General features: G+C 48.4%; 1 pseudogene; it reads left to right on the top strand.

The window, feature by feature from the left end:
* Window positions 1–60,309: 60,309 nt before the first annotated feature.
* LOC147113010 (uncharacterized) lies at window positions 60,310–243,157 on the top strand (annotated as a pseudogene).
* The last annotated feature ends 45,201 nt before the right edge of the window (window positions 243,158–288,358 follow it).

Genomic DNA, 288,358 nt, shown 5'->3' with positions numbered 1-288,358 from the left:
AGGCTAGTGTTAAAAAATCAAGCCTGAAGGCTTTGTGCCTTAATGCGAGGAGCATTCGTAATAAGGTGGATGAATTAGCTGCGTAAATAGATGTAAACGGATATGATATAATTGGGATTACGGAGATATGGCTCCAGGGTGACCAAGACTGGGAATTCAACATCCAGGGGTATTCAATATTCAGGAAGGACAGGAAAAAAGGAAAAGAAGGTGGGGTAGCATTGCTGGTTAAAGCAGAGATTAACACAATAGTAAGGAAGGATATTAGCTCTGATGATGTGGAATCTGTATGGGTCGAGCTGAAAAATACAACGGGGCAGAAAACTTTAGTGGGAGTTGTAAACAGACCCCAAACAGTAATGCTAAGGTTGGGGATGGCATTAAACAGGAAATTGGAGACGCGTGCAATAAGGGCACAGCAGTTATCAGGGGTGGCTTTAATCTACATATAGATTGGGCTAACCAAATTAGTAACAATACTGCAGAGGAGGAATTCCTAGAGTGTATACGGGATGGTTTCCTGGACCAATATGTCGAGGAACCAACTGGAGATCAGGCCATCTTAGACTGGGTATTATGTAATGAGAAAGGATTGATTAGCAATCTTGTTGTGCGAGACCCCTTGGGGAGGTGCGATCATAATATGATAGAATTCTTCATTAAGATGGAGAGTGAAGTAGTTGACTCAGAGACTAGGGTCCTGAATTTAAATAAAGGAAACTACGATGGTATGAGGCGTGAGCTGGCTAGGATGGATTGGGGAACGTTACTTAAAGGGTTGACGGTGGATAGGCAATGGCAAACATTTAAAGATCGCATGGATGAACTACAGAATTTCTTCATCCCTGTCTGGCATAAAAATAAAACAAAAAAGGTGGCGCAACCGTGGCTCACAAGGGAAATTAGGGATAGCATAAGATCCAAGGAGAGGCCATATAAATTGGCCAGAAAAAGCAGCAAACCTGAGGATTGGGAGCAGTTTAGGATTCAGCAAAGGAGGACAGAAGGATTAATTAAGAGGGGGAAAATAGAGTATGAGAGTAAGCTTGAGGTAACATAAAAACTGACTATAATAGCTTCTATAGATATGTGAAGAGAAAAAGATTGGTGAAGTCAAGCGTAGGTCCCTTGCAGTCAGAATCAGGGGAATTTATAATGGGGAACAAAGAAATGGCTGACCAATTAAATATATATTTTGGTTCTGTCTTCACAAAGGAGGACACAAATAACCTCCCAGAGATATTGCGGAACATAGCGTCTAATGAGAGGGTGGAACTGAATGAAATCAGTATTTGTAGGGAAATTATGTTAGGGAAATTGACGGGATTGAAGGCCAATAAATCCCCAGGGCCTGATAATCTACATGCTAGGGTACTTAAGGAAGTGGCCCTAGAAATAGTAGATGCATTGCCGGTCATCTTCCAAAATTCTATAGACTCTGGCACAGTTCCCATGGATTGGAGGGTAGCTAATGTAACCCCACTATTTAAAAAAGGTGGTAGAGAGAAAACGTGGAATTATAGACCGGTAAGCCTGACATCGGTAGTGGGTGAAATGCTAGTGTCCATTATAAAAGGTGTAATAGCAGAGCACTTGGAAAACAATGACAGGATCGGACAAAGTCAACATGGATTTACAAAAGGTAAATCGTGCTTGACTAATCTACTGGAATTTTTTGAGGATGTAACTGGTAGAATAGATAAGGGAGAACCAGTGGATGTGGTGTATTTGGACTTTCAGAAGGCTTTCGATTAGTGCGTAAAGTTAAAGCACATGGGATTGGGAGTAAGGTACTGACTTGGATAGAGAACTGGTTGGCAGACAGGAAGCAAAGAGTTGGAATAAACGGCTCTTTTTCCGAGTGGCAGGTAGTGACTAGTTGGGTACCGCAGGGATCGGTGCTAGGACCCCAGCTGTTCACAATATATAATGATCTAGACAAGGGAACTAGATGTAATATCTCCAAGTTTGCAGATGACACAAAGCTGGGTGGGCGTGTGTGCTGTGAGGAGGATGCCGAGAAACTCCAGTATGATTTGGACAGATTGGGTGTTTGGGCAGACGCATGGCAGATGCAGTATAATGTGGATAAAAGCGAGGTTATCCACTTTGGGGGCAAAAACAGGAAGGCAGATTATTATCTGAACAGCAATAGATTGGGAGAAGGGGAAGTGCAACGAGAGCTGGGTGTCCTTGTGCACCAGTCGCTTAAAGTAAGCATGCAGGCGCAGCAGGCGGTTAAGAAGGCAAATGCTATTCATAGCAAGAGGATTCGAGTACAGGAGCAAGGATGTCTTGCTGCAGTTGTATAGGGCCTTGGTGAGACCACACCTTGAGTATTGTATGCAGTTTTGGTCACCTTATCTGAGGAAGGATGTTCTTGCCATGGAGTGAGTGCAGCGAAGATTCACCAGACTGATTCCTGGGATGGCAGAAATGACGTATGAGGAGAGATTGGGTCGATTAAGCTTATATTCGCTAGAGTTTAGAAGAATGAGAGGGGATCTCATTGAAACTTATAAAATTCTAACTGGACTAGACTGACTAGATGCAGGAAGGATGTTCCCAATGGCGGGGGAGTCCAGAGCCAGGGATCACAGTCTAAGGATAAGGGGTAAGCCATTTAGGACTGAGATGAGGAGGAATTTCTTCACCCAGAGTGTGGTGAACCTGTGGAATTCTCTACCACACAAGGCAGTTGAGGCCAATTCATTAAATATATTCAAGAAGGAGTTAGATATATTTCTTAAGGCTAAAGGGATCAAGGGATATGGGGAGAAAGCAGGGCCAGGGTACTGAATTTGGATGATCAGCCATGATCTCATTAAATGGCGGAGCAGACTCGAGGGGCCGAATGGCCCACTCCTGCTCCTATCTTCTATGTTTCTATTTTCCAATCTACGGGCACCATTCCTGAATCGAGAGAACTTTGGAAGATTATAGTTAGGGCATCTGCAATGTGCTCACCTACTTCCTTTAAAACCCTGGGATGGAAACCATCTGGCCCTGGGGATTTCTCACTCTTTAGTGCCATTATTTTCTTCATTACTGTTATTTTACTTACGTTAATTTTATCGAGTCCCTGTCCCCGATTCAACATTAGTTTCTTTGGGATTTCCAGCATGCTATTCTCTTCTTCTACTGTAAATACTGTAGAATGGAAGATTGCTGTGGTTGTTGGAGGTCAATCATCTCAGCCCCAGGACATTGCTTCAGGAGTTCCGCAGGACAGTGTCCGAGGCCCAACCATCTTCAGCTGCTTCATCAACGTCCTTCCCTCCATCATAGGTTCAGAAGTGTAGATGTTCACTGATGACTGCACAGTGTTCAGTTCCATTCGCAACTCCTCAGATAATGAAGCAGTCTAAGCCCGCATGCAGCAAGACCTGGACAACATTCAGGCTAGGGCTGATAAGTGGCAAGTAACAGTCACGCCACACAAGTGCCAGGCAATGACTATCTCCAAAAAGCGAATGTCTAACCAACTCCCCATGACATTCAATGGAATTACCATCGCCAAATCCCCCACCATCAACATCCTGGGGGTCACCATTGACTAGAAACTTAACTGGCCCAGCCACATAAATACTGTGGCTACAAGAGCAGGTCAGAGGCTAGGTATTTTGTGGCGTGTGTCTCACCTCATGACTCCCCAAAGCCTTTCCACCATCTACAAGGCACAAGTCAGGAGTGTGTGATAGAATACTCTCCACAAGACTGAAAACTTGGCTTCTATCACCCCTGGAGGTGATTAGAGCGCTAAATCAGGCCCTACACACCTCTCTTAAGGCGCAAATGCCGAGGAGCAAGGCGCTACCTCAGAACGCTGGCGAAGCTGATGTGATGTCAGTCAGCAATGGAACACAGACACAATGGCGCCGGCCAGTTCTTAAAGGGGAAGGTCGATCTTGCTCGACGTCCACACCCTGCTCATTGCAGCCTTGAATCTTGACCTGGAGAAACCTGTACATCAATTCTGCTGGAAAGAACAATGGAGAGGCCCAGGGAAAGAGCTCAGAGTGCAGCCCCCATAGTCTCTTCTAAATCGATGCAAGGAAGGTCAAATCAAAATGAACCTGCAAAGTGCTGCTCAGTACCCAAAACTCCTTCACACAGTGTTGAATCTCTCCAAAAGTTTCTCTCTCTCTCTCAGAGTGCGTGGTGCAAAAATGTCGCCGACAAAAAAAGGCAGGAAGCGGTCGCCTTTAAATAGCGTTCCCCCAGTCCCTTCCCGACTGCAAAATGCTCCCTTCAAACTGTTGTTGCTTCCAGCAGGCAGTAAGACAGGGGGCACCACTCAATATCCCGTCTGGGGCGCTACCAGGGCGTTGCACTCTCGACTGACATCACGATTTGCGGACGCAGGAGATCGTGCCGGTAGTGTTCAGCACCGCCGCAAAATGTCTGGTCAATTTCGCGAGCGACGCAAACATCGCCGCACCCGGGCGCTAGTTGCTTTGCACCCCATTAGCGCCCTCTAATGGGAGGCACAAAGCAACCGAATTTTTCCCCCTATATAGAGTCATAACGGCACAGAAGGAGGCCATTCGGCCCATCGAGTCCGTTCCAGCTCTCTGTTGAGCAATTCAGTCAGTTCCTTTTCACAGAATCACAGAAACCCCACAGTGCAGATAGAGGCCATTTCGGCCCATCGAGCCTGCACCGACACATATCCCACCCGATACCCGTACCCCCACGTATTTAATCCCCCTAACACTAAGGGTCAATTTATCATAGCCAATCAACCTAACCCGCGGATTCCGCGCTCTATCCCTGTAGCCCTGCAAGTTTATTTCCCCAGTGCCTATCCAGTCTCCCCTTGAAAACATTGAGGCCTAGAAATTGGGTATAGCCCCGCTTGAGGAGTTAGAACTGGCGCTGCGCAAAGTTTATAGCCAGACGAAACTTATCACTGCCTGGCGAGATATTGGGTTGCATTGCCCCCAAAGGGGATTGAGGTGCGAACTCAGATGTTGCACGGGGCTCCTAAGGCACAAAAGTTCAGGCGCTACCCAACATCGGCGCGGACGGGCGCAGCGCAGGTGATCTCAATTACCAGAAACCACGAGACTTCCAGGCGCCGGCTGGCTCTTAAAGGGGTGGGTCAGTCAGCCTGAGCTGCCACACTCAATGCCCTGTAGGCCTCAGAATCGGCGCTCGCCCTTCTCTGGCGCAAGAAACTTGGTCACAATGGAGAAGGTGAGACAGAGAGCAGAGCGCTTCAGCACTGAGGCTCTGGACCAGTTGGTGTCTGCAGTTGAGCGCCGTCGAGATGTTCTGTATCCTGACAATGGCAAGAGGCCGAATCAAAAGGCTTACCGGCGATCTTGGAGGGAGGTTTCTCTGAGGGTCAACTCCAGCAGCATGGCGACCAGGACCCCTGTTCAGTGCAGGAAGAAATTCAACGACCTCACTCGGGTCGTTAGGGTGAGTGTTGGTTATGCAAACTTCTGATTCCCTCCATCTGCACCTGACTTCGAGCACCCTGTTGCCATGATGCCCCAATGGCCATCTGTCAGCAAGCACCCATGGCCCTTTCTGGGCACACACATGGACATTTCACTCAAGGCCACATGTAAGGGCCCTTGCACCATGGGGGCATGCGATGACCTCTCAAGGCCTCATGTAAGGGCTCTTGCACCATGGGGGCCATGAGATGATCTCTCAAGGCCTCATGTAAGGGCTCTTGCACCATGGGGGGCATGAGATGATCTCTCAAGGCCTCATGTAAGGGCTCTTGCACCATGGGGGGCATGCGATGATCTGTCAAGGCCTCATGTAAGGGCTCTTGCACAATGGGGGGCATGCGATGATCTCTCAAGGCCTCATGTAAGGGCTCTTGCACCATGGGGGGCATGCGATGATCTCTCAAGGCCTCATGTAAGGGCTCTTGCACCATGGGGGGCATGCGATGATCTCTCAAGGCCTCATGTAAGGGCTCTTGCACCATGGGGGGCATGAGATGATCTCTCAAGGCATCATGTTACAGAACTTCCCCTTCTTTCCCCTGCAGTCCAAGCTAGCGGCGAGGCGAAAGGACCAGACTCGAACCGGTGGCGGGCCTCCACAAGTCGTCACTCTGACGGATCTCGAGGAGAGAGTGCACCAGATTCTTGGAGGACGTCTGTCTGGTCCTGTTACCACTGCAGCTGCCAACCCCATTTCCGACAGTGAGGGTAAGGCTCTCTCCTTTTTCAGCTGTTTCCTTCCACTTGGTCCCCCCGCCAGCATGCTTCCTCAGTGTGCAGCCATGTCAGAGCCTTGCCGCAATCTGGCATGCCCTTCCGCCAACCTGTCCTTTTGCTAAAGCCACTCTTCCACCTCCCTGCTTTCAGATGATGCATCACCAACTCGGGCTCAACGCCCTGAACCTGCCAGTGCCAGTGCCTCCGGAGGCGAGGATCAGGAGGAAGCCAGACCATCCATTCCAATCTCAGGGGAGCATACACATCTACAGACTGGGGATAGTAGTTCCCTGGAGGGGAGGGGGGTGGGGCCCTGAGGATCAGCCAGTTGCCGGAACAAGCAGCATGCAGCAACGCAAGGGGGGTAGGCAAGTTCGGCCACCATCTCCCCGGAGGGCAAGGCAGGTAGTGATGACTGCTGCACAGAGTGCAGAGGAGGTGCGTCGCCTGGCTGAAATGAGCACCCAGGCCCGGCTCAGGCACACTGAGGTGATGGCTGCAGTGGGGAGGATGCCTCAGTCAATAGATACACAGGGCAACAATGGAGAGGACTCTCCACGGCTTCGGGGCAACAATGGACAGGACTCTCCAGGGCTTCGGGGCAACAATGGACAGGACTCTCGAGGGCTTCGGGGCAACAATGGAGAGGACTGTCCAGGGCTTCAGGCCAACAATGGAGAGGACTCTCGAGGGCTTTGGGGCAACAATGGCGAGGACTGTCCAGGGCTTCGGGCCAACAATGGAGAGGACTGTCCAGGGCTTCGAGGCCGCTATGGAAAGGACTGTTCAGGGCCTCGGACAATCCCTGGAAAGGTCTGTCCAGGGCTTGTCCGAGGCAGTGGAGCGGTCGGCACCGGCCTTGTCCGAAGCAATGGAAAGAACTGTCCAGGGCTTCTCCGAAGCACTGGCACCTGGCTCACAGGTCCTCACTGCTGCCACACAGTCACTTGCTGGCCTCGTCCACACCCAGATTGAGGCAACGTGAACTCTCACTGCAGCCACCCTATCTGCATCAGCTAGGATCACCCCGGGCCCTTCCAGTCCCATACAAGGCCAGGAATCAGTGGAGCATGCGATTGTGGCGGATGAGCCGAGCCGGTCCCCTCAGAGAGCCAGTGTGTCGTCCGACCATGGTGCAGGTGTCCTCTCTCGGCAGGTGACCATTGCACATGCCAGCGCTGGTACGTCTGCAGTGCAGCTGCCACCACCTGCAGGGCACACTGCTTGCAGCCATGCTCAGATCAAGCATCCTGCGTCCGCACCCTCCAAGCCCAGAGGTCGGCCAGGCCGTCCCTCAGGGGCTTCTGCGCTTCCACACAGTCAGCAGGCGTCCCCCAGCCTTCACCCCACCACTGGGGTTCAATTACGTAGGAGCAGCAGGGAGGGAAGGGGCCATCCGTGAAAGAGAAGTCATTCTCCATCAAGGGGCCAGCAGTAGAGGGAGGTGCTGAGACGTTTCCTTGGCCAAATTCAAGGACACCCTCACCTGTTGTAATTGTTGGAAATGGTTTGTTTAGTTTTGCGGCTTTGCCGAAGAGTTAACTGTTATTTTGTTAGTTATGGTTTCTGTTGACATGACGTTGTTTTGCTGTAATGAAAGACTTTTCTGACAATAAAGAGAAGTTTTAATGTGCTATGGTGCACGTGACTAATTACAGTGATGCTGGCCTTCAGAGGCTTTCAAACATCCAAAGTGCGCAGGAGTAAAGACACTCATCATTCCGCCAGAGGGGCCTCGAAATGAGTCCTCATGAGCCTCTGACGGATGGCCCTTCCACTTTCAGGAGCCCTTCCATCTTCCTCCTCCTCCTCCTCCTGCTCCTCCTCCTCCTCCTCCTCATCCGCATGCTCCTCCTCCTCCTCCTCCTCCGCCTGCTCTTCCTCCTCCTCCTCCTCCTCCTCCTCCTCCTCCTCGACCGCCTGCTCTGCTGGTCATTGAGGGACAGCTGGAATTGGCTGGGTGCGTCGAATCGCCAAGTTGTGGAGCATGCAGCAGACGATGACGATGTGACCCACTTGCTCCGGCGAGTACTGCAGGGCTCCCCCCGAATGGTCAAGCCATCGGAAACGCTTTTTGAGCACACCAATAGTGTGCTCTACAATGCTCCTGGTCGCCTGATGGCTGCTGTTGAACAGCTCTTCTGCTGGGGTGGCGGACACACAGAGTGGTGTCATCAGCCATGGGCAGAGAGGATAGCCCTTGTCCCCAATAAGCCAGCCTCGTGGTCGAGCCGGCCCCTCAAAAAGGTCACAAACTGAGGTCTACCGCAGGATAAAGGCATCATGGCTGCTCCCTGGGAATTGGGCGTTGACTGCCATGATGATCTGGCGGTGGTCACAGACCAGCTGCACGTTGAGGGAGTGGAACCCCTTGCGGCTGCGGAAGTCCTCAAGATTCTGGAATGGCGCCCTCAAAGCCACGTGTGTACAGTCAATCGCCCCCTGCACCATGGGGAAGTCCGCAATAGCAGCGAAGCCCTGCGCGCGCTCCGTCTGCTTCTCCAGGGTCAGAGGGAAGGTGATGAATTGACGCCCTCGCCTATAAAGGGCAGCTGTAACTTGCCGGATGCAACAGTGGACTGCAACCTGAGAGATATTCGCAATGTCCCCAATGGCTGACTGAAAGGATCCGTTGCCATAAAAATTGAGGGCAACAGTCAGTTTAACGGCCACCGACAGAGAGGTCCTGCACCGTAGACGCGGCTGCAGATCCTCAGCAAGCAGGTGGTACAGCTCAGTAACAACGTCCCTCCCGATTCGGAGCCTTCGCACACACTGCTCCTCCGACATGTCAAGGTATGACACCTGCTGCCTAAAGACCCTCGCAGCATACCCTCGGATTGGCCGACCTCCATTGCCCCTCCTCCTTCTGGCCAATCCCGGCCCTCTCTCCCGCCGTCTCTCTGCCCCTTCATAGTGTTCGGCCATGAGGCGATCGTCCTCCAAAGCATCTCCCATTCCGATGCCAGTTGGTCAAAAGGCTGTTAGGTCTAGTGCTCCAACTGCTCTGGACAGGTTTGAAGGTCCCAAGTACTCTAATGCTAAATTCCAAAAACTCTGCTCCACAGTAGCTCGCCAACTCTCTCCACCAACGATCGCAATGAACAGGCCAAGTGGCTGAAGCTTCTGTACTAGAGCTGTCCCCTTTAAATAGCGCCCTCCGACTCCGAGAAGGGCCTGCTAATGCTCCTTCGAACTGTCACTAATAGCGCTAGGCATAAAGGCTCCGGGCGCCACCAAATATCCGCTCAGGCGCCCCTAAAAGGCGTTGCACATTGAAATGACGTCATGATCTGCTTGCGCTCACGGGCACGCGCAAACACTTAGCGCAGGCGATAAATGTATAGTCAATATGGGAGTTGTCGCTATCTTCATTGCGCCCGCCCCAACATTGGGTAACGCCCCAATTCTCAGTCTCTTTAGGCGCTAACCGCTGGCGCAAACAACCGAATTTCTAGGCCTGAGTGTCTCTGCTTCCACCTCTTCCATCGGCAGCGAATTCCAGGTCATCACCACTTGCTGCATAAAAAAGTTTTTCTTCACGTCACCCCTGTATCTCTTGCGCAAACCTTAAATCTGTGTCCCCTAGTCCTTGTACCATCAGCTAGTGGGAACAGCCTTTCCCCGTCTAGCCTATCCAAACCCGTCATATTCTTGTACACCTCAATCAAATCATCCCTCAACTTCCTTTGCTCTAATGAAAACAAATCCACTTCTCCAACCTGTCCTTGTAGCTAAGATCCCCCATTCACGGAACCATTCTGGTAAATTTCCTCTGCACCCTCTCAAAGGCCTTCACACCCTTCCAAAAATGTGGTGACCAGAACTGGAAGCAATATTCCAGTTGTGGCCTAGCCAGCACTTTATAAAAGTTCAGCATAACTTCTCTACTTTTGTACTCAATGCCTCTATTTATGAAGCCCAAGATCCCTTGGGGGAGAAATTCGGTATCGCCCCGTTTGGGGCGCAATTATCGGCCGGGTGCAAAGTTTAGCGCCTGGCGCTAATTATCATCTCCGACTGCAAACTTGGCTTCTATCGCCCCTGGAGGTGATTGGAGCGCTAAATCAGGTGCTACACACCTCTCTTAAGGCGCTAATGCTGAGGAGCGAGGCATTAGCTCAGAGCGCTGGTGAAGCTCAGGTGATGTCAGTCAGCAATGGAACACAGACACACTGGTGCCGGCCAGTTCTTAAAGGGGAGGGTCGAACTTGCTCTCCATCCACACCCTGGTCATTGCAGCCTTGAATCTCCGCCTGGAGAGACCTGTGCATCAATTCTGCTGGAAATAACAATGGAGAGGCCCAGGGAAAGAGCTCAGAGTGCAGCCCCCTTAGTCTCTTCTAAATCGATGCAAGGAAGCTCAAATCAAAATGAACCTCCAAAGTGCTGCTCAGTACCCAAAACTCTTTCACACAGCACTGAATCTCTCTAGAAGTGTCTCTCTCTCTCTCTCAGAATGCGTGGTGCAAAAATGTCGCCGACAAAAAAAGGCTGGAAGTGGCCGCCTTTAAATAGCGCACCCCCAGTCCCTTCCCGACGACAAAACACTCCCCTCAACCTGTCGTTGCTAGCGCCAGGCGGAAAGGCAGGGGGCGCCACTCAATATCTGGTCCGGGGCGTTGCACGCTCGACTGATATCACGATCTGCGGGCACAGGAGATCGTGGCGGTAGTGTTTAGCGCCGCCGCAAAATGTCTGGTCAATTTTGCGAGCGGTGCAAACATCGCCGCGCCCAGGCGTTAGTTGCTTTGCGCCCCATTAGCACTCTCTTAGGGCACTAACGGGAGGCGCTAAGCAACCGAATTCTTCCATATGCTTTGTTAACCACTCTCTCAATCTGTCCTGCCACCTTCAGGAACCTATGCACATTAACTCCCAGGTCCCTCTATCCCTGCACAGTCTTTAAAATTGCGCCATTAAGTGTATATTGCCTCTCCCAGTTCCTTCTGACAAAATGCATCACCTCACATTTCTCTGTATTAAATTCTATCTGCCACTTTTCTGCCCATTCTTGACACTGCGGCAGCGGCGGCGGACCTCAGTGGAGCGAGGTAGTGGCGGAGCGACTACAAGAGGCGGCGGCAGCAGGTAGGCCTCACAGCGGCAGCGGACCTAAGTGGAGCGAGGCAGCGGCGGAGCGACTACAAGGTGCGGCGGCAGCAGGTAGGCCTCACAGCGGCAGCAGCGGTGGACCTAAGTGGAGCGAGGCAGCATCGGAGCGACTACAAGAGGCAGCGGCAGCAGGTAGGTTTACCAATCTCCGAGGGAGGGAGAAAGAGAAGTAAAAAGTAATCAAAGTCTGACGTCACCAGAAAGCAGGTAAGTGATTGGTTGGTGAGTACTTCTCTCTTTTTCCAAACTTAAACTCTGTGGTCTATAGTTTAGAGGGTGTCTGTGGTGTAGCGGGGACTGTTTGTAAACCAGGGCCCTTAAGTATATCATTTAACTGTAGTGTAATTGGTGGGATTGACTTGATTTAATTTAATTTGAATTAATTAAAGGGTAAGTCATGGCAGGAGAGCTCGGCCCCGTGGTATGCTCCTCCTGCGCTATGTGGGAACTCAGGGACACTTCCTGTGTCCCTGACGACCATGTGTGCAGGAAGTGTATCCAGCTGCAGCTACTGGCAGACCGCATTGCGGCGGTGGGGCTGCGATTGGCTACATACTGGGCCATTCGCGATGCTGAGGATATCGTGGATATCACGTTTAATCAGTTGGTCACAACGCAGGTAAAGGTTGCACAGGCAGAAAGGGAATGGGTGACCACCAGGCAGAGTAGTAGGCGCAGGCAGGTAGTGCAGGAGTCCACTGTGACCATCCCCCTCTCAAACAGATATACCACTTTGGATACTGTTGGGGGGATGGCTTATCAGGGGAAAGCAGCAGCAGCCGAAATCCTGGCACCAGGGGTGGTTCTGCTGCACAGGATGGGAGGAAAAAGAGGGGTAGAGCTATAGTCACATGGACAAAAGAGCTGAACTCAAGAGGTGAGGTGAGAGTGACTGCCCTTGACATCAAGGCAGCATTTGATCAAGTGTGGCATCAAGGAGCCCTAGCAAAACTGAAGTCAATGGGAATCAAGGGGAAAACTCTCCATTGGTTGGAATCATACCTAGCACAAAGGAAGTTGGCTGTGGTTGTTGGAGGTCATTCATCTCAATCACATGACATCACTGCAGGAGTTCCTCAGGGCAGTGTCCTAGGCCCAACCATCTTCAGCTGTTTCATCAATGACCTTCGCTCCATCATAAGGTCAGAAGTGGGGATGTTCGCTGATGATTGCACACTGTTCAGCACCATTTGAGACTCGTCAGATACTGACGCAGTCCGTGTCCATATGCAGCAAGACCTGGACAACATTCAGACTTGGGCTGACAAGTGGCAAGTAACATTCGCACCACACAAGTGCCAGGCAATGACCATCTCCAACAAGCGAGACTCTAACCATCTCCCCTTGACATTCAATGGCATTACCATCGCTGAATCCCCCACTATCAACATCCTGGGGGTTACCATTGATCAGAAACTGAACTGGACCAGCCATATAAATACTGTGGCTACAAGAGCAGGCCAGAGGCTGGGAATTCTGCGGCGAGTGTCTCACCTCCTGACTCCCCAAAGCCTTTCCACCGTCTACAAGGCACAAGTCAGGAGTGTGATGGAATACTCTCCACTTGCCTGGATGAGTGCAGCTCCAACAACACTCAAGAAGCTCGACACCATTCAGGATAAAGCAGCCCGCTTAATTGGCACTCCATCCACCTTCAACATTCACTCCCTCCACCACCGGCGCACTGTGGCTGCAGTGTGTACCATCTACAAGATGCACTGCAGCAACACGCCAAAGCTCCTTCAACAGCACCTTCCAAACCCGCGACCTCTACCACTTAGAAGGACAAGGGCAGCAGACGCATGGGAACATCACCACCTACAAGTTCCCCTCCAAGCCACACACCATCCTGACTTGGACCTGTATCGCCGTTCCTTCACTGTCACTGGGCCAAAATCCTAGAACTCCCTTCCTAACAGCATTGTGGGTGTACCTACACCATATGGACTGCAGCGGTTCAAGAAGGTGGCTCACCACCATCTTCTCATGGGCAATTAAGGATGGGCACTAAATGCAGGCCTAGCCAGCCAGCGACGCCCACGTCCCATCAATGAATAAAACATTAAAAAAATAGGGGATTCTATTGTAAGGGGAATAGATAGGAGTTTATGCGGCCGCAAACGAGACTCCAGGATGGTGTGTTGCCTCCCTGGTGCAAGGGTCAAAGATTTCTCAGAGCGGCTGCAGAACATTTTGGAAGGGGAGGGTGAACAGCCAGTTGTCGTGGTGCATATAGGTACCAACGATATAGGTAAAAAACGGGATGAGATCCTAAAAGCTGAATATAGGGAGTTAGGAGGTAAATTTAAAAATCGGACCTCAAAGGTAGTAATCTCAGGATTGCTACCAGTGCCACGTACTAGTCAGAGTAGAAATAGAAGGATATTTCAGATGAATATGTGGCTAGAGGAATGGTGCAAGGGGGAGGGATTCAAATTCCTGGGACATTGGAACCGGTTCTGGGGGAGGTGGGATGGTTTGCACCTGGGCAGGGCCGGGACCGATGTCCTAGGGGGAGTGTTTGCTAGTGCTCTGGGGGAAGGTTTAAACTAAAATGGCACAGGGTTGGGAACCTGAGCAGGGAGACAGAGGAAAGGAAAAAAGTATAAAAGCAAAAGACAGGAAGGAGAAAAACAAAAGTGGCAGTCAGAGAAATCAATGGTTTAAATCAAACATGGCCACAGTAAATAATAATTCTAAAAGGCCTAAGAGTGTTAAAAAAACAAGCCTGAAGGCTTTGGCCTAGAAATTCGGTTGTGGGTTCGCCAGGGCTTTAGCGCCGGAAATTTAGCGCCGGCGCTAAGTCCCCCTGCGCGCGCCAAAAATTCAGTAGCGCCGCGCCCAAACGGCTGCCGGCGCTACTAGAGGGTGTCAGCGCCTCGAAATGGGCGCTGAGTGCCGCATTGCGGCGCAATTCCGGCGCTGCGGCACCCGATGCGGTGCGGCAGGCTGGGGAAGTGCAGGCCTCCTCCTTCAGTTAAGGAGGAGCTGCCTGCACCCGCCCGCTGGCCGTTCAAATGTTCAGAAAAATGAGCCCGGCACCTCGGACAAGTGCCGGGCTTGCAGGCCAGACGCATCTGTTCCGCGGGGGGGGGTGGAGGAGTCCGGGGAGGGAGGTGCGGGCAGGCGGCCGGCGGGAAAGCGGCCGGCCGCCGCGCGACCTTAATGCGCCGGCGCTAACTCCTGCAAGACTCGGTTGCCAAAGTCTTAGTTGCGGCTGCCACAGGCGAGGCGGCCGCAACTCAATTTCGGCGCTGGGGCCCGTCACCACGGCAACCGGGACGCTGTGCACACCGATGACGTCATCGGTGCCGGCGCAGCGCAACCGGTGCAACGCCGACGGAAGGGCCCCACTGAATTTGCCAACTGGCCATAACTCCGGCGCTAGGCCCTCCAGCGCCCCAAATGGGGCGCTAAGCCTACTGAATTTCTAGGCCTTTGTGTCTTAATGCGAGGAGCATTCGTAATAAGGTGGATGAATTAGCTGCGCAAATAGAGGTAAACAAATATGATATGATTGGGATTACGGAAACATGGTTCCAGGGTGGCCAAGGCTGGGAACTCAACATCCAGGGGTATTCAATATTCAGGAAAGATAGGCAAAAAGGAAAAGGAGGTGGGGTAGCATTGCTGGTAAAAGAGGGGATTAACACAATTGTAAGGAAGGATATTAGCGCTGATGATGTGGAATCTGTATGGGTAGAACTGAGAAATACCAAGGGGCAGAAAACATTAGTGGGAGTGGTATATAGACCTCCAAACAGTAATGCGAAGGTTGGGGATGTCATTAAAAGGGAAATTAGAGAAGCGTGCAATAAGGGCACAGCAGTTATCATGAGTGACTTTAATTTACATATAGATTGGGCTAACCAAATTAGTAACAATACTGTGGAGGAGGAATTCCTGGAGTGTATACGGGATGGTTTCCTGGACCAATGTGTCGAGGAACCAACTAGAGATAAGGCCATCTTAGACTGGGTATTATGTAATGAGAAAGGATTAATTAGCAATCTTGTTGTACGAGGCCCCTTGGGTCGGAGCGATCATAATATGATAGAATTTTTCATTAAGATGGAGAGTGAAGTAGTTGACTCAGAGACTAGGGTGCTGAATTTAAATAAAGGAAACTACGATGGTATGAGGCGCGAGTTGGGTAGAATTGATTGGGGAATGTTACTCAAAGGGTTGACGGTGGATAGGCAATGGCAAAGATTCAAAGACGGCATGGATGAACTACAGAATTTGTTCATCCCAGTTTGGCATAAAAAATTTTTTAAAAGGTGACTCAACCGTGGCTAACAAGGAAAATTAGGGATAGCATAAGATCCAAGGAGAGGACATATAAATTGGCCATAAAAAGCAGTAAACCTGAGGATTGGGAGCAGTTTAGGACTAAGGGATTAATTAAGAAGGGGAAAATAGTGTATGAGAGTAAGCTTTCAGGGAATATAAAAACTGACTGTAAAAGCTTCTATAGATATGTGAAGAGAAAAAGATTGGTGAAGTCAAGCGTAGGTCCCTTGTAGTCAGAATCAGGGGAATTTATAATGGGGAACAAAGAAATGGCAGACCAACTAAATACATATTTTGGTTCTGTCTTCACAAAGGAGGACACAAATAACCTCCCAGAGATGTCGGGGAGCATAGGGTCTGATGAAAGGGAGGAACTGAAAGAAATCAGTATTTGTAGGGAAATGGTGTTAGGGAAATTGATGGGATTGAAGGCCGATAAATCCCCAGGGCCTGATAATCTACATCCTAGGGTACTTAAGGAAGTGGCCCTAGAAATAGTAGATGCATTGCTGGTCATCTTCCAACATTCGATAGGCTCTGGAACAGTACCCATGGATTGGAGGGTAACTAATGTTACCCCACTATTCAAAAAAGGTGGTGGAGAGAAAACGGGGAATTATAGACTGGTAAGCCTGACATCAGTAGTGGGGTAAATGCTAGTGTCCATTATAAAAGATGTAATAGCAGAGCACTTGGAAAACAGTGACAGTATCGGACAAAGTCAACATGGATTTACAAAAGGTAAATCGTGCTTGACTAATCTACTGGAATTTTTTGAGGATGTAACTGGTAAAATAGATAAGGGAGACCCAGTGGATGTGGTGTATTGGGACTTTCAAAAGGCTTTCGAAAAGGTCCTGCATAAGAGATTAGCGTGTAAAGTTAAGGCACATGGGATTGGGGGCAAGGTATTGACTTGGATAGAGAACTGGTTGGCAGACAGAAAGCAAAGAGTTGGAATAAACGGCTCTTTTTCCAAGTGGCAGGCAGTGACTAGTGGGGTACCGCAGGGATCGGTCCTTGGGCCCCAGCTATTCACAATATATATCAATGATCTAGACAAGGGAACTAGATGTAATATCTCCAAATTTGCAGACGACACAAAGCTGGGTGGGCGTGTGTGCTGTGAGGAGGATGCCGAGAAACTCCAGTATGATTTGGACAGGTTGGGTGATTGGGCAGAAGCATGGCAGATGCAATATAACATGGATAAATGCGAGGTTACCATTTTGGTGGCAAAAACAGGAAGGCAGATTATTATCTGAATGGCAATAGATTGGGAGAAGGGGAAGTGCAACGAGACCTGGGTGTCCTTGTGCACCAGTCGCTGAAGGTAAGCATGCAGGTGCAGCAGGCGGTTAAGAAGGCAAATGGTATGTTGGCCTTCATAGCGAGAGGGTTTGAGTACAGGAACAAGGATGTCTTGCTGCAGTTGTACAGGGCCTTGGTGAGACCATATCTTGAGTATTGTGTGCAGTTTTGGTCGCCTTCTCTGAGGAAGGATGTTCTTGCCATGGAGGGAGTGCAGCGAAGATTCACCAGGCTGATACCTGGGATGGCAGGAATGACGTATGAGGAGAGATTGGGTCGATTGGACTTGCACTCGCTGGAGTTTAGAAGAATGAGAGGGGATCTCATTGAAACTTATAAAATTCTAACAGCACTAGACAGACTAGATGCAGGAAGGATGTTCCCGATCGTCGGGGAGTCCAGAACATGGGGTCACAGTCTAAGGATAAGGGGTAAGCCATTTAGGACAGAGATGAGGAGGAATTTCTTCACCCAGAGAGTGGTGAACCTGTGGAATTCTCTACCACAGAAGGCAGTAGAGGCCAATTCATTAAATATATTCAAGAAGGAGTTGGATATGTTTCTTTAGGCTAAAGGGATCAAGGGATATGGAGAGAAGGCAGGAACGGGGTACTGAATTTGGATGATCAGCCATGATCTCATTGAATGGCGGAGCAGGCTCGAGGGGCCGAATGTCTCTGAGGCATACAGCAGGGTGGGTATCACTGCTGCTCTGTAGACCATGAGCTTCGTGCTGGGTTTGAGGTCCTGGTCTTCAAACACTCTCTTCCTCAGGCGACCGAAGGTTGCACTGGCACACTGAAGGCAGTGTTGGACTTCGTCTTCGACGTCTGCCCTTGTTGACATTAGGCTCTCGAGTTATGGAAAGTGGTCCACATTGTCCAAGGCCTTGTCATGGATTTTGTTAATCAGGGGGCAGTACTGTGTGGCGGGGGCAGGTTGGTAGAGGACCTTTGTCTTACGGATGTTTAGTGTAAGGTCCATGCTCTCGTATGCTTCAGTGAAGGTGTTGACTGCATACTGTAATTCGACAACAGAGGATGGGACGACCTTGGATCTGGACTGGAGGCGACGGAGGTTGAACAGTTTCTCATTTGTTCTGTGAATTAGCTCCACTCCAGCGGGGAGCTTACTGAGGGTGAGATGGAGATGTAGCATTGCAGCAAGAAAGATCGAGAAAAGCGTTGGTGCGATGACACAGCCTTGCTTGACCCCGGTTCGTATGTGAATTGGGTCTGTGGTGGAGCCGTTGGTCAGGATCACGGCTTGCATGTCATCGTGAAGCAGGCGGAGGATGGTGACAAACTTTTGAGGGCGGCCGAATTTGAGGCGGACACTCCATAATCCCTCACGGTTGACAGTGTCGAAGGCCTTTGTGAGAAGGCCATGTACAGTGGTTGGTGCTGTTCCCTGCATTTCTCTTGTAATTGACGTGCGGTGAAGATCATGTCGATTGTGCCCCTTAGTGGGCGGAATCCGCATTGCGACTCTGAGAGGAGCTCTTCAGACACTGTGAGAACGCGATTGAGGAGGATTCTTGCGATGACTTTCCCTGTGGCAGACAGCAGGGAAACTCCTCTGTAATTACCGCAATCGGACTTGTCACCTTTCTTGAAGATGGTCACAATTACGGCGTCTCTGAGATCCCCTGGCATGCTCTCCTCCTTCCACATAAGAGAAATGAGTTCATGAATTCACGCCAGTAGTGCTTCTCTGCCATGCGGGGATTCCACTAATTTGCTGATAAAAAGCCTTTTTATTGTCTTTTATGTCTTTTTATAATTTCCTCTCATAACCTTCCATCACCTTTCTAATCTTTTTTTTTACCTTTCATATATTCTTTATATTAGTCCTGGTTTTCATTGTCATTTTCTGTCCTATGTGCAAAATGCTTCTACTTTTGTTGATAATTTGATTTTATCTCCCTATTCATCCGCGGAGCCCCAGTCATTGATATACACCTTTTATTCTAACTTGGGGGATATTCCTGATTTGTAACCCTTCCATCTCCTGTTCAAATATGTTTCATTGCTAATTCATGGTTCTATTTGCCAACTTTTCTCCTATTTCACCTGGTGAGATTCTTTTTTACCTTGTTATCGTATCTTTTCCGGTAAAGTGCCCTTGCTCTTGACTTTTCTTTCCCCTTCTATGCTTACACTGAACCCAAAGTCATCACTGTTTCCCACAACTTTAACATTACTATTAATATACGCCTCTCTAACTTGTCTCCAAATTTCACCCTCCATTTTCTTTCCACTCCAGTTTGTAATGTGCCCCAACCATGTCTCCGATCCTTTGCTTTTCCTCAGATCAATGCAAAGGGATTCTGTCTGTACCACTTCTCCCGGTGACCATGAAGCTATTGGAATGTCATAACACCCCAACTGGTTCACTCATGTCCTTTAGGGAAGCAAGTCTGCTGGTGGTACCCGATCTGGTCTATATGTGAGTCCAGTCCCACACCAATGTGGTTGACTTCCCTTCAAAATGGCCCAGCAAAGCCACACAGTTCATGGAAACTAGGGATGGGCTATAAATACCAGCCTTGCCAGAGTCGTCCACATCCCGAGAACTAATAATAATAAAAAAGGGTCCTGCCCTCCTTGGCAGTGGCTTGGCATCCCACCCCTCCATGTGGGGCGACTGCCACAGATTCTGGTCGCACAGGGAAGGTGGGCACCAATGAATCACCTCAATTGGGCAATCCGCCCAATAGTCCCACGCAAATGAGGAGCCCTCCCATTGATCCACTCCCCCAAACTCTAGGAGCGGTGAGAGATGGAGGGCTCCACCAGGCAGAATCCCAGCCCAAGCACCTGGATTGCCAAACAAGGAAGTGTGTCTATCTCTACAGGAGTTTCCAAATAAAACAGCTCCAGCTGCAAAGGCTTGCTTTACATTCTGTGTTGTTACATTGGAGGAGCATCTAATGTACCAGCATCATTAAAAAAAACTGCATATTTTTAAAACATTTCCAGGCCGCTCTTTACTACAGCCATCACATCTGTTCCAGTAACATTTGTTGCAACATATTGGAGGATTGGGATTCCCATCTCTTCATAATTCTACGGTAACAAGTGAAAAGATATTACCACATGGCACAACTGTACAGTTACTGAAAAACCTCTGTGTTGAGAGGACTGTCCTCGGTGCCCAGGTGTGGCAGCAGTATCCATGGCCTGGATGGTCTGAGCTTTAAAGAGAGTTAGGAGATTTTGATGGGATCGCCACTTATTGATTATCCTTGCCTTCTCTTTCATTTTTAAACTTTGTAGGTCCTTCACCTTAAGTTCTCTATTAAAAAAATAGAGAATGTTATTAAAAAGCCTTCCACACTGAATGAGAGCGAATGACCATGTGTCCAGGTGTGGTGTTTCACTGTGAGTTTTTTTTACCGCATTATCTGAATGGAGGAATGTCAATGTTTTGGGGTATCAGCCACTGAGGAACAGCACTGAGGTTTGAACTGCCCGAGACGAGTGAGCTCAGTTGTGGGCTGAATGGTGAAGTGGGCCGCAAACTATCATAGAAACATAGAAGATAGGAGCAGGAGGCCATTCGGTCCCTCGAGCCTGCTCCGCCATTCAATGAGATCATGGCTGATCATCCAAATTCAGTACCTGTTCCTGCCTTCTCTCCATATCCCTTGATCCCTTTAGCCTTAAGAAATATATCGAACTCCTTCTTGAATATATTTAATAAATTGGCCTCTACTGCCTTCTGTGGTAGAGAATTCCACAGGTTCACCACTCTCTGGGTGAAGAAATTCCTCCTCATCTCTGTCCTAAATGGCTTACCCCTTATCCTTAGACTGTGACCCCTGGTTCTGGACTCCCCGACCATCAGGAACATCCTTCCTGCATCTAGTCTGTCTAGTCCTGTTAGAATTTTATAAGTTTCAATGAGATCCCCTCTCATTCTTCTAAACTCCAGCGACCCAATCGACCCAATCTCTCCTCATACGTCATTCCTGCCATCCCAGGTATCAGCCTGGTGAATCTTCACTGCACTCCCTCCATGGCAAGAACATCCTTCCTCAGATAAGGCGACCAAAACTGCACACAATACACAAGATGTGGTCTCACCAAGGCCCTGTACAACTGCAGCAAGACATCCTTGTTCCTGTACTCAAACCCTCTCACTACGAACATAAGAACATAAGAACATAAGAAATAGGAGCAGGATATTTATCGATAAGATTAAAGATCGAATTGGGAACTGGAGTTAAATTTGAATAAAATTTCTTAACGTGGAAGAATTTTTCCTCATTGATAAAACACGACTCAAATGTTTTCTTGAGACACAAAATCAAATGTGATTTGATTTATATGGTTATATAAAAAGAAAAAGGGTGGCTAAAGTAAATGTTGGTCCCTTAGAGGATGAGACCAGGAAATTAATGGTGGGAAATATGGAGATGGCAAAAACATTGAATGAATATTTTGTATCAGTCTTTACAGTAGAAGACACTAAGAATATCCCAACACTGGACAAACAGGGGGCTATAGGGGGGGAGGAGCTAAACACGATCAAAATCACTAAGGAAGTGGTACTCAGTAAAATAATGGGACTCAAGGCAGATAAATCACCTGGACCTGATGGCTTACATCCTAGGGTCTTGAGGGAAGTGACGGTAGGGACTGTGGATGCATTGGTAATAATTTTCCAAAGCTCCCTGGACTCAGCAAAGGTCCAGGCAGACTGGAAAACTGCTAATGTAACGCCCTTATTTAAAAAGGGCAGTAGACAGCAGGCTGGAAACTAGAGACCGGTTAGCCTAACATCTGTGGTAGGTAAAATATTGGAGTCCATTATTAAGGAGACAGTAACAGGACATTTGGATAATCATAATTTAATAGGACAAAATCAGCATGGTTTTATGAAGGGGAAGTCATGTTTGACAAATTTGCTGGAGTTCTTTGAGGAAGTAACATATAGGGTGGATAAAGGGGAACCAGTGGACGTAGTGTATTTAGACTTCCAAAAGGCATTTGACAAGGTGCCACACAAAAGATTATTGCTTAAGATAAAAAATCATGGGATTGGGGGTAATATCAGGCATGGATAGAGGATTGGCTATCTAACAGAAGGCAGAGAGTTGGGATAAATGGTTCATTCTCGGACTGGCAATCAGTAACTAGTGGTGTTCCACAGGGGTCAGTGCTGGGTCCCCAACTCTTTACAATCTATATTAACGATTTGGAGGAGGGGACCGAGTGTAACATATCAAAGTTTGCAGATGATACTAAGATGGGAGGGAAAGTAGAGAGTGAGGAGGACATAAAAAACCTGCAAGGGGACATCGACAGGCTAAGTAAGTGGGCAGAGATTTGGCAGATGGAATACAATACTGGAAAGTGTGAGGTTATGCACTTTGGCAGGAAAAATCGTAGAGCAAGTTATTATCTTAATGGCAAGAAACTGGAAAGTACTGAAGTACAAAAGGATCTGGGGGTCCTGGTGCACGAAACTCAAAAGGTTAGTATGAAGGTGCAGCAAGTGATTAAGAAGGCCAATGGAATGTTGGCTTTCATTGCTAGGGGGATAGAATATAAAAATAGGGAGGTATTGCTTCAGTTGTACAAGGTATTGGTGAGACCGCACCTGGAATACTGCATACAGTTTTGGTGTCCATATTTAAGAAAAGACATACTTGCTCTCGAGTCAGTACAAAGAAGGTTCACTCGGTTAATCCCGGGGATGAGGGGATGGACATATGAGGAGAGGTTGAGTAGATTGGAGTTCAGAAGAATGAGAGGCGATCTTATTGAAACATATAAGATTGTGAAGGGGTTGGATCGGGTGGATGCGGGGAGGATGTTCCCGATGATGGGTGAAACTAGAACGAGGGGGCATAGTCTTAGAATAAGGGGCTGCTCTTTCAAAACTGAGATGAGGAGGAACTACTTCACTCAGAGGGTGGTAGGTCCATGGAATATGCTGCCCCAAAAAGCTGTAGAAGCTACATCATTACATAAATTTAAAACAGAAATAGACAGTTTCCTAGAAGTAAAGGGAATAAAGGGTTATGGGGAGCGGGCAGGAATTTGGACATGAGTCTCGGTTCGGATCGGTCATGGCCCTGTGTGTAGCGGAGCGGGCCCAGGGGCCGTGTAGCCTGATCCTGCTCCTATTTCGTGTGTCTAATTCTGTTAGATTCAGGAGATGGTTCTGTGATAGTAGATTGGCGGTTAGGATCAGATCAGCCATGATCTTATTGAATGGCGGAGCAGGCTCGAGGGGCCGATTGGCCTACTCCTGCTCCTATTTCTTATGTTCTTATGTTCTTATCATTGTTGTGTATGTACCTTTAAGGGAATAACTGGTCTCAGACTGCATTACCGGCAGTGACCACCCCTGTATAAAAGGCCCTAGCAGGCTTCTGTAGTTTCAGTTTCCAGGTTGTCTCCATTCAGTAAAGACTTGTTATAATCAACTCCTGCAGTCCATGTCTCAATTATACACGGACATAATACTGGCGACGAGTAAGAAACGAACTTACCTGCAACTCGGCAGCACCTCAGACGACGTTATTGAAGGTCGAATCCAGAAGAAAGAAAAAAAAAAATCCAAAGAAACTCAAGAAACGGGCGTCGACCGTGGGCAACCGCCCTCCAAATCATCGAATTGAAAAGTTGCAGGAGAGACTGTCGAGAGCCAGGCTTGGTTCTCCAGTCTGTGGTTTCCCAGCTAATCGGGCTGGTGGCAGGTAGTGCACTGATCCTTGCTGGGTTGCGGCGGGCTAGAGCTCGATCAGGTGGCTCTGCAACGGGGCCAGGCAGCGAGTCGGGAAGCAAAGAGAGAGAGAGAGGGTGGAGCACACAGGGCGCGGCCGGTGCTTCGAAGCTGGGCAGCGTTCGGACCTAAGAAGAGGGAGGGAAGTGTCCCAGAGGGTCCGCTCCACGACGGGAATGGTTCTTCAATTAACGGAGCAAATATTGAAGCACGATAGAAAAATAAAAATACCACGGAGAGCGGCGTTGGCAGCAGCGATCAGGGAGGCGCGAAGACCATAGGGCGTCGCCATTACAGGATAGTAAAATAAATATAATCGCCAGCAACAGCGTTGGCAGCAGCGGCAACGGCGGGAAAGCGCGGGAGGCGCCATCTTAACTCGGCGGGGAAGAAGGAAAAGCGCGGGAGGCGCCATTTTGATCCATCGGGAACGAAGGCAAAGCGCGGGAGGCGCCGTCTTAGATTTTCAAGATGCCAAAGACTGGTGATATCACTGCCTTCGGTAATGCAATAGAAGACTGGACCACGTATGTGGAAAGAGTCGAGGTATATTGCGAGGCAAACAAAATAGCCGATGAGAAAAAGGCATCGGTATTGTTAAATTTAATGGGCGCAAGAACGTACGGCCTATTGCGGGACCTGATTACTCCAGCCAAACCGAAGGCGAAGAGTTTTAATGAAATTGTTGCTATCCTACAGGAACACTTAAATCCTACACCGCTGCTGATAGCAGAAAGATTTAAATTCCACAGGAGAAATCAGCATAAAAATGAGAGCAATGCTGATTACCTTACGGAACTACGCAAGCTATCAAAGCACTGCCAGTTCGGAGCAGGACTGGCAGATACCTTACGGGACAAATTTGTCTGTGGACTCCTGAGTGAAGGAACCCAGAAGAGGTTACTCTCAGAGAAAGAGCTGATGCTAGATAAGGCTTTCAGCGTGGCAGTATCGTACGAAGCAGCAGCAAGGGGAGCTGCGGAAATACAACAAAAGCCACAGGAATATGGCACCCACGAAATGACACGGGGATTTGCAAAATGTTATCGCTGCAGCAGAACAAACCATGACCAGAAGGACTGCTGGTCCAAGGACAAAATATGCAGGCAATGCAGAAAGATGGGACACATTGCACGAGTTTGCAGGTCTGGGAAGAAGACCAACGACAACAAAAAGGCTACTAAGGAACCGTACAGGAAAGTACAAAAGATGACGGACAGTAGTTCCAAAGACCAGATGAGCGATAGTGAATCCGGGAACAAGAGACTAAGCTGTCTCAAACTTCACAACGCAATCACAAAAGAGGATCACCGAACCATTTGGGTCACCCTCACGATAGCAGGGTCCCAAGTCAAAATGGAATTGGATACAGGATCAGCTCTAACCGTCATGAATCGACGAGACTACGAGTGGCTATTCTCACACATACCCTTGAGAGAGACATCCATTGTCTTGAGGACGTATACGGGGCAAAAAGTATACCCCAGAGGAAAAATAAGGGTGCCTGTCGAATACAACGGCAAGAAAATACGGAAATTGTATCTCTACATTCTGCAAGATGGTGGACCACCGTTATTGGGACGTGAATGGATCAGAAAGATAAGTTTAGACTGGCACTCCATTCAGGCACTGACGGTGGCTGGTAAAAAGCATGACGACGTCACTCCTGGACAATTGTCAACAATCTTAGCTGATGCCAAAGAGGTATTTCAACAAGACCTGGGCACTCTTAAAGGCGTAACCGCCTCGATAAAAATAGAGGAGAATGCAATTCCCAAGTTTGTCAAAGCAAGACCGGTACCATATGCAATTCGCCCAGCCGTCGAGGCAGAGCTGGAGAATCTGGAGAATGCAGGCGTGTTATCTAAGGTAGACTGGAGCGAGTGGGCGACACCCATCGTTCCTGTCATGAAGAAAACGTTAAACAATAAGTCTGAGGAGCCAAGGAAGGTTCGCATCTGTGGGGACTTCAAGGTGACGGTGAACCCAGTCCTTCACACAGTACAATATCCTCTTCCAAAGATAGAAGATATCTTCACCTCACTATCTGGAGGGAAGCGTTTTACAAAAATTGGCCTAGCACAAGCATATTTGTAGATGGAGGTTGAAGAATCCTCTAGGAAGTATCTCACGATAAACACTCACAAAGGTCTTTACCAGTATAATCGACTGGTATTCGGAGTAGCATCAGCTCCGGCGATATGGCAAAGAGTGATGGAACAAGTCCTGCAAGGGATTCCGGGGACTCAGTGTTACTTGGACGACATCCTAGTGACAGGTGAAGATGACAGTGAACACCTTGCCAACCTAGAGCAGGTGCTCACTAGACTACGTGAACATGGGCTACGAGCCAATCGCCCCAAGTGCGAGTTTTTTAAGAAACAGATATCGTATTGTGGCCACGTGATTGATGAAGAGGGGTTGCATAAGTCCCCTGACAAAATTGAAGCGGTAGTTAAGGCTCCAGTGCCTGAAAATGTGTCGCAACTGAGGTCATTCCTCGGATTGGTGAATTACTACCATAAGTTTTTGCCGAATTTGTCCACAAGTCTGCATCCACTGAACGCCCTACTACGAACGGGAGTAGCATGGAAATGGAGCGATGAATGTAAGCGGGCCTTTCAGAAGAGTAAGGACCTAATCACTTCAAGAGAAGTATTGGCTCACTGCAACACATCACTACCAATAAGACTGGCGTGTGATGCGTCTCCCTACGGCATTGGGGCGGTACTGTCACATAAATTCCTTGATGGTTTAGAGAGGCCGATAGCTTTTGCGTCACGCTAATTAACTTCAGCCGAGCGTAACTACGCCCAGATTGACAGAGAGGCCCTCAGCCTGGTGTGGGGGGTGAAGAAGTTCAATCACTACCTGCACGGTCAGAAATTTACTCTACTAACTGATCATCAACCTCTCGTCTCCATTTTCAACCCTCAGAAGGGCGTACCGATAATGACAGCACAACGGCTACAGAGGTGGTCCCTTTTCCTTGGGGCACACCAATATGACATCGAGTACAAAGGAACTTAACAGCATGGGAATGCTGATGGATTGTCGCGCCTACCGTTGCCGACGGTGGAAGAAGAACTGGCAGTGGATCCAGTGGAGTTATTCCACTCGACTATAGTCGAATGTCTCCCTGTGACGAATGCAAACATAGAAAAGGAAACACGAAATGACCCGACACTCTCCTGGGTCTATGATTTAACGGTGCAAGGATGGCCAGCACATGGCGAACCACTGCTGCCAGCATTCTCGCCGAGAAGAGAACAGCTGTCAGTGTGCAGAGGAACCTTGATGTGTGGATCCAGAGTAGTAATTCCACCCAAATTGAAGGATAGAGTGCTCAATGAGCTTCATGAGGGTCATCTGGGAGGGGTAAAAATGAAGAACTTAGCCAGAGCATTTGTGTGGTGGCCGGGAATCGATAGAGAAATCGAAGAGATGACCAAGAGCTGTACAGGATGCCAGAAGGTCCAAAACGCCCCACCACAAGCCCCTCTACATCCATGGGAGTGGCCCTCATCTCCATGGCAAAGGGTGCACATTGATTTTGCTGGTCCCTTTATGGACTCGATGTTTTTAATTGCAGTGGATGCACATTCAAAGTGGCCAGAGGTAATAAAAATGTCCTCAACCACCACAGAAAAAACTATCACAGTCTTACGAACCATATTCGCCAGGAATGGGCTGCCTGAATAGATTTGCGCTGACAATGGACCACAGTTTGTGTCTGAAGAGTTCCGGAGGTTCTTAAAGAACCTTGGATGACAAGGGATATACAAAAATGCATTAGAAATAAAAGGGGGGCTTTTGGCAGTTACAAAAGACTAAAGACGGAAGAAGCCCTAGAGGAGTATAAAAAGTGCAGGGGCATACTTAAAAAAGAAATTAGGAGGGCGAGGAGGGGCCATGAAATAACACTGGCAAGCAAAATAAAGGAAAATCCTAAGATGTTTTATAAGTATATTAAAGGCAAGAGGATAACCAGGGAAAGGGTAGGGCCCATTCGGGACCAAAGTGGCAATCTGTGTGTAGAGCCAGATGATGTAGGCGGGGTTTCAAATGAATTTTTTGCATCTGTGTTCACTATGGAGAGAGACGATGCAGACATAGAAATCGGGCAAGGGGACTGTGACATACTTGAACATATTAGCATCAAGAGGGAGGAGGCGCTAGCGGTTTTAGCAGGCCAAAAAGTGGATAAATCCCCAGGCCCGGACGAGATGTATCCCAGGCTGCTGTGGGAGGCAAAGGAGGAGATTGCAGGGGCTCTGACACAAATTTTCAGAACCTCTCTGGCCACAGGGGATGTACCAGAGGACTGGAGAACAGCTAATGTAGTACCATTATACAAGAAGGGTAGCAGGGATAAACCAGGGAATTACAGGCCAGTGAGCCTAACATCTGTGGTAGGGAAATTATTGGAAAAAATTCTGAGGGACAAAATTAGTCTCCACTTGGAGAGGCAAGGATTAATCGGGGATAGTCAGCATGGCTTTGTCAAGGGTAAATCATGTCTGACAAATCTGATTGAATTTTTTGAGGGGGTGACTAGGGGGGTGGATGAGGGAAATGCTGTGGATGTGGTTTACATGGACTTCAGTAAAGCTTTTGACAAAGTCCCGCATAGGAGACTGGTCAAGAAGGTAAGAGCCCATGGGATCCAGGGTGCCTTGGCGCGTTGGATCCTAAACTGGCTGAGTGGCAGGAGGCAGAGGGTGATGATCGAAGGATGCTTTTGTGACTGGAAGCCTGTGTCCAGTGGGGTACCTCAGGGATCGGTGCTGGGTCCCTTGTTGTTTGTGATCTACATAAATGATTTGGATGAGAATGTAAAAGGTATGATCAGTAAGTTCGCAGATGACACGAAAATTGGTGGGGTGGTAAATAGCGAGGAGGAAAGCCTCAGGCTACAGGACGATATAAACGGGTTGGTCAGATGGGCGGAAAAGTGGCAAATGGAATTTAACCCTGAAAAGTGCGAGGTGATGCATTTTGGACGGACAAATAAGGCAAGGGAATACACAATGAGTGGTAGGACCCTAGGAAGTACAGAGGGTCAGAGGGACCTTGGTGTACATGTACATAGATCTCTGAAGGCAGCGGAACAGGTAGATAAGGTGGTTAAAAAGGCATATGGGATACTTGCCTTCATTAGCCGAGGCATAGAATATAAGAGCAGGGAGGTTATGATGGAGCTGTACAAAGCGCTGGTGAGGCCACAGCTGGAGTACTGTGTGCAGTTCTGGTCGCCTCACTATAGGAAGGATGTGATTGCTTTGGAGAGGGTGCAGAGAAGATTCACCAGGATGTTACCTGGGATGGAGCGCCTCAGCTATGAAGAAAGGGGGGGACCTGATTGAGGTGTGCAAAATGATGAGGGGCATAGATAGGGTAGATAAAGAGGAACTTTTCCCCTTAGTAGGGGGGTCAATAACAAGGGGGCATAGATTCAGGGTAAGGGGCAGGAGATTTAGAGGGGATTTGAGGAGGAACTTTTTCACCCAGAGAGTGGTTGGAATCTGGAACTCACTGCCTGAAAGGGTGGTAGAGGCAGGAACCCTCACAACATTCAAGAAGCATTTGGATGAGCACTTGAAATGCCATTGCATACAAGGCTATGGACCAAATGCTGGAAAATGGGATTAGACTGGACAGGGATGGATGGGCGGCGCAGACACGATGGGCCGAAGGGCCTCTTTCTGTGCTGTAAAACTCTATGACTCTATGACTATGAATGGTGTTAAGCATTACACATCCGCCCCATATCATCCAGCCACTAATGGATTGGCCGAGAGGTTTGTTCAAACATTCAAGAAGGCTATCAAGGCAATGTGTAATGAAGATATACCCCTACAACACAAGGTGGATAACTTACCAACCAAACTCCAGCCATGATGTTCTTCAATCGAAGACTACGATGCCGCTTGGATTTGGTTAAGCCAAACGTCAGAAGAGATGTGGAGAACAGGCAGTTTCAGAATATGAATGAAAGGCCGACCAGGAGTTTTAAGATAGGTCAAGCAGTTTTGGCCCGGGACTACCGCACAGAGAAATGGCAGCCAGGAACGATCTGTACACGGCAAGGACCTCTAATGTATACCGTGGACGTTGGAGAGAGCATTGTAAGACACCATGCTGACCAGGTTCTAGAGTCACTGGAAAACGTCAACTCCACACCACGATCTGATACACCTGGCGATGAAACCGAAGTACCAATTGCATCGACCGCAGAATCGGTGATATTGGAAGCAGACGAACCAAACAACGACATTGATCCCGACTCAACCTTGCCAGAAGAACCTGATATCCCAAAGAGGCGTTATCCAGACAGAATCAGGAAGCCTCCTCAAAGACTGAACTTATAATTGCTTAACTTCAACCAATGTATCTAGCAACCGTAATTGTAATTGTAATTAGTTATTATTTAGTTGTTAAATGAATGTTATGTACTGTTTATCTAAAAGGGGAGGAATTGTTGTGTATGTACCTTTAAGGGAATAACTGGTCTCAGACTGCAGTACCGGCAGTGACCACCCCTGTATAAAAGGCCCGAGCAGGCTTCTGTAGTTTCAGTTTCCAGGTTGTCTCCATTCAGTAAAGACTTGTTAAAATCAACTCCTGCAGTCCGTGTCTCAATTATACACAGACATAATACTCCACACTCCTTCCCCCTCCTCCACCCCTCCTCCACCCTCCTTCATCCTCCTCACCACTCCACCACCCCTCCTCCACCCTCCTTCATCCTCCCCCCCTCCTCCACCCTCCTCCACCCCCCTCCTCCACCCCCTCCCCCCTCCTCCCCCCTCCACCACCCCTCCTCCACCCTCCTCCATAACCCCTCCTCCACCCTCCTCGCCCCTCCACTACCCCTCCTTCACCCTCCTCCACCACCCCTCTTCCACCCTCCTCCACCCTTCCACCCCTCCTCCACCCTCCTCCACCCCCCTCCTCCACCCCCTCCCCCCTCCACCCTCCTCCACCCCCCTCCTCCACCCTCCTCCATAACCCCTCCTCCACCCTCCTCCTCCCTCCACTACCCCTCCTTCACCCTCCTCCACCACCCCTCTTCCACCCTCCTCCACCCTTCCACCCCTCCTTCACCCTCCACCACCCTCCATTCTCACATCATATTAAAAGCTAGCTTTAGAATTGTTGTCAAAATCAGGAACCATTTGCAGTAAGATTTATGATCTAAAATGGCGAGACTGATTGTAGACCCAGTTAAACACATGTGGCTGCGTTTATTTTGATGTGTGAGTACATGAAAGTTGTACTTTTAAACTGAAATGAGCAAAACCTGGTTAGCATACTGCAGTTTGCAGAATTTTTTTCCAGTGTTTTTACATCAGTTTCAGAAGGTATAAATTATTTTAAATAGCTAAGCTATGTTAAGTCATCAAATAACTACTGGTGGATTTAAACACTGTCTTAAATTCACAAAGATAAGTACAGATGTCAGGGAACACCATCATCTCCAAGTTCCTTTCCAAGTCACAGGCTAACCTGACTAAGACACAGATCACCACTTCATCGCCACTGGGTCAAAATCCCGGGATTCGCTGATTCCCTACCGAACACTGCAGCAACTCGCCAAGGCTTCTTCGGCAGCACCTCCCAAACCCGCGACCTCTTCCACCTAGAAGGACAAGGGCAGCAGGCGCATGGGAACACCACCACCTCCAAGTCACACACCATCCTGACTTGGAAATATATCGCCATTCCTTCATCGTCACTGGGTCAAAATCCAGGAACTCCCTCCCTAACAGCAGTATGGGAGTACCTTCACCACACGGACTGCAGCGGTTCAAGAAGGCAGCTCACCACCACCTTCTCGAGGGCAATTAGGGATGGGCAATAAATGCTGGCCTTACCAGCGACGCCCAGATCCATAAACGAAAAAAAAAATCACTGTGGGAGCAGTACTGCCATAAAGACTGCAGCAGTTCAAGGAGCAGGCCAATGACCACCTTTTCAGGGTCTCACGAGCACTACACGTATTCCTAAGAACAAATATATAAGAAAAGGAGGGAGGCCTTTTGGTCCATCTAACTCATCCTTCCAGAGAAACCTACAATAGTCCTCCACCATCCAACTGCTTCTTGAATGACTCCATAGATTGTGGGTTCGAGCTCCACTCCAGCACATCGGGGTAGAGTTTCCGGGCGCGAATTGCGCTGAAAATCGCGCAAGTTTCCCAAAGTGAGGTTATGGTTCAAGCTTCCGCTCAAACCTATTTACATAATCACAAACGTAAAATCTTCCATGAACCAGCTCAATCGGGCAGTGTTTTGGAGCATAATGTTTAAAAATATTTCTTGATATATTTAAGAGCGGTAACCTGGTGCAGTTTGATTAATACAGCTGACAATGGGTTAATCACAAAAAATAAGCACTTTTAATCAGTCCACCACCTGTGAGTTACCTGATTTTAAATAACTGAAAATGACTTTAAAAACTATACAGAACCATTGACTAGTTTCATTGGTGTACAGTAGTCAGTTGCTTAGTAAATGACATTTTTTTAATATTTAAAAGAATTGAAAGGTGCCTATTAGTGTCCTCGTGCTTAAAAAAAGGCTTAATTTTAAGAGCCTCTTCGAAGGGCCACAAACAGGCACAATTAGCGGAAACTCGCCTTGCTGACTCATTCGATCTGAGGGCGTGGCCAGTTTTGTGGGCGGGGCCAGCTTCTAACGCGATGTTTCTTAAACCAGCGCAAAAGATCACGGAAACGGCACGTAACTTGTGCTTGAAATTCCTCGATCTTTTGCGCTGGTTTGGCCGATCTGGGGCGAAACTCTACCCCATAATCCAAGCTGACACTTCAGTGCAGTACTGAGCGAGTTTGCATTGACGGAGATTTTGTATGTTGGAGAAGTCATTAAACCAAGGCCCCCATTTGTTTGTAAAATGAAATCCCATGAAATTATTCGAAGAAGAGCAGGGGATTTCTACCGGTGTAATGGCCAACATTCACCCTTCAAGCAACACCACCGAAAACTGATTAACTGGTTAATTAATCTTGTTGTTTGTCGGACCTCGCTGTGCATAAAGTGACAACACTTCAAAATTAATTCTTTTGCTTTGGGACATTCTCAGGACATGAAAGGCACTATATCAATTTTTGTTTTATTTATTCATTTATGGGATGTGGGTGTCGCTGGCAAGGCCAGCATTTATTGCCCATCCCTAATTGCGCTCGAGAAGGTGGTGGTGAGCCGCCTTCTTGAACCGCTGCAGTCCGTGTGGTGAAGGTACTCCCACAGTGCTGTTAGGGAGGGAGTTCCAGGATTTTGACCCAGCAATGATGAAGGAACGGCGATAAACTTTCAAGTCAGGATGGTGTGTGACTTGGAGGGGAACTTGGAGGTGGTAGTGTTCCCATGCGCCTGCTGCCTTTGTCCTTCTAGGTGATAGAGGTCGCGGATTTGGGAGGTGCTGCCGAAGATAAATGCAAGTTCTTTCGCTCTGTAGCAGGGACAGTGGCCACTCTTTAAAGTGCTTGGATGGGTGATGGTGACTCTTTGTTGGCTTTGCTTACGCCTCCATTGCTGACCTTGTTGAGGTCCAGACCTGTCTCGGAAGTTTTGACTCTGTCAGTGCAGTATAGCCAAGGCTCCTTCCACAGACAGACTAATCAATGCAGAATTTCTACTGTCATTCTCCCCACCCCTTGTTATACTTCCTCAAATAGTTTTTCCTGCTGTAATTAGTTTGGAGCCAGTGCTTGATGTACCAATCCCATTATCTGATCTGAATCCAAATAGTGTCAGGATACCAAGGATAGGATTCTCCTCTTCACTGGAGTATGACGGTGAGGTGGGCCGTGGAGGGACCCTGTACCCTGAGACCGCTGAATCCCCGACCCATTTTTTTGCAAGGCATTCTCCAGGGAGGGATCACCACCATGAGAGAACCTACAAATCATCAGCAGCCTGAAGATGCAGTAGTGCTGCAGCACCAGAAGATGTGCCAAGGGACCTGAAGAGACAGAAGAACCAAAGGTGAAGAAACCTACCCGTCTTGTAGGCCTCAGCAGATTGAGGCCTACCAAGGTAAGTGCTGGGGCTGAACAGGAAGTAGAGGAGGCCTCTCCTAGGCCCCCCTCCCTCCATTTAGAGAAATCGGGACCTTTTTCACAGCTACCCCGAGCCTACTAACACCTTTCACCATGCAGTCCCGGGGAGCGGCAGTAACAGGGATGGTCGCAGGAAAATCCACTGGGAACTCGAGGCCCAGGACCTGGCTCTCATTTACATGCAGCTGGTGGGAGAAGAGCATCCAGTGAGGGTCCTGGCGGAAGCAAGGGGTCGGAGCGGGAGCGCAGCAAAAGGCTTTACCACCAATGTTGCCCCTTTTCTGCTGCTATCCTGGCCCATTAGGGAGGAGAAAGCAGAGGAAACCCCAATCTCAAGCCTCTAATCCCCATTATGTGCATATTGTGCACTGAATAGTGTTGAAACATGAAATGCACAGGGACTCTAACACCACGATTGGCAGCTCCTTAACCAACTGTTTTTTGCAATTTGGTAGATTAATAAGCAAGGTGTAAAATGCATGAGGATTACTGAGCTATAAATCAGTGAAGATTAGTGTCACATTCAGATGCAGAACACCATTGACTGGTTTTGGGGTTTCTGAAACAATCCAACAGCTTCATGGTCACTTTTACTGATACCAGCTTTTCATTGCCAGATTTTTTTAAATTGAATTCAAATTCTCGAACTGCCACTGTGGGATTTTAACTCACTTTCACTGGATTATTAAACCAGGCCTCTGGATTACTAGTCCAGTAACATAACCACTGCGCTACCGTTCTCTTGGCAGGACTGGCTTTGGTACATCGGGTATTGGTTACTACTATTGAAGATCTAGTTGCCACGTGTCACCGAACTATCTCACTTTGCTCGGTGAGACAGCCACGTGTTAAGCCACAACTACTACTGCAAGCGCCTGAGCAGTACATTTGGCATAGAGGCGAAACACAGCAAATTGCTTTTAACCTTTTTTTTTTCTAAACAGCCACCAGTTAACTGATGTTTTTATACAGTATCTTTTTAAAAGTATATTTATTGCACTGAGATTGGGATGTTTCCAAATCCTGAGCGGGTTTGCTGCAGGAACAACATCCTCATGCCACAGAATTTGCTCCGTTTTTAGTGCAGAAAGGGGCCTTGAGCTGACGCAGAATTTTAGGGACCTTGACTGTTTGCTTGGGAGCGCCCCTCTCCGAGAGCCCAGAATCTGACACACACAAGCCTGCCTAATGAAGGGTGACACCAGCGGTGTTGGAGGGAGTAGCACATCTTTGTCTTGCTGTCGCCGCTCCACGGCAAAGTCCTTTGTCCTTTCCCTTCGACTTCTCAAGGATGTTAGGGCTCAAGACATTTCACATCCAGTCAAGTCAAGAGAGACAGGTCAGCATGTCCTCCAGGGTAGCAGTGGATACAGTGGCTTGAATCTATAAGTTTCTTTATGCTTAACCTTACAACTAGCACACTCATGCTCTGCCAGGGCTCTGTCCGTCCGGCCAGAGGCAGAAACCCCTGGAGTCAACCACAACTTTGGAAGGTAATTGGGAGTTGGAGTCCAATTGTGCCATTCAAGAGGTGGTAAAGAGTGAGTCTGCCCTTTTGAAATACCACTCGATCAGGCTGCCTGGATGTTTGAAACCATCGACTCAAGGGTCCCACAGAATTAAATGGGGCAGCTCCCAATACCTTTACTTTATGGTGGAGCCCTTTGCTCTGGATTTCTTGAAAGTCACATTATTCAACTTTTGTGGGATTTGTTTTTGCACTTCTCCCCTTTGGGCAGCTTACAAGGATGTCTGCCCAGATTTGCACAAGGGGTCCATTCATAAATTAACCTTATCGGTGGGTTGGTGGGACAGTACAACTTTCTAGTCAAGTGTTTGGAGGAATGGGTCTCTGCTGACACGAGTCTGATGGTAACATACCTGAGGGCTGGTCTGCAGTCAGTTTGGTCACAGAGACCTGCAAGGCAGAGAGCTTGGCTTTCATGTTGCGGATCCCATCAGTAAAACGGTTTTCCTGTCCTTTTAGGAATTGTTGCATTTGTCGGATGGCAGTTAGGACCTTCTGTCTGTTCAGGCAACCCTACACAATGAAAATAGGAGTGAATTGGAGGTTAGTTCTGACATTAACCGATTTCTCTGCAGCCTTTGAAACGGTTGACCACATCACCCTCCTCCAATGTCTTTCCTCCTTGGTTCCACTGTTACCTATCGAATCGTAGCCAGAGCATCTCCAGAAATAGCTTCTCTTCCCTTCCCTAAAATATTACCTCTAGAGTCCTCCAAGGATCTATCCTTAGCCCCCTCCTCTTCCTCACTTATATGGTGGCCCAGGTGACATCATTCAAAGACATAGGGGTCGATTTTCATTGACCCGTGGAGTCAGGATTGGAGGCGTGCGGGGGGTTAAAGTCACGAATTCGGGGGTCCCGACACCATCCCGCGCCCAACCCGCCTCCAATTAAGTTTCAAAGGAGGCGGATACCCGCCCCACACTGGGACCCGCCTACCCGAGGCGGGAAGGGATTAGTGCCAATTAACTGCCTGTTAACAGGTAGTTAACAGGCAGTTTTTAGCCTAATCCCTATTTTAAAGCTTGAACTGTGGGATTCCCGATGGCTCCAAACCATGCCAAGTTAGAGGAGTCGGGCCGTCGGGTTGAAGGACTTGGAGGGGTCGAGATAGAAACATAGAAACATAGAAGATAGGGACAGGAGTAGGCCATTCGGCCCCTCGAGCCTGCTCCGCCATTCAATGAGATCATGGCTGATCATCCAAATTCAGTACCCTGTCCCTGCCTTCTCCCCATATCCCTTGATCCCTTTAGCCTTAAGAAATATATCCAACTCCTTCTTGAATATATTTAATGAACTGGCCTCCACCGCCCTCTGTGGCAGAGAATTCCACAGGTTTACCACTCTCTGGGTGAAGAAATTCCTCCTCATCTCTGTCCTAAATGGCTTCCCCCTTATCCTTAGACTATGACCCCTGGTTCTGGACTCCCCGGCCATCGGGAACATCCTTCCTGCATCTAGTCTGTCCAGGCCTGACAGAATTTTATAGGTTTCGATGAGATCCCCTCTCAATCTTCTAAACTCCAGTGAGTATAAGCCCAATCGACACAATCTCTCCTCATACGTCATTCCTGCCATCCCAGGTATCAGCCTGGTGAATCATTGCTGCACTCATTCCATGGCAAGAACATCCTTCCTCAGATAAGGCGACCAAAACTGCACACAATACTCAAGGTGCGGTCTCACCAAGGCCCTGTACAACTTCAGCAAGACATCCTTGTTCCTGTACTCGAACCCTCTTGCTACAAAGGCCAACATACCATTTGCCTTCTTAACCGCTTGCTGCACCTGCATGCTTACCTTCAGCGACTGGTGCACAAGAACACCCAGGTCTCTTTGCACTTCCCCTTCTCCCAATCTATTGCCATTCAAATAATAATCTGCCTTCCTGTTTGTGCCACCAAAGTGGATAACCTCACATTTATCTACATTATAGTGCATTTGCCATGTTTCTGCCCAATCACCCAACCTGTCCAAATCGTACTGGAGTTTCACGACATCCTCCTCACAGCATACCTTCCCACCCAGCTTTGTGTCGTCTGCAAATTTGGAGATACTACATCCAATTCCCTCGTCCAGATCATTAATATATATTGTGAACAGCTGGGGTCCTAGATGTCGGTGTTCAGGTGAGTGATGGGTGCATGAGTGCAAAGGTAAGTGTGTTTGGTGTGTCTACAGTGTGTAAAGAAGTTTAAATTACCTGTACTTACCTTTACAGCCTTCCTTCCTCTAGGTTTCGGGAGTCCATCATCTAACTGGCACAGAAAGCAGAATGGCTGCGATCTGTCAAAAGTGACAGCCTGCAGCTTTGTGTGCCGGTGAGATTTCTAACTGAGTCTGTGTAGAAGGACTCAGGTTAGAAGTAAGACTCTCAGTGTTTGACAGCTTCAAACAGCTGTGAAACGCTGATATTTCATCTGTCAAAAGCTCTTGACAGATGAAATTTCAGTTTGTGATGTCACCTGTTGCCGGGTGGCCCTTAATTGGCCCGCTGAGCCCACTGGGTGGGCTCAACAAGGTCAATCAAGTTAAAATCGCGTGGATTGGCTGCATCTCGATGGAGGCAGGACTACAACCCCGAAAGTTGTAGTCCCGCCTCCTTCTCGACTTCTGAATGAAAATCACCCCCATAGGATCAACTTCCACATGTAAGCTGATGACACCCAATTCTTCTTCTCCACCACCTCTCTTGACTAATGTTCCCTTTAATTTTTGGGGGTGCGCGGGCCCTTTAAGGGGCTGCGCAGCCCATTCATAATACTACACATGCGTGGTTTTTCCCATTTAAAAGCCGGTGAGCCAGCTGCGCGGGAGCTCCAGAGCGTTGCAGGGCTGCGCAGTTTAACGGGAACATTGCTCTTGACCCCTCCACTGCCTCTCTGTTGTCAGACTGCTTGTCCAATACCCAGTCTTAGATAAGCCTTAATTTCCTCCAGTTAAACATTGGGAACAAAGCCATCATCTTAGGCCCCCAACCAGAACTTCTGTACCCTTGTCACAAATTCCAACCCCCTCCCAGGCCACTGACTCAGGTTGAACTGGACTATTCGCAACATCAGATTCCCGAGCTCAGCTTCTGACCCCATATCCTCTCCATTGCAAAGACCGCCGCTGACCTCCATCTCCACCTCCATCATATACCTGCCTCCTGCCCTAACTCAGCCCACCTGTCACTGAAACCCTATTCCATATCTTTGCCACCTCCAGCCTTAATTGCTCCAATACACTGCTGGCCGGCCTCCCTCAAATCCTCCACTCTTTGTAAACTTCAGCTGCCCATGTCCTATCCTGTATCAAGTCCCGCTCAGCCATCACTCTTGTCCTTGTCTACCTACATTGGCTCCCAGTCCTCCAATTTAAAAGCAAAATATGCGGGAAATCTGAAATAAAAACAGAAGATGCTGGAGACACTTAGCAAGTCAGGCAGCATCTGTGGAGAGAGAAACCGAGTTAACATTTCAGGTCGATGACCCTTCGTCAGAACTGCCTGACCTGCATCTGCATATTTTGTTCCAGCCTTTTCTGTTTTTACCTCCAATTTAATATTCTCATCCTTGTGTTTAAATCCAGTTATGACTTTCTTCTCCCTCTCTATGTATCCTCCTCCAGCCCTACAACCTCTTCCCTACCCGAACTCTCCGTTACTCTGACTCTGGCATTTTATTCATCCCCTTCCCCTTTGCCCCACCATTGGAAGCTATGCCTTTACCTGCCTGGGCTCCATGCGCTGAAAACCCACCTCTTTGACCAAGCTTTTGGTCACCCTCCCATCCTAATATCTCTTTCTCTGGCGGGACCCATTTTTGTCTGATTAGACCTTTGTGCAGCACCTTGGGATGTTTATCTACATTAAAAGCACTATGTAAATGCAAGCACACACATTAAGAAGAGTACTATTTAATTTAACAATTTCATCGAAAAAAATAAAATAGTCACCAGAATTTTGCCTGTTGTTTTGGTAAAGATACTTATTTTATTATCCTCATGAAGAGGGTCCTTCCCTGGCAGAGCTGCCATTGACGGGGAGTATCCTGTGCTCCTCTGTAGGAAACATCAGAAGCCACAACTTCAGGCTAACTTGGGAGCCGCCAGATCCCAAAGATGCATCTATAAACTGTACCAGGCCCATATGGCAGTGGGCAGCTCTCAGGCTGGTTTAACGTTGCATCTCTTCCCCCAGGGTTTTCTTTGTCAGTGAGGTTACCACCCAGCCTAACAAGGAGCGATCTTCAACCTGAGGTCTCCAGGCGTATAATAAAAGTGAGAGAAATTTCTGCTGAAAAGTAGAAAGGCCATTTGACCCATCGCGCCCATTCCTTCCACAGCCCACTTACAATCTGCCCAATCATGGACTGCACCACAGCAGGTTAACCTTCTGCGGAATTAATTCGGCACAATTACTCCCAGATTCATAAAAGTGATCAGGTGAAACTCCAGAATGTTTATCTATCCTCAAATATCAACTCCTCAATCCTGACCTGCTGCCTTCTCAATCAACAATACTCCCCGGTTCCCCAACCCCAGCTCCAACAGCAGAAGATCTACACGTATCTCATGGAGAATTTGCTCATCTCAGTTCATCACCAGACGTTTTTCCAATTCTTTTTTGGAGGACTGATTAACACAGCAGCCTCTGTGTTTTCTGGGAGTCTTTCTGTGGGGCAGAAAGAAAACCACCTGAGGGGGAAAAAATGACCATTGCCTCTGTCTCACATGTATTTGCACAGGCTGTTTTTAATGCCATTCCATATCAACAGCAAGAATAGATGGCAGGAAGGATGCGGTTGACAGGACAGTGGGTTGTCTGTACAGGGCAGGATGTGGCATCAGATGCTGACAAAATCCAGCAGCAAGTTTGCCAGCAGTTTACACTGGCACATGGCTGCTATGGGACTAGGGGCTGGCGCTGATTAGTGCCAACTTAGAATATGTAATTCAGGCAATTTATACTGGTAAACCCAGGGTAGATTTCAGTAAGACGGACTCAACTCCATTTACCATTATTAACATACTGTAAATTGCTGAGAATACAGTTAAACTCCAGTCTCAGTACCGTAGCCACTACAACAACAACTTGTATTTATATAGCGCCTTTAAAGTAGTAAAACATCCCAAGGCGCTTCACAGAAGCGTTATAAAACAACATCTGACTAAAGCACCAGAGTTTCCCAGATTGTTTATCTTTATGGTCTTTTTAGCTTTCAGGATTCCTGAATTAATGTCAATTCATAGAATCATAGAATAGTACAGCACAGAAGGAGGCCATTCTGCCCATCGAGTCTGCGCCAAGCAGATTTGCTGACAAGTCAGTGCTGTGGGCTGAGAGGTTGAAACGCTCTGAAACTCATTTTATAAGACACCTGGCAGCTATTAGAGAGAAGAGTTTTGACCCGTTTGCCTGGGCTGGATTGAAATCCATTCTGACCTAACGCACACCCTATACGGTTCCTTTTAAGTGGTGAAGGAATATGGTGGAGGACTTGCAAATGAAAAATTGGCAATTGAAAATAAAAAATTAAGCAAATTGTTAATGTTTACATTCAGGAACAGTAAAGCAGTGATTAATTGGGTTCCTTTAGTTTGACGTCAGCTGAAGTGATGATGTTGAGAGCTCGCTGATAGGGGTGTAAGGTCAGGGGTTGATCAAGTGCATTTGAAAGGAGACAGGCGACAAAACAGCATCCCTATAAGAATGGACAGTAATGGAATGATACAAAAATACAAAATGATTGCGTGCGACCAGCAGGTGGAAACGGTGGGACCTTGAGGAATGGGGAACATGAGGAGCAACAGAGGGAGCAGGAGAAGGGGACAAAAGAGAACAGAAAGGTTACCACACAAGGGGTGGACATTCTGAGACTGGTCCGAAGGTGGAAAAATGGGTGTCCTCAACGCATATGGTCTTCAGTCATATGGACTAGGAAGCACCCAGGTTCAGTACCTGGTCTGTGCTGAGTTAACGGATTTCAGCCAGGTTGGTCTCAGTACCACCAGACTGAGGAGAGGAAATACAGCCAGGTTTCCCCCACTTCAATGCTTTCCACTTGTCCCGGCTAGGAAGTGCGCATGTGTGTATGTTGCTCGAAGACAGGATCGAGCTTGCGTGTGTTGTTCCGCACAGTAAAATAGCCTGATGCTACATACTGCCCAGGCTTGTACTCGGGCGACTTAAAGGACAATAGTCGATAAGGTATTCCCTCATGAGCTAACATCTTCAGTAGAGGAGGGGAGAAATTGGGGGTGGAATATGGAAAGCAGAGAGAAGAAAAGTAAAAAGAAGCATAAAATTACAAAGCGATATTAACCGATTAAGTGAATGGGCAAAACTGTGGTAAATGGATTTCAATATAGGCAAGTGTAAGGTCCTTTGGACCTAAAAAGTATAGATTAGAGTACTTTCTAAATGGTGAAAGGCTAGAAGCAGTGGCGGTTAAAGAGACCTGGGGGTCCATGTATGTAGATCATCAACAGGTCATGGACAGGTACAAAAAATAATCAAAAAGGCTAATGGAATGCTGGTCTTTATATCTAGAGGGCTGGAAAACAAGGGGTTAGAAGTCATGCCACAGCTATACAAAGCCCTGGAGCACTATGTGCAGTTCTGGGTACCACACTTTAGGAAGGATATATTGGCCTTGGAGGGAGTGCAGTGTAGATTTACCAGAATGATATCTGGACTCCAAGGGCTTATGTTACGAGGAGAGATTACACAAATTAGGGTTGTATTTGTTGTGTCCGTGTGTTAATGGAGACACGGAATGCAGGAGTTGGTTTAACAGGTGTTTACTGAACAAAGTCTGGAGGTGAACTAAAAGATACAAGACACTATACAGGCTTATATAGCCCGAGTGGCCACTACCGGCATTACAGTACACAGGGGCTCTTAAAGGCACATACACCACAATTCCTCCCCTTTTAGACAACCAGTACATAATATTTTAAGTAATTGTTATTAACATGTGTACAAGAACAATAATCTACACATTTGCTGCAGTTAATCAATTATAAGTCAGTCTCTCTGGAGGCTTCCTGACTCGGTCCGGATAACGCCTCGGTGGTGTAGTAGTTTTCGGTGGTGTAGTAGGTTCTTTTGGCAAGGTCGATTCGGCTTGAATGCCAGTGTCGGGTTCATCTGGTTCCAGTATTACCGGATCAGAGGTAGATACTATGGGTATCTCTGCTTCATCATTAGGCGTATAGAGTGGTGGTGTAGGTTGTCCCTTTTCGGATGACTCTATGATCTGGTCAGCATGGCGCCTTATTATGCTTTCTCCAATGTCCACGGTATACATCAGCGGTCCTAGTCGTGTGCAAATAGTTCCAGGCTGCCATTTCTCGGTACGGTAGTCCCGGGCCAAAACTTGTTGACCTATCTGGAAGGTTCTAGTTGGCCTTTCATTCATGCCTTGAAATTGCCGGTTCTCTACGTCTCTTCTGATGTTTGGCTTGATCAAATCCAGCCGGCATCTTAGTCTTCTATTGAAAAACATCATGGCGGGAGTTTGGTTTGTAACCACATGTGTTGCATTCCTGTATGCAAACAAGAAGTTATCTACCTTATGCTGTAGATTTATGTCTTCATTACCCATGGCCTTTATGGCCTTCTTGAAGGTCTGGACATACCTTTCAGCCAATCCATTGGTGGTGGGATGGTATGGGGCGGACGTGTAGTGCTTAACCCCATTGTTTTTTAAGAACTTCCTGAATTCTTCGGACACAAACTTTGGTCCATTATCAGAACAGATCTGTTCAGGCAGCCCATTCCTGGCAAATATGGTCCTTAATACTGTGATGGTTTTTTCCGTGGTGGTGGAGGACATCTTTATTACCTCCGGCCACTTGGAGTGTGCATCAACCGCGATTAAGAACATCGAGTCCATAAATGGACCAGCAAAGTCGATGTGTACCCTTTCCCATGGAGATGAGGGCCACTCCCATGGATGTAGAGGGGCTTGTGGTGGGGCGTTTTGGGCCTTCTGTCATTCTAGACAGCCCTTGGTCATTTCTTCGATGTCTCCATCGATACCTGGCCACCACACAAATGCTCTGGCTAGGTTCTTCATTTTCACTCCACCCAGATGCCCCTCGTGAAGCTCCTTTAGCACTTTATCCTGGAGTTTGGGTGGAATCACCACTCTGGATCCACACATCAAGGTTTCTCGGCACACTGACAGCTGTTCTCTTCTTTGCGAGAATGCTGGCAACAGTGGTTCGCCATGTGCTGGCCATCCCTTCACCGTTAAATCGTAGACTCGTGAGAGAGTCGGGTCATTTCTCGTTTCCTTTTCAATGGTAGAATTTGTTACTGGTAGACATTCCACTATGGTTGAGTGGAACATTTCCACTGGGTCCACTGTAGGTGCCTCTTCTATCGTTGGCAACGGTAGACGCGATAAACCGTCAGCATTTCCATGCTGTTTTGATCCTTTGTATTCTATGTCATATTGGTGTGCTCCTAGGAAAAGGGACCACCTCTGTAGCCTTTGCGCTGTCATAATGGGAACGCCCTTTTTAGGGTTGAATATGGAGACGAGGGGTTGATGGTCAGTCAACAAGGTAAATTTTTGTCCGTGTAGGTAATGGTTGAATTTCTTCACTCCCCACACCAGGCTGAGTGCTTCCCTGTCGATCTGGGCATAGTTACGCTCAGCTGAGTTCAATGAGCGTGATGCAAAAGCTATCGGCCGCTCCGAGCCATCAGGGAATCTATGCGATAAGGGGATGCATCGCACGCCAGTCTGATTGGCAGTGATGGGTGGTAATGAGCCAAAACTTCCTTGGACGTGATCAAGCCTTTATATTTATGGAAGGCACGTTTACAGTCTTCGCTCCATTTCCAAATTACTCCTGTTTGTAGCAGTTCGTTAAGAGGGTGCAGAACAGTTGACAAGTTCGGTAAAAATTTATGATAGTAATTTATCAATCCCAGGAACGACCTTAATTGTGAGACATTTTCAGGTGCTGGGGCTTTTATGACCGCTTCAATTTTTTCAGGTGACTTATGCAACCCTTCTTCGTTAATTATGTGGCCACAATATGATATTTGTTTCTGGAAAAATTTGCACTTGGGGCGATTTGCTCGTAGGCCTCGTTCTCTCAGCCTAGTGAGCACCTGCTCCAAATTGGCAAGGTGCTCGTTGTCGTTTTCTCCTGTTACAAGGATGTCGTCTAGGTAGCATTGAGTCCCCGGAATCCCTTGCAGGACTTGCTCCATAGCTCTTTGCCAGATAGCTGGAGCTGATGCTACTCCGAAAACCAGTCGATTGTACTGGTACAGGCCTTTGTGTGTGTTTATCGTGAGATACTTTTTAGAGGCCTCCTCAACCTCCATCTGTAGATATGCCTGTGCCAAGTCAATTTTGGTGAAACATTTCCCTCCGGATAGTGAGGCGAAAATATCTTCTATCCTCGGAAGAGGATACTGTACCGTGTGAAGGACCGGGTTTACAGTCACTTGAAGTCCCCACAGATGCGAATTTTTCTCTGTTCTTCAGGTTTATCATTATTCAACGTTTTCTTCATGACCGGGACGATGGGTGTTGCCCACTCGCTCCAATCTATCTTGGGTAACACGCCTGCCTTTTCCAAATTCTCCAGCTCTGCCTCGACTGCTGGACGAATTGCGTATGGCACCGGCCTTGCCTTAAAAAACTTGGGAATTGCCGCATCTTCCACTTTTATTGAGGCGGTGACGCCTTTCAAGGTCCGTAGTTCCTGTTGAAACACTTCCTTGGCGTTGGCCAAGATGTCTTTTAATCGTTCAGGTTTGAAGTCGTCATCATTTTTTTTTTTCACTGGTCACCGTCAGTGCCTGAATGGAGTGCCAGTCTAAACGTATCTTCCTGATCCATTCACGTCCCAACAGCGGTGGACCACCATCTTGCAGAACGTATAAATACAACTCCTGTATTTCCTTGCCGTTGTATACAACAGGCACCCTTATTTTCCCTCTGGGGTATACTTTCTGCCCCGTATATGTTTTCAAGATAATGGATGTGTCTTTCAAAGGTATATGCGGAAATAGCCGCTCGTAATCCTGTTGACTTATGACGGTCAGAGCTGATCCTGTATCTAGCTCCATTTTAACTGGGGACCCCGCTATCATGAGGGTAACCCAAATGGTCTGGTAATCTTCTTTGGCAATTACATTATGTAATTTGAGAGAGCTTAGTCTCTTGTTTCCGGAGTCGCTATCGCTCTTCTGGTCTTCGGAGCTACTGTCCGTCATCATTTGTACCTTTCTGTACTTTTCCTTATTGATTTTTTTTCTGTCAGTGGATTTTTTGTTTCCAGATCGGCATACACGTGTAATGTGTCCCATCTTTCCGCATTGCCTGCATGCTTTGTCCTTGAACCAGCAGTCCCTCTGGTAATGGGTGGATCTGCCGCAGCGATAACATCTGTCGAAACCCTGTGTCATTTCATGGGTGCCGAAGTCCTGTGGCTTTTGCTGTATCTCTGCAGCTCCTCTTGCTGCTGCTTCGTATGATACAGCCACACTGAAAGCCTTGTCCAGTGTCAAATCTTTCTCAGAAAGTAGCCTTTTTTGTGTTCCTTCACTTAGGAGACCGCAGACGAATTTGTCTCGTAGAGAATCTGCCAGTCCTGCCCTGAATTGGCAGTGTAGGGTATCAACAATCACCTTAAAATTCTTGTCCATCGGTTTGGCTGGAGTGATTAAGTTTCATAACAGCCTGTATGTCCTTGCGCCCATTAGATTTAGAAGTACCGATGCCTTTTTATCATCCTTTATTTCATTCGCTGTGCAATATGCCTCCACTCTTTCCACATATGTGGTCCAATCCTCTACATCACTATCGAAAGCAGTAAATATATTGCCAGTCTTAGGCATCCTGAAAAAAAATGACGCCTCCCGTGCTTTCCTTTCTTCCCTGCCAAAAAAAAAAGGCGCCTCCCGCGCTTTCCCACCGCTGCCGCTGCTGACAACGCTGTTCTCTGCGGTTTTTATTTATACAGATATTTTTAATAGTTGGAGACTTGTTCCCACCGGACTCTCTGGGACTTTTCCCTCCCTCTGCTTGGTCCGAACCCCGACCTGCTTTGCAGCGCTGGCCATCTCCTGAGTGCTTCCACCCTCCGTCTCTGTTTGCCTCCGCCTTCGCTGCTCGGCCCCGCTGCAGAGCCAGCCGATCGAGCCCCAGCCCGCCGCCCAGGGAGGATTATTGCAGTACCTGCCACTAGCCCGGCTAGCTGGTGAAACCACAGTTTTCTTTCTTTTTTTTTTTCTTCGACCTTCGTCTGAGGAATCGATCTCCTTGAGGTGCTGCCGAATTGCAGGTAAGTCCGTTTCCAATTCGTCGCCACTGTTGTGTCCGTGTGTTAATGGAGACACGGAATGCAGGAGTTGGTTTAACAGGTGTTTACTGAACAAAGTCTGGAGGTGAACTAAAAGATACAAGACACTATACAGGCTTATATAGCCCGAGTGGCCACTACCGGCATTACAGTACACAGGGGCTCTTAAAGGCACATACACCACAGTATTTCCTAGAAATTAGAAGATTAAACAACAATTTGATCATAGTTTTCAAGATATTAAGAGGAACTGATAGGGTAGATAGAGATAAACTATTTCCACTGGCTGGGGAATCTAGGACTAGGGGATAGAGCCTAAAAATTAGAACAAGATCTTTCAGGAGTGACGTTAGGAAACACTTCTACACACAAAGAATGGTAGCAGTTTGGAACTCTCCTCCACAAATGACAGTTGATGCTGGGTCAATTATTAATTTAAAATCTGAGATTGATAGATTTCTGATAACCAGGGTATTAAGGGATGTGGGGCAAAGGCGGATATGAAGAGCTAGGTCACAGATCAGCCATGATCTTATTGAATGGAGGAACAGGTTCGAGGGGCTGAATGACCTACTCCTGTTCCTATGTTCCTAGAAGAGAAAGAGAGAACAGGAAGAAACCTGCTGATAGAAAAGTGTTCAGGCGATCTGAGTCAGGAAGAACCTGTCAAAGGAACAGAAAAAAAAGAATTACAGCCGGCCTGTGGAAGATGAGGAAAGAATATTTCCAGCAAAAGTGCAAACTGAGGTGTCCTCAGCCACTGTCTTAAACATCCACTCCCTCTACCTCCAGCACACTGTGGCTGCAGTGTGCAACCATCTACAGGATGCACTGCAGAAAGTCGCCAAGGCTTCTTCGACAGCACCTCCCAAACCTGCGACCTCCACCAACTAGAAGGACATGGGCAGCAGGCGCATGGGAACACCACCACCTCCAGGAAAGACCGGCATTTATTGCCCATCCCTAGTTGCCTTTGAAAGGGTGGTGGTGAGCCTTCTTCTTGAACCGTTGCAGTCCGTGTGGTGAAAGTTCTCCCACAGTGCTGTTAGGTAGAGAGTTCCAGGAATTTGACCGAGTAATGATGAAGGAACAATGACATATGTCCAAGTCAGGATGGTGTGTGACTTGGAAGGGAACTTGAAGGTGTTGGTGTTCCCATGCGCCTGCTGCCCTTGTCCTTCTAGGTGGTAGAGGTCGTGTGTTTGGGAGGTGCTGTTGAAGAAGCCTTGGCGAGTTGCTGTAGTGCATCCTGTAGATGGTACACACTGCAACCATGGTACGCCATTAGTGGAAGGAGTGAATGTTTAAGGTGGTGGATGAGGTGCCAACCAAGCGGGCTGCTTTGTCCTCAACAGTGTCGAGCTTCTTGAGTGTTGTTGGAGCTGCACTCATCCAGGTAAGTGGAGAGTATTCCATCACACTCCTGATTTGTGCCTTGTAGATGGTGGAAAGGTTTTGGGGAGACAGGTGGTGAGTCACTCGCCGCAGAATATCCAACCTCTGACCTGCTCTTGTAGCCACAGTATTTATGTGTCTGGTCCAGTTAAATTTCTGGTCAATGGTGACCCCCAGGATGTTGATGGTGGGGGATTCGATGATGGTAAAGCTGTTGAAAGTCAAGGGGCGGTGGTTAGACTCTCGCTTATTGGAGACAGTCATTGCCTGGCACTTGAGTGGCACGAATATTACTTGCCACTTATCAGCCCAAGCCTGAATGTTGTCCCGGTCTTGCTGCATGCGGGCACAGACTGTTTCAGTAACTGAGTAGTTGGAGCTGAACACTGTGCAATCATCAGCAAACATCCCCACTTCTGACCTTATGATGGAGGGAAGGTCATTGATGAAGTAACTGAAGATGTTTGGGCTTAGGACACTGCTCTGAGGAACACCTGCAGTGATGTCCTGGGGCTGAGATGATTGGCCTCCAACAACCACAGCCATCTTCCTTTGTACTAGGTACGACTCCAGCCAGTGGACCCTTCCCCCCCCCCCACCCGCTGCCCCCCCCTCCCAGTTTCCATTGACTTCAATTTTACTCGGGCTTCTTGATGCCACACTCAGACAAATGCTGCCTTGATGTCAAGGGCAGTCAACTCACTTCTGGAATTCAACTCTTATGTCCATGTTTGGACCAAGGCTGTAATGAGGTCTGAAGCCGAGTGGTCCTGGCAGAACACAAACTAAGCATCGGTGAGCAGTTATTGGTGAGTAAGTGCCGTTTGATAGCACTGTCGATGACACCTTCTATCACTTTGCTGATGATTGAGCATAGACTGATGGGGCAGTAATTGGCTGGATTGGATTTGTCCTGCATTTTGTGGACAGGACATACCTGGGCAATTTTCCACTTTGTTGAATAGATGTCAGTGCTGTAGCTGTACTGGAACAGCTTGGCTAGAGGCATGGTTTGTTCTGGAGCACAAGTCTTCAGCATGACAGCTGGGATGCTGTTGGGGCCCATAGCATTCGTTGTATCTAATGTGCTCAGCAGTTTCTTGATATCACATGGAGTGAATTGAATTGGCTGAAGACTGGCGTCTGTGATGGTGGGGACTTCAGGGGGAGGCTGATATGGATCATCCACTCGGCACTTCTGGCTGAAGATGGTTGCAAATGCTTCTGCCTTGTCTTTTGAACTCACATGCTGGGCTCCACCATCATTGAGGATGGAGATGTTCATGGAGCCTCCTCCTCCCGTTAGTTGTTTAATGGTCCACCACCATTCATGACTGAATGTGTTAGGACTGCAGAGCTTTGATCTAATCCATTGGTTGTGGGGTCACTTAGCCCTGTCTATAGTATGCTGCTTCTACTTTTTAGCATGCATGTATCCTGTGTTGCAGCTTCACCAGGTTGGCACCTCATTTTTAGGTACACCTGGTGCTGCTCCTGGCATGCTCTTCTACATTCCTCATTGAACCAGGGTTGGTCCCCTGGCTTGATGGTAATGGTAGGGTGAGGGATATGCCAGGGCATGAGGTCACAGATTGTGGTGGAATACAATTCTGCTGCTGCTGATGGCCCACAGCACCTTCATGGATGCCCAGTTTGAGCAGCTAGATCTGTTCTGAATCTATCCCATTTAGCACGGTGATTGTGCCACACAACTTGATGGAGGGTGTCCTCAGTGTGAAGACGGGACTTCGTCTCCACAAGGACTGTGTGCAGTGGTCACTCCATGGACAGATACATCTGCAACAGGTAGACTGCTGAGGATTACTCAAGTAGGTTTTTCCTCATGTTGGTTCTCTCACCACCTGTCGCAGGCCCAGTCTGGCAGCTATGTCCTTCAGGAATCGGCCAACTCAGTCAGTAGTGGTGTTACCGAGCCACTCTTGGTGATGGACATTGAAGTCCTCCACCCAGAGTACATTCTGTGCCCTTCCTACCCTCAGTGCTTCTTCCAAGTGGTGTTCAACATGGAAGAGTACTGATTCATCAGCTGAGGGAGGGCGGTAGGTGGTAATCAGCAGGAGGTTTCCTTGTTCATGTTTGACCTCATGCCATGAGACTTCATGGGGTCCGGAGTCAATGTTGAGAACTCCCAGGGCCACTCCCCACTGTGTCAGCACCTCTATTGAGTCTGTCCTACTGGTGGGACAGGACATACCCAGGGATGGAGATGGAAGAGTCTGGAAGGTATGATTCTGTGAGTATGACTATGTCAGGCTGTTTCTTGACTAGTCTGTGGGACAGCTCTCCCAATTTTGACACAAGTCCCCAGATGATAGTGAGGAGGACTTTGCCGAGTCGACTAGGCTGGGTGCGCCTTTGTCGTGTCCGGTGCCTAGGTCGATGCCGGGTGGTCCGTCCGGCTTTATTATTAATATACTTCTTTGTCGGGGTTTGGTATAACTGAATGGCTTGCTAGGTCATTTCAGAGGGCAGTTAAGAGTCAACCACATTGCTCTGGGTCTGGAGTCACTTATAGGCCAGACCAGGTAAGGGCGGCAGATTTCCTTCCCTAAAGGGCATTAGTGAACCAGATGGGTTTTTATGACAATCCGGTAGTTTCATGGTCACCATTACTGACACGAGCTTTTTATTCCAGATTTATTGAACTAACTGAATTTAAATTCCCCAGTTGCCGTGGTGGGATTTGAACTCACGTCTCCGGATCATTAGTCTAGGCCTCGGGTTTACTAGTCCAGCAACATAAAAACGAAAGACTTGCATTTCTATAGCGCCTTTCACGACCCCAGGATGTCCCAAAGTGCTTTACAGCCAATGTGGGAAACGTGGCAGCCAATTGCGCACAGCAAGCTCCCACAAACAGCAGTGTGAGAATGAGCAGATAACCGCTATGCTACCGTACCCCTATTGTAGCTGTGTACTATATATACACACACACACATTAAAAACTAACTCACATTGGCATCTTCAGCATTTGAGGTTTAGTTGCAACAGCCAGCTCTTCTCTGAAGCTCACAAGCATTCCTATAAATCGGATTATTGCAGAGCTAACAGGACCAGCAGTGTTTATATCCGAGGCCTTTGAACCGCTCTATATTGGCCATTATACAGTAACAGCTGGAAGAAACACCGCATGTCCTTCAAAGTCATTAAACGAACAGATTTTAATGTCTGCAGTGCATTCTGCATGAAATGTACTTTTTAGATTTGTTCAAATGCACTTTAGCGCATACATCACATCAATGAGATTTTCTCGGAGAACAACTTTCAGCGACATCAGAGACCTGGGAGCCCCTCCATCCCTGTCCCCCTGCAGATTATTGATTCTACAATTTACTCACGTTTCTTACCGATAAACTATTTTTCCTTTTCTCTCACAGCAATCTGCAGCACAGCAGTAAAAACAGAGGTTGCTACTTGCCTGCGAAGCCTGTGACGGGTAAAGGCAGGAGAGTACCAGGTACAGAAAAAGGCTGTACTGAATCCCAGGAACCATATCGCCTCTGCTCCTTTACTCTTAGGGAATGCCTTCAAGATCTGCACGTGTGTGGGTTTTTTCTCCCCCCTACACCGGGAAAACTCCTAGTTTTCGCTGGCAGGTGCATTCACATTGGGCTCATTGTGGAGTCAGTCGGTTTCACTCCCTGGACAGGATGACGACAAGTGGGAGTTCAGCAAAGTCTTTCAAGGGAGCTTCTTTTCCAGACTCGACTGAATTCACATACTCAGGTTTGTTCCCTTGCTGCGGGACGGGAGTTGATCTCCACTGGACTGTGTGCTCAGGGTGAAGGATTGCTTTGGTCTCAGGTTCCTGTCAGAATGATATTGTCCCGCCCCTTTAAGGAGCTGGAGGGCTGGTGGAATTGAGACGAAAAGAATTGCTTCAACTTTGCAGCTATTATTATCTTAAGGTAGCAAATCGCGCTTTAAACAATTACCTTCCTTGATGATACACGTTAGTGACAAGGGCTACATCATAACAACAACATAATAAGTATGTTGTCAAATAAGGACTGATTTACAATTGGTTTATATGCGCACACATACATGTAAATGTGAAAACAGAATATTGTAAGGGTTCTATGTACACTGTGGATTTATACATCGAACGATTTATGTTGCTTTCAGATTTCAAAATTGAGCCCCACAGACTGAGAATGTTAACAATAAAAGTTTACATCAACTGCATTCGTGCTTTTAAAACACTATCAAAATGGTTAGTGATAAGGTATATTTTTAGCGTCAACAGGGATTAGAAAAATATTTTGATGTGAATCCTGTCAAATGGCATCATTTCTCTGCTTAGCTTTTAAATTCCAATTACTATGCACTTATAATAAATAATAAAATGATGTAGCAAAATATATGTAATGATACAGCACCTTATCACATGCAAAGCGTTTGACGACCAATGCAACACTTTTCAAGTGCAGTTTCACACACATCAAATGAGATGAAACGAACCTGTAAGCTGCTTTTGGTGTCTTTGGTCGAGGGGAAAAGGTTAGGACAGTGGGAGAATTCCCGGCTCTTTTCAAGTAAGGATTAGGGGATGGGTGGGGTGTTGGGCGGGTGGTTTCGTCTGTTTCCGACTACTGCCCTGTTACAAAGCCTTAAATGTAGTGTGTGTGTGTTTTTAAGTACCTGTTGGGCATATGGATACATAATGAAATCACATTTCCCCTTCGTTTGAAACTGTTCTGCCAGGACTCCTGAATCAACATTGCAAGATGCGTGTGATTCAATTGTCCCTCGTGTCCATGAACATATCACCTGTATTGTATTGATTAAAGCAGTGATATTAGATTACTGTCTATCAGCTTTCTACTGTGAGTATCTGCTCTCTGTATCCAGCAAAGAAAAAACCTTTCTGGGCTGTGTGATATGAAACGAATTCATCAGAAGGAGAGGAATGCGGCTGCTGTTAGTTTAACAGCCCAGAAAGGCTGGATATGGAGAGAGCAGATACTCACAATAGAAAGCTGATAGGCAGTAATCTAATATCACTGCTTTAATTAATACAATACAGGTGATATTTTCATTTTCCAGGAATGCACACTTGAATTGACACCCATCTATGATATATATCACTGTTACAGTGAGGGGTGTGGGGTATATCACTGTTACAGTGAGGGGTGTGGGGTATATCACTGTTACAGTGAGGGGTGTGGTGTATATCGGAGTTGCAGTGCGGGGTGTGGGTTATATCACTGTTACAGTGAGGGCTGTGGGTTATATCACTGTTACGGTGCGGGGTGTGGGTTATATCACTGTTACAGTGAGGGCTGTGGGGTATATCTCTGTTACTGTGCAGTGTGTGGGATATATCAGAATTACAATGAGGAGTGTGGGGTATATCACTGTTGTAGTGAGGGGTGTGGGGTATATTACTGTTACGGTGCGAGGTGTGGTTATATGTTCGAGGCCAGGACCCAGGAGCGAGAACGAGCCCAGCAGCGAGGTCAAGGCCCAGGAGTGGCGCAGCATTGACCAGCAGCGGGGTCGGGGGTCGGGGCCCAGGGAAGGTGCAGCATGGGCCAAAGGCAAGGTCGGGAGGACCACAATGCATCCTACGAAACCCAGGCAGAGAGGACCTGCGGGAAGGAGGGAGGAGGACAGTAGGAGTATGTTTGTGTGTGTGTGCTAGGCCATTGTAGCAGAACCTGGTCTCCAATCGTCTTGGATCCCCTTGCCATTGGACCAAGACCTTGCTCTGTCAAGCCCGTGTGGTAGCTGGTGTGCAACGGCCACCCCATGTTAAAAGAATTCACGCACAGGCATCTTCCACCCTTTAAAATGAAGTTCGGGACCTGGAACGTCATGGACAACCCCAACAATGACAGACCGGAACACCGTACTGCTCTCGTTGCCCAGGAACTCAGACGTTTCAACCACCATCTGTCCCACCTGTGACAGACTGTAGGTCCCGCATTGGACTCATCAGTCACCTGAGAACTCATTTTTAATGTGGAAGCAAATCATCCTCGGTTCCGAGGGACTGCCTAAGAAGAAGAAGATATTAAAAAGCGTACATTTATATGTGATTTCTGTTTGTAAAACCTTACTTCCTATTGTGACATTTTTGTCATACTTTTATGTCAACTTGTCCCCATTATAATTACGATGCCCACATTTGCCTATGTAAACATGTCACACTGTAATGACACCCTCCTGACAATGGTGGTGCTGTAGAGTCTCAATTTTCCAGCTCCCTGCTCCTCAGCCAAACTCCTATGTCCCAGGCAATTGTACTTCACTCCTTCCCAAACTACCACTGCTTTTGCTGTTTAAAAATCAAAATATTAGATACAATTAAGAACAGAATGCATGACTTTAAAACGAGGATGATGTCTGCACACTGTGGTCCAGTTATCACCTGCTCTCTAACCTCACTTCACTTGAAGACTACGCTTAATCTTGACTCCCCATGTGCAATGCCACCGGTGGTCGACTAGTATAATAGCTGAAAAAATGCCAAGGGTTTTTTCATATCCTCCATTTATATCGCACCTTCTCACGCCTCTCAGAAATACCTCAACACTTCACAAACAATGGATTACTTTGGCAGGAAGATCCCAAAAACAACAGTGAGATGAATGACCAGTTAATCAGGTTGTGGCGGTGTTGGTTGAGGGAGGAATACTGGCCAGGTCACCGGAATAGCTCCCTTCTTCTCTTACAATACGGGAGCTTTTAACATTCACGCAAAAGGCAGGATGGACATCTCTTTTAATGCCTATCCGGAGGGCAGGGAGATCACTTCAGGAGTGGATCACCATTCATAACAGCGGCGAAGCTGGATGGAGGAAATCCAGCCCCACAATCTTTTTTTTGCTAAAAGGTACCCCTAAAATGCTTTGTAAAACTGATTACCCTAGTGCTGTACATATGTAGATTGAGACGATGGTGGTGGGGCTACCTCATTGTCCACATAAAGCAGGACCCAGCTAAGGTCCAGATTGATAGAAGTTAGGCTACCCATTAATGGCTCATCGTGAGTCCCAGTGGATGGAGTGACTGTCCAGACACTGAGAGAAGGTGGGTGATCCAGGGCTAATTGGACACAAAGGGGAGGGTTAGTTTGAAGGCTGGGTTGCAGACGAGCCAAATGTGATAGCTAGCAGTGCCCTCCGCTGGTTGTTATCTGGAAGGACTCCACAATAAATAATCGACTTCAGAAACACAGCTGGTGAGCGTCCTCTGCCGGACAAGAGGAAGAAGTGGCGACAAGGTTCTGGCTTAAAGGGGCAGGCATGTACAGAAGCCTGACATCGGTAGTGGGGAAAATGCTAGAGTCCATTATAAAAGATGTAATAGCAGAGCACTTGGAAAGCAGTGACAGGATTGGACAAAGTCAACATGGATTTACAAAAGGTAAATCGTGCTTGACTAATCTACGGGAATTTTTTGAGGATGTAACTGGTAAAATAGATAAGGGAGAACCAGTTGATGTGGTGTATTTGGACTTTCAGAAGGCTTTCGATAAGGTCCCGCATAAGAGATTAGCGTGTAAAATTAAGGCACATGGGATTGGGGGCAAGGTATTGACTTGGATAGACAACTGGTTGGCAGATAGAAAGCAAAGAGTTGGAATAAACGTGTTGTTTTCCGAGTGGCAGGCAGTGACTAGTGGGGTACCGCAAGGATCGGTCCTAGGACCCCAGCTGTTCACAATATATATTAATGACCTGGACGAGGGAATTGGATGTAATATCTCCAAATTTGCAGACGACACAAAGCTGGGCGGGAGGGTATGCTGTGAGGAGGATGTCGTGAAACTCCAGTACGATTTGGACAGGTTGGGTGATTGGGCAGAAACATGGCATATGCATTATAATGTGGATAAATGTGAGGTTATCCACTCTGGTGGCAAAAACAGGAAGGCAGATTATTATTTGAATGGCAATAGATTGGAAGTGCAAAGAGACCTGGGTGTTCTTGTGCACCAGTCGCTGAAAGTAAGCATGCAGGTGCAGCAGGCGGTTAAGAAGGCAAATGGTATGTTGGCCTTCGTAGCAAGAGGGTTCGAGTACAGGAACAAGGATGTCTTGCTGCAGTTGTACAGGGCCTTGGTGAGACCGCACCTTGAGTATTGTGTGCAGTTTTGGTCGCCTTATCTGAGGAAGGATGTTCTTGCCGTGGAAGGAGTGCAGCGAAGATTCACCAGGCTGATACCTGGGCTGGCAGGAATGACGTACGAGGAGAGATTGGGTCGATTGGGCTTGTACTCACTGGAGTTTAGAAGATTGAGAGGGGATCTCATTGAAACCTATAAAATTCTGTCAGGCCTGGACAGACTAGATGCAGGAAGGATGTTCCCGATGGCCAGGGAGTCCAGAACTAGGGGTCATAGTCTAAGGATAAGGGGTAAGCCATTCAGGACTGAGATGAGGAGGAATTTCTTCACCCAGAGAGTGGTGAACCTGTGGAATTCTCTACCACAGAAGGCAGTGGAGGCCAATTCATTAAATATATTCAAGAAGGAGTTGGATATATTTCTTAAGGCTAACGGGATCAAGGGATATGGGGAGAAGGCAGGGACAGGGTACTGAATTTGGATGATCAGCCATGATCTCATTGAATGGCAGAGCAGGCTCGAGGGGCCGAATGGCCTACTCCTGCTCCTATCTTCTATGTCTATGTTTCTATGACAGATTCAAAACTGTTCTGTGGTGAGATCCTACACTGTTTCTTTTGTGAATAGCCAAGCTAATGGGAATCAGCAACATATTTCAAAAATCAACAGAGGTGTTTAGAGAGGGTCGATTGGTTCCCCAGTGATTGTAGCTCCAGATTGTACTGATGTGTTTGTCGAACAGAAGTTCTTCAGGTTGGAGGTTTCTCCAGCCCTAGAAATGGACGGCCTAATGGATGATACACAGAAGAATGGAGAGAGAATGGAGGAACTGAAGAAAAGGTTAGTGCTGGAATCAGGATTGCAGAGATCGAGAGCTTAGTTGCTCATCAACCGGAAACATTGGCCCCCGATCTTTACTGGGGTGAGATTTCAAAGCAGGAGAGAGGATTTCTGGTCGGGAGTGGGTTTTTTCAACATCATCTCCACCCGGAAGCCAGCCTGATTGACAGTGGCGGGGGGGAGGGGGGAGGCTGCTGAAAAGGCCGCAGCCCAGGAACAGGGATAGAGATCGCAAGGGTGGGGGGAGGGGGATACAGTGTGGCTTCGAGGGTCGGGGTGTTGGCGAGAGATTGGGGCAGAGATGAGGGCATCGGGAAGGTCGGTGATCACCGGGGGATCAGTGATCGTGGTGCGGGGGGGCGGGGGGAGGTCCGATCATGGGGGGATCTGATTGTGGGGGGGGTCCGATTGCATGGGGGCTCCGATCCCGGGGAATGAAGCAGGTTAGCTTGGGGGCCGGGGGGAAGCACACTTGCTGCTCCTGGCCCACAAGCTGGAAAGGCACTTCCAGCCTGTTCCTGTTCCATGCACCAGTCCTCCCTTTAGCACCCGGGGAAACCCGGCCAGCCAGCGTTAAAGCTGGACAAGAGATAAAATCTGAGGCACACATCCTCATTCAAATATTTAAATCAGCAACCTGCCTCCTGGGAGCGGGTTGGTTGCCTGTCCCCCATCCCACCACCGTTAACACTGGAAGTGGGCTGGCCCGAGGCGGGTTTGACAATTTTTTAATTTTCACATCCCACCCGAAACCCACCCGTTTTGCGGGGTTAGAATTACCCCCAAAGATGCTGCCTGACCTGCTGAGTGTTTCCAGCATTTTCTGTTTTTATTTCTGATTTCCAGCATCCGCAGTATTTGGCTTTTGACTCACTTGCTTACTTGATGTAGCACGGGAATACACAGCTAATAGACTACCAACACCTGACAATTTATGTGCAAGATCCTTGATCAGAACCAAGTAAAATTGGTTCCACATCCCCAATGGCCCAGTGAGGCTATGCCGACTGGGACAGGCCCAGGCCTGATCTCCGACTGTGCGGAGTTAGCTGGCGTCCAACTGGACAGCGGTAACAGGGCTACAGTACCTCTGGGATTGGAAATGGGAAATCAGCCAGGGTTCCCCACTGCTGATTGCTATCCGGCAAACTCTGCTGGAAGCGGATCTGTGTTGATGTTATGAAAGCAGATGATTGGCTGATGCCCCTTGTGGTCAAATAGCCTGCCAACACTAACTGTCAAAGCTCACACATGATTAATGGGTCAGGTACCAGGGAGGGACCAGCATTCAAAGAACTAAAGCCAATGCCTTTAAGAGGAGTGGGAAGAAAAAGAAAATTGTTCTAATTTTTATCCAGTAAAAATGAATGCACCAGAGGACTGACGGTTCCACCCGGCTAATGCAACTTATATCTTTAAGAAACAAATTGTCTACTATTTAGCAGTTTTGATTTAATGAAATCTTTACCTTTTTTTAATAAATTGCTGGTGTCCTGTATTTATTCTTAATTCTTCACACGGTCTTGTGTGGATGAAACTGGTATTGTCCCCCTCTCCCTCAAATCTGCCGTCATCACCCCTCTCCTCAAAAAAACAACCCTTGACCCCTCCGTCCTTGTAAACTACCGCCCCATCTTCAACCTCCCTTTCCTCTCCGAAATCCTGGAACATGTTGTCGCCTCGCAAATCCATGCCCATCTTTCCCGCAACTCCATGTTTGAATCCCTCCAATCAGGTTTCTGCCCTTGTCACAGTACCAAAACGGCTCTCATCAAAGTCACAAATGACATTCTTTGTGACTGTGACAAAGGTGTAAGCTATCCCTCCTCGTCCTTCTTGTCCTGTCTGCAGTCTTTGACATGGTTGACCACTCCATCCTTCTTCAACGCCTCTCCACCGTCGTCCAGCTGGGTGGGACTGCACTCGCCTGGTTCCTTTCAGGAAAGTGGTAGATGGAGTTTAATACAGAGAAGTGTGAGGTGATGCATTTTGGCAGAAGGAACAGGGAGAGGCAATATACACTTAATGGCACAGTTTTAAAGAGTGTGCAGGGGCAGAGGGACCTGGGAGTTAATGTGCATAGGTCCCTGAAGGTAGCAGGACATATTGAGAGAGTGGTTAGCAAAGCATATGGGATCTTGGGCTTCATAAATAGAGGTATTGAGTACAAAAGTAGAGAAGTTATGCTGAATCTTTATAAAGCGCTGGTTAGGCCACAACTGGAGTATTGCATCCAGTTCTGGTCACCACACTTTAGGAAGGATGTGAAGGCCCTTGAGAGGGTGTAGAGGAGATTTACCAGAAGGGTTCCGGGGATTGGGGGATCTTAGCTACAAGGACAGGTTGGAGAAGCTGGATTTGTGTTCATTAGAGCAAAGGAGGTTGAGGGGTGATTTGATAGAGGTGTACAAGATTATGATGCGTTTGGATAGGCTAGATGGGGAAAGGCTTTTCCCACTAGTTGATGGTTCAAGGACTAGGGGACACAGATTTAAGGTTTTGGGCAAGAGATATAGGGGGGATGTGAGGAAAAACTTTTTTACACAGCGAGTGGTGAGGACCTGCAACTCGCTGCCGACAGAAGTGGTGGAAGCGGAGACACTTCTGTTGCCTAGGCCCTAAGCTCTGGAATTCCCTCCCTAAACCTCTCCGTCTCGCTACCTCTCTTTCCTCCTTTAAGTCGCTCCTTAAAATCCATCTCTTTGACCAAGCTTTTGGTCACATGCACTAATTTCTCCTTATGTGGCTCGGTGTCAAATTTCTTTGTCTTTTAATACTCCTGTGAAGCGCCTTGGGATGTTTTACTATGTTAAAGGTGCTATATAAATACAAGTTGTTGTTGTTTACAATAACCCCACCGTAGTAATAGAGATAACCAATCTGGTCACATTAGTGACGTTGCAAACATAGTGGGAAGATTTCCTGAAATTGCTATTGCGAGCAAAACCTTGAAAATTTTGTAAAGCAATGTGTGCTCAGAGGAAATTGACTCCTTGTATATGGAGTTGATTTTCACGGCCTCCTGCCCAGCAGGAACAGGATGATAATGGCAGTGTACCACCTGCTGCCCTCTTCCCAGTCCCAGCCTGGCCACTGCTGTTCTCGCCGGGGCCTTTCACCTGTTTCAGGCGGGAACCTACTTTTAGGACAGTCCCCGCTGCTTACAGTGGGCGCGTCAGTGTTAACGCGATTTCCCCTCTATACACGGTGGATGGTTAATGGTTCCATTAAAAGCCCGTTAATCTCCCCCATCGCTGATTAACTCTCCTGTATTAATCAGGAACACGGGAGGCACTGCTGGAACCCAGCGCTCTATAATTCCAACCCACTCACGCTATTCCCTGGTGCAATGCACACTAATCATTCTGTAAAATTTTTGCACGATTCTCACACTGACAGGACATGGCAAAGAACCACGAACTCCTCACTGGCGCTTCCAGACTGATGCTGTCCGCAGAGATCAGTCAACTTCGCCCAGCTTCTCTTCACCTGAATTCCTCGTCTGGCTCCACACAGAGAAGCATAACAGGTAATTGCACCTTAACAAGGTGCGAACTACTCACTGAACACCTGTTTCTGCCCGAAATAACTGACGCTGTTAGCGCCAACTTGGTCATTTACAATAATGGTAATGACAAATTGGCTAGTGCTATTTACCCAATTTAAACGTGTGCATTTAAGTGATAGGGATTGTATACTAATCAGGATCCTGTGACGTACATAGGATCCCAATGTGATTTTGAGGTACCATTGGGCGGAGATGGGACCACGCACACTACACCCATTGGAACCAGGCATGCAGCAGCCTCACCAGCGGTCCTTAAAGGAACTGCTGCATATTGCTCAGAAAAAAGTAAGTACAAGTTTTTTGTAGGGATTTCTGTGGGGCCGGAAGGAGCACGAAAGTCACATTAATGAGGATATATGATAGACAAAGGAAAGGAAGTTGTAGGTGAAATTTGCAGAGGGGCATGTGTTATGATAAGAGTTATAATTTTAGGAGATTTTAACTCTCAAAAGTTAGGCTGGGATAGGAAAAATGTTTGTGGAAAGGAAATTGAGTTTTTTTGCAGTGTGTTCAGGATTGTTTTCTCAGTCGGTATATTGCTATTCCAACAAGGAAGGCAGCATTGCTTGACCCTGGTTCTGTATAATTAAGCAGAGCGAGTAGACAACCCAGAAGTAAGGCAATGATCACAATATAATTAGGTTCAGTGTAAGAGTTGGAAAAGGAAAATGAAAAGCTGAGGGCCAGGGGTACTTGACTGGAAAAAGCAAATTGTAACAAGTTAATAAGAGACATTGCCCAAACAAAATGGAAGGAAAAGCTGGCAAATAGAATCTCAGATCAGTAATGGGAAAGGTGCAAATCAGGCACATTCCAGTAAGGACAATGGCAGTGCACCGAAGGTTGGGGTCCTAAAGGTGAATAAGGGGAAGTAGATCAAATTTGAAACTGAAAAAAGAACCGACGCAGATAATAAAAATGAAAGCCAGGACAAATATAGAGCATAGATAGGAAAACTACAACAAGGAAGACTAGAAAAGCTAGGAGGATGTATGTACGAAAATGAGCAAAAAGAACAAAAGAGGCAACAACTAGCCATCTTTGTATAGGTATATTATTCTTAATAGGAAAAGCCAGGTAGATGCAGAACCACCAAGAGACAAGGAAGCAAACTTGTATTTGAGAGTCAGGGAACAGAGTGATACTAAATGAGTATGTTGGTTTCAAAGAGGAGGTGGATATTGAGATGTAGAACCATCAGAGGTAGATGGGTGGAGGGGAACTTTACTATGTAAATAGTATTAAAGAAGCTGCTCAACCTTAAGGTAGGCAACTCATCAGGACTGCGTGGTTTACAGCTATGAATCATTAGGGAAGCTAGGGAGGAATAGCAGAGGCTTTGACTATAATTTTCCAAAATTCAGTAGAAGAGAAAATTGTGCCAAAATATGCCATCCTATTCAAAACAGGAGATGAGGACAAGGCAGAAAATTATAGTCTAGTTAGTCTTATTTCAGTTATTAGTAAACCACTCGAGTCTATAATATCTAAAAACAAAGGAATAAAAGGGCCAAATAGAGTGTATGAGAATAGATTAGCAGCTAACATAAAAGAGAAACCAAAAGTCTTTTATAAACATATAAATAGTAAAAAGGTAGTCAAAGGAAGGGTGGGACTGATTAGGAACCAAAAGGGAGATCTTCTTGGGGAGGCAGAGGGCTTGGCTGAGGTTCTAAATGAGTACTTTGCAATTGTCTTCACTAGAGAAGAGGATGCTGCCAATGTAGCAGTAGAGGAGGAGGTCGTAGCAATATTGGATAGGATAAAAATAGATAAAAATAGGAGGTACTTAAAAAGTTGGCAGACCTCAAAGTAGAACAATCACTTGGTCCAGATCTTAGCATCATAGAATCATAGAATGCTTACAGCACAGAATGTGGCCATTCGGTCCGTCGAGCCCGTGCTGGCTCTCTGCAAGAGCACTTCAGCTTGTCCCACTCCCTTGCCCTTTCCCCATCGCCTTGCAAATTTCTTTCCTTCAGATACTTATCCAATTCCCTTTTGAAAGCCATGACTGAATCTGCCTCCACCACCCTTTCAGGCAGTGCATTCCAGACACTCGCTGCGTATAAAAGTTTTTCCACATGTCGCCTTTGGATCTTCTACCAGTCACCTTAAATCTGTGTCCTCTGGTTCATGACCCTCCGCCAATGGGAACAGTTTCTCTCTATCTACTCTGTCTAGACCCCTCATCTTGGATGGTAGCGAAAAATGTGCATCGGCCGCCCGTTTCACCTGTCTGAGATCCGATAACTCAGCACAGACTGCAGATTAAACCAGGGGCTGAAACCTGTCCTGGGCAGGAGCTCGATTTTCTTCTCTGTTGACTCCAATGGAACCGGGCGGAGTGTAAAACTGGCGGCCGATCCGCTGTCGCACGATTTGTGCTGCCGTCCAAGACAAATTTCACCCATTGGGTCCTTCCTGGTCTGTATGGTTCAGTTCCACAACACAGGAGAACTTACCAACTGAGACAACCGTGGATTTTCAGACACATTTTTAAACAAAGAGTAATTTTGACTTTGGCGGATAGTATAAAACGGGTGATATCCGATCAGCCGCTCGTTATACATCTCTCCCGATTTTCATTTCTATTGGAGAGATGTATAACGGGCGGCTGATCTGACATCACAGCAAAGTCAAAATTACCCCGAGGTGTGGGCCTGCTAATGGAAGCTGCCTTTTACAGTGAGAACAAGGAAAGAGTTTTGGGAGTGAGGCTGAATTGTAACATACAGAACAAGCCACTCCTGACACGTCACCAATGTTATTGCTGTATTACTGGGGAATTTATCAGCCTCACAGTCTGAGCGCTGGTGTGGCGTACCGATCACAGAAAGGACACAATCCGCTTTTCGGTCCGTAGACTATAAATCAGGCGTCATGCCTTTAAGAAGGATCACACCTTTAAGAAACTCGATCTGCAACATAGTTAAGCCCAGAGCGGGGGAGGAGCAGTCGAAGCTGTGGACTGATGAAAGGCAGTCGGACTTGGTGTAGGCTCTGACGCCATTTTGTGTTCAACATGCAGTCTCAACAATTAAACCTTTTCTGTTGAACCTCTCCGAGTTCAGTATTTTTTGCTAGGAGTACGTAGACTCCTACATTGGTGACCCCGACGCTCAGGACGACTCCTAAGCGTAACCATGGCTGACACAAACGCAGTTTCTGTGAAGCTGCCGGAGTTCTGGGAGAACCTAGCCACCGCCTGGTTCCTTCAAGACGAATCGCAATTCCGACTCCGCGGCATCACCACCGACGCAATGATGTACGACTACCTCCTCGCCTCCCTGGGCAGCTCCACAATCACGAAAGTCTGGACAACACTACAAAACCCTTCGGAGGAAGGCAAGTATGCACATCTCAAGGCCGCGCTCCTTAAAAAATTCACAGCCTCCCAATTTTTGTGCAACTGCCACCTCCTCGACCTCCCGGGCCTCGGTGACTCCACGCCGTCAGACTTGCTCTCACACATGCTTGCTCTGACCGACGAGAAACTGCCCGGCTCCCTCTTCCGCCCGCTCTTTATCCGCCAACTACCTCCCAGCATCCGCCCGGCGATTGTGGCGTCCAGCCTCACGGACCTTGAGGCCCTGGCCGACGAAGCCGATAAGCTCCTGTCCGCCAGCTGCAACCACGCCGTCACCCCCGACCTGGCCTCCGCAGCGTCGGCGCGCGCTCCACCCTCTATCGCGCGGCCACACAGCTCGGCCACGAGGCCCCCCAGGCCCCCACGTCCCCCAAGCCCTCCGACCCAGGGCTACTGCTACTTCCATATCCGGTTCGGCGCACGGGCACGCCGCTGCAGCCATCCCTGCACGTTTCCAACTGCCCCCACACCGGCCTACACGATGGCCATGGGGCAAGCAGGCGCGCTGCTGTACGTTACGGACAGCGCCTCCGGACGTCGTTTCCTATGCGACACGGGCGCGCAGCGCAGCATCATCCCCGCGTCCGCCCTCGAGATCCAGCGAGGTGGCCGCGGCCCTGCGCTGGCTGCCGCCAACGGCACCGACATCCGGACGTATGGCACCCGCACTGTCACCATCGACCTCGCAGGCCGCCGCTACCACTGGGAGTTTATCACCGCCAAGGTGCTCTCCCCGCTCCTTGGTGCAGATTTCCTGTGCACCCACGGCCTGTTGGTCGACATGCCTCAGCGCCGCCTCGTGGACATGAACACCATGTCACCTATCCCGGGCGCCATGGCCCCCCCCCAACCCGCCGAAATGGCGTGGCAGTGCCGCGCCCACTCAACAGACGACTACTCAGCACTCCTGGCTGAGTTCCCAGCCCTCACCAACCTGACCTTCTCCGCGAAAGTTGCTAAGCACGGGGTAGAACACTTCATCCCCACCACAGGCCCACCGGTGTATGCCCACGCCCGCAGGCTGGACCCGGCCAAGCTGGAGATCGCGCGGGCCGAGTTCGCCACAATGGAACAGCTCGGCATCATCCGCCACTCCAACAGCCCCTGGGCCTTCCCACTCCATATCGTCACCAAACCCGACAGGGGATGGCGCCCCTGCGGGGACTACCGGCGCCTAAACGACGCCACCACGCCGGATCGGTACCCCATACCGCACATTCAAGACTTCTCGGCTAGACTGGCCGGCCGCTCAGTCTTCTCCAAAGTTGACCTGGTGCGCGGTTACCATCAGGTGCCAGTCCACCCCACGGACGTTCCCAGGACGGCCATAATCACCCCTTTTGGGCTATTTGAGTTCCTCCGAATGCCCTTCGGCCTCAAAAACACGGCCCAGGCCTTCCAGCGGCTCATGGACTCGGTCCTCCGGGACCTGAAGTTCCTCTTTGTCTACCTGGATGACATCCTGGTAGCTAGTTCCTCCAAGCAGGAACACATCGAGCACCTCCGCACCCTGTTCCAGTGGCTCAGTGAGCACGGGCTCATCATCAGCCCAGCCAAGTGCCAATTCGGCCTCAGCAGGATCGAATTCCTCGGCCACCACATCACGCAGGACGGAGCCATTCCCCTGCCCGCCAAGGTGCAAGCCGTCCAGCAGTTCCCCCGGCCTACCACCATCAAAGGCCTCCAGGAGTTCTTGGGGGTGATCAACTTTTACAACCGCTTCATTCCCGGAGCGGCCTCCCTCATGTGGCCCTATACGAAGCCCTCCGGGGTAAGAAAGACAGAATGGCGATCGAGTGGTCGGCGGACATGTTGACCGCTTTCGACTCCACCAAAAAGGCGCTCGCCGACGCCACCATGCTCGCTCACCCACAGCCCAACGCCAGGATGGCCCTCACCACGGACGCATCCGACCACGCGGTCGGCGCCGTGTACGAACAGTGGGTTGACGGGGCCTGGCAACCGCTGGCCTTTTTCAGCCGCCAACTGCGCCCCCCGGAGGCCAAATACAGCGCCTTTGACCGCGAGCTCCTCGCACTGAACCTGGCAGTCCGCCATTTTAGATTTCTTCTGGAGGGCCGCCCCTTCACCGCGTTTGTCGACCACAAACCCCTGACATTCGCGATGGCGAAATCTGCGGACCCGTGGTCAGCCAGGCAGCAACGCCAGCTCGCCGCGGTGTCCGAATTCACCACGGACATCCGGCACGTCTCCGGTCGAGACAACGTGGTGGCCGACTGCCTATCCCGCCCCACCGTCCACGGCGCCCACCTGGCAGTGGACTATGCTCAACTGGCAGCGGAGCAACGCACCGACCCCGATCTGCTCTCCGCGCCCACAACCCTCCCAGGGCTGCGACTGACCGACGTCGCCTGCGGCCCATCCACCGTCACAGTCAAATGCGACACCTCCTTGGCGCAACCCCGCCCCGTAGTCCCGGCGTCCTGGCGAAAACGGGTGTTCGACATCGTCCACGGCCTCTCACACCCCGGCACCCGCGCATCCATTAGACTGGTGGCCAACCGATTTGTCTGGCACGGCCTGCGCAAAGATGTGCGCGTCTGGTCCAGATCCTGCATAGCTTGCCAGCGTGCCAAAATCCACCAGCACGTCAAAGCCCCACTCGAGGAGTTCACCGTGCCAGAAAGAAGGTTTGACCACGTCCACATCGACCTCGTCGGCCCCCTGCTGCCATCACAAGGTCAAACGCACCTGCTGACAATCGTGGACCGTACCACCCGCTGGCCTGAGGCCATTCCACTTACGTCCACCACCACCGCCGATATCGCGAGGGCGTTCATCGGTACCTGGGTCACTCGGTTCGGCGTCCCCTCCGACATGACGTCGGATAGAGGCCCGCAGTTCACCTCTGGTCTGTGGGCCGCCATCGCCCGAAACTTCGGGGTGGCCGTTCACCACACTACGGCTTACCACCCCCAAGCCAACGGACTGTGTGAGCGATTCCACAGGTCCATGAAGGCGTCCCTCCGCGCCAGCCTCGAGGACGAGGCTTGGATCGACCGCCTCCCGTGGGTGCTACTTGGCCTACACTCAAGGAAGACCTGCAAGCCTCGGCGGCGGAACTCGTGTACGGCCAGCCGCTGCGCGTACCCGGAGAGTTCCTGCCCACTGCCACGACCCCCTGGTCGGCTGACCAGCAACGCCGCGCGTTCGCCAACCGAGCACAACAGTTCTCTCCGGTACCCACCGGCCGGCACGGCGAACCAGCAACCCGTGTACAACCTAGCCTGCACATGGCCAAATTTGTTTTCGTGCACCATGACGCCCACCGAGGACCTCTACGGCCCCCATACGACGGACCCTACAAGGTACTCCAGACGGGGAACAAGCTCTTCCTCCTCGAAGTGGGCGGCAGAACTGACAAGGTGTCGGTCGACCGGCTCAAGCTGGCGCACCTAGAGCCCGACGAACCCGTTCAAGTGGGCCAACCCCCACCGCGGGGCAGACTGCCTAAGAGCCCGACGCGTCCGACCGCCCCGCTCCCGACACCAACCGCCAAGAGCCGTTCCGGCCGTGCCACCAAGCCGCCACGCCGGTTCGTACACTCCCTACTAGCGGATTCTGGGGGGAGCTGTGTAGCGTACCGATCACAGAAAGGACACAATCCGCTTTTCGGTCCGTAGACTATAAATCAGGCGTCATGCCTTTAAGAAGGATCACACCTTTAAGAAACTCGATCTGCAACATAGTTAAGCCCAGAGCGGGGGAGGAGCAGTCGAAGCTGTGGACTGATGAAAGGCAGTCGGACTTGGTGTAGGCTCTGACGCCATTTTGTGTTCAACATGCAGTCTCAACAATTAAACCTTTTCTGTTGAACCTCTCCGAGTTCAGTATTTTTTGCCAGGAGTACGTAGACACCTACACTGGAATCATTTATAAAATGGCTGCCCCAGGTGTTCAGACTTCCCTGGAGCTGACACTCAGGGAGTTAATGATGTCTAAATCCATCACAATGTTGGAACGAAGAAACAATTCCAGAATCAATTAGCTGCTTTTTGTCTTCAGCATTTAATATTTCTGCCTAAAGTAATCAAAAATATCTTCAGAATACAGCATAAAAAGATCTGAACTCGCTGCTCAAACAGCAGATCCACCTGAAGGTGCAGAGTCATTCAGCGCGTTCAACAGTGATCAGAGTGGACACCAAGAGGCTGAGACTCTGCTTAACTGTGTCTGTCCTACTCGGGCTTGTAATTGTGGCAACAGGAGCAGATCAAGAGATGGCTGATTTCTGCCATGAAGTTTACTGCCTTGAGCCCTTAGGGACCATTTCATTCAAAGTCAGTATAGTCAGGAGCCCACTGTTTGCTGCCATGTTTGTGCCAGCTCATTTTACTTTTGTCACTGAGAGACAGAAAGACATTTTGTCAGTGCTTGATTTTGTGTCTTGTGGAAACATTTAAGTCATGTTTTACCGAGGGGGAGAAACCTGCTTTAAGAAATTATGTTAAAATCTACCTTCTGTTCCAAAAAGGATCTTTCATCTAATTGATAAAAACATTCCTGCTTGTCCATTCAATGAGAGGCTTGATACAGTCCCATCATTAAATTATCTCATCAATAATTCCCATAATTAGTGATGTGTATCAGGAAATTGAAGTTTTATTGCCTCCAAAATAATGTCTCTTTGCTTCCTGACATAATACACCAATCCGAATCTTTGCTCCTTACACCAAAACATATTCCCATTTAATTTCTAGATTTTCATTTGTTTGCCTGATATAAAACTTGGGAACCAATCATTTAACCCCTTTTGATCTAATTAATTAAACCAAAACCTCCATACAAAGTACACATAATTGCCTTTGTGATCAATTGTTTCTTATAGTCTTTGTTGTTCTGATACAACATCTCCTGTCTGCCTATTTATTCCTTTAAACAGTCCCTTTAATTGCTTGTACATGGTTTATCATGTTCCCACATTCTCCTTATGTCAATTCACCTGATTTCCTTCCCAAATTGCACTTAGTAAAATCGTGTACCATTTCTCTTAGCACTGGATGATGAAATTCTACAATCATACGCTTACATCAATCGGAAAGCAAAGGTACCAAGAAAAATTTAACAGAGTAGGAAAATTTGTGTGACATCAATACTTTCAAACACACTTCCTCCAATTGCCATCAAACTCAGGGGTATTTTAAGATCTCAGTTTTAACTGTTCGATTTGTTCTTGCGGGTGTTATGGGATATGGAAATTCTGTTCTATCCCGAACATTGTGCACATTTCTTTCATGACCCAGCCCACAAAGCATTGTCCATTATCACCAGCGATCGCCTCCAACTCCCGACTTCAAAAGAACTTGTTCCACAAGAATTTTCGCAGTAGTGAGCCTGGTGGTATCGCTTCGAGCTGAAACTTATAAACCTAATACAACTTGTCTTTACATTCAGCAATTCAAGGTGGCAAGTAGAAGTAAGGGGTTAATTACTTGTTCACTGTGAAAAGCCCTTGGGGGTGGGGAGGAGTCAGCCAGCACAGTGGCAGTTTCAGACGTGCTGTTTAAGTCAATAATAAAACTGCTTTGAAAAAGATCAAATTGTAACTTTGTAATTCTCCAAAGCTGCCTTTTTATCCTCTTTAAAAAATCTTTTCGTGAATTTCAACAGCGGTATATTATAAATTGGGGTCAAAATAAATCCACACCAGTGTCTTTGTATTGGCCCCGATTTTGCGGTCCACGATGACGGCGAACTGGCAGTGTTTGCCATCATTTTGCCTTTGAAACTAACTGAACTTCATGATTTAGCCTAATGCAGAAATCCAGAAGTTGCGGTCTGTCATTCACTGCTCCTCCACAGGCTGCGCTGTCCCCCTCCCCCCCCCCCCGCGGCCCACCACACAGAGCTGGCAATCAGTGTACTGCCCCTCCGACAGTGCAGCACTCCCTCAGTACTGCCCCGCCGACAGTGCAGCACTGCCTCCAGTATTACCCCTCCGACAGTGCAGCGCTCTCTCCAGTACTGCCCATCCGACAGTGCAGCGCTCTCTCCAGTACTGCCCCTCCAACAGCGCAGCGCTACCTCAGTACTGCCCCTCCGACAGCGCAGCACTACCTCAATACTGCCCCGCCGACAGTGCAGCACTGCCTCCAGTATTACCCCTCCGACAGTGCAGCGCTCTCTCCAGTACTGCCCATCCGACAGTGCAGTGCTCCCTCAATACTGGCCCTACAACAGTGCAGTGCTCTCTCAGTACTGGCCCTGCAACAGGACGGCGCTCCCTCAGTAATGCCCCTCTGACAGTGCAGCGCTCCCTCAGTACTGCCCCTGCAACAGTGCAGTGCTCCCTCAGTACTTGTTATTGACAGTGCAGCGCTCCCTCAGTACTGCCCCTCCGACAGTGCAGCACAGTACTGGCCCCTCCGTCAGTGCGGCGCTCCCTCAGTAATGCCCCTCTGACAGTGCAGCGCTCCCTCAGTACTGCCCCTGCAACAGTGCAGCGCTCCCTCAGTACTTGTTATTGACAGTACAGCTCTCCCTCAGTACTGCCCCTCCGACAGTGCAGCACAGTACTGGCCCCTCCGTCAGTGCGGCGCTCCCTCAGTACTGCCCCTCTGACAGTGCAGCACACCCTTCAGTACTGCCCCTGCAACAGTGCTGCACTCCCTCAGTACTCGTTATCGATAGTGCAGTGCTGCCTCAGTACTACCCCTCCGCCAGTGCGGCACTCCCTCAGTACTGTCCCTCTGACAGTGCAGCGCTCCCTTAGTACTGCCCCTCTGACAGTGCAGCAGTCCCTCAGTACTGCCCCTGGAACAGTGCAGCGCTCCCTCAGTACTGCCCCTCCGACAGTGCAGCACTCGCTCAGTGCCGTGCTTCCAGCGTACTGCCCCTCTACCAGTGCGGTGCTCCCTCAGTACTGCCCCTCTGACAGTGCAGTGCTCCCTCAGTACTGGCCCTCCGACAGTGCAGCACATCCTCAGTACTGTTCCTCCGACAGTGTAGCGCTCCCTCAGTACTGCCTCTCTGATAGTGCAGCGCTCCCGCCGACAGTGCAGCACTCCCACAGCACTGCCCTTCTGACAGTGCAGCGCTCCCTCCAGCACTGCTCCTCTGACAGTGCAGCGCTGCCTCAGTACTGCCCCTCTGACAGTGCAGCGCTGCCTCAGTACTGCCCCTCTGACAGTGCTGCGCTCCCTCCAGTACTGCCCCTCCGAAAGTACAGCACTCCCACAGCACTGCCCTTCTGACAGTGCAGCGCTCCCTCCAGTACTGCCCCTCCGACAGTTCACCATTCCCACAGTACTGCCCCTCCGACAGTGCAGCACTCCCTCAATACTGCCCCTCCGACAGTGCAGCGCTCCCTCAGTACTGGCCCTGCAACAGTGCAGCGCTGTCTCAGTAGTGGCCCTGCAACAGTGCGGTGCTCCCTCAGTAATGCCCCTCCGACACTGCAGCGCTCCCTCAGTAATGCCCGTCCGACAGTGCGGCGCTCCCTCAGTACTGCCCCTCCGACAGTGTAGCGCTCCCTCAGTAATGCCCCTCCGACAGTGCGGTGCTCCCTCAGTACTGCCTCTCCGACAGTGCGGCGCTCCCTCAGTACTGCCCCTCCGACAGTGCGGCGCTCCCTCAGTACTGCCCCTCCGACAGTGCAGCACAGTACTGGCCCCTCCACCAGTGCGGCGCTCCCTCATTACTGCCCCACTGACAGTGCAGCGCTCCCTCAGTACTGCCCCTCCGACAGTACGGCGCTCCCTCAGTACTGGCCCCTCCACCAGTGCGGCGTTCCCTCAGTACTGCCCCTCCGACAGTGCGGCGATCCCTCAGTATTGCCCCTCCAACAGTGCAGCGATCCCTCAGTACTGCCCCTCCGACAGTACTGCCCCTCCAACAGTGCAGCGATCCCTCAGTACTGCCCCTCCGACAGTGCAGCAATGAACGGATACGTCTTAAACGTGAACTAATGTGGTAGGTTGGGGTTAGAGTAACACTTTTGGGGGGAATGGAATTTACTTGCACCTTAAGCACATTTTGCAAAGATAATAAGACGTATTATATCTGGGAGGGCTTGTATCAATGAGCTGTGTTATATTTTTACCCTGTCTCAGTCATGTGTTCTATAACTCCATCACATTTTCTGTATTTCAACTAAAGAGAAACAGCAAGAGAGAGAGAAAGAGAGGGGGAGAGAGAATGAGAGATTGTATTGAAGGGCAGTACAGTTGCCACGATTACCCTCCCATGGGCGTATGATCATTTTTAGAAAGTGCAATCTAGGTCACGGAACACTTTCCAGCAATGCTACAGGAGACCTGCTGGTATTTTCAGATGGTCTTTCTTGGCACATCACTAAGTGATATTGCATTCTTCTGCATAGTTTCTTATCTATCGTAACTTCCTTATTGTCTCAGCACATTTTTCATTGCTTTGTTATTTAAGTGCTGTATATTTTGCATTTCAGGTTTTACAGAAGTAGGCAACAAGATGGAGATTAATGAGGAAGAGTTTTCCGAAAGAATTACAGAAACAAGCCATTCGGCCCGTCAGCTCCATGGCGGTGTTTATGCTCCACACGAGCCTGCTCCCACCCCTCTTCATCTCACCCCGTCAACATATCCTTCTATTCCTTTCTCCCTCAGGTGCTTATCTAGCTTCCCCTTAAATGTATCTATGCTATTCGCCTCAACCACTCCCTGTGGTAGTGAGTTCCACATTCTTACCACTCTCTGGGTAAAGAAGTGTTAGCGGATTTCCCTGTGGTTACCATCGCAACAAAGATTGCCCTTCAGTACTCACAAACTTTCTCTCTCCCTCTTTCTATCTTTATCCCTCAATCTCCCTCAAGTAAATTCCCTCCCCCAAAAAAGTGTTATTGTCACCCCAACCCATGCCCGTTCATTGCTGCACTGGCAGAGGGGCGGCACTGAGGGAGCGCGGCACTGGCGGAGGGGCAGTACTGAGGGAGCGCTGCACTGGTGGAGGGGCGGCACTGAGGGAGCGCTGCACTGGCGGAGGGGCGGCACTGAGGGAGCGCTGCACTGTCGGAGGGGCAGTACTGAGGGAGCGCTGCACTGTCGGAGGGGCAGTACTGAGGGAGCGCCGCACTGTCGGAGGGGCAGTACCGAGGGAGCGCCGCACTGTCGGAGGGGCAGTACTGAGGGAGCGCTGCACTGTCGGAGGGGCAGTACTGAGGGAGCGCTGCACTGTCGGAGGGGCAGTACCGAGGGAGCGCCGCACTGTCGGAGGGGCAGTACCGAGGGAGCGCCGCACTGTCGGAGGGGCAGTACTGAGGGAGCGCTGCACTGTCGGAGGGGCAGTACTGAGGGAGCGCTGCACTGTCGGAGGGGCAGTACTGAGGGAGCGCCGCACTGTTGGAGGGGCGGCACTGAGGGAGCACTGCACTGTCGGAGGGGCGCCACTGAGGGAGCGCTGCACTGTCGGAGGGGCAGTACTGAGGGAGCGCTGCACTGTCGGAGGGGCAGTACTGAGGGAGCGCTGCACTGTCGGAGGGGCAGTACTGAGGGAGCGCCGCACAGTCGGAGATGCAGTACTGAGGGAGCGCTGCACTGTCGGAGATGCAGTACTGAGGGAGCACTGCACTGTCGGAGATGCAGTACTGAGGGAGCGCTGCACTGTCGGAGATGCAGTACTGAGGGAGCACTGCACTGTCGGAGATGCAGTACTGAGGGAGCACTGCACTGTCGGAGATGCAGTACTGAGGGAGCGCTGCACTGTCGGAGATGCAGTACTGAGGGAGCGCTGCACTGTCGGAGATGCAGTACTGAGGGAGCGCTGCACTGTCGGAGATGCAGTACTGAGGGAGCGCTGCACTGTCGGAGATGCAGTACTGAGGGAGCGCTGCACTGTCGGAGATGCAGTACTGAGGGAGCGCCGCACTGTCAGAGGGGCAGTACTGAGGGAGCGCTGCACTGTCGGAGATGCAGTACTGAGGGAGCGCTGCACTGTCGGAGATGCAGTACTGAGGGAGCGCTGCACTGTCGGAGATGCAGTACTGAGGGAGCGCTGCACTGTCGGAGATGCAGTACTGAGGGAGCGCTGCACTGTCGGAGATCTATAATCATGTGTAAGGATTAAATGTAGAAGTTTATAATCATTAACTGCATACAATGATAACCTGAATTATGTATAACATGTAACCCTTTTTCTTATGCTTAAAAATCTGTGAGTAGGCTTTCACCAGACAACCTGGGGTGAGCAAGAGATTGCCACGGTCGAATAGACTGCAGTTAGCCTGGGAACCAAGGTCAGCTGCAGTTGCCATTGCATTAGAATGTTATAACCTCTGTGTTGAGTCTGTGTGTCCCAGTTATGTTTATTATAAATCACTGGACACAGACAACAAGAATAACTTTAACAGGTCTTTACTATTCGGAGGTCAGGGCTAAACTGCCCAGCAAATCACTACACAACGTTTATATACCGGTGTGGTCACCACCGGTATTACAGTATACAGCAGCCAAGAGAAAGTAGTACATCTCTTAAGGTAGTTCTCTTAAGGTGGAACAGGTTACATACACCACAATCCTCCCTTTTTAGCTTAACAGTGTATATCCCCATTTAACATAACATAATAACATATATATATATGTATATACAACTTCATGCAAAACAGTTCAAAGATTCAGTCTCTGAGGAGGCCTCCTGATCCGAGTTGGATAACGCCTTTCAGGGGTCTCTGATTCTCGTTGCTGGGGTGACTCATCTAGTTGATCCCTTATGGATTGGACATCATCATCAGGTACATTCACTTCTGAGGTAGATGCTTCAGGTTCACTAACTTCTTCCACGGTTGTCTCTGCCGTAACCCTGGGTTCGACCCTTGTTCTCGATTCTACCAGTTGGTCAGCATGACGTCGTATTACATTTTCACCAATATCTACCGTGTACATCAGGGGTCCTTGTCTGGCCCGAATTGTTCCAGATTGCCATTTCTCATTTTTATAGTCCCGGGCTAACACTGGTTGTCCTATTTCGAAACTCCGAGTGGTCTTGTTATTTATATGCTGGAACTGTTTGTTTTCGACTTCCCTCCGCACATTTGGTTTTAACAAGTCCAACCTGGACCGCAACCTCCTGTTATAGAACATCATGGCAGGACTTTGGTTTGTCACTGCATGAGTGGCGTTTCGATATACCAGTAGGAAATTGTCCACCTTGTGTTGTAGTGGAATCTGATCTTCGCTCATGGCCTTTATTGCTTTTTTGAACGTTTGTACAAATCTCTCGGCCAACCCGTTTGTAGCCGGATGATATGGGGCAGAGGTATAATGTTTCACCCCATTCTTCTTCATGAATTTTTGGAATTCTTCTGACACGATCTGCAGTCCGTTGTCTGAACATATTTGTTCTGGCAATCCATTTCTTGCAAATATCGTTCTTAGCACCGCGATCGTCTTTTCCGAGGTAGTGGTAGTCATCTTAATCACTTCTGGCCATTTAGAATGTGCGTCCACCGCAATTAAAAACATGGAGTCCATGAATGGACCAGCAAAGTCAATATGTACACGTTGCCATGGGGTTGAAGGCCATTCCCATGGATGCAGCGGTGCAATCGGAGGTGCATTTTGAACTTTTTGGCATCCTGAGCAGCTTTTCGTCAGATCCTCTATCTGTTGGTCGATACCCGGCCACCACACATAAGCCCATCAAGGCTTTTCATCTTGACTCCCCCCAGATGACCTTCATGCAGTTCCTTTAGAACTCTCTCTCTTAACTTAGGAGGAATAATCACCCTTGTTCCATACATCAATGTTCCTTGACAGACGGACAGCTGTTCTCGTCTTGCTGAGAATGCCGGTAACAGTGGATCACCATGTGCTGGCCATCCCTTCACTGTCAATTCGTAGACCCGGGACAGTGTCGGGTCGTTCCTGGTTTCTCTTTCAATACTTGCATTGGTGACTGGTAAACATTCGATGATGGTCGAGTGAAATAACTCAACAGGGTCAACCGTCGGTGCCTCCTCCGCTGTAGGTAGTGGCAGGCGCGACAGCCCATCAGCATTACCATGCTGCTTTGTACCTTTGAATTCAATCTGATATTGATGTGCCCCTAGGAAAAGGGACCATCTCTGGAGCCTGTAGGATTCGCAAAATTGGATTTCATATTAATAAGGATCAATGGGCAGAAGAGGCCATGATTTTAAAGACTGTTTTAAAAGAAGCCCAGAAAAAGGGGCATACAAAATGGCCACTGTATCATGTGACCAGCTTATTGGGACACTTTAAAATGGTTCCTGCACAACCTCAGACAACTATGTGGATTGAACCCATAGCAAGTTCTGGAAGCTGTTTCTGAGAGAACAAAGCCAGACCCACAGGCATGCATATGGATTAGATGCAGATCCACTCAAGATCTGGCTGGAGACAGAGGCCATCTAAATGTTGACCCAGATGAAAGAGACAATAACTTATTCATGAGGACAACACCAAGGGCTCGGTAACAGGATTAGCACGAAATTAAAAAACAATGAAAGCCATTTCAAACCAGAGATGGGCCTGTTACCAGCCGCTTAAAATGATTTAAAATATAATAACTGCTCCGCTGTGCTCAAAGCCCACCAAAAGTTAAAACAAAGACTCACCTGATTTTGGGGGGGGAAGTGAAGCCTCGGGAAGAAAGGTATAACTGAAGAGACTTTTCAGCAGTTGAAACAAGCAGAAGCACCGGGTTGGAAGCGACACTCGAGGCAAGCTGAACAAGCAGCTTGGAGGACACGGCAGTGGGACACGACGCGACAGGGGCAACGACCCCAGGGACAGCTTGGACGAGTTGAGACACAGGACCAGGACGCAGCACCCCGGAACGCAGCTTGAGGAGGAAGACACAGCGTGGGAGAAGACGTTGGAGGAAGCTTGAATCAACAAGCTCGGACAGTCACAAAGAGAGCGGAGAAAAAGGACAGTTTAAAATCGGACAGTCGTTGCAGCCCCAGCAGCCTCGTTTTCAAAACCTTGCACTTCCTAGTGGGATTGGTGAGCATGTTTCTGGCCCTTCACAATCAGATAGTTAGGTTTAATAACGGGGTGGATTTAAGGGTACAATTAACATGAGTTGTTGTCCCTCGATGTTCCATGTGTTTCTTTATTTCATGGTGATCTTTGTAGAGTATAAGATGCCTATATTTGCCTTAGTTAGTATAATGTCATTATGATTTGTTTGTATTTGTTTTTCCCTCCCATGTACCGTACTCTTGTCTTTGTTGCATTTGATTTGATATTTTTCCATTTGCAATAAAATTTCATTTTTATTCATCAAACTTGGTCTACAAGAGTCTTCTCTGCATTGCAGTTCCTGCACCTAAGTCCAGATTATAGAATCTAAGGGGTGAGTGGGTCGAACCACTCAAAGTTTTACTGTGCAAGAGAGAGAGGCTTCTAGAGAGAGAAACCTCAGGGAAACCTCTCGAGGAAAACCCCTTACAAGCCTCTGTGCTGTCATCACCGAAACACCCTTCTTAGGGTTAAAAATGGATACCAACGGCTGGTGGTCTGTCAGTAGCGTAAACTTTTGGCCCTGCAGGTAATGATTAAACTTCTTTACTCCCCACACAAGGCTGAGAGCCTCCCTATCTATCTGAGCATAGTTGCGCTCAGCGGAGGTCAATGATCTGGATGCGAACGCGACTGGTCTCTCCAAGCCATTTGGCAACTTGTGTGAGAGTACTGCCCCAATACCATATGGAGAAGCATCACAAGCCAAACGAATAGGCAGCGTTGGGTTGAAGTGAGCCAACACTTCCTCTGAGGTGATCAATGCCTTGCTTTTGCGAAAGGCCCTCTTACAGTCCTCGCTCCACTTCCATGGCACTCCCCTCTGCAAAAGAGCGTTCAGCGGGTGTAGCACCGCGGATAAATTTGGCAGGAACTTATGGTAATAGTTAATCAACCCTAGGAACGACCTCAACTGGGATACATTTTCCGGAGCGGGAGCCTTCACAACAGCTTCGATCTTGTCAGGTGACTTGTGAAGCCCCTCCTGGTCAATGACGTGACCACAGTACGAGATTTGCTTCTGAAAGAACTCACATTTCTGGCGATTAACTCGAAGTCCATATTCTTTCAATCTGGTGAGCACCAGTTCCAAATTTGCAAGATGTTCCTCATCATCATCTCCTGTAATCAGAATATCGTCCAGGTAACATTGTGTGCCTTGAATTCCCTGTAATACCTGCTCCATGGCCCTCTGCCAAATTGCTGGAGCCGATGCCACTCCAAAAACCAGTCTATTATACCGATACAAGCCTCTATGCGTGTTGATCGTGAGATACTGGCGTGACTCTTCCTCAACTTCCATCTGTAAGTACGCCTGCACCAGGTCTATCTTGGTGAAGTGTTTCCCGCCAGACAACGAAGCGAAGATATCCTCAATCCGCGGAAGCGGATATTGCACCGTGTGAAGCACCGGATTAACAGTGATCTTGAAATCTCCACAGATGCGAACCTTCCCCGGTTCCCCCGGCTTGTTGCTCGATGAACGCTTCATGACGGGAACAATGGGTGTGGCCCACTCACTCCAGTCCACCTTAGACAGTACTCCTGAACGTTCTAGCCCTTCCAGCTCAGCTTCCACAGCAGGTCGTATCGCATAAGGCTTTGAAAAATTTCGGGTTTGCATGTTCTTCAACCTTGATGGTTGCCGTAATTCCTCTCAGTTTTCCCAGTCCCTGTTGGAACACCTCTTTAGCATCGTCCAATATTCTGGACAATCGTTTAGGTTTGACATCTTTTTTACCGGAATCTACCGTTAGTGCTTTTAAGGAATGCCAGTCCATATTTATTCTCCTGATCCACTCCCGTCCCAGTAGTGGTGGACCTCCCTCAGGTAGCACATATAAGTCCATTCCTCGGCTTTCTTTGCCCTTGTGGACCACCTTTACCTTTATCTTTCCGATGGGGTATACTCTTTGCCCCGTGTATGTTTTCAATACAATCTCCGTATCCCGTAGGGGAATATGTGGGAATAACCTTTTGTAATCTTGCTTATTCATGACCGTCAATGCCGATCCAGTGTCCAATTCCATCTTCGCTTGGACTCCTGCTATCTGAAGTGTGACCCAGATAGTTTGGAGGTCTGCTTCATTACCCACATTGTGTACTCTTAGACAACCCAATTCCTTACTGCTGGAGTCTGAATCTGACTTCTGTTCATCCGAACTGTTCTCTGTCACCTTGTGTACCTTTCTGCACTTTTCCTGCGGTGACTTTTTGTTGCTGGTCTTCTTTCCTGACCGGCATACTTTAGCTATGTGACCAAGCCTGCCACATTTTCTGTATTCCTGATTTTTGAACCAGCACTGGTTCTGATCGTGCGTTGTCTTTCCACAACAATAACACTTTACTGCACCCAAGGCCATTTGATTGGTGCTGAGTTCCGATGACCTTAGCTGCATTTCCACAGTGCCTCTCGCTGCGGCTTCGTGCGATGCTGCAATAGTGACAGCTTTATCAAGCGTAAGATCATTCTCTTCTAGCAGTCGCTTTTGTGTTCCTTCTTTTAACAATCCACACACAAATTTATCTCTCAGCGCATCTGCTAGTCCTGTTCCAAACTGACAGTACTTTGATAGCTTACGCAGTTCAATTAAGAATTCAGCGTTGCTTTCTTCTTTCAGCTGCGTTCTTCTGTAAAATTTAAATCGTTCCGCTATCAGCAGCGGCATGGGGTTTAAATGATTTTTCAGGACAGTAACAATATTCGCGAAAGTCTGATCCGCCGGTTTATCTGGTGATACAAGGTGCTTCAATAGCTCGTACGTCCTCGCACCCATTGAGTTTAATAAGGTTAGTGCTTTCTTATCATCTGGTACCTCATTTGCTTTACAATAAACTTCCATGCGTTCTACATACGTGGCCCAATCTTCGACATCGCTATCAAAAGCATTGATGTTACCATGTTTAGGCATCCTTGCAAGTTTCTTTAAATTTTCTTTTTCCCAAAATGGCGGCTTCCCGCGCTTGTCTTCTTCCCCCGCCTACTAAAATGGCGGCTTCCCGCGCTTGGCGGTTTTTCCCGCGCTCGTCTTCTTCCCCTGCCGACTACAATGGCGGCTTCCCGCGTTTGCCTTCTTCCCCCGCTGGCTGCAATGGCGATTGCCGTGCTGCTGCCGTTCTCGCCTCCCCAGCGGTTCTCAATTCCCTGACGCTGCTTTTTGCTCCCCCGCGGTTCCCGTGGGCATTCACGCTTCCCCTGCTGTTGCGCCTCTCAGCCCCACTTGCAGGCCGGTCCTTTACACCGGCTGCGGTTGAGTTCTCCGCGGTTCTCGTGGCCTTAACGCTGCCCCAGTCGCTGCGCCTCTCGGCCTCGATTGCGGCCCGGCCATTTTCACAGGCCGCGGTCGAGTTCTCCGCCCTTTTTCCTCCGTTTTCCCTCCCCTACTCCACAGCCAACGCGGCCGACTTTCTGCTCGTGTCGCTGATCGGCTTACCCACCACCGTGGTAGAAGGGATGATCACTGCCTGTCGCTGATGGAGGGCTTCGTGGTCAGAATTTTTCTTTTTAACCCGGGTACTCGATGCCTCCCGTGCGATGTGGTGCTCAGCAGGATGATGAGGGCGGATGCCTCTTCTCGACGCCCGTTCTGAGGACGAAGCTGACTTGGATGTAAAACTGTCGCAGGGTAAGATCGGACTCGTCGCCACTGTTGAGTCTGTGTGTCCCAGTTATGTTTATTATAAATCACTGGACACAGACAACAAGAATAACTTTAACAGGTCTTTACTATTCGGAGGTCAGGGCTGAACTGCCCAGCAAATCACTACACAACGTTTATATACCGGTGTGGTCACCACCGGTATTACAGTATACAGCAGCCAAGAGAAAGTAGTACATCTCTTAAGGTAGTTCTCTTAAGGTGGAACAGGTTACATACACCACACTCTGCAGTGAATTAAAAACAAAGGCCATCAGCAGGGGCCGTGTCTCAACCTGTGGAGACATGTTCCGATTGTGTTGCCACAGCTACCCCAGATATGAGTCTTGATGGTCAAAAACAGATGATGTCAGGGGGTCATAGGACTAGAACTTGTGTAAGCCCAGCTGCTGCAGACGGGCATCTTTATGATTGGATTTGGGTTTGGGTGTCAGCCAGTGATCGGTTCAGGAGGACTCCATAGGTTTTGAATGAGAGTACGGGTATAAGAGGGGGCGGGGGTGTCTTGACAGCCACAAACTCTAGAAGATTTCAGGAGTAGAAGATTTCAGGAAGGATCAAGGAGACACCTGGGAGGCGATGAGAGACAAGAGACACAGGGTGCAGCTCACTCACGGCTGCTGCTTCTACCCAGTGTATAACGGGGTAATACAAGCCTGAATTATACTCTGTAAACTGCTGCTCGAATACTGTAATGTATTCAATCTTGCTTGTGCCGAATAAAGTTTTATCACTGTCACCAATACGGGTCAAGCTCGAATCATTTGGAACCAGGGTCTCTCTGGGATCTTATAAATTCATAATTTTCCTTCTATCTCTTTTTATCTCTCTTTCTCTCTCTCCCTCTTTCCAAAGCGCATGTGCCTCTCACCAGCGCCAGTGCTGGCAATGATCATTGCATTGACGTTTACAAGTGATCAACGGAATCGGAATCTTGGCATTTCTTAACCGACACTTGAAATGTCATGAGGGTTCTACCTGCTCCCTGAGCCTCAACTGTCAAACATTCGGGAGGGGCAGTACTGAGGGAGCGCTGCACTGTCGGAGGGGCAGTACTGAGGGATTGCTGCACTGTCGGAGGGGCAGTACTGGAGGGTGTGCTGCACTGTCGGAGGGTCAGTACTGAGGGAGCGCTGCACTGTCGGAGGGGCAGTACTGAGGGATTGCTGCACTGTCGGAGGGGCAGTACTGGAGGGTGTGCTGCACTGTCAGAGGGTCAGTACTGAGGGAGCGCTGCACTGTTGGAGGGGCAGTACTGAGGGAGCGTTGCACTGTCGGAGGGGCAGTACACGTAACGCCGCACTGTCGATGGGGCAGTACTGAGGGAGCGCTGCACTGTTGGAGGGGCAGTACTGAGGGAGCGCTGCACAGTCGGCGGGGCAGTACTGAGGGAGGGGGAGGGGGGGAGGGGGAGGGGGGGAGTGGGGGGGGAGGGGGAGGGGGAGGTGGGGGAGGTGGGAGGGGGGAAGAGGGGGGAGGGGGGAAGAGGGGGGAGGGGGGGAAGAGGGGGGGAGGGGGGGAAGAGGGGGGGAGGGGGGGAAGACGGGGGGAGGGGGGAAGAGGGGGGAGGGGAGGGGGGAGGGGGCAGGGGGGAGGGGGAGGGGAGGGGGGGAGGTAGGGGAGGGGGGAGAGCGGTGGGGGTGGAGGGGGGGAGGGGAGGGGGGGAGGATAGCGGGACCGCTGGGGAGAGCAGGGGGAGAGTGGGGTGGGGGGGAGAGCGGGGGGAGAGTGGAGTGCGGAGGAGAGTGGGGGGGTGAGCAGGAGGGAGAGCGGGGGAGAGAGCGGGGGGCAGAGCGGGGGAGGGAGAGCGGGGGAGAGAGTGGGGGGTGACCAGGGGGAGAGCGGGGGGAGAGCGCGGGGGGAGTGAGAACGAGAGCAAAAAAAAATCTAGGAGTGACATCACAGGATAGCAGGTAGGTGATTGGTTGGTGAGTCTCACAGTGTTGTTTCGTTCTCAAAGCTAGTGCTGTGGTTTAAATTAAGAGCTGGGGAACTATAACTATTACGTTAATAAATAATAACTTAACTAGATAAACTAATTAATTAATATAACTATAAATAATCATTTGATTAAAAACTTTAACTAATTAAATAAGCAAATAAATAAAATAAATTCTAGAGATGGCAGGGACTAAGTGTCAGGACTGTAGTATGTGGGAGTTTGTGGACAGCGAGACTGTCCCGGATTCCCACATCAGCAGGAAATGTCTCTGCCTTCAGTCACTCCGGCTCAGAGTCATTGAGCTGGAGTGTGCGTTAGAGACACTCCGAAACATGACGGCCCTTGAGCTGCAGATGGACTCACTTTGGAGCATCCACGATTCTGAGAGGGGTGTGGATAGCACATTTAGTGAGTTGGTCACACCGCAGGTTAAGGCCAGCGTAGACAGTACATGGGTGACCAAAAGGCAGAGCAAGGGCAGGAAGGTAGTGCAGAAATCCCCTGGGGTTGTCTCCCTTAGCAACAGGTTCACCGTCTTAGGTACTGTTGTCGGGGGGGGTGACGCATCGGGGGAAGGCACCAGCAGCCAGGCTCATGGCACCATGACTGGCTCTGTTGCAAAGAAGGGAGGGAAAAAGAGTGGCAGGGCTATAGTAATAGGGGATTCGATTGTAAGGGGAATAGATAGGGGTTTCTGTGGTCGCGACCGAGACTCCAGGATGGTATGTTGCCTCCCTGGTGCAAGGGTCAAGGATGTCTCGGCGCGGGTGCAGAACATTCTGGAGGGGGAGGGGGAACAGCCAGTTGTCGTGATACATGTTGGTACCAACGACGTAGCTAAAAAAAGGGAAGAGGTCCTACAAGTAGAATTTAGGGAGTTAGGAGCCAAGCTAAAAAGTAGGACCTCGAAGGTAGTAATCTCTGGATTACTACCAGTGCCACGTGCTAGTAAGAGTACAGAGAACAGGATAGTTAGGCTAAATACGTGGCTTGAGCAGTGGTGTAAGAGGGAGGGTTTTAAATTTTTGAGGCATTGGAACCAGTTTTGTGGTAGGTGTGACCTATACAAAAGGGACGGTCTACACCTGTGCAGAGATGGAACTGATGTTCTCGGGGTAATTTTTGATAAAGCAGTTCGGGAGCATTTAAACTAGTATGGCAGGGGGCTAGAAACCTATGTAGTGAAATAGAGGAAAGTGAAAGGCAGACAGAAATAAATGGTAAAAGGGTGAGGAACAAAAAACAAAGGGCCAAACTAATTCATAAAAAATGTGAGCATAAAAAAAGCCTGAGGGTTTTATACCTTAATGCGAGAAGCATCAGGAACAAGGTAGATGAATTAGCTGTGGAAATAGAGGTTAATAATTATGATCTAATTGGGATTACGGAAACATGGTTGCAGGGTGAGCAGGGCTGGGAGCTTAACATACAGGGGTATTCAGTATTTAGGAAGGATCGACAAAAAAGAAAGGGAGGAGGGGTAGCATTGCTAGTAAAAGAGGGGATAAATGCAATTGAAAGGAAGGATATTAACTCAGTTAATACAGAATCTATATGGGTGGAGCTAAGAAATAGCGAGGGGCGAAAAACATTAATAGGAGTGGTATATAGGCCTCCAAATAGTAAAATAGAGGTTAGGGAGGGCATCACGAGGGAAATTAGAGAAGCGTGCAATAAGAGCACAGCTGTCATCATAGGTGACTTTAACTTACATATAGATTGGACTAGCCTAATCAGTAAAAATAATGAGGAGGAGGAATTCCTTGAGTGTTTAAGGGATGGTTATCTGGATCAATATGTCGAGGAACCAACTCGGGAACAGGCTATATTGGACTGGGTACTGTGCAATGAGAAGGGACTAATCAGTAATCTTGTTGTACGGGGACCCTTGGGTCAGAGCGATCATAACATGATCGATTTCTCACTCGAAATGGAGAGCGAAGAAATTGACTCAGAGACTAAGGTCCTGAATTTAAACAAGGGGAATTATGATGCCATGAGACGGGAACTGAGTAGGTCTGATTGGACAACGTTCCTGAGAGGACTGGAGGTAGATAAACAATGGCAAACATTTAAAGATAGAATGACAAAATTGCAAAAATTGTTTATACCAATCTGGCATAAAAGGAAATCTAAAAAGGTGACTCAACCGTGGATAACAGGGGAAATTAGAGACAGCATAAAATCCAAAGATAGGGCGTATAAAATAGCCAAAAAAAGCGCCAGAGCGGAAGATTGGGAACAGTTTAAGATAGAGCAAAGGAGGGCAAAGGGCATGATCAAGAGGGGCAAAATAGCTTACGAAAACAAGCTGGCGGAAAATATAAAAACTAACTCCAAAAGCTTTTATAAATATATCAAAAGGAAAAGACTGGTGAAAACCAAAGTTGGTCCATTGCAGTCAGATACGGGGGAATATATAATGGGAAATAAGGAAATGGCAGATCAACTAAATGCATACTTTGGGTCAGTCTTTACGAAGGAAGACACAAAAAACCTCCCTGGGATATCGGGAAAAATAGGGACATTGGCAAAGGAGGAACTGACGCAAATCAATATCTCTAAGGATATGGTGTTAAGGAAGCTAAAGGGATTGAAGGTGGACAAATCCCCAGGGCCTGATAACATGCATCCTAGGGTACTGAAGGAGGTGGCCCTAGAGATAGCGGATGCACTAAGGATGATTTTTCAGAATTCATTAGACTCGGGAACAGTGCCGATGGATTGGAGGGTAGCTAACGTTACCCCACTATTCAAAAAGGGGGGTAGGGAAAAAGCAGGTAATTACAGACCTGTAAGCCTTACATCAGTTGTGGGCAAAATGCTGGAGTCCATCATTAAGGATGAAATAGCGGAGCACTTAGCAAATGGGGACAGGATAGGACAGAGTCAACATGGATTTACAAAGGGTAAATCGTGCTTGACTAATCTATTGGAATTTTTTGAGGGAGTAACTGGTAGAATAGATGGGGGAGAGCCAGTAGATGTGGTGTACCTGGACTTCCAAAAGGCCTTCGATAAGGTCCCACATAAAAGATTAGCATGGAAAATTGAGGCTCATGGGATAAAGGGGAAAGTTTTGGCGTGGATAGGGAACTGGCTGTCAGATAGAAAACAGAGAGTTGGAATAAACGGCTCATTTTCTGAATGGCAGGCAGTAACAAGTGGGGTACCACAGGGATCTGTCCTGGGCCCCCAGCTGTTCACAATTTACATTAATGACCTGGATCAGGGAGTCGGATGCAGCATTTCCAAATTTGCAGACGACACTAAACTAGGAGGTGGGGTGGGCTCAGAGGAAGAGACCAGGAAGCTCCAGAGCGATTTGGACAGACTGGGCGATTGGGCGGATAAATGGCAGATGCACTATAATGTGGACAAGTGCGAAGTTATCCACCTTGGGTGCAGGAACGGGAGGGCAAATTATTATTTAAATGGCAATAGATTGGGAGAGGGGGAAGTACAGAGAGACCTGGGTGTTCTTGTACACCAGTCACTGAAGGCGAGCATGCAGGTGCAACAGGCGGTCAAGAAGGCAAACGGTATGCTGGCCTTCATAGCAAAAGGGTTAGAATACAGGAACAGGGATACCTTGCTGCAGCTGTACAGGGCACTGGTGAGACCACACCTCGAGTACTGTGTACAGTTTTGGTCGCCTCATCTGAGGAAGGATGTTCTTGCCATGGAGGGGGTGCAGCGGCGATTCACCAGGCTGATACCAGGAATGGCGGGAATGACCTATGAGGAGAGACTATGTAGTTTAGGGATGTACACACTGGAGTTTAGAAGATTGAGAGGGGACCTCATAGAAGTGTATAAAATTCTGACAGGTCTAGACAGACTGGATGCAGAAGGAATGTTTCCCTTGGCGGGTGAGAACAGAACTAGAGGACATAATTTAAGGATAAGGGCTAAACCATTTAGGACAGAGATGAGGGGGAATTTCTTCACTCAGAGAGTGGTGAACCTGTGGAACTCATTGCCACAGAGGGCAGTGTACGCCAGCTCATTAAATATATTTAAGAGGGAATTAGATATATTTCTACGGGCAAAAGGGGTTAAGGGTTACGGAGAGAAGGCGGGGACGGGATACTGAATTAAAGGATCAGCCATGATCTCATTAAATGGCGGAGCAGGCACGAAGGGCCGAATGGCCTACTCCTGCTCCTATCTTCTATGTATCTATGTATAAGGGAGGGGGAGGAATTTCTGGACAGTTTTATCCTGAATACAGTCACACCTCAGAGGAAAGCATAGGTTCAGAAAGGGGAGGGTGTGACTGTTTGGGAGACGGGTAGTGCGGATTTAGGAGAGGTTGAGAAGGAGGTCCGGCAGACACTGGTCCTGTCCAACAGGTACGATGTACTCGCTACCTGTGAGGACAAGGAGAAAGACTGCGGGGAGGACAGCCACAATGCAGACCAAGGCACCGTGGCTCAGAAGGCTGTCCAAGGGGGGGAAGAGCAGAATAGAAATGTGGTAGTGATAGGGGATTCTATAATAAGGGGGATAGATAGCCTCCTCTGCAGCCAAGAACGAGAATCCCGATTGGTGTGCTGCCTACCCAGTGCCAGGGTAAGGGATATCTCACAGCAGCTGAAGAGGAACTTGGAAAGGGAGGAAGTAAATCCAGTTGTCATGGTCCATGTCTGAACAAACGACATAGGTAGGAACAGGGAGGAGGTCCTGCTGAGGGAGTATCAGGAGTTAGGAGCAAAATTAAAAAGCAGGACCTCGAGGGTAATAATCTCTGGATTACTGCCCGAGCCACATGCAAATTGGCATAGAAGCAGACAGATCAGGAGAATTAACACATGGCTAAAGGGCTGGTGTGGGAAAGAGGGGTTCCTTTTCATGGGACAGGAAGGAGCTGTACCGATGGGACGGGCTCCACCTGAACCGGGGTGGGACCCGTGTCCTAGCAGAAATGAGAACTAGGGAGGTGACAAAGGCTTTAAACTAGTAAGAAGGGGGGAGGGATCGACAAGAAATGAAACCAGCCTAAATATAAACAAGGAAAGGAGAGCATAGGAAAGAGTAAAGAAAGGGAGGACATTGATGGCTAGGGAATAAATAGAGTTAAAAAACAGGAGTTTAAAAAGATGGTTAAAAATAAAGTGAGAGGAACTACTATTAAAAATGAGTTAAACTGTCTGTACAACAATGCACACAGTGTCCATAATAAAACAGGGGAGCTGGAGGCAATCATGCGTTGCGAGGAACCAGACACAGTAGGGATTACTGAGGCATGCTAAATTCAGCGCGAGTTTAGCGGCGGCGGTAACCGGTACCACCCCACTCCGCTGCACAGGCGATGACGATGTCATCACCGTGCGCAGCGCCCAGTTTTCACCCCGCCTGCAAAATTGGCCGCACGTCCCCTGAATCTGTGCTGGGCGATGACAGCAACCGACTTAAGGGGCAGGAACGGACAACAGGAGGCGCGTGGGGCGGTTAGTAAAGGGGAGGTGGCGAGGGGGGAAAAATAAAATCGTCCGACTTGCTTGTTGTGGCTCGTTGCGTCTTTGAGCGCGTGGTCCGTGCCGCGATCTGGCAGCCCAGCACTTCACTTGTGTGCTGGGCTGCTGGCACGGCACCCCGCTCCCCGGTGGTCCAGGTAGGGCCCCACAGGGTTGTGGGCTTGGGCCCTCCCCTTTAATGAGGGGAACAGCCCTTCCAATACACAGCACGACGTGGCCCAGTGCAAAGCGCTGCAGAACGCACTGCCCCAATATTCGGGGTTAGTGCTCTAAGAAGGAAGTGGAGCGTTTGAATTAGCGCTCCACCTCCCTCTTGGGGCGCTAAAACTGAAGTTAGCGATCGCCGGCGCTATTTTTGCGCCGGGCACTAAATTTAGCACCCAGGCTATGTTGGTTGCTAACGAACTTTTCCCCCATGGACTTTCAAAAGGCATTTGATGAAATATCACATAATAGACTTATTCAGAAAATAGAAGGATATGGTATCAAAGGGACAGTGGTAACTTGATACATTATTGGCTAAGGGATAGGAGGCAGAGAGTAGTGGTGAACCAATGTTTTTCTGACTGGAGGGAAGTGTGCAGTGGGGGTCTCAAGGGGTCAGTATTAGGACTATTGCTTTTTTGTTATATATAAATGACCTGAACTTGAGTATAGGGAGCACAATTTCGAAGTTTGCGGACTATACAAAACTTGGCAACGTAGTAAATAGTGAGCAGGGTAGTAGCAGATTTCAGGAGGACATAGACAGACTGGTGAAATGGGCAGATACATGGCAGCTGCAATTTACTGCAGATAAGTGTGAGGTGATGAACTTTGGAAGGAACAACATGGAGAGGCAGTATAATCTAAATGGTACTATTTTAAGGGGGTGCAAGAACAGAGGGACCTGGGGGTACATATTCACAAATCCTTGAAGGTGGCAGGGCAAGTTGATAAGACAGTTAAGAAAGTGTATGAGATACATGGCTTTGTAAATAGGGCTATTGAATACAAAAACAAGGAAGTCATGCTAAACCTTTACAAATCATTGGTTAGGCCTCAGCTGGAATATTGTGTCCAATTCTGGGCACCGCACTTTAGGAAGGATGTCAAGGCCTTGGAGAGGGTAGAGACGAGGTTTATCAGGATGATACCAGGGATGAGGGACTTCAGTTATGTGGAGAGATTGAAGAAGCTGGGGTTGTTCTCCTTAGAGCTGAGAAGGTTGAGGTGAGAGCGAATAGAGGTATTCCAAATTGAGGTGTTCTGATAGATCAAGTAGGGAGAAATTGTTTCCTCTGGCAAGTGGGTAGGCAACCAGAGGTCATAGCTTTCATATAATTGGTAAAAGAACCAGAGGGGAAATGAGAACTTTCTTCACACAGAGAAGGTCTGTTAAGGTCTGAACGCGTTACCTGAAAGGGAATCAGATTCCATAAGAATTTTCAAAAGGCAATTAGACATGTACTTGAAGGCGACTAATTTGCAGAGTTATGGCGGAAAAGTTGGGGTGTGGGACTAAATTGGACAGCTCTTCAAAGAGCCGGCACGGACATGATGAGCCGAATGGCTTCCTTCTGTCCTATCAGATTCTATAATTCCATGACTGTGCCATTGAGGCAGATTTACTGTAAAATATGTGGCTTTGCTCTGCAAATGTCAGTGTCAGCATCGAGCACTCCCAGGGCAGGCACAGCACTCGTTAGATATAGTGCCGAGCTCCTGCTTAATAACAAAGTAACTCGAGGCTTTTCTGCTTGTGCCAGGATGGGAATTTCCCACATCCTGCGCCCTGAACAAGTTGATACAAGTTGTTCAGACGGGATTATGTTGCCAGCTGTCAGGATAGTTTGATTGCTGTTTTGAATGACTCAGTATAAACTCTGAGAACAGTTCCCGAATCACTCCAAAAGACTCTTTAAACCACAAGTCAGTTCATCTTTTTGACACTGCATCAGCACACACTGGGTTCTTGCTCCTAATAACATGTGTGTCCGTGTGCCTTTACTGGAACCGTTTATTACTGAAATATAGACTGGCATTTATATCGTGCCTTTCACCACCTCAGGACGTCCCAAAGTGCTTTACAACTAATGAAGTGTAGTCACTGTTGTAATGTAGGAAACTTGGCAGTCAATATGCGCACAGCAAGCTCCCACAAACAAGAATGTGAGATGACCAGATCAACGGATTTTTAGTGATTTTTTTAGTGATGTGGGTTGAAGGATAAATATTGGCCACAGGACACCGGGGAGAACTCTCCTGCTCTTCTTCCAAAACTGGGCGTGGGATCTTTTACGTCCACCTCAGAGGGTAGAAGGGACCTCGGTTTAATGTCTCATCTGAAAGAGGGCGCCTCTGGCAGTGCAGCACTCTCTCAGTACTGCCCCTCCGACAGTGCAGCGCTCCCTCGGTACTGCCCCTCCAACAGTGCGGCGCTCCCTCAGTACTGCCCCTCCAACAGTGTGGCGCTCCCTCAGTACTGCCCCTCCAACAGTGCGGCGCTCCCTCAGTATTGCCCCTCCGACAGTGCGGCGCTCCCTCAGTACTGCCCCGCCGACAGTGCGGTGCTCCCTCAGTACTGCCCCGCCGACATTGCGGTGCTCCCTCAGTACTGCCCCTCTGACAGTGCAGCGCTCCCTCAGTACTGACCCTCCCACAGTGCAGCGCTCCCTCAGTACCGCCCCTCCCACAGTGCAGCGCACCATCAGTAACGCCCCTCCAACAGTACTGACCCTCCCTCAGTACTGCCCCTCCGACTGTGCAGCGCACCATCAGTACCGCCCCTCCAACAGTGCAGCGCTCCCTCAGTACTGCCCCTCCAACAGTACAGCACTCCCTCAGTACCGCCCCTCCCACAGGGCAGCGCACCATCAGTACTGACCCTCCCACAGTGCAGCGCACCATCAGTACTACCCCTCCAACAGTGCGGCGCTCCCTCAGTACCGCCCCTCCGACAGTGCAATGCACCATCAGTATTACCCCTCCAACAGTGCGGCGCTCCCTCAGTACTGACCCTCCCACAGTGCAGTGCTCCCTCAGTACGGCCGCTCCGACTGTGCAGATCTCCCTCAATGCTGGCACTGGGGCAATGTCGGGAGTTTCAGAGAAGGCACGGGGGCAATTGGACAAGGGGAGAGCTTTTTCAGAGGGAGGGTCACAGTGCCTATCTATTCTAATCCCATTTTCCAGCACTTAGTCTGTAGCCTTGTATGCTATGGCATTTCAAGTGCTCATCTAAATGCTTCTTGAATGTTGTGAGGGTTCCTGCCTCTACCATCCTTTCAGGCAGTGAGTTCCAGATTCCAACCACTCTCTGGGTGAAAAAGGTTTTCCTCAAATCCCCTCTAAACCTCCTGCCCCTTACCTTGAAACTATGCCCCCTGGTTATTAACCCCTCTACTAAGGGGAATAGTCCTTTTCTATCTACCCTATCTATGCCCCTCATAATTTTGTACACCTCAATCAGATTCCCCCCTCAGCCTTCTCTGCTCTAAGGAAAACAACCCCAGCCTGTCCAGTCTCTCTTCATAGCTGAAACGCTCCAGCCCAGGTAACATCCTGGTGAATCTCCTCTGCACCCTCTCCAATGCAATCACATCCTTCCTATAGTGTGGCGACCAGAACTGCACACAGTATTCCAGCTGTGGCCTAACTAGCGTTTTGTACAGCTCCATCATAACCTCCCTGCTCTTATATTCTATGCCTCGGCTAATGAAGGCAAGTATCCCATATGCCTTCTTAACTACCTTATCTACCTGTCCTGCTGCCTTCAGGGATCTATGTAAATGTACACCAAGTTCCCTCTGATCCTCTGTCCTTCCTAGGGTCCTACCATTCATTGTGTATTCCCTTGCCTTGTTAGTCCTCCCAAAATGCATCACCTCACACTTTTCAGGGTTAAATTCCATTTGCCACTGTTCTGCCTATCTGACCAACCCCTCTATATTGTCCTGTAGCCTGAGGCTTCCCTCCTCACTATTTACCACTCTACCAATTTTCGTGTCATCTGCAAACTTACTGATCATACCTCCTACATTCATATCTAAATCATTAATGTACACTGCAAACAGCAAGGGACCCAACACCGATCCCTGCGGTACACCACTGGACACAGGCTTCCAGTCATAAAAACAACCTTCGACCATCACCTTCTGCCTCCTGCCACTAAGCCAATTTTGGATCTAATGTGCCAAATTGCCGTGGATCCCATGGGCTCTTACCTTCTTGACCAGCCTCCCATGCGGGACTTTGTCTAAAGCCTTACTGAAGTCCATGTAGGCTACATCAACTGCATTACCCTCATCCACACACCTAGTCACCCCCTCGAAAAATCCAATCAAATTGGTTAGACATGATCTCCCCCTGACAAAGCCATGCTGACTATCCTTGATTAATTCTTGTCTCTCCAAGTGGAGACTAATTCTGTCCCTCAGAATTTTTTCTAGGCCTGGTAGCACTGCCATTAAGAAGTATCACCATGGCAAACTTCGACCCTAGTGCTGAGTTCAGTGCTGGGTCCTAAGCTCACCAGGTAAACCCAGTGTGAATACAGACTCACAGAGGCGCTGTCAGCACCTGTTAAAGGGACACACACATCGTTCATGTAAGTTTGCATTTAAGCTATTGGACTGTTTTTAAAAATTTTTTGCTGAAGTAGTGGCTTGTTGCAATAGATGATAAAAGTTTTTTAAGTGTGTAGGGAGTGCTGCTGAATGTTTGCAAGGCCTCGGATAGTAAAGGAAGGCCTCTGAGAAGACAAAAAATGCTGCAAATACTCAGTAGGTCAGGCAACATCTGTGGAGAGAGAAACAGAGTTCACGGTCGGGAACCTGCTGTCAAAACATGCCCACCTGCATTTCCTGATGTCAGGTTTGCCAGCGCTGAGCCGTCCCAACAGGCAGCGGTGGGGGACCCAATTCAAATCATTAACAATGCTTTTTTCCCCAGCTTTTTGAATTTGACAGGTTGCCCACCAGTTTCCTGCAGTGCCTAGACCTTGTCTTTGAAGCTGAGGCAGGAGGTCACTAGCCATTGAATCAGATGTGGAGTTGACAGCTTCAGATGTCAAGTCAAAGCTCCCCGCTGATTGATAAATGTTCCCTTAACCACTAGCTTCTCTAAACTGCATTTCCACTACAGATTCACAAGCCTCCATCCAGTCTGACTTCATTACCTCTCCCACCATTGACAGACCGCTTCTGTCATCTCTGTTTCACCTGCCATCTATTCCATCAGCATGGGTGTACTTTATATTGTCTCACCTTGGTCCTCAGAATCTGACCACGATCAGCCCCAACACCAGCATCACCAGGCACACCAGCAGCACCAACAATCACACCAACCTTCTCCGCAATCACCTGATGCTGCACAGAACAGAGGGCATCAGCACCCGACCAGATTTCTGCCTGGGACGCCAGGGATGGCCTCAACAATGCCATATTTACTTCACTTGACGCTGCACACCCTGGCTGCCACATGATGTGCCAAGTTGGCACCATCCCACACCAACAACATAATGCATCCCTACAATGCCCAAGCCATAGAAAAGCAGAGTGTTTTTTGAATGTTGAGAGATTGGGAAATATTGGTATTCAGAGGGACCTGGGTGTCCTTGTACATGAATCATTGAAAGTTAACATGCAGGTACGGCAAGTAATTAGGAAAGCAAATGGTATGTTGGCCTTTATTACAAGAGGATTTGAGTATAAGAGTGAAGACGTCTTACTGCAATTATATAGGGCCCTGGTGAGACCCAACCTGGAGTATTGTGTACAGTTTTGATCTCATTACCTAAGGAAGGATATACTTGCCATAGAGGGAGTGCAACGAAGGTTCACCAGACTGGTTCTGGGATGGGGGGATTGTCCTATGAGGAGAGATTGAGTAGACTAGGCCTATATTCTCTAGGGTTTAGAAGACTGAGAGGCGATCTCATTGAAACATACAAAATACTTACAGGGCTTGACAGGTTAGTTGCAGGGAGGATGTTTCCGCTGGCTGGGGAGTTTAGAACCAGGAGTCACAGTCTCAGAGTATATGTCGGCCATTTAGGACTGAGATGAGGAGAAATTTCTTCACTCAGAGGGTGGTGAATCTTTGGAATTCTCTACCCCAGAGGGCTGTGGAGGTTCAGTCATTGAGTATATTCAAGACAGAGATCGATAGATTTTTGAATATTAAGGGAATCAAGGGATATGGGGATAGTGCAGGAAAGTGGAGATGAGGTAGAAGATCAGCCATGATCTTATTGAATGGCGGAGCAAGCTGAAAGGGCCGAATTGCTTACTCCTGCTCCTGTTTCTGATGTTCTTATGTTCTTATTTCTTTCACACTCATCACCATTGTGGGGGGGGTACCGTTATGTCTCACCATTCACTGCAACACACTAAGCCACTTCCAAAGATGCACACAAATCTGTCCAAGAATGCAAAGTGTTGAAAATAAAGATTTCAATGTTTGACGGCACATTAACAGAAACTTAACATGAACATTGGCTAAAACACACAAGTGGCTACCCTTGTGTGTTGTTAGTTAGTATGATTGGACTAGGATGAGGGTGAGTGTGAGGGGTAACTAGTGAGATGGGGATGTGATAATATAGATAGAGAGGGATGGGTGGAGGTGCAAGGTAAGTTGGTGTGAGTAATGATGTGCAGCAGTAGGGTAGGGAAGGCAGAGTGATGGGGATGTAATGAGTGGCGCAACAGGATGAGGTTGAGTGTGCCTTTGCAGTAACGTTTTGTGATCTACTGACATCATTGAAAGGTTTGCGCCACTGCAGCCTGGTCCTCCTGATGACGCTCCTGCTTGTGTCCTCCTATGCAATGTGCAACTAGGCTGTGTTGATCTCCTGGGGAGGTCTCTTCTGACTTTGGAAGGGAAGAGAACCTCCCGGTGTGCTGTGACTCCCTCCATAAGCATATGGAGAGAGTCATGGGAGAGCCTGGGTGCAGCCGTGCACCTCTGTGCAGTGATTGTCAGTGTTTGCAGCACCTCAATGCTGTAGAACACTGAAAGCACAAATGTCAAAGTAAATATTGTTATAAAACACATTTTGTTGTGCACTTGAGTCGTAACAAATTCAGTCATCTGGTTATAATCATTTTATTCTTTAACTTCAGTATTAAAAGCAATTTACAACCTGAGTATTGTCACAGATAGAGTGTACGAACTTAGGCATGGGTCCTGTCTCGAGCTGCTTGAACAAATGAAAAGTTTATATTTATACATTGTTTTCTTATCAAACTGGAACTGGCATTGCATAATATGTTAGTCTCTGGCTATAGCATAGTCCAGAGATTCAAGGCTACATTTTCTTCAACATGATGCACACAAAAATACCATGGCCTTGCTGTGGTAAGCCTAACCCTTCTAGTTTCTAGTCATTCTTACCATAAATAAACATATCCAAGGCTGGTTGGTTGCGAACACCAGCAGTTGCTAAGTGAAATCTGTATCTCTCTCTCTCACTCTATATCTCTCTCTCTCTAATGATGCCATCCACCGTTTTTTCCTATATTCAATGAACTAAACATGAACACCTTTCAGAAGCTGAATTAACCGAGTTCCATACGCCAACACTTTGAATCTTACTCATGCTGTACCTGCCTTGGGAGTGTTTGATGGGGTAGTGTAGAGGGAGCTTTACTCTGTATCTAACTCGTGTTACATAGAAACATAGAAGATAGGAGCAGGAGTAGGCCATTTGGCCCCTCGAGCCTGTTCCGCCATTTAATGAGATCATGGCTGATCATCCAAATTCAGTACCCTGTCCCTGCTTTCTCCCCAAATCCCTTGATCCCTTTAGCCTTAAGAAATATATCTAACTCCTTCTTGAATATATTTAAAGAATTGGCTTCAACTGCCTTGTGTGGTAGAGAATTCCACAGGTTCACCACTCCCTGGGTGAAGAAATTCCTCCTCATCTCAGTCTTAAATGGCTTACCCCTTATCCTTAGACTGTGACCCCTGGTTCTGGACTCCCCCGCCATCGGGAACATCCTTCCTGCATCTAGTCTGTCTAGTCCTGTTAGAATTTTATAAGTTTCAATGAGATCCCCTCTCATTCTTCTAAACTCTAGCGAATACAAGCCCAATCGACCCAATCTCTCTTCATATGCCATTCCTGCCATTCCAGGTATCAGTCTGGTGAATCTTCGCTGCACTCCCTCCATGGCAAGAACATCCTTCCTCAGATAAGGCGACCAAAACTGCACACAATACTCAAGGTGTGGTCTCACCAAGGCCCTGTACAACTGCAGCAAGATATCCTTGCTCCTGTACTCGAATCCTTTTGCTGTGAAGGCTAACATACCATTTGCCTTCTTAACCGCCTGCTGCACCTGCATGCTTACCTTCAGCGACTGGTGCACAAAGACACCCAGGTCTCGCTGCACTTCCCCTTTTCCCAATCTATTGCCGTTCAGATAATAATCTGCCTTCCTGTTTTTGCCACCAAAGTGGCTAACCTCGCATTTATCCACATTATACTGCATCTGCCATGCATCTGCCCAATCACCCAACCTGTCCAAATCGTACTGGAGTTTTTCGGCATCCTCCTCGCAGTACACACGCCCACCCAACTTTGTGTCGTCTGCAAACTTGGAGATATTACATCTAGTTCCCTTGTCTAGATCATTAATATATATTGTGAATAACTGGGGTCCTAGCACCGATCCCTGCAGTACCCCACTAGTCACTGCCTGCCACTCGGAAAAAGACCTGTTTATTCCAACTCTTTGCTTCCTGTCTGCCAACCAGTTCTCTATCCAAGTCAGTACCTTACCCCCCAGTCCCATGTGCTTTAACTTTGCACGCTAATCTCTTATGCGGGACCTTATCGAAAGCCTTCTGAAAGTCCAAATACACCACATCCAGTGGTTCTCCTTTAGCTATTCAACAGTTACATCCTCAAAAAATTCCAGTAGATTAGTCAAGCATGATTTACCTTTTGTAAATCCATGTTGACTTTGTCCGATCCTGTCACTGTTTTCCAAGTGCTCTGCTATTACATCTTTTATAATGGACTCTAGCATTTTCCCCACTACCGATGTCAGGCTTACCGGTCGATAATTCCCCGTTTTCTCTCTACCACCTTTTTTGAATAGTGCGGTTACTTTAGCTACCCTACAATCCATGGGAACTGTTTCATAGTCGATAGAATTTTGGAAGATGACCAGCAATGCATCTACTATTTCTAGGGCCACTTCCTTAAGTACCCTAGGATGTAGATTATCAGGCCCTGGGGATTTATCGGCCTTCAAACCTGTCAATTTCCCTAACATAATTTCCCTACAAATACTGATTTCTTTCAGTTCCTCCCTTTCTTTAGACCCTATGTTCCCCGACATCTCTGGGAGGTTATTTGTGTTCTCCTTTGTGAAGACAGAACCAAAGTATGTATTTAATTGGTCAGCCATTTCTTTGTTCCCCATTATAAATTCCCCTGATTCTGACTGCAAGGGACCTACGCTTGACTTCACCAATCTTTTTCTCTTCACATATCTATAGAAGCTTTTACAGTCAGTTTTTATGTTCCCTGCAAGCTTACTCTCATACTCTATTTCCCCCCTCTTAATTAATCCCTTTGTCCTCCTTTGCTGAATCCTAAACTGCTCCCAATCCTCAGGTTTGCTGCTTTTTCTGGCCAATTTATATGTCCTCTCCTTGGATCTTATGCTATCCCTAATTTCCCTTGTTAGCCACGGTTGAGTCACATTTTTTGTTTTATTTTTATGCCAAACAGGGATGAACAAATTCCGTAGTTCATCCGTGCGATCTTTAAATGTTTGCCATTGCCTATCCACCGTCAACCCTTTAAGGAACATTCCCCAATCCATCCTAGCCAACCCACGCCTCATACCATCGTAGTTTCCTTTATTTAAATTCAGGACCCTAGTCTCTGAGTCAAATACTTCACTCTCCATCTTCATGAAGAATTCTTCATATTATGATTGCTCTGCCCCAAGGGGCCTCGCACAACAAGATTGCTAATTAATCCTTTCTCATTACTAATACCCAGTCTAAGATGGCCTTATCTCTAGTTGGTTCCTCGACATATTGGTCCAGGAAACCATCCCATATACACTCTAGGAATTCCTCCTCCACAGTATTGTTACTAATTTGGTTAGCCCAATCTATATGTAGATTAAAGTCACCCATGATAACTGCTGTGTTCTTATTGCATGCATCTCTAATTTCCCATTGAATGCCATCCTCAACCTCAGCATTACTGTTTGGGGGTCTATATACAACTCCCACTAACGTTTTCTGCCCCTTGGCATTTCTCAGCTCTACCCATACGGATTCCACATCACCAGAGCTAATATCCTTCCTTACGATTATGTTAATCTCCTCTTTAACCAGCAATGCTACCCCACCTCCTTTTCCTTTTTGCCTGTCTTTCCAGAATATTGAATACCCCTGGATGTTGAATTCCCAGCCTTGGTCACCCTGGAGCCATGTCTCTGTAATCCCAATTATATCATATCCGTTTAATTCATACAGCTTATTACGAATGCTCCTCGCATTAAGACACAAAGCCTTCAGGCTTGTTTTTTTAACAATCTTAGACCTTTTAGAATTATTATTTACTGTGGCCATGTTGGATTTACACCCTTGATTTCTCTGACTGCCACTTTTGCTTTTCTCCTTCCTGTCTTTTGCTTCTATCCTTGCTTCCCTTTCCTCTGTCTCCCTGCACAGGTTCCCATCCCCCTGCCATTTTAGTTTAAACCTTCCCCAATAGCACTAGCAAACACTCCCCCTAGGACATCGGTCCCGGTCCTGCCCAGGTGCAAACCGTCCAGTTTGTACTGGTCCCACCTCCCCCAGAACAGGTTCCAATGTCCCAGGAATTTGAATCCCTCCCCCTTGCACCATTCCTCTAGCCATGTATTCATCTGAAATATCCTTCTATTTCTACTATGAATAGCACGTGGCACTGGTAGCAATCCTGAGATTACTACCTTTGAGGTCTTATTTTTTAATTTAACTCCTAACTCTCTGTATTCAGCTTTTAGGACCTCATCCCGGTTTTTACCTATATCATTGGTACCTATATGCACCACGACAACTGGCTATTCACCCTCCCCCTTCAGAATGCCCTGCAGCCACTCTGAGACATCCTTGACCCTTGCACCAGGGAGGCAACATACCATCCTGGAGACTCGTTTGTGGCTGCAGAAACGCCTATCTATTCCCCTTACAATAGAATCCATTATCACTATAGCTCTCCCGCTCTTTTTCCTTCCATCCTGTGCAGTAGAACCACCCATGGTGCCAGGACGTTGGCTGCTGCTGCCTTCTCCCGATAAGCCATCTCCCTCAACAATATCCAAAGTGGTATATCTGTTTGAGAGGGGGATGGCCACAGGGGTCCCCTGCACTACCTGCCTGCGCCTACTACTCTGCCTGGCGGTCACCCATTCCCTTCCTGCCTGTGCAGCCTTTACCTGCAGTGTGACCAACTGATTAAACCTGATATCCTGCCTGGGAGTGTTTGATGGGCTAGTACAGAGGGTGCTTTACCCCATTTATTGCCCATGATGCACCCTCCAATTAATGATCCGATGGTCCCTCTCTTTGATACCCTGAAGATCCCTCCACTTATTGTTTCTGACACTATTCCTCTTACAGGGAATAGACTTGTTTCAGAGCACAAAGGAGGTTGTGATATCCTTGCCTCATCCCAAACACCATTTCCACAAACTGCCTCTCTCTGCCAAAGCAGGAGGGAGACACAGTGGCTGACATAAAGAGAGGGGAGACTTTCTGGTGTATAAAGCAAGAGGTAGACATGGGGGCCTTTGAATAGTGGGACCTCACATTTGGAAGATGGGAGGGATAATTTATCAGTGGTAATTTTGGGAGTCTGTGCTCCCTGACTGGAGTCTCAGTACATGGGAGCAGGGTTGGAGACGGGATTGATTGTATAACCTGCGTTCATGCCCAGTGAGACTGCACACCAGTGCTCCGATGATCCCACCACTTGATACCCATGAAGATCCCTCCACTTATTGCTTGTGGCACCCTTCCTGTTACAGGGAATAGGCTTGTTTCAAGGCACAAAGGAGGCTGTAATATCCAGGGTTGGAGAAGGGACTGATTGTACAACCTGCTTTCATGCCCAGTGAGACTGCACACCAGGAGCAGAGACTGGTCATGTGACCCTGTAATACCTTGAGTGGGAGGGGCTTGGGCTGCTTTGTGACATGTTTCCTGGCTCCTCTGTGATGTCACCTGGAGACAGGTTTACACCCCTGGTTACACAGCATCAACGGGAGTCACTGTGGGATGAGCTGGACTTGGCAGCTGACACTGCCAGTGAGTTTAGTCCTTATAAATAGGGGAAAGGAAAGAACAATTTAATATTAAGGTAAGTAATTCAACCAAATGTCATTCATTACAAACATATTCAAACTAAATATAATCATAGTAACAAAAATAGACTGAATGTATTCCAATTACAGATTCTAGAATTAATAATTTTTATATTAAATGTTTCATGTAGTGAAGAGTATCTCAGGAGGGTGGAGAGAGTGGAGCCAAATCATCATCACACTAACTGGGACTGGAGAAATGTCGCTGGATTCACAGAGCAGATCTGGTGGGACCAAGACCCTCAATGTCAAAGACGGGATGAAACAAAAAGCCCCAACAATGATTGTAAAGGTGAGGAACTTTACTGAGGATCCCATCAGTCCAGGATTTTGCCAAGGTGAGAGTCTAACCATCTACTGGGTGCTTCTTCGACAAATGCCATAAGGGACTGCCTTTGATGCGACAAGTACAATTGAGCTCAACTTGTATGTAAAGCTAGCCCATACCTGGAACAACAACAGAAAATGCTGGAAAAACTCAGCAGGCCAGGCAACATCTGTGGAGAGAGAAATAGAGTCAACGTTTCAGGTCGAAACCCTTTGTCAAGACTGAAAAAGCACAGGAAATGAAACAAATTAAAAGGCCAGTTTGGGGGCTGAGAGAGAACAAAAGAGAAGTGAAGAGACATTGGGGGAAAAATTGGGTGAGTAGCACCACCTGTTAGCGCCTAAAGAGGCAGTCAGTGGCTGTAGCGCCACTGGCTGCGCCTCCCGCGATATTCAGCAGGGGCGCTAATGGTGGCGTTAGCCATTTGCGCTGCGCCACCACCGATGACATCATCAGTGTGCGCAGCGCCCCATTCACGCCCAGAACGCGATATTTGGTAGCGAACGCCGCTGTAGCGCCATTTACTACCCGCGCCCGGTTCACGGGGCCTTCTTGCGCCGGCAGAGGCGCAAGTTAAGGTGGAGGTGCGGGGCGGCCGCTTTTTCGGCGGCCGCCTGCCAGCACCTCCGTCCCCGGCCTCCTGGTCCCCCCCCCCCCCGCGGCATTGCCGGCTGTTTCCCGAGAGCCCGGCACTTCTCCTTGGTGCCGGGCTCTTTTGCCGGAACTCGCGATCGGGGTTCGTGCTGTTGCAGGCCCCTCCCCCTTAACAGTGGGAGGAAGGCCTGCAGTACCACAGCATGCCGTGTCGCAGCGTATGGCGCTGCGGCACGTTGCGCTGCGATATTCAGTTTCAGCGCCCTAAGAGGGACACGGAGCGCCTCGAGCCTCGCCCCATCTCCCTCTAGGGGCACTTCAACTGAATTTCTGACGATCGCTACAGCTTCGAACGCTGCGCAAAAACCAGCGCCCAGGCGAACTTGGCGCCAGTTTGGCGCCTCAACCCAAAGAGGTATTCAAAACGAGACGAGATGGTGATAGGACTAGTGGAGACAAAAGACGGCTCTAGATTAGGTGTGAAATGCGCTGGCAGAATGGGAGACAGCTGCCACGTGGGAGAGAAAAAAAAGGGGGGGCCAAAACAAAGGTGTGGATAAAAAATATAAGTAAAAATGCAATGGGGGCCGAGGTTATGATCTGAAATTGTTGAACTCGATATTGAGTACGGAAGGCTGGAAAGTGCCTAATCATACCTGGGACTGCCTGACACTTACATGTAGAGGGATTTTTATTCTAAGTTCATCCCATGCTGTACCTGAGCTGGTGTGCTTCATTGGGTAGTGTCAGAGGAGCTGTACGCTGAATTTAAAACATGCTGGATCTGAGTTGGCTGTGTGTGATCAACCAATTTAGAGAGAGCTTTACACTTCATCTAAGTTGTACTGTACCTGGCCTGGGAGTGTTAGATGGTAATGTAAAGTGGGAGGCTTTACTCTGTATCTAACCAGTGCTATACCAGGCCTGGGAGTGTTTGATGGGACACTGTAGAAGGAACTTTACTCTGTATCTAACCCGTGCTGTACCTTCCCTGTGAGTGTTTGTTGAGACAGTGTAGAGGGAGCTTTACTCTGCATTAACTGAGATTGACTGATACTTTCATTGACTATTTCTTTCATATACCCAGCACTGGCCTGAACTCAGATACTTTCTGTATACTCACAGAGATCAGCACGAGAGCACAAAACATCCCAAACACAGGAGCTGACCCTGGGATGGTGCGACACTAACTCTGCAAGTACATTAACAACCTCTAGAGATGAACCCCTGTCCGCACCCATCCTACTTTATCATTTTCTTGTGGTTGCAGTTGGAATATTGCGGGTGTGTGACGGCAAGCCTAAGGAATTTCCCACCTTTGACCTCTTCAATTTTTTTATTTCAGCTGAGCTTTGAAAACCAGGGCTGTCCTTCAGATGTCACGCATTTCCTGACAGCGCATTTCCAGCACTAGACATGTGCCAAGAGAGTGACACCAAAGAGGTAGGACATGTGCAGCCACACTCATCAACATCCATCTTGCCCACACCTGTTGCTGTGCTGTGAAAGATCGAGAAATGCTGGAGTTCCCCTGTGGAGGGAGGCAACGGCAGCTCTGCTGCAAAAGACAGTCAGTCACTCGACACAAGAGATGGTGAAGGAAAGAATCAGAAAATGTGAAGCTTTGAGGAGCTGGATTCTGAACAAAATGAGGTTCCTCAGATCACGGTGTATTCATACCAGATACATGTGTCAGAAATGTTTGTGTCCACAATTAATCCTGAGTGCCTCCAGCTCCAGAGGAGTAACAGTCAATTCCAGATTAACACATATTGAGGCCTGTTACAAAGGTATTGGAAACCAAACAGGACAAAGACAAATAGCACTGAACTATTGATTAATGGGAAGATCTGAATTATAGACAGATTAAATTTGATCCTGCAGGAAGGAAGGAAAAAATGAAGGAAGGAAGATACTAATCTGTAATAACCGGGACACAAGCACGAATGTGCTGTGCCATGGACTGAATAGGAGTATCAACATTTCCCACTTTCACTTTCCCACTGCTGATTATGGAGTGGGTTGGCCCCATTAGCTGGGCTTACAGTGAATCGCACCATTTGTTTCTAACATCCAATTTGTTTAAATTCAGTTTATTGTTATGTTTCCTCTCCAGAGGCTGATGGTACAGAGCTGACCAATGTACAGACACTGGCCAATGCTGAATCAGTGGGGAAATTTATAGAGAACATTTTCTCCTCTTTTACCTCACCCATAACTCTTTGGAGACACAAGTGGTAACTTCTGGCTCTGTTAGTCACCATTCCTGTTAATGCTGGGCCAGATTGGGGACACAAGGCCCTGTCCCTCTGAAGTACTTAGATGACATTTCCATAGCCATGGAAAGCTTCATGCGACTGATGTAGAATCCAGTCTCTGGCACTTCATGAGTGGGAGGAGGATCTGCTCTAATGTCACCAGCACTGCCCTTGGGTCTTTTTCTCCCATCAGCAGCAGAACATCCCTTTACCATCTCCTGTATCAAAAACTCGGGTTGACCTGACTGGTCTTCCTTTGATTCCTTCCCTTAGTTTACAGACTTTTCTGCCGTTTATTTTTTGTAATTGTGAACCCAGGTGGAGGGCCCAGACCCAGTAGAAGCAGAGCGTGATTGAGGCCGAAGGCAGGTTTGTTGGAACAAATCTCTGGGACTTAGGAATAGAATGACTGTGGAGGCTAAAAAAGTAAATAGAAAAAGAGGACACGAGAACGGGAAAAGGTTAAAGCAAAATTAAGTTACAATTAAGGAAAACAAGAAACACAATATATAAAAAACACGTTTTTAATTCTAATTTATTCATTCTGGGGATGTGGGCATCACTCGCAAGGCCAGCATTTATTGCCCATCCCTAGTTACCCTTGAGAAGGTGGTGGTGAGCCGCCTTCTTGAACCGCTGCAATCCGTGTTGTGAAGGTTCTCCCATAGTGCTGTTAGGTAGGGAGTTCCAGAATTCTGTGAGACTTGGAGGGGAACTTGGAGGTGGTGGTGGAAGCCTTGCTGCCCTTGTCCTTTGAGGTGATAGAGGCCGCAGGTTTGGGAGGTGCTGTCGTGGAAGCCTTGCTGAGTTGCTGCAGTACATCTTGTAGATTGAACACACTGCAGCCACAGTGTGCCGGTGGAGGAGGCAGTAAATGCTTAAGGTGGTGGATGGGATGCCAATCAAGCAGGCTGCTTTGTCCTGGATGGTGTTGAGGTTTTTGAGTGTTGTTGGAGCTGCACTCATCCAAGGACATGGAGAGTATTCCATCACACTCCTGACTTGTGCTTTGTAGGTGGTGGAAAGGTTTGGGAAGTCAGGAGGTGAGACACTCGCCGCTAAATACCCAGCTTCTGCCTAGTTCTTGCAGCCACAGTATTTAAGTGGCTGGTCTAGTTAAGTTTCTGGTAAATGGTGAAACCCAGGATTTGATGGTGGGGGATTCAACGATGGTAATGCCATTGAACGTCACAGGGAGCTGGTTAGACTCTCTCTTGTTGGCGATGATCATTGTCTGGTGCTTGTGTGGTACAAATGTTACTTGCCACGTATCATCCCCGACCTGAACATCGCCCAGGTCTTGCTGCATGACTGCCTTATTTTCTGACGAATTGTAATGTTGTCGGGTAGATGCCAGTACTGGATCAGCTTGGCTAGAGGTGCAGCTAGTTCTGGAGCACAGGTCTTCAGCTCTGCAGCTGGGATGTTGCCGGGGCCCACAGTCTTTGCTGTATCCAGTGCGCTCTACTGTTCTTGATATCATGTGGAGTGAAGTGAATTGGCTGAAGACTGGCTTCAGTGAAGGTGGGGACCTCAGGAGCAGGCCGAGATGCATCATCCACTTGGCAGTTGTGACTGAAGATGGTTGCGAAGGCTTCAGCCTTGTCTTTTGCACTCACGTGCTGTGCTCCGCCATCATTGAGGATGGGGATGTTCAAGGAGCCTCCTCCTCCCGTTAGTTGTTAATTGTCCATCACCGTTCACGACTGGATGTGGCAGGACTGCAGAGCTTTGATCTGATCGATTGGGTGTGGGATCGCTTAGCTCTGTCTATAGCATGCTGCTTCTGCTGTTTAGCATGCATATAGTCCTGTGTTGTAACTTCACCAAGTTGGTTTCTGATTTTCAGGTACACCTGGTGCAGCTCCTGGCATGCTCTTCAACACTCCTTATTCAACCAGGGCTGGTTTGATGGTAATGGTAGAATGAGGGATATGCCGGGCCATGAGGTTACAGATTATGCTGGAATAAAATTCTGTTGCTGCTGATGGGCCCAGCGCCTCATGGATGCCCAGTTTTGAGCTGCTAGATGTGTTCTTAATCTATCCCATTTAGCACGGTGGTAGGGCCACAAGACACGATGAAGGGGTGTCCTCAGTGACTCAATAGTACCATGATTGACCGAGCTGCCTGAGTCCTGAAGGACATAGCAGCCAGACAGGCTCACGGCAGGTAGTGAGAGAATAAACACGAGCCACTACCGAGCCACACTTGGTGATGGACATTGAAGTACCCCGCCCAGAGGACATTCTGTGCCATGACGCCACAGTGCGCTGGATAAGAGATTAGCGTGTAAAGTTAAAGCACATGGGATTGAGGGTAAGGTACTGACTTGGATAGAGAACTGGTTTGCAGACAGGAGGCAAAGAGTTGGAATAAACAGCTCTTTTTCCGAGTGGCAGGCAGTGACTTGTGGGGTACCGCAGGGATCGGCGCTAGGACCCCAGCTATTCACAGTATATATTAATGATCTAGACGAGGGAACTAGATGTAATATCTCCAAGTTTGCAGACGACACAAAGCTGGGTGGGCGTGTGTGCTGTGAGGATGATGCCGAGAAACTCCAGTATGATTTGACAGGTTGGGTGATTGGGCAGATGCATGGCAGATGCAATATAATGTGGATAAGTGCGAGGTTATCCACTTTGATGGCAAAAACAGGAAGGCAGATTATTATCTGAACAGCAATAGATTGGGAGAAGGGGAAGTGCAACGAGACCTGGGTGTCCTTGTGCACCAGTTGCTAAAGGTAAGCATGCAGGTGCAGCAGGCACTTAAGAAGGCAAATGCTACGTTGGCCTTCATTGCAAAAGGATTTGAGTACAGGAGCAAGAATGTCTTGCTGCAGTTGTACAGGGCCTTGGTGAGACCACACCTTGAGTATTGTGTGCAATTTTGGTCACCTTATCTGAGGAAGGATGTTCTTGCCATGGAGGGAGTGCAGCAAAGATTCACCAGATTGATACCTGGGATAGCAGGAATGATGTCGATTGGGCTGGAGTTTAGAAGAATGAGAGGGGATCTCATTGAAACTTATAAAATTCTAACAGGGCTAGACAGACTAGATGCAGGAAGGATGTTCCCGATGGCGGGGGAGTCCAGAACCAGGGGTTACAGTCTAAAGATAAGGGGTAAGCCATTTAGGAATGAGATGAGGAGGAATTTCTTCACCCAGAGAGTGGTGAACCTGTGGAATTCTCTACCACAGAAGGCAGTTGAGGCCAATTCATTAAATATATTCAAGAAGCAGTTAGATATATTTCTTAAGGCTAAAGGGATCAAGGGAGATGGGGAGAAAGCAGGGCCAGGGTACTGAATTTGGATGATCAGCCATGATCTCATTAAATGGCGGAGCAGACTCGAGGGGCCGAATGGCCTACTCCTGCTGCTATCTTCTATGTTTCTATGGATGAGGAGGGAGTAAATGTTTAAGATGTTGGATGGGTGGCTGATTAAGCGGCCTGCTTTCCCCTGGATTCTGTCGAGCTTCGTGAGTATTGATGGAGCTGCAACTGTCCAGGCAAGTGGAGAATATTCCATCGCACTCCTGACTTGTGCCTTGTAGGTGTGCCGACGTCATCGGTGTGCGCAGCGCCCCATTCATGCCCCGAACGCGATATTTGGTAGCGAACGCCGCTGTAGCGCTGTTCGCTGCCCGCGCCCGGTTCACAGGGCCTTCTTGCACCGGCAGAGGCGCAAGTTAAGGTGGAGGTGCAGGGCGGCCGCTTTTTCGGCGGCCGCCTGCCAGCACCTCCGTCCCCGGCCTCCTGGTCCCCCCCCCCGCGGCATTGCCGGCTGTTTCCCGAGAGCCCGGCACTTCTCCTTGGTGCCGGGCTCTTTTGCCGGAACTCGCGATCGGGGTTCGCGCTGTTGCAGGCCCCTCCCCCTTAACAGTGGGAGGAAGGCCTGCAGTACCACAGCATGCCGTGTCGCAGCGTATGGCGCTGCGGCACGTTGCGCTGCGATATTCAGTTTCAGCGCCCTAAGAGGGACGCGGAGCGCCTCGAGCCTCGCCCCATCTCCCTCTAGGGGCACTTCAACTGAATTTCTGACGATCGCTACAGCTTCGAACGCTGCGCAAAAACCAGCGCCCAGGCGAACTTGGCGCCAGTTTGGCGCCTCAACCCAAAGAGGTATTCAAAACGAGACGAGATGGTGATAGGACTAGTGGAGACAAAAGACAGCTCTAGATTAGGTGTGAAATGCGCTGGCAGAATGGGAGACAGCTGCCATGTGGGAGAGAAAAAAAAGGGGGGGGCCAAAACAAAGGTGTGGATAAAAAATATAAGTAAAAATGCAATGGGGGCCGAGGTTATGATCTGAAATTGTTGAACTCGATATTGAGTACGGAAGGCTCTAAAGTGCCTAATCATACTTGGGACTGCTTGACACTTACATGTAGAGGGATTTTTATTCTAAGTTCATCCCATGCCGTACCTGAGCTGGTGTGCTTCATTGGGTAGTGTCAGAGGAGCTGTACGCTGAATTTAAAACATGCTGGATCTGAGTTGGCTGTGTGTGATCAACCAATTTAGAGAGAGCTTTACACTTCATCTAAGTTGTACTGTACCTGGCCTGGGAATGTTAGATGGTAATGTAAAGTGGGAGGCTTTACTCTGTATCTAACCAGTGCTATACCAGGCCTGGGAGTGTTTGATGGGACACTGTAGAAGGAACTTTACTCTGTATCTAACCCGTGCTGTACCTTCCCTGTGAGTGTTTGTTGAGACAGTGTAGAGGGAGCTTTACTCTGCATTAACTGAGATTGACTGATACTTTCATTGACTATTTCTTTCATATACCCAGCACTGGCCTGAACTCAGATACTTTCTGTATACTCACAGAGATCAGCACGAGAGCACAAAACATCCCAAACACAGGAGCTGACCCTGGGATGGTGCGACACTAACTCTGCAGGTACATTAACAACCTCTAGAGATGAACCCCTGTCCGCACCCATCCTACTTTATCATTTTCTTGTGGTTGCAGTTGGAATATTGCGGGTGTGTGACGGCAAGCCTAAGGAATTTCCCACCTTTGACCTCTTCAATTTTTTAATTTCAGCTCAGCTTTGAAAACCAGGGCTGTCCTTCAGATGTCACGCATTTCCTGACAGCGCATTTCCAGCACTAGACATGTGACAAGAGAGTGACACCAAAGAGGTAGGACATGTGCAGCCACACTCATCAACATCCATCTTGCCCACACCTGTTGCTGTGCTGTGAAAGATCGAGAAATGCTGGAGTTCCCCTGTGGAGGGAGACAACGGCAGCTCTGCTGCAAAAGACAGTCAGTCACTCGACACAAGAGATGGTGAAGGAAAGAATCAGAAAATGTAAAGCTTTGAGGAGCTGGATTCTGAACAAAATGAGGTTCCTCAGATCATGGTGTATTCATACCAGATACATGTGTCAGAAATGTTTGTGTCCACAATTAATCCTGAGTGCCTCCAGCTCCAGAGGAGTAACAGTCAATTCCAGATTAACACATATTGAGGCCTGTTACAAAGGTATTGGAAACCAAACAGGACAAAGACAAATAGCACTGAACTATTGATTAATGGGAAGATCTGAATTATAGACAGATTAAATTTGATCCTGCAGGAAGGAAGGAAAAAATGAAGGAAGGAAGATACTAATCTGTAATAACCGGGACACAAGCACGAATGTGCTGTGCCATGGACTGAATAGGAGTATCAACATTTCCCACTTTCACTTTCCCACTGCTGATTATGGAGTGGGTTGGCCCCATTAGCTGGGCTTACAGTGAATCGCGCCATTTGTTTCTAACATCCAATTTGTTTAAATTCAGTTTATTGTTATGTTTCCTCTCCAGAGGCTGATGGTACAGAGCTGACCAATGTACAGACACTGGCCAACGCTGAATCAGTGGGGAAATTTATAGAGAACATTTCTCCTCTTTTACCTCACCCATAACTCTTTGGAGACACAAGTGGTAACTTCTGGCTCTGTTAGTCACCATTCCTGTTAATGCTGGGCCAGATTGGGGACACAAGGCCCTGTCCCTCTGAAGTACTTAGATGACATTTCCATAGCCATGGAAAGCTTCATGCGACTGATGTAGAATCCAGTCTCTGGCACTTCATGAGTGGGAGGAGGATCTGCTCTAATGTCACCAGCACTGCCCTTGGGTCTTTTTCTCCCATCAGCAGCAGAACATCCCTTTACCATCTCCTGTATCAAAAACTCGGGTTGACCTGACTGGTCTTCCTTTGATTCCTTCCCTTAGTTTACAGACTTTTCTGCCGTTTATTTTTTGTAATTGTGAACCCAGGTGGAGGGCCCAGACCCAGTAGAAGCAGAGCGTGATTGAGGCCGAAGGCAAATTTGTTGGAACAAATCTCTGGGACTTAGGAATAGAATGACTGTGGAGGCTAAAAAAGTAAATAGAAAAAGAGGACACGAGAACAGGAAAAGGTTAAAGCAAAATTAAGTTACAATTAAGAAAAACAAGAAACACAATATATAAAAAACACGTTTTTAATTCTAATTTATTCATTCTCGGGATGTGGGCATCACTCGCAAGGCCAGCATTTATTGCCCATCCCTAGTTACCCTTGAGAAGGTGGTGGTGAGCCGCCTTCTTGAACCGCTGCAATCCGTGTTGTGAAGGTTCTCCCATAGTGCTGTTAGGCAGGGAGTTCCAGAATTCTGTGAGACTTGGAGGGGAACTTGGAGGTGGTGGTGGAAGCCTTGCTTCCCTTGTCCTTTGAGGTGATAGAGGCCGCAGGTTTGGGAGGTGCTGTCGTGGAAGCCTTGCTGAGTTGCTGCAGTGCATCTTGTAGATTGAACACACTGCAGCCACAGTGTGCCGGTGGAGGAGGCAGTAAATGCTTAAGGTGGTGGATGGGATGCCAATCAAGCAGGCTGCTTTGTCCTGGATGGTGTTGAGGTATTTGAGTGTTGTTGGAGCTGCACTCATCCAAGGACATGGAGAGTATTCCATCACACTCCTGACTTGTGCTTTGTAGGTGGTGGAAAGGTCTGGGAAGTCAGGAGGTGAGACACTCGCCGCTAAATACCCAGCTTCTGCCTAGTTCTTGCAGCCACAGTATTTAAGTGGCTGGTCTAGTTCAGTGTCTGGTAAATGGTGAACCCCAGGATTTGATGGTGGGGGATTCAACGATGGTAATGCCATTGAACGTCACGGGGAGCTGGTTAGACTTTCTCTTGTTGGCGATGAACATTGTCTGGTGCTTGTGTGGTACAAATGTTACTTGCCACATATCATCCCTGACCTGAACATTGCCCAGGTCTTGCTGCATGACTGACTCATTTTCTGACGAATTGTAATGTTGTCGGGTAGATGCCAGTACTGGATCAGCTTGGCTAGAGGTGCAGCTAGTTCTGGAGCACAGGTCTTCAGCTCTGCAGCTGGGATGTTGCCGGGGCCCACAGTCTTTGCTGTATCCAGTGCGCTCTACTGTTCTTGATATCATGTGGAGTGAAGTGAATTGGCTGAAGACTGGCTTCAGTGAAGGTGGGGACCTCAGGAGCAGGCCGAGATGCATCATCCACTTGGCAGTTGTGACTGAAGATGGTTGCGAAGGCTTCAGCCTTGTCTTTTGCACTCACGTGCTGTGCTCCACCATCGTTGAGGATGGGGATGTTCAAGGAGCCTCCTCCTCCCGTTAGTTGTTAATTGTCCATCACCATTCACGACTGGATGTGGAAGGACTGCAGAGCTTTGATCTGATCGATTGGGTGTGGGATCGCTTAGCTCTTTCTATAGCATGCTGCTTCCGCTGTTTAGCATGCATATAGTCCTGTGTTGTAACTTCACCAAGTTGGTTTCTGATTTTCAGGTACACCTGGTGCAGCTCCTGGCATGCCCTTCAACACTCCTTACTCAACCAGGGCTGGTTTGATGGTAATGGTAGAATGAGGGATATGCTGGGCCATGAGGTTACAGATTATGGTGGAATAAAATTCTGAAGCTGCTGATGGGCCCACAGCGCCGCATGGATGCCCAGTTTTGAGCTGCTAGATGTGTTCTTAATCTATCCCATTTAGCACGGTGGTAGGGCCACAGGACACGATGAAGGGGTGTCCTCAGTGACTCAATAGTACCATGATTGACCGAGCTGCCTGAGTCCTGAAGGACATAGCAGCCAGACTGGCTCACGGCAGGTAGTGAGAGAATAAACACGAGCCACTACCGAGCCACACTTGGTGATGGACATTGAAGTCCCCCGCCCAGAGGACATTCTGTGCCATGACGCCACAGTGCGCTGGATAAGAGATTAGCGTGTAAAGTTAAAGCACATGGGATTGGGGGTAAGGTACTGACTTGGATTGAGAACTGGTTGGCAGACAGGAAGCAAAGAGTTGGAATAAACGGCTCTTTTTCCGAGTGGCAGGCAGTGACTAGTGGGGTACCGCAGGGATCGGTGCTAGGACCCCAGCTTTTCACAATATATATTAATGATCTAGACGAGGGAACTAGATGTAATATCTCCAAGTTTGCAGACGACACAAAGCTGGGTGGGAGTGTGCGCTGTGAGGAGGATGCCGAGAAACTCCAGAATGATTTGACAGGTTGGGTGATTGGGCAGATGCATGGCAGATGCAATATAATGTGGATAAGTGCGAGGATATCCACTTTGATGGCAAAAACAGGAAGGCAGATTATTATCTGAACAGCAATAGATTGGGAGAAGGGGAAGTGCAACGAGACCTGGGTGCCCTTGTGCACCAGTTGCTAAAGGTAAGCATGCAGGTGCAGCAGGCACTTAAGAAGGCAAATGCTACATTGTCCTTCATAGCAAAAGGATTTGAGTACAGGAGCAAGGATATCTTGCTGCAGTTGTACAGGGCCTTGGTGAGACCACACCTTGAGTATTGTGCGCAATTTTGATCGCCTTATCTGAGGAAGGATGTTCTTGCCATGGAGGGAGTGCAGTGAAGATTCACCAGATTGATACCTGGGATGGCAGGAATGATGTCGATTGGGCTGGAGTTTAGAAGAATGAGAGGGGATCTCATTGAAACTTATAAAATTCTAACAGGGATAGACAGACTAGATGCAGGAAGGATGTTCCCGATGGCGGGGGAGTCCAGAACCAGGGGTTACAGTCTAATGATAAGGGGTAAGCCATTTAGGACTGAGATGAGGAGGAATTTCTTCACCCAGAGAGTGGTGGACCTGTGGAATTCTCTACCACAGAAGGCAGTTGAGGCCAATTCATTAAATATATTCAAGAAGGAGTTAGATATATTTCTTAAGGCTAAAGGGATCAAGGGATATGGGGAGAAAGCAGGGCCAGGGTACTGAATTTGGATGATCAGCCATGATCTCATTAAATGGCAGAGCAGACTCGAGGGGCCGAATGGCCTACTCCTGCTGCTATCTTCTATGTTTCTATGGATGAGGAGGGAGTAAATGTTTAAGATGGTGGGTGGGTGGCTGATTAAGCGGCCTGCTTTCCCTTGGATTCTGTCGAGCTTCGTGAGTATTGATGGAGCTGCAACTGTCCAGGCAAGTGGAGAATATTCCATCGCACTCCTGACTAGTGCCTTGTAGGGAGTGAAAAGGCGTTGGGGAGTCAGGAGGTGGTGAGTCACTTACGCAGACTACCCAATGTCTGACTAGCTCTTGTAGCCACAATATTTATTTGGCTGATCTAGTTAAGTTCCTGGTCAATGGTGACCCCCAGGATGTTGATGGTGGGGAATTCAACAATGGTAATGCCATTGATTGTCATGGGGTGCTGGTTAGACTCTCTCTTGTTGGAGATGGTCATTGTCTGGCACTTGTGTGGCACAAATGTTACTTGCCACTTATCATCCCCAACCTGAATGTTGTCCAGGTCGTGCTGGACACAGACTGCCTCATTATCTGATGAATTGCGAATGTAACTTGACACTGTGCAATCAGTAGCGAACATCCCCACTTCTGAAGGTCATTAACAAAGCAGCGAAGATGTTGGGCCTAGGACACTGTCCTGAGTAACTGCTGCAGCGATGACCTGGGTCTGAGATGATTGGCCTCCAATAACCACAACCATCTTCCTTTGTGCTAGATATGACACCATCCAGTGGAGAGTTTTCCCCTGATCCCCATTGATTTCAGTTTTATTAGGGCTCCTTGGTGCCACACTCGGACAAATGCTGCCTTGGTGTCGAGGACAGTCACTCTCACCTCACCTGTGGAATTCAGCTCTTTTGTCCATGTTTGGACCAAGGTTGTAATGCGGTCAGGAGCCAAGTGGTCCTGCCGGAAACCAAACTGGGCATCGGTGAGGAGGTTATTTGTGAGTTAGTGCCGCTTGATAGCATTGTCGATGACAGCTTCCATCACTTTGCTGATGATGGAGAGGTGCTTAATGGGGTGGTAACTGGCTGTTGGATTAGTCCAGCTTTATGTGGACTGGACATACCTGGGCAATTTACCACTTTGTCGGGTAGAAGCCAGTACTGGAACAGCTGGGCTGGAGGTGCAGCTATTTCTGGAGCAGAGGTCTTCAGCTCTGTATCGGGGATGTTGTCGGGTCCCAGAGCCTTTGCTGTATCCAGTGCGCTCTACCGTTCTTGATATCATGTCAGTGAAGCGAATTGGTTGAAGACTGGCTTCTGTGACGGTGGGACCTCAGGAGCTGTAATGCATCATCCACTTGGCACTCGTGGCTAAAGATGGTTGCGAAGGCTTCAGCCTTGTCTTTTGCACTCACGTACTGTGCTCTGCCATCGTTGAGGATGGGGATGTTCAAGGAGCCTCCTCCTCCCGTTAGTTGTTAATTGTCCATCACCATTCACGACTGGATGTGGCAGGACTGCAGAGCTTTGATCTGATCCATTGGGTGCGGATCGCTTAGCTGTGTCTATAAAATGCTGCTTTCGCTATTTAGCATGCATATAGTCCTGTGTTTTCAGATACACTTGGTGCAGCTCCTGGCATGCTCTTCAACACTCCTTATTGAACCAGGGCTGGTTTGATGGTAATGGTAGAATGAGGGATATGCCAGGCCATGAGGTTACAGATTATGGTGGAATAAAATTCTGTTGCTGCTGATGGGCCCAGCGCCTCATGGATGCCCAGTTTTGAGCTGCTAGATGTGTTCTTAATCTATCCCATTTAGCACGGTGGTAGGGGCACAGGACACGATGAAGGGGTGTCCTCAGTGACTCAATAGTACCATGATTGACCGAGCTGCCTGAGTCCTGAAGGACATAGCAGCCAGACTGGCTCACAGCAGTGAGAGAATAAACACGAGCCACTACCGAGCCACACTTGGTGATGGACATTGAAGACCCCCGCCCAGAGGACATTCTGTGCCATGACGCCACAGTGCGCTGGATAAGAGATTAGCATGTAAAGTTAAAGCACATGGGATTGGGGGTAAGGTACTGACTTGGATAGAGAACTGGTTGGCAGACAGGAAGCAAACAGTTGGAATAAACGGCTCTTTTTCCGAGTGGCAGGCAGTGACTAGTGGGGTACCGCAGGGATCGGTGCTAGGACCCCAGCTATTCACAATATATATTAATGATGATCTAGACGAGGGAACTAGATGTAATATCTCCAAGTTTGCAGACGACACAAAGCTGGGTGGGCGTGTGTGCCGTGAGGAGGATGCCGAGAAACTCCAGTATGATTTGACAGGTTGGCTGATGGGGCAGATGCATGGCAGATGCAATATAATGTGGATAAATGCGAGGCTATCCACTTTGGTGGCAAAAACAGGAAGGCAGATTATTATCTGAACAGCAATAGATTGGGAGAAGGGGAAGTGCAACGAGACCTGGGTGTCCTTGTGCATCAGTTGCTAAAGGTAAGCATGCAGCTGCAGCAGGCACTTAAGAAGGCAAATGCTACGTTGTCCTTCATAGCAAAAGGATTTGAGTACAGGAGCAAGGATATCTTGCTGCAGTTGTACAGGGCCTTGGTGAGACCACACCTTGAGTATTGTGTGCAATTTTGGTCGCCTTATCTGAGGAAGGATGTTCTTGCCATGGAGAGAGTGCAGCGAAGATTCACCAGATTGATACCTGGGATGGCAGGAATGATGTCGATTGGGCTGGAGTTTAGAAGAATGAGAGGGGATCTCATTGAAACTTATAAAATTCTAACAGGGATAGACAGACTAGATGCAGGAAGGATGTTCCCGATGGCAGGGGAGTCCAGAACCAGGGGTTACAGTCTAATGATAAGGGGTAAGCCATTTAGGACTGAGATTAGGAGGAATTTCTTCACCCAGAGAGTGGTGGACCTGTGGAATTCTCTACCACAGAAGGCAGTTGAGGCCAATTCATTAAATATATTCAAGAAGGAGTTAGATATATTTCTTAAGGCTAAAGGGATCAAGGGATATGGGGAGAAAGCAGGGCCAGGGTACTGAATTTGGATGATCAGCCATGATCTCATTAAATGGCGGAGCAGACTCGAGGGGCCGAATGGCCTACTCCTGCTGCTATCTTCTATGTTTCTATGGATGAGGAGGGAGTAAATGTTTAAGATGGTGGATGGGTGGCTGATTAAGCGGCCTGCTTTCCCTTGGATTCTGTCGAGCTTCGTGAGTATTGATGGAGCTGCAACTGTCCAGGCAAGTGGAGAATATTCCATCGCACTCCTGACTTGTGCCTTGTAGGGAGTGAAAAGGCTTTGGGGAGTCAGGAGGTGGTGAGTCACTTACGCAGACTACCCAGTGTCTGACTAGCTATTGTAGCCACAATATTTATTTGGCGGATCTAGTTAAGTTCCTGGTCAATGGTGACCCCCAGGTTGTTGATGGTGAGGAATTCAACAATGGTAATGCCATTGATTGTCATGGGGTGGTGGTTAGACTCTCTCTTGTTGGAGATGGTCATTGTCTGGCACTTGTGTGGCACAAATGTTACTTGCCACTTATCATCCCCAACCTGAATGTTGTCCAGGTCGTGCTGGACACAGACTGCCTCATTATCTGATGAATTGCGAATGTAACTTGACACTGTGCAATCAGTAGCGAACATCCCCACTTCTGAAGGTCATTAACAAAGCAGCTAAGATGTTGGGCCTAGGACACTGTCCTGAGTAACTGCTGCAGCGATGACCTGGGTCTGAGATGATTGGCCTCCAATAACCAGAACCATCTTCCTTTGTGCTAGATATGACACCATCCAGTGGAGAGTTTTCCCCTGATTCCCATTGATTTCAGTTTTATTAGGGCTCCTTGGTGCCACACTCGGGCAAATGCTGCCTTGATGTCGAGGACAGTCACTCTCACCTCACCTCTGGAATTCAGCTCTTTTGTCCATGTTTGGACCAAGGTTGTAATGAGGTCAGGAGCCAAGTGGTCCTGGCAGAAACCAAACTGGGCATCGGTGAGGAGGTTACTTGTGAGTTAGTGCCGCTTGATAGCATTGTCGATGACAGCTTCCATCACTTTGCTGATGATGGAGAGGTGCTTAATGGGGTGGTAACTGGCTGTTGGATTAGTCCAGCTTTATGTGGACTGGACATACCTGGGCAATTTACCACTTTGTCGGGTAGAAGCCAGTACTGGAACAGCTGGGCTAGAGATGCAGCTATTTCTGGAGCAGAGGTCTTCAGCTCTGTATCGGGGATGTTGTCAGGTCTCAGAGCCTTTGCTGTATCCAGTGCGCTCTACCGTTCTTGATATCATGTCAGTGAAGCGAATTGGTTGAAGACTGGCTTCTGTGACGGTGGGACCTCAGGAGCTGTAATGCATCATCCACTTGGCACTCGTGGCTAAAGATGGTTGCGAAGGCTTCAGCCTTGTCTTTTGCACTCACGTACTGTGCTCTGCCATCGTTGAGGATGGGGATGTTCAAGGAGCCTCCTCCTCCCGTTAGTTGTTAATTGTCCATCATCAGTCACGACTGGATGTGGCAGGACTGCAGAGCTTTGATCTGATCCATTGGGTGCGGATCGCTTAGCTGTGTCTATAAAATGCTGCTTTCGCTATTTAGCATGCATATAGTCCTGTGTTTTCAGATACACTTGGTGCAGCTCCTGGCATGCTCTTCAACACTCCTTATTGAACCAGGGCTGGTTTGATGGTAATGGTAGAATGAGGGATATGCCAGGCCATGAGGTTACAGATTATGGTGGAATAAAATTCTGTTGCTGCTGATGGGCCCAGCGCCTCATGGATGCCCAGTTTTGAGCTGCTAGATGTGTTCTTAATCTATCCCATTTAGCACGGTGGTAGGGGCACAGGACACGATGAAGGGGTGTCCTCAGTGACTCAATAGTACCATGATTGACCGAGCTGCCTGAGTCCTGAAGGACATAGCAGCCAGACTGGCTCACAGCAGTGAGAGAATAAACACGAGCCACTACCGAGCCACACTTGGTGATGGACATTGAAGTCCCCCGCCCAGAGGACATTCTGTGCCATGACGCCACAGTGCGCTGGATAAGAGATTAGCGTGTAAAGTTAAAGCACATGGGATTGGGGGTAAGGTACTGACTTGGATAGAGAACTGGTTGGCAGACAGGAAGCAAAGAGTTGGAATAAACGGCTCTTTTTCCGAGTGGCAGACAGTGACTAGTGGGGTACCGCAGGGATCGGTGCTAGGACCCCAGCTATTCACAATATATATTAATGATGATCTAGACGAGGGAACTAGATGTAATATCTCCAAGTTTGCAGACGACACAAAGCTGGGTGGGCGTGTGTGCCGTGAGGAGGATGCCGAGAAACTCCAGTATGATTTGACAGGTTGGCTGATGGGGCAGATGCATGGCAGATGCAATATAATGTGGATAAATGCGAGGCTATCCACTTTGGTGGCAAAAACAGGAAGGCAGATTATTATCTGAACAGCAATAGATTGGGAGAAGGGGAAGTGCAACGAGACCTGGGTGTCCTTGTGCATCAGTTGCTAAAGGTAAGCATGCAGCTGCAGCAGGCACTTAAGAAGGCAAATGCTACGTTGTCCTTCATAGCAAAAGGATTTGAGTACAGGAGCAAGGATATCTTGCTGCAGTTGTACAGGGCCTTGGTGAGACCACACCTTGAGTATTGTGTGCAATTTTGGTCGCCTTATCTGAGGAAGGATGTTCTTGCCATGGAGGGAGTGCAGCGAAGATTCACCAGATTGATACCTGGGATGGCAGGAATGATGTCGATTGGGCTGGAGTTTAGAAGAATGAGAGGGGATCTCATTGAAACTTATAAAATTCTAACAGGGATAGACAGACTAGATGCAGGAAGGATGTTCCCGATGGCGGGGGAGTCCAGAACCAGGGGTTACAGTCGAATGATAAGGGGTAAGCCATTTAGGACTGAGATTAGGAGGAATTTCTTCACCCAGAGAGTGGTGGACCTGTGGAATTCTCTACCACAGAAGGCAGTTGAGGCCAATTCATTAAATATATTCAAGAAGGAGTTAGATATATTTCTTAAGGCTAAAGGGATCAAGGGATATGGGGAGAAAGCAGGGCCAGGGTACTGAATTTGGATGATCAGCCATGATCTCATTAAATGGCGGAGCAGACTCGAGGGGCCGAATGGCCTACTCCTGCTGCTATCTTCTATGTTTTTATGGATGAGGAGGGAGTAAATGTTTAAGATGGTGGATGGGTGGCTGATTAAGCGGCCTGCTTTCCCTTGGATTCTGTCGAGCTTCGTGAGTATTGATGGAGCTGCAACTGTCCAGGCAAGTGGAGAATATTCCATCGCACTCCTGACTTGTGCCTTGTAGGGAGTGAAAAGGCTTTGGGGAGTCAGGAGGTGGTGAGTCACTTACGCAGACTACCCAGTGTCTGACTAGCTCTTGTAGCCACAATATTTATTTGGCTGATCTAGTTAAGTTCCTGGTCAATGGTGACCCCCAGGTTGTTGATGGTGAGGAATTCAACAATGGTAATGCCATTGATTGTCATGGGGTGGTGGTTAGACTCTCTCTTGTTGGAGATGGTCATTGTCTGACACTTGTGTGGCACAAATGTTACTTGCCACTTATCATCCCCAACCTGAATGTTGTCCAGGTCGTGCTGGACACAGACTGCCTCATTATCTGATGAATTGCGAATGTAACTTGACACTGTGCAATCAGTAGCGAACATCCCCACTTCTGAAGGTCATTAACAAAGCAGCTAAAATGTTGGGCCTAGGACACTGTCCTGAGTAACTGCTGAGCGATGACCTGGGTCTGAGATGATTGGCCTCCAATAACCACAACCATCTTCCTTTGTGCTAGATATGACACCATCCAGTGGAGAGTTTTCCCCTGATCCCCATTGATTTCAGTTTTATTAGGGCTCCTTGGTGCCACACTCGGATAAATGCTGCCTTGATGTCGAGGACAGTCACCCTCACCTCACCTCTGGAATTCAGCTCTTTTGTCCATGTTTGGACCAAGGTTGTAATGAGGTCAGGAGCCAAGTGGTCCTGGCGGAAACCAAACTGGGCATCGGTGAGGAGGTTATTTGTGAGTTAGTGCCGCTTGATAGCATTGTCGATGACAGCTTCCATCACTTTGCTGATGATGGAGAGGTGCTTAATGGGGTGGTAACTGGCTGTTGGATTAGTCCAGCTTTATGTGGACTGGACATACCTGGGCAATTTACCACTTTGTCGGGTAGAAGCCAGTACTGGAACAGCTGGGCTAGAGGTGCAGCTATTTCTGGAGCAGAGGTCTTCAGCTCTGTATCGGGGATGTTGTCGGGTCCCAGAGCCTTTGCTCTATGCAGTGCGCTCTACCGTTCTTGATATCATGTCAGTGAAGCGAATTGGTTGAAGACTGGCTTCTGTGACGGTGGGACCTCAGGAGCTGTAATGCATCATCCACTTGGCACTCGTGGCTAAAGATGGTTGCGAAGGCTTCAGCCTTGTCTTTTGCACTCACGTACTGTGCTCTGCCATCGTTGAGGATGGGGATGTTCAAGGAGCCTCCTCCTCCCGTTAGTTGTTAATTGTCCATCACCATTCACGACTGGATGTGGCAGGACTGCAGAGCTTTGATCTGATCCATTGGGTGCGGATCGCTTAGCTGTGTCTATAAAATGCTGCTTTCGCTATTTAGCATGCATATAGTCCTGTGTTTTCAGATACACTTGGTGCAGCTCCTGGCATGCTCTTCAACACTCCTTATTGAACCAGGGCTGGTTTGATGGTAATGGTAGAATGAGGGATATGCCGGGCCATGAGGTTACAGATTATGGTGGAATAAAATTCTGTTGCTTCTGATGGGCCCAGCGCTTCATAATGCCCAGTTTTGAGCTGCTAGATGTGTTCTTAATCTATCCCATTTAGCACGGTGGTAGGGGCACAGGACACGATGAAGGAGTGTCCTCAGTGACTCAATAGTACCATGATTGACCGAGCTGCCTGAGTCCTGAAGGACATAGCAGCCAGACTGGCTCACAGCAGTGAGAGAATAAACACGAGCCACTACCGAGCCACACTTGGTGATGGACATTGAAGTCCCCCGCCCAGAGGACATTCTGTGCCATGACGCCACAGTGCGCTGGATAAGAGATTAGCGTGTAAAGTTAAAGCACATGGGATTGGGGGTAAGGTACTGACTTGGATAGAGAACTGGTTGGCAGACAGGAAGCAAAGAGTTGGAATAAACGGCTCTTTTTCCGAGTGGCAGGCAGTGACTGGTGGGGTACCGCAGGGATCGGTGCTAGGACCCCAGCTATTCACAATATATATTAATGATGATCTAGACGAGGGAACTAGATGTAATATCTCCAAGTTTGCAGACGACACAAAGCTGGGTGGGCGTGTGTGCCGTGAGGAGGATGCCGAGAAACTCCAGTATGATTTGACAGGTTGGCTGATTGGGCAGATGCATGGCAGATGCAATATAATGTGGATAAATGCGAGGCTATCCACTTTGGTGGCAAAAACAGGAAGGCAGATTATTATCTGAACAGCAATAGGTTGGGAGAAGGGGAAGTGCAACGAGACCTGGGTGTCCTTGTGCATCAGTTGCTAAAGGTAAGCATGCAGCTGCAGCAGGCACTTAAGAAGGCAAATGCTACGTTGTCCTTCATAGCAAAAGGATTTGAGTACAGGAGCAAGGATATCTTGCTGCAGTTGTACAGGGCCTTGGTGAGACCACACCTTGAGTATTGTGTGCAATTTTGGTCGCCTTATCTGAGGAAGGATGTTCTTGCCATGGAGGGAGTGCAGCGAAGATTCACCAGATTGATACCTGGGATGGCAGGAATGATGTCGATTGGGCTGGAGTTTAGAAGAATGAGAGGGGATCTCATTGATACTTATAAAATTCTAACAGGGCTAGACAGACTAGATGCAGGAAGGATGTTCCCGATGGCGGGGGAGTCCAGAACCAGGGGTTACAGTCTAAAGATAAGGGGTAAGCCATTTAGGACTGAGATGAGGAGGAATTTCTTCACCCAGAGAGTGGTGGACCTGTGGAATTCTCTACCACAGAAGGCAGTTGAGGCCAATTCATTAAATATATTCAAGAAGGAGTTAGATATATTTCTTAAGGCTAAAGGGATCAAGGGATATGGGGAGAAAGCAGGGCCAGGGTACTGAATTTGGATGATCAGCCATGATCTCATTAAATGGCGGAGCAGACTCGAGGGGCCGAATGGCCTACTCCTGCTGCTATCTTCTATGTTTCTATGGATGAGGAGGGAGTAAATGTTTAAGATGGTGGATGGGTGGCTGATTAAGCGGCCTGCTTTCCCTTGGATTCTGTCGAGCTTCGTGAGTATTGATGGAGCTGCAACTGTCCAGGCAAGTGGAGAATATTCCATCGCACTCCTGACTTGTGCCTTGTAGGGAGTGAAAAGGCTTTGGGGAGTCAGGAGGTGGTGAGTCACTTACGCAGACTACCCAGTTTCTGACTAGCTCTTGTAGCCACAATATTTATTTGGCTGATCTAGTTAAGTTCCTGGTCAATGGTAACCTCCAGGTTGTTGATGGTGAGGAATTGAACAATGGTAATGCCATTGATTGTCATGGGGTGGTGGTTAGACTCTCTCTTGTTGGAGATGGTCATTGTCTGGCACTTGTGTGGCACAAATGTTACTTGCCACTTATCATCCCCAACCTGAATGTTGTCCAGGTCGTGCTGGACACAGACTGCCTCATTATCTGATGAATTGCGAATGTAACTTGACACTGTGCAATCAGTAGCGAACATCCCCACTTCTGAAGGTCATTAACAAAGCAGCTAAGATGTTGGGCCTAGGACACTGTCCTGAGTAACTGCTGAGCGATGACCTGGGTCTGAGATGATTGGCCTCCAATAACCACAACCATCTTCCTTTGTGCTAGATATGACACCATCCAGTGGAGAGTTTTCCCCTGATCCCCATTGATTTCAGTTTTATTAGGGCTCCTTGGTGCCACACTCGGACAAATGCTGCCTTGATGCCGAGGACAGTCACTCTCACCTCACCTCTGGAATTCAGCTCTTTTGTCCATGTTTGGACCAAGGTTGTAATGAGGTCAGGAGCCAAGTGGTCCTGGCGGAAACCAAACTGGGCATCGGTGAGGAGGTTATTTGTGAGTTAGTGCCGCTTGATAGCATTGTCGATGACAGCTTCCATCACTTTGCTGATGATGGAGAGGTGCTTAATGGGGTGGTAACTGGCTGTTGGATTAGTCCAGCTTTATGTGGACTGGACATACCTGGGCAATTTACCACTTTGTCGGGTAGAAGCCAGTACTGGAACAGCTGGGCTAGAGGTGCAGCTATTTCTGGAGCAGAGGTCTTCAGCTCTGTATCGGGGATGTTGTCGGGTCCCAGAGCCTTTGCTGTATCCAGTGCGCTCTACCGTTCTTGATATCATGTCAGTGAAGCGAATTGGTTGAAGACTGGCTTCTGTGACGGTGGGACCTCAGGAGCTGTAATGCATCATCCACTTGGCACTCGTGGCTAAAGATGGTTGCGAAGGCTTCAGCCTTGTCTTTTGCACTCACGTACTGTGCTCTGCCATCGTTGAGGATGGGGATGTTCAAGGAGCCTCCTCCTCCCGTTAGTTGTTAATTGTCCATCACCATTCACGACTGGATGTGGCAGGACTGCAGAGCTTTGATCTGATCCATTGGGTGCGGATCGCTTAGCTCTGTCTATAAAATGCTGCTTTCGCTATTTAGCATGCATATAGTCCTGTGTTTTCAGATACACTTGGTGCAGCTCCTGGCATGCTCTTCAACACTCCTTATTGAACCAGGGCTGGTTTGATGGTAATGGTAGAATGAGGGATATGCCGGGCCATGAGGTTACAGATTATGGTGGAATAAAATTCTGTTGCTGCTGATGGGCCCAGCACCTCATGGATGCCCAGTTTTGAGCTGCTAGATGTGTTCCTAATCTATCCCATTAAGCACGGTGGTAGGGGCACAGGACACGATGAAGGGGTGTCCTCAGTGACTCAATAGTACCATGATTGACCGAGCTGCCTGAGTCCTGAAGGACATAGCAGCCAGACTGGCTCACGGCAGTGAGAGAATAAACACGAGCCACTACCGAGCCACACTTGCTGATGGACATTGAAGTCCCCCGCCCAGAGGACATTCTGTGCCATGACGCCACAGTGCGCTGGATAAGAGATTAGCGTGTAAAGTTAAAGCACATGGGATTGGGGGTAAGGTACTGACTTGGATAGAGAACTGGTTGGCAGACAGGAAGCAAAGAGTTGGAATTAACGGCTCTTTTTCCGAGTGGCAGGCAGTGACTAGTGGGGTACCGCAGGGATCGGTGCTAGGACCCCAGCTATTCACAATATATATTAATGATGATCTAGACGAGGGAACTAGATGTAATATCTCCAAGTTTGCAGACGACACAAAGCTGGGTGGGCGTGTGTGCCGTGAGGAGGATGCCGAGAAACTCCAGTATGATTTGACAGGTTGGCTGATTGGGCAGATGCATGGCAGATGCAATATAATGTGGATAAATGCGAGGCTATCCACTTTGGTGGCAAAAACAGGAAGGCAGATTATTATCTGAACAGCAATAGATTGGGAGAAGGGGAAGTGCAACGAGACCTGGGTGTCCTTGTGCATCAGTTGCTAAAGGTAAGCATGCAGCTGCAGCAGGCACTTAAGAAGGCAAATGCTACGTTGTCCTTCATAGCAAAAGGATTTGAGTACAGGAGCAAGGATATCTTGCTGCAGTTGTACAGGGCCTTGGTGAGACCACACCTTGAGTATTGTGTGCAATTTTGGTCGCCTTATCTGAGGAAGGATGTTCTTGCCATGGAGGGAGTGCAGCGAAGATTCACCAGATTGATACCTGGGATGGCAGGAATGATGTCGATTGGGCTGGAGTTTAGAAGAATGAGAGGGGATCTCATTGAAACTTATAAAATTCTAACAGGGCTAGACAGACTAGATGCAGGAAGGATGTTCCCGATGGCGGGGGAGTCCAGAACCAGGGGTTACAGTCTAAAGATAAGGGGTAAGCCATTTAGGACTGAGATGAGGAGGAATTTCTTCACCCAGAGAGTGGTGGACCTGTGGAATTCTCTACCACAGAAGGCAGTTGAGGCCAATTCATTAAATATATTCAAGAAGGAGTTAGATATATTTCTTAAGGCTAAAGGGATCAAGGGATATGGGGAGAAAGCAGGGCCAGGGTACTGAATTTGGATGATCAGCCATGATCTCATTAAATGGCGGAGCAGACTCGAGGGGCCGAATGGCCTACTCCTGCTGCTATCTTCTATGTTTGTATAGATGAGGAGGGAGTAAATGTTTAAGATGGTGGATGGGTGGCTGATTAAGCGGCCTGCTTTCCCTTGGATTCTGTCGAGCTTCGTGAGTATTGATGGAGCTGCAACTGTCCAGGCAAGTGGAGAATATTCCATCGCACTCCTGACTTGTGCCTTGTAGGGAGTGAAAAGGCTTTGGGGAGTCAGGAGGTGGTGAGTCACTTACGCAGACTACCCAGTTTCTGACTAGCTCTTGTAGCCACAATATTTATTTGGCTGATCTAGTTAAGTTCCTGGTCAATGGTGACCTCCAGGTTGTTGATGGTGAGGAATTGAACAATGGTAATGCCATTGATTGTCATGGGGTGGTGGTTAGACTCTCTCTTGTTGGAGATGGTCATTGTCTGGCACTTGTGTGGCACAAATGTTACTTGCCACTTATCATCCCCAACCTGAATGTTGTCCAGGTCGTGCTGGACACAGACTGCCTCATTATCTGATGAATTGCGAATGTAACTTGACACTGTGCAATCAGTAGCGAACATCCCCACTTCTGAAGGTCATTAACAAAGCAGCTAAGATGTTGGGCCTAGGACACTGTCCTGAGTAACTGCTGAGCGATGACCTGGGTCTGAGATGATTGGCCTCCAATAACCACAACCATCTTCCTTTGTGCTAGATATGACACCATCCAGTGGAGAGTTTTCCCCTGATCCCCATTGATTTCAGTTTTATTAGGGCTCCTTGGTGCCACACTCGGACAAATGCTGCCTTGATGTCGAGGACAGTCACTCTCACCTCACCTCTGGAATTCAGCTCTTTTGTCCATGTTTGGACCAAGGTTGTAATGAGGTCAGGAGCCAAGTGGTCCTGGCGGAAACCAAACTGGGCATCGGTGAGGAGGTTATTTGTGAGTTAGTGCCACTTGATAGCATTGTCGATGACAGCTTCCATCACTTTGCTGATGATGGAGAGGTGCTTAATGGGGTGGTAACTGGCTGTTGGATTATTCCAGCTTTATGTGGACTGGACATACCTGGGCAATTTACCACTTTGTCGGGTAGAAGCCAGTACTGGAACAGCTGGGATAGAGGTGCAGCTATTTCTGGAGCAGAGGTCTTCAGCTCTGTATCGGGGATGTTGTCGGGTCCCAGAGCCTTTGCTGTATCCAGTGCGCTCTACCGTTCTTGATATCATGTCAGTGAAGCGAATTGGTTGAAGACTGGCTTCTGTGACGGTGGGACCTCAGGAGCTGTAATGCATCATCCACTTGGCACTCGTGGCTAAAGATGGTTGCGAAGGCTTCAGCCTTGTCTTTTGCACTCACGTAATGTGCTCTGCCATCGTTGAGGATGGGGATGTTCAAGGAGCCTCCTCCTCCCGTTAGTTGTTAATTGTCCATCACCATTCACGACTGGATGTGGCAGGACTGCAGAGCTTTGATCTGATCCATTGGGTGCGGATTGCTTAGCTCTGTCTATAAAATGCTGCTTTCGCTATTTAGCATGCATATAGTCCTGTGTTTTCAGATACACTTGGTGCAGCTCCTGGCATGCTCTTCAACACTCCTTATTGAACCAGGGCTGGTTTGATGGTAATGGTAGAATGAGGGATATGCCGGGCCATGAGGTTACAGATTATGGTGGAATAAAATTCTGTTGCTGCTGATGGGCCCAGCGCCTCATGGATGCCCAGTTTTGAGCTGCTAGATGTGTTCTTAATCTATCCCATTTAGCACGGTGGTAGGGGCACAGGACACGATGAAGGGGTGTCCTCAGTGACTCAATAGTACCATGATTGACCGAGCTGCCTGAGTCCTGAAGGACATAGCAGCCAGACTGGCTCACGGCAGTGAGAGAATAAACACGAGCCACTGCCGAGCCACACTTGGTGATGGACATTGAAGTCCCCCGCCCAGAGGACATTCTGTGCCATGACGCCACAGTGCGCTGGATAAGAGATTAGCGTGTAAAGTTAAAGCACATGGGATTGGGAGTAAGGTACTGACTTGGATAGAGAACTGGTTGGCAGACAGGAAGCAAAGAGTTGGAATAAACGGCTCTTTTTCCGAGTGGCAGGCAGTGACTGGTGGGGTACCGCAGGGATCGGTGCTAGGACCCCAGCTATTCACAATATATATTAATAATGATCTAGACGAGGGAACTAGATGCAATATCTCCAAGTTTGCAGACGACACAAAGCTAGGTGGGCGTGTGTGCTGTGAGGAGGATGCCGAGAAACTCCAGTGTGATTTGACAGTTTGGCTGATTGGGCAGATGCATGGCAGATGCAATATAATGTGGATAAATGCGAGGCTATCCACTTTGGTGGCAAAAACAGGAAGGCAGATTATTATCTGAACAGCAATAGATTGGGAGAAGGGGAAGTGCAACGAGACCTGGGTGTCCTTGTGCATCAGTTGCTAAAGGTAAGCATGCAGCTGCAGCAGGCACTTAAGAAGGCAAATGCTACGTTGTCCTTCATAGCAAAAGGATTTGAGTACAGGAGCAAGGATACCTTGCTGCAGTTGTACACGGCCTTGGTGAGACCACACCTTGAGTATTGTGTGCAATTTTGGTCGCCTTATCTGAGGAAGGATGTTCTTGCCATGGAGGGAGTGCAGCGAAGATTCACCAGATTGATACCTGGGATGGCAGGAATGATGTCGATTGGGCTGGAGTTTAGAAGAATGAGAGGGGATCTCATTGAAACTTATAAAATTCTAACAGGGATAGACAGACTAGATGCAGGAAGGGTGTTCCCGATGGCGGGGGAGTCCAGAACCAGGGGTTACAGTCTAAAGATAAGGGGTAAGCCATTTAGGACTGAGATGAGGAGGAATTTCTTCACCCAGAGAGTGGTGGACCTGTGGAATTCTCTACCACAGAAGGCAGTTGAGGCCAATTCATTAAATATATTCAAGAAGGAGTTAGATATATTTCTTAAGGCTAAAGGGATCAAGGGATATGGGGAGAAAGCAGGGCCAAGGTACTGAATTTGGATGATCAGCCATGATCTCATTAAATGGCGGAGCAGACTCGAGGGGCCGAATGGCCTACTCCTGCTGCTATCTTCTATGTTTCTATGGATGAGGAGGGAGTAAATGTTTAAGATGGTGGATGGGTGGCTGATTAAGCGGCCTGCTTTCCCTTGGATTCTGTCGAGCTTCGTGAGTATTGATGGAGCTGCAACTGTCCAGGCAAGTGGAGAATATTCCATCGCACTCCTGACTTGTGCCTTGTAGGGAGTGAAAAGGCTTTGGGGAGTCAGGAGGTGGTGAGTCAATTACGCAGACTACCCAGTGTCTGACTAGCTCTTGTAGCCACAATATTTATTTGGCTGATCTAGTTAAGTTCCTGGTCAATGGTGACCCCCAGGATGTTGATGGTGGGGAATTCAACAATGGTAATGCCATTGATTGTCATGGGGTGGTGGTTAGACTCTCACTTGTTGGAGATGGTCATTGTCTGGCACTTGTGTGGCACAAATGTTACTTGCCACTTATCATCCCCAACCTGAATGTTGTCCAGGTCGTGCTGGACACAGATTGCCTCATTATCTGATGAATTGCGAATGTAACTTGACACTGTGCAATCAGTAGCGAACATCCCCACTTCTGAAGGTCATTAACAAAGCAGCTAAGATGTTGGGCCTAGGACACTGTCCTGAGTAACTGCTGCAGCGATGACCTGGGTCTGAGATGATTGGCCTCCAATAACCACAACCATCTTCCTTTGTGCTAGATATGACACCATCCAGTGGAGAGTTTTCCCCTGATCCCCATTGATTTCAGTTTTATTAGGGCTCCTTGGTGCCACACTCGGACAAATGCTGCCTTGATGTCGAGGACAGTCACTCTCACCTCACCTCTGGAATTCTTGATAGCATTGTCGATGACAGCTTCCATCACTTTGCTGATGATGGAGAGGTGCTTAATGGGGTGGTAACTGGCTGTTGGATTAGCCCAGCTTTATGTGGACTGGACATACCTGGGCAATTTACCACTTTGTCGGGTAGAAGCCAGTACTGGAACAGCTGGGCTAGTGGTGCAGCTATTTCTGGAGCAGAGGTCTTCAGCTCTGTATCGGGGATGTTGTCGGGTCCCAGAGCCTTTGCTGTATCCAGTGCGCTCTACCGTTCTTGATATCATGTCAGTGAAGCGAATTGGTTGAAGACTGGCTTCTGTGATGGTGGGACCTCAGGAGCTGTAATGCATCATCCACTTGGCACTCGTGGCTAAAGATGGTTGCGAAGGCTTCAGCCTTGTCTTTTGCACTCACGTACTGTGCTCTGCCATCGTTGAGGATGGGGATGTTCAAGGAGCCTCCTCCTCCCGTTAGTTGTTAATTGTCCATCACCATTCACGACTGGATGTGGCAGGACTGCAGAGCTTTGATCTGATCCATTGGCTGCGGATCGCTTAGCTCTGTCTATAAAATGCTGCTTTCGCTATTTAGCATGCATATAGTCCTGTGTTTTCAGATACACTTGGTGCAGCTCCTGGCATGCTCTTCAACACTCCTTATTGAACCAGGGCTGGTTTGATGGTAATGGTAGAATGAGGGATATGCTGGGCCATGAGGTTACAGATTATGGTGGAATAAAATTCTGTTGCTGCTGATGGGCCCAGCGCCTCATGGATGCCCAGTTTTGAGCTGCTAGATGTGTTCTTAATCTATCCCATTTAGCACGGTGGTAGGGGCACAGGACACGATGAAGGGGTGTCCTCAGTGACTCAATAGTACCATGATTGACCGAGCTGCCTGAGTCCTGAAGGACATAGCAGCCAGACTGGCTCACGGCAGTGAGAGAATAAACACGAGCCACTACCGAGCCACACTTGGTGATGGACATTGAAGTCCCCCGCCCAGAGGACATTCTGTGCCATGACGCCACAGTGCGCTGGATAAGAGATTAGCGTGTAAAGTTAAAGCACATGGGATTGGGGGTAAGGTACTGACTTGGATAGAGAACTGGTTGGCAGACAGGAAGCAAAGAGTTGGAATAAACGGCTCTTTTTCCGAGTGGCAGGCAGTGACTAGTGGGGTACCGCAGGGATCGGTGCTAGGACCCCAGCTATTCACAATATATATTAATGATGATCTAGACGAGGGAACTAGATGTAATATCTCCAAGTTTGCAGACGACACAAAGCTGGGTGGGCGTGTGTGCCGTGAGGAGGATGCCGAGAAACTCCAGTATGATTTGACAGGTTGGCTGATTGGGCAGATGCATGGCAGATGCAATATAATGTGGATAAATGCGAGGCTATCAACTTTGGTGGCAAAAACAGGAAGGCAGATTATTATCTGAACAGCAATAGATTGGGAGAAGGGGAAGTGCAACGAGACCTGGGTGTCCTTGTGCATCAGTTGCTAAAGGTAAGCATGCAGCTGCAGCAGGCACTTAAGAAGGCAAATGCTACATTCTCCTTCATAGCAAAAGGATTTGAGTACAGGAGCAAGGATATCTTGCTGCAGTTGTACAGGGCCTTGGTGAGACCACACCTTGAGTATTGTGTGCAATTTTGGTCGCCTTATCTGAGGAAGGATGTTCTTGCCATGGAGGGAGTGCAGCGAAGATTCACCAGATTGATACCTGGGATGGCAGGAATGATGTCGATTGGGCTGGAGTTTAGAAGAATGAGAGGGGATCTCATTGAAACTTATAAAATTCTAACAGGGATAGACAGACTAGATGCAGGAAGGATGTTCCCGATGGCAGGGGAGTCCAGAACCAGGGGTTACAGTCTAATGATAAGGGGTAAGCCATTTAGGACTGAGATGAGGAGGAATTTCTTCACCCAGAGAGTGGTGGACCTGTGGAATCCTCTACCACAGAAGGCAGTTGAGGCCAATTCATTAAATATATTCAAGAAGGAGTTAGATATATTTCTTAAGGCTAAAGGGATCAAGGGATATGTGGAGAAAGCAGGGCGAGGGTACTGAATTTGGATGATCAGCCATGATCTCATTAAATGGCGGAGCAGACTCGAGGGGCCGAATGGCCTACTCCTGCTGCTATCTTCTATGTTTCTATGGATGAGGAGGGAGTAAATGTTTAAGATGGTGGATGGGTGGCTGATTAAGCGGCCTGCTTTCCCTTGGATTCTGTCGAGCTTCGTGAGTATTGATGGAGCTGCAACTGTCCAGGCAAGTGGAGAATATTCCATCGCACTCCTGACTTGTGCCTTGTAGGGAGTGAAAAGGCTTTGGGGAGTCAGGAGGTGGTGAGTCACTTACGCAGACTACCCAGTGTCTGACTAGCTCTTGTAGCCACAATATTTATTTGGCTGATCTAGTTAAGTTCCTGGTCAATGGTGACCCCCAGGTTGTTGATGGTGGGGAATTCAACAATGGTAATGCCATTGATTGTCATGGGGTGCTGGTTAGACTCGCTCTTGTTGGAGATGGTCACTGTCTGGCACTTGTGTGGCACAAATGTTACTTGCCACTTATCATCCCCAACCTGAATGTTGTCCAGGTCGTGCTGGACACAGACTGCCTCATTATCTGATGAATTGCGAATGTAACTTGACACTGTGCAATCAGTAGCGAACATCCCCACTTCTGAAGGTCATTAACAAAGTAGCTAAGATGTTGGGCCTAGGACACTGTCCTGAGTAACTGCTGCAGCGATGACCTGGGTCTGAGATGATTGGCCTCCAATAACCACAACCATCTTCCTTTGTGCTAGATATGACACCATCCAGTGGAGAGTTTTCCCCTGATCCCCATTGATTTCAGTTTTATTAGGGCTCCTTGGTGCCACACTCGGACAAATGCTGCCTTGATGTCGAGGACAGTCACTCTCACCTCACCTCTGGAATTCAGCTCTTTTGTCCATGTTTGGACCAAGGTTGTAATGAGGTCAGGAGCCAAGTGGTCCTGGCGGAAACCAAACTGGGCATCGGTGAGGAGGTTATTTGTGAGTTAGTGCCGCTTGATAGCATTGTCGATGACAGCTTCCATCACTTTGCTGATGATGGAGAGGTGCTTAATGGGGTGGTAACTGGCTGTTGGATTAGTCCAGCTTTATGTGGACTGGACATACCTGGGCAATTTACCACTTTGTCGGGTAGAAGCCAGTACTGGAACAGCTGGGCTAGTGGTGCAGCTATTTCTGGAGCAGAGGTCTTCAGCTCTGTATCGGGGATGTTGTCGGGTCCCAGAGCCTTTGCTGTACCCAGTGCGCTCTACCGTTCTTGATATCATGTCAGTGAAGCGAATTGGTTGAAGACTGGCTTCTGTGATGGTGGGACCTCAGGAGCTGTAATGCATCATCCACTTGGCACTCGTGGCTAAAGATGGTTGCGAAGGCTTCAGCCTTGTCTTTTGCACTCACGTACTGTGCTCTGCCATCGTTGAGGATGGGGATGTTCAAGGAGCCTCCTCCTCCCGTTAGTTGTTAATTGTCCATCACCATTCACGACTGGATGTGGCAGGACTGCAGAGCTTTGATCTGACCCATTGGGTGCGGATCGCTTAGCTCTGTCTATAAAATGCTGCTTTCGCTATTTAGCATGCATATAGTCCTGTGTTTTCAGATACACTTGGTGCAGCTCCTGGCATGCTCTTCAACACTCCTTATTGAACCAGGGCTGGTTTGATGGTAATGGTAGAATGAGGGGTATGCGGGGCCATGAGGTTACAGATTATGGTGGAATAAAATTCTGTTGCTGCTGATGGGTCCAGCGCCTCATGGATGCCCAGTTTTGAGCTGCTAGATGTGTTCTTAATCTATCCCATTTAGCACGGTGGTAGGGGCACAGGACACGATGAAGGGGTGTCCTCAGTGACTCAATAGTACCATGATTGACCGAGCTGCCTGAGTCCTGAAGGACATAGCAGCCAGACTGGCTCACGGCAGTGAGAGAATAAACACGAGCCACTACCGAGCCACACTTGGTGATGGACATTGAAGTCCCCCGCCCAGAGGACATTCTGTGCCATGACGCCACAGTGCACTGGATAAGAGATTAGCGTGTAAAGTTAAAGCACATGGGATTGGGGGTAAGGTACTGACTTGGATAGAGAACTGGTTGGCAGAGAGGAAGCAAAGAGTTGGAATAAACGGCACTTTTTCCGAGTGGCAGGCAGTGACTAGTGGGGTACCGCAGGGATCGGTGCTAGGACCCCAGCTATTCAGAATATATATTAATGATGATCTAGACGAGGGAACTAGATGTAATATCTCCAAGTTTGCAGATGACACAAAGCTGCGTGGGCGTGTGTGCCGTGAGGAGGATGCCGAGAAACTCCAGTATGATTTGACAGGTTGGCTGATTGGGCAGATGCATGGCAGATGCAATATAATGTGGATAAATGCGAGGCTATCCACTTTGGTGGCAAAAACAGGAAGGCAGATTTTTATCTGAACAGCAATAGATTGGGAGAAGGGGAAGTGCAACGAGACCTGGTGTCCTTGTGCATCAGTTGCTAAAGGTAAGCATGCTGGTGCAGCAGGCACTTAAGAAGGCAAATGCTACGTTGTCCTTCATAGCAAAAGGATTTGAGTACAGGAGCAAGGATATATTACTGCAGTTGTACAGGGCCTTGGTGAGACCACACCTTGAGTATTGTGTGCAATTTTGGTCGCCTTATCTGAGGAAGGATGTTCTTGCCATGGAGGGAGTGCAGCGAAGATTCACCAGATTGATACCTGGGATGGCAGGAATGATGTCGATTGGGCTGGAGTTTAGAAGAATGAGAGGGGATCTCATTGAAACTTATAAAATTCTAACAGGGATAGACAGACTAGATGCAGGAAGGATGTTCCCGATGGCGGGGGAGTCCAGAACCAGGGGTTACAGTCTAAAGATAAGGGGTAAGCCATTTAGGACTGAGATGAGGAGGAATTTCTTCACCCAGAGAGTGGTGGACCTGTGGAATTCTTTACCACAGAAGGCAGTTGAGGCCAATTCATTAAATATATTCAAGAAGGAGTTAGATATATTTCTTAAGGCTAAAGGGATCAAGGGATATGGGGAGAAAGCAGGGCCAGGGTACTGAATTTGGATGATCAGCCATGATCTCATTAAATGGCGGAGCAGACTCGAGGGGCCGAATGGCCTACTCCTGCTGCTATCTTCTATGTTTCTATGGATGAGGAGGGAGTAAATGTTTAAGATGGTGGATGGGTGGCTGATTAAGCGGCCTGCTTTCCCCTGGATTCTGTCGAGCTTCGTGAGTATTGATGGAGCTGCAACTGTCCAGGCAAGTGGATAATATTCCATCGCACTCCTGACTTGTGCCTTGTAGGGAGTGAAAAGGCTTTGGGGAGTCAGGAGGTGGTGAGTCACTTACGCAGACTACCCAGTGTCTGACTAGCTCTTGTTGCCACAATATTTATTTGGCTGATCTAGTTAAGTTCCTGGTCAATGGTGACCCCCAGGTTGTTGATGGTGGGGAATTGAACAATGGTAATGACATTGATTGTCATGGGGTGGTGGTTAGACTCTCTCTTGTTGGAGATGGTCATTGTCTGGCACTTGTGTGGCACAAATGTTACTTGCCACTTATCATCCCCAACCTGAATGTTGTCCAGGTCGTGCTGGACACAGACTGCCTCATTATCTGATGAATTGCGAATGTAACTTGACACTGTGCAATCAGTAGCGAACATCCCCACTTCTGAAGGTCATTAACAAAGCAGCTAAGATGTTGGGCCTAGGACACTGTCCTGAGTAACTGCTGCAGCGATGACCTGGGTCTGAGATGATTGGCCTCCAATAACCACAACCATCTTCCTTTGTGCTAGATATGACACCGTCCAGCGGAGAGTTTTCCCCTGATCCCCATTGATTTCAGTTTTATTAGGGCTCCTTGGTGCCACACTCGGACAAATGCTGCCTTGATGTCGAGGACAGTCACTCTCACCTCACCTGTGGAATTCAGCTCTTTTGTCCATGTTTGGACCAAGGTTGTAATGAGGTCAGGAGCCAAGTGGTCCTGGCGGAAACCAAACTGGGCATCGGTGAGGAGGTTATTTGTGAGTTAGTGCCGCTTGATAGCATTGTCGATGACACCTTCCATCACTTTGCTGATGATGGAGAGGTGCTTAATGGGGTGGTAACTGGCTGTTGGATTAGTCCAGCTTTATGTGGACTGGACATACCTGGGCAATTTACCACTTTGTCAGGTAGAAGCCAGTACTGGAACAGCTGGGCTAGAGGTGCAGCTATTTCTGGAGCAGAGGTCTTCAGCTCTGTATCGGGGATGTTGTCGGGTCCCAGAGCCTTTGCTGTATCCAGTGCGCTCTACCGTTCTTGATATCATGTCAGTGAAGCGAATTGGTTGAAGACCGGCTTCTGTGATGGTGGGACCTCAGGAGCTGTAATGCATCATCCACTTGGCACTCGTGGCTAAAGATGGTTGCGAAGGCTTCAGCCTTGTCTTTTGCACTCACGTACTGTGCTCTGCCATCGTTGAGGATGGGGATGTTCAAGGAGCCTCCTCCTCCCGTTAGTTGTTAATTGTCCATCACCATTCACGACTGGATGTGGCAGGACTGCAGAACTTTGATCTGATCCATTGGGTGCGGATCGCTTAGCTCTGTCTATAAAATGCTGCTTTCGCTATTTAGCATGCATATAGTCCTGTGTTTTCAGATACACTTGGTGCAGCTCCTGGCATGCTCTTCAACACTCCTTATTGAACCAGGGCTGGTTTGATGGTAATGGTAGAATGAGGGATATGCGGGGCCATGAGGTTACAGATTATGGTGGAATAAAATTCTGTTGCTGCTGATGGACCCAGCGCCTCATGGATGCCCAGTTTTGAGCTGCTAGATGTGTTCTTAATCTATCCCATTTAGCACGGTGGTAGGGGCACAGGACACGATGAAGGGGTGTCCTCAGTGACTCAATAGTACCATGATTGACCGAGCTGCCTGAGTCCTGAAGGACAGAGCAGCCAGACTGGCTCACGGCAGTGAGAGAATAAACACGAGCCACTACCGAGCCACACTTGGTGATGGACATTGAAGTCCCCCGCCCAGAGGACATTCTGTGCCATGACGCCACAGTGCGCTGGATAAGAGATTAGCGTGTAAAGTTAAAGTACATGGGATTGGGGGTAAGGTACTGACTTGGATAGAGAACTGGTTGGCAGACAGGAAGCAAAGAGTTGGAATAAACGGCTCTTTTTCCGAGTGGCAGGCAGTGACTGGTGGGGTACCGCAGGGATCGGTGCTAGGACCCCAGCTATTCACAATATATATTAATAATGATCTAGATGAGGGAACTAGATGTAATATCTCCAAGTTTGCAGACGACACAAAGCTAGGTGGGCATGTGTGCTGTGAGGAGGATGCCGAGAAACTCCAGTATGATTTGACAGGTTGGCTGATTGGGCAGATGCATGGCAGATGCAATATAATGTGGATAAATGCGAGGCTATCCACTTTGGTGGCAAAAACAGGAAGGCAGATTATTAACTGAACAGCAATAGATTGGGAGAAGGGGAAGTGCAACGAGACCTGGGTGTCCTTGTGCACCAGTTGCTAAAGGTAAGCATGCAGGTGCAGCAGGCACTTAAGAAGGCAAATGCTACGTTGTCCTTCATAGCAAAAGGATTTGAGTACAGGAACAAGGATATCTTGCTGCAGTTGTACAGGGCCTTGGTGAGACCACACCTTGAGTATTGTGTGCAATTTTGGTCGCCTTATCTGAGGAAGGATATTCTTGCCATGGAGGGAGTGAAGCGAAGATTCACCAGATTGATACCTGGGATGGCAGGAATGATGTCGATTGGGCTGGAGTTTAGAAGAATGCGAGGGGATCTCATTGAAACTTATAAAATTCTAACAGGGATAGACAGACTAGATGCAGGAAGGATGTTCCCGATGGCGGGGGAGTCCAGAACCAGGGGTTACAGTCTAAAGATAAGGGGTAAGCCATTTAGGACTGAGATGAGGAGGAATTTCTTCACCCAGAGAGTGGTGAACCTGTGGAATTCTCTACCACAGAAGGCAGTTGAGGCCAATTCATTAAATATATTCAAGAAGGAGTTAGATATATTTCTTAAGGCTAAAGGGATCAAGGGATATGGGGAGAAAGCAGGGCCAGGGTACTGAAATTGGATGATCAGCCATGATCTCATTAAATGGCGGAGCAGACTCGAGGGGCCGAATGGCCTACTCCTGCTGCTATCTTCTATGTTTCTATGGATGAGGAGGGAGTAAATGTTTAAGATGGTGGATGGGTGGCTGATTAAGCGGGCTGCTTTCCCCTGGATTCTGTCGAGCTTCGTGAGTATTGATGGAGCTGCAACTGTCCAGGCAAGTGGAGAATATTCCATCGCACTCCTGACTTGTGCCTTGTAGGGAGTGAAAAGGCTTTGGGGAGTCAGGAGGTGGTGAGTCACTTACGCAGACTACCCAGTGTCTGACTAGCTCTTGTAGCCACAATATTTATTTGGCTGATCTAGTTAAGTTCCTGGTCAATGGTGACCCCCAGGTTGTTGATGGTGGGGAATTGAACAATGGTAATGACATTGATTGTCATGGGGTGGTGGTTAGACTCTCTCTTGTTGGAGATGGTCATTGTCTGGCACTTGTGTGGCACAAATGTTACTTGCCACTTATCATCCCCAACCTGAATGTTGTCCAGGTCGTGCTGGACACAGACTGCCTCATTATCTGATGAATTGCGAATGTAACTTGACACTGTGCAATCAGTAGCGAACATCCCCACTTCTGAAGGTCATTAACAAAGCAGCTAAGATGTTGGGCCTAGGACACTGTCCTGAGTAACTGCTGCAGCGATGACCTGGGTCTGAGATGATTGGCCTCCAATAACCACAACCATCTTCCTTTGTGCTAGATATGACACCGTCCAGCGGAGAGTTTTCCCCTGATCCCCATTGATTTCAGTTTTATTAGGGCTCCTTGGTGCCACACTCGGACAAATGCTGCCTTGATGTCGAGGACAGTCACTCTCACCTCACCTGTGGAATTCAGCTCTTTTGTCCATGTTTGGACCAAGGTTGTAATGAGGTCAGGAGCCAAGTGGTCCTGGCGGAAACCAAACTGGGCATCGGTGAGGAGGTTATTTGTGAGTTAGTGCCGCTTGATAGCATTGTCGATGACAGCTTCCATCACTTTGCTGATGATGGAGAGGTGCTTAATGGCGTGGTAACTGGCTGTTGGATTAGTCCAGCTTTATGTGGACTGGACATACCTGGGCAATTTACCACTTTGTCGGGTAGAAGCCAGTACTGGAACAGCTGGGCTAGAGGTGCAGCTATTTCTGGAGCAGAGGTCTTCAGCTCTGTATCGGGGATGTTGTCGGGTCCCAGAGCCTTTGCTGTACCCAGTGCGCTCTACCGTTCTTGATATCATGTCAGTGAAGCGAATTGGTTGAAGACTGGCTTCTGTGATGGTGGGACCTCAGGAGCTGTAATGCATCATCCACTTGGCACTCGTGGCTAAAGATGGTTGCGAAGGCTTCAGCCTTGTCTTTTGCACTCACGTACTGTGCTCTGCCATCGTTGAGGATGGGGATGTTCAAGGAGCCTCCTCCTCCCGTTAGTTGTTAATTGTCCATCACCATTCACGACTGGATGTGGCAGGACTGCAGAGCTTTGATCTGATCCATTGGCTGCGGATCGCTTAGCTCTGTCTATAAAATGCTGCTTTCGCTATTTAGCATGCATATAGTCCTATGTTTTCAGATACACTTGGTGCAGCTCCTGGCATGCTCTTCAACACTCCTTATTGAACCAGGGCTGGTTTGATGGTAATGGTAGAATGAGGGATAGGCTGGGCCATGAGGTTACAGATTATGGTGGAATAAAATTCTGTTGCTGCTGATGGGCCCAGCGCCTCATGGATGCCCAGTTTTGAGCTGCTAGATGTGTTCTTAATCTATCCCATTTAGCACGGTGGTAGGGGCACAGGACACGATGAAGGGGTGTCCTCAGTGACTCAATAGTACCATGATTGACCGAGCTGCCTGAGTCCTGAAGGACATAGCAGCCAGACTGGCTCACGGCAGTGAGAGAATAAACACGAGCCACTACCGAGCCACACTTGGTGATGGACATTGAAGTCCCCCGCCCAGAGGACATTCTGTGCCATGACGCCACAGTGCGCTGGATAAGAGATTAGCGTGTAAAGTTAAAGCACATGGGATTGGGGGTAAGGTACTGACTTGGATAGAGAACTGGTTGGCAGACAGGAAGCAAAGAGTTGGAATAAACGGCTCTTTTTCCGAGTGGCAGGCAGTGACTAGTGGGGTACCGCAGGGATCGGTGCTAGGACCCCAGCTATTCACAATATATATTAATGATGATCTAGACGAGGGAACTAGATGTAATATCTCCAAGTTTGCAGACGACACAAAGCTGGGTGGGCGTGTGTGCCGTGAGGAGGATGCCGAGAAACTCCAGTATGATTTGACAGGTTGGCTGATTGGGCAGATGCATGGCAGATGCAATATAATGTGGATAAATGCGAGGCTATCAACTTTGGTGGCAAAAAAAGGAAGGCAGATTATTATCTGAACAGCAATAGATTGGGAGAAGGGGAAGTGCAACGAGACCTGGGTGTCCTTGTGCATCAGTTGCTAAAGGTAAGCATGCAGCTGCAGCAGGCACTTAAGAAGGCAAAAGCTACATTGTCCTTCATAGCAAAAGGATTTGAGTACAGGAGCAAGGATATCTTGCTGCAGTTGTAAAGGGCCTTGGTGAGACCACACCTTGAGTATTGTGTGCAATTTTGGTCGCCTTATCTGAGGAAGGATGTTCTTGCCATGGAGGGAGTGCAGCGAAGATTCACCAGATTGATACCTGGGATGGCAGGAATGATGTCGATTGGGCTGGAGTTTAGAAGAATGAGAGGGGATCTCATTGAAACTTATAAAATTCTAACAGGGATAGACAGACTAGATGCAGGAAGGATGTTCCCGATGGCGGGGGAGTCCAGAACCAGGGGTTACAGTCTAAAGATAAGGGGTAAGCCATTTAGGACTGAGATGAGGAGGAATTTCTTCACCCAGAGAGTGGTGGACCTGTGGAATTCTCTACCACAGAAGGCAGTTGAGGCCAATTCATTAAATATATTCAAGAAGGAATTAGATATATTTCTTAAGGCTAAAGGGATCAAGGGATATGGGGAGAAAGCAGGGCCAGGGTACTGAATTTGGATGATCAGCCATGATCTCATTAAATGGCGGAGCAGACTCGAGGGGCCGAATGGCCTACTCCTGCTGCTATCTTCTATGTTTCTATGGATGAGGAGGGAGTAAATGTTTAAGATGGTGGATGGGTGGCTGATTAAGCGGCCTGCTTTCCCTTGGATTCTGTCGAGCTTCGTGAGTATTGATGGAGCTGCAACTGTCCAGGCAAGTGGAGAATATTCCATCGCACTCCTGACTTGTGCCTTGTAGGGAGTGAAAAGGCTTTGGGGAGTCAGGAGGTGGTGAGTCACTTACGCAGACTACCCAGTGTCTGACTAGCTCTTGTAGCCACAATATTTATTTGGCTGATCTAGTTAAGTTCCTGGTCAATGGTGACCCCCAGGTTGTTGATGGTGGGGAATTCAACAATGGTAATGCCATTGATTGTCATGGGGTGCTGGTTAGACTCTCTCTTGTTGGAGATGGTCATTGTCTGGCACTTGTGTGGCACAAATGTTACTTGCCACTTATCATCCCCAACCTGAATGTTGTCCAGGTCGTGCTGGACACAGACTGCCTCATTATCTGATGAATTGCGAATGTAACTTGACACTGTGCAATCCGTAGCGAACATCCCCACTTCTGAAGGTCATTAACAAAGTAGCTAAGATGTTGGGCCTAGGACACTGTCCTGAGTAACTGCTGCAGCGATGACCTGGGCCTGAGATGATTGGCCTCCAATAACCACAACCATCTTCCTTTGTGCTAGATATGACACCATCCAGTGGAGAGTTTTCCCCTGATCCCCATTGATTTCAGTTTTATTAGGGCTCCTTGGTGCCACACTCGGACAAATGCTGCCTTGATGTCAAGGACAGTCACTCTCACCTCACCTCTGGAATTCAGCTCTTTTGTCCATGTTTGGACCAAGGTTGTAATGAGGTCAGGAGCCAAGTGGTCCTGGCGGAAACCAAACTGGGCATCGGTCAGGAGGTTATTTGTGAGTTAGTGCCGCTTGATAGCATTGTCGATGACAGCTTCCATCACTTTGCTGATGATGGAGAGGTGCTTAATGGGGTGGTAACTGGCTGTTGGATTAGCCCAGCTTTATGTGGACTGGACATACCTGGGCAATTTACCACTTTGTCGGGTAGAAGCCAGTACTGGAACAGCTGGGCTAGTGGTGCAGCTATTTCTGGAGCAGAGGTCTTCAGCTCTGTATCGGGGATGTTGTCGGGTCCCAGAGCCTTTGCTGTATCCAGTGCGCTCTACCGTTCTTGATATCATGTCAGTGAAGCGAATTGGTTGAAGACTGGCTTCTGTGATGGTGGGACCTCAGGAGCTGTAATGCATCATCCACTTGGCACTCGTGGCTAAAGATGGTTGCGAAGGCTTCAGCCTTGTCTTTTGCACTCACGTACTGTGCTCTGCCATCGTTGAGGATGGGGATGTTCAAGGAGCCTCCTCCTCCCGTTAGTTGTTAATTGTCCATCACCATTCACGACTGGATGTGGCAGGACTGCAGAGCTTTGATCTGATCCATTGGCTGCGGATCGCTTAGCTCTGTCTATAAAATGCTGCTTTCGCTATTTAGCATGCATATAGTCCTGTGTTTTCAGATACACTTGGTGCAGCTCCTGGCATGCTCTTCAACACTCCTTATTGAGCCAGGGCTGGTTTGATGGTAATGGTAGAATGAGGGATAGGCTGGGCCATGAGGTTACAGATTATGGTGGAATAAAATTCTGTTGCTGCTGATGGGCCCAGTGCCTCATGGATGCCCAGTTTTGAGCTGCTAGATGTGTTCTTAATCTATCCCATTTAGCACGGTGGTAGGGGCACAGGACACGATGAAGGGGTGTCCTCAGTGACTCAATAGTACCATGATTGACCGAGCTGCCTGAGTCCTGAAGGACATAGCAGCCAGACTGGCTCACGGCAGTGAGAGAATAAACACGAGCCACTACCGAGCCACACTTGGTGATGGACATTGAAGTCCCCCGCCCAGAGGACATTCTGTGCCATGACGCCACAGTGCGCTGGATAAGAGATTAGCGTGTAAAGTTAAAGCACATGGGATTGGGGGTAAGGTACTGACTTGGATAGAGAACTGGTTGGCAGACAGGAAGCAAAGAGTTGGAATAAACGGCTCTTTTTCCGAGTGGCAGGCAGTGACTAGTGGGGTACCGCAGGGATCGGTGCTAGGACCCCAGCTATTCACAATATATATTAATGATGATCTAGACGAGGGAACTAGATGTAATATCTCCAAGTTTGCAGACGACACAAAGCTGGGTGGGCGTGTGTGCTGTGAGGAGGATGCCGAGAAACCCCCGTATGATTTGACAGGTTGGCTGATTGGGCAGATGCATGGCAGATGCAATATAATGTGGATAAATGCGAGGCTATCCACTTTGGTGGCAAAAACAGGAAGGCAGATTATTATCTGAACAGCAATAGATTGGGAGAAGGGGAAGTGCAACGAGACCTGGGTGTCCTTGTGCACCAGTTGCTAAAGGTAAGCATGCAGGTGCAGCAGGCACTTAAGAAGGCAAATGCTACGTTGTCCTTCATAGCAAAAGGATTTGAGTACAGGAGCAAGGATATCTTGCTGCAGTTGTACAGGGCCTTGGTGAGACCACACCTTGAGTATTGTGTGCAATTTTGGTCGCCATATCTGAGGAAGGATGTTCTTGCCATGGAGGGAGTGCAGCGAAGATTCAGCAGATTGATACCTGGGATGGCAGGAATGATGTCGATTGGGTTGGAGTTTAGAAGAATGAGAGGGGATCTCATTGAAACTTATAAAATTCTAACAGGGATAGACAGACTAGATGCAGGAAGGATGTTCCCGATGGCGGGGGAGTCCAGAACCAGGGGTTACAGTCTAAAGATAAGGGGTAAGCCATTTAGGACTGAGATGAGGAGGAATTTCTTCACCCAGAGAGTGGTGGACCTGTGGAATTCTCTACCACAGAAGGCAGTTGAGGCCAATTCATTAAATGTATTCAAGAAGGTGTTATATATATTTCTTAAGGTTAAAGGGATCAAGGGATATGGGGAGAAAGCAGGGCCAGGGTACTGAATTTGGATGATCAGCCATGATCTCATTAAATGGCAGAGCAGACTCGAGGGGCCGAATGGCCTACTCCTGCTGCTATCTTCTATGTTTCTATGGATGAGGAGGGAGTAAATGTTTAAGATGGTGGATGGGTGGCTGATTAAGCGGCCTGCTTTCCCCTGGATTCTGTCGAGCTTCGTGAGTATTGATGGAGCTGCAACTGTCCAGGCAAGTGGAGAATATTCCATCGCACTCCTGACTTGTGCCTTGTAGGGAGTGAAAAGGCTTTGGGGAGTCAGGAGGTGGTGAGTCACTTACGCAGACTACCCAGTGTCTGACTAGCTCTTGTAGCCACAATATTTTTTTGGCTGATCTAGTTAAGTTCCTGGTCAATGGTGACCCCCAGGTTGTTGATGGTGGGGAATTGAACAATGGTAATGCCATTGATTGTCATGGGGTGGTGGTTAGACTCTCTCTTGTTGGAGATGGTCATTGTCTGGCACTTGTGTGGCACAAATGTTACTTGCCACTTATCATCCCCAACCTGAATGTTGTCCAGGTCGTGCTGGACACAGACTGCCTCATTATCTGATGAATTGCGAATGTAACTTGACACTGTGCAATCAGTAGCGAACATCCCCACTTCTGAAGGTCATTAACAAAGCAGCTAAGATGTTGGGCCTAGGACACTGTCCTGAGTAACTGCTGCAGCGATGACCTGGGTCTGAGATGATTGGCCTCCAATAACCACAACCATCTTCCTTTGTGCTAGATATGACACCATCCAGTGGAGAGTTTTCCCCTGATCCCCATTGATTTCAGTTTTATTGGGGCTCCTTGGTGCCACACTTGGACAAATGCTGACTTGATGTCGAGGAAAGTCACTCTCACCTCACCTCTGGAATTCAGCTCTTTTGTCCATGTTTGGACCAAGGTTGTAATGAGGTCAGGAGCCAAGAGGTCCTGGCGGAAACCAAACTGGGCATCGGTGAGGAGGTTAATTGTGAGTTAGTGCCGCTTGATAGCATTGTCGATGACAGCTTCCATCACTTTGCTGATGATGGAGAGGTGCTTAATGGGGTGGTAACTGGCTGTTGGATTAGTCCAGCTTTATGTGGACTGGACATACCTGGGCAATTTACCACTTTGTCGGGTAGAAGCCAGTACTGGAACAGCTGGGCTAGAGGTGCAGCTATTTCTGGAGCAGAGGTCTTCAGCTCTGTATCGGGGATGTTGTCGGGTCCCAGAGCCTTTGCTGTATCCAGTGCGCTCTACCGTTCTTGATATCATGTCAGTGAAGCGAATTGGTGGAATACTGGCTTCTGTGATGGTGGGACCTCAGGAGCTGTAATGCATCATCCACTTGGCACTCGTGGCTAAAGATGGTTGCGAAGGCTTCAGCCTTGTCTTTTGCACTCACGTACTGTGCTCTGCCATCGTTGAGGATGGGGATGTTCAAGGAGCCTCCTCCTCCCGTTAGTTGTTAATTGTCCATCACCATTCACGACTGGATGTGGCAGGGCTGCAGAGCTTTGATCTGATCCATTGGGTGCGGATCGCTTAGCTCTGTCTATAAAATGCTGCTTTCGCTATTTAGCATGCATATAGTCCTGTGTTTTCAGATACACTTGGTGCAGTTCCTGGCATGCTCTTCAACACTCCTTATTGAACCAGGGCTGGTTTGATGGTAATGGTAGAATGAGGGATATTCCGGGCCATGAGGTTACAGATTATGGTGGAATAAAATTCTGTTGCTGCTGATGGGCCCAGCGCCTCATGGATGCCCAGTTTTGAGCTGCTAGATGTGTTCTTAATCTATCCCATTTAGCACGGTGGTAGGGGCACAGGACACGATGAAGGGGTGTCCTCAGTGACTCAATAGTACCATGATTGACCGAGCTGCCTGAGTCCTGAAGGACATAGCAGACAGACTGGCTCACGGCAGTGAGAGAATAAACACGAGCCACTACCGAGCCACACTTGGTGATGGACATTGAAGTCCCCCGCCCAGAGGACATTCTGTGCCATGACGCCACAGTGCGCTGGATAAGGGATTAGCGTGTAAAGTTAAAGCACATGGGATTGGGGGTACGGTACTGACTTGGATAGAGAACTGGTTGGCAGACAGGAAGCAAAGAGTTGGAATAAACGGCTCTTTTTCCGAGTGGCAGGCAGTGACTAGTGGGGTACCGCAGGGATCGGTGCTAGGACCCCAGCTATTCACAATATATATTAATGATCTAGACGAGGGAACTAGATGTAATATCTCCAAGTTTGCAGACGACACAAAGCTGGGTGGGCGTGTGTGCTGTGAGGAGGATGCCGAGAACATCCCGTATGATTTGACAGGTTGGCTGATTGGGCAGATGCATGGCAGATGCAATATAATGTGGATAAATGCGAGGCTATCCACTTTGGTGGCAAAAACAGGAAGGCAGATTATTATCTGAACAGTAATAGATTGGGAGAAGGGGAATTGCAACGAGACCTGGGTGTCCTTGTGCACCAGTTGCTAAAGGTAAGCATGCAGGTGCAGCAGGCACTTAAGAAGGCAAATGCTACGTTGTCCTTCATAGCAAAAGCATTTGAGTACAGGAGCAAGGATATCTTGCTGCAGTTGTACAGGGCCTTGGTGAGACCACACCTTGAGTATTGTGTGCAATTTTGGTCGCCTTATCTGAGGAAGGATGTTCTTGCCATGGAGGGAGTGCAGCGAAGATTCACCAGATTGATACCTGGGATGGCAGGAATGATGTCGATTGGGCTGGAGTTTAGAAGAATGAGAGGGGATCTCATTGAAACTTATAAAATTCTAACAGGGATAGACAGACTAGATGCAGGAAGGATGTTCCCGATGGCGGGGGAGTCCCGAACCAGGGGTTACAGTCTAAAGATAAGGGGTAAGCCATTTAGGACTGAGATGAGGAGGAATTTCTTCACCCAGAGAGTGGTGAACCTGTGGAATTCTCTACCACAGAAGGCAGTTGAGGCCAATTCATTAAATATATTCAAGAAGGAGTTAGATATATTTCTTAAGGCTAAAGGGATCAAGGGATATGGGGAGAAAGCAGGGCCAGGGTACTGAATTTGGATGATCAGCCATGATCTCATTAAATGGCGGAGCAGACTCGAGGGGCCGAATGGCCTACTCCTGCTGCTATCTTCGATGTTTCTATGGATGAGGAGGGAGTAAATGTTTAAGATGTTGGATGAGTGGCTGATTAAGCGGCCTGCTTTCCCCTGGATTCTGTCGAGCTTCGTGAGTATTAATGGAGCTGCAACTGTCCAGGCAAGTGGAGAATATTCCATCGCACTCCTGACTTGTGCCTTGTAGGGAGTGAAAAGGCTTTTGGGAGTCAGGAGGTGGTGAGTCACTTACGCAGACTACCCAATGTCTGACTAGCTCTTGTAGCCACAATATTTATTTGGCTGATCTAGTTAAGTTCCTGGTCAATGGTGACCCCCAGGTTGTTGATGGTGGGGAATTCAACAATGGTAATGCCATTGATTGTCATGGGGTGGTGGTTAGACTCTCTCTTGTTCGAGATGGTCATTGTCTGGCACTTGTGTGGTACAAATGTTACTTGCCACTTATCATCCCCAACCTGAATGTTGTCCAGGTCTTGCTGCATGTGAACACAGACTGCCTCATTATCTGATGAATTGCGAATGTTACTTGACACTGTGCAATCAGCAGCGAACATCCCCACTTCTGAAGGTTCTTAATAAAGCAATTGAAGCTGCTGGGTCTAGGACACTGTCCTCAGTAACTGCTGCAGCGATGACCTGGGTCTGAGATGATTGGCCTCCAATAACCATAGGCATCTTCCTTTGTGCTAGATATGACACCTTCCAGTGGAGAGTTTTCCCCCGATTCCCATTGACTTCAGTTTTACTAGGGCTCCTTGGTACCACACTCGGTCAAATGTTGCCTTGATGTCGAGGACAGTCAGTCCCACCTCGCCTCTGGAATTCAGCTCTTTTGTCCATGTTTGGACCAAGGCTTTAATGAGGTCAGGAGCCAAGTGGTCCTGGTGGAAACCAAACTGGGCTTCAGTGAGCAAGTTATTTGTGCTTTGTTAGTGCCGCTTGATAGCATTGTCAATGACAGCTTCCTTCATTTTGCTGATGATGGAGAGGGGGCTGATGGGGTGGTAACTGGCTGTTGGATTAGTCCAGCTTTTTGTGGACTGGACATACCTGGCCAATTTACCACTTTGTCGGGTAGATGCCAGGACTGGAATAGCTTGGCTAGAGGTGCAGCTAGTTCTGGAGCACACGTCTTCAGCTCTGCAGCCGGGATGGTGTTGGGGCCCTTAGCTTTTGCTGTATCCAGTGCGCTCCACCGTTCTTGATATCACGTGGAGTGAAGTGAATTGGCTGAAGACTGGCTTCAGTGATGGTGGGGACCTCAGGAGTCAGCCGAGATGCATCATCCACTTGGCACTTGTGACTGAAGATGGTTGCGAAGGCTTCAGCCTTGTCTTTTGCCCTCACGTGCTGTGCTCCGCCATCGTTGAGGATGGCGATGTTCAAGGAGCCTCCTCCTCCCGTTAGTTGTTAATTGTCTATCACCATTTACGACTGGATGTGGCAGGACTGCAGAGCTTTGATCTGATCGATTGTGTGTGGGATCGCTTAGCTCTGTCTATAGCATGCTGCTTCCGCTGGTCAGCATGCATATAGTCCTGTGTTGTAGCTTCACCAAGTTGGTTTCTGATTTTCAGATACACTTGGTGCAGCTCCGGGCATTCTCTTCAACACTAATTATTGAACCAGGGCTGGTTTGATGCTAATGGTAGAATGAGAGATATGCCGGGCCATGAGGTTACAGATTATGGTGGAATAAAATTCTGTTGCTGCTGATGGGCCCAGCGCCTCATGGATGCCCAGTTTTGAGCTGCTAGATGTGTTATTAATCTATCCCATTTAGCACGGTGGTAGGGCACACAACACAATGAAGGGGTGTCCTCAGTGGCTGGGTAGTACCATGATTATCCAAGCTGGCTGAGTCCTGAAGGACATAGCAGCCAGGCTGGCTCACGGCAGGTGGTGAGAGAACAAACATGAGCCCACTACCGTGCCACACTTGGTGATGGACATTCTGTGCCCTTGCTGACACAGTGCGTCATATGAGGAGTTAGTAAATGTTTAAGATGGTGTATGGGGGGCTGATTAAGCGGTCTGCTTTCCCCTGGATTGTGTCGCGCTTCGTGAAACTTGGAGCTGCAACCGTCCAGGCAAGTGGAGAATATTCCATCGCACTCCTGACTTGTGCCTTGTAGGGGGTGGAAAGGCTTTGGGGAGTCAGGAGGTGGTGAGTCACTTGCACAGAATACCCAGCCTCTCACTAGCACTTGTGGACACAGTAATTATTTGGCTGATCTAGTTAAGTTTCTGGTCAATGGTGACCCCCAGAATGTAGATGGTGGGGAATTCAATTATGGTAATGCCATTGCATGTCATGGGGAGCTGGTTAGCCTCTCTCTTGTTGGAGATGGTCATTGTCTGGTACTTGTGTGGCACAAATGTTACTTGCCACTTATTATCCCCAACCTGAATGTTGTCCACATCTTGCTGCATGTGGACACAGACTGCCTCATATCTGACGAATTGCAAATTTACTTGACACTGTACAATCAGCAGCAAACATCCCCACTTCTGAAGGTCATTAATAAAGCAGTTGAAGATGTTGGGCCTAGGACACTGTCCTGATTAACTGTTGCAGCGATGACCTGGGGCTAAGATCATTGGCCTCCAATAACCACAGCCAGCTTTCTTGTGCTAGATATGACACCGTCCAGTGGAGAGTTTTCCCCCGATCCCCACTGACTTCAGTTTTAAGAGGGCTCCTTGGTGCCACACTCGGACAAATGCTGCCTTGATGTCGAGGACAGTCACTCTCACCTCACCTCTGGGATTCAGCTCTTTTGTCCATGTTTGGACCAAGGTTGTAATGAGGTCAGGAGCCAAGAGTTCCTGGCGGAAACCAAACTGGGCATCGGTGAGGAGGTTATTTGTGAGGGCTCCTTTGTGCCGCACTTGGTCAAATGCTGCCTTGATGTCGAGGACAGTCACTCCCACCGTACCTCTGTATTTCAGCTCTTTTGTCCATGTTTGGACCAAGGCTGTAATGAGACTGAAGATGATTGCGAAGGCTTCAGCCTTGTCTTTTGCACTAACGTGCTTTGCTCCGCCATCGATTAGGATGGGGATGTTCAAGGAGCCTCCTCCTCCCATTAATTGTTTAATTGTCCATCACCATTCACGACTGGATGTGGCAGGACTGCAGAGCTTTGATCTGATCCATTGGGTGCGGGATCACTTAGCTCTGTCTATAGCAATGTTGCTGCTGTTTAGCATGCATATAGTCCTGTGTTGTAGCTTCACCAAGTTGGTATCTGATTTTTACATACCCCTGGCATGCTTTTCAACACTCCTCATTGAACCAGGGTTGGTTTGATGGTAATGGTAGAGGGAGGGATATATCACTCCATGAGGTTACAGAGTGTGGTGGAATACAATTCCGTTGCTGCTGATGGCCCGCTGCACCTCCTTGGTGCCCAGTTTTGAGCTGCTAGATATGTTCTGATTCTATCCCATTTAGTGCCTCAAAACACGATGAAGGGGTGTGCTCAGTGTGAATACTGGACTTCATCCCCACAAGGACTGTGCAGTGGTCACTGTGACCAATACTGTCATGGACAGATGATCTGCGACAGGTAGATTGTTGAGGACGAGATCAAATCGGTTTTTTCCTCGTGTTTGCTCTCTCTCCACCTGCAGTGAGTCCAGTCTGGCAGCTATCTCCTTGAGGACTTGGCCAGCTCGGTGAATAGTGGTACTACCGAGCCACTCTCGGTGATGCCCTAGCAGCCGCAGTGTGCCGGATGAGGAGGGAGTAAATGTTTATGATGGTGGATTAAGCGGACTGCTTTCTGCTGGATTGTGTCGCGCTTCTTGAGTGTTGTTCGATCTGCAACCATCCAGGCAAGTGGAGAATATTCAATCACAATCCTGACTTGTGCCTTGTAGGTGTTAGAATGGTTTTGGGGAGTCAGGAGGTGAGTCACTTGCCGGAGAATACCCAGCCTCTGACCTGCTCTTATAGCCACAGTATTTACGTGGCCTGGCTAGTTACTTTGCTGATGATTGAGTAGACTGATGGGGCAGTAATTGGCCGGATTGGAATTTTCCTGCCTTTTGCAGAAAGGACATACCTGCCCAATTTTCCACTTTGTCAGGTAGATGCCAGTATAGGAACAGCTTGGCTAGTGGTACGGCTAGTTCTGGAGTGTAGGTCTTTAGCTCTACAGCTGTGATGTTGTTGGGGCCCACAGCCTTTGCTGTATCCAGTGTGCTCTGACATTTTTTGATGTCAAGTGGAGTGAATTGAATTGGCTCAGGACTGGCATCTATGAGGGTGGGGAGCTCAGGAGGAGGCCGCGATGGATCCACTTGTCACTTGTACAGGGCCTTGGTGAGACCCGACCTGGAGTACTGTGCACAGTTTTGGTCTCCTTATCTAAGGAGGAGTATACTTGCCTTGGAGGCGGTGCAACGAAGGTTCACTAGATTGATTCCTGGGATGAGAGGGCTGTCCTGTGATGAGAGATTGTGTAGAATGGGCCCATACTCTCTGGAGTTTAGAAGAATGAGAGGTGATCTCATTGAAACATACAAGATTCTGAAGGGGATTGACAGGGTAGATGCGGAGAGGTTGTTTCCCCTGGCCGGAGTGTCTAGAACTAGGGGGCATAGTCTCAGGATAAGGGGCGGCCATTTAAGACTGAGATGAGGAGGAATTTCTTCACTCAGAGGGTTGTGAATCTTTGGAATTCATCACAGAATCATCACAGAAACCCCACAGTGCAGATAGAGGCCATTTCGGCCCATCGAGCCTGCACCGACACATATCCCACCCGATCCCCGTAACCCCTACACCAACACATATCCCACCCTATCCCCGTAACCCCACGTATTTAATCCCCCTAACACTAAGGGTCAATTTAACATAGCCAATCAACCTAACCCGCACATCTTTGGGCTGTGGGAGGAAACCGGAGCACCCGGAGAAAACCCACGCAAACACGGGGAGAATGTGCAAACTCCACGCAGTCACCCGAGGCCGGATTCGAACCCGGGTCCCTGGCGCTGTGAGGCAACAGTGCTAACCACTGTGCCACCGTGCTCCCGGAATTCTCTGGCCCCAGAGGGCTGTGGATGTTGAGTCTTTGAGTATATTCAAGGCTGAGATCGATAGATTTTTGGACTCTAGGGGAATCAAGGGATATGGAGATCAGGCGGGAAAGTGGAGCTGAGGTCAATGATCAGCCATGATGTTATTGAATGGCAGAGCAGGCTCGAGGGGCCATATGGTCAACTCCTGCTCCTATTTCTTATTTTCTGCCTGAAGGTGGTTGCGAAAGATGAGGAGAGAGAAAACACAATACAAAAGCTAGAGCTGACTTTAATCATTTATAAAAATGGACCAAATATAACACTAACCATTTACATATTTTGTTCATGGACGAACAAAATGCCACCAATTAATTCTCTCCTGAGGCTAACGGAACAGACTGCTGCTGATTGGAGACAAAGAGCTAGAGACACTTTCAGAGTGAGACCTGTATGGGAGGGGAGGCGATGCCATGTGACCCAGGCAGCTCCTGGAGTGCACTGAGTTCAAAGTAACGGTGAACCCAAGGTCTCTTCCTCCTCCTGTCTTCCCTCCTCCCCCTCCCTCTCCCCATTTTAGATGCTGTCTTATTACAGATGTTAAAATATGAGGACGTTCACTGTATTTCCCACTCCATGAAAAAACAACAACGTGGGATTTTAAACATCGTTCGGTGTTGCATTTCATACTTCATGTACAGATTGCTGACTTTGAGAAATACTCCAGTGTAAAAACCTGTTTCATGTAACAATTAAAAACTTGTATTTACCTACTTGTTGGTCAATGTTTTCATTTCATACTTTCATCTCATCAACTCATGTAAATAGTCGATATTTATCAACACAGATTAATATGAGGTATTACATTTTGGTAAGAAAAATAGGGAGGTCACATATTACTTGGAAATAACAAATCTAAATGGGGTAGAAGAGCAAAGGGATCTCGGAGTACAAACACAAAAATCACTGAAAGTAGTGACACAGGTTAACAAGGCCATAAAAAACGCAAGCACTGGGGTTTATTTCTGGAGGGATTGAATTGAAAAGTAGTGAAGTTATGCTAAACTTGTATCGAACCTTGGTTGGACCACACTTGGAGTACTGCGTACAATTCTGGACACCATGTCATAAAAAGGAATTCGAGGCACTGAAGAGGGTGCAAAAAAGATGAGTAAAACATTAGAGCTGAAGGACAGGTTAGGGTGTGTGGCCCAAATAAGGGTTCTTTACACAAATGCACAGAGTATATAAGGAATACATTGAATGAACTGCAGGCATGAATTCAAATTGGAGGGTATGACATTGTAGCCATTACTGAGACACGGCTGCAAGACGGTCAGGACTGGGAACTAAATATACCAGGTTATAAGGTCTACAGGGAAGATAGGGAAAATGGCAGAGGGGGAGGAGTAGCCTTAGTGATTAAGGATGAAATCACTTCAATGATAAGAGAGGATTTAAAGAGAGGTAAGCAGGCAATGGAGTCTTTATGGGTTGAATTAAGAAATAAATGATCTAAGACTGTATTGGGAGTTGTGTATAGGCCTCCTATAGCAGCTCTGAAGTGCTACATTGTATAAATGAAGAGATTAGACAAGCGTGTAGCAAAGGCAGAGTGTTTTTAATGGGGGATTTTAACTTTCACATAGATTGGGAAAAGCAGACTAGCACCTGTCAGAAAGGTAGTGAATTTCTTGAGTGTGTCCGGGATAGTTTTCTACAACAATGGCCCAGAAATTCGGGTCGGGGGCTTCCCGCGGGTGTAAGCCCCCGACCTGCACTTACCTTGCGCGCCGGCCATTGAGCTGTAGGGCCCCGTGAAATTCCGATCCGGGGCCTGGTCCAGCTGCCGGCACGCAGTGCTTGCGTACCCCAGGGGCGCAGTTAGTTCGATGCATCCCCTGGGATTACGTGGTCCATGGGGAGCCAATCGGAGCAGGGAATGCTCCATTCATATGTCTGACAGGAAGAGCTGTCAAGACTTATAAATACTACGGCCCCAAAACAGCACTAAATCTTCAAATAATTTTTTTTTTAAATCACATTTTTTAAATAAACTATAAATTACATGAAATAAGTATTTTAAACAATAATTTAAATTTTTGAAATAAATAATTTTATTTTCTAACGGGGCTAAGAATAAACTTACCTTACTTTAAAGTATTTAAAAATAATAAACCTGTGGGAAAAATGTTTTAATTTTAATTAATTCACCACTTACCTTGTAAAAAGCAGACCTTACGCCTGCTTTTTAAATGTCTAACTTATGGAGACTTACCCTCCCGGGAAAACCTGTAAAAAAAAGATGAAGTTCGATGCGCACGCGCAGCCTCTCCTGCGCACGCGTTCGACCTCTGAACCCCTGCTGTCAGGGGAACGGAAGTGCCGTTTTCCCGCGCATGCGCAGTGCATGCTGGAAACCGTCACTTCCATTGGGCTTACGAGTGAGAACCCCGTGCGTACTCACCCGTGGAGACCCAAATTTCTGGGCCAATATGTCCTAGAGGCAACAAGGGGGCATGTCATATTAGATTTAGTGATGAGTAATGAGCCAGATTTAGTTAACAGTCTAACTGTGCATGAACATTTATCCAATAGCGATCATAACATGATCGAGTTCAACATAGTGTTTGAAAGGGAAAAACACAAACCAGCTACTAAGATTCTAGATTTAGGTAAGGCTGACCAATGGGATGTCCACAGTAAACTGGGCAAATCTGTTAATGGGTAAAACGACAGAAGATCAGTGGGAAATGTTTAAAAAAGAATTGAATGTGATACAGAACCAGTTTATACCCCTGAGGGGCAAGAGCTCTACTTACCAATAAAACCCAGCCATGAACCACTAAAGAGGTAAAGGCCAGCATCAAACTATAAAGGAAAGGGTATACAAAAATACACAAAATAGCACAGATCCTGGCGAATGGGAAAGATACAAAGAACAGCAAAGGCTCACACAACAGTTAGTAAGAGTTACAAAAAGGGAGTATGAAAAGAAACTTGCAAGAGATATCAAAATCAATGTGAAATTTGTTTACAGTTACATTAGGAAAAAGAGGGTGGTCAGGAGAATGTTGGCCCCTTAAAAATAAAGTGGTGATATTGTCAGTGACAATGGGGAAATGGCAGACATGTTGAATAATTACTTTGCGTCAGTATTTACAGTAGAGGAAGAGGACACCATGCCGGAAATCCTAAAGAAACTAATATTGAATCGGGGAAAGGGACTCAATAAAACTAACGTAAGTAAAATAACAGTAATGAAGAAAATAATGGCACAAAAGAGTGACAGATCCCCAGGACCAGATGGTTTCCATCCCAGGGTTTTAAAGGAACTAGGAGCACATTGCAGATGCCCTAATTATAATCTTCCAATGTTCTCTAGATTCAGGAACCGTCCTTTCGTTTGGAAAATTGCGCATGTTACTCTGCATTTAAGAATGGCAAGAGAGGAAAACCAGTGAATTATAAACCAGTTAGTCTAATATCTGTTGTCGGGAAATTACTAGAGTCAATAATTAAGGATAGGGTGACAGAACACCTCGAAAATTTTCAGCTGATCAGAGAGAGCCAGCATGGATTTCTGAAAGGTACCATTAATTGGAGGGAAACTAAAATAAATCAAGGGAATGCACTTATTGAATTCAATATTAGTAATAAAATGGTAATGGAGAAAATAATGGGACCAGGATAGATAAATCACCAGGACCTGATGGTTTCCATCCCAGGGTATTAAAAGAAGTGGGGAAATTGCAGAAGCATTAGCTATAATCATTCAAACTCTTGATTTGGGAACTATGCTGTTAAACTCAAAAATTGCAAATGTCAGTCCATTATTTAAGAAGGATGGGAGAGAGAAACCAGGTAACCACAGGCCTGTGAATTTAAAATCAATTGTGGGGACGCTACTAGAATCTCTCATCAGGGATAGAGTGACTGAGCACTTGTCCAAAAAAGAGCTGATCAGAGAGAGCCAGCATGGCAAGACTTGGGTTGGAAGTTGGTTGGGAGGTAGGAGACAGTGATTGGGGATAAAGGGTTTGTACTCAGATTGGCAGAATGTGACAAGTGGATCTGTTCTGGAGCCGCAACTTTTTCCCATATTTATTAATCAATTGGATCAAGGAATAGAGCTGTATATCCAAGCTTCGAGATGACACTAAAGTCAGAGACACAGTAAGTAGTGTGGGAGCAGGAAGTTGCAAAACTATGACAGATGGACAAGTGTGAGGTCGTCCACTTTGGACCAAAGAAAACTACATTTTCCAAATGGTGAGAAACTAGGAACTGTAGAGGAGCAAAGAGATTTGGGAGTCTACCTCCACAAATCATTTAAAACTAGTCGACAGGTACAAAAAGTAATAAATAAGGCCAATGGAAATTTGACCTTTATCTTAAGATGGCTGGATCACAAATAGGAAGAATTGTAATATTAAAATTTGGCCATTTAGGATGAAAGTCATGAAGTACCTTTTCACACAAGGTATTAGAAATCTGGATTCTCTCCCCAAAGGGCTGTGGATTCTAGGACAAGTGGAGCTTTTAAGGCTGAGATTGATAGATTTTAGTTGGGAAAGACTAACAAGGGACATGCGGCTAAGGTGGGTAAATAGACTTGAGGCACAGATCAGCAGTGATCTAATTGAATGGCATTGGAGGCTCGAGGGTCGGAATGGCCGACTCCTGTTCCTATCTTCCTTTCAATCTGCTTGGTTTCCGACAGGTTTTGTCAGGAGCAATAAAAATTCTTCATTCTTAATTCTGTTGCAGGGATTTCAAAAACATTGGTCATTTTCATGAAGGACTCGTGGCAGAATTCATTAAGGTCTTGGAGCAAGACAATCGATAAGAGTTCCTTTTACATCTATTTTTCCAGCTTACGTGGGTTAGTTGCCTTGTTAAAGAAAGATGAATGAAACTTTTCTGAAAGGTTCTGTTCCCGTCATAGACATCAAACAGTGAGATGTACTTAACTCTTTGTACTAAACTGCTTTGACCTGCCACCAGCGACATATTGGATTTAACCCTATGCATGTGGCAGTGTTGGGATTTTGAATGATTCCCCCCAGGCCCCATCTCCAGAGCCCTGTGCATGGTGACCCTGTTTATAAATACTGCCCTCTACTGGCAGTTGCCAGTTTTTGTCTCCCACCCACACTGCTGCATTGTGAGGTGGAGAAACATAGAAACATAGAAGATAGGAGTAGGCCATTCGGCCCCTCGAGCCTGCTCCGCCATTCATTGAGATCATGGCTGATCATCCAAATTCAGTACCCTGTCCCTGCCTTCTCCCCATATCCCTTGATCCCTTTAGCCTCAAGAAATATATCCAACTCTTTCTTGAATATATTTAATGAACTGGCCTCCACCGCCCTCTGTGGCAGAGAATTCCACAGGTTCACCACTCTCTGGGTGAAGAAATTCCTCTTCATTTCAGTCCTAAATGGTTTACCCCTTATCCTAAGACTATGACCCCTGGTTCTGGACTCCCCGGCCATCAGAAACATCCTTTCTGCATCTAGTCTGTCCAGACCTGACAGAATTTTAGAGGTTTCGATGAGATCCCCTCTCAATCTTCTAAACTCCAGTGAGTATAAGCCCAATCGACACAATCTCTCCTCGTACGTCATTCCTGCCATCCCAGGTATCAGCCTGGTGAATCTTCGCTGCACTCCCTCCATGGCAAGAACATCCTTCCTCAGGTAAGGTGACCAAAACTGCACACAATACTCAAGGTGCGGTCTCACCAAGGCCCTGTACAACTGCAGCAAGACATCCTTGTTCTTGTACTCGAACCCTCTTGCTACGAAGGCCAATGTACCATTTGCCTTCTTAACCGCCTGCTGCACCTACATGCATACCTTCAGGGACTGGTGCACAATAACACCCAGGTCTCTTTGCACTTCCCCTTCTCCCAATCTATTGCCATTCAAATAATAATCTGCCTTCCTGTTTTTGCCACCAAAGTGGATAACCTCACATTTATCCACATTATAGTGCATTTGCCATGTTTCTGCCCAATCACCCAACCTGTCCAAATCGTACTGGAGTTTCACGACATCCTCCTCACAGCTTACCCTCCCACCCAGCTTTGTGTCGTCTGCAAATTTGGAGATATTACATCCAATTCCCTCGTCCAGATCATTAATATATATTGTGAACAGCTGGGGTCCTAGGACCGATCCTTGCGGTACCCCACTAGTCACTGCCTGCCACTCGGAAAACGACCCGTTTATTCCAACTCTTTGCTTTCTGTCCGCCAACCAGTTCTCTATCCAAGTCAATACCTTGCCCCCAATCCCATGTGCCTTCATTTTGCACGCTAATCTCTTATGTGGGACCTTATCGAAAGCCTTCTGAAAGTCCAAATACACCACATCCACTGGTTCTCCCTTATCTATTTTACCAGTTACATCCTCAAAAAATTCCAGTAGATTAGTCAAGCATGATTTACCTTTTGTAAATCCATGTTGACTTTGTCCGATCCTGTCACTGCTTTCCAAGTGCTCTGCTATTACATCTTTTATAATAGACGCTAGCATTTTCCCCACTACCGATGTCAGGCTTACCGGTCTATAATTCCCCGCTTTTTCTCTACCACCTTTTTTGAATAGTGGGGTAACATTAGCTACCCTCCAATCCATGGGGACTGTTCCAGAGTCTATCGAGTTCTGGAAGATGACCAGCAATGCATCTACTATCTCTAGGGCCACTTCCTTAAGTACCCTGGGATGTACACTATCAGGCCCTGGGGATTTATCGGCCTTCAGTCCCATCAATTTTCCTAACACCATTTCCCTACAGATATTGATTACTTTCAGTTCCTCCCTCTCATTAGACCCTATGTTCCCCGGCATCTCTGGGTGGTTATTTGTGACCTCCTTTGTGAAGACAGAACCAAAGGATGTATTTAGTTGGTCTGCCATTTCCTTGTTTCCCATTATAAATTCCCCTGATTCTGACTGTAAGGGACCTACGCTTGACTTCACCAATCTTTTTCTCTTCACATATCTATAAAAGCTTCTCAGTCAGTTTTTATGTTCCCTGAAAGCTTACTCTCATATTCTATTTTCCCTTTCTTAATGAATCCCTTTGTCCTCCTTTGTTGACTCCTAAACTGCTCCCAATCCTCAGGATTATTGCTTTTTCTAGCCAATTTATATGTCCTCTCCTTGGATCTTATGCTATCCCTAATTTCCCTTGTTAGTCATGGTTGAGTCACCTTTTTTGTTTTATTTTTATGCCAAACTGGGATGAACAAATTCTGTAGCTCACCCATTCGGTCTTTGAATGTTTGCCATTGCCTATCCACCGTCAACCCTTTGAGTGCCATTCCCCAATCAATTCTACCCAACTCGCTCCTCAGACCATCGTAGTTTCCTTTATTTAAATTGAGACCCTTGTCTCTGAGTCAACTACTTCATTCTCCATCTTAATGAAGAATTCGATCATATTATGATCGCTCCGACCCAAGGGGCCTCGTACAACAAGATTGCTAATGAATCCTTTCTCGTTACATAATACCCAGTCTAAGATAGCCTGATCTCTGGTTGGTTCCTCGACATATTGGCCCAGGAAACCATCCCGTAAACACTCCAGGAATTCCTCCTCCACAGTATTGTTACTAATTTGGTTGGCCCAATCTATATGTAGATTAAAGTCACCCATGATGACTACTGTGCCCTTATTGCACGCTTCTTTAATTCCCCTTTTAATGCCATCCCCAACCTCCGCCTTACTGTTTGGAGGTCTATATACCACTGCCACTAATGTTTTTTTCCCCTTAGTATTTCTCAATTCTACCCATACAGATTCCACATCATCAGAGCTTATATCCTTCATTACAATTGTATTAATCCCTTCTTTAACCAGTAATGCTACCCCACCTCCCTTTCCTTTTTGCCTATCTTTCCTGAATATCGAATACCCCTGGATGTTGAGTTCCCAGTATTGGCCATCCTTGAGCCACGTTTCCGTAATCCCAACCAAATCATATTCGTTTACCTCTATTTGCGCAGCCAATTCATCCACCTTATTACAAATGCTCCTCGCATTAAGACACAAAGCCTTCAGGCTTGTTTTTTTAACGCTCTTAGACCTATTAGAATTATTATTTACTGTGGCCACGTTGATTTCTCTGACTGCCACTTTTGTTTTTCTCCTTCCTATCTTTGGCTTTTATCCCTGTTTTCCTTTCCTCTGTCTCCCTGCTCAGGTTCCCAACCCCCTGCCATTTTAGTTTAAACCCCCCGAGCAGTGCTAGCAAACCTCCCTGCAAGGATATTTGTCTCGCTCTGGTTCAGGTGCAACCCGTCTGACTTGTACAAGTCCCACCTTCCCCAGAAGCAGGCCCAGTGATCCAGAAACTAAAGCCCTCCCTCCTGCACCAACTCTTTAGCCACGCATTCATCTGCTCTATCCTTCTATTCCTATACTCACTAGCACGTGGCACCGGGAGTAATCCAGAGATTACAACCTTTGAGGTCCTACTCTTTAATCTGCTACCTAGCTCCCTAAATTCTTGCTGCAGGACCTCATCCCTCTTCGTACCTATGCCGTTGGTCCCAATGTGAACCACGACCTCTGCCTGTTCACCCTCCCCCTTCAGGATGCCCTGCAGCCGTTCAGTGACATCCTTGAACCTGGCACCAGGGAGGCAACACACCATCCTGGAGTCACGTCTATGGCCACAGAAACGCCTATTGTTGTATCCGTGTGTTAATAGAGACACTGAAGGCAGGAGTTAGTTTCACAGGTGTTTACTGAACAAAGTCTGGAGGTGAACTAACTGATACAACACAATATACAGGCTTATATAGCCCAAGTGGCCATTACCGGCATTACAGTACACAGGGGGCTCTTCCAGGCACATACACTATACCTATCTGTTCCCCTTATGATAGAATCCCCTACCACTATTGCTCTCCCACTCTTTTTCCTCCCTTCCTGAGCAGCAGAAGCACCAGGAAGTTGGCTGCTGCTGCCTTCCCCTGGTGAGTCATCCCCCTCAACAGTATCCAAACTGGTATACCTGTTTAAAGGGGGATGGCCACAGGGGTCCCCTGCACTACCTGCCTGCGTCTATTGCTTCGCCTGGTGGTCACCCATGTCCCTCCTGCTTGTGCAGCCCTACCCTGCGGCATTAACTCCAACACTGAGATTTTCTTTCACAATTCCTGGTTTGAAGCCGATGTCCTAGGCAGCATCTTTGCTAGTGCTGTTGGGGAGGGCTTAAACTAAAATGGCAGAGGGTTGGGAACCTGTGTCGGGAGACAGAGGAAAGGGAAGCAAGGATAGAAACAAAAGGCAGGAAGGAGAAAAGCAAAAGTGGAAGGCAGAGAAATCAAGGGTGTAAATCAAACAGGGCCGCAGTAAATAATAATTCCAAAAAGGCTAGTGTTAAAAAATCAAGCCTGAAGGCTTTGTGCCTTAATGCGAGGAGCATTCGTAATAAGGTGGATGAATTAGCTGCGTAAATAGATGTAAACGGATATGATATAATTGGGATTACGGAGATATGGCTCCAGGGTGACCAAGACTGGGAATTCAACATCCAGGGGTATTCAATATTCAGGAAGGACAGGAAAAAAGGAAAAGAAGGTGGGGTAGCATTGCTGGTTAAAGCAGAGATTAACACAATAGTAAGGAAGGATATTAGCTCTGATGATGTGGAATCTGTATGGGTCGAGCTGAAAAATACAACGGGGCAGAAAACTTTAGTGGGAGTTGTAAACAGACCCCAAACAGTAATGCTAAGGTTGGGGATGGCATTAAACAGGAAATTGGAGACGCGTGCAATAAGGGCACAGCAGTTATCATGGGTGGCTTTAATCTACATATAGATTGGGCTAACCAAATTAGTAACAATACTGCAGAGGAGGAATTCCTAGAGTGTATACGGGATGGTTTCCTGGACCAATATGTCGAGGAACCAACTGGAGATCAGGCCATCTTAGACTGGGTATTATGTAATGAGAAAGGATTGATTAGCAATCTTGTTGTGCGAGACCCCTTGGGGAGGTGCGATCATAATATGATAGAATTCTTCATTAAGATGGAGAGTGAAGTAGTTGACTCAGAGACTAGGGTCCTGAATTTAAATAAAGGAAACTACGATGGTATGAGGCGTGAGTTGGCTAGGATGGATTGGGGAACGTTACTTAAAGGGTTGACGGTGGATAGGCAATGGCAAACATTTAAAGATCGCATGGATGAACTACAGAATTTCTTCATCCCTGTCTGGCATAAAAATAAAACAAAAAAGGTGGCGCAACCGTGGCTAACAAGGGAAATTAGGGATAGCATAAGATCCAAGGAGAGGCCATATAAATTGGCCAGAAAAAGCAGCAAACCTGAGGATTGGGAGCAGTTTAGGATTCAGCAAAGGAGGACAGAAGGATTAATTAAGAGGGGGCAAATAGAGTATGAGAGTAAGCTTGAGGTAACATAAAAACTGACTATAATAGCTTCTATAGATATGTGAAGAGAAAAAGATTGGTGAAGTCAAGCGTAGGTCCCTTGCAGTCAGAATCAGGGGAATTTATAATGGGGAACAAAGAAATGGCTGACCAATTAAATATATATTTTGGTTCTGTCTTCACAAAGGAGGACACAAATAACCTCCCAGAGATATTGCGGAACATAGCGTCTAATGAGAGGGTGGAACTGAATGAAATCAGTATTTGTAGGGAAATTATGTTAGGGAAATTGACGGGATTGAAGGCCAATAAATCCCCAGGGCCTGATAATCTACATGCTAGGGTACTTAAGGAAGTGGCCCTAGAAATAGTAGATGCATTGCTGGTCATCTTCCAAAATTCTATAGACTCTGGCACAGTTCCCATGGATTGGAGGGTAGCTAATGTAACCCCACTATTTAAAAAAGGTGGTAGAGAGAAAACGTGGAATTATAGACCGGTAAGCCTGACATCGGTAGTGGGTGAAATGCTAGTGTCCATTATAAAAGGTGTAATAGCAGAGCACTTGGAAAACAATGACAGGATCGGACAAAGTCAACATGGATTTACAAAAGGTAAATCGTGCTTGACTAATCTACTGGAATTTTTTGAGGATGTAACTGGTAGAATAGATAAGGGAGAACCAGTGGATGTGGTGTATTTGGACTTTCAGAAGGCTTTCGATTAGTGCGTAAAGTTAAAGCACATGGGATTGTGAGTAAGGTACTGACTTGGATAGAGAACTGGTTGGCAGACAGGAAGCAAAGAGTTGGAATAAACGGCTCTTTTTCCAAGTGGCAGGTAGTGACTAGTTGGGTACCGCAGGGATCGGTGCTAGGACCCCAGCTGTTCACAATATATAATGATCTAGACAAGGGAACTAGATGTAATATCTCCAAGTTTGCAGATGACACAAAGCTGGGTGGGCGTGTGTGCTGTGAGGAGGATGCCGAGAAACTCCAGTATGATTTGGACAGATTGGGTGTTTGGGCAGACGCATGGCAGATGCAGTATAATGTGGATAAAAGCGAGGATATCCACTTTGGGGGCAAAAACAGGAAGGCAGATTATTATCTGAACAGCAATAGATTGGGAGAAGGGGAAGTGCAACGAGACCTGGGTGTCCTTGTGCACCAGTCGCTTAAAGTAAGCATGCAGGCGCAGCAGGCGGTTAAGAAGGCAAATGCTATTCATAGCAAGAGGATTCGAGTACAGGAGCAAGGATGTCTTGCTGCAGTTGTACAGGGCCTTGGTGAGACCACACCTTGAGTATTGTATGCAGTTTTGGTCACCTTATCTGAGGAAGGATGTTCTTGCCATGGAGTGAGTGCAGCGAAGATTCACCAGACTGATTCCTGGGATGGCAGAAATGACGTATGAGGAGAGATTGGGTCGATTAAGCTTATATTCGCTAGAGTTTAGAAGAATGAGAGGGGATCTGATTGAAACTTATAAAATTCTAACTGGACTAGACTGACTAGATGCAGGAAGGATGTTCCCAATGGCGGGGGAGTCCAGAGCCAGGGATCACAGTCTAAGGATAAGGGGTAAGCCATTTAGGACTGAGATGAGGAGGAATTTCTTCACCCAGAGAGTGGTGAACCTGTGGAATTCTCTACCACACAAGGCAGTTGAGGCCAATTCATTAAATATATTCAAGAAGGAGTTAGATATATTTCTTAAGGCTAAAGGGATCAAGGGATATGGGGAGAAAGCAGGGCCAGGGTACTGAATTTGGATGATCAGCCATGATCTCATTAAATGGCGGAGCAGACTCGAGGGGCCGAATGGCCCACTCCTGCTCCTATCTTCTATGTTTCTATTTTCCAATCTACGGGCACCATTCCTGAATCGAGAGAACTTTGGAAGATTATAGTTAGGGCATCTGCAATGTGCTCACCTACTTCCTTTAAAACCCTGGGATGGAAACCATCTGGCCCTGGGGATTTCTCACTCTTTAGTGCCATTATTTTCTTCATTACTGTTATTTTACTTACGTTAATTTTATCGAGTCCCTGTCCCCGATTCAACATTAGTTTCTTTGGGATTTCCAGCATGCTATTCTCTTCTTCTACTGTAAATACTGTAGAATGGAAGATTGCTGTGGTTGTTGGAGGTCAATCATCTCAGCCCCAGGACATTGCATCAGGAGTTCCGCAGGACAGTGTCCGAGGCCCAACCATCTTCAGCTGCTTCATCAACGTCCTTCCCTCCATCATAAGTTCAGAAGTGTAGATGTTCACTGATGACTGCACAGTGTTCAGTTCCATTCGCAACTCCTCAGATAATGAAGCAGTCTAAGCCCGCATGCAGCAAGACCTGGACAACATTCAGGCTAGGGCTGATAAGTGGCAAGTAACAGTCACGCCACACAAGTGCCAGGCAATGACTATCTCCAAAAAGCGAATGTCTAACCAACTCCCCATGACATTCAATGGAATTACCATCGCCAAATCCCCCACCATCAACATCCTGGGGGTCACCATTGACTAGAAACTTAACTGGCCCAGCCACATAAATACTATGGCTACAAGAGCAGGTCAGAGGCTAGGTATTTTGTGGCGTGTGTCTCACCTCATGACTCCCCAAAGCCTTTCCACCATCTACAAGGCACAAGTCAGGAGTGTGTGATAGAATACTCTCCACAAGACTGAAAACTTGGCTTCTATCACCCCTGGAGGTGATTAGAGCGCTAAATCAGGCCCTACACACCTCTCTTAAGGCGCAAATGCCGAGGAGCAAGGCGCTACCTCAGAACGCTGGCGAAGCTGATGTGATGTCAGTCAGCAATGGAACACAGACACAATGGCGCCGGCCAGTTCTTAAAGGGGAAGGTCGATCTTGCTCGACGTCCACACCCTGCTCATTGCAGCCTTGAATCTTGACCTGGAGAAACCTGTACATCAATTCTGCTGGAAAGAACAATGGAGAGGCCCAGGGAAAGAGCTCAGAGTGCAGCCCCCATAGTCTCTTCTAAATCGATGCAAGGAAGGTCAAATCAAAATGAACCTGCAAAGTGCTGCTCAGTACCCAAAACTCCTTCACGCAGTGTTGAATCTCTCCAAAAGTTTCTCTCTCTCTCTCAGAGTGCGTGGTGCAAAAATGTCGCCGACAAAAAAAGGCAGGAAGCGGTCGCCTTTAAATAGCGCTCCCCCAGTCCCTTCCCGACTGCAAAATGCTCCCTTCAAACTGTTGTTGCTTCCAGCAGGCAGTAAGACAGGGGGCACCACTCAATATCCCGTCTGGGGCGCTACCAGGGCGTTGCACTCTCGACTGACATCACGATTTGCGGACGCAGGAGATCGTGCCGGTAGTGTTCAGCACCGCCGCAAAATGTCTGGTCAATTTCGCGAGCGACGCAAACATCGCCGCACCCGGGCGCTAGTTGCTTTGCACCCCATTAGCGCCCTCTAATGGGAGGCACAAAGCAACCGAATTTTTCCCCCTATATAGAGTCATAACGGCACAGAAGGAGGCCATTCGGCCCATCGAGTCCGTTCCAGCTCTCTGTAGAGCAATTCAGTCAGTTCCTTTTCACAGAATCACAGAAACCCCACAGTGCAGATAGAGGCCATTTCGGCCCATCGAGCCTGCACCGACACATATCCCACCCGATACCCGTACCCCCACGTATTTAATCCCCCTAACACTAAGGGTCAATTTATTATAGCCAATCAACCTAACCCGCGGATTCCGCGCTCTATCCCTGTAGCCCTGCAAGTTTATTTCCCCAGTGCCTATCCAGTCTCCCCTTGAAAACATTGAGGCCTAGAAATTGGGTATAGCCCCGCTTGAGGAGTTAGAACTGGCGCTGCGCAAGGTTTATAGCCAGACGAAACTTATCACTGCCTGGCGAGATATTGGGTTGCATCGCCCCCAAAGGGGATTGAGGTGCGAACTCAGATGTCGCACGGGGCTCCTAAGGCACAAAAGTTCAGGCGCTACCCAACATCGGCGCGGACGGGCGCAGCGCAGGTGATCTCAATTACCGGAAACCACGAGACTTCCAGGCGCCGACTGGCTCTTAAAGGGGTGGGTCAGTCAGCCTGAGCTGCCACACTCAATGCCCTGTAGGCTTCAGAATCGGCGCTCGCCCTTCTCTGGCGCAAGAAACTTGGTCAGAATGGAGAAGGTGAGACAGAGAGCAGAGCGCTTCAGCACTGAGGCTCTGGACCAGTTGGTGTCTGCAGTTGAGCGCCGTCGAGATGTTCTGTATCCTGACAATGGCAAGAGGCCGAATCAAAAGGCTTACCGGCGATCTTGGAGGGAGGTTTCTCTGAGGGTCAACTCCAGCAGCATGGCGACCAGGACCCCTGTTCAGTGCAGGAAGAAATTCAGCGACCTCACTCGGGTCGTTAGGGTGAGTGTTGGTTATGCAAACTTCTGAATCCCTCCATCTGCACCTGACTTCGAGCACCCTGTTGCCATGATGCCCCAATGGCCATCTGTCAGCAAGCACCCATGGCCCTTTCTGGGCACACACATGGACATTTCACTCAAGGCCACATGTAAGGGCCCTTGCACCATGGGGGCATGCGATGATCTCTCAAGGCCTCATGTAAGAACTCTTGCACCATGGGGGCCATGAGATGATCTCTCAAGGCCTCATGTAAGGGCTCTTGCACCATGGGGGGCATGCGATGATCTCTCAAGGCCTCATGTAAGGGCTCTTGCACAATGGGGGGCATGCGATGATCTCTCAAGGCCTCATGTAAGGGCTCTTGCACCATGGGGGGCATGCGATGATCTCTCAAGGCCTCATGTAAGGGCTCTTGCACCATGGGGGGCATGCGATGATCTCTCAAGGCCTCATGTAAGGGCTCTTGCACCATGGGGGGCATGAGATGATCTCTCAAGGCATCATGTTACAGAACTTCCCCTTCTTTCCCCTGCAGTCCAAGCTGGCGGCGAGGCGAAAGGACCAGACTCGAACCGGTGGCGGGCCTCCACAAGTCGTCACTCTGACGGATCTCGAGGAGAGAGTGCACCAGATTCTTGGAGGACATCTGTCTGGTCCTGTTACCACTGCAGCTGCCAACCCCATTTCCGACAGTGAGGGTAAGCCTCTCTCCTTTTTCAGCTGTTTCCTTCCACTTGGTCCCCCCGCCAGCATGCTTCCTCAGTGTGCAGCCATGTCAGAGCCTTGCCGCAATCTGGCATGCCCTTCCGCCAACCTGTCCTTTTGCTAAAGCCACTCTTCCACCTCCCTGCTTTCAGATGATGCATCACCAACTCGGGCTCAACGCCCTGAACCTGCCAGTGCCAGTGCCTCCGGAGGCGAGGATCAGGAGGAAGCCAGACCATCCATTCCAATCTCAGGGGAGCATACACATCTACAGACTGGGGATAGTAGTTCCCTGGAGGGGAGGGGGGGGGGGCCCTGAGGATCAGCCAGTTGCCGGAACAAGCAGCATGCAGCAACGCAAGGGGGGTAGGCAAGTTCGGCCACCGTCTCCCCGGAGGGCAAGGCAGGTAGTGATGACTGCTGCACAGAGTGCAGAAGAGGTGCGTCGCCTGGCTGAAATGAGCACCCAGGCCCGGCTCAGGCACACTGAGGTGATGGCTGCAGTGGGGAGGATGCCTCAGTCAATAGATACACGGGGCAACAATGGAGAGGACTCTCCACGGCTTCGGGGCAACAATGGACAGGACTCTCCAGGGCTTCGGGGCAACAATGGACAGGACTCTCGAGGGCTTCGGGGCAACAATGGAGAGGGCTGTCCAGGGCTTCGGGCCAACAATGGAGAGGACTCTCGAGGGCTTCGGGGCAACAATGGAGAGGACTGTCCAGGGCTTCGGGCCAACAATGGAGAGGACTCTCGAGGGCTTTGGGGCAACAATGGCGAGGACTGTCCAGGGCTTCGGGCCAACAATGGAGAGGACTGTCCAGGGCTTCGAGGCCGCTATGGAAAGGACTGTTCAGGGCCTCGGACAATCCCTGGAAAGGTCTGTCCAGGGCTTGTCCGAGGCAGTGGAGCGGTCGGCACCGGCCTTGTCCGAAGCAATGGAAAGAACTGTCCAGGGCTTCTCCGAAGCACTGGCACCTGGCTCACAGGTCCTCACTGCTGCCACACAGTCACTTGCTGGCCTCGTCCACACCCAGATTGAGGCAACGCGAACTCTCACTGCAGCCACCCTATCTGCATCAGCTAGGATCACCCCGGGCCCTTCCAGTCCCATACAAGGCCAGGAATCAGTGGAGCATGCGATTGTGGCGGATGAGCCGAGCCGGTCCCCTCAGAGAGCCAGTGTGTCGTCCGACCATGGTGCAGGTGTCCTCTCTCGGCAGGTGACCATTGCACATGCCAGCGCTGGTACGTCTGCAGTGCAGCTGCCACCACCTGCAGGGCACACTGCTTCCAGCCATGCTCAGATCAAGCATCCTGCGTCCGCACCCTCCAAGCCCAGAGGTCGGCCAGGCCGTCCCTCAGGGGCTTCTGCGCTTCCACACAGTCAGCAGGCGTCCCCCAGCCTTCACCCCGCCACTGGGGTTCAATTACGTAGGAGCAGCAGGGAGGGAAGGGGCCGTCCGTGAAAGAGAAGTCATTCTCCATCAAGGGGCCAGCAGTAGAGGGAGGTGCTGAGACGTTTCCTTGGCCAAATTCAAGGACACCCTCACCTGTTGTAATTGTTGGAAATGGTTTGTTTAGTTTTGCGGCTTTGCCGAAGAGTTAACTGTTATTTTGTTAGTTATGGTTTCTGTTAACATGACGTTGTTTTGCTGTAATGAAAGACTTTTCTGACAATAAAGAGAAGTTTTAATGTGCTATGGTGCACGTGACTAATTACAGTGATGCTGGCCTTCAGAGGCTTTCAAACATCCAAAGTGCGCAGGAGTAAAGACACTCATCATTCCGCCAGAGGGGCCTCGAAATGAGTCCTCATGAGCCTCTGACGGATGGCCCTTCCACTTTCAGGAGCCCTTCCATCTTCCTCCTCCTCCTCCTCCTGCTCCTCCTCCTCCTCCTCCTCATCCGCATGCTCCTCCTCCTCCTCCTCCTCCGCCTGCTCTTCCTCCTCCTCCTCCTCCTCCTCCTCCTCCTCGACCGCCTGCTCTGCTGGTCATTGAGGGACAGCTGGAATTGGCTGGGTGCGTCGAATCGCCAAGTTGTGGAGCATGCAGCAGACGATGACGATGTGACCCACTTGCTCCGGCGAGTACTGCAGGGCTCCCCCCGAATGGTCAAGCCATCGGAAACGCTTTTTGAGCACACCAATAGTGTGCTCTACAATGTTCCTGGTCGCCTGATGGCTGCTGTTGAACAGCTCTTCTGCTGGGGTGGCGGACACACAGAGTGGTGTCATCAGCCATGGGCAGAGAGGATAGCCCTTGTCCCCAATAAGCCAGCCTCGTGGTCGAGCCGGCCCCTCAAAAAGGTCACAAACTGAGGTCTACCGCAGGATAAAGGCATCGTGGCTGCTCCCTGGGAATTGGGCGTTGACTGCCATGATGATTTGGCGGTGGTCACAGACCAGCTGCACGTTGAGGGAGTGGAACCCCTTGCGGCTGCGGAAGTCCTCAAGATTCTGGAATGGCGCCCTCAAAGCCACGTGTGTACAGTCAATCGCCCCCTGCACCATGGGGAAGTCCGCAATAGCAGCGAAGCCCTGCGCGCGCTCCGTCTGCTTCTCCAGGGTCAGAGGGAAGGTGATGAATTGACGCCCTCGCCTATAAAGGGCAGCTGTAACTTGCCGGATGCAACAGTGGACTGCAACCTGAGAGATATTCGCAATGTCCCCAATGGCTGATTGAAAGGATCCGTTGCCATAAAAATTGAGGGCAACAGTCAGTTTAACGGCCACCGACAGAGAGGTCCTGCACCGTAGACGCGGCTGCAGATCCTCAGCAAGCAGGTGGTACAGCTCAGTAACAACGTCCCTCCCGATTCGGAGCCTTCGCACACACTGCTCCTCCGACATGTCAAGGTATGACACCTGCTGCCTAAAGACCCTCGCAGCATACCCTCGGTTTGGCCGACCTCCATTGCCCCTCCTCCTTCTGGCCAATCCCGGCCCTCTCTCCCGCCGTCTCTCTGCCCCTTCATAGTGTTCGGCCATGAGGCGATCGTCCTCCAAAGCATCTCCCATTCCGATGCCAGTTGGTCAAAAGGCTGTTAGGTCTAGTGCTCCAACTGCTCTGGACAGGTTTGAAGGTCCCAAGTACTCTAATGCTAAATTCCAAAAACTCTGCTCCACAGTAGCTCGCCAACTCTCTCCACCAACGATCGCAATGAACAGGCCAAGTGGCTGAAGCTTCTGTACTAGAGCTGTCCCCTTTAAATAGCGGCCTCCGACTCCGAGAAGGGCCTGCTAACGCTCCTTCGAACTGTCACTAATAGCGCTAGGCGTAAAGGCTCCGGGCGCCACCCAATATCCGCTCAGGCGCCCCTAAAAGGCGTTGCACATTGAAATGACGTCATGATCTGCTTGCGCTCACGGGCACGCGCAAACACTTAGCGCAGGCGATAAATGTATAGTCAATATGGGAGTTGTCGCTATCTTCATTGCGCCCGCCCCAACATTGGGTAACGCCCCAACTCTCAGTCTCTTTAGGCGCTAACCGCTGGCGCAAACAACCGAATTTCTAGGCCTGAGTGTCTCTGCTTCCACCTCTTCCATCGGCAGCGAATTCCAGGTCATCACCACTTGCTGCATAAAAAAGTTTTTCTTCACGTCACCCCTGTATCTCTTGCGCAAACCTTAAATCTGTGTCCCCTAGTCCTTGTACCATCAGCTAGTGGGAACAGCCTTTCCCCGTCTAGCCTATCCAAACCCGTCATATTCTTGTACACCTCAATCAAATCATCCCTCAACTTCCTTTGCTCTAATGAAAACAAATCCACTTCTCCAACCTGTCCTTGTAGCTAAGATCCCCCATTCACGGAACCATTCTGGTAAATTTCCTCTGCACCCTCTCAAAGGCCTTCACACCCTTCCAAAAATGTGGTGACCAGAACTGGAAGCAATATTCCAGTTGTGGCCTAGCCAGCACTTTATAAAAGTTCAGCATAACTTCTCTACTTTTGTACTCAATACCTCTATTTATGAAGCCCAAGATCCCTTGGGGGAGAAATTCGGTATCGCCCCGTTTGGGGCGCAATTATCGGCCGGGTGCAAAGTTTAGCGCCTGGCGCTAATTATCACCTCCGACTGCAAACTTGGCTTCTATCGCCCCTGGAGGTGATTGGAGCGCTAAATCAGGTGCTACACACCTCTCTTAAGGCGCTAATGCTGAGCAGCGAGGCATTAGCTCAGAGCGCTGGTGAAGCTCAGGTGATGTCAGTCAGCAATGGAACACAGACACACTGGTGCCGGCCAGTTCTTAAAGGGGAGGGTCGAACTTGCTCTCCATCCACACCCTGGTCACTGCAGCCTTGAATCTCCGCCTGGAGAGACCTGTGCATCAATTCTGCTGGAAATAACAATGGAGAGGCCCAGGGAAAGAGCTCAGAGTGCAGCCCCCTTAGTCTCTTCTAAATCGATGCAAGGAAGCTCAAATCAAAATGAACCTCCAAAGTGCTGCTCAGTACCCAAAACTCTTTCACACAGCACTGAATCTATCTAGAAGTGTCTCTCTCTCTCTCTCAGAATGCGTGGTGCAAAAATGTCGCCGACAAAAAAAGGCTGGAAGTGGCCGCCTTTAAATAGCGCACCCCCAGTCCCTTCCCGACGACAAAACACTCCCCTCAACCTGTCGTTGCTAGCGCCAGGCGGAAAGGCAGGGGGCGCCACTCAATATCTGGTCCAGGGCGTTGCACGCTCGACTGATATCACGATCTGCGGGCACAGGAGATCATGGCGGTAGTGTTTAGCGCCGCCGCAAAATGTCTGGTCAATTTTGCGAGCGGTGCAAACATCGCCGCGCCCAGGCGTTAGTTGCTTTGCGCCCCATTAGCACTCTCTTAGGGCACTAACGGGAGGCGCTAAGCAACCGAATTCTTCCATATGCTTTGTTAACCACTCTCTCAATCTGTCCTGCCACCTTCAGGGACCTATGCACATTAACTCCCAGGTCCCTCTATCCCTGCACAGTCTTTAAAATTGCGCCATTAAGTGTATATTGCCTCTCCCAGTTCCTTCTGACAAAATGCATCACCTCACATTTCTCTGTATTAAATTCTATCTGCCACTTTTCTGCCCATTCTTGACACTGCGGCAGCGGCGGCGGACCTCAGTGGAGCGAGGTAGTGGCGGAGCGACTACAAGAGGCGGCGGCAGCAGGTAGGCCTCACAGCGGCAGCGGACCTAAGTGGAGCGAGGCAGCGGCGGAGCGACTACAAGGTGCGGCGGCAGCAGGTAGGCCTCACAGCGGCAGCAGCGGTGGACCTAAGTGGAGCGAGGCAGCATCGGAGCGACTACAAGAGGCAGCGGCAGCAGGTAGGTTTACCAATCTCCGAGGGAGGGAGAGAGAGAAGTAAAAAGTAATCAAAGTCTGACGTCACCAGAAAGCAGGTAAGTGATTGGTTGGTGAGTACTTCTCTCTTTTTCCAAACTTAAACTCTGTGGTCTATAGTTTAGAGGGTGTCTGTGGTGTAGCGGGGACTGTTTGTAAACCAGGGCCCTTAAGTATATCATTTAACTGTAGTGTAATTGGTGGGATTGACTTGATTTAATTTAATTTGAATTAATTAAAGGGTAAGTCATGGCAGGAGAGCTCGGCCCCGTGGTATGCTCCTCCTGCGCTATGTGGGAACTCAGGGACACTTCCTGTGTCCCTGACGACCATGTGTGCAGGAAGTGTATCCAGCTGCAGCTACTGGCAGACCGCATTGCGGCGGTGGGGCTGCGATTGGCTACATACTGGGCCATTCGCGATGCTGAGGATATCGTGGATATCACGTTTAATCAGTTGGTCACAACGCAGGTAAAGGTTGCACAGGCAGAAAGGGAATGGGTGACCACCAGGCAGAGTAGTAGGCGCAGGCAGGTAGTGCAGGAGTCCACTGTGACCATCCCCCTCTCAAACAGATATACCACTTTGGATACTGTTGGGGGGATGGCTTATCAGGGGAAAGCAGCAGCAGCCGAAATCCTGGCACCAGGGGTGGTTCTGCTGCACAGGATGGGAGGAAAAAGAGGGGTAGAGCTATAGTCACATGGACAAAAGAGCTGAACTCAAGAGGTGAGGTGAGAGTGACTGCCCTTGACATCAAGGCAGCATTTGATCAAGTGTGGCATCAAGGAGCCCTAGCAAAACTGAAGTCAATGGGAATCAAGGGGAAAACTCTCCATTGGTTGGAATCATACCTAGCACAAAGGAAGTTGGCTGTGGTTGTTGGAGGTCATTCATCTCAATCACATGACATCACTGCAGGAGTTCCTCAGGGCAGTGTCCTAGGCCCAACCATCTTCAGCTGTTTCATCAATGACCTTCGCTCCATCATAAGGTCAGAAGTGGGGATGTTCGCTGATGATTGCACACTGTTCAGCACCATTTGAGACTCGTCAGATACTGACGCAGTCCGTGTCCATATGCAGCAAGACCTGGACAACATTCAGACTTGGGCTGACAAGTGGCAAGTAACATTCGCACCACACAAGTGCCAGGCAATGACCATCTCCAACAAGCGAGACTCTAACCATCTCCCCTTGACATTCAATGGCATTACCATCGCTGAATCCCCCACTATCAACATCCTGGGGGTTACCATTGATCAGAAACTGAACTGGACCAGCCATATAAATACTGTGGCTACAAGAGCAGGCCAGAGGCTGGGAATTCTGCGGCGAGTGTCTCACCTCCTGACTCCCCAAAGCCTTTCCACCGTCTACAAGGCACAAGTCAGGAGTGTGATGGAATACTCTCCACTTGCCTGGATGAGTGCAGCTCCAACAACACTCAAGAAGCTCGACACCATTCAGGATAAAGCAGCCCGCTTAATTGGCACTCCATCCACCTTCAACATTCACTCCCTCCACCACCGGCGCACTGTGGCTGCAGTGTGTACCATCTACAAGATGCACTGCAGCAACACGCCAAAGCTCCTTCAACAGCACCTTCCAAACCCGCGACCTCTACCACTTAGAAGGACAAGGGCAGCAGACGCATGGGAACATCACCACCTACAAGTTCCCCTCCAAGCCACACACCATCCTGACTTGGACCTGTATCGCCGTTCCTTCACTGTCACTGGGCCAAAATCCTAGAACTCCCTTCCTAACAGCATTGTGGGTGTACCTACACCATATGGACTGCAGCGGTTCAAGAAGGCGGCTCACCACCATCTTCTCATGGGCAATTAAGGATGGGCACTAAATGCAGGCCTAGCCAGCCAGCGACGCCCACATCCCATCAATGAATAAAACATTAAAAAAATAGGGGATTCTATTGTAAGGGGAATAGATAGGAGTTTATGCGGCCGCAAACGAGACTCCAGGATGGTGTGTTGCCTCCCTGGTGCAAGGGTCAAAGATTTCTCAGAGCGGCTGCAGAACATTTTGGAAGGGGAGGGTGAACAGCCAGTTGTCGTGGTGCATATAGGTACCAACGATATAGGTAAAAAACGGGATGAGATCCTAAAAGCTGAATATAGGGAGTTAGGAGGTAAATTTAAAAATCGGACCTCAAAGGTAGTAATCTCAGGATTGCTACCAGTGCCACGTACTAGTCAGAGTAGAAATAGAAGGATATTTCAGATGAATATGTGGCTAGAGGAATGGTGCAAGGGGGAGGGATTCAAATTCCTGGGACATTGGAACCGGTTCTGGGGGAGGTGGGATGGTTTGCACCTGGGCAGGGCCGGGACCGATGTCCTAGGGGGAGTGTTTGCTAGTGCTCTGGGGGAAGGTTTAAACTAAAATGGCACAGGGTTGGGAACCTGAGCAGGGAGACAGAGGAAAGGAAAAAAGTATAAAAGCAAAAGACAGGAAGGAGAAAAACAAAAGTGGCAGTCAGAGAAATCAATGGTTTAAATCAAACATGGCCACAGTAAATAATAATTCTAAAAGGCCTAAGAGTGTTAAAAAAACAAGCCTGAAGGTTTTGGCCTAGAAATTCGGTTGTGGGTTCGCCAGGGCTTTAGCGCCGGAAATTTAGCGCCGGCGCTAAGTCCCCCTGCGCGCGCCAAAAATTCAGTAGCGCCGCGCCCAAACGGCTGCCGGCGCTACTAGAGGGTGTCAGCGCCTCGAAATGGGCGCTGAGTGCCGCATTGCGCCGCAATTCCGGCGCTGCGGCACCTGATGCGGTGCGGCAGGCTGGGGAAGTGCAGGCCTCCTCCTTCAGTTAAGGAGGAGCTGCCTGCACCCGCCCGCTGGCCGTTCAAATGTTCAGAAAAATGAGCCCGGCACCTCGGACAAGTGCCGGGCTTGCAGGCCAGACACATCTGTTCCGCGGGGGGGGGTGGAGGAGTCCGGGGAGGGAGGTGCGGGCAGGCGGCCGGCGGGAAAGCGGCCGGCCGCCGCGCGACCTTAATGCGCCGGCGCTAACTCCTGCAAGACTCGGTTGCCAAAGTCTTAGTTGCGGCTGCCACGGGCGAGGCAGCCGCAACTCAATTTCGGCGCTGGGGCCCGTCACCACGGCAACCGGGACGCTGCGCACACCGATGACATCATCGGTGCCGGCACAGCGCAACCGGTGCAACGCCGACGGAAGGGCCCCACTGAATTTGCCAACTGGCCATAACTCCGGCGCTAGGCCCTCCAGCGCCCCAAATGGGGCGCTAAGCCTACTGAATTTCTAGGCCTTTGTGTCTTAATGCGAGGAGCATTCGTAATAAGGTGGATGAATTAGCTGCGCAAATAGAGGTAAACAAATATGATATGATTGGGATTACGGAAACATGGCTCCAGGGTGGCCAAGGCTGGGAACTCAACATCCAGGGGTATTCAATATTCAGGAAAGATAGGCAAAAAGGAAAAGGAGGTGGGGTAGCATTGCTGGTAAAAGAGGGGATTAACACAATTGTAAGGAAGGATATTAGCGCTGATGATGTGGAATCTGTATGGGTAGAACTGAGAAATACCAAGGGGCAGAAAACATTAGTGGGAGTGGTATATAGACCTCCAAACAGTAATGCGAAGGTTGGGGATGTCATTAAAAGGGAAATTAGAGAAGCGTGCAATAAGGGCACAGCAGTTATCATGGGTGACTTTAATTTACATATAGATTGGGCTAACCAAATTAGTAACAATACTGTGGAGGAGGAATTCCTGGAGTGTATACGGAATGGTTTCCTGGACCAATGTGTCGAGGAACCAACTAGAAATAAGGCCATCTTAGACTGGGTATTATGTAATGAGAAAGGATTAATTAGCAATCTTGTTGTACGAGGCCCCTTGGGTCGGAGCGATCATAATATGATAGAATTTTTCATTAAGATGGAGAGTGAAGTAGTTGACTCAGAGACTAGGGTGCTGAATTTAAATAAAGGAAACTACGATGGTATGAGGCGCGAGTTGGGTAGAATTGATTGGGGAATGTTACTCAAAGGGTTGACGGTGGATAGGCAATGGCAAAGATTCAAAGACGGCATGGAAGAACTACAGAATTTGTTCATCCCAGTTTGGCATAAAAAAAATTTTAAAAGGTGACTCAACCGTGGCTAACAAGGAAAATTAGGTATAGCATAAGATCCAAGGAGAGGACATATAAATTGGCCATAAAAAGCAGTAAACCTGAGGATTGGGAGCTGTTTAGGAGTCAACAAAGGAGGACAAAGGGACTAATTAAGAAAGGGAAAATAGAATACGAGAGTAAGCTTTCAGGGAATATAAAAACTGACTGTAAAAGCTTCTATAGATATGTGAAGAGAAAAAGATTGGTGAAGTCAAGCGTAGGTCCCTTGTCGTCAGAATCAGGGGAATTTATAATGGGGAACAAAGAAATGGCAGACCAACTAAATACATATTTTGGTTCTGTCTTCACAAAGGAGGACACAAATAACCTCCCAGAGATGTCGGGGAGCATAGGGTCTGATGAAAGGGAGGAACTGAAAGAAATCAGTATTTGTAGGGAAATGGTGTTAGGGAAATTGACGGGATTGAAGGCCGATAAATCCCCAGGGCCTGATAATCTACATCCTAGGGTACTTAAGGAAGTGGCCCTAGAAATAGTAGATGCATTGCTGGTCATCTTCCAACATTCGATAGGCTCTGGAACAGTACCCATGGATTGGAGGGTAACTAATGTTACCCCACTATTCAAAAAAGGTGGTGGAGAGAAAACGGGGAATTATAGACTGGTAAGCCTGACATCAGTAGTGGGGTAAATGCTAGTGTCCATTATAAAAGACGTAATAGCAGAGCACTTGGAAAACAGTGACAGTATCGGACAAAGTCAACATGGATTTACAAAAGGTAAATCGTGCTTGACTAATCTACTGGAATTTTTTGAGGATGTAACTGGTAAAATAGATAAGGGAGACCCAGTGGATGTGGTGTATTGGGACTTTCAAAAGGCTTTCGAAAAGGTCCTGCATAAGAGATTAGCGTGTAAAGTTAAGGCACATGGGATTGGGGGCAAGGTATTGACTTGGATAGAGAACTGGTTGGCAGACAGAAAGCAAAGAGTTGGAATAAACGGCTCTTTTTCCAAGTGGCAGGCAGTGACTAGTGGGGTACCGCAGGGATCGGTCCTTGGGCCCCAGCTATTCACAATATATATCAATGATCTAGACAAGGGAACTAGATGTAATATCTCCAAATTTGCAGACGACACAAAGCTGGGTGGGCGTGTGTGCTGTGAGGAGGATGCCGAGAAACTCCAGTATGATTTGGACAGGTTGGGTGATTGGGCAGAAGCATGGCAGATGCAATATAACATGGATAAATGCGAGGTTACCATTTTGGTGGCAAAAACAGGAAGGCAGATTATTATCTGAATGGCAATAGATTGGGAGAAGGGGAAGTGCAACGAGACCTGGGTGTCCTTGTGCACCAGTCGCTGAAGGTAAGCATGCAGGTGCAGCAGGCGGTTAAGAAGGCAAATGTTATGTTGGCCTTCATAGCGAGAGGGTTTGAGTACAGGAACAAGGATGTCTTGCTGCAGTTGTACAGGGCCTTGGTGAGACCACATCTTGAGTATTGTGTGCAGTTTTGGTCGCCTTCTCTGAGGAAGGATGTTCTTGCCATGGAGGGAGTGCAGCGAAGATTCACCAGGCTGATACCTGGGATGGCAGGAATGACGTATGAGGAGAGATTGGGTCGATTGGGCTTGCACTCGCTGGAGTTTAGAAGAATGAGAGGGGATCTCATTGAAACTTATAAAATTCTAACAGCACTAGACAGACTAGATGCAGGAAGGATGTTCCCGATCGTCGGGGAGTCCAGAACATGGGGTCACAGTCTAAGGATAAGGGGTAAGCCATTTAGGACAGAGATGAGGAGGAATTTCTTCACCCAGAGAGTGGTGAACCTGTGGAATTCTCTACCACAGAAGGCAGTAGAGGCCAATTCATTAAATATATTCAAGAAGGAGTTGGATATATTTCTTAAGGCTAAAGGGATCAAGGGATATGGAGAGAAGGCAGGAACGGGGTACTGAATTTGGATGATCAGCCATGATCTCATTGAATGGCGGAGCAGGCTCGAGGGGCCGAATGTCTCTGAGGCATACAGCAGGGCGGGTATCACTGCTGCTCTGTAGACCATGAGCTTAGTGCTGGGTTTGAGGTCCTGGTCTTCAAACACTCTCTTCCTCAGGCGACCGAAGGTTGCACTGGCACACTGAAGGCAGTGTTGGACTTCGTCTGCGACGTCTGCCCTTGTTGACATTAGGCTCTCGAGTTATGGAAAGTGGTCCACATTGTCCAAGGCCTTGTCGTGGATTTTGTTAATCAGGGGGCAGTACTGTGTGGCGGGGGCAGGTTGGTAGAGGACCTTTGTCTTACGGATGTTTAGTGTAAGGTCCATGCTCTCGTATGCTTCAGTGAAGGTGTTGACTGCATACTGTAATTCGACAACAGAGGATGGGACGACCTTGGATCTGGACTGGAGGTGACGGAGGTTGAACAGTTTCTCATTTGTTCTGTGAATTAGCTCCACTCCAGCGGGGAGCTTACTGAGGGTGAGATGGAGATGTAGCATTGCAGCAAGAAAGATCGAGAAAAGCGTTGGTGCGATGACACAGCCTTGCTTGACCCCGGTTCGTATGTGAATTGGGTCTGTGGTGGAGCCGTTGGTCAGGATCACGGCTTGCATGTCATCGTGAAGCAGGCGGAGGATGGTGACAAACTTTTGAGGGCGGCCGAATTTGAGGCGGACACTCCATAATCCCTCACGGTTGACAGTGTCGAAGGCCTTTGTGAGATCAAAGAAGGCCATGTACAGTGGTTGGTGCTGTTCCCTGCATTTCTCTTGCAATTGACGTGCGGTGAAGATCATGTCGATTGTGCCCCTTAGTGGGCGGAATCCGCATTGCGACTCTGAGAGGAGCTCTTCAGACACTGTGAGAACGCGATTGAGGAGGATTCTTGCGATGACTTTCCCTGTGGCAGACAGCAGGGAAACTCCTCTGTAATTACCGCAATCGGACTTGTCACCTTTCTTGAAGATGGTCACAATTACGGCGTCTCTGAGATCCCCTGGCATGCTCTCCTCCTTCCACATAAGAGAAATGAGTTCATGAATTCACGTCAGTAGTGCTTCTCTGCCATGCGGGGATTCCACTAATTTGCTGATAAAAAGCCTTTTTATTGTCTTTTATGTCTTTTTATAATTTCCTCTCATAACCTTCCATCACCTTTCTAATCTTTTTTTTTACCTTTCATATATTCTTTATATTAGTCTTGGTTTTCATTGTCATTTTCTGTCCTATGTGCAAAATGCTTCTACTTTTGTTGATAATTTGATTTTATCTCCCTATTCATCCGTGGAGCCCCAGTCATTGATATACACCTTTTATTCTAACTTGGGGGATATTCCTGATTTGTAACCCTTCCATCTCCTGTTCAAATATGTTTCATTGCTAATTCATGGTTCTATTTGCCAACTTTTCTCCTATTTCATCTGGTGAGATTCTTTTTTACCTTGTTATCGTATCTTTTCCGGTAAAGTGCCCTTGCTCTTGACTTTTCTTTCCCCTTCTATGCTTACACTGAACCCAAAGTCAGCACTGTTTCCCACAACTTTAACATTACTATTAATATACGCCTCTCTAACTTGTCTCCAAATTTCACCCTCCATTTTCTTTCCACTCCAGTTTGTAATGTGCCCCAACCATGTCTCCGATCCTTTGCTTTTCCTCAGATCAATGCAAAGGGATTCTGTCTGTACCACTTCTCCCGGTGACCATGAAGCTATTGGAATGTCATAACACCCCAACTGGTTCACTCATGTCCTTTAGGGAAGCAAGTCTGCTGGTGGTACCCGATCTGGTCTATATGTGAGTCCAGTCCCACACCAATGTGGTTGACTTCCCTTCAAAATGGCCCAGCAAAGCCACACAGTTCATGGAAACGAGGGATGGGCTATAAATACCAGCCTTGCCAGAGTCGTCCACATCCCAAGAACTAATAATAATAAAAAAGGGTCCTGCCCTCCTTGGCAGTGGCTTGGCATCCCACCCCTCCATGTGGGGCGACTGCCACAGATTCTGGTCGCACAGGGAAGGTGGGCACCAATGAATCACCTCAATTGGGCCATCCGCCCAATAGTCCCACGCAAATGAGGAGCCCTCCCATTGATCCCCTCCCCCAAACTCTAGGAGCGGTGAGAGATGGAGGGCTCCACCAGGCAGAATCCCAGCCCAACCACCTGGATTACCAAACATGGAAGTGTGTCTATCTCTACAGGAGTTTCCAAATAAAACAGCTCCAGCTGCAAAGGCTTGCTTTACATTCTGTGTTGTTACATTGGAGGAGCATCTAATGTACCAGCATCATTAAAAAAAACTGCATATTTTTAAAAAATTTCCAGGCCGCACTTTACTACAGCCATCACATCCGTTCCAGTAACATTTGTTGCAACATATTGGAGGATTGGGATTCCCATCTCTTCATAATTCTACGGTAACAAGTGAAAAGATATTACCACATGGCACAACTGTACAGTTACTGAAAAACCTCTGTGTTGAGAGGACTGTCCTCGGTGCCCAGGTGTGGCAGCAGTATCCATGGCCTGGATGGTCTGAGCTTTAAAGAGAGTTAGGAGATTTTGATGGGATCGCCACTTATTGATTATCCTTGCCTTCTCTTTCATTTTTAAACTTTGTAGGTCCTTCACCTTAAGTTCTCTATTAAAAAAATAGAGAATGTTATTAAAAAGCCTTCCACACTGAATGAGAGCGAATGACCATGTGTCCAGGTGTGGTGTTTCACTGTGAGTTTTTTTTACCGCATTATCTGAATGGAGGAATGTCAATGTTTTGGGGTATCAGCCACTGAGGAACAGCACTGAGGTTTGAACTGCCCGAGACGAGTGAGCTCAGTTGTGGGCTGAATGGTGAAGTGGGCCGCAAACTATCATAGAAACATAGAAGATAGGAGCAGGAGGCCATTCGGTCCCTCGAGCCTGCTCCGCCATTCAATGAGATCATGGCTGATCATCCAAATTCAGTACCTGTTCCTGCCTTCTCTCCATATCCCTTGATCCCTTTAGCCTTAAGAAATATATCTAACTCCTTCTTGAATATATTTAATAAATTGGCCTCTACTGCCTTCTGTGGTAGAGAATTCCACAGGTTCACCACTCTCTGGGTGAAGAAATTCCTCCTCATCTCTGTCCTAAATGGCTTACCCCTTATCCTTAGACTGTGACCCCTGGTTCTGGACTCCCCGACCATCAGGAACATCCTTCCTGCATCTAGTCTGTCTAGTCCTGTTAGAATTTTATAAGTTTCAATGAGATCCCCTCTCATTCTTCTAAACTCCAGCGACCCAATCGACCCAATCTCTCCTCATACGTCATTCCTGCCATCCCAGGTATCAGCCTGGTGAATCTTCACTGCACTCCCTCCATGGCAAGAACATCCTTCCTCAGATAAGGCGACCAAAACTGCACACAATACACAAGATGTGGTCTCACCAAGGCCCTGTACAACTGCAGCAAGACATCCTTGTTCCTGTACTCAAACCCTCTCACTACGAACATAAGAACATAAGAACATAAGAAATAGGAGCAGGATATTTATCAATAAGATTAAAGATCGAATTGGGAACTGGAGTTAAATTTGAATAAAATTTCTTAACGTGGAAGAATTTTTCCTCATTGATAAAACACGACTCAAATGTTTTCTTGAGACACAAAATCAAATGTGATTTGATTTATATGGTTATATAAAAAGAAAAAGGATGGCTAAAGTAAATGTTGGTCCCTTAGAGGATGAGACCAGGAAATTAATGGTGGGAAATATGGAGATGGCAAAAACATTGAATGAATATTTTGTATCAGTCTTTACAGTAGAAGACACTAAGAATATCCCAACACTGGACAAACAGGGGGCTATAGGGGGGGAGGAGCTAAACACGATCAAAATCACTAAGGAAGTGGTACTCAGTAAAATAATGGGACTCAAGGCAGATAAATCACCTGGACCTGATGGCTTACATCCTAGGGTCTTGAGGGAAGTGACGGTAGGGACTGTGGATGCATTGGTAATAATTTTCCAAAGCTCCCTGGACTCAGCAAAGGTCCAGGCAGACTGGAAAACTGCTAATGTAACGCCCTTATTTAAAAAGGGCAGTAGACAGCAGGCTGGAAACTAGAGACCGGTTAGCCTATCATCTGTGGTAGGTAAAATATTGGAGTCCATTATTAAGGAGACAGTAACAGGACATTTGGATAATCATAATTTAATAGGACAAAATCAGCATGGTTTTATGAAGGGGAAGTCATGTTTGACAAATTTGCTGGAGTTCTTTGAGGAAGTAACATATAGGGTGGATAAAGGGGAACCAGTGGACGTAGTGTATTTAGACTTCCAAAAGGCATTTGACAAGGTGCCACACAAAAGATTATTGCTTAAGATAAAAAATCATGGGATTGGGGGTAATATCAGGCATGGATAGAGGATTGGCTATCTAAAAGAAGGCAGAGAGTTGGGATAAATGGTTCATTCTCGGACTGGCAATCAGTAACTAGTGGTGTTCCACAGGGGTCAGTGCTGGGTCCCCAACTCTTTACAATCTATATCAACGATTTGGAGGAGGGGACCGAGTGTAACATATCAAAGTTTGCAGATGATGCTAAGATGGGAGGGAAAGTAGAGAGTGAGGAGGACATAAAAAACCTGCAAGGGGACATCGACAGGCTAAGTAAGTGGGCAGAGATTTGGCAGATGGAATACAATACTGGAAAGTGTGAGGTTATGCACTTTGGCAGGAAAAATCGTAGAGCAAGTTATTATCTTAATGGCAAGAAACTGGAAAGTACTGAAGTACAAAAGGATCTGGGGGTCCTGGTGCACGAAACTCAAAAGGTTAGTATGAAGGTGCAGCAAGTGATTAAGAAGGCCAATGGAATGTTGGCTTTCATTGCTAGGGGGATAGAATATAAAAATAGGGAGGTATTGCTTCAGTTGTACAAGGTATTGGTGAGACCGCACCTGGAATACTGCATACAGTTTTGGTGTCCATATTTAAGAAAAGACATACTTGCTCTCGAGTCAGTACAAAGAAGGTTCACTCGGTTAATCCCGGGGATGAGGGGATGGACATATGAGGAGAGGTTGAGTAGATTGGAGTTCAGAAGAATGAGAGGCGATCTTATTGAAACATATAAGATTGTGAAGGGGTTGGATCGGGTGGATGCGGGGAGGATGTTCCCGATGATGGGTGAAACTAGAACTAGGGGGCATAGTCTTAGAATAAGGAGCTGCTCTTTCAAAACTGAGATGAGGAGGAACTACTTCACTCAGAGGGTGGTAGGTCCATGGAATATGCTGCCCCAAAAAGCTGTAGAAGCTACATCATTACATAAATTTAAAACAGAAATAGACAGTTTCCTAGAAGTAAAGGGAATAAAGGGTTATGGGGAGCGGGCAGGAATTTGGACATGAGTCTAGGTTTGGATCGGTCATGGCCCTGTGTGTAGCGGAGCGGGCCCAGGGGCCGTGTAGCCTGATCCTGCTCCTATTTCGTGTGTCTAATTCTGTTAGATTCAGGAGATGGTTCTGTGATAGTAGATTGGCGGTTAGGATCAGATCAGCCATGATCTTATTGAATGGCGGAGCAGGCTCGAGGGGCCGATTGGCCTACTCCTGCTCCTATTTCTTATGTTCTTATGTTCTTATCATTGTTGTGTATGTACCTTTAAGGGAATAACTGGTCTCAGACTGCATTACCGGCAGTGACCACCCCTGTATAAAAGGCCCTAGCAGGCTTCTGTAGTTTCAGTTTCCAGGTTGTCTCCATTCAGTAAAGACTTGTTATAATCAACTCCTGCAGTCCGTGTCTCAATTATACACGGACATAATACTGGCGACGAGTAAGAAACGAACTTACCTGCAACTCGGCAGCACCTCAGACGACGTTATTGAAGGTCGAATCCAGAAGAAAGAAAAAAAAAAATCCAAAGAAACTCAAGAAACGGGCGTCGACCGTGGGCAACCGCCCTCCAAATCATCGAATTGAAAAGTTGCAGGAGAGACTGTCGAGAGCCAGGCTTGGTTCTCCAGTCTGTGGTTTCCCAGCTAATCGGGCTGGTGGCAGGTAGTGCACTGATCCTTGCTGGGTTGCGGCGGGCTAGAGCTCGATCAGGTGGCTCTGCAACGGGGCCAGGCAGCGAGTCGGGAAGCAAAGAGAGAGAGAGAGGGTGGAGCACACAGGGCGCGGCCGGTGCTTCGAAGCTGGGCAGCATTCGGACCTAAGAAGAGGGAGGGAAGTGTCCCAGAGGGTCCGCTCCACGACGGGAATGGTTCTTCAATTAACGGAGCAAATATTGAAGCACGATAGAAAAATAAAAATACCACGGAGAGCGGCGTTGGCAGCAGCGATCGGGGAGGCGCGAAGACCATAGGGCGTCGCCATTACAGGATAGTAAAATAAATATAATCGCCAGCAACAGCGTTGGCAGCAGCGGCAACAGCGGGAAAGCGCGGGAGGCGCCATCTTAACTCGGCGGGGAAGAAGGAAAAGCGCGGGAGGCGCCATTTTGATCCATCGGGAACGAAGGCAAAGCGCGGGAGGCGCCGTCTTAGATTTTCAAGATGCCAAAGACTGGTGATATCACTGCCTTCGGTAATGCAATAGAAGACTGGACCACGTATGTGGAAAGAGTCGAGGTATATTGCGAGGCAAACAAAATAGCCGATGAGAAAAAGGCATCGGTATTGTTAAATTTAATGGGCGCAAGAACGTACGGCCTATTGCGGGACCTGATTACTCCAGCCAAACCGAAGGCGAAGAGTTTTAATGAAATTGTTGCTATCCTACAGGAACACTTAAATCCTACACCGCTGCTGATAGCAGAAAGATTTAAATTCCACAGGAGAAATCAGCATAAAAATGAGAGCAATGCTGATTACCTTACGGAACTACGCAAGCTATCAAAGCACTGCCAGTTCGGAGCAGGACTGGCAGATACCTTACGGGACAAATTTGTCTGTGGACTCCTGAGTGAAGGAACCCAGAAGAGGTTACTCTCAGAGAAAGAGCTGATGCTAGATAAGGCTTTCAGCGTGGCAGTATCGTACGAAGCAGCAGCAAGGGGAGCTGCGGAAATACAACAAAAGCCACAGGAATATGGCACCCACGAAATGACACGGGGATTTGCAAAATGTTATCGCTGCGGCAGAACAAACCATGACCAGAAGGACTGCTGGTCCAAGGACAAAATATGCAGGCAATGCAGAAAGATGGGACACATTGCACGAGTTTGCAGGTCTGGGAAGAAGACCAACGACAACAAAAAGGCTACTAAGGAACCGTACAGGAAAGTACAAAAGATGACGGACAGTAGTTCCGAAGACCAGATGAGCGATAGTGAATCCGGGAACAAGAGACTAAGCTGTCTCAAACTTCACAACGCAATCACAAAAGAGGATCACCGAACCATTTGGGTCACCCTCACGATAGCAGGGTCCCAAGTCAAAATGGAATTGGATACAGGATCAGCTCTAACCGTCATGAATCGACGAGACTACGAGTGGCTATTCTCACACATACCCTTGAGAGAGACATCCATTGTCTTGAGGACGTATACGGGGCAAAAAGTATACCCCAGAGGAAAAATAAGGGTGCCTGTCGAATACAACGGCAAGAAAATACGGAAATTGTATCTCTACATTCTGCAAGATGGTGGACCACCGTTAATGGGACGTGAATGGATCAGAAAGATAAGTTTAGACTGGCACTCCATTCAGGCACTGACGGTGGCTGGTAAAAAGCATGACGACGTCACTCCTGGACGATTGTCAACAATCTTAGCTGATGCCAAAGAGGTATTTCAACAAGAACTGGGCCCTCTTAAAGGCGTAACCGCCTCGATAAAAATAGAGGAGAATGCAATTCCCAAGTTTTTCAAAGCAAGACCGGTACCATATGCAATTCGCCCAGCCGTCGAGGCAGAGCTGGAGAATCTGGAGAATGCAGGCGTGTTATCTAAGGTAGACTGGAGCGAGTGGGCGACACCCATCGTTCCTGTCATGAAGAAAACGTTAAACAATACGTCTGAGGAGCCAAGGAAGGTTCGCATCTGTGGGGACTTCAAGGTGACGGTGAACCCAATCCTTCACACAGTACAATATCCTCTTCCAAAGATAGAAGATATCTTCACCTCACTATCTGGAGGGAAGCGTTTTACAAAAATTGGCCTAGCACAAGCATATTTGTAGATGGAGGTTGAAGAATCCTCTAGGAAGTATCTCACGATAAACACTCACAAAGGTCTTTACCAGTATAATCGACTGGTATTCGGAGTAGCATCAGCTCCGGCGATATGGCAAAGAGTGATGGAACAAGTCCTGCAAGGGATTCCGGGGACTCAGTGTTACTTGGACGACATCCTAGTGACAGGTGAAGATGACAGTGAACACCTTGCCAACCTAGAGCAGGTGCTCACTAGACTACGTGAACATGGGCTACGAGCCAATCGCCCCAAGTGCGAGTTTTTTAAGAAACAGATATCGTATTGTGGCCACGTGATTGATGAAGAGGGGTTGCATAAGTCCCCTGACAAAATTGAAGCGGTAGTTAAGGCTCCAGTGCCTGAAAATGTGTCGCAACTGAGGTCATTCCTCGGATTGGTGAATTACTACCATAAGTTTTTGCTGAATTTGTCCACAAGTCTGCATCCACTGAACGCCCTACTACGAACGGGAGTAGCATGGAAATGGAGCGATGAATGTAAGCGGGCCTTTCAGAAGAGTAAGGACCTAATCACTTCAAGAGAAGTATTGGCTCACTGCAACACATCACTACCAATAAGACTGGCGTGTGATGCGTCTCCCTACGGCATTGGGGCGGTACTGTCACATAAATTCCTTGATGGTTTAGAGAGGCCGATAGCTTTTGCGTCACGCTAATTAACTTCAGCCGAGCGTAACTACGCCCAGATTGACAGAGAGGCCCTCAGCCTGGTGTGGGGGGTGAAGAAGTTCAATCACTACCTGCACGGTCAGAAATTTACTCTACTAACTGATCATCAACCTCTCGTCTCCATTTTCAACCCTCAGAAGGGCGTACCGATAATGACAGCACAACGGCTACAGAGGTGGTCCCTTTTCCTCGGGGCACACCAATATGACATCGAGTACAAAGGAACTTAACAGCATGGGAATGCTGATGGATTGTCGCGCCTACCGTTGCCGACGGTGGAAGAAGAACTGGCAGTGGATCCAGTGGAGTTATTCCACTCGACTATAGTCGAATGTCTCCCTGTGACGAATGCAAACATAGAAAAGGAAACACGAAATGACCCGACACTCTCCTGGGTCTATGATTTAACGGTGAAAGGATGGCCAGCACATGGCGAACCACTGCTGCCAGCATTCTCGCCGAGAAGAGAACAGCTGTCAGTGTGCAGAGGAACCTTGATGTGTGGATCCAGAGTAGTAATTCCACCCAAATTGAAGGATAGAGTGCTCAATGAGCTTCATGAGGGTCATCTGGGAGGGGTAAAAATGAAGAACTTAGCCAGAGCGTTTGTGTGGTGGCCGGGAATCGATAGAGAAATCGAAGAGATGACCAAGAGCTGTACAGGATGCCAGAAGGTCCAAAACGCCCCACCACAAGCCCCTCTACATCCATGGGAGTGGCCCTCATCTCCATGGCAAAGGGTGCACATTGATTTTGCTGGTCCCTTTATGGACTCGATGTTTTTAATTGCAGTGGATGCACATTCAAAGTGGCCAGAGGTAATAAAAATGTCCTCAACCACCACAGAAAAAACTATCACAGTCTTACGAACCATATTCGCCAGGAATGGGCTGCCTGAACAGATTTGCGCTGACAATGGACCACAGTTTGTGTCTGAAGAGTTCCGAAGGTTCTTAAAGAACCTTGGATGACAAGGGATATACAAAAATGCATTAGAAATAAAAGGGGGGCTTTTGGCAGTTACAAAAGACTAAAGACGGAAGAAGCCCTAGAGGAGTATAAAAAGTGCAGGGGCATACTTAAAAAAGAAATTAGGAGGGCGAGGAGGGGCCATGAAATAACACTGGCAAGCAAAATAAAGGAAAATCCTAAGATGTTTTATAAGTATATTAAAGGCAAGAGGATAACCAGGGAAAGGGTAGGGCCCATTAGGGACCAAAGTGGCAATCTGTGTGTAGAGCCAGATGATGTAGGCGGGGTTTTAAATGAATTTTTTGCATCTGTGTTCACTATGGAGAGAGACGATGCAGACATAGAAATCGGGCAAGGGGACTGTGACATACTTGAACATATTAGCATCAAGAGGGAGGAGGTGCTAGCGGTTTTAGCAGGCCAAAAAGTGGATAAATCCCCAGGCCCGGACGAGATGTATCCCAGGCTGCTGTGGGAGGCAAAGGAGGAGATTGCAGGGGCTCTGACACAAATTTTCAGAACCTCTCTGGCCACAGGGGATGTACCAGAGGACTGGAGAACAGCTAATGTAGTACCATTATACAAGAAGGGTAGCAGGGATAAACCAGGGAATTACAGGCCAGTGAGCCTAACATCTGTGGTAGGGAAATTATTGGAAAAAATTCTGAGGGACAAAATTAGTCTCCACTTGGAGAGGCAAGGATTAATCGAGGATAGTCAGCATGGCTTTGTCAAGGGTAAATCATGTCTGACAAATCTGATTGAATTTTTTGAGGGGGTGACTAGGGGGGTGGATGAGGGAAATGCTGTGGATGTGGTTTACATGGACTTCAGTAAAGCTTTTGACAAAGTCCCGCATAGGAGACTGGTCAAGAAGGTAAGAGCCCATGGGATCCAGGGTGCCTTGGCGCATTGGATCCTAAACTGGCTGAGTGGCAGGAGGCAGAGGGTGATGATCGAAGGATGCTTTTGTGACTGGAAGCCTGTGTCCAGTGGGGTACCTCAGGGATCGGTGCTGGGTCCCTTGTTGTTTGTGATCCACATAAATGATTTGGATGAGAATGTAAAAGGTATGATCAGTAAGTTCGCAGATGACACGAAAATTGGTGGGGTGGTAAATAGCGAGGAGGAAAGCCTCAGGCTACAGGACGATATAAACGGGTTGGTCAGATGGGCGGAAAAGTGGCAAATGGAATTTAACCCTGAAAAGTGCGAGGTGATGCATTTTGGACGGACAAATAAGGCAAGGGAATACACAATGAGTGGTAGGACCCTAGGAAGTACAGAGGGTCAGAGGGACCTTGGTGTACATGTACATAGATCTCTGAAGGCAGCGGAACAGGTAGATAAGGTGGTTAAAAAGGCATATGGGATACTTGCCTTCATTAGCCGAGGCATAGAATATAAGAGCAGGGAGGTTATGATGGAGCTGTACAAAGCGCTGGTGAGGCCACAGCTGGAGTACTGTGTGCAGTTCTGGTCGCCTCACTATAGGAAGGATGTGATTGCTTTGGAGAGGGTGCAGAGAAGATTCACCAGGATGTTACCTGGGATGGAGCGCCTCAGCTATGAAGAAAGGGGGGGACCTGATTGAGGTGTACAAAATGATGAGGGGCATAGATAGGGTAGATAAAGAGGAACTTTTCCCCTTAGTAGGGGGGTCAATAACAAGGGGGCATAGATTCAGGGTAAGGGGCAGGAGATTTAGAGGGGATTTGAGGAGGAACTTTTTCACCCAGAGAGTGGTTGGAATCTGGAACTCACTGCCTGAAAGGGTGGTAGAGGCAGGAACCCTCACAACATTCAAGAAGCATTTGGATGAGCACTTGAAATGCCATTGCATACAAGGCTATGGACCAAATGCTGGAAAATGGGATTAGACTGGACAGGGATGGATGGGCGGCGCAGACACGATGGGCCGAAGGGCCTCTTTCTGTGCTGTAAAACTCTATGACTCTATGACTATGAATGGTGTTAAGCATTACACATCCGCCCCATATCATCCAGCCACTAATGGATTGGCCGAGAGGTTTGTTCAAACATTCAAGAAGGCTATCAAGGCAATGTGTAATGAAGATATACCCCTACAACACAAGGTGGATAACTTACCAACCAAACTCCAGCCATGATGTTCTTCAATCGAAGACTACGATGCCGCTTGGATTTGGTTAAGCCAAACGTCAGAAGAGATGTGGAGAACAGGCAGTTTCAGAATATGAATGAAAGGCCGACCAGGAGTTTTAAGATAGGTCAAGCAGTTTTGGCCCGGGACTACCGCACAGAGAAATGGCAGCCAGGAACGATCTGTACACGGCAAGGACCTCTAATGTATACCGTGGACGTTGGAGAGAGCATTGTAAGACACCATGCTGACCAGGTTCTAGAGTCACTGGAAAACGTCAACTCCACACCACGATCTGATACACCTGGCGATGAAACCGAAGTACCAATTGCATCGACCGCAGAATCGGTGATATTGGAAGCAGACGAACCAAACAACGACATTGATCCCGACTCAACCTTGCCAGAAGAACCTGATATCCCAAAGAGGCGTTATCCAGACAGAATCAGGAAGCCTCCTCAAAGACTGAACTTATAATTGCTTAACTTCAACCAATGTATCTAGTAACCGTAATTGTAATTGTAATTAGTTATTATTTAGTTGTTAAATGAATGTTATGTACTGTTTATCTAAAAGGGGAGGAATTGTTGTGTATGTACCTTTAAGGGAATAACTGGTCTCAGACTGCAGTACCGGCAGTGACCACCCCTGTATAAAAGGCCCTAGCAGGCTTCTGTAGTTTCAGTTTCCAGGTTGTCTCCATTCAGTAAAGACTTGTTAAAATCAACTCCTGCAGTCCGTGTCTCAATTATACACGGACATAATACTCCACACTCCTTCCCCCTCCTCCACCCCTCCTCCACCCTCCTTCATCCTCCTCACCACTCCACCACCCCCCTCCACCCTCCCCCCTCCTCCACCCTCCTCCACCCCCCTCCTCCACCCCCTCCCCCCTCCTCCCCCCTCCACCACCCCTCCTCCACCCTCCTCCATAACCCCTCCTCCACCCTCCTCGCCCCTCCACTACCCCTCCTTCACCCTCCTCCACCACCCCTCTTCCACCCTCCTCCACCCTTCCACCCCTCCTCCACCCTCCTCCACCCCCCTCCTCCACCCCCTCCCCCCTCCACCCTCCTCCACCCCCCTCCTCCACCCTCCTCCATAACCCCTCCTCCACCCTCCTCCTCCCTCCACTACCCCTCCTTCACCCTCCTCCACCACCCCTCTTCCACCCTCCTCCACCCTTCCACCCCTCCTTCACCCTCCACCACCCTCCATTCTCACATCATATTAAAAGCTAGCTTTAGAATTGTTGTCAAAATCAGGAACCATTTGCAGTAAGATTTATGATCTAAAATGGCGAGACTGATTGTAGACCCAGTTAAACACATGTGGCTGCGTTTATTTTGATGTGTGAGTACATGAAAGTTGTACTTTTAAACTGAAATGAGCAAAACCTGGTTAGCATACTGCAGTTTGCAGAATTTTTTTCCAGTGTTTTTACATCAGTTTCAGAAGGTATAAATTATTTTAAATAGCTAAGCTATGTTAAGTTATCAAATAACTACTGGTGGATTTAAACACTGTCTTAAATTCACAAAGATAAGTACAGATGTCAGGGAACACCATCATCTCCAAGTTCCTTTCCAAGTCACAGGCTAACCTGACTAAGACACAGATCACCACTTCATCGCCACTGGGTCAAAATCCCGGGATTCGCTGATTCCCTACCGAACACTGCAGCAACTCGCCAAGGCTTCTTCGGCAGCACCTCCCAAACCCGCGACCTCTTCCACCTAGAAGGACAAGGGCAGCAGGCGCATGGGAACACCACCACCTCCAAGTCACACACCATCCTGACTTGGAAATATATCGCCATTCCTTCATCGTCACTGGGTCAAAATCCAGGAACTCCCTCCCTAACAGCAGTATGGGAGTACCTTCACCACACGGACTGCAGCGGTTCAAGAAGGCAGCTCACCACCACCTTCTCGAGGGCAATTAGGGATGGGCAATAAATGCTGGCCTTACCAGCGACGCCCAGATCCATAAACGAAAAAAAAAATCACTGTGGGAGCAGTACTGCCATAAAGACTGCAGCAGTTCAAGAAGCAGGCCAATGACCACCTTTTCAGGGCCTCACGAGCACTACACGTATTCCCAAGAACAAATATATAAGAAAAGGAGGGAGGCCTTTTGGTCCATCTAACTCATCCTTCCAGAGAAACCTACAATAGTCCTCCACCACTGCATCCAACTGCTTCTTGAATGACTCCATAGATTGTGGGTTCGAGCTCCACTCCAGCACATCGGGGTAGAGTTTCCGGGCGCGAATTGCGCTGAAAATCGCGCAAGTTTCCCAAAGTGAGGTTATGGTTCAAGCTTCCGCTCAAACCTATTTACATAATCACAAACGTAAAATCTTCCATGAACCAGCTCAATCGGGCAGTGTTTTGGAGCATAATGTTTAAAAATATTTCTTGATATATTTAAGAGCGGTAACCTGGTGCAGTTTGATTAATACAGCTGACAATGGGTTAATCACAAAAAATAAGCACTTTTAATCAGTCCACCACCTGTGAGTTACCTGATTTTAAATAACTGAAAATGACTTTAAAAACTATACTGAACCATTGACTAGTTTCATTGGTGTACAGTAGTCAGTTGCTTAGTAAATGACATTTTTTTAATATTTAAAAGAATTGAAAGGTGCCTATTAGTGTCCTCGTGCTTAAAAAAAGGCTTAATTTTAAGAGCCTCTTCGAAGGGCCACAAACAGGCACAATTAGCGGAAACTCACCTTGCTGACTCATTCGATCTGAGGGCGTGGCCAGTTTTGTGGGCGGGGCCAGCTTCTAACGCGATGTTTCTTAAACCAGCGCAAAAGATCGCGGAAACGGCACGTAACTTGTGCTTGAAATTCCTCGATCTTTTGCGCTGGTTTGGCCGATCTGGGGCGAAACTCTACCCCATAATCCAAGCTGACACTTCAGTGCAGTACTGAGCGAGTTTGCATTGACGGAGATTTTGTATGTTGGAGAAGTCATTAAACCAAGGCCCCCATTTGTTTGTAAAATGAAATCCCATGAAATTATTCGAAGAAGAGCAGGGGATTTCTACCGGTGTAATGGCCAACATTCACCCTTCAAGCAACACCACCGAAAACTGATTAACTGGTTAATTAATCTTGTTGTTTGTCGGACCTCGCTGTGCGTAAAGTGACAACACTTCAAAATTAATTCTTTTGCATTGGGACATTCTCAGGACATGAAAGGCACTATATCAATTTTTGTTTTATTTATTCATTTATGGGATGTGGGTGTCGCTGACAAGGCCAGCATTTATTGCCCATCCCTAATTGCGCTCGAGAAGGTGGTGGTGAGCCGCCTTCTTGAACCGCTGCAGTCCGTGTGGTGAAGGTACTCCCACAGTGCTGTTAGGGAGGGAGTTCCAGGATTTTGACCCAGCAATGATGAAGGAACGGCGATAAACTTTCAAGTCAGGATGGTGTGTGACTTGGAGGGGAACTTGGAGGTGGTGGTGTTCCCATGCGCCTGCTGCCTTTGTCCTTCTAGGTGATAGAGGTCGCGGATTTGGGAGGTGCTGCCGAAGATAAATGCAAGTTCTTTCGCTCTGTAGCAGGGACAGTGGCCACTCTTTAAAGTGCTTGGATGGGTGATGGTGACTCTTTGTTGGCTTTGCTTACGCCTCCATTGCTGACCTTGTTGAGGTCCAGACCTGTCTCGGAAGTTTTGACTCTGTCAGTGCAGTGTAGCCAAGGCTCCTTCCACAGACAGACTAATCAATGCAGAATTTCACACCCATACCAGAATTTCTACTGTCATTCTCCCCACCCCTTGTTATACTTCCTCAAATAGTTTTTCCTGCTGTAATTAGTTTGGAGCCAGTGCTTGATGTACCAATCCCATTATCTGATCTGAATCCAAATAGTGTCAGGATACCAAGGATAGGATTCTCCTCTTCACTGGAGTATGACGGTGAGGTGGGCCGTGGAGGGACCCTGTACCCTGAGACCGCTGAATCCCCGACCCATTTTTTTGCAAGGCATTCTCCAGGGAGGGATCACCACCATGAGAGAACCTACAAATCATCAGCAGCCTGAAGATGCAGTAGTGCTGCAGCACCAGAAGATGTGCCAAGGGACCTGAAGAGACAGAAGAACCAAAGGTGAAGAAACCTACCCGTCTTGTAGGCCTCAGCAGATTGAGGCCTACAAAGGTAAGTGCTGGGGCTGAACAGGAAGTAGAGGAGGCCTCTCCTAGGCCCCCCTCCCTCCATTTAGAGAAATCGGGACCTTTTTCACAGCTACCCCGAGCCTACTAACACCTTTCACCATGCAGTCCCGGGGAGCGGCAGTAACAGGGATGGCCGCAGGAAAATCCACTGGGAACTCGAGGCCCAGGACCTGGCTCTCATTTACATGCAGCTGGTGGGGGAAGAGCAGCCAGTGAGGGTCCTGGCGGAGGCAAGGGGTCGGAGCGGGAGCACAGCAAAAGGCTTTACCACCAATGTTGCCCCTTTTCTGCTGCTATCCTGGCCCATTAGGGAGGAGAAAGCAGAGGAAACCCCAATCTCAAGCCTCTAATCCCCATTATGTGCATATTGTGCACTGAATAGTGTTGAAACATGAAATGCACAGGGACTCTAACACCACGATTGGCAGCTCCTTAACCAACTGTTTTTTGCAATTTGGTAGGTTAATAAGCAAGGTGTAAAATGCATGAGGATTACTGAGCTATAAATCAGTGAAGATTAGTGTCACATTCAGATGCAGAACACCATTGACTGGTTTTGGGGTTTCTGAAACAATCCAACAGCTTCATGGTCACTTTTACTGATACCAGCTTTTCATTGCCAGATTTTTTTTAATTGAATTCAAATTCTCGAACTGCCACTGTGGGATTTTAACTCACTTCCACTGGATTATTAAACCAGGCCTCTGGATTACTAGTCCAGTAACATAACCACTGCGCTACCGTTCTCTTGGCAGGACTGGCTTTGGTACATCGGGTATTGGTTACTACTATTGAAGATCTAGTTGCCACGTGTCACCGAACTATCTCACTTTGCTCGGTGAGACAGCCACGTGTTAAGCCACAACTATTACTGCAAGCGCCTGAGCAGTACATTTGGCATAGAGGCGAAACACAGCAAATTGCTTTTAACCTTTTTTTTTTCTAAACAGCCACCAGTTAACTGATGTTTTTATACAGTATCTTTTTAAAAATATATTTATTGCACTGAGATTGGGATGTTTCCAAATCCTGAGCGGGTTTGCTGCAGGAACAACATCCTCATGCCACAGAATTTGGTCCGTTTTTAGTGCAGAAAGGGGCCTTGAGCTGACGCAGAATTTTAGGGACCTTGACTGTTTGCTTGGGAGCGCCTCTCTCCGAGAGCCCAGAATCCGACACACACAAGCCTGCCTAATGAAGGGTGACACCAGCGGTGTTGGAGGGAGTAGCACATCTTTGTGTTGCTGTCGCCGCTCCACGGCAAAGTCCTTTGTCCTTTCCCTTCGACTTCTCAAGGATGTTAGGGCTCAAGACATTTCACATCCAGTCAAGTCAAGAGAGACAGGTCAGCATGTCCTCCAGGGTAGCAGTGGATACAGTGGCTTGAATCTATAAGTTTCTTTATGCTTAACCTTACAACTAGCACACTCATGCTCTGCCAGGGCTCTGTCCGTCCGGCCAGAGGCAGAAACCCTTGGAGTCAACCACAACTTTGGAAGGTAATTGGGAGTTGGAGTCCAATTGTGCCATTCAAGAGGTGGTAAAGAGTGAGTCTGCCCTTTTGAAATACCACTCGATCAGGCTGCCTGGATGTTTGAAACCATCGACTCAAGGGTCCCACAGAATTAAATGGGGCAGCTCCCAATACCTTTACTTTATGGTGGAGCCCTTTGCTCTGGATTTCTTGAAAGTCACATTATTCAACTTTTGTGGGATTTGTTTTTGCACTTCTCCCCTTTGGGCAGCTTACAAGGATGTCTGCCCAGATTTGCACAAGGGTTCCATTCATAAATTAACCTTATCGGTGGGTTGGTGGGACAGTACAACTTTCTAGTCAAGTGTTTGGAGGAATGGGTCTCTGCTGACACGAGTCTGATGGTAACGTACCTGAGGGCTGGTCTGCAGTCAGTTTGGTCACAGAGACCTGCAAGGCAGAGAGCTTGGCTTTCATGTTGCGGATCCCATCAGTAAAACGGTTTTCCTGTCCTTTTAGGAATTGTTGCATTTGTCGGATGGCAGTTAGGACCTTCTGTCTGTTCAGGCAACCCTACACAATGAAAATAGGAGTGAATTGGAGGTTAGTTCTGACATTAACCGATTTCTCTGCAGCCTTTGACACGGTTGACCACATCACCCTCCTCCAATGTCTTTCCTCCTTGGTTCCACTGTTACCTATCGAATCATAGCCAGAGCATCTCCAGAAATAGCTTCTCTTCCCTTCCCTAAAATATTACCTCTAGAGTCCTCCAAGGATCTATCCTTAGCCCCCTCCTCTTCCTCACTTATATGGTGGCCCAGGTGACATCATTCAAAGACATAGGGGTCGATTTTCATTGACCCGTGGAGTCAGGATTGGAGGCGTGCGGGGGGTTAAAGTCACGAATTCGGGGGTCCCGACACCATCCCGCGCCCAACCCGCCTCCAATTAAGTTTCAAAGGAGGCGGATACCCGCCCCACACTGGGACCCGCCTACCCGAGGCGGGAAGGGATTAGTGCCAATTAACTGCCTGTTAACAGGTAGTTAACAGGCAGTTTTTAGCCTAATCCCTATTTTAAAGCTTGATCTGTGGGATTCCCGATGGCTCCAAACCATGCCAAGTTAGAGGAGTTGGGCCGTCGGGTTGAAGGACTTGGAGGGGGTTCGAGATAGAAAACAGAAACTTAGAAGATAGGTACAGGAGTAGGCCATTCGGCCCTCGCGAGCCTGCTCCGCCATTCAATGAGATCATGGCTGATCATCCAAATTTCATTACCCTGTCCCTGCCTTCTCCCATATCCCTTGATCCCTTTAGCCTTAAGAAATATATCCAACTCCTTCTTGAATATATTTAATGAACTGGCCTCCACCGCCCTCTGTGGCAGAGAATTCCACAGGTTTACCACTCTCTGGGTTGAAGAAATTCCTCCTCATCTCTGTCCTAAATGGCTTCCCCTTATCCTTAGACTATGACCCCTGGTTCTGGACTTCCACCGGCCATCGGGAACATCCTTCCTGCATCTAGTCTGTCCAGGCCTGACAGAATTTTATAGGTTTCGATGAGATCCCTCTCAATCTTCTAAACTCCAGTGAGTATAAGCCCAATCGACACAATCTCTCCTCATACGTCATTCCTGCCATCCCAGGTATCAGCCTGGTGAATCATCGCTGCACTCATTCCATGGGCAAGAACATCCTTCCTCAGATAAGGCGGACCAAAACTGCACACAATACTCAAGGTGCGGGTCTCACCAAGGCCCTGTACAACTTCAGCAAGACATCCTTGTTCCTGTACTCGAACCCTCTTGCTACGAAGGCCAACATACCATTTGCCTTCTTAACCGCTTGCTGCACCTGCATGCTTACCTTCAGCGACTGGTGCACAAGAACACCCAGGTCTCTTTGCACTTCCCCTTCTCCCAATCTATTGCCATTCAAATAATAATCTGCCTCCCTGTTTGTGCCACCAAAGTGGATAACCTCACATTTATCTACATTATAGTGCATTTGCCATGTTTCTGCCCAATCACCCAACCTGTCCAAATCGTACTGGAGTTTCACGACATCCTCCTCACAGCATACCTTCCCACCCAGCTTTGTGTCGTCTGCAAATTTGGAGATACTACATCCAATTCCCTCGTCCAGATCATTAATATATATTGTGAACAGCTGGGGTCCTAGATGTCGGTGTTCAGGTGAGTGATGGGTGCATGAGTGCAAAGGTAAGTGTGTTTGGTGTGTCTACAGTGTGTAAAGAAGTTTAAATTACCTGTACTTACCTTTACAGCCTTCCTTCCTCTAGGTTTCGGGAGTCCATCATCTAACTGGCACAGAAAGCAGAATGGCTGCGATCTGTCAAAAGTGACAGCCTGCAGCTTTGTGTGCCGGTGAGATTTCTAACTGAGTCTGTGTAGAAGGACTCAGGTTAGAAGTAAGACTCTCAGTGTTTGACAGCTTCAAACAGCTGTGAAACGCTGATATTTCATCTGTCAAAAGCTCTTGACAGATGAAATTTCAGTTTGTGATGTCACCTGTTGCCGGGTGGCCCTTAATTGGCCCGCTGAGCCCACTGGGCGGGCTCAACAAGGTCAATCAAGTTAAAATCGCGTGGATTGGCTGCATCTCGATGGAGGCAGGACTACAACCCCGAAAGTTGTAGTCCCGCCTCCTTCTCGACTTCTGAATGAAAATCACCCCCATAGGATCAACTTCCACATGTAAGCTGATGACACCCAATTCTTCTTCTCCACCACCTCTCTTGACTAATGTTCCCTTTAATTTTTGGGGGTGCGCGGGCCCTTTAAGGGGCTGCGCAGCCCATTCATAATACTACACATGCGTGGTTTTTCCCATTTAAAAGCCGGTGAGCCGGCTGCGCGGGAGCTCCAGAGCGTTGCAGGGCTGCGCAGTTTAACGGGAACATTGCTCTTGACCCCTCCACTGCCTCTCTGTTGTCAGACTGCTTGTCCAATACCCAGTCTTAGATAAGCCTTAATTTCCTCCAGTTAAACATTGGGAACAAAGCCATCATCTTAGGCCCCCAACCAGAACTTCTGTACCCTTGTCACAAATTCCAACCCCCTCCCAGGCCACTGACTCAGGTTGAACTGGACTATTCGCAACATCAGATTCCCGAGCTCAGCTTCTGACCCCATATCCTCTCCATTGCAAAGACCGCCGCTGACCTCCATCTCCACCTCCATCATATACCTGCCTCCTGCCCTAACTCAGCCCACCTGTCACTGAAACCCTATTCCATATCTTTGCCACCTCCAGCCTTAATTGCTCCAATACACTGCTGGCCGGCCTCCCTCAAATCCTGCACTCTTTGTAAACTTCAGCTGCCCATGTCCTATCCTGTATCAAGTCCCGCTCACCCATCACTCTTGTCCTTGTCTACCTACATTGGCTCCCAGTCCTCCAATTTAAAAGCAAAATATGCGGGAAATCTGAAATAAAAACAGAAGATGCTGGAGACACTTAGCAAGTCAGGCAGCATCTGTGGAGAGAGAAACCGAGTTAACGTTTCAGGTCGATGACCCTTCGTCAGAACTGCCTGACCTGCATCTGCATATTTTGTTCCAGCCTTTTCTGTTTTTACCTCCAATTTAATATTCTCATCCTTGTGTTTAAATCCATTTATGACTTTCTTCTCCCTCTCTATGTATCCTCCTCCAGCCCTACAGCCTCTTCCCTACCCGAACTCTCCGTTACTCTGACTCTGGCATTTTATTCATCCCCTTCCCCTTTGCCCCACCATTGGAAGCTATGCCTTTACCTGCCTGGACTCCATGCGTGGTAATCAGCAGGAGGTTTCCTTGTTCATGTTTGACCTCATGCCATGAGACTTCATGGGGTCCGGAGTCAATGTTGAGAACTCCCAGGGCCACTCCCCACCGTGTCAGCACCTCTATTGAGTCTGTCCTACTGGTGGGACAGGACATACCCAGGGATGGAGATGGAAGAGTCTGGAAGGTATGATTCTGTGAGTATGACTATGTCAGGCTGTTTCTTGACTAGTCTGTGGGACAGCTCTCCCAATTTTGACACAAGTCCCCAGATGTTAGTGAGGAGCACTTTGCCGAGTCGACTAGGCTGGGTGCGCCTTTGTCGTGTCCGGTGCCTAGGTCGATGCCGGGTGGTCCGTCCGGTTTTATTATTAATATACTTCTTTGTCGGGGTTTGGTATAACTGAATGGCTTGCTAGGTCATTTCAGAGGGCAGTTAAGAGTCAACCACATTGCTCTGGGTCTGGAGTCACTTATAGGCCAGACCAGGTAAGGGCGGCAGATTTCCTTCCCTAAAGGGCATTAGTGAACCAGATGGGTTTTTATGACAATCCGGTAGTTTCATGGTCACCATTACTGACACGAGCTTTTTATTCCAGATTTATTGAACTAACTGAATTTAAATTCCCCAGTTGCCGTGGTGGGATTTGAATTCACGTCTCCGGATCATTAGTCCAGGCCTCGGGATTACTAGTCCAGCAACATAAAAACGAAAGACTTGCATTTCTATAGCGCCTTTCACGACCCCAGGATGTCCCAAAGTGCTTTACAGCCAATGTGGGAAACGTGGCAGCCAATTGCGCACAGCAAGCTCCCACAAACAGCAATGTGAGAATGACCAGATAACCGCTATGCTACCGTACCCCTATTGTAGCTGTGTACTATATATACACACACACACATTAAAAACTAACTCACATTGGCATCTTCAGCATTTGAGGTTTAGTTGCAACAGCCAGCTCTTCTCTGAAGCTCACAAGCATTTCTATAAATCGGTTTATTGCAGAGCTAACAGGACCAGCAGTGTTTATATCCGAGGCCTTTGAACCGCTCTATATTGGCCATTATACAGTAACAGCTGGAAGAAACACCGCGTGTCCTTCAAAGTCATTAAACGAACAGATTTTAATGTCTGCAGTGCATTCTGCATGAAATGTTGTACTTTTTAGATTTGTTCAAACGCACTTTAGCGCATACATCACATCAATGAGATTTTCTCGGAGAACAACTTTCAGCGACATCAGAGACCTGGGAGCCCCTCCATCCCTGTCCCCCTGCAGATTATTGATTCTACAATTTACTCACGTTTCTTACCGATAAACTATTTTTCCTTTTCTCTCACAGCAATCTGCAGCACAGCAGTAAAAACAGAGGTTGCTACTTGCCTGCGAAGCCTGTGACGGGTAAAGGCAGGAGAGTACCAGGTACAGAAAAAGGCTGTACTGAATCCCAGGAACCATATCGCCTCTGCTCCTTTACTCTTAGGGAATGCCTTCAAGGTCTGCACGTGTGTGGGTTTTTTCTCCCCCCTACACCGGGAAAACTCCTAGTTTTCGCTGGCAGGTGCATTCACATTGGGCTCATTGTGGAGTCAGTCGGTTTCACTCCCTGGACAGGATGACGGCAAGTGAGAGTTCAGCAAAGTCTTTCAAGGGAGCTTCTTTTCCAGACTCGACTGAATTCACATACTCAGGTTTGTTCCCTTGCTGCGGGACGGGAGTTGATCTCCACTGGACTGTGTGCTCAGGGTGAAGGATTGCTTTGGTCTCAGGTTCCTGTCAGAATGATATTGTCCCGCCCCTTTAAGGAGCTGGAGGGCTGGTGGAATTGAGACAAAAAAAATTGCTTCAACTTTGCAGCTATTATCTTAAGGTAGCAAATCGCGCTTTAAACAATGACCTTCCTTGATGATACACGTTAGTGACAAGGGCTACATCATAATAACAACATAATAAGTATGTTGTCAAATAAGGACTGATTTACAATTGGTTTATATGCGCGCACATACATGTAAATGTGAAAACAGAATATTGTAAGGGTTCTATGTACACTGTGGATTTATACATCGAACGATTTATGTTGCTTTCAGATTTCAAAATTGAGCCCCACAGACTGAGAATGTTAACAATAAAAGTTTACATCAACTGCATTCGTGCTTTTAAAACACTATCAAAATGGTCAGTGATAAGGTATATTTTTAGCGTCAACAGGGATTAGAAAAATATTTTGATGTGAATCCTGTCAAATGGCATCATTTCTCTGCATAGCTTTTAAATTCCAATTACTATGCACTTATAATAAATAATAAAATGATGTAGCAAAATATATGTAATGATACAGCACCTTATCACATGCAAAGCGTTTGACGACCAATGCAACACTTTTCAAGTGCAGTTTCACACACATCAAATGAGATGAAACGAACCTGTAAGCTGCTTTTGGTGTCTTTGGTCGAGGGGAAAAGGTTAGGACAGTGGGAGAATTCCCGGCTCTTTTCAAGTAAGGATTAGGGGATGGGTGGGGTGTTGGGCGGGTGGTTTCGTCTGTTTCCGACTACTGCCCTGTTACAAAGCCTTAAATGTAGTGTGTGCGTGTTTTTAAGTACCTATTGGGCATATGGATACATAATGCAATCACATTTCCCCTTCGTTTGAAACTGTTCTACCAGAACGGGCAGCACGGTGGCATAGTGGTTAGCACTGTTGCCTCACAGCGCCAGGGACCCGGGTTCGAATCCGGCCTCGGGCGACTGTCTGTGTGGAGTTTGCACATTCTCCCCGTGTTTGCGTGGGTTTCCTCCGGGTGCTCCGGTTTCCTCCCACAGTCCAAAGATGTGCGGGTTAGGTTGATTGGCTATGATAAATTGACCCTTAGTGTTAGGGGGGATTAAATACATGGGGTTGCGGGGATAGGGTGGGATATGTGTTGGGGTTACGGGGATTGGGCCGAAATGGCCTCTATCTGCACTGTGGGATTTCTGTGATTCTGTGATTCTGTGACTCCTGAATCAACATTGCAAGATGCGTGTGATTCAATTGACCCTCGTGTCCATGAACATATCACCTGTATTGTATTGATTAAAGCAGTGATATTAGATTACTGTCTATCAGCTTTCTACTGTGAGTATCTGCTCTCTATATCCAGCAAAGAAAAAACCTTTCTGGGCTGTTTGATATGAAACGAATTCATCAGAAGGAGAGGAATGCGGCTGCTGCTAGTTTAACAGCCCAGAAAGGGCTGGATATAGAGAGAGCAGATACTCACAATAGAAAGCTGATAGGCAGTAATCTAATATCACTGCTTTAATTAATACAATACAGGTGATATTTTCATTTTCCAGGAATGCACACTTGAATTGACACCCATCTATGATATATATCACTGTTACAGTGAGGGGTGTGGGGTATATCACTGTTACAGTGAGGGGTGTGGGGTATATCACTGTTACAGTGAGGGGTGTGGGGTATATCACTGTTACAGTGAGGGGTGTGGTGTATATTGGAGTTGCAGTGCGGGGTGTGGGTTATATCACTGTTACAGTGAGGGCTGTGGGTTATATCACTGTTACGGTGCGGGGTGTGGGTTATATCACTGTTACAGTGAGGGCTGTGGGGTGTATCTCTATTACTGTGCAGTGTGTGGGATATATCGGAGTTACAATGAGGAGTGTGGGGTATATCACTGTTATAGTGAGGGGTGTGGGGTATATTACTGTTACGGTGCGAGGTGTGGTTATATGTTCGAGGCCAGGACCCAGGAGCGAGGATGAGCCCAGCAGCGAGGTCAAGGCCCAGGAGTGGCGCAGCATTGACCAGCAGCGGGGTCGGGGGTCGGGGCCCAGGGAAGGTGCAGCATGGGCCAAAGGCAAGGTCGGGAGGACCACAATGCATCCTACGAAACCCAGGCAGAGAAGACCTGCGGGAAGGAGGGAGGAGGACAGTAGGAGTATGTTTGTGTGTGTGTGCTAGGCCATTGTAGCAGAACCTGGTCTCCAATCCTCTTGGATCCCCTTGCCATTGGACCAAGACCTTGCTCTGTCAAGCCCGTGTGGTAGCTGGTGTGCAACGGCCACCCCATGTTAAAAGAATTCACGCACAGGCATCTTCCACCCTTTAAAATGAAGTTCGGGACCTGGAACGTCATGGACAACCCCAACAATGACAGACCGGAACACCGTACTGCTCTCGTTGCCCAGGAACTCAGACGTTTCAACCACCATCTGTCCCACCTGTGACAGACTGTAGGTCCCGCATTGGACTCATCAGTCACCTGAGAACTCATTTTTAATGTGGAAGCAAATCATCCTCGGTTCCGAGGGACTGCCTAAGAAGAGGAAGATATTAAAAAGCGTACATTTATATGTGATTTCTGTTTGTAAAACCTTACTTCCTATTGTGACATTTTTGTCATACTTTTATGTCAACTTGTCCCCATTATAATTACGATGCCCACATTTGCCTATGTAAACATGTCACACTGTAATGACACCCTCCTGACAATGGTGGTGCTGTAGAGTCTCAATTTTCCAGCTCCCTGCTCCTCAGCCAAACTCCTATGTCCCAGGCAATTGTACTTCACTCCTTCCCAAACTACCACTGCTTTTGCTGTTTAAAAATCAAAATATTAGATACAATTAAGAACAGAATGCATGACTTTAAAACGAGGATGATGTCTGCACACTGTGGTCCAGTTAGCACCTGCTCTCTAACCTCACTTCACTTGAAGACTACGCTTAATCTTGACTCCCCATGTGCAATGCCACCGGTGGTCGACTAGTATAATAGCTGAAAAAATGCCAAGGGTTTTTTCATATCCTCCATTTATATCGCACCTTATCACGCCTCTCAGAAATACCTCAACACTTCACAAACAATGGATTACTTTGGCAGGAAGATCCCAAAAACAACAGTGAGATGAATGACCAGTTAATCAGGTTGTGGCGGTGTTGGTTGAGGGAGGAATACTGGCCAGGTCACTGGAATAGCTCCCTTCTTCTCTTACAATACGGGAGCTTTTAACATTCACGCAAAAGGCAGGATGGACATCTCTTTTAATGCCTATCCGGAGGGCAGGGAGATCACTTCAGGAGTGGATCACCATTCATAACAGCGGCGAAGCTGGATGGAGGAAATCCAGCCCCACAATCTTTTTTTTGCTAAAAGGTACCCCTAAAATGCTTTGTAAAACTGATTACCCTAGTGCTGTACGTATGTGGATTGAGACGATGGTGGTGGGGCTACCTCATTGTCCACATAAAGCAGGACCCAGCTAAGGTCCAGATTGATAGAAGTTAGGCTACCCATTAATGGCTCATCGTGAGTCCCAGTGGATGGAGTGACTGTCCAGGCACTGAGAGAAGGTGGGTGATCCAGGGCTAATTGGACACAAAGGGGAGGGTTAGTTTGAAGGCTGGGTTGCAGACGAGCCAAATGTGATAGCTAGCAGTGCCCTCCGCTGGTTGTTATATGGAAGGACTCCACAATAAATAATCGACTTCAGAAACACAGCTGGTGAGCGTCCTCTGCCGGACAAGAGGAAGAAGTGGCGACAAGGTTCTGGCTTAAAGGGGCAGGCATGTACAGAACGATAGCAAAATACTGCAGATGTTGGAAATCCGAAATAACAACAGAAAATGCTGGAAAAACTCAGCAGGTCAGGCAACATCCGTGGAGAGAAATTTGAGTTGACGTTTCGGGTTGGACCCTTCTTCAAAACTCTGTTTGTACAGAAGCCTGACATCGGTAGTGGGGAAAATGCTAGAGTCCATTATAAAAGATGTAATAGCAGAGCACTTGGAAAGCAGTGACAGGATTGGACAAAGTCAACATGGATTTATAAAAGGTAAATCATGCTTGACTAATCTACTGGAATTTTTTGAGAATGTAACTGGTAAAATAGATAAGGGAGAACCAGTGGATGTGGTGTATTTGGACTTTCAGAAGGCTTTCGATAAGGTCCCGCATAAGAGATTAGCGTGTAAAATTAAGGCACATGGGATTGGGGGCAAGGTATTGACTTGGATAGACAACTGGTTGGCAGATAGAAAGCAAAGAGTTGGAATAAACGGGTTGTTTTCCGAGTGGCAGGCAGTGACTAATGGGGTACCGCAAGGATCGGTCCTAGGACCTCAGCTGTTCACAATATATATTAATGACCTGGACGAGGGAATTGGATGTAGTATCTCCAAATTTGCAGACGACACAAAGCTGGGTGGGAGGGTGTGCTGTGAGGAGGATGTCGTGAAACTCCAGTACGATTTGGACAGGTTGGGTGACTGAGTAGAAACATGGCAAATGCACTATAATGTGGATAAATGTGAGGTTATCCACTCTGGTGGCAAAAACAGGAAGGCAGATTATTATTTGAATGGCAATAGATTGGGAGAAGGGGAAGTGCAAAGAGACCTGGGTGTTCTTGTGCACCAGTCGCTGAAGGTAAGCATGCAGGTGCAGCAGGCGGTTAAGAAGGCAAATGGTATGTTGGCCTTCGTAGCAAGAGGGTTCGAGTACAGGAACAAGGATGTCTTGCTGCAGTTGTACAGGGCCTTGGTGAGACCACACCTTGAGTATTGTGTGCAGTTTTGGTCGCCTTATCTGAGGAAGGATGTTCTTGCCATGTAAGGAGTGCAGCGAAGATTCACCAGACTGATACCTGGGACGGCAGGAATGACGTACGAGGAGAGATTGGCTCGATTGGGCTTATACTCACTGGAGTTTAGAAGATTGAGAGGGGATCTCATCAAAACCTATAAAATTCTGTCAGGCCTGGACAGACTAGATGCAGGAAGGATGTTCCCGATGGCCGGGGAGTCCAGAACTAGGGGTCATAGTCTAAGGATAAGGGGTAAGCTTTTTAGGACTGAGATGAGGAGGAATTTCTTCACCCAGAGAGTGGTGAACCTGTGGAATTCTCTACCACAGAAGGCAGTGGAGGCCAATTCATTAAATATATTCAAGAAGGAGTTGGATATATTTCTTAAGGCTAACGGGATCAAGGGATATGGGGAGAAGGCAGGGACAGGGTACTGAATTTGGATGATCAGCCATGATCTCATTGAATGGCGGAGCAGGCTCGAGGGGCCGAATGGCCTACTCCTGCTCCTATCTTCTATGTCTATGTTTCTATGACAGATTCAAAACTGTTCTGTGGTGAGATCCTACACTGTTTCTGTTGTGAACAGCCAAGCTAATGGGAATCAGCAACATATTTCAAAAATCAACAGAGGCGTTTAGAGAGAGGGTCGATTGGTTCCCCAGTGATTGTAGCTCCAGATTGTACTGATGTGTTTGTCGAACTGAAATTCTTCAGGTTGGAGGTTTCTCCAGCCCTAGAAATGGACGGCCTAATGGATGATACACAGAAGAATGGAGAGAGAATGGAGGAACTGAAGAAAAGGTTAGTGCTGGAATCAGGATTGCAGAGATCGAGAGCTTAGTTGCTCATCAACCTGAAACATTGGCCCCCGATCTTTACTGGGGTGAGATTTCAAAGCATGAGAGAGGATTTCTGGTCGGGAGTGGGTTTTTTCAACATCATCCCCACCCGGAAGCCAACCTGATTGACAGTGGGGGGGTGGGGGGGGGGGGGGGGGGGAGGCTGCTGAAAAGGCCGCAGCCCAGGAACAGGGATAGAGATCGCAAGGGTGGGGGGAGGGGGATACAGTGTGGCTTCGAGGGTCGGGGTGTTGGCGAGAGATTGGGGCAGAGATGAGGGCATCGGGAAGGTCGGTGATCACCGGGGGATCAGTGATCGTGGTGCGGGGGGGCGGGGGGAGGTCCGATCATGGGGGGATCTGATTGTGGGGGGGTCCGATTGCATGGGGGCTCCGATCCCGGGGAATGAAGCAGGTTAGCTTGGGGGCCGGGGGGAAGCACACTTGCTGCTCCTGGCCCACAAGCTGGAAAGGCACTTCCAGCCTGTTCCTGTTCCATGCACCAGTCCTCCCTTTAGCACCCGGGGAAACCCGGCCAGCCACCGTTAAAGCTGGACAAGAGATAAAATCTGAGGCACACATCCTCATTCAAATATTTAAATCAGCAACCTGCCTCCTGGGAGCGGGTTGGTTGCCTGTCCCCCATCCCACCACCGTTAACACTGGAAGTGGGCTGGCCCGAGGCGGGTTTGACAATTTTTTAATTTTCACATCCCACCCGAAACCCACCCGTTTTGCGGGGTTAGAATTACCCCCAAAGATGCTGCCTGACCTGCTGAGTGTTTCCAGCATTTTCTGTTTTCATTTCTGATTTCCAGCATCCGCAGTATTTGGCTTTTGACTCACTTGCTTACTTGATGTAGCACGGGAATACACAGCTAATAGACTACCAACACCTGACAATTTATGTGCAAGATCCTTGATCAGAACCAAGTAAAATTGGTTCCACATCCCCAATGGCCCAGTGAGGCTATGCCGACTGGGACAGGCCCAGGCCTGATCTCCGACTGTGCGGAGTTAGCTGGCGTCCAACTGGACAGCGGTAACAGGGCTACAGGACCTCTGGGATTGGAAATGGGAAATCAGCCAGGGTTCCCCACTGCTGATTGCTATCCGGCAAACTCTGCTGGAAGCGGATCTGTGTTGATGTTATGAAAGCAGATGATTGGCTGATGCCCCTTGTGGTCAAATAGCCTACCAACACTAACTGTCAAAGCTCACACATGATTAATGGGTCAGGTACCAGGGAGGGACCAGCATTCAAAGAACTAAAGCCAATGCCTTTAAGAGGAGTGGGAAGAAAAAGAAAATTGTTCTAATTTTTATCCAGTAAAAATGAATGCACCAGAGGACTGACGGTTCCACCCGGCTAATGCAACTTATATCTTTAAGAAACAAATTGTCTACTATTTAGCAGTTTTGATTTAATGAAATCTTTACCTTTTTTTAATAAATTGCTGGTGTCCTGTACTTATTCTTAATTCTTCACACGGTCTTGTGTGGATGAAACTGGTATTGTCCCCCTCTCCCTCAAATCTGCCGTCATCACCCCTCTCCTCAAAAAAACAACCCTTGACCCCTCCGTCCTTGTAAACTACCGCCCCATCTTCAACCTCCCTTTCCTCTCCGAAATCCTGGAACATGTTGTCGCCTCGCAAATCCATGCCCATCTTTCCCGCAACTCCATGTTTGAATCCCTCCAATCAGGTTTCCGCCCTTGCCACAGTACCAAAACGGCTCTCATCAAAGTCACAAATGACATTCTTTGTGACTGTGACAAAGGTGTAAGCTATCCCTCCTCGTCCTTCTTGTCCTGTCTGCAGTCTTTGACATGGTTGACCACTCCATCCTTCTTCAACGCCTCTCCACCGTCGTCCAGCTGGGTGGGACTGCACTCGCCTGGTTCCTTTCAGGAAAGTGGTAGATGGAGTTTAATACAGAGAAGTGTGAGGTGATGCATTTTGGCAGAAGGAACAGGGAGAGGCAATATGCACTTAATGGCACAGTTTTAAAGAGTGTGCAGGGACAGAGGGACCTGGGAGTTAATGTGCATAGGTCCCTGAAGGTAGCAGGACATATTGAGAGAGTGGTTAGCAAAGCATATGGGATCTTGGGCTTCATAAATAGAGGTATTGAGTACAAAAGTAGAGAAGTTATGCTGAATCTTTATAAAGCGCTGGTTAGGCCACAACTGGAGTATTGCATCCAGTTCTGGTCACCACACTTTAGGAAGGATGTGAAGGCCCTTGAGAGGGTGTAGAGGAGATTTACCAGAAGGGTTCCGGGGATTGGGGGATCTTAGCTACAAGGACAGGTTGGAGAAGCTGGATTTGTGTTCATTAGAGCAAAGGAGGTTGAGGGGTGATTTGATAGAGGTGCACAAGATTATGATGCGTTTGGATAGGGTAGACGGGGAAAGGCTGTTCCCACTAGTTGATGGTTCAAGGACTAGGGGACACAGATTTAAGGTTTTGGGCAAGAGATATAGGGGGGACGTGAGGAAAAACTTTTTTACGCAGCGAGTGGTGAGGACCTGGAACTCGCTGCCGACAGAAGTGGTGGAAGCAGAGACACTTCTGTTGCCTAGGCCCTAAGCTCTGGAATTCCCTCCCTAAACCTCTCCATCTCGCTACCTCTCTTTCCTCCTTTAAGTCGCTCTTTAAAATCCATCTCTTTGACCAAGCTTTTGGTCACATGCACTAATTTCTCCTTATGTGGCTCGGTGTCAAATTTCTTTGTCTTTTAATACTCCTGTGAAGCGCCGTGGGATGTTTTACTATGTTAAAGGTGCTATATAAATACAAGTTGTTGTTGTTTACAATAACCCCACAGTAGTAATAGAGATAACCAATTGCAAACATAGTGGGAAGATTTCCTGAAATTGCTATTTCGAGCAAAACCTTGAAAATTTTGTAAAACAATGTGTGCTCAGAGGAAATTGACTCCTTGTATATGGAGTTGATTTTCACGGCCTCCTGCCCAGCAGGAACAGGATGATAATGGCAGTGTACCACCTGCTGTCCTCTTCCCAGTCCCAGTCTGGCCACTGCTGTTCTCGCCGGGGCCTTTCACCTGTTTCAGGCGGGAACCTACTTTTAGTACAGTCCCCGCTGCTTACAGTGGGCGCGTCAGTGTTAACGCGATTTCCCCTCTATACACGGTGGATGGTTAATGGTTCCATTAAAAGCCCGTTAATCTCCCCCATCGCTGATTAACTCTCCTGTATTAATCAGGAACACGGGAGGCACTGCTGGAACCCAGCGCTCTATAATTCCAACCCACTCACGCTATTCCCTGGTGCAATGCACACTAATCATTCTGTAAAATTTTTGCACGATTCTCACACTGACAGGACATGGCAAAGAACCACGAACTCCTCACTGGCGCTTCCAGACTGATGCTGTCCGCAGAGATCAGTCAACTTCGCCCAGCTTCTCTTCACCTGAATTCCTCGTCTGGCTCCACACAGAGAAGCATAACAGGTAATTGCACCTTAACAAGGTGCGAACTACTCACTGAACACCTGTTTCTGCCCGAAATAACCGACGCTGTTAGCGCCAACTTGGTCATTTACAATAATGGTAATGACAAATTGGCTAGTGCTATTTACCCAATTTAAACGTGTGCATTTAAGTGATAGGGATTGTATACTAATCAGGATCCTGTGACGTACATAGGATCCCAATGTGATTTTGAGGTACCATTGGGCGGAGATGGGACCACGCACACTACACCCATTGGAACCAGGCATGCAGCAGCCTCACCAGCGGTCCTTAAAGGAACTGCTGCATATTGCTCAGAAAAAAGTAAGTACAAGTTTTTTGTAGAGATTTCTGTGGGGCCGGAAGGAGCACGAAAGTCACATTAATGAGGATATATGATAGACAAAGGAAAGGAAGTTGCAGGTGAAATTTGCAGAGGGGCATGTGTTATGATAAGAGTTATAATTTTAGGAGATTTTACCTATCAAAAGTTAGGCTGGGATAGGATAAATGTTTGTGGAAGGGAAATTGAGTTTTTTTGCAGTGTGTTCAGGATTGTTTTCTCAGTCGGTATATTGCTATTCCAACAAGGAAGGCAGCATTGCTTGACCCTGGTTCTGTATATTTAAGCAGAGCGAGTAGACAACCCAGAAGTAAGGCAATGATCACAATATAATTAGGTTCAGTGTAAGAGTTGGAAAAGGAAAATGAAAAGCTGAGGGCCAGGGGTACTTGACTGGAAAAAGCAAATTGTAACAAGTTAATAAGAGACATTGCCCAAACAAAATGGAAGGAAAAGCTGGCAAATAGAATCTCAGATCAGTAATGGGAAAGGTGCAAATCAGGCACATTCCAGTAAGGACAATGGCAGTGCACCGAAGGTTGGGGTCCTAAAGGTGAATAAGGGGAAGTAGATCAAATTTGAAACTGAAAAAAGAACCGACGCAGATAATAAAAATGAAAGCCAGGACAAATATAGAGCATAGATAGGAAAACTACAACAAGGAAGACTAGAAAAGCTAGGAGGATGTATGTACGAAAATGAGCAAAAAGAACAAAAGAGGCAACAACTAGCCATCTTTGTATAGGTATATTATTCTTAATAGGAAAAGCCAGGTAGATGCAGAACCACCAAGAGACAAGGAAGCAAACTTGTATTTGAGAGTCAGGGAATAGAGTGATACTAAATGAGTATGTTGGTTTCAATGAGGAGGTGGATATTGAGATGTAGAACCATCAGAGGTAGATGGGTGGAGGGGAACTTTACTATGTAAATAGTATTAAAGAAGCTGCTCAACCTTAAGGTAGGCAACTCATCAGGACTGCATGGTTTACAGCTATGAATCATTAGGGAAGCTAGGGAGGAATAGCAGAGGCTTTGACTATAATTTTCCAAAATTCAGTAGAAGAGAAAATTGTGCCAAAATATGCCATCCTATTCAAAACAGGAGATGAGGACAAGGCAGAAAATTATAGTCTAGTTAGTCTTATTTCAGTTATTAGTAAACCACTCGAGTCTATAATATCTAAAAACAAAGGAATAAAAGGGCCAAATAGAGTGTATGAGAATAGATTAGCAGCTAACATAAAAGAGAAACCAAAAGTCTTTTATAAACATATAAATAGTAAAAAGGTAGTCAAAGGAAGGGTGGGACTGATTAGGAACCAAAAGGGAGATCTTCTTGGGGAGGCAGAGGGCTTGGCTGAGGTTCTAAATGAGTACTTTGCAATTGTCTTCACTAGAGAAGAGGATGCTGCCAATGTAGCAGTAGAGGAGGAGGTCGTAGCAATATTGGATAGGATTAAAATAGATAAAAATAGGAGGTACTTAAAAAGTTGGCAGACCTCAAAGTAGAACAATCACTTGGTCCAGATCTTAGCATCATAGAATCATAGAATGGTTACAGCACAGAATGTGGCCATTCGGTCCGTCGAGCCCGTGCTGGCTCTCTGCAAGAGCACTTCAGCTAGTCCCACTCCCCCGCCCTTTCCCCATCGCCTTGCAAATTTCTTTCCTTCAGATACTTATCCAATTCCCTTTTGAAAGCCATGACTGAATCTGCCTCCACCACCCTTTCAGGCAGTGCATTCCAGACACTCGCTGCGTATAAAAGTTTTTCCACATGTCGCCTTTGGATCTTCTACCAGTCACCTTAAATCTGTGTCCTCTGGTTCACGACCCTCCGCCAATGGGAACAGTTTCTCTCTATCTACTCTGTCTAGACCCCTCATCTTGGATGGTAGCGAAAAATGTGCATCGGCCGCCCGTTTCACCTGTCTGAGATCCGATAACTCAGCACAGACTGCAGATTAAACCAGGGGCTGAAACCTGTCCTGGGCAGGAGCTCGATTTTCTTCTCTGTTGACTCCAATGGAACCGGGCGGAGTGTAAAACTGGCGGCCGATCCGCTGTTGCACGATTTGTGCTGCCGTCCAAGACAAATTTCACCCATTGGGTCCTTCCTGGTCTGTATGGTTCAGTTCCACAACACAGGAGAACTTACCAACTGAGACAACCGTGGATTTCCAGACACATTTTTAAACAAAGAGTAATTTTGACTTTGGCAGATAGTATAAAACGGGCGATATCCGATCAGCCGCTCGTTATACATCTCTCCCGATTTTCATTTCTATTGGAGAGATGTATAACGGGCGGCTGATCTGATATCACAGCAAAGTCAAAATTACCCCGAGGTGTGGGCCTGCTAGTGGAAGCTGCCTTTTACAGTGAGAACAAGGAAAGAGTTTTGGGAGTGAGGCTGAATTGTAACATACAGAACAAGCCACTCCTGACACGTCACCAATGTTATTGCTGTATTACTGGGGAATTTATCAGGCTCACAGTCTGAGCGCTGGTGTGGCGTACCGATCACAGAAAGGACACAATCCGCTTTTCGGTCCGTAGACTATAAATCAGGCGTCATGCCTTTAAGAAGGATCACACCTTTAAGAAACTCGATCTGCAACATAGTTAAGCCCAGAGCGGGGGAGGAGCAGTCGAAGCTGTGGACTGATGAAAGGCAGTCGGACTTGGTGTAGGCTCTGACGCCATTTTGTGTTCAACATGCAGTCTCAACAATTAAACCTTTTCTGTTGAACCTCTCCGAGTTCAGTATTTTTTGCTAGGAGTACGTAGACTCCTACATTGGTGACCCCGCCGCTCAGGACGACTCCTAAGCGTAACCATGGCTGACACAAATGCAGTTTCTGTGAAGCTGCCGGAGTTCTGGGAGAACCTAGCCACCGCCTGGTTCCTTCAAGCCGAATCGCAATTCCGACTCTGCGGCATCACCACCGACGCAATGATGTACGACTACCTCCTCGCCTCCCTGGGCAGCTCCACAATCACGAAAGTCTGGACAACACTACAAAACCCTTCGGAGGAAGGCAAGTACGCACATCTCAAGGCCGCGCTCCATAAAAAATTCACAGCCTCCCAATTTTTGTGCAACTGCCACCTCCTCGACCTCCCGGGCCTCGGTGACTCCACGCCGTCAGACTTGCTCTCACACATGCTTGCTCTGACCGACGAGAAACTGCCCAGCTCCCTCTTCCGCACGCTCTTTATCCGCCAACTACCTCCCAGCATCCGCCCGGCAATTGTGGCGTCCAGCCTCACGGACCTCGAGGCCCTGGCCGACGAAGCCGATAAGCTCCTGTCCGCCGGCTGCAACCACGCCGTCACCCCCGACCTGGCCTCCGCAGCGTCGGCGCGCACTCCACCCTCTATCGCGCGGCCACACAGCTCGGCCACGAGGCCCCCCAGGCCCCCACGTCCCCCAAGCCCTCCGACCCAGGGCTACTGCTACTTCCATATCCGGTTCGGCGCACGGGCACGCCGCTGCAGCCATCCCTGCACGTTTCCAACTGCCCCCACACCAGCCTACACGATGGCCATGGGGCAAGCAGGCGCGCTGCTGTACGTTACGGACAGCGCCTCCGGACGCCGTTTCCTATGCGACACGGGCGCGCAGCGCAGCATCATCCCCGCGTCCGCCCTCGAGATCCAGCGAGGTGGCCGCGGCCCTGCGCTGGCTGCCGCCAACGGCACCGACATCCGGACGTACAGCACCCGCACTGTCACCATCGACCTCGCAGGCCGCCGCTACCACTGGGAGTTTATCACCGCCAAGGTGCTCTCCCCGCTCCTCGGTGCAGATTTCCTGTGCACCCACGGCCTGTTGGTCGACATGCCTCAGCACCGCCTCGTGGACATGAACACCATGTCACCTATCCCGGGCGCCATGGCCCCCCCCCAACCCGCCAAAATGGCGTGGCAGTGCCGCGCCCACTCAACAGACGACTACTCAGCACTCCTGGCTGAGTTCCCAGCCCTCACCAACCCGACCTTCTCCACGAAAGTTGCTAAGCACGGGGTAGAACACTTCATCCCCACCACAGGCCCACCGGTGTATGCCCACGCCCGCAGGCTGGACTCGGCCAAGCTGGAGATCACGCGGGCCGAGTTCGCCACAATGGAACAGCTCGGCATCATCCGCCACTCCAACAGCCCCTGGGCCTCCCCACTCCACATCGTCACCAAACCCGACAGGGGATGGCGCCCCTGCGGGGACTACCGGCGCCTAAACGACGCCACCACGCCGGATCGGTACCCCATACCGCACATTCAAGACTTCTCGGCTAGACTGGCCGGCCGCTCAGTCTTCTCCAAAGTTGACCTGGTGCGCGGTTACCATCAGGTGCCAGTCCACCCCACGGACGTTCCCAGGACGGCCATAATCACCCCTTTTGGGCTATTCGAGTTCCTCCGAATGCCCTTCGGCCTCAAAAACACGGCCCAGGCCTTCCAGCGGCTCATGGACTCGGTCCTCCGGGACCTGAAGTTCCTCTTTGTCTACCTGGATGACATCCTGGTAGCTAGTTCCTCCAAGCAGGAACACATCGAGCACCTCCGCACCCTGTTCCAGTGGCTCAGTGAGCACGGGCTCATCATCAGCCCAGCCAAGTGCCAATTCGGCCTCAGCAGGATCGAATTCCTCGGCCACCACATCACGCAGGACGGAGCCATTCCCCTGCCCGCCAAGGTGCAAGCCGTCCAGCAGTTCCCCCGGCCTACCACCATCAAAGGCCTCCAGGAGTTCTTGGGGATGATCAACTTTTACAACCGCTTCATTCCCGGAGCGGCCTCCCTCATGTGGCCCTATACGAAGCCCTCCGGGGTAAGAAAGACAGAATGGCGATCGAGTGGTCGGCGGACATGTTGACCGGTTTCGACTCCACCAAAAAGGCGCTCGCCGACGCCACCATGCTCGCTCACCCACAGCCCAACGCCAGGGTGGCCCTCACCACGGACGCCTCCGACCACGCGGTCGGCGCCGTGTTCGAACAGTGGGTCTACGGGGCCTGGCAACCGCTGGCCTTTTTCAGCCGCCAACTGCGCCCCCCGGAGGCCAAATACAGCGCCTTTGACCGCGAGCTCCTCGCACTGAACCTGGCAGTCCGCCATTTTAGATTTCTTCTGGAGGGCCGCCCCTTCACCGCGTTTGTCGACCACAAACCCCTGACATTCGCGATGGCGAAATCTGCGGACCCGTGGACAGCCAGGCAGCAACGCCAGCTCGCCGCGGTGTCCAAATTCACCACGGACATCCGGCACGTCTCCGGTCGAGACAACGTGGTGGCCGACTGCCTATCCCGCCCCACCGTCCACGGCGCCCACCTGACAGTGGACTATGCTCAACTGGCAGCGGAGCAACGCACCGACCCCGATCTGCTCTCCGCGCCCACAACCCTCCCAGGGCTGCGACTGACCGACGTCGCCTGCGGCCCGTCCGCCGTCACAGTCAAATGCGACACCTCCTTGGCGCAACCCCGCCCCGTAGTCCCGGCGTCCTGGCGAAAACGGGTGTTCGACATCGTCCACGGCCTCTCACACCCCGGCACCCGCGCGTCCATTAGACTGGTGGCCAACCGATTTGTCTGGCACGGCCTGCGCAAAGATGTGCGCGTCTGGTCCAGATCCTGCATAGCTTACCAGCATGCCAAAATCCACCAGCACGTCAAAGCCCCACTCGAGGAGTTCACCGTGCCAGAAAGAAGGTTTGACCACGTCCACATCGACCTCGTCGGCCCCCTGCTGCCATCACAAGGTCAAACGCACCTGCTGACAATCGTGGACCGTACCACCCGCTGGCCCGAGGCCATTCCACTGACGTCCACCACCACCGCCAACATCGCGAGGGCGTTCATCGGTACCTGGGTCACTCGGTTCGGCGTCCCCTCCGACATGACGTCGGATAGATGCCCGCAGTTCACCTCTGATCTGTGGGCCGCCATCGCCCGAAACTTCGGGGTGGCCGTTCACCACACTACGGCTTACCACCCCCAAGCCAACGGACTGTGCGAGCGATTCCACAGGTCCATGAAGGCGTCCCTCCGCGCCAGCCTCGAGGACGAGGCTTGGATCGACCGCCTCCCGTGGGTGCTACTTGGCCTACACTCAAGGAAGACCTGCAAGCCTCGGCGGCGGAACTTGTGTACGGCCAGCCGCTGCGCGTACCCGGAGAGTTCCTGCCCACTGCCACGACCCCCTGGTCGGCTGACCAGCAACGCCGCGCTTTCGCCAACCGAGCACAACAGTTCTCTCCGGTACCCACCGGCCGGCACGGCGAACCAGCAACCCGTGTACCACCTAGCCTGCACATGGCCAAATTTGTTTTCGTGCGCCATGACGCCCACCGAGGACCTCTACGGCCCCCATACGACGGACCCTACAAGGTACTCCAGACGGGGAACAAGTTCTTCCTCCTCGAAGTGGGCGGCAGAACTGACAAGGTGTCGGTCGACCGGCTCAAGCTGGCGCACCTATAGCCCGATGAACCCGTTCAAGTGGGCCAACCCCCACCGCGGGGCAGACCGCCTAAGAGCCCGACGCATCCGACCGCCCCACTCCCGACACCAACCGCCAAGAGCTGTTCCGGCCGTGCCACCAAGCCGCCACGCCGGTTCGTACACTCCCTACTAGCGGATTCTGGGGGGAGCTGTGTGGCGTACCGATCACAGAAAGGACACAATCCGCTTTTCGGTCCGTAGACTATAAATCAGGCGTCATGCCTTTAAGAAGGATCACACCTTTAAGAAACTCGATCTGCAACATAGTTAAGCCCAGAGCGGGGGAGGAGCAGTCGAAGCTGTGGACTGATGAAAGGCAGTCAGACTTGGTGTAGGCTCTGACGCCATTTTGTGTTCAACATGCAGTCTCAACAATTAAACCTTTTCTGTTGAACCTCTCCGAGTTCAGTATTTTTTGCCAGGAGTACGTAGACACCTACACTGGAATCATTTATAAAATGGCTGCCCCAGGTGTTCAGACTTCCCTGGAGCCGACACTCAGGGAGTTAATGATGTCTAAATCCATCACAATGTTGGAACGAAGAAACAATTCCAGAATCAATTAGCTGCTTTTTGTCTTCAGCATTTAATATTTCTGCCTAAAGTAATCAAAAATATCTTCAGAATACAGCATAAAAAGATCTGAACTCGCTGCTCAAACAGCAGATCCACCTGAAGGTGCAGAGTCATTCAGCGCGTTCAACAGTGATCAGAGTGGACACCAAGAGGCTGAGACTCTGCTTAACTGTGTCTGTCCTACTCGGGCTTGTAATTGTGGCAACAGGAGCAGATCAAGAGATGGCTGATTTCTGCCATGAAGTTTACTGCCTTGAGCCCTTAGGGACCATTTCATTCAAAGTCAGTATAGTCAGGAGCCCACTGTTTGCTGCCATGTTTGTGCCAGCTCATTTTACTTTTGTCACTGAGAGACAGAAAGACATTTTGTCAGTGCTTGATTTTGTGTCTTGTGGAAACATTTAAGTCATGTTTTACAGAGGGGGAGAAACCTGCTTTAAGAAATTATGTTAAAATCTACCTTCTGTTCCAAAAAGGATCTTTCATCTAATAGATAAAAACATTCCTGCTTGTCCATTCAATGAGAGGCTTGATACAGTCCCATCATTAAATTATCTCATCAATAATTCCCATAATTAGTGATGTGTATCAGGAAATTGAAGTTTTATTGCCTCCAAAATAATGTCTCTTTGCTTCCTGACATAATACACCAATCCGAATCTTTGCTCCTTACACCAAAACATATTCCCATTTGATTTCTAGATTTTCATTTGTTCCCAAATTTTATATCAGGCAAACAAATCATTTAACCCCTTTTGATTTAATTAATTAAACCAAAACCTCCATACAAAGTACACATAATTGCCTTTGTGATCAATTGTTTCTTATAGTCTTTGTTGTTCTGATACAACATCTCATGTCTGCCTATTCATTCCTTTAAACTGTCCCTTTAATTGCTTGTGCATGGTTTATCATGTTCCCACATTCTCCTTATGTCAATTCACCTGATTTTCTTCCCGGATTGCACTTAGTAAAATCGTGTACCATTTCTCTTAGCAGTGGATGATGAAATTCTACAATCATACGCTTACATCAATCGGAAAGCAAAGGTACCAAGAAAAATTTAACAGAGTAGGAAAATTTGTGTGACATCAATACTTTCAAACACACTTCCTCCAATTGCCATCAAACTCAGGGGTATTTTAAGATCTCAGTTTTAACTGTTCGATTTGTTCTTGCGGGTGTTATGGGATATGGAAATTCTGTTCTATCCCGAACATTGTGCACATTTCTTTCATGACCCAGCCCACAAAGCATTGTCCATTATCACCAGATATCGCCTCCAACTCCCGACTTCAAAAGAACTTGTACCACAAGAACTTTCGCAGTAGTGAGCCTGGTGGTATCGCTTCGAGCTGAAACTTATAAACCTAATACAACTTGTCTTTACATTCAGCAATTCAAGGTGGCAAGTAGAAGTAAGGGGTTAATTACTTGTTCACTGTGAAAAGCCCTTGGGGGTGGGGAGGAGTCAGCCAGCACAGTGGCAGTTTCAGACGTGCTATTTAAGTCAATAATAAAACTGCTTTGAAAAAGATCAAATTGTAACTTTGTAATTCTCAAGCTGCCTTTTTATCCTCTTTAAAAAATCTTTTTGTGAATTTCAACAGCGGTATATTATAAATTCAGGTCAAAATAAATCCACACCAGTGTCTTTGTATTGGCCCCGAATTTACGGTCCACGATGACGGCGAACTGGCAGTGTTTGTCATCATTTTGCCTTTGAAATTGACTGAACTTCATGATTTAGCCTAATGCAGAAATCCAGAAGTTGCGGTCTGTCATTCACTGCTCCTCCACAGGCTGCGCTGTTCCCCCCCGGCCCACCATACAGAGCTGGCAATCAGTGCACTGCCCCTCCAAAAGTGCAGCGCTCCCTCAGCACTGCCCCATCGACAGTGCAGCACTCCCTCAGTCCTGCCCCTCCGACAGTGCAGCGCTCCCTCAGTACTGCCCCTCCGACAGTGCAGCGCCCCCTCCAGTACTGCCCCTCCAAAAGTGCAGCGCTCCCACAGCACTGCCCTTCTGACAGTGCAGCGCTTCCTCCAGTACTGACCCTCCGACAGTGCAGCACTCCCTCAGTCCTGCCCCTCCGACAGTGCAGCGCTTCCTCCAGTACTGACCCTCCGACAGTGCAGCGCTCCCTCCAGTACTGACCCTCCGACAGTGCAGCACTTCCTCCAGTACTGACCCTCCGACAGTGCAGCGCTTCCTCCAGTACTGACCCTCCGACAGTGCAGCGCTCCCTCCAGTACTGACCCTCCGACAGTGCAGCGCTCCCTCAATACTGCCCTTCTGACAGTGCAGCGCTGCCTCAGTACTGACCCTCTGACAGTGCTGCACTCCCTCCAGTACTGCCCCTCCGACAGTGCAGCGCTCCCTCCAGTACTGCCCCTCCGACAGTGCAGCGCTCCCTCAGTACTGGCCCCTCCGCCTGTGCAGCGCTCCCTCAGTACTGCCCCTCCGCCAGTGCGGCGCTCCCTCAGTACTGCCCCTCCGCCAGTGCGGCGCTCCCTCAGTACTGCCCCTCCGGCAGTGCGGCGCTCCCTCAGTACTGCCCCTCCGACAGTGCAGCGATCCCTCAGTACTGCCCCTCCGACAGTGCAGCAATGAACGGATAAGGGTTAAATCATAATCATAATCATAATCATAATCAACTTTATTGTCATTGTTAGTGCACAAGTGCAGTACAACGATATGTAGGCTTGCGGCTCCCGAGAGTGTACGTTTAGATTAAGACATTTAAACATTCAACATTGAACTAATGTGGTAGGTTGGGGTTACAGTAACACTTTTTGGGGGAAGGGAATTTACTTGCGCCTTAAGCACATTTTGCAAAGATAATAAGACATATTGGCCCAGAAATTCGGGTCTCCATGGGTGAGTACGCACGGGGTACTCACCCGTAGGCCCAATGGAAGTGCCGGTTTCATGCATGCACTGCGCATGCGCGGGAAACCAGAACTTCTGTTCCCTTAAAAGAAGGGGTTCAGAGGTCGAACGCGTACGCTGGAGAGGCAGCGCGTGCGCATGGAACTTACGTTTTTTTTGCAGGTTTCTCTGGGAGGGTAAGTCTCCAGCAGTTACACTTTTAAAAAGCAGGCGCAAGGCCTGCTTTTAACAAGGTAAGTGGTGAATTAATTAAAATTAAAACATTTTTTCCACAGGTTTATTATTTTTAAATACTTTGAAGAAAGGTAAGTTTATTTTTAGCCCCGTTAGAAAATGTAATTAATTTTTTCAAAAATTTAAATTATTGTTTAAAATAGTTATTTTATGTAATTTATAGTTATTTTAAAAATGTGATTTAAAAAAAATTTATTTGAAGTTTTAGTGATGTTTTGGGGCTTATAGTATTTATAGTTTTGACAGCTCTTCCTGTCAACTTTATGAATGGGCATTTCCCTGCTACCATTGGCTCTCCATGGCCCACGTGATCCCAGGGGACGCATCGAACTAACTGCGCCCCTGGGATACGCAAGCACTGCGCGCCGGCAGTTGGAGGAGGCCCAGGATCGGAATCCCTCGCGGGCCCACAGCACAACGGCCGGCGCGCTAGGTAAGTGCAGGTCGGAGGCTTGCACCCGCGGGAAGCCCCCGACCCGAATTTCTGGGCCATTATATCTGCGAGGGCTTGTATCAATGAGCTGTGTTACATTTTTACCCTGTCTCAGTCATGTGTTCTATAACTCCATCACATTTTCTGTATTTCAACTAAAGAGAAACAGCAAGAGAGAGAGAAAGAGAGGGGGAGAGAGAATGAGAGATTGTACTGAAGGGCAGTACAGTTGCCACGATTACCCTCCCATGGGCGTATGATCATTTTTAGAAACTGCAATCTAGGTCACGGAATACTTTCCAGCAATGCTACAGGAGACCTGCTGGTATTTTCAGATGGTCTTTCTTGGCACATCACTAAGTGATATTGCATTCTTCTGCATAGTTTCTTATCTATCGTAACTTCCTTATTGTCTCAGCACATTTTTCTTTGCTTTGTTATTTAAGTGCCGTATATTTTGCATTTCAGGTTTTACAGAAGTCGGCAACAAGATGGAGATTAATGAGGAAGAGTTTTCCGAAAGAATTACAGAAACAAGCCATTCGGCCCGTCAGCTCCATGGCGGTGTTTATGCTCCACACGAGCCTGCTCCCACCCCTCTTCATCTCACCCCGTCAACATATCCTTCTATTCCTTTCTCCCTCATGTGCTTATCTAGCTTCCCCTTAAATGTATCTATGCTATTCGCCTCAACCACTCCCTGTGGTAGTGAGTTCCACATTCTTACCACTCTCTGGGTAAAGAAGTGTTAGTGGATTTCCCTGTGGTTACCATCGCAACAAAGATTGCCCTTCAGTACTCACAAACTTTCTCTCTCCCTCTCTTTCTATCTTTATCCCGCAATCTCCCTCAAGTAAATTCCCTCCCCCAAAAAAGTGTTATTGTCACCCCAACCCATGCCCGTTCATTGCTGCACTGGTGGAGGGGCAGCACTGAGGGAGCGCTGCACTGGTGGAGGGGCAGTACTGAGGGAGTGTTGCACTGTCGGAGGGGCAGTACACAGGGAGCGCTGCACTGTTGGAGGGGGCAGTACCGAGGGAGTGCTGCACTGTCGGAGGGGCAGTACCGAGGGAGCGCTGCACTGTCGGAGGGGCAGTACCGAGGGAGCGCTGCACTGTCGGAGGGGCAGTACTGAGGGAGTGCTGCACTGTCGGGGCAGTACTGAGGGAGTGCTGCACTGTCGGAGGGGCAGTACTGAGGGAGCGCTGCACTGTCGGAGGGGCAGTACTGTGGGAGCGCTGCACTGTCGAAGGGGCAGTACTGAGGGAGTGCTGCACTGTCGGGGCAGTACTGAGGGAGTGCTGCACTGTCGGAGGGGCAGTACTGAGGGAGTGCTGCACTGTCGGAGGGGCAGTACACAGGGAGCGCCGCACTCTCGGCGGAGCACTACTGAGGGAGCGCTGCACTGTTGGAGGGGCAGTACTGAGGGAGCACCACAGTGTCGGCGGGGCAGTACTGAGGGAGCGCTTCACTGTTGGCAGGGCAGTACTGAGGGAACGCTGTATTGTCGGAGGGGCAGTACTGAGGGAGCGCTGCACAGTCGGCGGGGCAGTGCTGAGGGAGCGCCGCACTGTCGGCGGGGCAGTATTGAGGGAACGCTGCACTGTCAGAGGGGCAGTACTGAGGGAACGCTGCACTGTCGGAGGGGCATTACTGAGGGAGCGCTGCCCTGTCGGCGGGGCAGTACAGAGAGAGCGCTGCACTGTCGGTGGGGCAGTAATGAGGGAGCGCTGCCGTGTCGGCGGGGCAGTACAGAGAGAGCGCTGCACTGTCGGCGGGTCAATAATGAGGGAGCGCTGCACAGTCGGCGGGGCAGTGCTGAGGGAGCGCCACACTGTCGGCGGGGCAGTACTGAGGGAACACTGCACTGTCGGAGGGGCAGTACTGAGGGAACGCTGCATTGTCGGAGGGGCAGTACTGAGGGAGCGCTGCACTGTCGGCGGGGCAGTACTGAGGGAATGCTGCACTGTCGGAGGGGCAGTACTGAGGTAATGCTGCAATGTTGGAGGGGCAGTGCTGAGGGGGTGTCGCACAGTCGGAGGGGCAGTAGTGAGGGAGTGCTGCACCGTCGCAGGGGCAGTACTGAGGGAGCGCTGCATTGAGACCTGAGACCACTGACGAGGGTAGGACCAGCGGCGAGAGCGAGACCAGTGTGGAGAGTTGGGGGGGGAGTGCAGGACGGGGGGGGGGAGTGCGGGACGGGGGGGGAGTGCGGGACCGTGGAGGAGAGCGGGGGGGGCGGGGGTTGGAGTGAGTGGCGGGGAGAGCGGGGGGTGGGTGTGCAGGACCGGCGGGGAGAGCGGGGCGGGGGGGAGAGTGAGGAGGAAAGCGGGAGCCAGGGGGAGAGCGGGACCGGTGGTGAGAGTGGTGGGGAGAGCCGGGGGTGAGTGGAGGACCGGTGGGGAGAGCGGGTGTGCAGGACCGGTGGGGAGAGCAGGGGCGGGGGAGAGTGCAGGACTCCTGGGGTGTGTGCAGGACTGGTGGGAAGAGCGGGGGGGCGGGTTGTGCAGGACCGGCGGGGAGAGTGGGTGGGGGGGTTGTGCAGGACTGGTGGGGAGAGCGGGGGGCGGGGGGAGAGCGGGACCGGTGGGGAGAGCGGGGTGGGGGGTGTGCAGGGCCGGTGGGGAGAGGAGGGGAGGAGGAGAGCAGGACCGGTGGGGAGAGCGGGGTGGGGGGTGTGCAGGACCGGTGGGGAGATCGGGGGGGGGGGGAGAGCGGGACCGGTGGGGAGAGCGGGGGGGGGAGGGAGAGCGGGATCGGCCGGGAGAGTGGGTGGGGGGTGTGCAGGACCGGCGGGGAGAGTGGGTGGGGGGGTTGTGCAGGACCGGTGGGGAGAGCGGGGGGGGGGGGCGGTGCAGGACTGATGGGGAGAGCGGGGGGGGCGGTCGACAGGACCGGTGGGGAGAGCGGGGTGGGGGGGGAGAGGCGGGACCGGTGGGGAGAGGAGAGGGGGAGGAGAGCAGGACCTGTGGGGAGAGCGGGACTAGTGAGGAGAGCAGGGCGGGGGGAGTGCGGGATCGGGGAGGCGGGGGGAGTGCGGGACCCGGGGGGAAAGCGGGGGGGGGGAGTGCAGGATGGGGGGGAGCGGTGGGGGGGCGAGCGGGGCCCAGGGGGAGAGCGGTGGGGGGGAGTGCAGGGGGGAGGGAGACCGGGGGGGGTGGGGAGAGCTGGGGGGGGGAGCGGGGGACCAGGGGGGAGAGTGGGGGGAGAGCGGGGGACCGGGGGGGAGGGCTTGGGACCAGGGGGGAGAGCAGGGCGGGGGGGGGGGGTGCAGAGCAAGGGGGGGAGAGTGGGGTGGGGTGGGGAGAAGAGAGAGTGGGGGGAGAGCGGGGTGGGGGGTGGGAGAAGAGAGGGGGGGGAGAGCGGGGGGGGGGGAGCAGCGGGGCGAGCGGGGACCGGTGAGGAGAGCGGGGGCGGGAGTGCAGGACCAGGTGGGGGGGGAGAGCGGGGGTTGTGGGGAGGGGAGTGGGGGTTGTGGCGGGGGGAGTGTGGGGGGAGTTGGGGACTGGGGGGGGGAGAGCGGGGGACCGGGGGGGGGAGAGCGGGGGACCGGGGGGGGGGATGAGCGGGAAGTGAGCAGGGGACCAGGGGGGAGAGCGGGGCACCAGGGGGGGAAAGTGGGGGGAGAGCAGATGGAGAGCAGGGGGGTCAGCGGGGGGGGGGGAGAGTGGGGCGGAGCGAGTGTGGGATCGGTGGGGGGAGTGCGGGACCCCGGGGGAGAGCGGTGGGGGGAGTGCGGGACCGGGGCGGGGAGTGCGGGACCTGGGGGGAGAGCGGGGTGGGGAGTGTGCAGGACCAGGGGGGTGAGCTGGGGACCGGGGGGAGAGCTTGGGACTGGGGGGGAGAGCGGGTGGAGACCGGGGGGGGAGAGCGGGGGAGAGCAGGGGCGGGGAGTGCGGGACCGGGGGGGAGAGCTGGGGACCGGGGGGAGAGCTTGGGACTTGGGGGGAGAGCGGGTGGAGACCGGGGGGGAGAGCGGGGGTGGGGAGTGTGCGGGACCAGGGGGGGTGAGCTGGGGACCGGGGGGAGAGCTTGGGACTGGGGGGGGAGAGCGGGGGCGGGGAGTGCGGGACCGGGGGGGGGAGTGCGGGACCGGGGGGGGGAGAGCGGGGGGGGGGGGGGGAGAGCGGGACCAGGGGGGAGGCCGGGGGGGTGAGCAGGGGACCGGGGGCGGGGTGACCAGGGGGAGAGCGGGGGGAGAGTGGGGGGAGTGCAGGGGAGAGCAAAAAAAAATCTAGGAGTGACATCACAGGATAGCAGGTAGGTGATTGGTTGGTGAGTCTCAGTGTTTTTTCATTCTCAAGCTAGTGCTGTGGTTTAAACTAAGAGCTGGGGAACTATAACTATTATGTTAATAAATAATAACTTAACTAGATAAACTAATTAATTAATATAACTATAAATAATCATTTGATTAAAAATTTTAACTAATTAAATGAGCAAATAAATAAAATAAATTCTAGAGATGGCAGGGACTAAGTGTCGGGACTGTAGTCTGTGGGAGTTTGTGGACAGCGAGACTGTCCCGGATTCCCACATCGGCAGGAAATGTCTCTGCCTTCAGTCACTCCGGCTCAGTCATTGAGCTGGAGTGTGCGTTAGAGACACTCCGAAACATAAGGGAGGGGGAGGAATTTCTGGATAGTTTTATCCTGAATACAGTCACACCTCAGAGGAAAGCACAGGTTCAGGAAGGGGAGGGTGTGACTGTTTGGGAGACGGGTAGTGCGGATTTAGGAGAGGTTGAGAAGGAGGTCCGGCAGACGCTGGTCCTGTCCAACAGGTACGATGTACTCGCTACCTGTGAGGACAAGGAGAAAGACTGCGGGGAGGACAGCCACAATGCAGACCAAAGCACCGTGGCTCAGAAGGCTGTTCAAGGGGGGGAAGAGCAGAATAGAAATGTGGTAGTGATAGTGGATTCTATAATTAGGGGGATAGATAGCCTCCTCTGCAGCCAAGAACGAGAATCCCGATTGGTGTGCTGCCTACCCAGTGCCAGGGTAAGGGATATCTCACAGCAGCTGAAGAGGAACTTGGAAAGGGAGGAAATAAATCCAGTTGTCGTGGTCCATGCCTGAACAAACGACATAGGTAGGAACAGGGAGGAGGTCCTCCTGAGGGAGTATCAGGAGTTAGGAGCAAAATTAAAAAGCAGAACCTCAAGGGTAATAATCTCTGGATTACTGCCCGAGCCACGTGCAAATTGGCATAGAAGCAGACAGATCAGGAGAATTAACACATGGCTAAAGGGCTGGTGTGGGAAAGAGGGGTTCCTTTTCATGGGACAGGAAGGAGCTGTACCGATGGGACGGGCTCCACCTGGACCAGGGTGGGACCCGTGTCCTAGCAGAAATGGGAAATAGGGAGGTGACAAAGGCTTTAAACTAGTAAGAAGGGGGGAGGGATCGACAAGAAATGAAACCAGCCTAAATATAAACAAGGAAAGGAGAGCATAGGAAAGAGTAAAGAAAGGGAGGACATTGATGGCTAGGGAATAAGTAGAGTTAAAAAACAGGAGTTTAAAAAGATGGTTAAAAATAAAGTGAGAGGAACTACTATTAAAAATGAGTTAAACTGTCTGTACAACAATGCACACAGTGTCCATAATAAAACAGGGGAGCTGGAGGCAATCATGCGTTGCGAGGAACCAGACATAGTAGGGATTACTGAGACATGCTAAATTCAGCGCGAGTTTAGCGGCGGCGGTAACCGGTACCACCCCACTCCGCTGCACAGGCGATGACGATGTCATCACCGTGCGCAGCGCCCAGTTTTCACCCCGCCTGCAAAATTGGCCGCACGTCCCCTGAATCTGTGCTGGACGATGACAGCAACCGATTTAAGGGGCAGGAACGGACAACAGGAGGCGCGTGGGGCGGTTAGTAAAGGGGAGGTGGCGAGGGGGGAAAAATAAAATCGGCCGACTTGCTTGTTGTGGCTCGTTGCGTCTTTGAGCGCGTGGTCCGTGCCGCGATCTGGCAGCCCAGCACTTCACTTGTGTGCCGGGCTGCTGGCACGGCACCCCGCTCCCCGGTGGTCCAGGTATGGCCCCACAGAGTTGTGGGCCTGGGCCCTCCCCTTTAATGAGGGGAACAGCCCTTCCAATACACAGCACGACATGGCCCAGTGCAAAGCACTGCAGAACGCACTGCCCCGATATTCGGGGTTAGTGCTCTAAGAAGGAAGTGGAGCGTTTGAATTAGCGCTCCACCTCCCTCTTGGGGCGCTAAAACTGAAGTTAGCGATCGCCGGCGCTATTTTTGCGCCGGGCACTAAATTTAGCGCCCAGGCTATGTTGGTTGCTAACGAACTTTTCCCCCATGGACTTTCAAAAGGCATTTGATGAAATATCACATAATAGACTTATTCAGAAAATAGAAGGATATGGTATCAAAGGGACAGTGGTAACTTGATACATTATTGGCTAAGGGATAGGAGGCAGAGAGTAGTGGTGAACCAATGTTTTTCTGACTGGAGGGAAGTGTGCAGTGGGGGTCTCAAGGGGTCAGTATTAGGACTATTGCTTTTCTGTTATATATAAATGACCTGGACTTGAGTATAGGGAGCACAATTTCGAAGTTTGCGGACTATACAAAACTTGGCAACGTAGTAAATAGTGAGCAGGGTAGTAGCAGATTTCAGGAGGACATAGACAGACTGGTGAAATGGGCAGATACATGGCAGCTGCAATTTACTGCAGATAAGTGTGAGGTGATGAACTTTGGAAGGAACAACATGGAGAGGCAGTATAATCTAAATGGTACTATTTTAAGGGGGTGCAAGAACAGAGGGACCTGGGGGTACATATTCACAAATCCTTGAAGGTGGCAGGGCAAGTTGATAAGACAGTTAAGAAAGTGTATGAGATACATGGCTTTGTAAATAGGGCTATTGAATACAAAAACAAGGAAGTCATGCTAAACCTTTACAAATCATTGGTTAGGCCTCAGCTGGAATATTGTGTCCAATTCTGGGCACCGCACTTTAGGAAGGATGTCAAGGCCTTGGAGAGGGTAGAGACGAGGTTTATCAGGATGATACCAGGGATGAGGGACTTCAGTTATGTGGAGAGATTGAAGAAGCTGGGGTTGTTCTCCTTAGAGCTGAGAAGGTTGAGGTGAGAGCGAATAGAGGTATTCCAAATTGAGGTGTTCTGATAGATCAAGTAGGGAGAAATTGTTTCCTCTGGCAAGTGGGTAGGCAACCAGAGGTCATAGCTTTCATATAATTGGCAAAAGAACCAGAGGGGAAATGAGAACTTTCTTCACACAGAGAAGGTCTGTTAAGGTCTGAACGCGTTACCTGAAAGGGAATCAGATTCCATAAGAATTTTCAAAAGGCAATTAGACATGTACTTGAAGGCGACTAATTTGCAGAGTTATGGCGGAAAAGTTGGGGTGTGGGACTAAATTGGACAGCTCTTCAAAGAGCCGGCACGGACATGATGAGCCGAATGGCTTCCTTCTGTCCTATCAGATTCTATAATTCCATGACTGTGCCATTGAGGCAGATTTACTGTAAAATATGTGGCTTTGCTCTGCAAATGTCAGTGTCAGCATCGAGCACTCCCAGGGCAGGCACAGCACTCGTTAGATATAGTGCCGAGCTCCCGCTTAATAACAAAGTAACTCGAGGCTTTTCTGCTTGTGCCAGGATGGGAATTTCCCACATCCTGCGCCCTGAACAAGTTGATACAAGTTGTTCAGACGGGATTATGTTGCCAGCTGTCAGGATAGTTTGATTGCTGTTTTGAATGACTCAGTATAAACTCTGAGAACAGTTCCCGAATCACTCCAAAAGACTCTTTAAACCACAAGTGAGTTCATCTTTTTGACACTGCATCAGCACACACTGGGTTCTTGCTCCTAATAACATGTGTGTACGTGTGCCTTTACTGGAACCGTTTATTACTGAAATATAGACTTGCATTTATATCGTGCCTTTCACCACCTCAGGACGTCCCAAAGCGCTTTACAACTAATGAAGTGTAGTCACTGTTGTAATGTAGGAAACTTGGCAGTCAATATGCGCACAGCAAGCTCCCACAAACAGGAATGTGAGATGACCAGATCAACGGATTTTTAGTGATTTTTTTAGTGATGTGGGTTGAAGGATAAATACTGGCCACAGGACACCGGGGAGAACTCTCCTGCTCTTCTTCCAAAACTGGGCGTGGGATCTTTTACGTCCACCTCAGAGGGTAGAAGGGACCTCGGTTTAATGTCTCATCTGAAAGAGGGCGCCTCTGGCAGTGCAGCACTCTCTCAGTACCGCCCCTCCGACAGTGCAGCGCTCCCTCAGTACTGCCCCTCCAACAGTGCGGCGCTCCCTCAGTACTGCCCCTCCAACAGTGTGGCGCTCCCTCAGTACTGCCCCTCCAACAGTGCGGCGCTCCCTCAGTACTGCCCCTCCGACAGTGCGGCGCTCCCTCAGTACTGCCCCGCCGACAGTGCGGTGCTCCCTCAGTACTGCCCCGCCGACATTGCGGTGCTCCCTCAGTACTGCCCCTCTGACAGTGCAGCGCTCCCTCAGTACTGACCCTCCCACAGTGCAGCGCTCCCTCAGTACCGCCCCTCCCACAGTGCAGCGCACCATCAGTACCGCCCCTCCCACAGTGCAGCGCACCATCAGTACCGCCCCTCCCACAGTGCAGCGCACCATCAGTACCACCCCTCCAACAGTACTGACCCTCAGTACTGCCCCTCCGACTGTGCAGCGCACCATCAGTACCGCCCCTCCAACATTGCAGCGCACCATCAGTACCGCCCTTCCAACAGTGCAGCGCTCCCTCAGTACTGCCCCTCCAACAGTGCAGCACTCCCTCAGTACCGCCCCTCCCACAGGGCAGCGCACCATCAGTACTGACCCTCCCACAGTGCAGCGCACCATCAGTACTACCCCTCCAACAGTGCGGCGCTCCCTCAGTACCGCCCCTCCGACAGTGCAATGCACCATCAGTATTACCCCTCCAACAGTGCGGCGCTCCCTCAGTACTGACCCTCCCACAGTGCAGTGCTCCCTCAGTACGGCCGCTCCGACTGTGCAGATCTCCCTCAATGCTGGCACTGGGGCAATGTCGGGAGTTTCAGAGAAGGCACGGGGGCAATTGGACAAGGGGAGAGCTTTTTCAGAGGGAGGGTCACAGTGCCTATCTATTCTAATCCCATTTTCCAGCACTTAGTCTGTAGCCTTGTATGCTATAGCATTTCAAGTGCTCATCTAAATGCTTCTTGAATGTTGTGAGGGTTCCTGCCTCTACCATCCTTTCAGGCAGTGAGTTCCAGATTCCAACCACTCTCTGGGTGAAAAAGGTTTTCCTCAAATCCCCTCTAAACCTCCTGCCCCTTACCTTGAAACTATGCCCCCTGGTTATTAACCCCTCTACTAAGGGGAATAGTCCTTTTCTATCTACCCTATCTATGCCCCTCATAATTTTGTACACCTCAATCAGATTCCCCCCTCAGCCTTCTCTGCTCTAAGGAAAACAACCCCAGCCTGTCCAGTCTCTCTTCATAGCTGAAACGCTCCAGCCCAGGTAACATCCTGGTGAATCTCCTCTGCACCCTCTCCAATGCAATCACATCCTTCCTATAGTGTGGCGACCAGAACTGCACACAATATTCCAGCTGTGGCCTAACTAGCATTTTGTACAGCTCCATCATAACCTCCCTGCTCTTATATTCTATGCCTCGGCTAATGAAGGCAAGTATCCCATATGCCTTCTTAACTACCTTATCTACCTGTCCTGCTGCCTTCAGGGATCTATGTAAATGTACACCAAGGTCCCTCTGATCCTCTGTCCTTCCTAGGGTCCTACCATTCATTGTGTATTCCCTTGCCTTGTTAGTCCTCCCAAAATGCATCACCTCACACTTTTCAGGGTTAAATTCCATTTGCCACTGTTCTGCCTATCTGACCAACCCCTCTATATTGTCCTGTAGCCTGAGGCTTCCCTCCTCACTATTTACCACTCTACCAATTTTCGTGTCATCTGCAAACTTACTGATCATACCTCCTACATTCATATCTAAATCATTAATGTACACTGCAAACAGCAAGGGACCCAACACCGATCCCTGCGGTACACCACTGGACACAGGCTTCCAGTCATAAAAACAACCTTCGACCATCACCTTCTGCCTCCTGCCACTAAGCCAATTTTGGATCTAATGTGCCAAATTGCCGTGGATCCCATGGGCTCTTACCTTCTTGACCAGTCTCCCATGCGGGACTTTGTCTAAAGCCTTACTGAAGTCCATGTAGACTACATCAACTGCATTACCCTCATCCACACACCTAGTCACCCCCTCGAAAAATTCAATCAAATTGGTTAGACATGATCTCCCCCTGACAAAGCCATGCTGACTATCCTTGATTAATTCTTGTCTCTCCAAGTGGAGACTAATTCTGTCCCTCAGAATTTTTTCTAGGCCTGGTAGCACTGCCATTAAGAAGTATCACCATGGCAAACTTCGACCCTAGTGCTGAGTTCAGTGCTGGGTCCTAAGCTCACCAGGTAAACCCAGTGTGAATACAGACTCACAGAGGCGCTGTCAGCACCTGTTAAAGGGACACACACATCGTTCATGTAAGTTTGCATTTAAGCTATTGGACTGGTTTTTAAAAAATTTTGCTGAAGTAGTGGCTTGTTGCAATAGATGATAAAAGTTTTTTAAGTGTGTAGGGAGTGCTGCTGAATGTTTGCAAGGCCTCGGATAGTAAAGGAAGGCCTCTGAGAAGACAAAAAATGCTGCAAATACTCAGTAGGTCAGGCAACATCTGTGGAGAGAGAAACAGAGTTCACGGTCGGGAACCTGCTGTCAAAACATGCCCACCTGCATTTCCTGATGTAAGGTTTGCCAGCGCTGAGCCGTCCCAACAGGCAGCGGTGGGGGACCCAATTCAAATCATTAACAATGCTTTTTTCCCCAGCTTTTTGAATTTGACAGGTTGCCCACCAGTTTCCTGCAGTGCCTAGACCTTGTCTTTGAAGCTGAGGCAGGAGGTCACTAGCCATTGAATCAGATGTGGAGTTGACAGCTTCAGATGTCAAGTCAAAGCTCCCCGCTGATTGATAAATGTTCCCTTAACCACTAGCTTCTCTAAACTGCATTTCCACTACAGATTCACAAGTCTCCATCCAGTCTGACTTCATTACCTCTCCCACCATTGACAGACCGCTTCTGTCATCTCTGTTTCACCTGCCATCTATTCCATCAGCATGGGTGTACTTTATATTGTCTCACCTTGGTCCTCAGAATCTGACCACGATCAGCCCCAACACCAGCATCACCAGGCACACCAGCAGCACCAACAATCACACCAACCTTCTCCGCAATCACCTGATGCTGCACAGAACAGAGGGCATCAGCACCCGACCAGATTTCTGCCTGGGACGCCAGGGATGGCCTCAACAATGCCACATTTACTTCACTTGACACTGCACACCCTGGCTGCCACATGATGTGCCAAGTTGGCACCATCCCACACCAACAACATAATGCATCCCTACAATGCCCAAGCCATAGAAAAGCAGAGTGTTTTTTGAATGTTGAGAGATTGGGAAATATTGGTATTCAGAGGGACCTGGGTGTCCTTGTACATGAATCATTGAAAGTTAACATGCAGGTACAGCAAGTAATTAGGAAAGCAAATGGTATGTTGGCCTTTATTACAAGAGGATTTGAGTATAAGAGTGAAGACGTCTTACTGCAATTATATAGGGCCCTGGTGAGACCCAACCTGGAGTATTGTGTACAGTTTTGATCTCATTACCTAAGGAAGGATATACTTGCCATAGAGGGAGTGCAACGAAGGTTCACCAGACTGGTTCTGGGATGGGGGGATTGTCCTATGAGGAGAGATTGAGTAGACTAGGCCTATATTCTCTAGGGTTTAGAAGACTGAGAGGCGATCTCATTGAAACATACAAAATACTTACAGGGCTTGACAGGTTAGTTGCAGGGAGGATGTTTCCGCTGGCTGGGGAGTTTAGAACCAGGAGTCACAGTCTCAGAGTATGTGTCGGCCATTTAGGACTGAGATGAGGAGAAATTTCTTCACTCAGAGGGTGGTGAATCTTTGGAATTCTCTACCCCAGAGGGCTGTGGAGATTCAGTCATTGAGTATATTCAAGACAGAGATCGATAGATTTTTGAATATTAAGGGAATCAAGGGATATGGGGATAGTGCAGGAAAGTGGAGATGAGGTAGAAGATCAGCCATGATCTTATTGAATGGCGGAGCAAGCTGAAAGGGCCGAATTGCTTACTCCTGCTCCTGTTTCTGATGTTCTTATGTTCTTATTTCTTTCACACTCATCACCATTGTGGGGAGGGGGTACCGTTATGTCTCACCATTCACTGCAACACACTAAGCCACTTCCAAAGATGCACACAAATCTGTCCAAGAATGCAAAGTGTTGAAAATAAAGATTTCAATGTTTGACGGCACATTAACAGAAACTTAACATGAACATTGGCTAAAACACACAAGTGCCTACCCTTGTGTGTTGTTAGTTAGTATGATTGGACTAGGATGAGGGTGAGTGTGAGGGGTAACTAGTGAGATGGGGATGTGATAATATAGATAGAGAGGGATGGGTGGAGGTGCAAGGTAAGTTGGTGTGAGTAATGATGTGCAGCAGTAGGGTAGGGAAGGCAGAGTGATGGGGATGTAATGAGTGGCACAACAGGATGAGGTTGAGTGTGCCTTTGCAGTAACGTTTTGTGATCTACTGACATCATTGAAAGGTTTGCGCCACTGCAGCCTGGTCCTCCTGATGACGCTCCTGCTTGTGTCCGCCTATGCAATGTGCAACTAGGCTGTGTTGATCTCCTGGGGAGGTCTCTTCCGACTTTGGAAGGGAAGAGAACCTCCTGGTGTGCTGTGACTCCCTCCATAAGCATATGGAGAGAGTCATGGGAGAGCCTGGGTGCAGCCGTGCACCTCTGTGCAGTGATTGTCAGTGTTTGCAGCACCTCAATGCTGTAGAACACTGAAAGCACAAATGTCAAAGTAAATATTGTTATAAAACACATTTTGTTGTGCACTTGAGTACTAACAAATTCAGTCATCTGGTTATAATCATTTTATTCTTTAACTTCAGTATTAAAAGCAATTTACAACCTGAGTATTGTCACAGATAGAGTGTACGAACTTAGGCATGGGTCCTGTCTCGAGCTGCTTGAACAAATGAAAAGTTCATATTTATACATTGTTTTCTTATCAAACTGGAACTGGCATTGCATAATATGTTAGTCTTTGGCTACAGCATAGTCCAGAGATTCAAGGCTACATTTTCTTCAACATGATGCACACAAAAATACCATGGCCTTGCTGTGGTAAGCCTAACCCTTCTAGTTTCTAGACATTCTTACCATAAATAAACATATCCAAGGCTGGTTGGTTGCGAACACCAGCAGTTGCTAAGTGAAATCTGTATCTCTCTCTCTCACTCTATATCTCTCTCTCTCTAATGATGCCATCCACCGTTTTTTCCTATATTCAATGAACCTTTCAGAAGCTGAATTAACCGAGTTCCATACGCCAACACTTTGAATCTTACTCATGCTGTACCTGCCTTGGGAGTGTTTGATGGGATAGTGTAGAGGGAGCTTTACTCTGTATCTAACTCGTGTTACATAGAAACATAGAAGATAGGAGCAGGAGTAGGCCATTTGGCCCCTCGAGCCTGTTCCGCCATTTAATGAGATCATGGCTGATCATCCAAATTCAGTACCCTGTCCCTGCTTTCTCCCCAAATCCCTTGATCCCTTTAGCCTTAAGAAATATATCTAACTCCTTCTTGAATATATTTAAAGAATTGGCTTCAACTGCCTTGTGTGGTAGAGAATTCCACAGGTTCACCACTCCCTGGGTGAAGAAATTCCTCCTCATCTCAGTCTTAAATGGCTTACCCCTTATCCTTAGACTGTGACCCCTGGTTCTGGACTCCCCCGCCATCGGGAACATCCTTCCTGCATCTAGTCTGTCTAGTCCTGTTAGAATTTTATAAGTTTCAATGAGATCCCCTCTCATTCTTCTAAACTCTAGCGAATACAAGCCCAATCGACCCAATCTCTCTTCATATGCCATTCCTGCCATTCCAGGTATCAGTCTGGTGAATCTTCGCTGCACTCCCTCCATGGCAAGAACATCCTTCCTCAGATAAGGCGACCAAAACTGCACACAATACTCAAGGTGTGGTCTCACCAAGGCCCTGTACAACTGCAGCAAGATATCCTTGCTCCTGTACTCGAATCCTTTTGCTGTGAAGGCTAACATACCATTTGCCTTCTTAACCGCCTGCTGCACCTGCATGCTTACCTTCAGCGACTGGTGCACAAAGACACCCAGGTCTCGCAGCACTTCCCCTTTTCCCAATCTATTGCCGTTCAGATAATAATCTGCCTTCCTGTTTTTGCCACCAAAGTGGCTAACCTCGCATTTATCCACATTATACTGCATCTGCCATGCATCTGCCCAATCACCCAACCTGTCCAAACCGTACTGGAGTTTTTCGGCATCCTCCTCGCAGTACACACGCCCACCCAACTTTGTGTCGTCTGCAAACTTGGAGATATTACATCTAGTTCCCTTGTCTAGATCATTAATATATATTGTGAATAACTGGGGTCCTAGCACCGATCCCTGCAGTACCCCACTAGTCACTGCCTGCCACTCGGAAAAAGACCTGTTTATTCCAACTCTTTGCTTCCTGTCTGCCAACCAGTTCTCTATCCAAGTCAGTACCTTACCCCCCAGTCCCATGTGCTTTAACTTTGCACGCTAATCTCTTATGCGGGACCTTATCGAAAGCCTTCTGAAAGTCCAAATACACCACATCCAGTGGTTCTCCTTTACCTATTCAACAGTTACATCCTCAAAAAATTCCAGTAGATTAGTCAAGCATGATTTACCTTTTGTAAATCCATGTTGACTTTGTCCGATCCTGTCACTGTTTTCCAAGTGCTCTGCTATTACATCTTTTATAATGGACTCTAGCATTTTCCCCACTACCGATGTCAGGCTTACCGGTCTATAATTCCCCGTTTTCTCTCTACCACCTTTTTTAAATAGTGGGGTTACATTAGCTACCCGACAATCCATGGGAACTGTTTCATAGTCTATAGAATTTTGGAAGATGACCAGCAATGCATCTACTATTTCTAGGGCCACTTCCTTAAGTACCCTAGGATGTAGATTATCAGGCCCTGGGGATTTATCGGCCTTCAAACCTGTCAATTTCCCTAACATCATTTCCCTACAAATACTGATTTCATTCAGTTCCTCCCTTTCTTTAGACCCTATGTTCCCCGACATCTCTGGGAGGTTATTTGTGTTCTCCTTTGTGAAGACAGAACCAAAGTATGTATTTAATTGGTCAGCCATTTCTTTGTTCCCCATTATAAATTCCCCTGATTCTGACTGCAAGGGACCTACGCTTGACTTCACCAATCTTTTTCTCTTCACATATCTATAGAAGCTTTTACAGTCAGTTTTTATGTTCCCTGCAAGCTTACTCTCATACTCTATTTCCCCCCTCTTAATTAATCCCTTTGTCCTCCTTTGCTGAATCCTAAACTGCTCCCAATCCTCAGGTTTGCTGCTTTTTCTGGCCAATTTATATGTCCTCTCCTTGGATCTTATGCTATCCCTAATTTCCCTTGTTAGCCACGGTTGAGTCACATTTTTTGTTTTATTTTTATGCCAAACAGGGATGAACAAATTCCGTAGTTCATCCGTGCGATCTTTAAATGTTTGCCATTGCCTATCCACCGTCAACCCTTTAAGGAACATTCCCCAATCTATCCTAGCCAACCCACGCCTCATACCATCGTAGTTTCCTTTATTTAAATTCAGGACCCTAGTCTCTGAGTCAAATACTTCACTCTCCATCTTCATGAAGAATTCTTCATATTATGATTGCTCTGCCCCAAGGGGCCTCGCACAACAAGATTGCTAATTAGTCCTTTCTCATTACTAATACCCAGTCTAAGATGGCCTTATCTCTAGTTGGTTCCTCGACATATTGGTCCAGGAAACCATCCCATATACACTCTAGGAATTCCTCCTCCACAGTATTGTTACTAATTTGGTTAGCCCAATCTATATGTAGATTAAAGTCACCCATGATAACTGCTGTGTTCTTATTGCATGCATCTCTAATTTCCCATTGAATGCCATCCTCAACCTCAGCATTACTGTTTGGGGGTCTATATACAACTCCCACTAACGTTTTCTGCCCCTTGGCATTTCTCAGCTCTACCCATACGGATTCCACATCATCAGAGCTAATATCCTTCCTTACTATTATGTTAATCTCCTCTTTAACCAGCAATGCTACCCCACCTCCTTTTCCTTTTTGCCTGTCTTTCCAGAATATTGAATACCCCTGGATGTTGAATTCCCAGCCTTGGTCACCCTGGAGCCATGTCTCTGTAATCCCAATTGTATCATATCCGTTTAATTCATACAGCTTATTACGAATGCTCCTCGCATTAAGACACAAAGCCTTCAGGCTTGTTTTTTTAACAATCTTAGACCTTTTAGAATTATTATTTACTGTGGCCATGTTTGATTTACACCCTTGATTTCTCTGACTGCCACTTTTGCTTTTCTCCTTCCTGTCTTTTACTTCTATCCTTGCTTCCCTTTCCTCTGTCTCCCTGCACAGGTTCCCATCCCCCTGCCATTTTAGTTTAAACCTTCCCCAATAGCACTAGCAAACACTCCCCCTAGGACATCGGTCCCGGTCCTGCCCAGGTGCAAACCGTCCAGTTTGTACTGGTCCCACCTCCCCCAGAACAGGTTCCAATGTCCCAGGAATTTGAATCCCTCCCCCTTGCACCATTCCTCTAGCCATGTATTCATCTGAAATATCCTTCTATTTCTACTATGAATAGCACGTGGCACTGGTAGCAATCCTGAGATTACTACCTTTGAGGTCTTATTTTTTAATTTAACTCCTAACTCTCTGTATTCAGCTTTTAGGACCTCATCCCGGTTTTTACCTATATCATTGGTACCTATATGCACCACGACAACTGGCTATTCACCCTCCCCCTTCAGAATGCCCTGCAGCCGCTCCGAGACATCCTTGACCCTTGCACCAGGGAGGCAACATACCATCCTGGAGACTCGTTTGTGGCTGCAGAAACGCCTATCTATTCCCCTTACAATAGAATCCATTATCACTATAGCTCTCCCGCTCTTTTTCCTTCCATCCTGTGCAGTAGAACCACCCATGGTGCCAGGACGTTGGCTGCTGCTGCCTTCTCCCGATAAGCCATCTCCCTCAACAATATCCAAAGTGGTATATCTGTTTGAGAGGGGGATGGCCACAGGGGACCCCTGCACTACCTGCCTGCGCCTACTACTCTGCCTGGCGGTCACCCATTCCCTTCCTGCCTGTGCAGCCTTTACCTGCAGTGTGACCAACTGATTAAACCTGATATCCTGCCTGGGAGTGTTTGATGGGCTAGTACAGAGGGTGCTTTACCCCATTTATTGCCCATGATGCACCCTCCAATTAATGATCCGATGGTCCCTCTCTTTGATACCCTGAAGATCCCTCCACTTATTGTTTCTGACACTATTCCTCTTACAGGGAATAGACTTGTTTCAGAGCACAAAGGAGGTTGTGATATCCTTGCCTCATCCCAAACACCATTTCCACAAACTGCCTCTCTCTGCCAAAGCAGGAGGGAGACACAGTGGCTGACATAAAGAGAGGGGAGACTTTCTGGTGTATAAAGCAAGAGGTAGACATGGGGGCCTTTGAATAGTGGGACCTCACATTTGGAAGATGGGAGGGATAATTTATCAGTGGTAATTTTGGGAGTCTGTGCTCCCTGACTGGAGTCTCAGTACATGGGAGCAGGGTTGGAGACGGGATTGATTGTATAACCTGCGCTCATGCCCAGTGAGACTGCACACCAGTGCTCCGATGATCCCACCACTTGATACCCATGAAGATCCCTCCACTTATTGCCTGTGGCACCCTTCCTGTTACAGGGAATAGGCTTGTTTCAAGGCACAAAGGAGGCTGTAATATCCAGGGTTGGAGAAGGGACTGATTGTACAACCTGCTTTCATGCCCAGTGAGACTGCACACCAGGAGCAGAGACTGGTCATGTGACCCTGTAATACCTTGAGTGGGAGGGGCTTGGGCTGCTTTGTGACATGTTTCCTGGCTCCTCTGTGATGTCACCTGGAGACAGGTTTACACCCCTGGTTACACAGCATCAACGGGAGTCACTGTGGGATGAGCTGGACTTGGCAGCTGACACTGCCAGTGAGTTTAGTCCTTATAAATAGGGGAAAGGAAAGAACAATTTAATATTAAGGTAAGTAATTCAACCAAATGTCATTCATTACAAACATATTCAAACTAAATATAATCATAGTAACAAATATAGACTGAATGTATTCCAATTACAGATTCTAGAATTAATAATTTTTATATTAAATGTTTCATGTAGTGAAGAGTATCTCAGGAGGGTGGAGAGAGTGGAGCCAAATCATCATCACACTAACTGGGACTGGAGAAATGTCGCTGGATTCACAGAGCAGATCTGGTGGGACCAAGACCCTCAATGTCAAAGACGGGATGAAACAAGAAGCCCCAACAATGATTGTAAAGGTGAGGAACTTTACTGAGGATCCCATCAGTCCAGGATTTTGCCAAGGTGAGAGTCTAACCATCTACTGGGTGCTTCTTCGACAAATGCCATAAGGGACTGCCTTTGATGCGACAAGTACAATTGAGCTCAACTTGTATGTAAAGCTAGCCCATACCTGGAACAACAACAGAAAATGCTGGAAAAACTCAGCAGGCCAGGCAACATCTGTGGAGAGAGAAATAGAGTCAACGTTTCAGGTCGAAACCCTTTGTCAAGACTGAAAAAGCACAGGAAATGAAACAAATTAAAAGGCCAGTTTGGGGGCTGAGAGAGAACAAAAGAGAAGTGAAGAGACATTGGGGGAAAAATTGGGTGAGTAGCACCACCTGTTAGCGCCTAAAGAGGCAGTCAGTGACTGTAGCGCCACTGGCTGCGCCTCCCGCGATATTCAGCAGGGGCGCTAATGGTGGCGTTAGCCATTTGCGCTGCGCCACCACCGATGACATCATCAGTGTGCGCAGCGCCCCATTCACGCCCAGAACGCGATATTTGGTAGCGAACGCCGCTGTAGCGCCATTTGCTACCCGCGCCCGGTTCACGGGGCCTTCTTGCGCCGGCAGAGGCGCAAGTTAAGGTGGAGGTGCGGGGCGGCCGCTTTTTCGGCGGCCGCCTGCCAGCACCTCCGTCCCCGGCCTCCTGGTCCCCCCCCCCCGTGGCATTGCCGGCTGTTTCCCGAGAGCCCAGCACTTCTCCTTGGTGCTGGGCTCTTTTGCCGGAACTCGCGATCGGGGTTCGTGCTGTTGCAGGCCCCTCCCCCTTAACAGTGGGAGGAAGGCCTGCAGTACCACAGCATGCTGTGTCGCAGCGTATGGCGCTGCGGCACGTTGCGCTGCGATATTCAGTTTCAGCACCCTAAGAGGGACACGGAGCGCCTCGAGCCTCGCCCCATCTCCCTCTAGGGGCACTTCAACTGAATTTCTGACGATCGCTACAGCTTCGAACGCTGCGCAAAAACCAGCGCCCAGGCGAACTTGGCGCCAGTTTGGCGCCTCAACCCAAAGAGGTATTCAAAACGAGACGAGATGGTGATAGGACTAGTGGAGACAAAAGACGGCTCTAGATTAGGTGTGAAATGCGCTGGCAGAATGGGAGACAGCTGCCACGTGGGAGAGAAAAAAAAGGGGGGGCCAAAACAAAGGTGTGGATAAAAAATATAAGTAAAAATGGAATGGGGGCCGAGGTTATGATCTGAAATTGTTGAACTCGATATTGAGTACGGAAGGCTGGAAAGTGCCTAATCATACCTGGGACTGCCTGACACTTACATGTAGAGGGATTTTTATTCTAAGTTCATCCCATGCTGTACCTGAGCTGGTGTGCTTCATTGGGTAGTGTCAGAGGAGCTGTACGCTGAATTTAAAACATGCTGGATCTGAGTTGGCTGTGTGTGATCAACCAATTTAGAGAGAGCTTTACACTTCATCTAAGTTGTACTGTACCTGGCCTGGGAGTGTTAGATGGTAATGTAAAGTGGGAGGCTTTACTCTGTATCTAACCAGTGCTATACCAGGCCTGGGAGTGTTTGATGGGACACTGTAGAAGGAACTTTACTCTGTATCTAACCCGTGCTGTACCTTCCCTGTGAGTGTTTGTTGAGACAGTGTAGAGGGAGCTTTACTCTGCATTAACTGAGATTGACTGATACTTTCATTGACTATTTCTTTCATATACCCAGCACTGGCCTGAACTCAGATACTTTCTGTATACTCACAGAGATCAGCACGAGAGCACAAAACATCCCAAACACAGGAGCTGACCCTGGGATGGTGCGACACTAACTCTGCAGGTACATTAACAACCTCTAGAGATGAACCCCTGTCCGCACCCATCCTACTTTATCATTTTCTTGTGGTTGCAGTTGGAATATTGTGGGTGTGTGACGGCAAGCCTAAGGAATTTCCCACCTTTGACCTCTTCAATTTTTTTATTTCAGCTCAGCTTTGAAAACCAGGGCTGTCCTTCAGATGTCACGCATTTCCTGACAGCGCATTTCCAGCACTAGACATGTGACAAGAGAGTGACACCAAAGAGGTAGGACATGTGCAGCCACACTCATCAACATCCATCTTGCCCACACCTGTTGCTGTGCTGTGAAAGATCGAGAAATGCTGGAGTTCCCCTGTGGAGGGAGGCAACGGCAGCTCTGCTGCAAAAGACAGTCAGTCACTCGACACAAGAGATGGTGAAGGAAAGAATCAGAAAATGTGAAGCTTTGAGGAGCTGGATTCTGAACAAAATGAGGTTCCTCAGATCACGGTGTATTCATACCAGATACATGTGTCAGAAATGTTTGTGTCCACAATTAATCCTGAGTGCCTCCAGCTCCAGAGGAGTAACAGTCAATTCCAGATTAACACATATTGAGGCCTGTTACAAAGGTATTGGAAACCAAACAGGACAAAGACAAATAGCACTGAACTATTGATTAATGGGAAGATCTGAATTATAGACAGATTAAATTTGATCCTGCAGGAAGGAAGGAAAAAATGAAGGAAGGAAGATACTAATCTGTAATAACCGGGACACAAGCACGAATGTGCTGTGCCATGGACTGAATAGGAGTATCAACATTTCCCACTTTCACTTTCCCACTGCTGATTATGGAGTGGGTTGGCCCCATTAGCTGGGCTTACAGTGAATCGCGCCATTTGTTTCTAACATCCAATTTGTTTAAATTCAGTTTATTGTTATGTTTCCTCTCCAGAGGCTGATGGTACAGAGCTGACCAATGTACAGACACTGGCCAACGCTGAATCAGTGGGGAAATTTATAGAGAACATTTCTCCTCTTTTACCTCACCCATAACTCTTTGGAGACACAAGTGGTAACTTCTGGCTCTGTTAGTCACCATTCCTGTTAATGCTGGGCCAGATTGGGGACACAAGGCCCTGTCCCTCTGAAGTACTTAGATGACATTTCCATAGCCATGGAAAGCTTCATGCGACTGATGTAGAATCCAGTCTCTGGCACTTCATGAGTGGGAGGAGGATCTGCTCTAATGTCACCAGCACTGCCCTTGGATCTTTTTCTCCCATCAGCAGCAGAACATCCCTTTACCATCTCCTGTATCAAAAACTCGGGTTGACCTGACTGGTCTTCCTTTGATTCCTTCCCTTAGTTTACAGACTTTTCTGCCGTTTATTTTTTGTAATTGTGAACCCAGGTGGAGGGCCCAGACCCAGTAGAAGCAGAGCGTGATTGAGGCCGAAGGCAAATTTGTTGGAACAAATCTCTGGGACTTAGGAATAGAATGACTGTGGAGGCTAAAAAAGTAAATAGAAAAAGAGGACACGAGAACGGGAAAAGGTTAAAGCAAAATTAAGTTACAATTAAGAAAAACAAGAAACACAATATATAAAAAACACGTTTTTAATTCTAATTTATTCATTCTCGGGATGTGGGCATCACTCGCAAGGCCAGCATTTATTGCCCATCCCTAGTTACCCTTGAGAAGGTGGTGGTGAGCCGCCTTCTTGAACCGCTGCAATCCGTGTTGTGAAGGTTCTCCCATAGTGCTGTTAGGTAGGGAGTTCCAGAATTCTGTGAGACTTGGAGGGGAACTTGGAGGTGGTGGTGGAAGCCTTGCTGCCCTTGTCCTTTGAGGTGATAGAGGCCGCAGGTTTGGGAGGTGCTGTCGTGGAAGCCTTGCTGAGTTGCTGCAGTGCATCTTGTAGATTGAACACACTGCAGCCACAGTGTGCCGGTGGAGGAGGCAGTAAATGCTTAAGGTGGTGGATGGGATGCCAATCAAGCAGGCTGCTTTGTCCTGGATGGTGTTGAGGTTTTTGAGTGTTGTTGGAGCTGCACTCATCCAAGGACATGGAGAGTATTCCATCACACTCCTGACTTGTGCTTTGTAGGTGGTGGAAAGGTTTGGGAAGTCAGGAGGTGAGACACTCGCCGCTAAATACCCAGCTTCTGCCTAGTTCTTGCAGCCACAGTATTTAAGTGGCTGGTCTAGTTAAGTTTCTGGTAAATGGTGAACCCCAGTATTTGATGGTGGGGGATTCAACGATGGTAATGCCATTGAACGTCACGGGGAGCTGGTTAGACTCTCGCTTGTTGGCGATGATCATTGTCTGCTGCTTGTGTGGTACAAATGTTACTTGCCACGTATCATCCCCGACCTGAACATCGCCCAGGTCCTGCTGCATGACTGCCTTATTTTCTGACGAATTGTAATGTTGTCGGGTAGATGCCAGTACTGGATCAGCTTGGCTAGAGGTGCAGCTAGTTCTGGAGCACAGGTCTTCAGCTCTGCAGCTGGGATGTTGCCGGGGCCCACAGTCTTTGCTGTATCCAGTGCGCTCTACTGTTCTTGATACCATGTGGAGTGAAGTGAATTGGCTGAAGACTGGCTTCAGTGAAGGTGGGGACGTCAGGAGCAGGCCGAGATGCATCATCCACTTGGCAGTTGTGACAGAAGATGGTTGCGAAGGCTTCAGCCTTGTCTTTTGCACTCACGTGCTGTGCTCCGCCATCGTTGAGGATGGGGATGTTCAAGGAGCCTCCTCCTCCCATTAGTTGTTAATTGTCCATCACCATTCACGACTGGATGTGGCAGGACTGCAGAGCTTTGATCTGATCGATTGGGTGTGGGATCGCTTAGCTCTGTCTATAGCATGCTGCTTCTGCTGTTTAGCATGCATATAGTCCTGTGTTGTAACTTCACCAAGTTGGTTTCTGATTTTCAGGTACACCTGGTGCAGCTCCTGGCATGCTCTTCAACACTCCTTATTCAACCAGGGCTGGTTTGATGGTAATGGTCGAATGAGGGATATGCCGGGCCATGAGGTTACAGATTATGCTGGAATAAAATTCTGTTGCTGCTGATGGGCCCAGCGCCTCATGGATGCCCAGTTTTGAGCTGCTAGATGTGTTCTTAATCTATCCCATTTAGCACGGTGGTAGGGCCACAGGACACGATGAAGGGGTGTCCTCAGTGACTCAAAAGTACCATGCTTGACCGAGCTGCCTGAGTCCTGAAGGACATAGCAGCCAGACTGGCTCACGGCAGGTAGTGCGAAAATAAACACGAGCCACTACCGAGCCACACTTGGTGATGGACATTGAAGACCCCCGCCCAGAGGACATTCTGTGCCATGACGCCACAGTGCGCTGGATAAGAGATTAGCGTGTAAAGTTAAAGCACATGGGATTGGGGGTAAGGTACTGACTTGGATAGAGAACTGGTTGGCAGACAGGAGGCAAAGAGTTGGAATAAACGGCTCTTTTACCGAGTGGCAGGCAGTGACTAGTGGGGTACCGCAGGGATCGGTGCTAGGACCCCAGCTATTCACATTATATGTTAATGATCTAGACGAGGGAACTAGATGTAATATCTCCAAGTTTGCAGACGACACAAAGCTAGGTGGGCGTGTGTGCTGTGAGGAGGATGCCGAGAAACTCCAGTATGATTTGACAGGTTGGCGGATTGGGCAGATGCATGGCAGATGCAATATAATGTGGATAAATGCGAGGCTATCCACTTTGGTGGCAAAAACAGGAAGGCAGATTATTATCTGAACAGCAATAGATTGGGAGAAGGGGAAGTGCAACGAGACCTGGGTGTCCTTGTGCACCAGTTGCTAAAGGTAAGCATGCAGGTGCAGCAGGCACTTAAGAAGGCAAATGCTACGTTGTCCTTCATAGCAAAAGGATTTGAGTACAGGAGCAAGGATATCTTGCTGCAGTTGTACAGGGCCTTGGTGAGACCACACCTTGAGTATTGTGTGCAATTTTGGTCGCCTTATCTGAGGAAGGATGTTCTTGCCATGGAGGGAGTGCAGCGAAGATTCACCAGATTGATACCTGGGATGGCAGGAAGGATGTCGATTGGGCTGGAGTTTAGAAGAATGAGAGGGGATCTCACTGAAACTTATAAAATTCTAACAGGGCTAGACAAACTAGATGCAGGAAGGATGTTCCCGATGGCGGGGGAGTCCAGAACCAGGGGTTACAGTCTAAAGATAAGGGGTAAGCCATTTAGGACTGAGATGAGGAGGAATTTCTTCACCCAGAGAGTGGTGAACCTGTGGAATTCTCTACCACAGAAGGCAGTTGAGGCCAATTCATTAAATATATTCAAGAAGGATTTAGATATATTTCTTAAGGCTAAAGGGATCAAGGGATATGGGGAGAAAGCAGGGACAGGGTACTGAATTTGGATGATCAGCCATGATCTCATTAAATGGCGGAGCAGACTCGAGGGGTCGAATGGCCTACTCCTGCTGCTATCTTCTATGTTTCTATGGATGAGGAGGGAGTAAATGTTTAAGATGTTGGATGGGTGGCTGATTAAGCGGCCTGCTTTCCCCTGGATTCTGTCGAGCTTCGTGAGTATTGATGGAGCTGCAACTGTCCAGGCAAGTGGAGAATATTCCATCGCACTCCTGACTTGCGCCTTGTAGGGAGTGAAAAGGCTTTGGGGAGTCAGGAGGTGGTGAGTCACTTACGCAGACTACCCAATGTCTGACTAGCTCTTGTAGCCACAATATTTATTTGGCTGATCTAGTTAGGTTCCTGGTCAATGGTGACCCCCAGGTTGATGATGGTGGGGAATTAAACAATGGCAATGCCATTGATTGTCATGGGGTGGTGGTTAGACTCTCTCTTGTTGGAGATGGTCATTGTCTGGCACTTGTGTGGCACAAATGTTACTTGCCACTTATCATCCCCAACCTGAATGTTGTCCAGGTCGTGCTGGACACAGGCTGCCTCATTATCTGATGAATTGCGAATGTAACTTGACACTGTGCAATCAGTAGCGAACATCCCCACTTCTGAAGGTCATTAACAAAGCAGCTAAGATGTTGGGCCTAGGACTCTGTCCTGAGTAACTGCTGCAGCGATGACCTGGGTCTGAGATGATTGGCCTCCAATAACCACAACCATCTTCCTTTGTGCTAGATATGACACCATCCAGTGGAGAGTTTTCCCCTGATCCCCATTAATTTCAGTTTTATTAGGGCTCCTTGGTGCCACACTCGGACAAATGCTGCCTTGAAGTCGAGGACAGTCACTCTCACCTCACCTCTGGAATTCAGCTCTTTTGTCCATGTTTGGACCAAGGTTGTAATGAGGTCAGGAGCCAAGAGGTCCTGGCGGAAACCAAACTGGGCATGGGTGAGGAGGTTATTTGTGAGTTAGTGCCGCTTGATAGCATTGTCGATGACAGCTTCCATCACTTTGCTGATGATGGAGAGGTGCTTAATGGGGTGGTAACTGGCTGTTGGATTAGTCCAGCTTTATGTGGACTGGACATACCTGGGCAATTTACCACTTTGTCGGGTAGAAGCCAGTACTGGAACAGCTGGGCTAGAGGTGCAGCTATTTCTGGAGCAGAGGCCTTCAGCTCTGTATCCAGGATGTTGTCGGGTCCCAGAGCCTTTGCTGCATCCAGTGCGCTCTACCGTTCTTGATATCATGTCAGTGAAGCGAATTGGTTGAAGACTGGCTTCTGTGATGGTGGGACCTCAGGAGCTGTAATGCATCATCCACTTGGCACTCGTGGCTAAAGATGGTTGCGAAGGCTTCAGCCTTGTCTTTTGCACTCACGTACTGTGCTCTGCCATCGTTGAGGATGGGGATGTTCAAGGATCCTCCTCCTCCCGTTAGTTGCTAATTGTCCATCACCATTCACGACTGGATATGGCAGGACTGCAGAGCTTTGATCTGATCCATTGGGTGCGGATCGCTTAGCTCTGTCTATAAAATGCTGCTTTCGCTATTTAGCATGCATATAGTCCTGTGTTTTCAGATACACTTGGTGCAGCTCCTGGCATGCTCTTCAACACTCCTTATTGAACCAGGGCTGGATTGATGGTAATGGTAGAATGAGGGATATGCCGGGCCATGAGGTTACAGATTATGGTGGAATAAAATTCTGTTGCTGCTGATGGGCCCAGCGCCTCATGGATGCCCAGATTTGAGCTGCTAGATGTGTTCTTAATCTATCCCATTTAGCACGGTGGTAGGGGCACAGGACACGATGAAGGGGTGTCCTCAGTGACTCAATAGTACCATGATTGACCGAGCTGCCTGAGTCCTGAAGGACATAGCAGCCAGACTGGCTCACGGCAGTGAGAGAATAAACACGAGCCACTACCGAGCCACACTTGGTGATGGACATTGAAGTCCCCCGCCCAGAGGACATTCTGTGCCATGACGCCACAGTGCGCTGGATAAGAGATTAGCGTGTAAAGTTAAAGCACATGGGATTGGGGGTAAGGTACTGACTTGGATAGAGAACTGGTTGGCAGACAGGAAGCAAAGAGTTGGAATAAACAGCTCTTTTTCCGAGTGGCAGGCAGTGACTAGTGGGGTACCGCAGGGATCGGTGCTAGGACCCCAGCTATTCACAATATATATTAATGATCTAGACGAGGGAACTAGATGTAATATCTCCAAGTTTGCAGACGACACAAAGCTGGGTGGGCGTGTGTGCTGTAAGGAGGATGCCGAGAAACTCCAGTATAATTTGACAGGTTGGCTGATTGGGCAGATGCATGGCAGATGCAATATAATGTGGATAAATGCGAGGCTATCCACTTTGGTGGCAAAAACAGGAAGGCAGATTATTATCTGAACAGCAATAGATTGGGAGAAGGGGAAGTGCAACGAGACCTGGGTGTCCTTGTGCACCAGTTGCTAAAGGTAAGCATGCAGGTGCAGCAGGCACTTAAGAAGGCAAATGCTACGTTGTCCTTCATAGCAAAAGGATTTGAGTACAGGAGCAAGGATATCTTGCTGCAGTTGTACAGGGCCTTGGTGAGACCACACCTTGAGTATTGTGTGCAATTTTGGTCGCCTTATCTGAGGAAGGATGTTCTTGCCATGGAGGGAGTGCAGTGAAGATTCACCAGATTGATACCTGGGATGGCAGGAATGATGTCGATTGGGCTGGGGTTTAGAAGAATGAGAGGGGATCTCATTGAAACTTATAAAATTCTAACAGGGCTAGACAGACTAGATGCAGGAAGGATGTTCCCGATGGCGGCGGTGTCCAGAACCAGGGGTTACAGTCTAAAGATAAGGGGTAAGCCATTTAGGACTGAGATGAGGAGGAATTTCTTCACCCAGAGAGTGGTGGACCTGTGGAATTCTCTACCACAGAAGGCAGTTGAGGCCAATTCATTAAATATATTCAAGAAGGAGTTAGATATATTTCTTAAGGCTAAAGCGATCAAGGGATATGGGGAGAAAGCAGGGCCAGGGTACTGAATTTGGATAATCAGCCATGATCTCATTAAATGGCGGAGCAGACTCGAGGGGCCGAATGGCCTACTCCTGCTGCTGTCTTCTATGTTTCTATGTATGAGGAGGGAGTAAATGTTTAAGATGGTGGATGGGTGGCTGATTAAGCGGCCTGCTTTCCCCTGGATTCTGTCGAGCTTCGTGAGTATTGATGGAGCTGCAACTGTCCAGGCAAGTGGAGAATATTCCATCGCACTCCTGACTTGTCCCTTGTCGGGAGTGAAAAGGCTTTGGGGAGTCAGGAGGTGGTGAGTCACTTACGCAGATTACCCAATGTCTGACTAGCTCTCGTAGCCACAATATTTATTTGGCTGAACTAGTTAAATTCCTGGTCAATGGTGACCCCCAGGTTGTTGATGTTGGGGAATTCAACAATGGTAATGCCATCGATTGTCATGGGGTGGTGGTTAGACTCTCTCTTGTTGGAGATGGTCATTGTCTGGCACTTGTGTGGCACAAATGTTACTTGCCACTTATCATCCCCAACCTGAATGTTGTCCAGGTCGTGCTGGACACAGACTGCCTCATTATCTGATGAATTGCGAATGTAACTTGACACTGTGCAATCAGTAGCGAACATCCCCACTTCTGAAGGTCATTAACAAAGCAGCTAAGATGTTGGGCCTAGGACACTGTCCTGAGAAACTGCTGCAGCGATGACCTGGGTCTGAGATGATTGGCCTCCAATAACCACAACCATCTTCCTTTGTGCTAGATATGACACCATCCAGTGGAGAGTTTTCCCCTGATCCCCATTGATTTCAGTTTTATTAGGAATCCTTGGTGCCACACTCGGACAAATGCTGCCTTGATGTCGAGGACAGTCACTCTCACCTCACCTCTGGAATTCAGCTCTTTTGTCCATGTTTGGACCAAGGTTGTAATGAGGTCAGGAGCCAAGAGGTCCTGGCGGAAAGCAAACTGGGCATCGGTGAGGAGGTTATTTATGAGTTAGTGCCGCTTGATAGCATTGTCAATGACAGCTTCCATCACTTTGCTGATGATGGAGAGGTGCTTAATGGGGTGGTAACTGGCTGTTGGATTAGTCCAGCTTTATGTGGACTGGACATACCTGGGCAATTTACCACTTTGTCGGGTAGAAGCCAGTACTGGAACAGCTGGGCTAGAGGTGCAGCTATTTCTGGAGCAGAGGCCTTCAGCTCTGTATCCAGGATGTTGTCGGGTCCCAGAGCCTTTGCTGCATCCAGTGCGCTCTACCGTTCTTGATATCATGTCAGTGAAGCGAATTGGTTGAAGACTGGCTTCTGTGATGGTGGGACCTCAGGAGCTGTAATGCATCATCCACTTGGCACTCGTGGCTAAAGATGGTTGCGAAGGCTTCAGCCTTGTCTTTTGCACTCACGTACTGTGCTCTGCCATCGTTGAGGATGGGGATGTTCAAGGATCCTCCTCCTCCCGTTAGTTGCTAATTGTCCATCACCATTCACGACTGGATATGGCAGGACTGCAGAGCTTTGATCTGATCCATTGGGTGCGGATCGCTTAGCTCTGTCTATAAAATGCTGCTTTCGCTATTTAGCATGCATATAGTCCTGTGTTTTCAGATACACTTGGTGCAGCTCCTGGCATGCTCTTCAACACTCCTTATTGAACCAGGGCTGGATTGATGGTAATGGTAGAATGAGGGATATGCCGGGCCATGAGGTTACAGATTATGGTGGAATAAAATTCTGTTGCTGCTGATGGGCCCAGCGCCTCATGGATGCCCAGATTTGAGCTGCTAGATGTGTTCTTAATCTATCCCATTTAGCACGGTGGTAGGGGCACAGGACACGATGAAGGGGTGTCCTCAGTGACTCAATAGTACCATGATTGACCGAGCTGCCTGAGTCCTGAAGGACATAGCAGCCAGACTGGCTCACGGCAGTGAGAGAATAAACACGAGCCACTACCGAGCCACACTTGGTGATGGACATTGAAGTCCCCCGCCCAGAGGACATTCTGTGCCATGACGCCACAGTGCGCTGGATAAGAGATTAGCGTGTAAAGTTAAAGCACATGGGATTGGGGGTAAGGTACTGACTTGGATAGAGAACTGGTTGGCAGACAGGAAGCAAAGAGTTGGAATAAACAGCTCTTTTTCCGAGTGGCAGGCAGTGACTAGTGGGGTACCGCAGGGATCGGTGCTAGGACCCCAGCTATTCACAATATATATTAATGATCTAGACGAGGGAACTAGATGTAATATCTCCAAGTTTGCAGACGACACAAAGCTGGGTGGGCGTGTGTGCTGTAAGGAGGATGCCGAGAAACTCCAGTATAATTTGACAGGTTGGCTGATTGGGCAGATGCATGGCAGATGCAATATAATGTGGATAAATGCGAGGCTATCCACTTTGGTGGCAAAAACAGGAAGGCAGATTATTATCTGAACAGCAATAGATTGGGAGAAGGGGAAGTGCAACGAGACCTGGGTGTCCTTGTGCACCAGTTGCTAAAGGTAAGCATGCAGGTGCAGCAGGCACTTAAGAAGGCAAATGCTACGTTGTCCTTCATAGCAAAAGGATTTGAGTACAGGAGCAAGGATAACTTGCTGCAGTTGTACAGGGCCTTGGTGAGACCACACCTTGAGTATTGTGTGCAATTTTGGTCGCCTTATCTGAGGAAGGATGTTCTTGCCATGGAGGGAGTGCAGTGAAGATTCACCAGATTGATACCTGGGATGGCAGGAATGATGTCGATTGGGCTGGGGTTTAGAAGAATGAGAGGGGATCTCATTGAAACTTATAAAATTCTAACAGGGCTAGACAGACTAGATGCAGGAAGGATGTTCCCGATGGCGGCGGTGTCCAGAACCAGGGGTTACAGTCTAAAGATAAGGGGTAAGCCATTTAGGACTGAGATGAGGAGGAATTTCTTCACCCAGAGAGTGGTGGACCTGTGGAATTCTCTACCACAGAAGGCAGTTGAGGCCAATTCATTAAATATATTCAAGAAGGAGTTAGATATATTTCTTAAGGCTAAAGGGATCAAGGGATATGGGGAGAAAGCAGGGCCAGGGTACTGAATTTGGATAATCAGCCATGATCTCATTAAATGGCGGAGCAGACTCGAGGGGCCGAATGGCCTACTCCTGCTGCTATCTTCTATGTTTCTATGTATGAGGAGGGAGTAAATGTTTAAGATGGTGGATGGGTGGCTGATTAAGCGGCCTGCTTTCCCCTGGATTCTGTCGAGCTTCGTGAGTATTGATGGAGCTGCAACTGTCCAGGCAAGTGGAGAATATTCCATCGCACTCCTGACTTGTCCCTTGTCGGGAGTGAAAAGGCTTTGGGGAGTCAGGAGGTGGTGAGTCACTTACGCAGATTACCCAATGTCTGACTAGCTCTCGTAGCCACAATATTTATTTGGCTGAACTAGTTAAATTCCTGGTCAATGGTGACCCCCAGGTTGTTGATGTTGGGGAATTCAACAATGGTAATGCCATCGATTGTCATGGGGTGGTGGTTAGACTCTCTCTTGTTGGAGATGGTCATTGTCTGGCACTTGTGTGGCACAAATGTTACTTGCCACTTATCATCCCCAACCTGAATGTTGTCCAGGTCGTGCTGGACACAGACTGCCTCATTATCTGATGAATTGCGAATGTAACTTGACACTGTGCAATCAGTAGCGAACATCCCCACTTCTGAAGGTCATTAACAAAGCAGCTAAGATGTTGGGCCTAGGACACTGTCCTGAGAAACTGCTGCAGCGATGACCTGGGTCTGAGATGATTGGCCTCCAATAACCACAACCATCTTCCTTTGTGCTAGATATGACACCATCCAGTGGAGAGTTTTCCCCTGATCCCCATTGATTTCAGTTTTATTAGGAATCCTTGGTGCCACACTCGGACAAATGCTGCCTTGATGTCGAGGACAGTCACTCTCACCTCACCTCTGGAATTCAGCTCTTTTGTCCATGTTTGGACCAAGGTTGTAATGAGGTCAGGAGCCAAGAGGTCCTGGCGGAAAGCAAACTGGGCATCGGTGAGGAGGTTATTTATGAGTTAGTGCCGCTTGATAGCATTGTCAATGACAGCTTCCATCACTTTGCTGATGATGGAGAGGTGCTTAATGGGGTGGTAACTGGCTGTTGGATTAGTCCAGCTTTATGTGGACTGGACATACCTGGGCAATTTACCACTTTGTCGGGTAGAAGCCAGTACTGGAACAGCTGGGCTAGAGGTGCAGCTATTTCTGGAGCAGAGGTCTTCAGCTCTGTATCCGGGATGTTGTCGGGTCCCAGAGCCTTTGCTGTATCCAGTGCGCTCTACCGTTCTTGATATCATGTCAGTGAAGCGAATTGGTTGAAGACTGGCTTCTGTGATGGTGGGACCTCAGGAGCTGTAATGCATCATCCACTTGGCACTCGTGGCTAAAGATGGTTGCGAAGGCTTCAGCCTTGTCTTTTGCACTCACGTACTGTGCTCTGCCATCGTTGAGGATGGGGATGTTCAAGGAGCCTCCTCCTCCCGTTAGTTGTTAATTGTCCATCACCATTCACGACTGGATGTGGCAGGACTGCAGAGCTTTGATCTGATCCATTAGGTGCGGATCGCTTAGCTCTGTCTATAAAGTGCTGCTTTCGCTATTTAGCATGCATATAGTCCTGTGTTTTCAGATACACTTGGTGCAGCTCCTGGCATGCTCTTCAACACTTCTTATTGAACCAGGGCTGGTTTGATGGTAATGGTAGAATGAGGGATATGCCGAGCCATGAGGTTACAGATTATGGTGGAATAAAATTCTGTTGCTGCTGATGGGCCCAGCACCTCATGGATGCCCAGTTTTGAGCTGCTAGATGTGTTCTTAATCTATCCCATTTAGCACGGTGGTAGGGGCACAGGACACGATGAAGGGGTGTCCTCAGTGACTCAATAGTACCATGATTGACCGAGCTGCCTGAGTCCTGACGGACATAGCAGCCAGACTGGCTCACGGCAGTGAGAGAATAAACACGAGCCACTACCGAGCCACGCTTGGTGATGGACATTGAAGTCCCCCGCCCAAAGGACATTCTGTGCCATGACGCCACAGTGCGCTGGATAAGAGATTAGCGTGTAAAGTTAAAGCACATGGGATTGGGGGTAAGGTACTGACTTGGATAGAGAACTGGTTGGCAGACAGGAAGCAAAGAGTTGGAATAAACGGCTCTTTTTCCGAGTGGCAGGCAGTGACTAGTGGGGTACCGCAGGGATCGGTGCTAGGACCCCAGCTATTCACAATATATATTAATGATAGACGAGGGAACTAGATGTAATATCTCCAAGTTTGCAGACGACACAACGCTGGGTGGGCGTGTGTGCTGTGAGGAGGATGCTGAGAAACTCCAGTATGATTTGACAGGTTGGCTGATTGGGCAGATGCATGGCAGATGCAATATAATGTGGATAAATGCGAGGCTATCCACTTTGGTGGCAAAAACAGTGTGGTAAACCACTGTTAACCTGTACATGCCTGTGTGGTAAACCACTGTTAACCCTGTACAAGTCCAGGCATGTCTCAGCCCCTGGCTCCACCCCTAAGCCCGGGTAGAAAGGTGACTCACCACCCTTCCCCCGGGAGCTCTTAGGATGGATTCACTAGCAGAGGCATGCTCTAGTTCTTAGTCAATAAAAGCCTACTTCATTTAAGTCCATCTCGTAGTCTTTGGTATTGTTGATAGCGCATCAAACAGGAAGGCAGATTATTATCTGAACAGCAATAGATTGGGAGAAGGGGAAGTGCAACGAGACATGGGTGTCCTTGTGCACCAGTTGCTAAAGGTAAGCATGCAGGTGCAGCAGGCACTTAAGAAGGCAAATGCTACGTTGTCCTTCATAGCAAAAGGATTTGAGTACAGGAGCAAGGATATCTTGCTGCAGTTGTACAGGGCCTTGGTGAGACCACACCTTGAGTATTGTGTGCAATTTTGGTCGCCATATCTGAGGAAGGATGTTCTTGCCATGGAGGGAGTGCAGCGAAGATTCACCAGATTGATACCTGGGATGGCAGGAATGATGTCGATTGGGTTGGAGTTTAGAAGAATGAGAGGGGATCTCATTGAAACTTGTAAAATTCTAACAGGGATAGACAGACTAGATGCAGGAAGGATGTTCCCGATGGCGGGGGAGTCCAGAACCAGGGGTTACAGTCTAAAGATAAGGGGTAAGCCATTTAGGACTGAGATGAGGAGGAATTTCTTCACCCAGAGAGTGGTGGACCTGTGGAATTCTCTACCACAGAAGGCAGTTGAGGCCAATTCATTAAATATATTCAAGAAGGTGTTATATATATTTCTTAAGATTAAAGGGATCAAGGGATATGGGGAGAAAGCAGGGCCAGGGTACTGAATTTGGATGATCAGCCATGATCTCATTAAATGGCAGAGCAGACTCGAGGGGCCGAATGGCCTACTCCTGCTGCTATCTTCTATGTTTCTATGGATGAGGAGGGAGTAAATGTTTAAGATGGTGGATGGGTGGCTGATTAAGCGGCCTGCTTTCCCTTGGATTCTGTCGAGCTTCGTGAGTATTGATGTAGCTGCAAATGTCCAGGCAAGTGGAGAATATTCCATCGCACTCCTGACTTGTGCCTTGTAGGGAGTGAAAAGGCTTTGGGGAGTCAGGAGGTGGTGAGTCACTTACGCAGACTACCCAATGTCTGACTAGCTCTTGTAGCCACAATACTTATTTGGCTGATCTAGTTAAGTTCCTGGTCAATGGTGACCCCCAGGTTGTTGATGGTGGGGAATTGAACAATGGTAATGCCATTGATTGTCATGGGGTGGTGGTTAGACTCTCTCTTGTTGGAGATGGTCATTGTCTGGCACTTGTGTGGCACAAATGTTACTTGCCACTTATCATCCTGTGGTAAACCTTTAGTTACGTTCCTAACTCGTCGCTTTTTATTGGACGAATTGATAGGTATATCAATTTTATTGACTAAATTTTAAAGATGTCTACTACTGACCAGCCAGGAGCCCTCCCAGAAGCACAGCCACAGCAGCTTTCAGACACCGGGCTACACCAGCCACACCAGCCGGCTTGGCTTCAAGCCCTCAAACCACCGTACCTGGATCTAAACCCACAGGCAGCAAACTCAGCCCTCAACTTCAAACACTGGCTGGACTGCTTCGAATCCTACCTGGAAGAATCCGGCGCCCCGCAGAGATCCAAACTAAGACTTCTGAACGCCCAAGCGAGCCCGAGAGTATACGCACTCATCCAGGATACGACTACATACGAGGCCGCTATCAACCTACTGAAACAGCAGTACCGCAGCCCGGTAAATTACATGTACACCAGGCACCTCCTAAGATCCCGCCCGCAACAGCCAGGAGAGTCTGTAGCTGAATTTTTACGGGCGCTAAGAGCACTCGGCAGGAACTGTGACTTTAAAGCGGTGACGGCTGTTGAAAATACGGAAGATAATATCCGCGATGCCTTTGTGAAAGGCCTACGGTCCGACTACTCACGGCAAAGACTGCTTGAAGCTAAAGACCTCGACCTGGACAAAGCTGAAGCCCTCGCTCTCTCCCTGGAGGTGGCCCATCAGGACCAGGAGGCGTTTTCCAGGTACTGCTCGCGACCCTGGGACTCGGGCCCGACCCCTACCGCAATACCCTTCGCAGCGCCGCCCCCGGGACCTACCTCAGCGTCGGCGTCCCGGACCCGACCGGGCCCGCCACCCCCGGTACCGGCTCCGACATCGGGCACCCGCGATCGGGCCGCCGGCTGCTTCTTTTGCGGCCAGGAGAAGCACCCGAGGTCGCGCTGCCCAGCCAGGAACTCTACCTGCTCAACCTGCAGGAAGAAAGGCCACTTCTCTAAGGCCTGCAGGAGCGGATCTTCAGAGGCCAGCAGTGCCTCATGCGAACTGTGGGAGCGGCCATCTTCTTTCACGGCAACTGAGGCCAGTATCCCCACACGTGAGTCATGGGGGCGGCCATCTTTGATCAAGGCAACCGACCCCAATAGTGCCTCATGTGAGTTATGGGGGCAGCCATCTTCTCCGCCATTTTGTCCTACCTCGTGGGAGACGCCATTTTACCCACCACGCCCGACTGCCACCGGGCCCCCGGACCCGACGACCGCCTCGCCCGCAGACGACAACGACTCGCTTACCTACACACTAGCCTCCGTCACTCTGGATCAAGCCCGCCCACACCACCTGTCCAAGTCGATGATGGACATCAAAGTAAACGGCCACGCCACGACCTGCCTGTTCGACAGCGGAAGCACGGAGAGCTTCATCCACCCAGACACGGTGAGCCACTACTCCCTCCCTGTCCTGCCAACGCGCAACCGAATCTCGATGGCATCGAGGTCCCACGCCACGGACATTAGCGGCTACTGTGCTGTGACCTTGTCGGTTAAGGGTACAGAGTATAAAAACTTTAAACTCCTCGTCCTCCCCCAGCTCTGCGCTGCCGTCCTACTAGGGCTGGACTTCCAATCCCACCTCCAAAGTGTAACCCTAGCATACGGTGGACCCCTCCCCCCACTCACAGTCGACAACCAGCGAAGGTTAAACCGCCCACCGCGTAACACCTGCAGCCTATCCACCCTCAAGGTGCCTCCACCTTCCCTGTTCGCTAACCTCACCCCCGACTGCAAACCCGTCACTACCAAGAGCAGGCGGTACAGCGCTGGGGACAGAGCTTTCATTAGCTCTGAGGTGCAGCGTCTCCTGAAGGAGGGCATCATCGAGGGGAGCAACAGCCCCTGGCGTGCCCAGGTCGTGGTCGTTAAGACCGGCGATAAAAATCGCCTGGTCATCGACTACAGCCAGACCATAAACAGATACACCCAGCTGGACGCATACCCCCTTCCCCGCATATCTGACATGGTCAATCAGATTGCACAATACCGCGTATTCTCGACCATCGACCTTAAGTCGGCCTACCACCAACTCCCTATCCACCCCGAGGACCGCCAGTACACCGCCTTCGAGGCGAATGGGCGCCTATACCACTTCCTTAGGGTCCCCTTCGGTGTCACCAACGGGGTCTCGGTCTTCCAAAGGGAGATGGACCGGATGGTTGACCAGAACGGACTGCAGGCCACATTCCCCTACCTAGATAACGTCACCATCTGCGGCCGCGACCGGCAGGACCACGACGTGAATCTGGAGAAATTCCTCTGTACAGCCCAACGGCTGAACCTCACCTACAATAAGGAGAAATGTGTGTTTAACACCTCGCGCCTTGCCATCCTTGGCTGTGTAGTAGAGAACGGACTCATCGGCCCCGACCCCGAAAGAATGCGCCCCCTCATGGAGCTACCCCTCCCCCACTGCCCTAAGGCACTTAAGAGAACCCTGGGGCTCTTCGCCTACTATGCCCAATGGGTGCCCAATTATGCGGACAAAGCCAGACCCCTCATGAAGTCCACATCCTTCCCCCTTACGGAGGAAGCGTGCGCAGCCTTCTCCCTCATTAAGGGAGACATTGCCAAGGCCACTATGCACGCAGTGGATGAGTCCATCCCCTTCCAAGTCGAGAGCGATGCATCCGACTTCGCCCTAGCCGCCACCCTTAACCAGGAGGGGAGACCGGTGGCCTTCTTCTCAAGGACCCTACAGGGCCCTGAGATCCGACACTCGTCGGTCGAGAAGGAGGCCCAGGCGATTGTGGAGGCGGTACGACGCTGGAGGCACTACCTGGCAGGCAAACGATTTACCCTCCTTACCGACCAACGTTCGGTCGCTTTTATGTTTAATAACAAGCTGAGGGGCAAAATCAAGAATGACAAGATCTTGAGGTGGAGAATCGAGCTCTCCACCTACGATTATGATATCTTGTACCGGCCAGGTAAGCTGAACGAACCCCCCGATGCTCTGTCACGAATTACATGCGCCAGCGCGCAAAGTGATAGACTTCAGACCCTCCACAACGACCTCTGCCACCCCGGGGTCACCAGGCTTTACCACTTCATTAAGGCCCGCAACCTGCCCTACTCCATCGAGGAGGTCAGGACCATGACCAGGAACTGCCAGACCTGTGCCGAATGCAAACCGCATTTCTTTAGGCCGGACAGAGCAAGCCTGATCAAGGCCACCCGCCCCTTCGAGCGCCTGAGCATCGACTTTAAGGGGCCCCTCCCGTCCTCTGACCGTAATGTGTACTTCCTCAACATTGTTGATGAGTACTCCCGTTTCCCCTTTGCCTTCCCCTGCCCAGACATGACCAGTACCACGGTCATTAAATGCCTGAACGACCTCTTCGCCTTGTTCGGGTTCCCAAACTATATACATAGTGACCGGGGCTCCTCTTTCATGAGCGAGGAACTCCGTCAGTTCCTACTAGCGAGAGGTATTGCAGCAAGTAGGACCACCAGCTACAACCCCCGAGGGAACGGCCAGGTGGAAAGAGAGAACGCGACGGTATGGAAGGCCGTCCTCTTAGCCTTAAAGTCTAAGGGCCTCCCAACCTCCCGCTGGCAGGAAGTCCTCCCGACAGCGCTGCACTCCATCCGGTCACTACTTTGCACTGCCGTTAACGCAACCCCCCATGAACGAATGTTTGTTTTCCCCAGGAAGTCGACTACGGGAACCACTCTACCAACCTGGCTGACCTCTCCGGGGCCCGTCTTGCTGCGAAAGCACGTGAGGGCCCATAAAACAGACCCCCTGGTCGAGAGGGTGAACCTCCTGCACGCCAACCCCCAGTACGCCTACGTGGCTTACCCAGACGGGCGGGAGGACACTGTCTCCTTACGAGACCTCGCACCCTCGGGCACTCCGGAGACACCACCTTTACCCCCCCCCACCACCCCCCCAATTCCAGCCCAGGTAGACGGCATGCCGGAACCCCACGAGCCTTCGCCGACCACGCAGACACCAGCACTAACACCGGATAATGCAGCACCGCCGCTGCGACGATCGGAGAGGCTTACGAGGCCTCCGGACAGACTGACATACCAGAACTGGTAGTACACTTCACCCCGCCGGACTCAAATCTAAACAAGGGGTGAATGTGGTAAACCTTTAGTTACGTTCCTAACTCGTCGCTTTTTATTGGACGAATTGATAGGTATATCACATCCCCAACCTGAATGTTGTCCAGGTCGTGCTGGACACAGACTGCCTCATTATCTGATGAATTGCGAATGTAACTTGACACTGTGCAATCAGTAGCGAACATCCCCACTTCTGAAGGTCATTAACAAAGCAGCTAAGATGTTGGGCCTAGGACACTGTCCTGAGTAACTGCTGCAGCGATGACCTGGGTCTGAGATGATTGGCCTCCAATAACCACAACCATCTTCCTTTGTGCTAGATATGACACCATCCAGTGGAGAGTTTTCCCCTGATCCCCATTGATTTCAGTTTTATTAGGGCTCCTTGGTGCCACACTTGGACAAATGCTGACTTGATGTCGAGGAAAGTCACTCTCACCTCACCTCTGGAATTCAGCTCTTTTGTCCATGTTTGGACCAAGGTTGTAATGAGGTCAGGAGCCAAGAGGTCCTGGCGGAAACCAAACTGGGCATCGGTGAGGAGGTTATTTGTGAGTTAGTGCCGCTTGATAGCATTGTCGATGACAGCTTCCATCACTTTGCTGATGATGGAGGGGTGGTAACTGGCTGTTGGATTAGTCCAGCTTTATGTGGACTGGACATACCTGGGCAATTTACCACTTTGTCGGGTAGAAGCCAGTACTGGAACAGCTGGGCTAGAGGTGCAGCTATTTCTGGAGCAGAGGTGTTCAGCTCTGCATCTGGGATGTTGTCGGGTCCCAGAGCCTTTGCTGTATCCAGTGCGCTCTACCGTTCTAGATATCATGACAGTGAAGCGAATTGGTTGAAGATTGGCTTCTGTGAAGGTGGGACCTCAGGAGCTGTAATGCATCATCCACTTGGCACTCGTGGCTAAAGATGGTTGCGAAGGCTTCAGCCTTGTCTTTTGCACTCACGTACTGTGCTCTGCCATCGTTGAGGATGGGGATGTTCAAGGAGCCTCCTCCTCCCGTTAGTTGTTAATTGTCCATCACCATTCACGACTGGATGTGGCAGGACTGCAGAGCTTTGATCTGATCCATTGGGAGCGGATGGCTTAGCTCTGTCTATAAAATGCTGCTTTCGCTATTTAGCATGCATATAGTCCTGTGTTTTCAGATACACTTGGTGCAGCTCCTGGCATGCTCTTCAACACTCCTTATTGAACCAGGGCTGGTTTGATGGTAATGGTAGAATGAGGGATATGCCGGGCCATGAGGTTACAGATTATGGTGGAATAAAATTCTGTTGCTGCTGATGGGCCCAGCGCCTCATGGATGCCCAGTTTTGAGCTGCTAGATGTGTTCTTAATCTATCCCATTTAGCACGGTGGTAGGGGCACAGGACACGATGAAGGGGTGTCCTCAGTGACTCAATAGTACCATGATTGACCGAGCTGCCTGAGTCCTGAAGGACATAGCAGCCAGACTGGCTCACGGCAGTGAGAGAATAAACACGAGCCACTACCGAGCCACACTTGGTGATGGACATTGAAGTCCCCCGCCCAGAGGACATTCTGTGCCATGACGCCACAGTGCGCTGGATAAGAGATTAGCGTGTAAAGTTAAAGCACATGGGATTGGGGGTAAGGTACTGACTTGGATAGAGAACTGGTTGGCAGACAGGAAGCAAAGAGTTGGAATAAACGGCTCTTTTTCCGAGTGGCAGGCAGTGACTAGTGGGGTACCGCAGGGATTGGTGCTAGGACCCCAGCTATTCACAATATATATTAATGATGATCTAGACGAGGGAACTAGATGTAATATCTCCAAGTTTGCAGACGACACAAAGCTGGGTGGGCGTGTGTGCCGTGAGGAGGATGCCGAGAAACTCCAGTATGATTTGACAGGTTGGCTGATTGGGCAGATGCATGGCAGATGCAATATAATGTGGATAAATGCGAGGCTATCCACTTTGGTGGCAAAAACAGGAAGGCAGATTATTATCTGAACAGCAATAGATTGGGAGAAGGGGAAGTGCAACGAGACCTGGGTGTCCTTGTGCATCAGTTGCTAAAGGTAAGCATGCAGCTGCAGCAGGCACTTAAGAAGGCAAATGCTACGTTGTCCTTCATAGCAAAAGGATTTGAGTACAGGAGCAAGGATATCTTGCTGCAGTTGTACAGGGCCTTGGTGAGACCACACCTTGAGTATTGTGTGCAATTTTGGTCGCCTTATCTGAGGAAGGATGTTCTTGCCATGGAGGGAGTGCAGCGAAGATTCACCAGATTGATACCTGGGATGGCAGGAATGATGTCGATTGGGCTGGAGTTTAGAAGAATGAGAGGGGATCTCATTGAAACTTATAAAATTCTAACAGGGATAGACAGACTAGATGCAGGAAGGATGTTCCCGATGGCGGGGGAATCCAGAACCAGGGGTTACAGTCTAAAGATAAGTGGTAAGCCATTTAGGACTGAGATGAGGAGGAATTTCTTCACCCAGAGAGTGGTGGACCTGTGGAATTCTCTACCACAGAAGGCAGTTGAGGCCAATTCATTAAATATATTCAAGAAGGAGTTAGATATATTTCTTAAGGCTAAAGGGATCAAGGGATATGGGGAGAAAGCAGGGCCAGGGTACTGAATTTGGATGATCAGCCATGATCTCATTAAATGGCGGAGCAGACTCGAGGGGCCGAATGGCCTACTCCTGCTGCTATCTTCTATGTTTCTATGGATGAGGAGGGAGTAAATGTTTAAGATGGTGGATGGGTGGCTGATTAAGCGGCCTGCTTTCCCCTGGATTCTGTCGAGCTTCGTGAGTATTGATGGAGCTGCAACTGTCCAGGCAAGTGGAGAATATTCCATCGCACTCCTGACTTGTGCCTTGTAGGGAGTGAAAAGGCTTTGGGGAGTCAGGAGGTGGTGAGTCACTTACGCAGACTACCCAGTGTCTGACTAGCTCTTGTAGCCACAATATTTATTTGGCTGATCTAGTTAAGTTCCTGGTCAATGGTGACCCCCAGGTTGTTGATGGTGGGGAATTCAACAATGGTAATGACATTGATTGTCATGGGGTGCTGGTTAGACTCTCTCTTGTTGGAGATGGTCATTGTCTGGCACTTGTGTGGCACAAATGTTACTTGCCACTTATCATCCCCAACCTGAATGTTGTCCAGGTCGTGCTGGACACAGACTGCCTCATTATCTGATGAATTGCGAATGTAATTTGACACTGTGCAATCAGTAGCGAACATCCCCACTTCTGAAGGTCATTAACAAAGCAGCTAAGACGTTGGGCCTAGGACACTGTCCTGAGTAACTGCTGCAGCGATGACCTGGGTCTGAGATGATTGGCCTCCAATAACCACAACCATCTTCCTTTGTGCTAGATATGACACCATCCAGTGGAGAGTTTTCCCCTGATCCCCATTGATTTCAGTTTTATTAGGGCTCCTTGGTGCCACACTCGGACAAATGCTGCCTTGATGTCGAGGACAGTCACTCTCACCTCACCTCTGGAATTCATCTCTTTTGTCCATGTTTGGACCAAGGTTGTAATGAGGTCAGGAGCCAAGTGGTCCTGGCGGAAACCAAACTGGGCATCGGTGAGGAGGTTATTTGTGAGTTAGTGCCGCTTGATAGCATTGTCGATGACAGCTTCCATCACTTTGCTGATGATGGAGAGGTGCTTAATGGGGTGGTAACTGGCTGTTGGATTAGTCCAGCTTTATGTGGACTGGACATACCTGGGCTATTTACCACTTTGTCGGGTAGAAGCCAGTACTGGAACAGCTGGGCTAGAGGTGCAGCTATTTCTGGAGCAGAGGACTTCAGCTCTGTATCGGGGATGTTGTCGGGTCCCAGAGCCTTTGCTGTATCCAGTGCGCTCTACCGTTCTTGATATCATGTCAGTGAAGCGAATTGGTTGAAGACTGGCTTCTGTGATGGTGGGACCTCAGGAGCTGTAATGCATCATCCACTTGGCACTCGTGGCTAAAGATGGTTGCGAAGGCTTCAGCCTTGTCTTTTGCACTCACGTACTGTGCTCTGCCATCGTTGAGGATGGGGATGTTCAAGGAGCCTCCTCCTCCCGTTAGTTGTTAATTGTCCATCACCATTCACGACTGGATGTGGCAGGACTGCAGAGCTTTGATCTGATCCATTGGGTGCGGATCGCTTAGCTCTGTCTATAAAATGCTGCTTTCGCTATTTAGCATGCATATAGTCCTGTGTTTTCAGATACACTTGGTGCAGCTCCTGGCATGCTCTTCAACACTCCTTATTGAACCAGGGCTGGTTTGATGGTAATGGTAGAATGAGGGATATGCCGGGCCATGAGGTTACAGATTATGGTGGAATAAAATTCTGTTGCTGCTGATGGGCCCAGCGCCTCATGGATGCCCAGTTTTTAGCTGCTAGATGTGTTCTTAATCTATCCCATTTAGCACGGTGGTAGGGGCACAGGACACGATGAAGGGGTGTCCTCAGTGACTCAATAGTACCATGATTGACCGAGCTGCCTGAGTCCTGAAGGACATAGCAGCCAGACTGGCTCACGGCAGTGAGAGAATAAACACGAGCCACTACCGAGCCACACTTGGTGATGGACATTGAAGTCCCCCGCCCAGAGGACATTCTGTGCCTTGACGCCACAGTGCGCTGGATAAGAGATTAGCGTGTAAAGTTAAAGCACAAGGGATTGGGGGTAAGGTACTGACTTGGATAGAGAACTGGTTGGCAGACAGGAAGCAAAGAGTTGGAATAAATGGCTCTTTTTCCGAGTGGCAGGCAGTGACTAGTGGGGTACCGCAGGGATCGGTGCTAGGACCCCAGCTATTCACAATATATATTAATGATGATCTAGACGAGGTAACTAGATGTAATATCTCCAAGTTTGCAGACGACACAAACCTGGGTGGGCGTGTGTGCCGTGAGGAGGATGTCGAGAAACTCCAGTATGATTTGACAGGTTGGCTGATTGGGCAGATGCATGGCAGATGCAATATAATGTGGATAAATGCGAGGCTATCCACTTTGGTGGCAAAAACAGGAAGGCAGATTATTATCTGAACAGCAATAGATTGGGAGAAGGGGAAGTGCAACGAGACCTAGGTGTCCTTGTGCATCAGTTGCTAAAGGTAAGCATGCAGCTGCAGCAGGCACTTAAGAAGGCAAATGCTACGTTGTCCTTCATAGCAAAAGGATTTGAGTACAGGAGCAAGGATATCTTGCTGCAGTTGTACAGGGCCTTGGTGAGACCACACCTTGAGTATTGTGTGCAATTTTGGTCGCCTTATCTGAGGAAGGATGTTCTTGCCATGGAGGGAGTGCAGCGAAGATTCACCAGATTGATACCTGGGATGGCAGGAATGATGTCGATTGGGCTGGAGTTTAGAAGAATGAGAGGGGATCTCATTGAAACTTATAAAATTCTAACAGGGATAGACAGACTAGATGCAGGAAGGATGTTCCCGATGGCGGGGGAGTCCAGAACCAGGGGTTACAGTCTAAAGATAAGGGGTAAGCCATTTAGGACTGAGATGAGGAGGAATTTCTTCACCCAGAGAGTGGTGGACCTGTGGAATTCTCTACCACAGAAGGCAGTTGAGGCCAATTCATTAAATATATTCAAGAAGGAGTTAGATATATTTCTTAAGGCTAAAGGGATCAAGGGATATGGGGAGAAAGCAGGGCCAGGGTACTGAATTTGGATGATCAGCCATGATCTCATTAAATGGCGGAGCAGACTCGAGGGGCCGAATGGCCTACTCCTGCTGCTATCTTCTATGTTTCTATGGATGAGGAGGGAGTAAATGTTTAAGATGGTGGATGGGTGGCTGATTAAGCGGCCTGCTTTCCCTTGGATTCTGTCGAGCTTCGTGAGTATTGATGGAGCTGCAACTGTCCAGGCAAGTGGAGAATATTCCATCGCACTCCTGACTTGTGCCTTGTAGGGATTGAAAAGGCTTTGGGGAGTCAGGAGGTGGTGAGTCACTTACGCAGACTACCCAGTATCTGACTCGCTCTTGTAGCCACAATATTTATTTGGCTGATCTAGTTAAGTTCCTGGTCAATGGTGACCCCCAGGATGTTGATGGTGGGGAATTCAACAATGGTAATGCCATTGATTGTCATGGGGTGGTGGTTAGACTCTCTCTTGTTGGAGATGGTCATTGTCTGGCACTTGTGTGGCACAAATGTTACTTGCCACTTATCATCCCCAACCTGAATGTTGTGCAGGTCGTGCTGGACACAGACTGCCTCATTATCTGATGAATTGCGAATGTAACTTGACACTGTGCAATCAGTAGCGAACATCCCCACTTCTGAAGGTCATTAACAAAGCAGCTAAGATGTTGGGCCTAGGAAACTGTCCTGAGTAACTGCTGCAGCGATGACCTGGGTCTGAGATGATTGGCCTCCAATAACCACAACCATCTTCCTTTGTGCTAGATATGACACCATCCAGTGGAGAGTTTTCCCCTGATCCCCATTGATTTCAGTTTTATTAGGGCTCCTTGGTGCCACACTCGGACAAATGCTGCCTTGATGTCGAGGACAGTCACTCTCACCTCACCTCTGGAATTCAGCTCTTTTGTCCATGTTTGGACCAAGGTTGTAATGAGGTCAGGAGCCAAGTGGTCCTGGCGGAAACCAAACTGGGCATCGGTGAGGAGGTTATTTGTGAGTTAGTGCTGCTTGATAGCATTGTCGATGACAGCTTCCATCACTTTGCTGATGATGGAGAGGTGGTTAATGGGGTGGTAACTGGCTGTTGGATTAGTCCAGCTTTATGTGGACTGGACATACCTGGGCAATTTACCACTTTGTCGGGTAGAAGCCAGTACTGGAACAGCTGGGCTAGAGGTGCAGCTATTTCTGGAGCAGAGGTCTTCAGCTCTGTATCGGGGATGTTGTCGGGTCCCAGAGCCTTTGCTGTATCCAGTGCGCTCTACCGTTCTTGATATCATGTCAGTGAAGCGAATTGGTTGAAGACTGGCTTCTGTGATGGTGGGACCTCAGGAGCTGTAATGCATCATCCACTTGGCACTCGTGGCTAAAGATGGTTGCGAAGGCTTCAGCCTTGTCTTTTGCACTCACGTACTGTGCTCTGCCATCGTTGAGGATGGGGATGTTCAAGGAGCCTCCTCCTCCCGTTAGTTGTTAATTGTCCATCACCATTCACAACTGGATGTGGCAGGACTGCAGAGCTTTGATCTGATCCATTGGGTGCGGATCGCTTAGCTCTGTCTATAAAATGCTGCTTTCGCTATTTAGCATGCATATAGTCCTGTGTTTTCAGATACACTTGGTGCAGCTCCTGGCATGCTCTTCAACACTCCTTATTGAACCAGGGCTGGTTTGATGGTAATGGTAGAATGAGGGATATGCCGGGCCATGAGGTTATAGATTATGGTGGAATAAAATTCTGTTGCTGCTGATGGGCCCAGCGCCTCATGGATGCCCAGTTTTGAGCTGCTAGATGTGTTCTTAATCTATCCCATTTAGCACGGTGGTAGGGGCACAGGACACGATGAAGGGGTGTCCTCAGTGACTCAATAGTACCATGATTGACCGAGCTGCCTGAGTCCTGAAGGACATAGCAGCCAGACTGGCTCACGGCAGTGAGAGAATAAACACGAGCCACTACCGAGCAACACTTGGTGATGGACATTGAAGTCCCCCGCCCAGAGGACATTCTGTGCCATGACGCCACAGTGCGCTGGATAAGAGATTAGCGTGTAAAGTTAAAGCACATGGGATTGGGGGTAAGGTACTGACTTGGATAGAGAACTGGTTGGCAGACAGGAAGCAAAGAGTTGGAATAAACGGCTCTTTTTCCGAGTGGCAGGCAGTGACTAGTGGGGTACCGCAGGGATCGGTGCTAGGACCCCAGCTATTCACAATATATATTAATGATGATCTAGACGAGGGAACTAGATGTAATATCTCCAAGTTTGCAGACGACACAAAGCTGGGTGGGCGTGTGTGCCGTGAGGAGGATGCCGAGAAACTCCAGTATGATTTGACAGGTTGGCTGATTGGGCAGATGCATGGCAGATGCAATATAATGTGGATAAATGCGAGGCTATCAACTTTGGTGGCAAAAACAGGAAGGCAGATTATTATCTGAACAGCAATAGATTGGGAGAAGGGGAAGTGCAACGAGACCTGGGTGTCCTTGTGCATCAGTTGCTAAAGGTAAGCATGCAGCTGCAGCAGGCACTTAAGAAGGCAAATGCTACATTGTCCTTCATAGCAAAAGGATTTGAGTACAGGAGCAAGGATATCTTGCTGCAGTTGTACAGGGCCTTGGTGAGACCACACCTTGAGTATTGTGTGCAATTTTGGTCGCCTTATCTGAGGAAGGATGTTCTTGCCATGGAGGGAGTGAAACGAAGATTCACCAGATTGATACCTGGGATGGCAGGAATGATGTCGATTGGGCTGGAGTTTAGAAGAATGAGAGGGGATCTCATTGAAACTTATAAAATTCTAACAGGGATAGACAGACTAGATGCAGGAAGGATGTTCCCGATTGCAGGGGAGTCCAGAACCAGGGGTTACAGTCTAAAGATAAGGGGTAAGCCATTTAGGACTGAGATGAGGAGGAATTTCTTCACCCAGAGAGTGGTGGACCTGTGGAATTCTCTACCACAGAAGGCAGTTGAGGCCAATTCATTAAATATATTCAAGAAGGAGTTTGATATATTTCTTAAGGCTAAAGGGATCAAGGGATATGGGGAGAAAGCAGGGCCAGGGTACTGAATTTGGATGATCAGCCATGATCTCATTAAATGGCGGAGCAGACTCGAGGGGCCGAATGGCCTACTCCTGCTGCTATCTTCTATGTTTCTATGGATGAGGAGGGAGTAAATGTTTAAGATGGTGGATGGGTGGCTGATTAAGCGGCCTGCTTTCCCTTGGATTCTGTCGAGCTTCGTGAGTATTGATGGAGCTGCAACTGTCCAGGCAAGTGGAGAATATTCCATCGCACTCCTGACTTGTGCCTTGTAGGGAGTGAAAAGGCTTTGGGGAGTCAGGAGGTGGTGAGTCACTTACGCAGACTACCCAGTGTCTGACTAGCTCTTGTAGCCACAATATTTATTTGGCTGATCTAGTTAAGTTCCTGGTCAATGGTAACCCCCAGGTTGTTGATGGTGGGGAATTCAACAATGGTAATGCCATTGATTGTCATGGGGTGCTGGTTAGACTCTCTCTTGTTGGAGATGGTCATTGTCTGGCACTTGTGTGGCACAAATGTTACTTGCCACTTATCATCCCCAACCTGAATGTTGTCCAGGTCGTGCTGGACACAGACTGCCTCATTATCTGATGAATTGCGAATGTAACTTGACACTGTGCAATCAGTAGCGAACATCCCCACTTCTGAAGGTCATTAACAAAGTAGCTAAGATGTTGGGCCTAGGACACTGTCCTGAGTAACTGCTGCAGCGATGACCTGGGTCTGAGATGATTGGCCTCCAATAACCACAACCATCTTCCTTTGTGCTAGATATGACACCATCCAGTGGAGAGTTTTCCCCTGATCCCCATTGATTTCAGTTTTATTAGGGCTCCTTGGTGCCACACTCGGACAAATGCTGCCTTGATGTCGAGGACAGTCACTCTCACCTCACCTCTGGAATTCAGCTCTTTTGTCCATGTTTGGACCAAGGTTGTAATGAGGTCAGGAGCCAAGTGGTCCTGGCGGAAACCAAACTGGGCATCGGTGAGGAGGTTATTTGTGAGTCAGTGCCGCTTGATAGCATTCTCGATGACAGCTTCCATCACTTTGCTGATGATGGAGAGGTGCTTAATGGGGTGGTAACTGGCTGTTGGATTAGCCCAGCTTTATGTGGACTGGACATACCTGGGCAATTTACCACTTTGTCGGGTAGAAGCCAGTACTGGAACAGCTGGGCTAGTGGTGCAGCTATTTCTGGAGCAGAGGTCTTCAGCTCTGTATCGGGGATGTTGTCGGGTCCCAGAGCCTTTGCTGTATCCAGTGCGCTCTACCGTTCTTGATATCATGTCAGTGAAGCGAATTGGTTGAAGACTGGCTTCTGTGATGGTGGGACCTCAGGAGCTGTAATGCATCATCCACTTGGCACTCGTGGCTAAAGATGGTTGCGAAGGCTTCAGCCTTGTCTTTTGCACTCACGTACTGTGCTCTGCCATCGTTGAGGATGGGGATGTTCAAGGAGCCTCCTCCTCCCGTTAGTTGTTAATTGTCCATCACCATTCACGACTGGATGTGGCAGGACTGCAGAGCTTTGATCTGATCCATTGGCTGCGGATCGCTTAGCTCTGTCTATAAAATGCTGCTTTCGCTATTTAGCATGCATATAGTCCTGTGTTTTCAGATACACTTGGTGCAGCTCCTGGCATGCTCTTCAACACTCCTTATTGAGCCAGGGCTGGTTTGATGGTAATGGTAGAATGAGGGATATGCCGGGCCATGAGGTTACAGATTATGGTGGAATAAAATTCTGTTGCTGCTGATGGGCCCAGCGCCTCATAATGCCCAGTTTTGAGCTGCTAGATGTGTTCTTAATCTATCCCATTTAGCACGGTGGTTGGGGCACAGGACACGATGAAGGGGTGTCCTCAGTGACTCAATAGTACCATGATTGACCGAGCTGCCTGAGTCCTGATGGACATAGCAGCCAGACTGGCTCACGGCAGTGAGAGAATAAACACGAGCCACTACCGAGCCACACTTGGTGATGGACATTGAAGTCCCCCGCCCAGAGGACATTCTGTGCCATGACGCCACAGTGCGCTGGATAAGAGATTAGCGTGTAAAGTTAAAGCACATGGGATTGGGGGTAAGGTACTGACTTGGATAGAGAACTGGTTGGCAGACAGGAAGCAAAGAGTTGGAATAAACGGCTCTTTTTCCGAGTGGCAGGCAGTGACTAGTGGGGTACCGCAGGGATCGGTGCTAGGACCCCAGCTATTCACAATATATATTAATGATGATCTAGACGAGGGAACTAGATGTAATATCTCCAAGTTTGCAGACGACACAAAGCTGGGTGGGCGTGTGTGCCGTGAGGAGGATGCCGAGAAACTCCAGTATGATTTGACAGGTTGGCTGATTGGGCAGATGCATGGCAGATGCAATATAATGTGGATAAATGCGAGGCTATCAACTTTGGTGGCAAAAACAGGAAGGCAGATTATTATCTGAACAGCAATAGATTGGGAGAAGGGGAAGTGCAACGAGACCTGGGTGTCCTTGTGCATCAGTTGCTAAAGGTAAGCATGCAGCTGCAGCAGGCACTTAAGAAGGCAAATGCTACATTGTCCTTCATAGCAAAAGGATTTGAGTACAGGAGCAAGGATATCTTGCTGCAGTTGTACAGGGCCTTGGTGAGACCACACCTTGAGTATTGTGTGCAATTTTGGTCGCCTTATCTGAGGAAGGATGTTCTTGCCATGGAGGGAGTGCAGCGAAGATTCACCGGATTGATACCTGGGATGGCAGGAATGATGTCGATTGGGCTGGAGTTTAGAAGAATGAGAGGGGATCTCATTGAAAATTATAAAATTCTAACAGGGATAGCCAGACTAGATGCAGGAAGGATGTTCCCGATGGCAGGGGAGTCCAGAACCAGGGGTTACAGTCTAAAGATAAGGGGTAAGCCATTTAGGACTGAGATGAGGAGGAATTTCTTCACCCAGAGAGGGTGGACCTGTGGAATTCTCTACCACAGAAGGCAGTTGAGGCCAATTCATTAAATATATTCAAGAAGGAGTTAGATATATTTCTTAAGGCTAAAGGGATCAAGGGATATGGGGAGAAAGCAGGGCCAGGGTACTGAATTTGGATGATCAGCCATGATCTCATTAAATGGCGGAGCAGACTCGAGGGGCCGAATGGCCTACTCCTGCTGCTATCTTCTATGTTTCTATGGATGAGGAGGGAGTAAATGTTTAAGATGGTGGATGGGTGGCTGATTAAGCGGCCTGCTTTCCCTTGGGTTCTGTCGAGCTTCGTGAGTATTGATGGAGCTGCAACTGTCCAGGCAAGTGGAGAATATTCCATCGCACTCCTGACTTGTGCCTTGTAGGGAGTGAAAAGGCTTTGGGGAGTCAGGAGGTGGTGAGTCACTTACGCAGACTACCCAGTGTCTGACTAGCTCTTGTAGCCACAATATTTATTTGGCTGATCTAGTTAAGTTCCTGGTCAATGGTGACCCCCAGGTTGTTGATGGTGGGGAATTGAACAATGGTAATGCCATTGATTGTCATGGGGTGGTGGTTAGACTCTCTCTTGTTGGAGATGGTCATTGTCTGGCACTTGTGTGGCACAAATGTTACTTGCCACTTATCATCCCCAACCTGAATGTTGTCCAGGTCGTGCTGGACACAGACTGCCTCATTATCTGATGAATTGCGAATGTAACTTGACACTGTGCAATCAGCAGCGAACATCCCCACTTCTGAAGGTTCTTAATAAAGCAATTGAAGCTGCTGGGTCTAGGACACTGTCCTCAGTAACTGCTGCAGCGATGACCTGGGTCTGAGATGATTGGCCTCCAATAACCATCGGCATCTTCCTTTGTGCGAGATATGACACCTTCCAGTGGAGAGTTTTCCCCCGATTCCCATTGACTTCAGTTTTACTAGGGCTCCTTGGTACCACACTCGGTCAAATGTTGCCTTGACGTCGAGGACAGTCAGTCCCACCTCGCCTCTGGAATTCAGCTCTTTTGTCCATGTTTGGACCAAGGCTTTAATGAGGTCAGGAGCCAAGTGGTCCTGGTGGAAACCAAACTGGGCTTCAGTGAGCAAGTTATTTGTGCTTTGTTAGTGCCGCTTGATAGCATTGTCAATGACAGCTTCCTTCATTTTGCTGATGATGGAGAGGTGGCTGATGGGGTGGTAACTGGCTGTTGGATTAGTCCAGCTTTTTGTGGACTGGACATACCTGGCCAATTTACCACTTTGTCAGGTAGATGCCAGTACTGGAACAGCTTGGCTAGAGGTGCAGCTAATTCTGGAGCACAGGTCTTCAGCTCTGCAGCCGGGGTGGTGTTGGGGCCCTTAGCCTTTGCTGTATCCAGTGCGCTCTACTGTTCTTGATATCACGTGGAGTGAAGTGAATTGGCTGAAGACTGGCTTCAGTGATGGTGGGGACCTCAGGAGTCAGCCGAGATGCATCATCCACTTGGCACTTGTGACTGAAGATGGTTGCGAAGGCTTCAGCCTTGTCTTTTGCCCTCACGTGCTGTGCTCCGCCATCGTTGAGGATGGGGATGTTCAAGGAGCCTCCTCCTCCCGTTAGTTGTTAATTGTCTATCACCATTTACGACTGGATGTGGCAGGACTGCAGAGCTTTGATCTGATCGATTGTGTGTGGGATCGCTTAGCTCTGTCTATAGCATGCTGCTTCCGCTGGTCAGCATGCATATAGTCCTGTGTTGTAGCTTCACCAAGTTGGTTTCTGATTTTCAGATACACTTGGTGCAGCTCCGGGCATTCTCTTCAACACTAATTATTGAACCAGGGCTGGTTTGATGCTAATGGTAGAATGAGAGATATGCCGGGCCATGAGGTTACAGATTATGGTGGAATACAATTCTGTTGCTGCTGATGGGCCCAGCGCCTCATGGATGCCCAGTTTTGAGCTGCTAGATGTGTTATTAATCTATCCCATTTAGCACGGTGGTAGGGCACACAACACAATGAAGGGGTGTCCTCAGTGGCTGGGTAGTACCATGATTATCCAAGCTGGCTGAGTCCTGAAGGACATAGCAGCCAGGTTGGCTCACGGCAGGTGGTGAGAGAACAAACATGAGCCCACTACCGTGCCACACTTGGTGATGGACATTCTGTGCCCTTGCTGACACAGTGCGTCATATGAGGAGTTAGTAAATGTTTAAGATGGTGTATGGGGGGCTGATTAAGCGGTCTGCTTTCCCCTGGATTGTGTCGCGCTTCGTGAAACTTGGAGCTGCAACCGTCCAGGCAAGTGGAGAATATTCCATCGCACTCCTGACTTGTGCCTTGTAGGGGGTGGAAAGGCTTTGGGGAGTCAGGAGGTGGTGAGTCACTTGCACAGAATACCCAGCCTCTCACTAGCACTTGTGGACACAGTAATTATTTGGCTGATCTAGTTAAGTTTCTGGTCAATGGTGACCCCCAGAATGTAGATGGTGGGGAATTCAATTATGGTAATGCCATTGCATGTCATGGGGAGCTGGTTAGACTCTCTCTTGTTGGAGATGGTCATTGTCTGGTACTTGTGTGGCACAAATGTTACTTGCCACTTATTATCCCCAACCTGAATGTTGTCCACATCTTGCTGCATGTGGACACAGACTGCCTCATATCTGACGAATTGCAAATTTACTTGACACTGTACAATCAGCAGCAAACATCCCCACTTCTGAAGGTCATTAATAAAGCAGTTGAAGATGTTGGGCCTAGGACACTGTCCTGATTAACTGCTGCAGCGATGACCTGGGGCTAAAATCATTGGCCTCCAATAACCACAGCCAGCTTTCCTGTGCTAGATATGACACCGTCCAGTGGAGAGTTTTCCCCCGATCCCCACTGACTTCAGTTTTAAGAGGGCTCCTTGGTGCCACACTCGGACAAATGCTGCCTTGATGTCGAGGACAGTCACTCTCACCTCACCTCTGGGATTCAGCTCTTTTGTCCATGTTTGGACCAAGGTTGTAATGAGGTCAGGAGCCAAGAGTTCCTGGCGGAAACCAAACTGGGCATCGGTGAGGAGGTTATTTGTGAGGGCTCCTTTGTGCCACACTTGGTCAAATGCTGCCTTGATGTCGAGGACAGTCACTCCCACCTTACCTCTGTATTTCAGCTCTTTTGTCCATGTTTGGACCAAGGCTGTAATGAGACTGAAGATGATTGCGAAGGCTTCAGCCTTGTCTTTTGCACTAACGTGCTTTGCTCTGCCATCGATTAGGATGGGGATGTTCAAGGAGCCTCCTCCTCCCATTAATTGTTTAATTGTCCATCACCATTCACGACTGGATGTGGCAGGACTGCAGAGCTTTGATCTGATCCATTGGGTGTGGGATCACTTAGCTCTGTCTATAGCAATGTTGCTGCTCTTTAGCATGCATATAGTCCTGTGTTGTAGCTTCACCAAGTTGGTATCTGATTTTTACATACCCCTGGCATGCTTTTCAACACTCCTCATTGAACCAGGGTTGGTTTGATGGTAATGGTAGAGGGAGGGATATATCACTCCATGAGGTTACAGAGTGTGGTGGAATACAATTCCGTTGCTGCTGATGGCCCACTGCACCTCCTTGGTGCCCAGTTTTGAGCTGCTAGATATGTTCTGATTCTATCCCATTTAGTGCCTCAAAACACGATGAAGGGGTGTGCTCAGTGTGAATACTGGACTTCATCCCCACAAGGACTGTGCAGTGGTCACTGTGACCAATACTGTCATGGACAGATGATCTGCGACAGGTAGATTGTTGAGGACGAGATCAAATCGGTTTTTTCCTCGTGTTTGCTCTCTCTCCACCTGCAGTGAGTCCAGTCTGGCAGCTATCTCCTTGAGGACTTAGCCAGCTCGGTGAATAGTGGTACTACCGAGCCACTCTCGGTGATGCCCTAGCAGCCGCAGTGTGCCGGATGAGGAGGGAGTAAATGTTTATGATGGTGGATTAAGCGGACTGCTTTCTGCTGGATTGTGTCGCGCTTCTTGAGTGTTGTTCGATCTGCAACCATCCAGGCAAGTGGAGAATATTCAATCACAATCCTGACTTGTGCCTTGTAGGTGTTAGAATGGTTTTGGGGAGTCAGGAGGTGAGTCACTTGCCGGAGAATACCCAGCCTCTGACCTGCTCTTATAGCCACAGTATTTACGTGGCCTGGCTAGTTACTTTGCTGATGATTGAGAGTAGACTGATGGGGCAGTAATTGGCCGGATTGGAATTTTCCTGCCTTTTGCAGACAGGACATACCTGCCCAATTTTCCACTTTGTCAGGTAGATGCCAGTATAGGAACAGCTTGGCTAGTGGTACGGCTAGTTCTGGAGTGTAGGTCTTTAGCTCTACAGCTGTGATGTTGTTGGGGCCCACAGCCTTTGCTGTATCCAGTGTGCTCTGACATTTTTTGATGTCAAGTGGAGTGAATTGAATTGGCTCAGGACTGGCATCTATGAGGGTGGGGAGCTCAGGAGGAGGCCGCGATGGATCCACTTGTCACTTGTACAGGGCCTTGGTGAGACCCGACCTGGAGTACTGTGCACAGTTTTGGTCTCCTTATCTAAGGAGGAGTATACTTGCCTTGGAGGCGGTGCAACGAAGGTTCACCAGATTGATTCCTGGGATGAGAGGGCTGTCCTGTGATGAGAGATTGTGTAGAATGGGCCCATACTCTCTGGAGTTTAGAAGAATGAGAGGTGATCTCATTGAAACATACAAGATTCTGAAGGGGATTGACAGGGTAGATGCGGAGAGGTTGTTTCCCCTGGCCGGAGTGTCTAGAACTAGGGGGCATAGTCTCAGGATAAGGGGCGGCCATTTAAGACTGAGATGAGGAGGAATTTCTTCACTCAGAGGGTTGTGAATCTTTGGAATTCATCACAGAATCATCACAGAAACCCCACAGTGCAGATAGAGGCCATTTCGGCCCATCGAGCCTGCACCAACACATATCCCACCCGATCCCCGTAACCCCTACACCAACACATATCCCACCCTATCCCCGTAACCCCACGTATTTAATCCCCCTAACACTAAGGGTCAATTTAACATAGCCAATCAACCTAACCCGCACATCTTTGGACTGTGGGAGGAAACCGGAGCACCCGGAGAAAACCCACGCAAACACGGGGAGAATGTGCAAACTCCACACAGTCACCCGAGGCCGGATTCGAACCCGGGTCCCTGGCGCTGTGAGGCAACAGTGCTAACCACTGTGCCACCGTGCTCCCGGAATTCTCTGGCCCCAGAGGGCTGTGGATGTTGAGTCTTTGAGTATATTCAAGGCTGAGATCGATAGATTTTTGGACTCTAGGGGAATCAAGGGATATGGAGATCAGGCGGGAAAGTGGAGCTGAGGTCAATGATCAGCCATGATGTTATTGAATGGCGGAGCAGGCTCGAGGGGCCATATGGTCAACTCCTGCTCCTATTTCTTATTTTCTGCCTGAAGGTGGTTGCGAAAGATGAGGAGAGAGAAAACACAATACAAAAGCTAGAGCTGACCTTAATCATTTATAAAAATGGACCAAATATAACACTAACCATTTACATATTTTGTTCATGGACGAACAAAATGCCACCAATTAATTCTCCCCTGAGGCTAACGGAACAGACTGCTGCTGATTGGAGACAAAGAGCTAGAGACACTTTCAGAGTGAGACCTGTATGGGAGGGGAGGCGATGCCATGTGACCCAGGCAGCTCCTGGAGTGCACTGAGTTCAAAGTAACGGTGAACCCAAGGTCTCTTCCTCCTCCTGTCTTCCCTCCTCCCCCTCCCTCTCCCCATTTTAGATGCTGTCTTATTACAGATGTTAAAATATGAGGACGTTCACTGTATTTCCCACTCCATGAAAAAACAACAACGTGGGATTTTAAACATCGTTCGGTGTTGCATTTCATACTTCATGTGCAGATTGCTGACTTTGAGAAATACTTCAGTGTAAAAACCTGTTTCATGTAACAATTAAAAAATTGTATTTACCTACTTGTTGGTCAATGTTTTCATTTCATACTTTCATCTCATCAACTCATGTAAATAGTCGATATTTATCAACACAGATTAATGTGAGGTATTACATTTTGGTAAGAAAAATAGGGAGGTCACATATTACTTGGAAATAACAAGTCTAAATGGGGTAGAAGAGCAAAGGGATCTCGGAGTACAAACACAAAAATCACTGAAAGTAGTGACACAGGTTAACAAGGCCATAAAAAACGCAAGCACTGGGGTTTATTTCTGGAGGGATTGAATTGAAAAGTAGTGAAGTTATGCTAAACTTGTATCGAACCTTGGTTGGACCACACTTGGAGTACTGCGTACAATTCTGGACACCATGTCATAAAAAGGAATTCGAGGCACTGAAGAGGGTGCAAAAAAGATGAGTAAAACATTAGAGCTGAAGGACAGGTTAGGGTGTGTGGCCCAAATAAGGGTTCTTTACACAAATGCACAGAGTATATAAGGAATACATTGAATGAACTGCAGGCGCGAATTCAAATTGGAGGGTATGACATTGTAGCCATTACTGAGACATGGCTGCAAGACGGTCAGGACTGGGAACTAAATATACCAGGTTATAAGGTCTACAGGGAAGATAGGGAAAATGGCAGAGGGGGAGGAGTAGCCTTTGTGATTAAGGATGAAATCACTTCAATGATAAGAGAGGATTTAAAGAGAGGTAAGCAGGCAATGGAGACTTTATGGGTTGAATTAAGAAATAAATGATCTAAGACTGTATTGGGAGTTGTGTATAGGCCTCCTATAGCAGCTCTGAAGTGCTACATTGTATAAATGAAGAGATTAGACAAGCGTGTAGCAAAGGCAGAGTGTTTTTAATGGGGGATTTTAACTTTCACATAGATTGGGAAAAGCAGACTAGCACCTGTCAGAAAGGTAATGAATTTCTTGAGTGTGTCCGGGATAGTTTTCTACAACAATGGCCCAGAAATTCGGGTCGGGGGCTTCCCGCGGGTGTAAGCCCCCGACCTGCACTTATCTTGCGCGCCGGCCATTGAGCTGTAGGGCCCCGTGAAATTCCGATCCGGGGCCTGGTCCAGCTGGCGGCACGCAGTGCTTGCGTACCCCAGGGGCGCAGTTAGTTCGATGCATCCCCTGGGATTACATGGGCCATGGGGAGCCAATCGGAGCAGGGAATGCTCCATTCATATGTCTGACAGGAAGAGCTGTCAAGACTTATAAATACTACGGCCCCAAAACAGCACTAAATCTTCAAATAATTTTTTTTTTTAAATCACATTTTTTAAATAAACTATAAATTACATGAAATAACTATTTTAAACAATAATTTAAATTTTTGAAATAAATAATTTTATTTTCTAACGGGGCTAAGAATAAACTTACTTTACTTTAAAGTATTTAAAAATAATAAACCTGTGGGAAAAATGTTTTAATTTTAATTAATTCACCACTTACCTTGTAAAAAGCAGGCCTTACGCCTGCTTTTATAATGTCTAACTTCTGGAGACTTACCCTCCCGGGAAAACCTGTAAAAAAAAGATGAAGTTCGATGCGCACGCGCAGCCTCTCCTGCGCACGCGTTCGACCTCTGAACCCCTGCTGTCAGGGGAACGGAAGTGCCGGTTTCCCGCGCATGCGCAGTGCATGCTGGAAACTGGCACTTCCATTGGGCTTACGAGTGAGAACCCCGTGCATACTCACCCGTGGAGACCCAAATTTCTGGGCCAATATGTCCTAGAGGCAACAAGGGGGCATGTCATATTAGATTTAGTGATGAGTAATGAGCCAGATTTAGTTAACAGTCTAACTGTGCAGGAACATTTATCCAATAGCGATCATAACATGATCGAGTTCAACGTAGTGTTTGAAAGGGAAAAACGCAAACCAGCTACTAAGATTCTAGATTTAGGTAAGGCTGACCAACGGGATGTCCACAGTAAACTGGGCAAATCTGTTAATGGGTAAAACGACAGAAGATCAGTGGGAGATGTTTAAAAAAGAATTGAATGTGATACAGAACCAGTTTATACCTCTGAGGGGCAAGAGCTCTACTTACCAATAAAACCCAGCCATGAACCACTAAAGAGGTAAAGGCCAGCATCAAACTATAAAGGAAAAGGTATACAAAAATACACAAAATAGCACAGATCCTGGCGAATGGGAAAGATACAAAGAACAGCAAAGGGTCACACAACAGTTAGTAAGAGTTACAAAAAGGGAGTATGAAAAGAAACTTGCAAGAGATATCAAAATCAATGCGAAAATTTTTTACAGTTACATTAGGAAAAAGAGGGTGGTCAGGAGCAATGTTGGCCCCTTAAAAATAAAGTGGCGATATTGTCAGTGACAATGGGGAAATGGCAGACATGTTGAATAATTACTTTGCGTCAGTATTTACAGTAGAGGAAGAGGACACCATGCCGGAAATCCTAAAGAAACTAATATTGAATCGGGGAAAGGGACTCAATAAAACTAACGTAAGTAAAATAACAATAATGAAGAAAATAATGGCACAAAAGAGTGACAGATCCCCAGGACCAGATGGTTTCCATCCCAGGGTTTTAAAGGAACTAGGAGCACATTGCAGATGCCCTAATTATAATCTTCCAATGTTCTCTAGATTCAGGAACCGTCCTTTCGTTTGGAAAATTGCGCATGTTACTCTGCATTTAAGAATGGCAAGAGAGGAAAACCAGTGAATTATAAACCAGTTAGTCTAATATCTGTTGTCGGGAAATTACTAGGGTCTATAATTAAGGATAGGGTGACAGAACACCTCGAAAATTTTCAGCTGATCAGAGAGAGCCAGCATGGATTTGTGAAAGGTACCATTAATTGGAGGGAAACTAAAATAAATCAAGGGAATGCACTTATTGAATTCAATATTAGTAATAAAATGGTAATGGAGAAAATAATGGGACCAGGATAGGTAAATCACCAGGACCTGATGGTTTCCATCCCAGGGTATTAAAAGAAGTGAGGAAATTGCAGAAGCATTAGCTATAATCATTCAAACTCTTGATTTGGGAACTATGCTGTTAAACTCAAAAATTGCAAATGTCAGTCCATTATTTAAGAAGGATGGGAGAGAGAAACCAGGTAACCACAGGCCTGTGAATTTAAAATCAATTGTGGGGACGCTACTAGAATCTCTCATTAGGGATAGAGTGACTGAGCACTTGTCCAAAAAAGAGCTGATCAGAGAGAGCCAGCATGGCAAGACTTGGGTTGGAAGTTGGTTGGGAGGTAGGAGACAGTGATTGGGGATAAAGGGTTTGTACTCAGATTGGCAGAATGTGACAAGTGGATCTGTTCTGGAGCCGCAACTTTTTCCCATATTTATTAATCAATTGGATCAAGGAATAGAGCTGTATATCCAAGCTTCCAGATGACACTAAAGTCAGAGACACAGTAAGTAGTGTGGGAGCAGGAAGTTGCAAAACTATGACAGATGGACAAGTGTGAGGTCGTCCACTTTGGACCAAAGAAAACTACATTTTCCAAATGGTGAGAAACTAGGAACTGTAGAGGAGCAAAGAGATTTGGGAGTCTACCTCCACAAATCATTTAAAACTAGTCGACAGGTACAAAAAGTAATAAATAAGGCCAATGGAAATTTGGCCTTTATCTTAAGATGGCTGGATTACAAATAGGAAGAATTGTAATTTTAAAATTTGGCCATTTAGGATGAAAGTCATGAAGTACCTTTTCACACAAGGTATTAGAAATCTGGATTCTCTCCCCAAACGGCTGTGGATTCTAGGACAAGTGGAGCTTTTAAGGCTGAGATTGATAGATTTTAGTTGGGAAAGACTAACAAGGGACATGGGCAAAGGTGGGTAAATAGACTTGAGGCACAGATCAGCAGTGATCTAATTGAATGGCATTGGAGGCTCGAGGGTCGGAATGGCCGACTCCTGTTCCTATCTTCCTTTCAATCTGCTTGGTTTCCGACAGGTTTTGTCAGGAGCAATAAAAATTCTTCATTCTTAATTCTGTTGCAGGGATTTCAAAAACATTGGTCATTTTCATGAAGGACTCGTGGCAGAATTCATTAAGGTCTTGGAGCAAGACAATCGATAAGAGTTCCTTTTACATCTATTTTTCCAGCTTACGTGGGTTAGTTGCCTTGTTAAAGAAAGATGAATGAAACTTTTCTGAAAGGTTCTGTTCCCGTTATAGACATCAAACAGTGAGATGTACTTAACTCTTTGTACTAAACTGCTTTGACCTGCCACCAGCGACATATTGGATTTAACCCTATGCATGTGGCAGTGTTGGGATTTTGAATGATTCCCCCCAGGCCCCATCTCCAGAGCCCTGTGCATGGTGACCCTGTTTATAAATACTGCCCTCTACTGGCAGTTGCCAGTTTTTGTCTCCCACCCACACTGCTGCATTGTGAGGTGGAGAAACATAGAAACATAGAAGATAGGAGTAGGCCATTCGGCCCCTCGAGCCTGCTCCGCCATTCAATGAGATCATGGCTGATCATCCAAATTCAGTACCCTGTCCCTGCCTTCTCCCCATATCCCTTGATCCCTTTAGCCTCAAGAAATATATCCAACTCTTTCTTGAATATATTTAATGAACTGGCCTCCACCGCCCTCTGTGGCAGAGAATTCCACAGGTTCACCACTCTCTGGGTGAAGAAATTCCTCTTCATTTCAGTCCTAAATGGTTTACCCCTTATCCTAAGACTATGACCCCTGGTTCTGGACTCCCCGGCCATCAGAAACATCCTTTCTGCATCTAGTCTGTCCAGACCTGACAGAATTTTAGAGGTTTCGATGAGATCCCCTCTCAATCTTCTAAACTCCAGTGAGTATAAGCCCAATCGACACAATCTCTCCTCGTACGTCATTCCTGCCATCCCAGGTATCAGCCTGGTGAATCTTCGCTGCACTCCCTCCATGGCAAGAACATCCTTCCTCAGGTAAGGTGACCAAAACTGCACACAATACTCAAGGTGCGGTCTCACCAAGGCCCTGTACAACTGCAGCAAGACATCCTTGTTCTTGTACTCGAACCCTCTTGCTACGAAGGCCAATGTACCATTTGCCTTCTTAACCGCCTGCTGCACCTACATGCATACCTTCAGGGACTGGTGCACAATAACACCCAGGTCTCTTTGCACTTCCCCTTCTCCCAATCTATTGCCATTCAAATAATAATCTGCCTTCCTGTTTTTGCCACCAAAGTGGATAACCTCACATTTATCCACATTATAGTGCATTTGCCATGTTTCTGCCCAATCACCCAACCTGTCCAAATCGTACTGGAGTTTCACGACATCCTCCTCACAGCTTACCCTCCCACCCAGCTTTGTGTCGTCTGCAAATTTGGAGATATTACATCCAATTCCCTCGTCCAGATCATTAATATATATTGTGAACAGCTGGGGTCCTAGGACCGATCCTTGCGGTACCCCACTAGTCACTGCCTGCCACTCGGAAAACAACCCGTTTATTCCAACTCTTTGCTTTCTGTCCGCCAACCAGTTCTCTATCCAAGTCAATACCTTGCCCCCAATCCCATGTGCCTTCATTTTGCACGCTAATCTCTTATGTGGGACCTTATCGAAAGCCTTCTGAAAGTCCAAATACACCACATCCACTGGTTCTCCCTTATCTATTTTACCAGTTACATCCTCAAAAAATTCCAGTAGATTAGTCAAGCATGATTTACCTTTTGTAAATCCATGTTGACTTTGTCCGATCCTGTCACTGCTTTCCAAGTGCTCTGCTATTACATCTTTTATAATAGACGCTAGCATTTTCCCCACTACCGATGTCAGGCTTACCGGTCTATAATTCCCCTCTTTTTCTCTACCACCTTTTTTGAATAGTGGTGTAACATTAGCTACCCTCCAATCCATGGGTACTGTTCCAGAGTCTATCGAGTTCTGGAAGATGACCAGCAATGCATCTACTATCTCTAGGGCAACTTCCTTAAGTACCCTGGGATGTAGACTATCAGGCCCTGGGGATTTATCGGCCTTCAGTCCCATCAATTTTCCTAACACCATTTCCCTACAGATATTGATTACTTTCAGTTCCTCCCTCTCATTAGACCCTATGTTCCCCGGCATCTCTGGGTGGTTATTTGTGACCTCCTTTGTGAAGACAGAACCAAAGGATGTATTTAGTTGGTCAGCCATTTCCTTGTTTCCCATTATAAATTCCCCTGATTCTGACTGTAAGGGACCTACGCTTGACTTCACCAATCTTTTTCTCTTCACATATCTATAAAAGCTTCTCAGTCAGTTTTTATGTTCCCTGAAAGCTTACTCTCATATTCTATTTTCCCTTTCTTAATGAATCCCTTTGTCCTCCTTTGTTGACTCCTAAACTGCTCCCAATCCTCAGGATTATTGCTTTTTCTAGCCAATTTATATGTCCTCTCCTTGGATCTTATGCTATCCCTAATTTCCCTTGTTAGTCATGGTTGAGTCACCTTTTTTGTTTTATTTTTATGCCAAACTGGGATGAACAAATTCTGTAGCTCACCCATTCGGTCTTTGAATGTTTGCCATTGTCTATCCACCGTCAACCCTTTGAGTGCCATTCCCCAATCAATTCTACCCAACTCGCTCCTCAGACCATCGTAGTTTCCTTTATTTAAATTGAGGACCCTTGTCTCTGAGTCAACTACTTCATTCTCCATCTTAATGAAGAATTCGATCATATTATGATCGCTCCGACCCAAGGGGCCTCGTACAACAAGATTGCTAATTAATCCTTTCTCGTTACATAATACCCAGTCTAAGATAGCCTGATCTCTGGTTGGTTCCTCGACATATTGGTCCAGGAAACCATCCCGTAAACACTCCAGGAATTCCTCCTCCACAGTATTGTTACTAATTTGGTTGGCCCAATCTATATGTAGATTAAAGTCACCCATGATGACTACTGTGCCCTTATTGCACGCTTCTTTAATTCCCCTTTTAATGCCATCCCCAACCTCCGCCTTACTGTTTGGAGGTCTATATACCACTGCCACTAATGTTTTTTTCCCCTTAGTATTTCTCAATTCTACCCATACAGATTCCACATCATCAGAGCTTATATCCTTCATTACAATTGTATTAATCCCTTCTTTAACCAGTAATGCTACCCCACCTCCCTTTCCTTTTTGCCTATCTTTCCTGAATATCGAATACCCCTGGATGTTGAGTTCCCAGTATTGGCCAACCTTGAGCCACATTTCGGTAATCCCAACCAAATCATATTCGTTTACCTCTATTTGCGCAGCCAATTCATCCACCTTATTACAAATGCTCCTCGCATTAAGACACAAAGCCTTCAGGCTTGTTTTTTTAACGCTCTTAGACCTATTAGAATTATTATTTACTGTGGCCACGTTGATTTCTCTGACTGCCACTTTTGTTTTTCTCCTTCCTATCTTTGGCTTTTATCCCTGTTTTCCTTTCCTCTGTCTCCCTGCTCAGGTTCCCAACCCCCTGCCATTTTAGTTTAAACCCCCCGAACAGTGCTAGCAAACCTCCCTGCAAGGATATTTGTCTCGCTCTGGTTCAGGGCAACCCGTCTGACTTGTACAAGTCCCACCTTCCCCAGAAGCAGGCCCAGTGATCCAGGAAACTAAAGCCCTCCCTCCTGCACCAACTCTTTAGCCACGCATTCATCTGCTCTATCCTCCTATTCCGATACTCACTAGCACGTGGCACCGGGAGTAATCCAGAGATTACAACCTTTGAGGTCCTACTCTTTAATCTGCTACCTAGCTCCCTAAATTCTTGCTGCAGGACCTCATCCCTCTTCGTACCTATGCCGTTGGTCCCAATGCGAACCACGACCTCTGCCTGTTCACCCTCCCCCTTCAGGATGCCCTGCAGCCGTTCAGTGACATCCTTGACCCTGGCACCAGGGAGGCAACACACCATCCTGGAGTCACGTCTACGGCCACAGAAACGCCTATTGTTGTATCCGTGTGTTAATAGAGACACTGAAGGCAGGAGTTAGTTTCACAGGTGTTTACTGAACAAAGTCTGGAGGTGAACTAACTGATACAACACAATATACAGGCTTATATAGCCCGAGTGGCCATTACCGGCATTACAGTACACAGGGGGCTCTTAAAGGCACATACACTATACCTATCTGTTCCCCTTATGATAGAATCCCCTACCACTATTGCTCTCCCACTCTTTTTCCTCCCTTCCTGAGCAGCAGAAGCACCAGGAAGTTGGCTGCTGCTGCCTTCCCCTGGTGAGTCATCCCCCTCAACAGTATCCAAACTGGTATACCTGCTTAAAGGGGGATGGCCACAGGGGTCCCCTGCACTACCTGCCTGCTTCTATTGCTTCGCCTGGTGGTCACCCATGTCCCTCCTGCTTGTGCAGCCCTACCCTGCGGCATTAACTCCAACACTGAGATTTTCTTTCACAATTCCTGGTTTGAAACCGATGTCCTAGGCAGCATCTTTGCTAGTGCTGTTGGGGAGGGCTTAAACTAAAATGGCAGAGGGTTGGGAACCTGTGTCGGGAGACAGAGGAAAGGGAAGCAAGGATAGAAACAAAAGGCAGGAAGGAGAAAAGCAAAAGTGGAAGGCAGAGAAATCAAGGGTGTAAATCAAACAGGGCCGCAGTAAATAATAATTCCAAAAAGGCTAGTGTTAAAAAATCAAGCCTGAAGGCTTTGTGCCTTAATGCGAGGAGCATTCGTAATAAGGTGGATGAATTAGCTGCGTAAATAGATGTAAACGGATATGATATAATTGGGATTACGGAGATATGGCTCCAGGGTGACCAAGACTGGGAATTCAACATCCAGGGGTATTCAATATTCAGGAAGGACAGGAAAAAAGGAAAAGAAGGTGGGGTAGCATTGCTGGTTAAAGCAGAGATTAACACAATAGTAAGGAAGGATATTAGCTCTGATGATGTGGAATCTGTATGGGTCGAGCTGAAAAATACAACGGGGCAGAAAACTTTAGTGGGAGTTGTAAACAGACCCCAAACAGTAATGCTAAGGTTGGGGATGGCATTAAACAGGAAATTGGAGACGCGTGCAATAAGGGCACAGCAGTTATCATGGGTGGCTTTAATCTACATATAGATTGGGCTAACCAAATTAGTAACAATACTGCAGAGGAGGAATTCCTAGAGTGTATACGGGATGGTTTCCTGGACCAATATGTCGAGGAACCAACTGGAGATCAGGCCATCTTAGACTGGGTATTATGTAATGAGAAAGGATTGATTAGCAATCTTGTTGTGCGAGACCCCTTGGGGAGGTGCGATCATAATATGATAGAATTCTTCATTAAGATGGAGAGTGAAGTAGTTGACTCAGAGACTAGGGTCCTGAATTTAAATAAAGGAAACTACGATGGTATGAGGTGTGAGTTGGCTAGGATGGATTGGGGAACGTTACTTAAAGGGTTGACGGTGGATAGGCAATGGCGAACATTTAAAGATCGCATGGATGAACTACAGAATTTCTTCATCCCTGTCTGGCATAAAAATAAAACAAAAGAGGTGGCGCAACCGTGGCTCACAAGGGAAATTAGGGATAGCATAAGATCCAAGGAGAGGCCATATAAATTGGCCAGAAAAAGCAGCAAACCTGAGGATTGGGAGCAGTTTAGGATTCAGCAAAGGAGGACAGAAGGATTAATTAAGAGGGGGAAAATAGAGTATGAGAGTAAGCTTGAGGTAACATAAAAACTGACTATAATAGCTTCTATAGATATGTGAAGAGAAAAAGATTGGTGAAGTCAAGCGTAGGTCCCTTGCAGTCAGAATCAGGGGAATTTATAATGGGGAACAAAGAAATGGCTGACCAATTAAATACATATTTTGGTTCTGTCTTCACAAAGGAGGACACAAATAACCTCCCAGAGATATTGCGGAACATAGCGTCTAATGAGAGGGTGGAACTGAATGAAATCAGTATTTGTAGGGAAATTATGTTAGGGAAATTGACGGGATTGAAGGCCAATAAATCCCCAGGGCCTGATAATCTACATGCTAGGGTACTTAAGGAAGTGGCCCTAGAAATAGTAGATGCATTGTTGGTCATCTTCCAAAATTCT

Source organism: Somniosus microcephalus, chromosome 9 (assembly GCF_052327205.1).
Source record: "Somniosus microcephalus isolate GS21.2 chromosome 9, FLI_Smic_1.0, whole genome shotgun sequence".
In the NCBI taxonomy this organism is placed as follows: Eukaryota; Metazoa; Chordata; class Chondrichthyes; order Squaliformes; family Somniosidae; genus Somniosus; species Somniosus microcephalus.
Note: the sequence above shows the minus strand (reverse complement) of the source record. Positions and strands in the feature narration are given on the sequence as shown.